General features: G+C 40.9%; 11 protein-coding genes and 1 long non-coding RNA gene across 31 annotated transcripts; 6 read left to right on the top strand and 6 right to left on the bottom strand.

Annotated features, from left to right (window-relative positions):
- Positions 1–24544: 24544 nt before the first annotated feature.
- Positions 24545–27736, bottom strand: LOC119718784. Of its 2 annotated transcripts, none has more exons than XM_038188204.1 (2): positions 27450–27736; positions 24545–25614 (listed from the first exon to the last, which is right to left on the bottom strand). In XM_038188204.1, exon 2 carries the CDS (start codon positions 25572–25574, stop codon positions 24591–24593), a length of 984 nt encoding a protein of 327 aa, XP_038044132.1. In that variant the 5' UTR covers positions 25575–25614; positions 27450–27736; the 3' UTR covers positions 24545–24590. The 2 variants fall into 2 exon arrangements, with proteins under 2 accessions (XP_038044132.1, XP_038044133.1); XM_038188205.1 differs by having other exon boundaries at positions 24545–25610.
- Positions 27737–102722: 74986 nt separating this feature from the next.
- On the bottom strand, positions 102723–134344 carry LOC119745637 (dynamin-like 120 kDa protein, mitochondrial). Of its 2 annotated transcripts, XM_038222139.1 has the most exons (29): positions 134081–134343; positions 132331–132649; positions 131522–131732; positions 129505–129579; positions 128129–128217; positions 127094–127147; positions 126516–126620; positions 125882–125968; positions 124698–124774; positions 123473–123590; positions 122868–122942; positions 122423–122494; positions 121611–121710; positions 120990–121120; positions 119758–119830; positions 119479–119551; positions 118261–118376; positions 117955–118019; positions 117315–117391; positions 115913–116005; positions 114247–114319; positions 109895–110050; positions 108987–109095; positions 108323–108402; positions 106397–106450; positions 105827–105913; positions 104813–104929; positions 104064–104157; positions 102723–102907 (listed from the first exon to the last, which is right to left on the bottom strand). In XM_038222139.1, the coding sequence occupies exons 1-29, from the start codon at positions 134107–134109 to the stop codon at positions 102738–102740; spliced, it is 2979 nt and encodes a 992-aa protein (XP_038078067.1). In that variant the 5' UTR covers positions 134110–134343; the 3' UTR covers positions 102723–102737. The 2 variants fall into 2 exon arrangements, with proteins under 2 accessions (XP_038078067.1, XP_038078069.1); XM_038222141.1 differs by lacking the exon at positions 129505–129579 and having other exon boundaries at positions 134081–134344.
- Positions 134345–134440: 96 nt separating this feature from the next.
- LOC119745638 (peroxisome biogenesis factor 10-like) lies at positions 134441–141766 on the top strand. The gene is made up of 7 exons (XM_038222142.1): positions 134441–134783; positions 135580–135660; positions 137138–137214; positions 137770–138021; positions 138905–139074; positions 139889–140024; positions 141000–141766. Exons 1-7 carry the CDS (start codon positions 134672–134674, stop codon positions 141072–141074), a joined length of 903 nt encoding a protein of 300 aa, XP_038078070.1. The 5' UTR covers positions 134441–134671; the 3' UTR covers positions 141075–141766.
- Positions 141767–142101: 335 nt separating this feature from the next.
- On the bottom strand, positions 142102–149816 carry LOC119718771 (proton-associated sugar transporter A-like). Its single transcript, XM_038188183.1, has 7 exons — positions 149313–149816; positions 147540–148063; positions 146527–146679; positions 145038–145634; positions 144816–144926; positions 143836–144044; positions 142102–142604 (listed from the first exon to the last, which is right to left on the bottom strand). Exons 1-7 carry the CDS (start codon positions 149315–149317, stop codon positions 142344–142346), a joined length of 1860 nt encoding a protein of 619 aa, XP_038044111.1. The 5' UTR covers positions 149318–149816; the 3' UTR covers positions 142102–142343.
- A 3966-nt stretch (positions 149817–153782) lies between these two features.
- On the bottom strand, positions 153783–180836 carry LOC119745413 (lipoma-preferred partner homolog). 8 transcript variants are annotated; one of them, XM_038221740.1, is made up of 10 exons: positions 180602–180836; positions 170952–171203; positions 164460–164507; positions 163219–163278; positions 160894–161361; positions 159571–159740; positions 158616–158663; positions 157328–157458; positions 155711–155831; positions 153783–153904 (listed from the first exon to the last, which is right to left on the bottom strand). In XM_038221740.1, the coding sequence occupies exons 2-10, from the start codon at positions 171184–171186 to the stop codon at positions 153788–153790; spliced, it is 1398 nt and encodes a 465-aa protein (XP_038077668.1). In that variant the 5' UTR covers positions 171187–171203; positions 180602–180836; the 3' UTR covers positions 153783–153787. The 8 variants fall into 8 exon arrangements, with proteins under 8 accessions (XP_038077668.1, XP_038077666.1, XP_038077667.1 ...); XM_038221738.1 differs by lacking the exon at positions 180602–180836 and adding an exon at positions 173419–173524; XM_038221739.1 differs by lacking the exon at positions 180602–180836 and adding an exon at positions 173419–173524 and having other exon boundaries at positions 163219–163275.
- A 1595-nt stretch (positions 180837–182431) lies between these two features.
- On the top strand, positions 182432–198636 carry LOC119746112 (major facilitator superfamily domain-containing protein 8-like). The gene is made up of 11 exons (XM_038222906.1): positions 182432–182667; positions 185359–185544; positions 187078–187140; positions 188301–188500; positions 189158–189422; positions 193198–193271; positions 193943–194026; positions 195164–195296; positions 196863–196982; positions 197734–197864; positions 198391–198636. The coding sequence occupies exons 1-11, from the start codon at positions 182586–182588 to the stop codon at positions 198529–198531; spliced, it is 1479 nt and encodes a 492-aa protein (XP_038078834.1). The 5' UTR covers positions 182432–182585; the 3' UTR covers positions 198532–198636.
- Positions 198637–206200: 7564 nt separating this feature from the next.
- On the top strand, positions 206201–210508 carry LOC119744246. Its single transcript, XR_005273551.1, has 3 exons — positions 206201–209845; positions 210035–210178; positions 210363–210508. It is a non-coding gene; the product is annotated as an uncharacterized LOC119744246 (long non-coding RNA).
- A 1728-nt stretch (positions 210509–212236) lies between these two features.
- Positions 212237–225345, top strand: LOC119745966 (protein mono-ADP-ribosyltransferase PARP12-like). Of its 2 annotated transcripts, none has more exons than XM_038222688.1 (12): positions 212237–212601; positions 215328–215654; positions 216969–217191; positions 217741–217847; positions 218069–218339; positions 219077–219156; positions 220666–220900; positions 221189–221376; positions 222006–222174; positions 223018–223199; positions 223947–224174; positions 224465–225345. In XM_038222688.1, the coding sequence occupies exons 2-12, from the start codon at positions 215377–215379 to the stop codon at positions 224892–224894; spliced, it is 2391 nt and encodes a 796-aa protein (XP_038078616.1). In that variant the 5' UTR covers positions 212237–212601; positions 215328–215376; the 3' UTR covers positions 224895–225345. The 2 variants fall into 2 exon arrangements, with proteins under 2 accessions (XP_038078616.1, XP_038078615.1); XM_038222687.1 differs by having other exon boundaries at positions 212237–212605.
- A 4076-nt stretch (positions 225346–229421) lies between these two features.
- LOC119745867 (protein mono-ADP-ribosyltransferase PARP11-like) lies at positions 229422–245958 on the top strand. Of its 2 annotated transcripts, none has more exons than XM_038222517.1 (7): positions 229422–229704; positions 232717–233100; positions 241339–241538; positions 242961–243135; positions 244303–244487; positions 244822–245025; positions 245323–245958. In XM_038222517.1, the coding sequence occupies exons 1-7, from the start codon at positions 229699–229701 to the stop codon at positions 245741–245743; spliced, it is 1575 nt and encodes a 524-aa protein (XP_038078445.1). In that variant the 5' UTR covers positions 229422–229698; the 3' UTR covers positions 245744–245958. The 2 variants fall into 2 exon arrangements, with proteins under 2 accessions (XP_038078445.1, XP_038078446.1); XM_038222518.1 differs by having other exon boundaries at positions 229427–229704; positions 232717–233046.
- A 5192-nt stretch (positions 245959–251150) lies between these two features.
- Positions 251151–273436, bottom strand: LOC119745864 (dolichyl-diphosphooligosaccharide--protein glycosyltransferase 48 kDa subunit-like). Of its 2 annotated transcripts, none has more exons than XM_038222506.1 (10): positions 273256–273436; positions 272000–272110; positions 270603–270689; positions 269464–269567; positions 256456–256550; positions 255368–255610; positions 254049–254196; positions 252980–253100; positions 252146–252252; positions 251151–251604 (listed from the first exon to the last, which is right to left on the bottom strand). In XM_038222506.1, exons 1-10 carry the CDS (start codon positions 273392–273394, stop codon positions 251449–251451), a joined length of 1311 nt encoding a protein of 436 aa, XP_038078434.1. In that variant the 5' UTR covers positions 273395–273436; the 3' UTR covers positions 251151–251448. The 2 variants fall into 2 exon arrangements, with proteins under 2 accessions (XP_038078434.1, XP_038078431.1); XM_038222503.1 differs by lacking the exons at positions 251151–251604; positions 252146–252252; positions 252980–253100; ... (1 more) ...; positions 255368–255610; positions 256456–256550 and adding exons at positions 260692–262222; positions 262790–262896; positions 263495–263615; ... (1 more) ...; positions 265391–265633; positions 268884–268978.
- Positions 273437–274028: 592 nt separating this feature from the next.
- LOC119745865 (tetratricopeptide repeat protein 17-like) lies at positions 274029–278808 on the top strand. The gene is made up of 4 exons (XM_038222507.1): positions 274029–274435; positions 275421–275622; positions 276401–276661; positions 277371–278808. The coding sequence occupies exons 1-4, from the start codon at positions 274116–274118 to the stop codon at positions 277692–277694; spliced, it is 1107 nt and encodes a 368-aa protein (XP_038078435.1). The 5' UTR covers positions 274029–274115; the 3' UTR covers positions 277695–278808.
- Positions 278809–279837: 1029 nt separating this feature from the next.
- Positions 279838–287733, bottom strand: LOC119745866 (15-hydroxyprostaglandin dehydrogenase [NAD(+)]-like). Of its 8 annotated transcripts, none has more exons than XM_038222513.1 (8): positions 287552–287733; positions 285771–285941; positions 285067–285190; positions 284419–284525; positions 282668–282764; positions 281963–282039; positions 281041–281195; positions 279838–280121 (listed from the first exon to the last, which is right to left on the bottom strand). In XM_038222513.1, exons 2-8 carry the CDS (start codon positions 285912–285914, stop codon positions 280010–280012), a joined length of 816 nt encoding a protein of 271 aa, XP_038078441.1. In that variant the 5' UTR covers positions 285915–285941; positions 287552–287733; the 3' UTR covers positions 279838–280009. The 8 variants fall into 8 exon arrangements, with proteins under 8 accessions (XP_038078441.1, XP_038078444.1, XP_038078438.1 ...); XM_038222516.1 differs by lacking the exon at positions 287552–287733 and adding an exon at positions 287328–287458; XM_038222510.1 differs by lacking the exon at positions 287552–287733 and adding an exon at positions 287328–287457 and having other exon boundaries at positions 285771–285957.
- Between the last annotated feature and the right edge of the window lie 625 nt (positions 287734–288358).

Raw genomic sequence — 288358 nt, 5'->3', positions numbered from 1 at the left:
AATTGTGCAGCAGCAGAATTCCAGTCAAACCAGTGAGTTTGGCGGTTTTAAAACATCATCTTGTATTGAAAAAAAAACGTTTTCATTTTGCCGACGCGCATGGCTACGGCGACGCGCGCGCATACCAGAAACCGGAGACTTTTTTTTTTTGGCCTAAGGGTGTTTCAACATGATTCACGACGTAGGAAATCGAGGCTGTACAAGCAAAATACTTTTTCGAAATTCGGGGTCGAGGAAAAAGATGCAAAGTAATATATTACACAGAGATCAAGATTTGATGCTGCTGATTCTAGATCATCAGTGAAAAGTCTCGTTATTAATAATATTGTAAAATGCAGGCAGGCAAGCGGCAATGAATAATGGTCTGGCTACTTGGTGCGTGTGGCAAGGCACGCCCATTGGTATGTGGATGAATGGATTCTAGGAACACGATATAAAATGGCCATCTCGTGAAAGGATATATTACAAGGTTGTCCAGGGACTTCTACCATTCAGTGTTAAATGCCGACCAAAAATAGCAGAAAGACAAACATGAGACTAAAAACACAATTTTCCCTCTTCTTTCCCCCCAGAACCCGCAGTATGCCTAAGGCATCTCGCCCACTGTCCGTTGTTCTCGCCAAAAGATGATGCGACCACTCTAAAAGGATTTGGGACGAACCCGAGACGAACATGAAAGGGAGGCTTGTTTTGAAAAAAATGGCCGGAGCGGCGATCAGTTGTGTGGGGTCTCCGGATAATCCCGGATCGGCGAACTAAAAAAAAAAAAAAAAAAAAAAAGACTACAGAGCGTGTCACTCCCACGGTTCGCCCTGGGGCGATCGGCTCGTTTCCCCGGTAGAGAAAGGCCTCGAAAACACGCTCCCCGTAATTGCTCGAACCAAGGTGTGTAGGCTCATATGCCCCAGAGAGTATCATTGATGGGAGTATTATTTTTAAGAGGAGAAAAATCCTTCGAGAGGATTTCAGGATGTAGGTGATAAGTCTGTTTATGGCGACGCTGCCCCCCTAGTTTTCCCTTGTTTTGTTGGAGTGTTTTCAAACAAGACGATGAGGAGGTGTTAGCCTTGAGCTGGGAGTCTTAAAACCTCTCAAAAATAGAGAAATTCCCTCGGTACACAGGGTCGTATGGACAGATTATTATCCCAGTCAGACTGTTTGTCTGTCGGCTCTGCAATCGTTCCCTTTGATGATCAAAACAAAGCAACTCATATTGCTAAAAAGGTGAGAGCGATTTCAAGCCGAAAGTTTGTAGCTGACGAGGAACGAGGTCGGCATTTAATTGCAGGCTTTAATATAGAGCTCACAAACTCGGAGAGACATCAGCCCCAGACAATCTATGTGTTTTACCAATCTCACAAAATTATCTTACAAAAATTGATCGGTTCCCGAATTTTTCCTTTGAGGTATACCGAATTCCAAGTTTCCATTGTTGTCAGCACCAGCCAGCGAGAATTGACGGTCTTAGTCTTTAAGACGTTCAGGTAGAAAAGTTGTACAGTCCCAATATCGCCGTTTGCGAGTTAGCCACGCCCCTTAGACAGCCGTATGGAGTTTTTGTATACAAATTTGTTTGTCTCAGATTTTGCGCGTTATACGTGTACATTTGTTATATCATGTAATTAGACAATATTTCACAAGCTGCGTTGACGCGATTCTAACGCGATTCTACTGCGATAGGTCAATATCCGTTGACACCCCCATGACCACGCCTCCACACTAGAAAAAAAACCCAGTACTGAGGTCCTTAATTATTCCTCCTCGATGTGAGTTCTCAAAAATTCGAAATGGAATGCCCACGGCTTTGGCGTAATTGTTAATAGTGTATGACATGGTACAGTAACCTGCCATTGGGAGTAACCATTTGGGAGTAACCATTTGGGAGTAACCTGCGATAGACCGGCATCCCATCCAAAAACAGACAAATTCATTAGTGAAAACACGGACCCAATGACACAAGTACCACACCTTTTACGGGATTGCAACTCTGCATATGACAGGGGAGAGGGGTATATAGCTATCGGGGGGGGGGGATAATGTTACTACATTTCTGTATGATTTTCCTATTTTATTTGCGGCCCAAGGGGGTAAGACTCCCTTACCACCCCCTCCCGTGGATCATCCAATGCATGATATCATCACTGTAATTGGCAGACACCTTTCATTCCTAGGGCTTTCAAAATTCCCTGAGAGCATGCTCAGCTGCTAACAAGAAACCTTACTACAGACACTGCACTATGATGCGGCAATCAAGGGCGGATCCTGGGGGGGGGGGGGCAAAGGGGGCCATCCCCCCAAAAAAGAATCAATTTTTTTTTTTGTGACTTCGCAATACAGGCAGGCAATGAGTACACCGCTGTCTTTTCCTGAAAAAACATTGGTTAAAGTGGTCAGAAATTGCCTCAGATCGCACCACAGAGGATCTAGAATCCAAAAAAATTTCACGCCGTATTATTTTGGACACACTTTTTGGGGACCCAAATTTTTTTGGCCCCCCCCCCCAAAAAAAATTGTGTTCTAGGTCCGCCCTTGGCGGCAATCAACCTGTTCTCTCTGGTCAGCCAAGCAATCGAAATCACTATAGCAAAACTCCATCGTAACAGCTAGGTGTAAAATACTTTTAGGAGAAGTACATGTAGTGTGGTATAACATTTTATCAGGACAGAAGCACCGTGGAGCTACTTGGATCTGGAGGCCATGCCATAGACCAAGAATCCGATGCCTTTCAGCACTCACTGCATGGAGATTGTAGGTTTACTCCATCATTAACACCAATCACTCGGGCCAAACAAATACGAGATGTGAAGATGAAAGGGTTAGGGAACCGATTTATAGAAATAAAAGATGCAGCTGAAAACCTGGTCCAGATTGGTTGACCGCTAGAAAGACCTTCTGTTAAATAGTAACTAAACCATTGAATGTCCTCGTTCTGTTTAGTGGAGAAATTTCATGACTTTACGAACGAAATCGGCCGTAAAGAACAGCTCCCTGCGATGGGCAAGTTATGAGAGAACGCCTACAGGACAGCTGACTGCTTTACCATTACCCGTGGGGGCCTCATTGTACCTCAAATCAGCGGTCCATGACTAAATTGCATCCAAGCACGTTCGTATTTCACATGATAATTTGATTTAAATAAATATGACAGCACAACCCAGCACTTTCTTCTTTATTTACCAGTGCATGTTTGATATAGTTTGCCGCAGGGAATTGTATAAGTTTATTTTAGATTGTTGGATTTGTTCACGGCTCGCATACCGCAAGCACGTTCCTCTTTCGATACGATCGATTCTCAATTCAGATTGAGTGACCCTGATACCGTTTATTTTCCCCTTCTTTCTTCCATTCTCTGTTTTTCTTTCGCTTGCTCACGTTCCCCATACAGATTTTTGTGTTTGTCTTTTTCTGTCATTTCTCCCCCTTATCGACCTTGCACATTTCTTAACTAGGTATCATTCTATTTGCATAAAAAGTTGATTGTTATCTCCGCACACAAGACATTCGGTCTTTATAGACAATCTTCGAAGGCTATCGTAATAATTCCTACCACTGCTCAGTGCGAGTCCTTGAGGCCACATTCATAACTTGGACGCGATATAGAGACAACAAAAACAGCTATTGTTCGTGCTAAATAAATGTGGCACACGACGTCGAATTAAAAAGGGATTAAAATCAGTTTGCGAGCCCATCCTGATCAATCACACCGAGTGAGGCGCGCTTTCAGAGCTAGAGCGAGACGGTACCGACCGTACCGTACCCTACCGTACCGACGCGTCGCTGGCCTGGGCACCAAGGCTATCCAAGGTCCCTTGCACTCCAGGGTCCTCGGACTTTTGGGATTTTGGCTGAAACCCTTATATTTAGGTTATGTACAATTAGGGTGACGCAACTAACAGTCAACGTCCATTCAATATTGGATAATGCATGCAATTGCACGATTCAAGGGAGAGGGCATCTGCTTATATTATTTTGTCAATGAATGATTTTATTCACTTTATTGAGATATTGAAAGTTCTTTTGGAACAATCTCGTCTATCATCGCAATGCTCCTCGCGTATTGGCCTCCTTGAAAATGAGGCAAATTCACTTTGCATGCTTGGATGCGCAACTTCAAAGAAGTGAGAAATGTTGTCCTAAGAATAATTAGAGGTATTTACTCGACGTCTTGGTCACTGTGTGCTCTAGCCGTCATCAGAGGGAGAAACAAAACATCTTTAAGATGTTGACAAGTGCTCATGATGTATATGTATCTGCAAGCCTGTGCAAGTTATGCATTCCCGATCCCTCCTCCAAAATAATAGTGCCTTAAAATCGGAAATCGAGTGCAGGTGCGCTACGAAAAACAGTTTTACAAGGACGTCCGTACACGGATGGAGTTCTGTCATTTCTCCGTTCTGATTATCGATGAGGCAGCCTTAATCCAGCGCCAAGGATTAACGCGTACTCGTCGGCCACCTTGAGCAAAGGCTGGAGATTACTGGCTGGTGGTCTGTTCGAGTGCGTGCGCGTGGCCAGCTCGAGCGCGCGGTTACGCGCACTTTTATCGTATATCTCCGCTCGAGCCGTTTAATCGGGTTGTTTGCCATGGCCACTCACTTGATACCAAACACCGTTGTATGCGACAGGTGTGACTTCTCCAGCGATGATCCAAGCAAGTAACCTCCGTCTTTACTTACCAACGCTCTGTATTAATGAGCAGTGACCTTAACCTTTTGCTACCAATTTTATCTGTTTGTGGAGGTAGTGTGAGCAGGGAAGGAGGTCTGTGACTAGCCTCGTTTAAAGTCTGGATTTGCTTGTTGTATCCGTATCGGTGACCATTGTGTGCAATTCATGTGAAGATAATTATCTTACGAACCTGATTAATTATAAAGGCAAACAGTCGCTGGATTCAAGTCTAATAAGAGTGATAATTTCTTCACATGTAATGAGAAGGACAGTACACTGGTCTTAATTCAAGCTTTCGCCCCCAACTACAAAATACTACTGAGGAGTAACCTGTAGTATGAATTTCTTTCAATACAAGTGTGCACAGCACATGTAGTATTCTGTGGTATTTGGTACTTGACCCCCAAACAGCCCTTTGCGGGTTAGGGTTAAAATCCAAATTCGACGACCGATCATTTTGGTATTGGTCCAGAGTTTGAATGCCGTAGCCTCAGTTAATTAACTTCTTGATAACAAACAACATGTTAAGTTGTTCAACCTTAAGCATGCAAAACATTTCAACCATTCAAGTTATTGCTGATAATAATTACGTAAGGGCACACCCTTGGGAACTTTTAGAAAGTGGGGCAAATAGTTTTAACGGATGTGTTTTCGTAACCCCTATCAATAATTTGTTGTGCACTTCCCTGGCCCAACATTGAAGATAGCTGTTTCTGTGAAAGTGCGAAGCAACCAAAGACCACGGCAGTGTAGTACCCGATTCAGACTTGAATCAAGACTAAACCTAAACGCTTATGCACAAGTTGTAATCCTAACTAACGCGCCTTTACGATGAATCGTAAAACGAGCCCTCGCACGAGAAACCAGACTACACTACAGCGGTTGCCCAGGCGCCATCCGTGGAACGTGACCGGCACGTTTTAATCTCGTGTTTTGTTTACAATAGCAGGGAGCGAGCGAACGACAACAAAAAGAATCGAAAGCCGACTGACCACACGTCTCGACACCCCATCCGTTTACGTTGACCTTGTGGCCACAGCCGCCTAACCTAAGTCAAGTGTTATGACTTAGGGCCTATCGGGTCCGGAATGTTCATTCTCTCTGACACGGGCTGCGGTTTTTCGAAAAAATTCATATATTTCTTAACTTTTTGGAGGACCGAAGATTCATTCTGGTCAGGGGATGAATGAAGTGCACGATGGCTTAATGACGTGTTGACAAGGAAAAGTGGCCTTGAGGTCAAGTGTTGGTTTCAAAAAAAAAAATCCCCCTCTGGACGGAAGGGGTTTGAATTCGGGAAAACTTGCCCCATTTTTTTGGTTCGATGTAGGCTATTTCATCAGCTGGTCGCTGCAGTGTGCTTTGTAATCGTACATGTTCAATTAGTTCTTACAATTTCTAGCCCAGTGTTATCAGACAAAAATGCATTACGTTTTGCAGATAGTGATCTCTGAATTTCTCTTCCGATTAGCGTCAAAAGGCATTGTGCACATAACCCAATTTTTCTTTTCTCGAAAAACTGTAACGAAAGTATTGTTGTGAGTTTTGGAAAACTGATGAAAATATCATTGTTATACTAGTTGGCAAGCTGAAATTCGATCTTTAGAATAGACCAGGGTCTACTGACCCTCCGATGTGCGAAGAAACAGGTGCGGGTCAATCATATCTTTACAATAAACGGTGGGGAATTGGATACCTGTTGAAGAAGATGCGCACCGAACGATCCCAAAGATGTCCACACAGGCAATGAAATGTTCTGCATCCAGTGCACAGTCTAAGTTTTATTTGGAACGCCAAAAATGGGCATCAAAACTAGGTCCATTTTATTCTTAATCGTAAAAATTCAAGTGGACATCAGGAATCAAATGAACACACAATTGGCATTTGCTCACAACTCACGAGCTGACAAAAGTTCGAGGTTTATGGCTCAAACATCTTGTAATTAAGAAGGTGTGCAGAAAAAGCTGCGCGTTTCACTTAATAATAGGGGAAAGAAAACGAACAACTCGCAAGCACTGTCGTTTCTTCAGCCTCGACTTCGTCTCCTGATCGGAGACGTAGACAAGGAGTTTTTGACAAGGTTTAAGAAACGCAGCATGCGTGATGGGTGTGTGCGTTCAGTCATTATCAGTTCACAGCAATAGTTTACCTGCATACCGTTTCTACCAATCATCAGCTCATAGACAGAAAACTCGAGGAAGGATAAATCTACATCCATGGTGTTTGATGGTAAATGGAGTACGCGTAACTGAATTGTAATACCACCTAAAGTTTCAATTCCACCTAGTGGTCATTTGATGTCGGTGACAACTGCCCTCTTGGAATGCCCACTATTAATTCCCCGGACTTCCTGATGACTCCACCGACAGACAGAACGGACACCGGGGTGAGAGACCGACAGAGCCCGGTCTCGTTCCCACGGATTTTGGCAGAGGTGTGGACCCCGATCTCCCGGGGCCCCAAATTTATCACCTGTGAAATTGAGTAAAAGCCTCGTAAATCACCACCCGAGAGGGAACCGCAGAACCGCATAAAGAGCGCGAATCGGCGGCTCGGCGTGGGCCGTAAATATGTCGCGATCCTCGGCCTGATTCTTTTGATATTTTCCCGCTGTTAACTGGGTGTCGCCAACAGCTCACTCAATCAAAAAATATCTGATTCAATCATTCGCTGACCTGTATGTTACTGTTACAGAAATACTAGAAAGCTAGTTTTCACTGGTAATTCTTTTGGAGGTGAACAAAGTTTCTCATCAATCAATGATGGATGTAGTCAATCAAATAGTGGAATTTTTTGGGATGGTGGGGGGGGGGGAGCTTATTTTCAAGATGGCTCAATTTTCATTTGTTGAACTATTACCTCAGGCTCGATAAGATTCAGCAATCAATATGTTTTGGCACTAAAGCTTGGAAACCTAGTGAAAGCCGACAAAAGAGAAGATGGTGAAGAATTTCTGCGTTTCAAAAGTGGGACAGAATCCCCAGAAAAAAACCGAAAAAAAATCATACAGGGACTGAAGTTCTAATCACCAAGTCGAGCTGGGCTTGGTTCGAACCCGGGTCAGAGAGGAAAATGCATGGTGAGAAAAGTACCAGTTCGCGATCTGTTGCTTCTGACTAAAATCGTGGTTCATGAGAAACTAACATGGAAAGAATTTCAAGAATAACACAATATTGCATTCCCTAGACTCAAAATTCCCCTAGGGTGAAGTAATAAGGCCATAAATTGAAGTGAAATAAGAACTTGACAGGCGAGTCAATTCCTCAGCCATAGTCCTTGGCGAAACCGTGGGAAAGTCAACTCATGTCGGACCCTCTCTGTACACATTGACCGTCAAGGGACCGCAGGGAAGGTTTAATGGGCCGGTGATAAGGCTTTCAGTGCTTTCCAAGGTCTTCCGTGGTCCGAATACGGCCACACCAGCGCGCCTCCGTGACGTGACGGCTCGCACCTGCCCCGCCGCGATCCTGACGGGGCGGCCAGCCTTGATGAACACGCTGCCTGAAAAGCCTCGCGCTGAGCGGAAAAGGTAAATATTGGGATAAGAGTTTCGCAGTGCGCTGGCTGTCCTTCGATTTCGTCCCATCGTCTTATTTTCAAAGGTAAATTAATGAGACGAGCCATCACTTTGTGAAAATAACGGAAAAGGTTCCGGAGCACGGATACGCAGCGCGCATCACGTCGGGGGTCGTGGGGCCTCCAGGGCATGTTTCCCCGTCGACCATGTCTGACACGTCAGGTGTTCCCATTGCTGGTTCATTTTCTTTCATTTTTCCATAAAGAAAATTTAAAAAAATAGTGAAACGCTCCAAAAATATCATCCCGAAATGCAGCGAAGTACCACAGCGGTGCGTATGTGTCACATAGATAAAAACACTATTGCTTTTTCCATCCGTAATTATTTGATGAATATATATTTTTAATCGAGCCAACTTGTCAACCTCTAGTTTGAAACAATTTCCTCGCCGAGAATGTTCCGCCACTTTGTTAATGTCCCTTCAGGGCCACCATAAGTCTAAATCAATCGATTGTGACCGAACAAGAATCGAAAAATGCAGGGTACGCAGATGGCGTTGTATTGGTTTTAACCTTGTATAAGTGAAGATAATCGGTTGGATCGGCTAGAGAAACGATTACACAACAACATGAATAATGTGCAGCGACGGGGGCCCCCAGAAGTCAACCTTGTCAACATGAATGACAATAAATACCCAACTATTTTTTTGCGGAGACAATCGGTGACGAGACGTGGCCAAAGTTGTTGCACCTGCCTCGTATTAGTGGCACGGCAAGGTCAACACCGAAGCGGACAAATTGGATTTACTGCGGCCGTTCAGGTGGTGTCAAACTAGGCAATGAACCTTGAAACGGAGCCCAACAAGTAGGCGTGTCATTTAGAATTATACGATACACCCCGTAGATATCACGGATACGATGTGATGCAATATGAGCGTGTGGTGAGTCTTCTAGTTGAGTGACTCTTTCGTGGGCGTGGCTTATAAGTTTCGTTTACGGGACGTGTTCGAAATGTGCCATGTTTGGTGGTTAGCTAACAAGACAATTGGCCGTGGCTATGCCTTACTACCCCCTATTAATATGCAATCAAACATTACGCAGCTTCTAATAAATATTAAAATACTCTTGTATGCAGTATCTATGATGAGAATCCGTATACAGATTCTTAAATAGAATCTGTGGATTAATATTTTGAGCCTCTACAGCTTTTTTAAGTGTGAATAACCCCCTGCAAACAATTTCGGACAATTCGTGGATAATTAAAGAGAATGGATAAATAACTGAATTAATCAATTAATTGACCGCTACTTACCGATCAAAACTGGCCTCAGATGATGTTCCAATGCTACGTATTTTCCCAAACGATATAAATCCCTGCGGCGCCTGAGATACCTCGAAGTGTACTCCATGTAACAAATATCATTATCAAGGTCAGTTTTACTTGGTCTTCATTTGAGTGGACATTGAAATGTGGTATCACATGAGTTGTTCTCCAAACTTCCTTGTGGTTGGCGTTAAAAACTCCTCAATCCCGTAACATCACATCGATTAATATTTTGTTTGTTGGTCTTTTACCTCTGAAGATTAGAAGATCCTGTTAAGACCGCAAAGTCAGGCTAGCTCCTTTTTTATATCCAGTACATGTATATAAATTATATGTAGCTGTATAATTATACACGTATGACTCCATTTGGAATTGGTAGGTAACGAAGGGAGTTTGTGGTACAACCCACAGATGGCGACTGCATGTGTGTGCGATTCTCCATGTATTTCTAGGACAAAATGAATTGAACAAAAGTTGTGCGACCATGCGAAAGGTTAACAATAGGATCCGGTAAAAGACACGCGCATATTATGGGTCCGAGAGTAAGGCTTTTACATAGCTATACCCAATACTGAACAATGGACCGAATTCATCTCATAGCTCAGAGCATTAATAAGAAGCCACACTTTTTGTTCCTTGCATACTGGACACTGGAGAGACGTAGTTCAGAAACGACTTAAAAGGTCGAGATTCTTTTGAGTAAATATTTGCAATTATATATTGAGTGGGGACCTAAAGAAAAAAAAAAGGCGATTTTAAATAATTAACCCTTATCCGGGGGGAGGGGTGTAAGCCGCTCCGTGTCAACCCTTTGTATCCGTCCTTGAACATATTTTATTCTCTCCTTTTTAGTTGTTCCCTTGAGCTAAATTATATTTCTTGAACGGATACTAAAATGCAGAGTTGCTTGCACGAAAAGTGGGCCTATGAACTATTTTCACCGTGGCCTCCACAAATACAAATATGTTGACTGTCCTAAGCTGACGTTATGAACGCCAATCACGGGTCGCGTGAACTGGATCAAGATATTAGCCCACAAAGTACCGATCTTTTTTTCCCCTGGATGAATAGGGTGCTGTATCAACGGTTTGGTTCTATATATGTATTATCAAAGAGAGAGATTGTATTATAAGGAGCTTGTCGATTAATCACGGCGATAGTACAGAGAAAAAAACCTTGAAAACAGTATAGGGCCTAGTTATCGGCTAATATGAAATGTGCAGGTCGTATGAAATAAGCTAATACGAATATAACTATAAGTATATGAAATTTATGATCAACTACGGCGATAGTACAGACAAACACATTGAAAACAGTATAGTCATCAGCTAATATGAAATGTGATGTACCGATCGTATGAAATAAGGTAATACGAATATAAGTATATGAAATTTATGATCAACTACTGCGATAGTACAGACAAAAACATTGAAAACAGTATAGTCATCGGCTAATATGAAATGTGATGAACAGGTCGAACGAAATAAGGTAATACGAATATAAGTATATGAAATTTATGATCAACTACGGCGATAGTACAGACAAAAACATTGAAAACAGTTTAGTTATCTGCTAATATGAAATGTGATGAACAGGTCGAATGAAATAAGGTAATACAAATATAAGTATATGAAATTTATGATCAACAACGGCGATAGAACAGACAAAAACAAAAGGTGTACGAATATAGGTATATGAAATTTATGAACTTGATCAGTGTCGGAGTGGTTTTAAAGGATGGTTCATCAACTTGTTTTTGTTACCTTATGTGCAACTTTGTAGTCATGGATGACCGAGCACCATTTATTTCATACAGAACAATTAAAGACCACCCCCCTCCCATTCCAAATTGGCCCAATTCAGTGATGATGCATTGAGTTGTCCCCAAGAGGCTCCAATTTATGTGTTGGATAAGGTGCGAAATGGGGAGGTACTTGAACATTGTGTTGGTGCATTAAATGATTATCATCAAAATTCAGCTGTCACTTTTAGTGTGTTTATAGCTCCATGATAAAACATGCATAACTTCTGATAACAAGGATCAATTTCATTGATTAATGTGTGATCTTTAATGCTTCATTAGCGTATCACAATTTAATTGCTTTCTAAGGAGTAAAAAAATACATTAATCCAAGCCGCTTTCTTTTTGACTCACTACTCTGTAGTGGCGCAAAATACACGAAAATAACTCCAAACCTATAGGGCCCACACACAAATAATATATTCTTGAAATTTGTGGTGAAATTAATAGCTTTCAACACTGTCTTGACACAGAAAGGGAGTTGCCAGAAAGAATCGTTTTCCGGCCCCCAAAATAGAAACAATATGTGATCCGGACTCATACGGCGCTTAGCGGGATCACTCCCGGAAAAAAAATGTGGTGGCTGCACGCACCGTAGCCAGCCGTCTCGACGGGAACGCGCGGGGTTCAAAAGCCGCGCGAAAATCACACCCACGTGCTGAACACGTGTCTCGAGTGTGGCCGACAGACGGGGCACCAATTTATCTTCTACAGTCAAGTATAGTCATCTACCACAATACGCAGGCGTGATTTAAATAACATACATGTACCGCATTATTTTAAATTACTTCCTTAGATTGGCTCAGAATTTTGTTGAATGGTTTAGTACCTGTGATGTTTTATTTTTGGTTATAGGCCTACTGGATATCCGAAAGAGTCAAAACCCAATTTCCTCTTTTTTCCCCGCACAGTGTGAATTATGTTAGTCAAAGTGCTACGTTTTTTAACCGACCTTAGTTCCGATTCATATCTCTGGATGATTTTTTTAAAAGATTAATGTAAAGATCAAGCACCATTACATTGTAACTGTGAATGCGCTCTACGGTTTGTGACTACACATGGTTGTAGGAAAAAAAACAAGTTGCTGACTTTTCCCCCACCTTGTTTTACCGCAAGCGGTGGCGGGTTGTCACGCCCGGCCTCCCAGCCAGGGTTTGGCACATGGGCTCGAGCGCTCGCCACGGTGGGGACAGGGGGTGGCCGGTGTCCGATGAATAGGCTACTCTGTCTGCTCGGCTTTCCCCCACCAACCCCGCGGTTTTCGGACAGGAAATTGTCGGGCCGTGACTGGGCGCGAAGGTGTGTATGAAGTCCCAGGTGGTAGGCGTGTGTCACACTTGTGGAATTTCTATTAATTTCGATGAATGTGTCCCGGAATTGGTAGATTTTTTTTTTACCATAAAGTCACCGGAGTTCCCCCTACAGTTTGAAGAACAGTACGCCCATTGTAAGGATACAAAACCCTCAAACTCGAGAAAAAACAACAATCTGCAGTATTCATTCTACACCATAGAGAAAGGACACTACATTGTTTTGGTGTCTTTACATTGACAAATTTGCAGATTCGTAAGCACATTATAAAGAAAATTTGAGTAAAAACAAAAATTATCACAGAGTCTGTTTTTCCCAGTTCGATTCGAAACAGGGATCTTTCAACTTTCAAAATTAAGCTATATTATATCGTGCTTTTGTTATTTGGAAGACAGTGATTATTTTAAGGTACATGGCCTAATGCGTTACGTCCGAAATACGGAACCAGAAAATGTTCTTTTCAGAACTAAATATCTACTGAGCAGTAGTCATTACCACATACCGCAAACCGAAACGATACTGATACTCCACTATGCATATTCTAAAATCTTATATCAGAAAAATGGCATTATTATAGGCCTTAAGTTATTTTAAAAAAAACAACAAAGGAACGAAAAGAAAAGAAAACAAGGGTGAAGCTTAGCATATTATTTTTCAAAGCTGTCCCCTTTTTAAATTCAAGTACAATACATCGACAAAAAGAGAGTCTGCCGAAACCCGGGACAATTCAGGACTCATGCGAGTCCTCCGGGGTTTTGAACCAGGGACCTTTAGATCTTCAGTCTAACGCTCTCCCAACTGAGCTATTTCGGCACCTGATCACATGATGCGAATCATTCAGTATAGTTCCGTGTATGCGATGCGCTGACGCGTGGATGAGTCATAGCTGCGGTTACGCATGCGCTGTGGGACTGTCATCCGTAATAAAAGACCAAAGTGCAATACAGTCATTACGCAAGGTGTTTGTGTGGTGCAAAACTGCAGTCCCGTACTCAGCAGGCTAAGTATATATCAAAATAATGATTCTATATTGAGATATAAAGGTTATTACAGTATATATTTATATAAGGCAAAATAAAAAAAAAAAAACATGTTTAGCGTCCTGCCTCTTTGACAAAAAGGAAGGAGGAGGCCCTTTTTTTTTTTTTTTTTTTTTCAAAATGGCCGCCCGACACATTTTTCAAGACAACGCGGCCGGGCTATTTTTCAAGATGGTTACCAGCTTTTTTCAAAATGGCCGCCACTTGGACTCAGGACATGACATATTGGCTTCTTATGGGCAAGATGCAACAGAAAATGAGACCAAAATGATGTAACTATGCAGAATCGAACATCTCTTCTGCGCAATTGCACCATATTTAAAAAAAAAAAAAAAAAAAAAAAGGGAGGCGGCCTCTAAAAAGGAAGCGGGCGGGGACGCTAAACATGTTTTTTTTTTACTTCGCCTAAAATATGGTACACTGGACAGATTCTCCGTAAATAAATATATTTATCGAAAAAAATGAGTAGGGCTAGCTATAGAAATATTAGAATTCATATCTGTCGGCATCCTGGTCCAGTATGGCCAGCCAAGCAGTACCATGATTCCTAACTTGATTCTTCATTTTTGTTTTATTGCATACTGCATGCAGTCTTTTTAAAGATCTACCAAATTTCAAAATTTTCGTAGACCTGAATTATGTACACGTGTGCAGCTAATTTTTTTTTTATGGGCCTAATGATGAAATTGACAATAAAATGGTAGAATCATGTATCATTTCGTAGGCTTGGAATACGTGCATGTATTCTGATTATTCGCCTGGCTCACTTTCATTTTGATTTGGAAAATAGGTCTTGTACTCCGTAGAAGCTGTTTCTATATTTTCTTACAAAATAATTGATACGCCTACAAGGAATTAATGAATACACAATGGGCCTATTAGATTGAAATACATTGCTGCAAGGGGCCGGGGCAAAAAAGGAACTTCAATCGTACCTCCAAACTCAACCGAACCTAAAACAAATATCTTCCGGACTTCAAGAAAACTAACAGCCCACCAGCGAATTCTTTCAAGATGCAGTCATATTATTTTCCGAGGGGCATAGAATCACGCCAATGGCATGCGAGGGAATTCCACGTTCCTCAATTACTGTACGTTAATTACTGAAGATCCCGCGGGAGACCGCCCCCCGGCCGTAAGGGCCTATATACCGTGGATCGGCGCATAATCCCCCGGGTACAAACGCAGGGGCGTGCCGTTAGCCATTAGAGTTTCACGAAGTTTTCCGTTTATTACGCGCCCAAGCTATTGAGACATATTTTGGGGACCTATTAGCAGGAATAATTGGGAGAAACAGACCTGTGTCTTCTTGTTTTCTTATCTTTCGAGAGTCAGGGACGCAACAATGAGCCTTGATGTCCACTAGTTTACAAAAAGTCCATGATGTGGCCGCCGAAAGCTTCAGAAAATTACTCGTTTTCAACTTCTTTTAAGGGTGGGCAGCAACCCCCATTTGTAGGTGTTCCCGTGAATGGGGCCCGAATTGAAAATAAATGGAGGCCTTAGAAGGTACGGGACCCTGGCCCTGTGCGTGCCAACAAGTCGTAATTAGTTTGGGGCTCAGCAATAGCCGAAGACTAGAGATGACTAGAGACGATTCTTCCCGTTAACAAAGAACAGGATTTTGTAGTCACACACTTGTTTGAATTGCAACAAAAACTGTCCTCTTCATGCGGAATGTTGTTGATTTTACGGGTCGTAAAGGCCGGCTTCGGGTGGGGAATCCATGCACCGGTGACGCATAGAAACTTAAGATCTGAATTTGTGTTTTGATGAAGAAAGTTCGAGACTTGAGTTGGGAAGGGAGTGTTGGGGCTGGACCTATGGTCTGAAGAAAGGTTGAATTTTGCACCATCAAGAAAATTAGAAAAAATTCACAGAAAATATACTTCGCAGCTATTTTCACGCTTGCACGGCACCGGCGCGGCGTGAAGTCAAACTGGATGATGATGCCTATGGCGGCGATATCCAGTCAACTTTCTGAGATTCTGAGATACTCCGCACCCCCCCCCCCCCCCCCCGCTCCGAAAAAAATATGGACAATTGTTTCTCACCTTTCTGACCACGTTTATAAAAAAAAATATCAACCGCCTACACTTTTGGACAAACTCCTCCCCAAATTTGATGAAAGTTTCATAAACCAACAGCGACTGAGGTAATTTTTTTACATTCGTTCGGCAGAAGAACATGTCCAACGTTCTCTTCGTATTATAAATACAAGCCCTGCCGTGTTTATAATTTTCAGTCTTTCCAAATTGTCGAAAATGATCAAGTAATTAGCGAGGATTCGTTAATTTTTAGCCAATTTGGCCTATTTTAATTTCTAACTAACCAAAGCTATCTGTAAACAAGATGAAAGGGTGGTTCTCAAGTTACCTGGTTCTCAAGTTACCGCAAAAGTCACGGCTTTTCTTTTCAGGCATTTACCGGAATGTTTAACAAAACTCCCCAAAACAGCCTGAATTACTCCAAACATCACCATGAACTCTGCCGTCCCGGCCTCTGCCTGTCCCCCACGGCAAAGACAGAAAAAAAGAGTCAGAGATAGAAAAAAAAATTGCATATCCACCCCCCCCCCCAAAAAAAAACCCCTCAGAAATATGAGTTAGAGGCGTGTTCGGGTTATCTTCTGGGTATTTGTCCAGCTAACCGGCTGGGGCGGAAACCCCGCTGACTGTCTTGCTGTGAGAAGCGTGGTTCGTGCCGGGGCTTGGGATCATAAGTCAGGCCGGCCTTCCCCCAAAAGTTTGCCGAAAATAAATTAATATGTACATGCAATAGCCTAAGCTGAAAAGAAATAAAATTAACAACAAAAATATTCACATTCGTATGAATATACATAGGCCTATACAATACTTACTTGCATTCATACATTACAAGGAAATAAATCAATTAATTACAATACAGGTATATTAAAACAAGAGTGTGTGTGTATTCTCGGTGGATGGGGTAGGGGTGCCCATGCACCCACTTAGTCACGCCTCTGGGCACAATAATACCCATCACATCCCGAACTAACCGGAAAAGGAACAGCAGGTCTTCAGTTCTGCATCATCGACATCTGCGCAATATTAACGCCATTCAAATCCCCCAGTTGTTTTCGATTCTCATATTTTTTTTGGGCCAAGTTTCTTCCCCGAGTAAATTCCTCACGCAGACCGCGTAATCCCCCAACTATGCTAATGACAGCCTCCAAGTGGGTGTGGATATATTGGACAGTCCCCCGACCCCTCTCCCATAATCCTCCCTTTTCTACCGATTTCATTTTTCACTCAAATTATTGTGACGCTCAGTGGGCAGACGAGATCAAAATTCCCTCCCAAATCCCCGAGGGTTGATGCGAACTGTTTTACGTAACTTTTTGACATTATGGCGGACACAATGGCCGGGGCGCTAAATTTGGGTATGAATACAAAACTTCTCCAAATAGCGCGCTCATATTGTGTCCATCATATCCGAATAAGGCTAGCATTGTCCAGTCCCATAATGCAAACTTGTTTTCCCACACAGACAATTTCATATTCCTCACCATAATAATTCTCAATTTTATGCCTTCGTGAAAACAGCTTGGTACCATTTTGGCACATATTGGAATGTTGATGCGTGCATATTTAAAAGGACTGTCCCTAACCTCTCCAACTCCATCAAAATCCATCCCCCCATTTTGGTGGATTTGGGGGGAGTTGGTCCTGCAGGCCTTGTTTGACTAAATATTGATGGATGATGGGCTTGGGCCTGGACGCCCAAAGCAAGGCATGCATTGGAAGCAGTGTGATTGATGGATTTTGGCGGACTTGGTCCAGTAGGCCTACTAATAAAAGAGAGTATAGGAGTTAGGGTTTTAATTAATGTTCAAATGAGTCATTCTTTAATGTAGGTTGTTGCTCAGAGTTAAATCTACTCCTAATTTTTTTTTGTATAAAGTTTGCAATTGATTACAATTAGGTATGATTGATGAACCACCATAGTTTGTTTACGATTACTGACTGTTCCCGAACGCCGAGTATATTAATTCACAAAATAATTGATGGCGGCAGCCATCTCTGGCGCCATTTCTCCGAAAATGACTCATGTCGACGAAAAACACCCAAATCGCCACAGGCTGACAAATCCCTCCGACTCCGTTCCGACCTTGTAGCGAACTCCCTTCGTCCGAAAGAGACAGAACAGACGGCTCGCATTAAAAACACGGCCTCAACTTGGGGACAAACCAGGGCCCGAAATTCGAGAAAAAAATAAAAATCTAAACGAATCCCGCCCACAATAAATATTCGGCCAATTTTAAGACAGATGACCAAGGTTGAGAATCGCCCGAAGGCTAGAAATGTATTCCTCCGAAGGTAAATGAGCCTAACGGATACGCCTACTCGGGAAGAAAATTAAGAATAAACGACCACAATTGGCCGGCGGGAAGAAATGGGTTCAATTATAGCGATGCCCCGCTGGCCCGGCTCGCGTGCGCGCCTCGGGCAGATGGGCGGTGAGTTCTCCGGTGGTATTTCTGGTATCCCCGCTCCTTCCGCTATTTTCCGAGCTCTGTTTAGTTTCGGTGTCAGTGCTCTGTTTTGTTTTATTCTTTTGAATTCTTTTGTATCATTTTACAAACTTATATCATGGAAGCGAAACTGGATGCACAGTTTTATCTTGGTTTCAACCTATCTGCGACTTTTGGTGTGAGTTTTCAATTCTGTCGGTATTAAACAAAAAAACAATATCGAGGTAGAAATAATTTGGCGCCATTCAATTTTTTCCTTCTGGTTTTCCTTCTGGTTTGACAGAAAAACAGTCCTTCTAGATCTGCACTTACCAGCACAAGCATAGCCCTTTACTTCATCCTATCAGTGGCGTAACTATGATGAAGTTCTCCCTCCCCCTTTATGCGCCCATCTCAGAATTTAAGGAAGATAACAGATAAGCGTATGCGTATTACTGATGAGTTGTCCACCTCCAGAAAATGAGCCCCGCCCCAAAATCAATTCAGTTATCTACATGTACACTGAATAGCAGGACCGCCGATCCCGTACCACTTCCACCGGTGCACCTGTGCTTTAATTCCACACTACACGTATATAGTTTCTGCATCGTTAGTTGTATAGTTGAAAGTATTCACGGATTTTTCACTTAATCACGAAAAGTATTGACGAATTTCTAATTACCATTATTTTAGCCAAAGCCGACGTTCTAAAATAACCCCTGATTCACGAGGTAACCATTTTCGATCGTGTTCCCTGAATCTATTTTATACATTGTAAACCGTTGAATGTGACGGTGTGCCTGGCTATTTTAGGATTGGAGTGCGTTCCAATTAGCCTCACTTTCAACTAGTTTTAAATGTGGCTTAAAACATTAGGGTATGTTTAATCACAAATTTTAAATTATTCATCAGAGCAGACTGAATTTGTAATGAACGTTTATTTCATTGCTTTAACTACAGCAAATTCCAAAAATGAAGAGTTACCTCGCATTAAATTTAATATGGCCGACTCGTGAAAAAAGTCTACTAAACCATTCTTAATCACACATCTATAATTTATGTTTGCCTGAAGCGTCATACACCTCATACCTCAAATACAATCCGACACACGCACTAGCCGACGCCACAAGCCGGCACGTGACAACAGCACACAGCTTGGAACAGCGGCCTCGTTCAACGACTAACTTTCAAGGAAACAAATTAATTTGTGTCGGCAAACATCTTTTGGTTGTCTCGGCACTTCCAAGCTCAAAAAGAAACGAGTAATTATAAAGTGTACCGAAGTTTGCATAAGGATAAAACTTTGTAAGCCTGCGATTAGAGTGTTTGCCGGTTTCTTAAGAACTCAGCCTAAGGATTCAGCCGCAGATATCTAACACCATCTGAGAAAGGACACACCTAATGGGAACATTAAGATTGCTTAGTCGATAATGTTTTTATGGCACGCCATCGCGTTTACAACCGAGCTTGAACGATTTTGTTTTTAAACTCTTGTGGTAAAGTATTTTTCCCTTTAGTTCTCGATTTATAACTGCACGATTTGATGACAAGCAGAGACGGGGTTTAGGATGCGGTACCGATTTAAACATAATTTAGCCCAACTTTGTTCACCGAGTCAATATTCGCTAATGATGTAACATCAACTTAATTCTGTTTCGTATATCCGGAACAAGCTTCGGTGTGAAATCCTTTTTCTTTAGTATAGGCCTTTACCTATTGGCATTAACTTTCTTGCGAATTGCGACTGCAGACGGAATAGTTAAGTAATGCGCAAGACTTTTTAAAAATGAAATAGCTACTTTGCAGAAGGATTCTCTCACTATTCAAATCCCTAAAAATGGCGAAGTTTCCTTGCTCTATGTTTCAATGTTAAGATCATAATTTCTTGTGCACCAACTTATTCCAATTCAAGTGTTATGTCTCGTCAGGTCCTATCCTATATACGTACATCGAAAGAAGAAGAAAAAAGTCAGTAAAATAAAACCCTCAAAAATCACTTGGCATGCCTGCCACAAAGTTGTAGTACTTGTGGTACAAGCATGGAAGAATTAAAAAAAATGCATTCTTCCAGGTACAACTAGGCACCGCAACTTGTTTTTTGGGTTCAGTGGCTTTTGTATCCATCCTCCCGCTGCCCAGTGTTTGCCCAAACGGATTACAATCGCTTCACACCTCCTTGCGAATCGCGAATGGGCTAATTGCGAGTCATGTGTCGACCCCAAACAGCCCCCAAATCTGCCCATTCAAAGGCCCACCGCCGGGCCCGGAAGATGTCTGCAAATTTGCACAAACGACACTTTCAACAATGCCCGTCTCTCCCTTCTTCCCCCCTCCGTTTTCCACAAGTGTGTTTTCGCGTGAGCGGAATTAAAAGTGCCTTTTACCGCCTTTCAGAACTTTTCCCACCTTCCGAAAAAAAAGTCGGCAGGGAATTAATTGGGCTTCTTTGAATACTGAGGAACTCTTGTGGGTTCGTCTGCTTGCTCCCGGCGGTATGCTTACATAATTTTCTTTCGAGTTGGAACTGCCATAGGAATGAATATTGAAACTTTACCTTTGCTGATAATTTTTTTATATTAAACAAGAAAAAAAGCTCTGAAAATTGTTGTCCATTCACAGTGCCTACAATGTATAGGCTACAGGCCTTTGTCGAACAGCATTGTAAAGTATCATCGTTATAAATAGCTTAGTACTAAGAGATTTAGAGAACAGAATAGCCACAATTATCTTACAAAGGAATTTTGACCAAAAACGGCCATCGCAGTTCACTTTAATGGGTCTAACTGCGTAGCAGAAGAGTCATGAGATCAATCATAATACTCGTATTGATCTAGACTTGTTTCAAGTATGAAGTTTCAAGTATACGGACTTGACCACAGCGTACAATCCTGCAATGAAATTGGAATGGATATACAATCTTTACACCGAGGAAGCCGACGTTCTGCACTTTAAGTATTCCTTATTATACCGTCCTTGATGAACAATAATAAATAATTGATTCGTTGTAGGATCTTTAGACGTCGTAAACCTTGACCTTCTGATTTGTGCAAGAATTGCAGACCTGATAAGTGTCTTGAACAACGACTAGCATTCAATACAAACCACCACGCCAAATCAATGATTGACAGACGTGGTTGTTTCTGTGAGTTCGCATACTTTGCTCCGTGGTGTGAAATGTTTTTTGCCTCCTCATCAATTCCAAGGACGCATTCTGCCGCGCTCTTTTTACAACATCTTAAGTATAAAAGTCCACGTGTTTACACGAAACTAAAAACCCACTACCGAAGCTGGAGGTTTTTCACCGACCGGCGATGTATTGTTTTTGCCCCGCGCGGCGCGGCGGTGGCCGCGCTGCATCAGCGTTCTCCGCGGTGTTTTCGTTGGTATGGACCCAAGGTGAAATTCCTCACGAGGGCTTTCCCAGTGTTTACCAATATTTCTGACCGGTTCGCGTTTAGTCTGGAAGCATCTAAAAGGAGACATATTAGAGTTCAGATGAAAGTGTTTTTGTCATTCAACAAATTGCAGAAGAACAAACGGTGCAGGCCTATATCTCCAGGCTGTTGCTTGAGCTCAAAGTGGAAATATATGGCGTCCATAACATTGGTATGGGTGTGGCTGTTCAACCTCGATCCCAGTGTTTACTTTCAACCACGATACAATAGTAGACCCTGGCATTGTACCTTGCTTTTTGTATTTTGATTCGATCCCGCAATACAGTAGCCTTGACCAAGGCTATCAGCTTGTTCCCATACGAGCTTGTTCCCGCTACCGCACACCGCGCGCGCCGCGACACAATCACTAGTTGTACTATACCGTTAGCCTCAACGACCCTTGCGTGTGCTTTGTGTGCATGTACGTACGCCCCACACACACTTCCTCAAACAGCCGTACAGTATTAAGTCGAGGCGGAAGATAGCCTTGACGCAACCGTGGCGAATTCTTATGTGTTTCTTTATAGTTTCGACCGAAATCGGTCGAAAATTTCTGATGCGCATATATTACACGATATCCAATCAAAGCCCGTAAACTTTGACCCGCGACATACATATTCATGACCCGCAAATTACTGTATGCACGACGTACATGTACATGTATGTTCACTCAAACCATGGTATGTCCAGGTATTTCAATCCCATTTTAAACCATTTCTCCAGTTTTATTACAAACAAATGATATATGCCGCTATATGAGTGAACAATTGTTCAAAATGATACTATTTCCAATGTATTGCGAATTGGACAGTTCAAGACAGTCCGCCGACGTTTTGTCGGTGCAACAGCGTACATTATCACGCCGCTACCTGCCCGTGCTATTCTGTCAGCGAATGTAGGGAACAGGTCAACTCGGACCCAGGTCAAATCGTACCCATTTAATCGAATGCAGGTTAACTCGTATCTATAAGCACCCGTATGAATTAACTGCAAGAAACGAGCTATTGACTTTGGGATGGAAATATACGAAACTGTCAGGTACATGGTGAAAAAAAAACTCTCCCTGAATTCGTACCATGAGCAACATACATCTCATACGTACGACACATGTATTTTAACGTGTACGTATGAATTAATCGTATGTCGTACCATGGAGGAATATTCCTCCATGGTCGTACCTACGACATACGTACGACATGTAAGTCGTAGATGTAAATCGCACGAGATACAAGTCGTTCTCACAAGATATGTTGTGTACGACATAATCGACAAACAAGTCGAACATACGAGTTACAATTCATATTTTGTACACACGAGATATTAAGTAGTACTTATATACGACTTTGTCGTATGCGACATATATCGTACCCTGTCGACTCGACTTATGCACGACATATATGTCGTACCGGCACCTGTCGACATTATGTCATATGTTTGATATGTCATACCCTGTCGACATATATGTCGTACCCTGTCGATGATATTAGTCGTACCCTGTCGAAATATGTTGTACCCTGTCGATGATATTAGTGGTACATACGACATATAACTTATAAGTTGTTCATACAAGTTAAAATCAGTCTTACAGAATAAGTTTGCTGAAGGAGAGATATTTTTTCCCATATCCCCTTGACAGCTTAGAAGAAATACCGCCCCCCCCCCCCCAAAAAAAAGTCAGCGGTAGATATACTCAATAGTGTGAGCGCTTTTTTTTGCCGCTGAACGTGAAAGCGCAGCGTGTCTCACTGCATGGCGATGTCACGCCCCAACTATCGCATCGGTCCCAACTATAGTTGGGCCTGTCCCAACTGTAGTTCCACAGTTGGGCTGGCCCAACTATAGTTGGGCCTGTCCCAACTATAGTTGGGACAGTCCCAACTGTAAGTTCCATTGTTGGGCTGGCCCATCTATAGTTGGGCCACTCCGATCTTTTTATTTTGCGGTGTCCCAACTATCAGTGACTATAGTTTACATTGATGTACAACCATAAAACGTTCCCTACAGCTCTGATACACGTCTGACTTTACTGGGGACCACTGAAATTAGCTATTGATGGGGCGAATCTATAGTTGGGCCACCCCAATCTTTTTATTTTGCGGTCCCAACTATAGTGTACATTGTTGTACGATTATAAAACATTTCCTACAACTCTAATACATCTGACTTTACTGGGGACCAATGAAATGATCTATGGGTGGGGACCATCTGTAGTTGGGCCACCGCAATATTTTTATTTGACAGTCCCAACTATAGTTTACATTGTTGTACGATTATAAAACATTCCCTACAACTCTAATACATCTGACTTTACTGGGGACCAATGAAATGATCTATGGGTGGGGACCATCTGTAGTCGGGCCACCGCAATATTTTTATTTGGCAGTCCCAACTATAGTTTACATTGATGTACGACTATAAAACATTCTCTACAGCTCTGCTTATTACATGTCCGACTTGAGACCTTTGACATTAGCTATGGTAGGGGCCCATCTATAGTTGGCCGGCCATGGCAATCTTTGAATTTTGCAAAATGTTGCTGGATAATTTAAAAATTAAACGAATGAAATGAAGTTTAATTAGAATTCTACCGATTAAATCACCGACACTGAAGGACTTACATGAGATTACACTTTCCACCGGAGGATTAGTCACGGTTGAGAGATTTTGAATAGACTCTCTTCCCTATAAAGGGCCACCACGCCCTGCACGCCTCAATACATTTTTATGAAAATGCCCGGTGCATATAAAAGGGGTGGGGAATGCATGATAGCAGTACATATACCAATTGTGGAGGGTGTAAGTCCTTCAGTGTCGGTGATTTAATCGGTAGAATTCTAATTAAACTTCATTTCATTCGTTTAATTTTTAAATTCTACCTCATAATCACCTCCACTTCGGACTTACATGAGAAATTTAGAGCCCATGCATGCAACGGGCAAACAAACGACAAAAAAGAGTCGTACAATAAACAATTCATTTCTGATGTTTCTGTATATTTATTCAGAGAACAAACATTCGAAGCCTATTTTGCTTCACAACTCAAAACAGCGTCAGCAAACTTCTGACTTGCTGGTACAATAGTTTTATTATAAAACTTAGCAAAAGTACTACTCCTTGCCCATTGGGCAGTAGTCATTATGACATCCAGGGGAACTCCCCTTTGCAAAGCTGCACTACATGCAGCCGATCTAGTACTATGAGCCTTGAATCTACCTATGTCAATACCTGCATCTTGCAGTGTCATCTTGATCCAACGAGAAATTGTCTCGGACCCTACACGCTTGTGAGGGGAAGTATAACTCAAAAACAAACTCCTTTCGCGTCCTCGGAAAGTTCTAGTTTTAATCAGATACTCTCTAAGTGTTTTCATAACACATAGGTGTTCATCGTGCGGGTACTCTGACACCACCACACTTATTGGCTTACTGCCAACTCTACTGGTCTTTGTTAACTTAGTAACAACAAAAGTCACATTGCTTCGAGTGACATTGACCTGATCTAAATCAAGCAAAGATAATGTTTGACACCTTTGTCCTGAAATCAATGCAATCAACATAACAAGTTTCATTGTAAGCCTTTTTAAAGGCAACTTTTCTCCAGGACCTAATTCTTTTAGGTACTTGAAAACAATATTTACGTCCCAAGTAAAATTATATCTTGGCATAGCAGGTCTCAAATTAAACACACCTGTCATGAATCTTTTAACCAATGGATGTGACCCAATAGGACTCACATCTATCGGAGCTACGATTGCCGATATGGCACTACGTAGGGTATTCACTGAGCTATAACTGTTACCCTTATGAAATTCTTCAGTTAGGCAATCAAGAACAACTGTTACAGGTGCTCGAACGGGATTAATTTGTCCCCGAGCACAGAATAAAATCCACTTTTGGATCGCTGATCTGTAAGATTTCTTGGTTGCAGGTCGCCAAGAGGCGATGATAATGTCGGCAGCGTCTTGTGAAATTCCCTGACGTTGCAGGTTTTCCCAGACAAATGGCATGCCATCAGTTGTAGCCGCTCTTGCCACGGATGGAGTCTGCCTGAGGAAGGAAGCGAAAGTATATCAGCCCTTTTAGGCAAAATAACTGGCTTGTTTGTGAGTAGTTTCAACATTTTTGGAAACCACACTTGTGTTTGCCATCGTGGGGCAATGAGTATGGCGATTGATTCATCGAATTCAATTTTCGCCAAGACTTTCCCAATTAGACAGAATGGGGGAAATGCATACACTTTGTAGTAAGACCAGTCCAGTGTAAATGCATCATAACTGAATGCACCCGGATCAGGTTGCCATGATACATATGGCTGAATTTGATAATTCAATCTTGACGCGAACATGTCAATGTCAGGCACCATGAATTTCGCAATAATTTTGCGGAAAACGTCTGGGTGTAGTTTCCATTCTATATCTTCGTGGAAATTGCGTGAGGCAAAGTCTGCCATCACATTATCAACCCCAGGCAAATACGATACAGATAGCCATATCTTTCTGGCCATGCACCATAACCAAATTTCCCTCGCAAGTTCATTTAACTGAGGGGAATGTGTGCCACCAAAATACTGAATATACGAAACAACTGTTGTGTTGTCCGTTTTTAGGTGAACATGGATGTCCCTGTGTTTATTGAAAAGGGACTGCAAAGCAAAAAAGCATGCCTTGAGCTCAAGATAATTGATATGGAAATCAATCTCTGTGGCAGACCATTGTCCGCCTAATACCTGACCATTGCATTGAGCACCCCAACCACTTTTGGATGCATCACATTCAACAAAGAAATTTGGGTTATTTCTGTGAATGGGGCATTTGCATACTGTAAATTAGCATGCCACCAACTTAAATCTGTCTTGGCTCTGTCAGATAAAGACATTCTTGCATCAAAATTGTTGGCATTAAGAGATAAAGCCTCATTCTTATCCACTTCAATGGATCTTCTGAATAAAGCACCGTATGGCACGGCTATCTCGCAAGACACCAAAAGCCCTATCACTTGTGCAACGTCCCGTATTTTTGGGCGTGGCATCGTGATCAAATTATCAATGGCTGTATCGATTTTCCGTACTTTAAGGACAGGAATCGCAATGGTCATGTTGACAGAATTCAGAATAAACCCAAGAAACTGAATGGTCTGTGTGGGTTCTAGAATCGATTTCTGAGCATTGATAATAAACCCTAGCTCTTTAGTAAGGGTCAGACGAGCTTTAACATTAGTTCTACACTCGTGAATGGTTGAACCTAGCAACAATGAATCGTCAATGTAATCACATGACTCATGGCCTCTCTGTCTTAAGGAGGCAATCAGAGGTTTCATGATCTTTGTGAAAACTCTAGGGGCACATGCTAAGCCAAATGGCAAACAGGTGAATTCGAACAATTTGTTCTGCCATTGAAATCGCAAATACTTGCGATGTTCTTTTGCAATGGGCACGGCAAAATATGCATCTTTCAGGTCGATTGATGCCATAAAGCACTGAGGCCGTATAAGTTGCAGTGCAAACTGAATGGTCTCCATTTTGAAATGGTAATAGGCCACTGATTTGTTCAATTCTCGAAGATTGATAATCGGCCGAAAGGATCCGTCCTTCTTTGGACGAACAAAAATTGTAGAAATAAACTCCCCAGCCATGTGGGTAACTTGCCTAATTGCTCCTTTTTGAAGAAGCTTAATTATTTCTGCCGAAATAATGTCAGTCTCATTTTGAGAAACGGCATTTGTTTCTGCTGATACAACTGGACAGGTTGTTTGGCAAATTCTATAAAGTAATGCTGTACTGCCTCTAAGACCCATTTGTCCGAGGTTACAGTTCGCCATTTGGCTACATAGTAGGCTAATCTACCTGCAATTTTGGTACATGTATTTTCAATGCAATGACTCACCAGTTTTTTGCTTGGCAAATCTACTTTTTGGCTCCTGCTGATGGCTGCGGTTTGTGATTCCACCGAGATCCCTGGTGCTTGCTGTAACGCTGATAGTTTAAATAGCTACCGCGTCTTCTGCCGGCACTAGCCAAGTTCCCTCTGTGTAGGGAACCCTTGTTGTCGGTCCCCCGCGATCCAGTAGAGAATCCAACTTTCTGTCCAATTTTGTTCGTTTGTTGGATGTCTTTACATTGTTGCGGTAAATTGTCCCCAAACAGGAGCCCAGTTACTGGAACATGTGATGAACACAGCCAGAAAACTGTTTGTTTAAGTCAGGCTTTATTAACTCACGTCTTCTCATATTGAGCTCGTGGTTGGCATGCCCGATCACTGCTATCGCGTCAAGCAGTTTGGTGATTTCACCCTTAACATCTAGATTATCAGTACCTGCAGCTGACCCATTTAGCCGCCTCATGAGCGAATTTATTACGCCCACAATAGGCACCACTCCTTTCATGAGTGCTTGCTGCACTTTTTGCAGCTTTATGTCTTGTGACCGAGTTTTCGGCTTCAAAGAGCTCCAGACCTCTGGATTGACTCGTGTACATTCCAGATGTTTTACATTGGTTGGTCGTTGGAGGGCCTTAAGCTTTTCAGCAGCCTTATCTTCTGGTAGCTTGTTACGCACCATTTTATCAATGACCTTAGCCAATTTTTCATTGACTGCAGCAGCAGTCGGGGCATCCTCTGTGTATAGCTGTTCGAAATTGTTTTACAGCTGGTCGTCCTGGCCTGTAGTTTCTGAATCGAGAACTGATTCTTTGAGCAGTTCATCTATGGCCTTTGAGGCACTTGTATTATCAGAGTCAGACTCCGACGCTAGGCGCGGCCGCTTTGCGGCAGGTGGACTGAGGATGGCCGTTTGAATATTTTCAATAGCTTCTGCCATTACGGCTAGCTTTTCCGTTACGTCGACAAATTCTTGTCGAGAAACGGTCTTAGTTTTACGGGTCTTTTCTTTCGGTTTGACCGAAAAAACATGTTGGTTCCCGCCCGTAACCTGCTGGGTGTTCAAGTCGTCGACTGTGTCCGACGGTCCAGCCATTAATTCTAAGAAATCTGTTTCTTGTGTGCTATCCATTGGGATGCCTTAACAGACTGAAAATACACTGTATAACTGTAATACACTGTGTGACTCGCTCCGGCACAGAAAAATGTATTGAGGCGTGCAGGGCGTGGTGGCCCTTTATAGGGAAGAGAGTCTATTCAAAATCTCTCAACCGTGACTAATCCTCCGGTGGAAAGTGTAATCTCATGTAAGTCCGAAGTGGAGGTGATTATGAGGTAGAATAAAACCCAGCAGCTGGACAACTCATCCAAGTAGGCAGTACCATGTACCACGTGACCGGCCAGCCTTGCGGCATGCATGCACGACGGTGCCAGCGCCGCGGAACATTTAATCCAACAAGATCTATCAAGCATGAAGCATCCGGCGCAACTCCAGTCCTAACTATAGTTGGGCCGACCCAACTGCCGCACTATAGTTGGGACAGTCCCAACTATAGTTGGGACCGATGCGATAGTTGGGGCGTGACAGCGCTAGCCGGGCCGGTGCCTACAGTGGACGGCCCCAACGTGGCCTCTGTGCATGGTGACATCGTTTTTGCCGACGTGCAGTTTTGTACCGTTTGCCGTTTTTTGAAGGTCTAATTTTTCATCCTTTTCATTTCATTTTCGACCCAAACTATGTGTAACTTTACAAATATTATTCTACTATTATTTAAGATTTTAAGGGGGTGTTTTACAATAATTATTGTTACCACAGGCCGTCTGGTTTATAAACCTTTGGTCGTATTATGCAATTTAATAAATATTCATTTTTTTGTCAGCCGTTATCCAATGAGAGAAGACTATTTACCATAGCGCGTACTAATTATCATATTCAGCCTACACGGTTGCGTCAAGGCTATCTTCCGCCTCGACTTACTGTACGGCTGTTTGCGGAAGTGAGTGTGGGGCGTACGTACATGCACACAAAGCACACGCAAGGGTCGTTGGGGCTAACGGTATAGTACAACATGCATTGTGTTGCTGCGCGCGCGGTGTGCGGTAGCGGGAACAAGCTCATAATGGGAACAAGCTGATAGCCTTGGTCAAGGCTAGCAATACAGTGGCGGATCTGGGGTCCCGGGTCAGGGTGCCCCCCCCCCCTTCAGCCGCTGACTAACAGTTATTAGTTAGTTACGCCTACACTCAAATCACCCCCCATTATAAGTAATGGATTTTGGCCAATATCTCGTACTTTTGAAGACGGCCCGCCCCTTTCTGTCGGCCTTCAACCACGCTGTCCATGGAGCTATAGCTCTAGGGGCCTTATAATATTCACGAGTTGGCCATTTTTGTTGAGTTCCTTGAATGCACTTCATTAAGTGTTAACTGTTAAGTGGGATGGCGCCAGACTATTTATGCAGGCACAATGCAGCCTTAATTTACTGGGTTTTTTCAATCTGGTTTTTATTAGGGAATTTTTAATAACGAATTAATTAGAAATTAACTTGCTTTCATTTCTCTTCTCAAGTTCCACTAAATTAAGATTTTACCTCACTTCAATTCAATATGGCCGACTCGTGAATAAGGCCTATGCTGCACCTCTGGGAAACAACAATTAAATGAATTTCCAGCAGCAGATTAATCCGTTTCGAAACCTTTAGAAGAATAGGGAGAAGAAGCGGGATGGGAATTCCAATTTCTATGGATTTACTGCATGCACGCATATCAATGACACAACACATGAGCCACCGGCGGCTGGAAATACGACTAGCAAACAATCGTTTGGCTAAGTGACAGCATTTTTAGAAAGTTACCGCCTCCCAGCAAAATAGAGCAATGCAAATCATTATGTTCTACTGAAACTAACTTGAAGAAGATCTTTTCAACCTTGAAGCAAACATACTCAACTGAAAGATGGCCTGTCCATTTTATCTGGTCTCTCGATCCTAATTCTCGGATGGGTCGTCTCTGCCTTTTATCTTGTCAGTCTGACGGCGAGGGCCACCCTTATTTACGGTCGAAGATGATACAATAAGGGGTCATTAGAAGATCATGTTTTATCACATGCCACATTCCACGCATGCATACAATTTGGTAGCGTGAGAAAGTTCTACCTAAACGGCGGAATACAAGGTTAAACTCGTGATAAAACGCACGGATGTAAAAATGCACCCGAGCATACGTTCTGGACAGGCGTGATCACCAATAGCCCTAATAGTCCTGAATCCTCCAATTTCAATATGATTTTGCACACCCCCTAGGGAGTTAGGGTTAATTCATGGTGTGGTGTGGCCCTCTTTAATGACGATAACATTTGTCCCGGCTATTGTCCGAACAATAGCTAGCATGTACGGATAGCTCTATACATCAGTATATAAGCAACCACAAAATATCGCGGTGGAACTTGAAATATGAAGAGGGCCCAAAATTGGAAGTTATTTCAAAATCGATGTTTGGCCAAATCTGTCATTGTCAGAGAATAACGCATCTTTAAGTTAGTACGTCTTCCCTCCTGGAGACAGTTTTAACAAAAACGTCACGTGACATGTATATCTTCTTTAAAAAAAATTATTCCATTTCTTGTCAACCGTTGCACAGTTTCCCAAACGCACAATATGGAAGCTGACTGGATACCTTTGACAAGAGCGCGCCAAACCACGTGCATGCTCAGTTGATACTGTGATAAAAAAATGTGAAGTCGCACAACTGCGCGTGCGTACGTATATTATGCTCTTGTTCTACATTTGCATATTCTGATCGTACACACGTATTCACAATATGTAATGTCTTCTTGGATTTATGTAAATTGGTTTAGTAATGCAAATGAGACATTTTGTTCCCTTCGTTAACGGGTTGCATGTTTAAAAATTTTTGAACAGATCCATTATAAGAAATAGTCCATCTGGATTCGATAAGATGACTTAAAACTAAACAGTCCCATGAGCCACACTTCGCGAGGGCACTTCGTCACGTCAGTAAAACAACAGGTGATTTATGTCCCCTATCGTCTGCTTTTTTTTCGCGCCTTTTTTCCCCTCCCACCTCTCGCCGAAAAAAAGCCCTTAGCAAAGCACTCAACGACACGCTGCGCAGAGGCGGGAATTCACGGCCAGCACAGACCCCACGCGCCCCGGCTCTATCGACGCCTTGGCAGCGCGTGATCTCACGGGTATAATCACGGTTACCAACCCAGTTGATGTTTGCCTACCGCATTAGAGCCTAATCAAAAATAACCGCCGCTCGTCACAAATATTTACCATGGAAATTGACGGTCGTCATAATCACAAGGCAGCTCCGTGCCGAACATGAAGCAACACTCGTTAGGGGTTGCTTCTACCAAGGGAACTGTTGTTTTGCTAGCTGAGGAAATGTACACATCGGGGGGGAGCTTTAAATTGGGGAGTTTGAGTGTTTTTATGTTATTTTCTTGTTTTTCCACCACATTTAGGGGTTTTATTAAATCATGAGACTGTGTAAATATATTTGTTTTTGCAGCGGGTCTCCTGTTGGCGATGTCAAAAAATTCATGGTGCAAGATGTGAGTCCATACCTGTGTTCCTTCAGAAAATGTTCGGTTCAACCGAAATTGGATTTCTCAAAATAAACTTGTCTCGAAGCAGGCAGTTGTCGGAGAGACAGACCATTAGTCAGAAATGCTGGGTACTTAGCTCATTTCTTTACTAACACTGTAACAAAATAATTACATATATTTGAAGCACAAAAATACAGTAGATTCTGCTGTTTTCAGATTGTTTCTGAATGACAGATAAAATTGTCTAATTCCTATTTTACATTCAGGCGACCTACAGCTGTCCAATTGTCTGTTTAATCACGCCAAACAGGGGCCGATTTAGGAATTTTTTTAGGGGGTCAGGCCCGTCAGATTTTTTGATGTCCGATTGTTGCGGACAGGCGGACATAATTATAGGTAATTATTATAATACTATAATTGTTATAAGTTTTTGTGTCAGAGCGGGGGGGGGGGGAAGTTTTCGACCCCCTCCCGGAACCCCCCCCCCTCTCTTGATCCGCCTGCCACTGGATCTCCTCTTAATAATAGAGTGTTTGTGATGGCACAAGTAGCATTTTCCTTCCAAACAAGACAAGTTTTTCTTCTCTGTTATACACAGTAAAGCTGTTGTATCGTATCAACTCCCCCTTTTGTACCAAAATAATAATAAGTCAGTTATTCTCTGTTGCAAAACAGAAGGAACTCCTGTTTGGTGTACACGGAAACAGTGAGCAGCACTGTGCCAGAAAGAATAGCCATTATTATTTTCTACTTCAATCGACAACGAACCTACGATACAGAGTGAGAGAGTGGGCCGACAATTTCAATGTCAGGTCTCTTTCCCACCCCGAAGGCAAACTATTTGGCAGAGTTTCAAAACCCGACAACCAAGTTTTGGTATCCGACATAATTCTAACTGCTAGATGAAAACACACAAGTAAAGTTATTTAATGCAATACCGTGAGTTTAAATCTATATCCGCATTTCACCGTGAAAGAAAAAAACCCCAGAGGTTAGCGCCTGCGAAGTATGTAAGAAAGATTAAAGCAACTTCAGGACTAGGTATGGACGATTGATACTCCTCCCCAAGCTGAATACGGCTAGGAAAACTATTATAGTAAGAGCTTTTTCCAGTCCAATTTTGAGTCAAATATTTCGGCAAGTTATGGAACAAGCACTGTGTGTTTTGTCAGTCAGAGATAGGTACAATAGAAAGAAAAATGTTGCATTTAGCATTACGAGATAAGGTCAACCAACAGAAAAGAAGACAGAAAACAAGGATATTATTGAGAAGGTCAGAGAGACAAAATGGAGGTGGGCAGAACATGTAGCAAGTGAAGAATTCAAGACAACAGGTGGAGTAAAGCACTGACAGATTGGCATCCACGAACAGGCAAACGAAGAAGAGGAAGACAAAACAACAGAAGATGGAGAGACAAGATTGGCTAGACAGAGGGAGGAATGGTGCATTCACGAGGAGGGCTTTGTCCAACAAATTGATGAACTCTAGCCTGATGATGATGATGATGATGATGATGAGACTATGTGAAAAGAGGATCGTAGGCTGGGCCTTTCGGACCAGCAAAATACAGTCATACGGAAAGTGTACAGTGCAGTATACGATTTTATTCTTGAAGGTTTGTGTTGGGTGATGGTGGGGGCGCTCATGGATTCACATGGCGCATCATCACACAGCCTGTGTTTCAGATCACCCCAAAAGATATGCCCCAGTTTTGAAGAACCCCCTCCCCTTCCAACCCCTACATGCCATTACGGGCATGATGACCATCCCACCTGTATCCACAGACATCAGGTACATGTACATGCTATCCTCCTCCTGTAAACTACCAAAAAGCCATTGAGTCCCAGGAGCCAGATTCAAGTAATGGGTGATGATGACAAAACCACACCAGGTCCACTCCGGCGGAGTTCACGTCGGGGTTCCGCGGTCTGATGACGGCGCGGCAGACCGTGGGAACAGGCTCGTGGCGCTGTCGGCTACTCGCACTTTCTGCCCGTTCGTGCTCTCCAGGGATGCATCAATCTTGTCGGTGGAACCTCCATCCTCCCTGAAAAGAAATTTCAAAGTCTATTTTGTTTTTGCCCCGACGGACTCTTTTTTGAGTAACCTGTTATCGACGTGCAGAGCTTCAGCTGTGCTTTAGATCGTTTGACCATGGTTTATAATAAGTGTTTTAAAAAAACATGGAGAAGAAAACAAGAAGAATGCCTGTTCAGAGGGAAATAATATAAACCTCTTGGCTCTTTTGAAATAGGCACTGATTTTTTTTTTAAAAGACGCATCATTGTGTAGAGTCAAAAGAGGGCGCTATTTTGTGAAAATTTGAGCTTTGAGAAATCGTATCTGAAACTGAAAATTGAAATATAATTTTACTACAACTTAAGTGAAACAAGATTGACGCTGCAATTTAGAGAAAGAGCACAACATTTCTCTCCCAACTTTTTTTTTCTTCTTCCAAATGTGTTTCTCCAATTGATCGAATCATGCAAGTCATGTGATTTTAGCACCCATCTCATGTGATGTCATCAGCCCCTGGGGAAACCATTTCGACCCTGGGAATTTCAGCGATTTCTTGAGGATAAAAAGAAAGAAAGAACATCACTTGAAATCACCATGTCTGGCTAATCATCGAATGAAGGCTGACACGTGTCAGACTTATCTCCGAATTGTTTTTTAACACTGATCTTCAAGACTTCATCGGTGTTGCAGCTGTGTCGATTTGAAAGTTGTCAAGCAAGGGAAAGTACGTACCGACGACTGTTCTGTATCGTAAAATCGGAATCTCTTGCGAAAGCAAAATTAGACTCTACAAAAATTAGAGTTGATTGTTGGCTGGAAAAAAACGTCCACTCCCAAATTGCAATTAACTAGATAGTGTATCTGGCAAGAAGTCAAAATTAATTTAATTGAAGCTCGACAGGACACAGGACTTCAAATAAACTATTTTTTTATTACAAAAAGAAAACCTGAAAAATAGAGGTTGAATGGGAATCTAGCCGAAAGCTACATCATACATGGCATGTGTTTTCCACGGCGACTAGATCTTCATCTAGTTCACAAGACCGAAAGAAATTAAATTAGTATTGATTTTTTTATGAGTATGTATAATTTTCAAAAGAATAAATTGATTTACAATTGTCTATAATATAAACCTGAATTTTGCCGTTTGGTGCCTGAAACGAAGCCAATGCCGGAGACGGGACCGAGATTTCGAAAAAGGCCGAAAATATATGGTAGAACGGACTGTAAACTTTCAAGTACCGGACTTTTTTTGACAGGAATGCATTATGAGACACAGTGACAGTAGGGCTAAGTAGGATGAAAAGATAATGCCTGCAATGAACAGGCACCTGTTGGACAAAAGTGGATGTCCGACATGGAAGGCCTCTCCGACAACAAACCATATCTAGGGGGAGGGGGCAAGAGGGAGGAGGGAATTCTGGAAAAGAAAACACAAAATTGCCATCGGATGAAATCTCCCCTCCGCTACCAAAATGCATTACCGTCCTGCTGCACCCGACGAGGATCAAATTGAGGGGTCAGAGGTGGAAACACCCACATCTTTAGGTCGGTGTATACCAGCACCGCGTTCAGAGTGTGTCACTCCAGGCGCCTCTAATCCATCCTGGCGGGATGATGTTTTACGCCGACCCAGCCGGTCGACTCGGACCGTGGGAACGAAGGAGTTTGTGGTCCCATGGGGGAGGCTGGACCGGGAATGGTCGTTTGGTCGGTCCTTCGGCGTGAGAAAGACTTTTCTTTCTCCAGTGAAATTTAGCTTGGGCACGGTGCGAGCCCTGTTAATTTTTCTAATACTCTTCCTTGATCACTGTGAAGTATCGAAAAGTAATGTATTCCGCAAAATGTAGGCCTACATACAGCGATAGCTTGGGTGAGCCTAACATTTTTGGGGTTGGGCCCAGTGAAGTTACGTCTGTCACAAGTCAATATGGATCATCAAGCCCGTGAAAACTCCAGTTTTCCTGACATGAAATGACTGTGGGGTGGGTGGGGTGGCGGGGGCAGGTCAAGCCATGTATTAACCAGGAACTGGATTCGAACCGTGGACGTTCTGATCATGCCTGGCCACCCGTTCAAGCTCCCTTTAGGACTATTAGACGTGTTTCATAGTTGTCATCGCACAACACTTACACAGTGGGTTTCAAGGAAAATCAAAATCACCTATAAAGATGTTCAGCTAAATAAATAGCGAGAAAAATTAGGGCCTCTATAATTCTACACAGGGGTGAAAACTTTATTAAGTAGATGACGTTCTGAATATCTAAGATGACAAAAAGGGTATGGGTTGGATGAAAGAGATGGTTAATGGAATAATTGGAAGAGATGGGTTTGAAAAACAAAATCGTATAAGTTAAAGGGTCCCAGCAAAATCGATTTCAAACAAAAAAGGCAAACAAAACAAAGGAACTTTCAGAAAGAGGCTCGTTTTGTCCAGAATAAAAATTACACAAAGTTATAGGAGATATATTGATTTTCAAGCGCACTTTTTGACTATTCGTCTAAAAGCTTACAAAGGCACTTCAAATTTGTTCCCCAAAGCCGGAACTTAAACTTCCCGCCTTTCCAACAATTATAGCAAATACAGCTCCTGCAATTTTCTTATCAAAAGCTTAGACAAACAAGGTGTGTTTACACAGGGTCAATAAATTGACACCGGTGAAACGAAAACTCAAACGAAATTGAAAGCTGGTCATCTAGCCAACAAATCTTGACCGGCCTGAATTGTAATTACGGACACGCGACACATCGACAGGGTCACGATGTCGAACAGCTGCACGGTGTTTCTTTTGGAAGATTCAAAAAGTCTGCGGTTTTCTACACATGCCACCGGGACGAGGCTTTGAGTGCGCGCCGTCAAATCCGCCCGAGTGACGGTCAGTAATTCAAGTGGGTTCTCACCGGCCACGTGCCGCGGACCGCGCCGTACGGTGAACAGGCTCCACCCGGCACACACCCAGCCATGGTCCGGTCGCGTGGCCCTTTAGTCCTCGCTCACAATAACCACCTCACAGCTGGGGCGCATTTATGAGCGGACACATGCCGCACGCTCGCTGCCTGAAACTTGACCGGAGGGGGACAGCACACATTCTTCCACACAAAACAAGCGATTTTTTTTGGGGGGGGGGGCACCGTTTTGTTCGGCTGGCAGCACACGCACGTGGCCGAGGGTCCATTGTTTGAAATTTCGAAACACGAATTTCTGAGAAGACGTCATCGTGGAAAAATTTGTGTGTAAACAAAGTCGGACTGGCGTTAGAATTTCGCAAGAAAATGCACTTTTTGTTGTTGTCCAAGTCAGGCGGGGGAATTTCATGAAAGGGGAAAAAATTCCAGCTGTAACAGGAATGAATGACAATGAACAGCCGTCTTTTAAAATGAATGGATGGCGGATTAGATCGCCATCCATGACGTCACTTTCGATCCGTCCGAAGGCCAAATAAACCTTGGGAATTCCGACGAGCCCTTTTCGGAAATTCTTTTTAGAGTAAAACCAAAAATAGGGAAAAGACAGGTGCAAGTAAATACCAATCTCACGACTTTACTGGAAATGGGTTTTCTCGAAATTTCATGCCGAAAGTTGAACAACACGATACTGTAGTATTTTTTCCAGTTATTTTTTAGCTGTAGAAATTTGTACAACGCTGCTTGTGGAATTATTTTATGTACGAGGGTGCACTTTTTTTTTTTTTAACTCCAAGGTGAAGCTAGCACCCTTGGTATGCAAGGTGTGGCAAGAATTTTACCATGTTTTGAAAATAATTTTGCTAGCGACTCGATGGGCTATCGCCGTGTTGTTGATACGAAACCAACGCCCTGTGGTTTTACGGACACAGAAACTAGTTTCGAATACTAGTCTTGTTCGATAACATGTTTGTGCAGGTTTCGCCCAGTTTGTGGTGTCTTGAGGGTATCGAGATCGGTTGGGAATTGGTGGCTAAATAGCAGGAATTAATTTCGGTGTGATCGAATTACAAATAGTCGCTCAATATATTTCTTTCGCCACAGAAGCGTAACTAAGGGGGCGGGGTGGGAGGGGGCCGCTATGCCCCCTTGTGCCCGGCTCAGAATCCTGGGAAGGCCAAAAAGTCGTGACCCTCTTTGTTATTTAAAATCCCATTGAGTGTATGCCCCTCCCTCCAAAAAATGTCCCCAGTAAATTGGACACCCAGTTACGCCACTACCCCACAACTTTTTTTATGCATCAAAGAAAAAAAACAACCCAACATATTTTCCAAATTTTTGAATCCGCTAATGGATTCGAAATTGGACCGTCAGTCATTATTGGCATATGGGATCATTTTGCATTTATCCCAAAAGTGGCCTACCGAATTATCAAAAAGGCTTATTCGTTCTGGTACCAAACACAGCGTCAAATTATTCCGTCTGGTTTGCTGTCAATAATTGTTTTAAGAAATCCCCCAAAATGTAGATGATTTCCAACGATTGGTCAAAGAGTTCAATTGGCAACATCGTGTTTCGTGATCAAAAGGTTGTGCGTGTTTTTTTCACTGTTTTCTCAAAAAAAGTGTAAGAACCACAGAACTGAAACTTAATCAGGTTAGGTTTTGAACATTCTTCTTTGGATTTTGAGTGGTGTTGACATTGGCAACGAACAAAATGCCTGAAAAGCAGATGGTCCTATATGCCTTTAAATGTAGGAATTGTCAAAGATGTGTTATCTTTTACTTCCAAAAATAAATCAAAGTGAAAACACCCTGATATTTAGCAAGGCTTTCTTCAGAGGCAAATGATAGAAGAACAGGGCAAAAACACACTAGCATGCAGAGTTGGAAGAAGAAACACAAAGAAACGCTCCTAAAAATCACTTTATTAGAATGAAATCAGTAACAGTTTAGTGTGAAAAACATTCAGTGGAATAGATCGAGTCTCCCTCGATTTTCGACTGACGTGATTCTTCATGCAAATATTTCTATTGAAAGTTCACGTATTTTGCACTCCCATTCTCATACCTAATTTAACTCTATAACCTATGTGGAAATAATAGTTATCGTATCATGTATTTAACTTATTTCCTCGGATTAGAAATCACTGATAAATATAAAATGGGTGAGTAATGCGCTTTTATTGTCATTCTACAAAAAGAAAAATGCAAATTGTTGCAGGTGCATCTTTGCTCACAGTTTTCCTGGTAATCGCAACAATGATGAAATTATAATAGGAAGCGCGTGTTGAGATATGCCACATTCCGATGATGATCCGCTATCTAAAAAAAAATTACAACCGACTGCACTTTCATTTTATCAAGGCTGTTGTTTGTTTTTAATCAAAGCAAAAGTGGAAGCTTTAAAATATTTGGAATATCTGGATACTTATGCTGTCATAACATAACGCGTGGATGAGCACATAATGCCGCGATTGTGTCAAGATGGAAATCAGTGTATTAGTTCCGGAACTGCGACTACAATTTTGTCCTTGGCGGCCGGTCGTTCGCGTTGGGTGTTCTTTCGTATCGGAGCGAAGCCTGACTATGCGGATTTGGGGGGGGGGGGGGGGGATTAGGAGAACTCACCAATGTGGAAAGACTTCTTCGTGTGATTTACGGTACCGGTGCAATTCCCAAACTGATATTTTCTCCCTTCCATCCCACTTCTACACTTATCTCCACGGAATGAGATTCTTCAACAATCTGAAATAATTATTCCATAAATCCAAAATTTTAGCTACTCCGTGAACGATTTTCTTGAACCCTCAATTTACACTTTTTCGAAATAAGAATATGGAAGATCCTTCTTCTAACTTACAGTATACAAAACAAAATGGGTAAATCTATTTATTTTTTTTGAAAAAGGATTAATCATGCATGCATATTGCTAAAACGTCTCATTTTATTTGAGAAGTGGGATGACGGTTCCGAGAAGAAACAGAGGGTGAACATTTGACGCTTCGATTGGAATGCTTTTATCGTCTTCCGAGAGAAGAAATGGATAAATATGGCGCTCAAATTATAGTGAAGTTCAGCTAACATACTGTTCAGCTATGTGCAGAAGTGTCATTAGGCGACGAGCACCAGCGACGGTGGGTGGTAACTCAAATGGGTCGCCAACTGTCACTCACCTTTTCGTTTTATTTCTTTCAAAAATCACGATTCCATCAACCAACAGGGCAGTGGAATTTGTTGAAATGTTTCACTCAGCCGTGACCCACAGACAAGAAAAGACGGCAATGTTGAAGCCCACCAACTGGGATCCCCAATTTGTTTATGTTCTTAAAAGGGCCTTTAATTGTCTGTATATTTTCCAATACAACACCATCGTATGCCCTTGGGGGTTGCCAAGGTGGTTCTCCAGACTGGCGCGCCGTGCGTGGAATTGTTAGTATAACGCTGCGCGGAGATTGGGTGCAAGACTTCACACCGCCCGGAGTGCGATGGGAAATGGTAGTGAAATATCACTTTGGCCTGCTTGTTTTGGCGGGGGACAAAATCGACCAGTGGGTGTTAATTGCGTGGGATATTTATAAACAAGTTGGGCGTTTGGAATTCTTGACTTGGGTTTATTTACATCAACAACATGGCTGTATCTCTGTTTTGGGTAGTGGACATGGTTGGCCTCAGGCCAAAACAACGAAAGTTAAAAGCAGACACATACATTTCTGACGTCTTTTTAATACGACTCCATATAAATTCCCACTGACCAGCTTATAGACGCGCACGCACTGACTCATCACTGATTGGCCAACCAGTCAGCCAATCAGGGAGCCAGCAATCCCTACAGCAATAAGCTTAATTTCCTCATCAGACACAAAACCATTCTCAGGGAAATACAATCAACTCGATGAGATATTGTAGTGTGTTTCATTTAATTCATGATTTGTATTAATTAAGGTTGTTGCAATATAACCTTCTATTAAAAGTTCTAACCAAGTTTCTTTCAAAACAAATAAATTTAAACCATCTACAAATACATATTCCATCAAATGGTCCTCTGGTAAAGACAAAATAAACAAATATGTACAAAAGGAAAAGAAACATTCATTGATTTGTAACATCACATAAAACTCACAAAGCTCAATCATGGGCGACAGTAGGGTAACAGTAGGGTAAGTAAGCTGGGGCAAGGGCATGGGGGGGGGGAGGGGCCCCCAAGCCCTCCCCCTTTGAGTCTTGTGCCCTCCCCTGTGCCCTCTCAGAATTTGAGGAAGACAGAAAATGAGCTTCTTTATTGTTAGGAAACCCACTGAGTGCCCCCCCCCTCCCCGTTCCCCAGACAAATGAGGCTCCCAGTGTCCCCTGCCTAGTAAGTCGGACCCCAGTTATGCCACTGACATGGAAACAAATCTCTGTTTTAAGATAATACAATGCGTTCCCACCATTTCATCATTTGGGGGGGGGGGGGGGGGCAATGCTCACCCCCCCCAAAACCCCCCCCCCCCTAAAACACGGGGAAATAAATTAAAATGATGCATATCTCCCTCCCAAGCCATAAGCTATACACACACCTATTGCCTTCAATGTGGAAATAGCGCACGATACTACATGGGCCTACTTAATCCCATTCCCCTTTTTGAAAAGATAATACCCCCCCCCCCCGAAAAGTTGGTTCTGGATCCACCCTTGCACTACATTATACTTTGTCCACTGTAAGTGAAGGTAACGGCTGAATAAGGTGTATTTTCGGCTACAGCTTTGGGTTCTGCGTAAGCAAGTTTAAACGAGCCTTATTGATTATTAAAATATTACATCTGGACAATTCTTGCAAAATGGCCAACAAGAATGCTTAAGAAAAACATTTCATCATTTTGATGTGGAAAATGAGCACATTCGACGATGCTTTACCAGTTACAATTCATTTCTAAGACAATTCAGACCATGAAAATGCACAATGATGAGGGTAAACTGGGAAAATGGCTGCAGATAACGTTACTTTTTTTCTTCATTTTTTGTTGGGGGGGGGGGGGGGTTAATTACATCATAACAATAATCGGGATTTCCCCTATAAATTGGCCATTTAATATTGACATATCTATATACATGGCAACTCTTACATGCAAACCTCCATAAATTTCTACCTCATTAAATTTCGTCATTTCTGCAAATGGCTCATGTTGACACCAGATTCCAAGTATTTTACGCTGCAGCTAAATGTAATATTTTTTGCACACGGAGAATCACAAGTGGATCACAAGTTGATCACAAGCCCCTCACAAGTCAATCACAAGTCAATCACAAGCCCATCACGAGCCCATCACAAGCCCTTCATAAGCCCATCACAAGTTCCTCACCAGCCCATCACAAGTTCATCACGAGCCCCTCACAAGCCCATCACGAGCCCCTCACAAGCCCATTACAAGCCCCTCACCAGCCCATCACAATCCCCTCACCAGCCCATCACAATCCATCACAAGCCCATCACAAGTTCATCATAAGCCCCTCACAAGCCCATCACGAGCCCATCACAAGCCCATCACGAGCCCATTACAAGCCCATCACAAGCCCCTCACAAGTTTATTACAAGCCCATCACAAGCCTATCACAAGTCCAGCACAAGTTCATTACAAGCCCATCACAAGCCTATCACAAGCCCATCACACATCCTTCAGGTCCCAAGTCAAGTCACAAGATATTCTAATAAACTGTGACAAAACCATTTCTTTGTTATTGTTCATCCCGTTTACTTGTGACTGGACTTGTGATGGACTTATTTACAACACTGCACAAGCGATGCAGAACTCATACATATACTCAGCGCTACTCCTCAAATTCATTTGTCAGTTGTCTGTACTCACACATCAAAAAGTGCTAAAAACTCCTGTAAATCCGTAAAGGGAATACACTGTAATTTTCAGAAATGGATGGATTTGGGGGGTATGATGAAACGGAGCAATTTTTAGACGTCAGGGAATTGTAAGGTCAGGGAACCAGTCTAGCTGGCTTGTACCCGTTCATAGGTGTGTAATAGATTGCAAACAAAATGCGGATTAACTAAATATGGTAAATTGGGGGCAGTTTTTGAAAAAAGTTTTTTCCAACGCTGGTTGGCCGACCAGCATTGGAAATTGATACAAAAGTACCACTTTTCTTGAGAATGACAGCACACCAGGTGCCATGATTTCACAGGATGCTTTAGACTGTCATTCACTAACAGTCCAGTACGGTATTTTCGAAATAATTTGGTAGTTTTTTTGTTGTTGATGTTTTTGCAAATGGTGTATATTCCCTTTAAATACTCACTACCACAAATTCTGAAAGATATCTCAGTACTTTTTTTTACAGCACTTGGACAGGATAGCTCTGCTTTGTTGCAAATGGAGTCGTTGTGAATGTCACAGGAATTTCCACGAGGTTTTCTTGGGACTAGGTCGAGGAGGTACTGGATGGCTGAGGTCATCTGGCCTTTTCTTTGTTGAGTGCTGCGATGAAGTCTTCAAGCTTCTCTTGTATCTTCCTCACCCTCTCTGCAGATGAGAGAAAAAGAAGGAAAAAAAAAGGAATGAATAACAGTGCACTACTTGGGGATTCGAACCGCGGACCTGCAGATTGCAAAGCAGACTGAGTTGGTTTGGTTTTGCTGGTCTTTGTACCAGACTGACTGACTGACTGACCGTCACTTGTGACTTGGCCTGGTTAGCCGGGCAGTGCTATCATATAGGGTTACCCTGTAATAGGCTAAATCTGGCCCATAGTGATCTTAAGTAGTAATAAGAAAAATCAAACAGCTGTTAAATCAATGTGCGAAGAAACCAACAACTTTGTGCATTTGAGATAAAACTTAGGTTGTAAATTAAGAAAGTGCCGTGAAATTACCTGGCAGATTTTTTGAAGTGATTGAAATAATGTAAATATAACATTTTTTTCCAATACGTGATAAAAAAAACCCCCACATTTATTAAAAAATAATAAATTGAAACTCTGGAGCCAGACAGACAAGGACAAACAGAAATTGATAAAGAAAAATGCACATTTTTTTTCAGAGGTGTGGGGAAAAGAATGCATTGTCCCATATTTTGGGAGTGCTGGTCTAAACATTCCAACGTTCGCCTGTCACAATGGAGCTGTCATTTTCTCCCAAAACTCTTACTTTTTTTCAGACTTGGAAGGTCAATTTGACAAAAGCGAGCTGTCGACCAAAACCTAATCGGCGAGCTCATTCTAGTGACTACTGCGGAATTGAAAGGTCAAGATTTCAAGTGGGATTTAGGTTAATCTTCTCGGAAATAATTTGGCAATCGGAAAATTGGCTCTGAAGAGCTCAAACGTGAATGATATCATGGTCATATGACAACAAAAAATTTGTCCTTTTACAAAAAAAAAAAATCTTGTTTGTCATTAGCCTACTTTGAGTATCCCTAAAAAGACTCCCCCTGTATTCTCACAGTGTGGTCTAGCATTATCAAATGAAATTACACAATTTTTTTCTAATATTTATGTAACCGAGGGTCCACATACAAATTTATTTTATGAAGGCTAAGCTACGGGTACAGAAAAGCCTACCACTTGCACTTTACACTTTAAAGGTTAAAATTGATTCCCCTTGACAAAATCAAATTTGGATTTGTAACGACCAGAAACACCAACGGACTTCCTCTTTCACAGCTTCATAACAATACAAAATAATAAATGACTTGGTATGAAAATGATAAAAAACTTTAAAATTAAACACTTTTAGAAATGTTAAGTATTTTTGAACCAAACTTTAGACGGAGCACAGTACAACCTTTACGGGAGACGCGATCGTCAATCTTGTGGACTTTTTCAAATTAATTTTGTCCCATTATTCATTATAATAGCAGTTTTACGAGCAGCATAACAATGCTGGTAATGGTGCAATTAGGGAACTCTCACTCAAGGATTTTTAGTATTCACAGAAGTTTTTCTTTTTCAAAAAGTGTTGCCCTTCAGGCCAAAAAAAATTATCACATCTGATTGCCAAATCAGCATGATATATATACATCCTTGCCTTATACGAATTGCTTTATATGAAGGCTAAATTACGAGCACTGAAATAAAATGACCACTTGACACTTTGAAGGTTAAAATGGATTCCCGGGGACAAAAGCAAGTTTTGGATTTGCAAAGACCAGAAATATTGTAAGTCTATCATCTAACCTTCACAGATTTACTTTGGTCACGTTTAAGAGTTTGTAATGACAGTTGACTACAAAATGAATTGAAAACATGCAAACAGACGCAGTAGGCGGTGCTAAAGTTGAGGACTTTTCAAAACTCAGCAGGGTTTTATGAAACTGCGAAGGTTGATGAATTGCTAGACCGAGAAAGAAAAGAAGAAAGAGAAGAATCCAGTTGTACTTCCAGGTAAAATATATATCTAATTTGCAAAAGCAAATTTGGATTTAGAAAGCCCACACAAAACATGTCTAAAAAAATTACTTTGCACAGAATTATGTTTGTTGAACGTGAATTTTAAATTAAAAAAAAATTGTTCAGGTGGCACAATTCAGTCAAATATCTTTTGTGACTAAGTGTGGTTCTGAAAAAAAAAAGTTTGGTAACACAAAAAATTCAAGTGACCACCAAGGATCCCTCCGTAGAAAAATGCCATATGGTCCAGTAGTTACACTTACGGTGTTTGACTCATGTACAATGGTGCGTGGGTTCAAATCCTGCCAGGAACATGGTGTTTGTGCCCTTGGGCAAGACACTTAACTACAATTTCCTCTCAGCTCCACCCAGGAGAACCAGGAGTATAAATGGGTACCTGTGAGGGTAGAGGACCAAATGTGTGCTGATAATGATATCAGCTGCAGCGTGGTCTCATGGCCTGATGAACGGGGGAATAATTGTAAAGCGCTTTAAGATCGTTGATACGATGGAAAGCGCTATGTGAGCATTACAATTTATTTATTAATTTTTTTATTTTTAAGCCCGCTGCGCTATAGCTCCATGAGTCCTCCAACCCTTGCGTGCTGAAACACCCCACCAAGTTAGCTGATTAGAGGATGTCTTGGAACCAAAACTGCCATTTCATCTTTTGGCTTTCCCCATTATTCTCAACATACCCAGATTCTAATAGTTAATAGTGTGCAGCTGGCTCTGCTTAAAACAGAAAACTAAAGAAGATGTTGCCAATTGAAACATGCATGTACAGCAAATCAGCGCACCAGATGGGAGCAATTGACCCTCCCCTGGGGAACAGGCTCAGGACCCCCAGGCCAAACACCCAACACCTAAGGTGAGACTTTTATTGGATTTTAAACGCCTTGTTTGTCTCACAGGCTTCTCCCCACAGCTCTGGCAACTTTTTATTACCCTCCCACCTTAATTACTGGCCCAAGACTCAGAGGAAAAAAAGGTCTTTTTTGAGTTATTCCAAATATCTGTCTGGAATGCCACTTGACAAGGGAAGAGGAATGTTATCTTCTGCTATCTGTGTCTTGGGTGGGTCACAGAGTTTATCAGGGACACTCTACAGTACAGACTTTTGCTGTACAGCGATCTCATTAATTACAACTGGAAGGTTTTGGAACAGGATGACCGTAAGGTCAGAGCCAAATTCTGCTAAATGCACATCAAAACTCTGTCAGATTTATCAAAAATCTGCCAAATTCCCCAGAAATACTCGAAATACACTATAAACACTTAAACTCATATGCAGATTGGTAGTACTGCCTTAATTAAGGTTCAAATTACATTATAAACAATCCATAGTCACATAAAGATGTTATGAAATTATTGCGTAAATTTCGGGCAAAACGCAGATCCGGCCACGACAAAGTCCGTTTCCCAGTGAACCTTAGCACCTAGCCAACCTGTCCCATTATGCAAGGGTTTGTTGAAAGGATTGAAGCTTTTTTTAAACAAATGTACAATTTTTTGTTCAAATTTGCTGTTTTTCTGTCAAATTACCATTTTTGCAGAATTCTGCCAGAAATCTGCCCAAAAAATCCATTCTGTCAAATTTTCTGTCTAACTCGTTTTTTTTAAAACAAAAATTCTGTCAAAGTTAGCCAAAAATCGGCTAAAATGGTCACCCTGGTTTGGAACTGTAGGCAATGGCAGACTTTTGAGTTGCCTAGTGGCAGCAGGCACACTTTTATATTGTTTGCGTCATTTTGAGCATGCGCACATAAACGTTTGATTGAAAAGGACCGGTGTCACCCTGGTATTGGATCATTTGCATGTGCAAGATTTTTGAACACGTATGCAAATGAGGAACAGTCTGGTGCCTGGATATGCGTTACATTAGCGCTTGTTTTTGTATGCGGTGTCTGGGGTAAAAAACAGAGTCGATTCGTCGCAGCGCGAGCACGGCGTAAGTTATGAAAACACGATTTTTTTAATTAAACAGTTACGATCTTATATCGAGACAACATGCAGTATCACATTTTATATTGATATGAGCAATTTGGAAAGGAAATTAGTATTTTCGAGAAGGCGTGGACGAATGATCGCGAAAACACGTACTGCACGTTGTGAATAATAGCACCAAGTACACGATAAAAATCCATTACTAGCCAATTGCGGTAACGAATCAGGATACAGGAAGAAAGTGTCTTATCCAGGGCTTACTATTGGAAACGAGGTCGGAAATAAAGTGAGCACTGGGGACGAGGTTGGACAGGTGTGTTTACTGCCGCAATTCATCTCAAAAGTCTCCCAGTGGTGAGAATTGTTCTTAAACTACATTGTTCTTTTATTTTACAAAGACTAAAAATGCATTCATTTGAATGACAATTCACTCTCTCCCACTGCTAAAAGATGGGACAAGATGATTTAAAGTTAAATTCCTTTAATTAAATTGATAGGGTTTTTACTGGATTTTCCGGTTACACCTCTATGTTCCGACACCCCTATGTTCCGACTGCACATATTCCTATTCCTAACCCTAACCCTAACCCTAACCGGGAGTAACACAATCTAGGTTGTCGGAACATAGGGGTGTCGGAACATAGAGCAGTCACCGGATTTTCCGACTGACATGATTCTAGTTGTTAAGGTATTTCAAACTAAAATTGGAGTGCTCTTCCCTCTAAATCGTCTCATTCGTCTGGTCCCTGGTATAATTCTTTGGGACACGAGATTGAGAAAGTGCTCTGCAAACAATGAAATGATATTCAAATGTGACAAGACAAATCCTGTCATTTGTTACGTGCAGTTCATGTCAACAGCTAGGCAACTCGCTGGCTGCAAACTTGTTTCATCACCAACTGGTGTCAATGTAGTTTCTCTGACTGCCAAACAATCAAAGTCACTATTTTTATTTTCCCCCTCTCGTCTTTCACAGAGAAAAACCTCTGTATATGCAGTAGCTCTATATCAGTACACGGTGCATTACATTTTAAATTAAAAGAAACTGAAGATTTTATAAAATTTACAAAACTGTCTGAAATGTCACAAAATGTCACCACGTGCTTTCCACAGAACCACATCTTCCTAACTCGGACTTTGTTATGTACATGTACATGAACAACTCAAACACAAAAGTTAAAACCACATCATCATTAGTGTTTAAGTCTTGAAAGTCACACGTACACGTCTTATTGGCAAATTGGAAAAACCACAAGACAGTGTCAAGAGACACGTGTCCATAAAGATACACTGTATCAAGAAAAGTGTTTTTCCAGGTAAACTGGCATTGTTGTAAGACACTTCTTAGTTGTTTGCATCAAAGATACCTTTCTGTATCCTTCAATGTGCAAACTAATTACATGGGAAACAGTGTGGAGAAACACACAAAGTTGACTTGCGCGGAGGTTCTAAAACAGCTAAACCACCGAGATTATCAGGCATTAGGATACTGTACATAATTATCCTCACTAGTAGTAATTACAGCAGGATCTGGGTTTACATTGTGAACAGTGTCAAATCCTTACATCAACACAGGTGTTCTTTGCAAGGTGTACATGTACATGTACAATGGGTGTCCTGAGTGTAATTGACCCCGGGTGTTGTTAGATCATCATCAGCATTCAGGAAAACCCTGTGACTAGAGCATACCGATTCAAACATCAATTTGTTCACCCAATCAGTCCATTCTCAGGACCATATTTTTACATCGCAAGTCAAACGGGATAATAATATGTTGCAAAGACTTTATATTTTCAATCTTAAGTACTAAAATCTCCCCAAGTTTATGAAAACCAGCCCCCTGAATTGATAATTCACAAAACCCAAAATAATGTTGGGCTCCCTCCCAAAGTCTAGAACTGCACTGGATAAAGCCTGCACATTATATATCACATTAAGACAGACTTGAAACAAGCCTAAGTCAAACTGAGATAAGATCACATCAAGCAACTTGTACCCAATTGTGAGTGCCTGGTGAACTGGAACAGATGACATTAGTCTGCAAACCAGTCACATCTGGAATATTACTGCTAATGAAAGCAAGGACTTTAAAAATGGACAAGACCCAATTAGGGACCCTGGAAGAAATTAGGAGAACAACACAGGGGCTTACCAGTATCATTACTCTTACACCTGAACCCATTTAGACAGATTAAATGGTTTCACATGGGCAGGGCTCATAGGAAAATATGCTGGTAGGCTGCACCACTTTTAAAATACATGTACATACCGTGTTGAGTAATCATTATGTCTAGCACTAAGTAACATCAACTTTCTCTAAATTATACAGGTACTGGTTCTATGAGAAAGAAAACCCCAATGACAGTAAGGTAAAAATGTTTGAAATCTCTCCCCATCCTGGACACCATCCGACTTTTGGGGCGCTGTTCAAAGCCGACGAGCTTGGACACTGTCAGACAATAGATGGCATTATTTGCACGCAATATTTGACAACTAACACATTTGCTGACAGAACAACGATTTTGCAGACTAAAACAATGGGGGGGGGGGGGGGGGTCATACCGCCTACACCCTGCCACTACCGACGCCTGCAGCCTGCAGCCAATTTTTGATTTGCGACAACTGAATAATTGAATATAACTGCACTTACATCATCAGAAAAAATATCAGTTCTTTTCTCCAGGAGAGAGGAACTGATACATGTACATGTATACACCTCTTGCAACAAGTTTTACAACATTTTCTGACCATACTCCGATTGGTCTACAAATTTAGTCACTTCAGTTTCTGAATTTCCTGAAGCTTGATTCACACATCTCAATCGCTGGCAAGTACATGTATAGGCCTAAGCCCCACAAAAGAGTTTGCAACAAAGTAATTAAACAGCATCGCCACATCATTGAAGTGATTAAACGTCAAGCGCTCTCTTATTAAGTAGCCTTTTTTTCAGTAGCAGGTGGTTTTCAAAATTGCCTCTCCTCAAAACTCTTTCCCCGATCTTCTGAACAATAAGTAACATTTGCAATTTATGATGAACTACAACCACAAAAACCACACCATTTATTGCAACAGTATCAAGTACTTGCAGTATAATTACATCCACTGAGATGTAATTACAGGATCCTGACACAAGTTTGACCCAAGAAGTTGAGACAATCTTTCATTGTAAAACCAAATCCGCCACACTCAGGCGACATGTTGCCACAATTTGTGTAGAGCTTAAACGCATTGATCAGCAGATGATTGAAGCGTTTGTAATCAATCAATATTGCCTGACCAAACTGTTCTCCTGGATAAAGAGAATAAATGGCCACCCTTGTTAGTCATGATAAACTATAAGCATAACCACCCAAAACCACCCGAAACAAAGGGGAACACTTTGTACCCCTCTGAAGAGATTTGGGGACCTGGTGTACCTACTTAGCACCCTATGTTGCTATTGTTTTCATTACAAAGGGCAGTCAATGGGGGCAAAGTGGGTGGCTGCCTTACTCCTGCACAATGACCAATCAAGGAACAGGGAGCTCAAACAAAAGGTGAAGTTAAGAAGGGAGGTAAAACCACATGTAATCTTCCAATTAAGTTAAGCACCCGAAGCAAGGATTTCCTCCGAGCTTTTGTTGGAGTAGAGGTTGATCAGGAGCCTCCAATTTAGACCCGTTAGGCGACTGCGTTAAAAATTGTTGTCGTTTCTTAAAACTGAGTTTAGAGCGATTAAAGGATGCCAACAACAGGTCAGCTGATCGACTCAGTTAGCTGGAATCTCTTATGGTAATGTGGAATTAGTGCATTCTGGTGGTTTGCAAACAACTCCCCAAAAGGCAACAGTGGATGACTATTTAAGGCAGTGTCCGAAACGGGCTTCCAGAGCTACGGCTATGTCTATTGTCAGCGTGTCCCCGCGTATTTTCAATTGGCGCAGACCTAGACCTAGCTCTAGACAGCTGATTCGGATACAACCTTAGTTTGCTATTCGGCAGTGATCAGCCTTATGGTCTGGTGCCAATGTCATGGAGCTAGTTGAACGCACAAACTTGCTTAGCACACACAGGTTACCAGACAATATTTCACTGGATGCTAGGGTTGTGTATCAGAACCGGGTACCCGAGTACCCGATCGGTGATGTCAGGAACCGGTTCCAGATCATGGGATCGGGCACCCGTAACCAACTTTACAAATTACTTATATAGTATGTTCTCAGACAATGAAAAAGGTTTGGTATACCATTTTCAGGGCATTTTCAAAATGAAAACCAGCTAAACATGGAAAATCAAAACAGATTTCTCGTTTATACTGTGCATTTTAAAGTTGCAAATCCTTTCATCTGCTCTGTGCATACTTGTATCTCGCTGCACTGATTCACTGATGTGGTAGTGTATTATCGTGTACACCTTTATGAATAATCTTAACAGCAACTCCGATATCGTTATCCGATAAATTGTATATACGCTTCAGGTTCGATTGAACGGCTGATGCATACAATACGCATGGTATTCGTTGCCTGCAACCTAAAAAGAATATATCTTTGTGAAGAACCTGTCATGTTTTTTTTCCTCGCTGTTGCATCACTGTTTTAATTTTGCTCACGTTCATCATCCGGGCAAAATGCCGAAGGCAGCGGGAGCCCCTTTGCCATGAATTACATGATTGCTTCTTTTGACCCTGCTTCAAAAATTTGATGTGTACTCGCATAAAAGGGAAAGTTTCTATCAAGATGCCTCAAACTGTCCCCCTGAGAGCACTGCTTCCCCCTCCCAACAATGTCCTTCTCATTACGGCACTCTGGATGTTGCTGGGGAATTTTGGAATCAATTGGGTTTCAGAATTGTCCCGAACAAGCTTTCCAGTCTTCCACCGACTTGAGGTTTGTACTTTTGTTGCCGAAAAAATCCTCACTCTCAATTGATAATCCGGAGATTGCGAGAGAGAGACACTGATTCAGTTTCTTCATCAAAAGAAGGGAGGAATTCTTTTGAATCTCTTTGTATGACAGACTGCATGAGTTTGCTGCGTGCGACAGTCTTGTTTTCAAATGAAAGGGTAAGGGGGGGGGGGAGAGACAGTTGAAAGGTCTCAAGAGAAAGGTCTCAAGAAGTCATCATGCTGAAGTGAGCAAGCCTGACTTATTGTTTGTGGATTAAGTGACTGAAAAGAAGGGAAAAACTTTTATCCCAGTATTAAATTCGGGTGCAGGCCATACTGCAGAATGTTAAAACCGTGGAAAAACTAAGTTAATAGAAATCCTGTTGCTTTCTTTATTGATAACAAAGTTTGCAGCATGAAGTTTTCAATCTAGGCAGAATCTTTGCTAGGCAGAAGAGAAGGAACTGTACAATATTACATCTTTATTTTTTTTTGAAGGTGGGGGGGGGGGGGAAAACTTGAATCCTAAAACTGCACAGGGCTCAAAACTTTGCATCAAGAGAAAGGATACCAGAAAAGAATTGAATAAAAAAAACCTCTTGTGTTGGTTCACTCTATTAAACGTGGTGTTTCTTCTCTTTTTTATTTAAGGCATCACAAACTCCTTAAGAGATTGCGAGAAAAACCTTGGGGTGTCAAGTGAACCCCATTGCTGCATTCAAGCTTTGTCAGAAGAAAAACAAAATCTTCTGAGAAGATAAGAGAAGACTAGATATTTTCAAAGAAAATGTTCCCTTCTGTAATTGGCCCTAGAAAGCAATTTTAGGGCTCAGCGGTGTCAGCTTGAGGGCTGGAAAATAAGTTAGTTCCCTCAAAGGTGTGAAACTAATTTCGACTCCGCAGGACTTAAGATGCCCTGATGATGACAGGCCTAGTCCAGATTCCATGATTGGCCTAATCCACGTAATTGAATCTCGACAAGAAAATCTTGAAGATGGAGAAAATAAACACAGTGATTTCTGTTGAACTTAAAATTGATGCCCCGTGTTTTTTTTTTTATGTTTCATCATGATGATGGAGAGACGTTGGTTGAAGACAAAATAATCTGTTGTTTACGGAAAACAGGATGCAACATTTTGCCAGACTTGGCAAAGCTTAGCCGCAGCTCCAAGCGGCTGTAAAGTTTTGTTGCAAAACAGCATTTGGCCAACAAAACGGGCTTCTAAATCCGGCAAATCCCCGTGTTTTTGCTATCAACTCAAGGAGAGAGGTATTTACCTCCCAAAAAGCAAGAGGGACTTTTTCTTCTCAACAAAATCCTCTTTGACAATGCCTCTTCATGGCAAACAGGATTTTGGTGTTTTTTCCCCCTCTTTTTAGGGGGACGCTGCTATTTTTTTGAAGCGAGGTTTATTAGCCAGCGCCCATGGGGGAGAAAAGATACAGTGCCCCTGGTCAGAGGAACAACAAAAGATGACGCCCCATTTCCAGCGGTTACCTCTCCTGAATACAGAATTAAATCTCTGTAAACAGCCATGCGAGAAGTGATTACTGGACAGATAAGATAGGGATTAGTGCGGCTAAGCCCAGGACATCAAAGGGGATTAGGCTTAGTCAAAAGTGGGTGAGGGTTTAAAGGAGCTGGTCTTCTCTTTTTTTTTGGTAGCAGAATGAAGGGATTTTGGACAAACAAGAAAAAAACACACTAAATGCACAACATTGTTCAAGATAGGCACGCAAGGGGGAAACCTCCATTCTTCAAGATAGGCATCAGTTTGCTATTGGCTCATGCATCTGTTTCTTGCTCTATAGTCTACGGCTCATGTAATGGAAGTCACTTCTTATTCAGCAGTTTCATCTTTGTCTGGCTTTTTCTCCGACTGGTGATATATGACAAAACGTTGGGAGAACATTGTCCAACAATTGTGCAAAAACATCCATGGCTGTGCAGTACTCAACATAAAGTTACAGAAAACTGAATTATTTTTAGAACATTGATCGATCTGAACTGAAACTCGTGGGAAATTCTCAGGCAGGTAAAGCAGGGTTGAGATTTGGGGAAAATGAAAACTCCACAAAATAATCGGCCGAGGGTTTCAGGGTCACCGAAGACCTAACAGTAATGCACGGACTGTGGTATATATATTTGCATAAGGGCACCCTCTGTAATATCCATATCAATAAACTTTCATGGGTAAAAACAGACCTCATCAGGGATTCCAGATTTCAAAAGGCATTCTTTGAAAATCCTGAAATCAGGGAAAATCCTGACCCCCAAAAAATCCATAAATCAGGAAATATCCTGACCAAAAAAGTCATGAAATCAGGACAAACTCCTGACCAAAAAATCCTGAAAGCAGGAAAAATCCTGACCAAAAAAAATCCATAAATCAGGGAAAATCCTGACCAAAAAAGTCCTGAAATCAGGACAAACTCCTGACCAAAAAAGTCCAGAAATCAGGAAAAGTCCTGACAAAAAAAATCCTGAAAGCAGGAAAAATCCTGACAATAAAAATCCTGAAAGCAGGAAAAATCCAGAACAATCTCTGGTAATTATGACCGAATCCATAATCCGACTGTACTGCTCATTTCCTGACGAAATCAAGGGGTTGTGCTGTAATGATAATGTACTGCGGAAACGACAAGTTTGTTGGGACCTCTTTTTCTGTTGTCTGTGCAATGGTTAGTTAGGAGCGTTGCCTCAATTGTTTTTGTCAGCAAAATTGTTGCCCTGTCTGCAAAATTGTGTGTCTGTGGGCAAACAGATATTGGAAAGAAAACAAAAAAGTCCACGTCGGCAAAGTGTTGTCATCCTCGCTCAACTCAAAACTGGTCGGGTGATGGCCTGGGTAAAGTGTTCATTTGCAACAAATGTTCCATGGTGAGTGGCCTAAAAACTCCCCATATTTTGGCTTCTTAACATATCCAACAGAAGGGACTTGTGGTTACTTAAAGATGAACGGTGGGGGAGCTTAAAAACTACAAATCAAGGAATCTGTTGAAATGCTGAGATGGAAAGAAGAGCGGTACTGAAAGAAAGACTTTGGTCGTACTGTCACCAGTGACAATTCTCATGGTCGTATCGTCACAGCTGGAGCAATGTCTCAATTGTGACTTCTTGCCTCTAGTGACTGCATCTGACCGTACCCCAGCATCAAACTCTTTTCATTTACTCTTCAAGCCGCTGGCCCGAGAGAATCAATGTTCCCTTCTTTTTGTTGGCAGCACTTTTTTTGCAACAGTAAAGTGCAGTAGATAAGCGTATCATCTGCATCACTGGATGGTCGAGGAGCTCTCTTTTTTTTCTCGAAGCGGGGAGTAGAGTGCTTGAAAAAGGACAGGCTCACTTGAAGAGTGGCACAAAGTTTCTTTTGAGAAGGTATGTTAAAAAAAAGAAAGATGGGCAGTCACCCTCAAATCCTGAAAGGATTGCAACAAAATCACTTACTGCATCCCTATCTAAGGTGCAGACTGTACAGAAAGATGGATGACATAAGGGGGTGGGGGAAACTGACTAACAAAACATCTTGTATTGAGATTGTTAGATTAGGTGACGGAATGCTTACTGAAAGGTCATCATTTGCATTACTGGGCAGACGAGTGCAAACGGAGTTGTACCAAAGTTTAATTGATCCGGCAATTTGGCAAAAGGTGGATCAGATCCAGCAATTGGTGGATCAAGTGGGAACGGGGTCATAATAGAAAGAAGAATGGCTATATTTGCAAATCTGCTTTAACTTTCATTACACTGCTGATTTTTTCCAAATTGGCAAAGTTACATGGACGGTAGCGGAAGTGGTTCTAGAATAAAAATTTGGAGGAGATGGCATTACACAGTTACAAAAAGAGAGATAAAGGAGGGGCGCTTGGACGTATCGCCGATGCTTGCCCAAAGGCGCTACATAGTTTTGCACATTCTGTCTCTCTCCACTGAAGCATTATTTATTCATTTAATTTTTATTTTAAAAGGGTGGCATAATCAGTGGAATTCACTGGTCTCCCATTTGGGCACAGTAAATTGAGTAAAGAGAAGACAATGTGGACCAATTACACTTTTAGATGTGTAATTGGCCTGGTAATTGGTAATTGGCCCAGGTGGGATTCGAACCCAGGCCTACAGCAGTGAAAGGCGAGTAGAGTACCGCTATACACACAAGATATATAGATGTGTCAGGAAAACCCCAGAAGAATATTCTGAGGGAAAACCCACGGAATACTAAGTTACTTAACTCTATCCACATACTGGTATTGGTCCAGGCGGGATTCTAACCCAGGCCAACAGCGGTGAAAGGCGAGTAAAGTACTGCTATAGGCCAACCTGACTTAAAAGTGGTCGCAATGTGCCGTCCAATGTTTATGAACATCAGAGTCCATTATTCATTCTTTCATTTGTTCATTCACTTTTGTGATGATACGAGTTGGGCCCATCTGTCCCTATCAAGCATAGTGCTGGAAAGAGATAGACCCCTCAGACCAGTTTCCGACTCGATGGATGTTTTCAGGGTCATGTTGGGCGACCTCTAAAGCCCTTTTCACACTAGAAAAATCTCAGGGTTGACGCAGGGTTGACGCAGGGTTGAAAACATGCATCGTTTCACACTTTCAATTTAAAAGAATTTCAAACCTGCATCAACCCTGCGTCAACCCCGAGATTGATTTCGCCCAGGGTTGAACTCAACCCTGCTCCAGACCAGGGTTGAGATTTTCAACCCGGGTTGAAATTCTTGCCGAGGTTTCAAAACAGTAGTAACTGAGCATGATAAGCTTGATTTGCATGAAACAAGTGTGAAATGATGCGGGGTTGAACGCGGGGTTGAAAAATCAAAAACTCAACCCGGGGCGGCACTGGGTTCGCCCAGGGTTGAGTTCAACCCGGGTTGAGAGGCTCTAGTGTGAAAAGGGCTTATGACCAGGGGCATCAGGATTCCAGAGAAGCACACCACTAGCTGGCTAGAGTCCATTGTTTCATCAAATCAATGCGTCTGCACATCAGGCCTACCCAGCCTGCTTGGCTTGTTGCCCAATAATCACCCCAACCCCTCATCATGTTTGTCCACTCATGATACAAGGAGGCTTGGCATTTTGAAGGAGCTTAAGGCCCACCTTGCATTTTCCCACGAGACTCTCTTCAAGATTCACCCATCCCACGCGTGGCGGTACGTGCAGCCCCTCAAAGGACGCTACGCGAAGACAATAGTGGGCTATGTGGTGGCATTTAAGCCCTCTTGAGAAAGGAAAGATATAGACCTGTTGCCAGCAGGCAGATTTATTTTTCAGTGTGGGCGTGTCATCAGGGGAGACATGAGATTGATCCAGATGGCGTATCTCCATCCAATAATCAATGATTTCTGAGATGTTTTTCTTAGCTTTTATTGATGAACACATTTTCTATACATTAGTATAAGGCCATGTCCGATAGGGGTGTCTATAGCTACATGTATGGGTACTGTTAAATGGGTGCATACCTATGTTCCCCAAAAACTATGTCCCACAACCCCAACCCTAATCCTAACCCTAAGGATTTTGGGGAACATAGGTATTGGGGAACATCGGGTAGACCCCTGTTATAAACAGGCCTAGCTATAAACTATGTGCTCTCGGATATGCCGACAGGCAATCGCTGGGCAACCCAAACATTTAAGCATCTTTTGCAAGTTACCTGACCCACATTAAAGGGAAGATTCAACATTTGCAAACATCACAAAACGAAATGATCAAATTATCATGAAATACCTTACTGGATTGTTAGGGAATGACAGTCTAAATCATAGGCCTACTGTAAAATCGTGGCTCCTGGTGTGCTGACATTTTCAAGAAAAATGGTATTTCTCCAACGCTGGTCGGCCGACCAGCGTTGGAGAAAACTGGCTTTTTTCAAACCTGCTCGCAATTTTTCATAATGAGTTATTCCTCATTTTCTTTGCAATTGATTACACACCTGTGAAGGGGTACAAGCCCGCTGGAATGATTCTCTGACCTTACAATTCCTCAAAGTCTATACATTGCTCCGTTTCATCTTAAATGGGGTCAGGGAACCAGACTACAAGAACATGATTGGTTTTCTTGGTTTTTTCAGCATCTACAAGCCAAAAACGTGAAACATCAATTTAACAATAATTGCTACATGTATAACATACTAATCCTCCAAATCTATTTATTTCTGAAAATCGCATCAAAAGCACATGTTGTACATTCCCTAAACAGAATGTCAACAGTTTTAGACCATTCATATTTCTGAGATATATATCTGTATGCAGTGCAGGAGAGAACATTTGCTGAAAGTGGGCATCATGTGACCACAACATCCAATTTTATATACACGAATGTCACATGGTCTACAGAGAAGACATTTGCATGCTGACTTAAAGACTACAGGAAAGAGAAGAAAAGACAATCAAACAAAAAACCTAACTAACAAACAAACTGTTGAACAAAATTCTGAGAAATCTTGGACAGGAAACAATTTAGACAACGACAACATCTCTCATGGAAACCTTTTCTCTTATTCTCAGTAAAGGAGATTTTGGCTGAAACACTTTGCATACAAAGGCACATCACCAAGAATTTTGACTTGCCTGGATGTGTTGCTAGACTTATCTTCTTACTGCGCACTAATTTGCTAATCTGCAAAACACCTCTTACAAAGTTGCCTTAACAATTTCTTTCAAGCTGCTTACCACAACGGATATTTGCCTTATATTTTTTTGCTGAATTCTAAAAAAAAAATGCATCTTTTCCTTTTCCTTTGTTTGGAACAATGTTAAGGTCCTGGTCTGCACATGAAGCAGACACAAAAACTGAATGCACAAGTCAAATATCAATATGCACTCGCACAAAAAAAAACAGGGGAAAAAAACCCAACGACTAGAGTCCTATAACTACAGAACCGCAGACCTAAACCGTAGGCCTAATGAATCTACGAGATGTGGCCCAGAAAATCCTACAAAGAAAAAAAAAAAACCTCCCAAAAATCAGGAATTGGAAATCAATGAGACAGTTAAACCTGCTTCTCAGCTTCACATATCTCTGTATTGATTTTCACTTTGCCTTAAGGCCAGATTTAGCCCTCTAACAAGCTCCGAAGAGCTTAAATGGCAAATCTAAAAAACAGTTTGCCCGAAAGAAAAGTTTGGCTGTATGCACGAACGCTCGGCCACGGACCTCCGTTCCCCCGGACTGGGATGGTCTTCGACCCAACAGTCAAGTGACTTGGTAATCGATTCTTCACCCGTAATAATCCATCCACTCTGCCCTGCAGCTACCGATAACTCCGCGCCGCTGTACAGGGCTAATTTAAAAGTCTTCTTCAAAAAAAATGTAGAAAAAGGGTTTACGATTGATTAGACAGGCAGATCTATCGTGCTGTGCTATTGGTTGTCTTTTTTAAGAGAGAGGCTGACAGAAAAAGAGAAGCAAGACATTTGTCTGGTTTCTGGGATTTATTTTGTAGATAGTATTTCGGGGGATGGGCAGCACTCATCAATCTTGCGCCTGCTTTCATGGTCAGACAGTCAGACTAGTTTCAATTCTGTTTAAAAAAAAAAACCTGTTGCTCGTGGCAATTAGTTCTGGACTGTTTCGACAGTCTTCAAGAAAGGAACAAACAGACACACTCACCAAGAGGACAACGGCGGCAAAACCTTTTTCTTAAATTAGAAAGAAGGAATTTGACCAAAGAGAGAAGAAAATTAAAAATATTTTTTTAAAGCGCAAATCCCATTATTCCAATTCACTTTCTCCCTGAGGCAGAATTAAAACATCTGCACGAGTAAGCGAGCGGTCATGGGTTCGAGTCCCACCCGAGCAAGCTAATGATTTTTTTCTCACAGGCTCTCACACAGCATTGAATATAAAGTGCTCATAAAATTATGTCAATGGGGGGGGGGGGGGGGGGGGGGTTTGCAAACCTAAATTTATATTATTTTCATTTGCAAATAATCCACTAAGCGAAACTGACTACGGGTGCACAAAGAATCGACTGAAGCTGAGTTTGAACCTGCGACCTCCGGAATATGTTCAAACCCCGCTCCAGTCAACTGTTTATGTTCAACTTCAAAATTCCTTTTATTTTGTTGAGGAATTTCAATATCCTGTCAGAAAAAAAGCCTTGTTCTCCCAGCGGGTTTGTTAAAATTGCAGTGCAGATTTTTGCCTCGTGTGACTAGCCCCTAAAGTCACTGGGGAAAAAACGTACGACTGGAATAAACAGAGGAACTTGGTGCATAAAAGCAATGAACAGGAAACCAACCTACTGCGTACCAGTAAACACATCACCCACTGAGTAACGCATAATACAACCTCTTCGTAAAGTCAGAAATTCAGTAGCCAGTAACTATCCAAAACCAACTCCAGTGTATTTACCCACGCGACGACAGAGGGAATTTAAAAAGAAATCTGTCAATCTTTCACCAGAAATGGTTACAATGAATCCGCGGGAGTCTATTCGGTACCGCCCGCCTAAAAACTCTCCACTCTATTGGTGCCTTGAGAAAATACTCTGGAAAAATAACTTCCCCACTCCGGCAATTAGCACGCAGAATTAACCCGGACCATTTATGAGTCTCGGCCCTGGGGGTTGATAAAGTGACTTCTGCCTCCCAACGTCAACCTTACATGTTTCGTGAATGGAGTCCTTTTCTGTAACTGTTTTCTCTTCTTTTCTCGTCTTTTCTAAAAGCATTCCGTGATTTTTGCTTGACTGTTTGTCTAATTTTTTTTTCTTCACAGGATTTCTGTCACGTTGCTGTCAATCTTGTCTGGATAATGAAAGATTGAGGGTTGAAGTTTATGGACGGGGCTGGTGAATGGGTTACAAGGTTTTTTTTTCTTTTGGACTTTGTTAAAATATCCCCGGGCGGGAAAACACTGTCACTTTAGTAAATGCTGCTGACTCCTGGTTGGGCAAACACTTGTTGCATTTAGACCAAAAAAAATGTTCTGCAGAAATTTGTTTTTAAAGAAATTCCTGACATTTTACAAGGTTTTATCAGAGCATTCTGCTGCTTGTGTTTGTGTGATTTTTTTTTTTTTTTTTTTTAAATTTTATTGAAATTTGCTGATTCAGCAGAAGAAAGGAAGGGAAGAGAAATTTAACCCAGGAATTCATCTATTTTTAAAGTGCAATAAGCATGATGAAGTGTATGTACTTTCAGTCAAAATAGCTGTCAAAGCTTTAAAGTGTCAATCCTCAAACACTATATGATCCAGTAAGCTGACCAAACTTCTTTATTTCATTGCTTGATCGCGTAAGTTGTGAACATATTTTTTTTTAAACCTAGCATTAGCTTTAAAATGAAAACATTCACAGGTAGGCCCAGATATATTAAAAAATATTGAAAAGATCTGGGCCAATTAACAATCTGAACAAAAATGCCAAATATCAATTTGCAAGCTATTTGAAAAACAGTGCTCACAAGATGTTAAATTGACAAATTTGTTCAAGAATTACAAGTAGGTGGTGTAAAGATCCTTCTTTGGATACGCTTCAAAGATGCACTATCTCTGCTGTTTTGATTGAGTTTTTCCTCCCCCAATATTTTTTTGTATTTGCTTGTTTAAAATTATTCACTTTTGATTGAGACATCTCACCCCAAAAAACAATCAACCCACATTTTCTTAAAGTAAGTTACACATTTCAGCAGACTGGTTCCTGCCCCATAACCATCCCCTAGGCCTTTCTGCTAGAAACCATCCTCAATCCTTCAAAATCCTCTAAAATGTTGCACTTATGTTCAAATGAAGGATACCCAGCAGCGCCTCCAGTCAATCCTTCAAAATCGTCAGACAGTCCTGCCTCTCAAAATACATTCATCCTCAATCCTCCAAAATCCTCCTCCTATTCAAACACCATTCATCCTCAATCCTCCAAAATCCTCCTCCTTTTCAAACACAATTCATCCTCGATCCTCCAAAATCCTCCTCCTTTTCAAACACCATTCATCCTCAATCCTCCAAAATCCTCCTCCTTTTCAAACACAATTCATCCTCGATCCTCCAAAATCCTCCTCCTTTTCAAACACCATTCATCCTCAATCCTCCAAAATCCTCCTCCTTTTCAAACACCATTCATCCTCAATCCTCCAAAATCCTCCTCCTTTTCAAACACCATTCATCCTCAATCCTCCAAAATCCTCCTCCTTTTCAAACACCATTCATCCTCAATCCTCCAAAATCCTCCTCCTTTTCAAACATCATTCATCCTCAATCCTCCAAAATCCTCCTCCTTTTCAAACATTCATCCTCGATCCTCCAAAATCCTCCTCCTTTTCAAACACCATTCATCCTCAATCCTAAAAAAATCCTCCAAAACCACAAGGAGGATTTTGGAGGATTGAGGAGGGTTAGGGTTGTAGGGACTAATTTACTCACAGGGTAGTTGTTTGTGCACAGAAACAACCCAAGCCTTTTTTCCGCTGATTGCAGATGCCAAAAATAGGAGGAAACACTTTTTTTTTGTGAAAAACAAAACAAACAAGCTGAAAATGTGTCGGAAGAAAACAAAATAATGAATTTGATGAAGAGTATGGACATCACAATCAACACAGAATCAAGACACCACAATCTTTAGCAGGAGAGTTTCCTAGGAGCAAGTTTCGGATAACCACACAAAAAGCCAACAAGTTAAGTTTGAAGATGAAATCCCACACTCGGTGATGGTAGTTTTTTCCCCACTTCTGAACAGACAAGAGCCCTCAACCAACTCTCTTTTTTCACCTTTTCAAGTATTCTGTTTTCAACCCTGTCTTGGAGACGAGTAAACATTGCAAGGGGACCGAAAAAAGGAAGTACAGTTCTTGACTTGATGACTACTTCGCTGTGTTTGGAGAGTCAGGCCAAATCGTTGTGGCCAAAACTAACATGTTGATGTTTGAGATTATGAAATGGTACATTGCCCCTATGAGTTAAGTAAGCAGATGTAGGAGGGGTGGGGCTTTTAAAAGAGGGGGGGGGGAGAAGGGAGTAACCTTTCTCAACCAATTTCTTATTTCTTAACCTTTTTGTAAAGAATGAGTTATTTGGTCTCTTCTATGTCTTGTCTTACTACATCAAATCAAAAATGTGCAATTTGCCACCACAGTTGAATTACAATAAATTATAACAACAGTGCAATTTGTCCGTTCTCCCCTTCAACAGGAAACTGTTGCCTTCCCAATCTGAATTCCATTTCCACAGACCAATAGGCTTTATTCACGAGTCGGCCATGTTAAATTAAAAGCGAGGAAAAATCTTCATTTTTGGAACTTGCGAACAGAAATGAAAGCAAAGAAATAAAGTCAAGTACAAATTAATACCAGACGATGAGTAACTTAAAATTTGTGATTAAACATATACCTTAATGTTTAAAGCCACATTTAAAAAAGTAGGCTTGGAACGCATACATAGTATGGCACCACCCCATTCAACAGTTCATATACATTCAGGGAACATGATCAAAAATGTCTTCCTCATGAACACGGTCTGTTCTGTAAACTTTTCTTCCCAAAACAGGAAATTGCCAGCTCTAAATAGTAGTAGTACAGACTCACAATTTACACCAAATTGTCAATTCACAAACAGAAACGCTCAACAACCCAGCAGAAATCCCACATTTCAATTAAGCAATTTACACAACTTCTTTACAACTAGTACAAGTCAGAGATAAAACGATGTGGGGGGGGGGGGAGAAACAGTTAATGACAGATAGTTTCTCTCTTAAAACACCGCGCAAACAATACAGAAGCTGAAGTGATTAGGGCTCTGAGTGCCTCCTGCATTGTCTGTTGACTTTACACCCCTTTTCAAAGATTTCTGACTTACGGTGGGGGAGGAAACTTTTAAGTGATTTTTGACAAAGGGGATTGGGGGAAGGGGGTGGGGAGATGGTCAAAAGCATTGCCCAATTGCTCCCTGGCATGCAAGCTTTTAGCGGGCCAGGGGTACTTAACAGGGGTGTGTTATTTTTGAGGGGTACTTCACGCGTCAGGGGCAAGCCTGGGACAATAGCTTGCAGCAGGCAGAACAATGAAAACTTGACTGAACGAGGCAAGAAAAAAAAAAAAGAACCTGGGAGCGACGACTGTGGATGTTGACACTTTTAAGCGCAAATATTTGGCGACATTTTAACATCCTGGAGTAATAGGTCCTGAGCGCACGCTGGTTGTGTCATTGAATAGGTTCTGACTGGGAAGTACAACTGCTCATAGATTTTTTTCTGAAAGGGGAATCTTTTAGGCTAAATAACTTGATGGAGGATAGTCTATTTCAACTACCTGATTTACCGACCTGAAGATTAGCCTACTCCCCTCCGAGTCACTGACTGACAGACTGACTGATTTACTGACTGACTGACTCCCCGAGTTGCTGAGTTACCGAGTATCATAAAGTAACTTCTTGTAAATCTATTAAAGATATAGTCCATCATTTGTAATTTGTGCATTTTGTTCGTTTGAAGCAACAAAAGTGTTCAAAATCTAATGAAGGATACTGAACAACTAACCTGATGAAGTTTCAGCTCAGCTTCAGCTGTGTATTCCGAGAAAAACAGCAATCTAGGATCTCAATTTCAAATCAAATGTCGCTGAATCATGTTTTGAATTGGGCCTGAATTCAGCGTCCGAGACACGTTCTCACTGAGCCGATTGCAGCTACCGGTACGCGATGTCGCGCACTGATCCGACGAATTATAGCAACCGCGCGTGCGTGTGCGTCGTGCCAATGCTTGCGCGCGCTACGCCGAATAACAAAACAAACTACTAATTTAAATTTCCTACAGTACGTCTTAAGAAGCACCATTGGAAAGGCCTTCTTTCGTTGATTACTTCAAAATGACAGCTTGCCAGAAAGAACAATTTCACAGGGAGTTTAGTCCCCTTACTATCTTTTAACCAAGTATGTTTTTCAACAATAATTACGCCAGTTACTTTTTGGATAGCTGCAAATGATGGACTATAGCTTTAACATCAACAAACTGAGACTTTTCATTTGCAGCTCCACTGGGAAAGCTAAGACTTTTATGCATAGCCTGTGACGATGAAATGAGCTTCTACAAACGGCTTTGCAAGGATAACGCAGAAAAACACGGCTATAGAAATCAACTGTACCCATCGTACACAGACCAGTTTGAACAGAACAAGTTCTTGGCCAAATATGAATATTGATTCTGTCTCGTTTTAAAGGCATATAGAATAATTTTGCATTTATCCCAAAAGTAACCTCCTGAATTATTGGATTACAGATTGTACTGGTACTAAACACCCCATGAAATCATTCCGTCTGGCTTGCTGTCATTTAGAAGCAATCAAGAAATGTAGGTGACTTCCAACGATCAGTCACTTGACCGATTTCTTTTTTGGGAAAGAAAAAGAGTGCTATTTAACAAAATCCTGTTTCGTGATCACAAGAAGGTAATGCATGTTGTTCACTGTTTCTCGAATAGTGTAATATACACTGAGCTGAAACTTTCAACAGGTTAGGTTTTGAACATGCTTCTTAGGATTTCGCGCGGTGTTATTATTGGCAACGAACAAAATGCACGAAAAGCAAATGTGGACTGAAAAAAGGGGAAAATTTGGAGCAGTAGTTGAACAATAGTTAGGTTTTTCCAACGGCCGTTGGAAATGTATACAAAAATACCATTTTCTTAAAAATGACTTCACACCAGGTGCCATAATTTTACAGGATGCTTTAGAGTAATTAGACTGTCATTTACCAACATCCAAGTAAGGTAAAATCTTGGTAGTTTTATTTTTCGATGTTTGCAAATGTTGTATATTCCCTTTAATGTTGCCCCTACATTACCCCCATCCCAACCCCCTTCCACATCTTGTGATCTCCTTCAAAAGGGGCAAGTAAAGTTCACCCAGAGCTAAAAAAAATCACTACAGCAGTAATTGACATTCGTTTGGAATAGTTCGGTTCGGTTCAGGTAAAGGGTAGCTAAACCAGACAAGGGCAAGGTCTTCAACATATGGTGGCCACTTGGCCAATTCTGTGAACGAGATTATGTTTTTTTTTGGTCATGGGTGTCCTACACACTCGGGAGTCTGGGCCTTCTGAACACTGGCAGGGTCTGTGGTAGATTTGCACACCCTGTGTGCGGGGCGCCAGGGAGCGGAAGAGAGGCCAGTTGACAAAAAAAGTGGTAAAAAACTTTCAAACATGCACAGAAACTAGATTAAACGGAGCGATTCAGTGGATAATGAAGACATGAGCTAGGTTAGCATCAGGTATTTATTGTTTTTATTTTTAATTTTTGTTATTTTTATTTTTTTTTATAAATATTTTTACAATTTTTTTTTGGGGGGGGGGGGGAAGGGGATCTAGTTCATGCTATACCAAGTCAAAGCATGCCACATAATCTTCAGATGATTGTCACCGGATTCAACAATAAGTTATTGACTGTTAATTGATCAATGAGCAACAACAGTCAACCAATGGGCATGAGGATACCAAAGTCATCAAGTAACTCTTCAGCCCAAGAGGGCGCTATTCACACTTAACAATGCCCCATCAAGAAAGTACATCCCATTACTGCACATGCTTGTTTGCATTGTATACCACAGATAGAGTCGGGATTACTTACTGCTAATAATTCCGTCAGTGGACGTTGGACATTGATTAGGATCCAGTGTAAAAATTCTGGTTCTGCTTTTGCCTGCTTACTTTTCTTGAGCTTTGGTCAGATTCAATTATAATATCCAACACATACACTGTGTTGTGCAGATGTGTCATTCTACAAATTTGGGGTCCACTTTTTGCCCTATCCCTGTTACATCTGACATCTATAATTTTATAATTCTGATGCACTCCTTAATGCAGTCGTCCTCCAAGAGTGATAATGATTATGAATAACAAACTACCAACCCAACAAAAATAAAAATAATTTAAGTCATTCTTAATGATACTTGAATGACAAAATTACAAAATACCAAGATACAGTGGCGTATTCAGAAGGGGGGGGGGGGGGGGGGGGGGAGGGGGGAGGGAGCACCCCTGGCAGAATTTTTTGAAAGACATTATTTTTTCAGTAACTATTTCCATAATTGGTTAGAGAGTTCTTACATGAACAAAACCAAAAGAAAGCCAAGGTCCAAAACCATTACAATGCGCCGTGGACATCAGCATATATTTTCCAGTATGCATAATAATGGTCAGTTTTGAAGAGCGCCCCCGTTTGGACCCTAAGTTTTATTTATAGAAAGACCAATATCCTAAACTAGCTGATTCAGAACATAACATACAGGCCTAACTACCAAGAAGATTTTTACAATCTAAAAGCACACAAGCAAGCTGAAATAATTATGCCAGCAACGGTTATCGCCATGTTTATGAACGGATTATCCCAAAATACTTCACAGTTCGCCAATCAAACAAACATAATATTTCGTTTTACGACTTCCCCCTACACCTGCCTGGGACTAATTAGCACCTGTGCCCAATGACCTGCCCAGCTATCATTCAAATTATCATCAAAATGTGTTAACCGTGGATGTTTTACGACTCTCTCGGCAAACAGCAAAATGCTGTTTGTGCCTCAACTTCACTGGTGTTGCCCAGAAACCGTCACGATCTAATCATGTTTAAATCATGATGCCTAGGATTCTTCTTAACTGACAGACAATAAAATGATTGGGTTTATAGATTAGGTCAGGCATTTTATTTTTGTGCTCTATTTACTATTTCAACAAGAGGTCATTAGGGTAACAATGACAAAACTGATAAAAAAAAAATTCCGTAAGGCCAAAAAAAAAAGTCTCCGGTTTCTGGTATGGAGCTTGCCCAAAAAGTGGTGCGGCGACGCGGCTTTTTTTTTTTTTACCTGATTTTTTTGCTTCAAATTTCGGCTGATGACTGCAAATGGTGCCCGACTAAACTTAGTGCAAATATATGGGAGTCCAGAGAGGCCACATGAAGCTTATTCTCGACCATAACCCAATCTAAAAACACGTTAAAATTGTGCAGCAGCAGGATTCCAGTCAAACCAGTGAGTTTGGCGGTTTTGAGACATCATTTTTCATTGAAAAAAAAAAGGTTTTCATTTTGCCGACGCGCATGGCTACGGCGACGCGAGCGCATACCAGAAACCGGAGATTTTTTTTTTTTGGCCTAAGCTGTTTTGCCTAATTCAACATGCATACCCGTACCAAAACACCCTCAAATTTATAACCCTCACAATAAATGTCATTTCTTTCATCAAAATGCAAGAGGCAGAGGGACAAAAAGAGTGGTCAGAAATTGCCTCAGATTGCACCACAGAGCATCTAGAATCAAACATTTTTTCGGGGCCCGACCCCACTCCGTAATTTTTTTGGACACCCTTTTTGGGGACCAAATTTTTTTGGCCCCCCCCCCCCCAAATTGTGTTCTGGATCCGTCCTTGAAATTTGAATGTAACTTGTAAGTCCTTGGAAGCACACAATTTTCCAAGTTGGGCAATCATATGCACATATAAAAACACAGGATCACGGGCAAAATATTTTAAATCAGTTACAACACACAAGCTGATGTTTGCCTTTTTTTATAGAAAACTTGATACCCTATGTTTGACACCTGTTCTTGAAATCGACAAAACACAATGTACATGTAAGGTTTTTAAGAGGACGTTTCTTGCATGGTGTTATCTTAACTACGAACCCTGATGCCTACTAAAACATGTGTTACTGGGCTCTGAAAATCACCAACTTCTTCCCCCATAAACATCTAAATCTATTAGGCCTAAAAGATGCTCTTTTGACATGGGTGGTCAAACAAAATCAAATCAACATGTCGCACAAGAAAGGTTCCCTGACAAATTAAAAAAAGCTTCTCTCCACCTCCACCCGCAATCTCCGATCTGATGGAGTCTCAGCCTCAAGGTAACAGGCACAAGGTAAGGAACAGAACTCTCAACAGACTATCTCTGCTTCACCCCCCTCCCCCTACAACCATCAACCCATCAAACTGTGAATCCTTAATGAAAACCCCCTGGACACAAGGCACAAAACTGTTGAGGTCCCCTATTAATGTCTCCCTAATAGGGCTGTAGATTGGGACAGGCAGTCCAGGCCATATCAGGTGGAGCAATTTAAAGCACCTGACAGAGATAGGACAATTTTTGTTTGTACTCCAGTGGATGCTCATTGAATTAATTGTAATGGGATGGCACAGTTGGAATTCCAATTAGTGCCCTTAGGTCTGACAGAAAAAAAAAGTTTGAGAGTCTCTGCTGAAAAAAAAATGGAGGGCCAACATTGTGGGTTTTCACTTGGCTGGTTTGAGACAGGAATTCAACGAGATGCTGGTTTGATTCGGTTGTTTGGGTAGTCTTTTTTGTGGTTTTCCCCATGGGATCCTCGTGAGTCAAGTCAACAGACAAACAATTAACGAAATCGGAGGGTAGGATCGGATGATCGAAATATTCTTCCCTCCATGATAAGAAGGTGAGCAAGAAAACTGTGGAGGATTTGCGGCAACATCATGGTTCAAAGACGAACAAGTTTGATCAACATTCAACACTCGACGTTTCAATTAGCATGCTCTGATCATCTTCAGGAAGGGACAGTCTCGGACTTGGATTGTGACTATCAAAGGCTTGAGGACAGAGTAGAAACCGTAGTGCTATACAGACAGTGTAGAAAATCCTTGTGGTGCACTAGGTGGGATTCGAACTGCGAACACCCAAAGTGGATGCTGAGGAAAAACCTAACCATAAACACGGGAGAGGAAAGTTTCTGAAAGAGGGACGGGGTGCTGTACTTGTACATTGTCTATGTTGCCAAAAATCGGGGGGGGGGGGGGGGGGGGGGAGGGGAGGGACTTTTTTTTTTTAAAGAAAGAAGGGAGCAAGGGAGGATGCATCCATCTTCTCTGCCGCCCCTTCTCAATTAAATGGAAAACAAGATACAAATAAGAATAACTTGCAGTGTTTGAAAATTATCATGATAAAGGGCAAAACACATATGGAATAGCAGCATGTATTCTTATATTGGATTCCATCACGATGGTAAGAAATATTTAGATACCTTTTTGGAATCAAAATATATGGAATGTCTCTTTGGAGTGACAGAAACAACGTTTGTAGCACATACAATAATATTTAGGAAGTGGCCATTTAAAAAAGAAAATCCATCTTATGAATAATTTCTCTCTCATCATTACTGAGCAAGGAATCTCATCCTCATTAAAATGTATGTACCAAAAAAATGTCCAGTCTAAACCTTCAAACATTTTTGACAATTCCACGAATGCTATAATATGTCAAAGCGCATCTGCTCTGGTTTAAAACTATCGCCCCGTTGGCTGTTATTAATTCTCGCTTGTCTGCGATGATCCGTTTTGAATTAGCGGAAAACACAATGCCACACACGGAGGACTGCGCGGTGACAATCGGGACAATTACTGATTGAACGGTTGCCGCTTTTTAATCTGAAGCAGATACTGGGCCAAAGGGAAGGTTTCTCTCTGTCCTAGGGATTGCTTGGTTGACATCTTAAGATGCAATCAGCGAAATATCTGGATTTGTGTTATGTAGACTAGACCTCGGAATTGTGTGTGAAGTTGTGTTACTTGATTTTTGATGTCATGTGTCAGCTGAGCATAACTAAAGGTGTCAAAAGACACAAGACAAGAGGCTAACAAAAGCAGTTGTTTCACTGCATAGTATTTTTAGGGCCTTTAAAAGTTTGAAAAAAAATACACTTTTTAAAGATGTTCTTTAAGAAAAAAGTAAGAAAATTTTGGGAAATTTTGGGAAGAAAATTGTTATCTTCAATTGAAACTCTGAAAATTTGGTTGAATGGTACAGAATTTTTTTCTTCCATTACATCAATATCAGCAGAATGCTATATGTATTGGGGGATATTTAGTAGCAAACTTCATGAAAAAGAACCATGATACAAATTAGTGGTCTAAACAATTGACCTCATAATATAGAAGTACACAAGAAGTAACTCAAAATGCTGATGTGTTTGACCTTTAACCCAGCGAGTGACCCCATGACCTCAAATGATAAAAGAAAAGGCAAGAAAAACACAAAAGAAGGGGGGAAATTAGTACCAAGAGAACAAAAAAACAAGACGAAATCGTCCGGATTTGGAACACTCATATTTCCGACATTATCCCCGATCCTTATCATAATGAGGTCTCGGTTTGATAGCATGGCGAAATCCGCGCCTCTTTCTACCCCTAATTCCCTCGTCCGTCTGCACGTGCCCAGATGGTCGCGCGTTGCGCGCCAGGGCTTGTGCCGGGAGCCCGCATCCTTAAAAAATGAGTTTAACAAGTTCTAGAGAAGAGAAGAGGGGCAGCTGTGTGTTGGTCGTTTGTCCCCGGGAAGGGAGCAGGCAAGCAAGAGGTCTATTAGGGTGTAGTGAAAGATGGGGATTATGTCTGTATTTGTACACATGGAAATTCCATATGTTGGAGGGACCACCAAAGGGTCCCATACAGGTACAAGACTGAAGAGACCGAGAGGGTTCCCTGCACTGTGCCGGTTGGATGAGTTGTTGGGACCACAATCGTGGGTATTGTGATCAGGGGCTGATCAAGGGCGGATCCAGAACACAATTTTTGGGGGGCCCAAAAAAATTGTGGTCCCCCAAAAAAGTGGATAAAAAAAATTACGGCGTGGGGTTCAGGGCCCGCTTAAGGGCCCCGAAAATTTTGATTCTAGATGCTCTGTGGTGCGATCTGAGGCAATTTGTGACCACTTGAACCAATGTTTTTTTGAGGAAACGATGGTGGTGTACTCATTGCCTGCCTTTATTGCGATGTCACATAAAAAATTTTTAAAAAATTGGTTTCGTTTTTGGGGGGGGGGGCCATGGCCCCCTTTGGCCCCCCCCCCCCCCTGGATCCACCCTTGGGGCTGATTTGATCATAGACCCGCTGTCATGTAGAAATTTGCTGAGCAGGGAAAATGTTTGCTAAAAATGGGGCACAATCCTAATTTCTGTGGCATTAGTTATTTATTCATTTATTATTTATTTATTTCTTGTTTATCCTGGGGAGACCTTTCAGTGGAACACTGTTTTTCAAAGGTGCCCAGCATTTACAACAAGCATAAAATAGAACAGGCGATAAAAACATTACAAAGATATAATCAAGAAGATTAATAAACAGTAAAATGAGACAAGGTTAATCATGGTTGTTACGTTGGCAGTAAAAAGACAAAAACAAGACATACATGTACCATATAATATTAAACTATCAGGTTTGTGTAGCGGCGCTTAAAACTGGCAAGAGTGGGAGGCAATGGATGTTTAAGTTATGTTTGGGACCCTCTTTGGGTATGCTAAAAATTTGTAACTTCTTAAAAGTGTTTATCATTCTAAAGTCATCTTTGCAGCCTCAAAATTGTTTTTATTATTTAAATAAAGTTTTGACAAGTTTTAGCATTTGAAGACGTGTAAAGCCCAACTTTTCCTGCTTGCCAGCCTGTGGTCTATATAAGTGTAGCTGTCGTTCTCAACCAATCAGAGATAATGTTACAAAAAAAGGAATTTCTTTCACAAGCCAACAAGCAACATGCTTTCAAACTGGTTCGGCATTGTCACCATCTTTTCATTTTGAGTACTGTGTTCATAAATCAGAACCTTGCCGCACAATTGTGTTTAAGCCAGTGTGCCGTGCAGCCGTGATTTGCACGGCAACATTTCTGAAAACACGGCAAATTTTACCAAGCAAAGCCAAACATTACAAACCAAAACCGTGCTACACTTATGTAAAATCCATTGTAATAATGATCCAAGGCATGTCAAGTTCATTTTTTGTTGAGTGAAAAATTTCAAAAAAATTTAACCTCATACACTTCAAATAAAAAAAAAATTCTGAATTTTACAGGCTCCTCTCATTTCACACCAAAAAAGAATTGATGACACAAATATTGAAGTTGGAATGCAATAATTTTTTAGTCACCTCTACGCCCTATCTGCATGTGCTGAAAAGGCACTTCTGAGTTCCCTGTTGCACACGTGTGACTTTCAAGTGGGCATACTTCTGAAACTTTTTTTCCCCAAGGCGCAGTAAATATTTTTAATGGCGAGATTTATTACTTTCAAAAGACGAGAGGACAGATTGGAAACACAAGGGGGAAAATATTAGGGCTGGGAAAATTGGGACAAAAATTGCTTAGGTTTGTTAACAAAAACTGTCATTGTTTATACTTTTGATAAATTGAATTCGTGAGGCAATTTCCAGAACTATCCAGATACAAAAACAATTTTAATATGTGTGGAATTACACATTAACATTGTAGCACATCTGGCCAGGTTTTGGCTGGGTGGATTGGGTGTGGGGGGGGGGGGGATTAGGGATGAGGGGAGGGGCCAATTGGGAAATTTGTCTTAAAAACAAAAGTTGCCCCAACTTTTGTTTCATTTTTAAAAATTTAAAAAAGCAGGGGAGGAGGTGATGCTTTTTTCCCTCAAAAATAACTAAATATGCAAAACAATGGGGGGAGGGGCAAGTTGCCAGTTGGCAGCCCCCCCCCCTAAAAATGATCCCGCCCACCCGTGCTGGATATGCAACTGTGAATGCTAACTGTGCAATAACAATACATAAAACAAAACAAATTGTGTACTACACGACCTGAAATGTTCAGTAAAAATCATGACGAGATTTTAAGTGTATATGATGCGAGAAGATGGTATAGACAGGTAACATTTCTTTCCAAAAAAAAAAATTGAAACACTTCCAACTTCATGCAACAGATCGTTGCATTTGTGCAACCTGTTGTAGGGGGAAAATGCAATTACCATAAAAGTTCATCTGTACTTTGCAATATCACGGCACTAGAGAAAAACAAGTACATGTATATTGTGTGGCAACATTTTTGTAAAATGATTTGAACACATGTGCAAGAACAGGCATGGGAACTTTCAATGAACATACATTATGAGATTATCCACATTAGCTGTAAATGTAAAACCATGATGTTCCATTATAATACTTTGGCACGCAAATGAAATACATGGAAAAACCAGATTCTGCATGTGGAAAAAGTCAGACATTTTTTAAAGTCCCCAAAATGGGTGTCCGACAGCCAAGGAATTAACGAGTGGATAAAGTTTAATTAACTCCCTACTTATATTTTTTTACTAAGATCATGTCCGTAAAAATCCTTTACTCACTCTGCTTCACATAATGCTTTCAGGACCAAATCCGTTGAAATCCACCACTGCTGCTGGTGGATTTTGATGGACTTGGTACACATGGCTTATCTGCCAAAATCCCCCAAAATTGGAGGATGGATTTTGATGGAGTTGGTAAGGTTAGAATTAAAGTTGTTGGAGTGAACGCAGTGCGAACAGCACAGCCAGTGAGCTCTTGAAAAAGAAACCAATGATAACTTCCAACTGTTTGAGGTGCGACGTGGATGCAAGCAACAACATTTCTGTGAAAATTTAAGCAATATTGGATTTGTGAAAAAAACCTAGAAACTTTCATTAAAAGAAAATTGTCACAATCTGCAACCAGATTAAAAGCATCGAGTCATGTTTCTGTTAATCCAACTATGAGCATACACCTATATCGTGACTTTAGGCCAACAAAAATAAGTCTCCGGTTTCTGGTATGCGCGCGCGTTGCCGTAGCCATGCGCGTCGGCAAAATGAAAAAGTTTTTTTTTCAATGAAAGATGATGTCTCAAAACCACCAAACTCACTGGTTTGACTGGAATCCTGCTGCTGCACAATTTTAACGTGTTTTTAGATGGGGTTATGATCGAGAATAAGCTTTATGTGGCCTCTCTGGACTCCCATATATTTGCACTAAGTTTACTCGGGCACCATTTTGCAGTCATCCGCCGACATTTGAAGCAAAAAAAAACAGGTAAAAAAAAAAAAAAAGCCGCGTCGCCACACCACTTTTTGGGCAAGCTCCATACCAGACACCGGAGACTTTTTTGGGGGGGCCTTATCTTTTCATCCTAACTTTGCAACGAAACCATTTTTGTTACAAATCTAAACCTGAAAGTATTTATCCTAGCTCTCTTCAAAACCTCAGAGCCAGTTGCAGTAGACATTTGACTCGCAGGAAAAATAAAGAAAGAGAAAAAAAACTGACAATTGGGTGTCAGAAATTCCCACACATTCCAGATTGCATTTTTTTTCACCCTGTTTATCGGACCACTCCACAAAAGGAGGGATCTGATACACCTTACCCTCTGGAGACATGTGTACAATAGGGAACAAAAGGTTGTATACGTCTCCACAGGGCAATTTCTATAGATGAATACGCCTCGACAAGGTTTTCACAAAATAGATATTCGGATTTTACTCAAAAACTAGGAATTTCCAAGGTATGTTGATGTGTCGCAAATGGAAGAGTTTTAGAAAAGGGATATTAAGTCCAAATTTCAGCCAAGGAAATTAATTCTGGTTAAAATAAGAGCATTTTTAAACTACACTTTCAAACTCGAAAAGTTTAGTACACGAGAACAACGGAACGTCTCCACAAGGATACAAATTTCAGAATCTAGGTTCATCGCCTTGTGTACAGAAATACTGAATCTTGGTTCCAACAATCGTAGGCCTACACTAATGTCACAGACAGTCAGACAGCCTATTCATTGGACTAACACCGATTAAATTGGTTATAAAGGCCTGAAAATAGAGGCAATTTCACCCCTGATGAAAAAAAAACCTTTCATTGATGCAGTTAATCACCTTGAAATGGCTCAAAATTGCAGGTAATTTGAATCATAAATCACAAGTCTACAAGGGAGGAAAATCCGGGGCTCAATTTCCCAAATCCTAAGCAGTCAGAAGATTGGTTGTGGTGGACGCTATTACTTTACAGTTTCTGTCATCACACACAAAAGTTTTTTTTCTTCAGATTATTACATTTGATTTATTGCAACTGATAATTGGCCAGATTGATTGCATCTCTTTACTGGGCCAGCTGCATCCAAAACAAGACTCAGTGGGAAAACATTGAGTTACTTGAATATAAACTTCAATATAATATAGGTTTTCCCGGCCAATTTCCTGAAATGTTCGTTCACTTCTGAAAATCGGTCATTCATTTTCGTCTTAATTTGAATGCTCGTCTTTAAAGGGAATGTACATCATTGGCTTTTGCTGTAATTTTCAGAAATGAACTATTTGAGGGGTTAGTATTATAGATCGAATATTGTTACACTGACATTTTTGAAGTTTTGAGTTCGAAAAGGTTGGAAAAACCAAGAAAAATAAAAATGTTCAAGTAGTCTGGTTCCCTGACTCCACAAAAGATAAAATGGATCAATTTATAGATGATGGAAAATTGTAAGGCAAGGGAACCAGTCTAGCTGGCCTGCACCCGTTCATGAACATGTAACCAATAGCAAACAAAATTTGGACTGAAAAAAAATGGTAAATTTGGAGCAGTAGTTGAAAAATGGTTAGGTTTTTCCAACGCTGGTCGGCCGACCACCGTTGGAAATGTGTACAAACATACCATTTTCTTGAAAATGACTTCACACCAGGTGCCATAATTTTACAAGATGCTTGAGACTGTCATTTACCAACATCCTAGTAAGGTATTTCGTAAAAACTTGGTAGTTTTATTTTTCGATGTTTGCAAATGTTGTATATTCCCTTTAATTCCATTTCAATTCAACAAAAGTTCAATCGTTTTCATTGTCCGTGCATTCGGTTTTGAGAAACAGACGGCCAATTACGTTACCTGTGCATTAATTTACGCAAGCACACCTTTTCACGCAGAGTTCTGGAATACAATTTCGTGAATGTGAAATCAAAAGTATGTTTTTCTCATTAAAAATAGCAGACTACATCACAGAACATCAAACTAAAAGTGAAATAGAATGGCCAGTGTTTGAAAACACCCTCTAAAAGCGAAAAAAGAAGTCTTGTAAACGAATCTGAATGAACATAAATGTAAGGTGCTGCTCAATCACTTAAGTGATTGAACTGAAATGGAATTGAAGGCTCTGGTAGCGAAAATGAAACGTGTGTTCAGAGCAATTCTCAAATTCAGACGAAAATGAATGACCAAGTTTCAGAAGTGAAAGAACATTTTAGGAAATTTGCCGGGAAACCCTATATATAAAGTGTATTGATTAATGTGCTTTCAATAAGAGTTTAGACCATTTTAATTCTGATGCATTTAATCCATTTAAATCATGTGCTCAACCAGTCACTGGATTTTGGCAGATTGTGAAGGTTAAATAATGAAATTGGGAGGGGGGGGGGCTCTTTACCTTCATTTTTAGTTTGACCAGACCACACAATTTTGTAGGCATATTGGGACATTACTGCATTTTTTGGTTGTGGGATGGGGATGGGGTGGGAGGGTGGGGAGGGTGGGGGAGAGGGGGGCAAGGGGAGGCCAAAGGGGTCACAAGACCTGGCAATGAGGTTCCAATTTCGAGTAGAAAAGCAACCTCGCTCACAGCAAGTTTCACCGTGGCATTGCCCCTTCTTTAAAGCCTCACACATAATAGCCTAATTGATGCCAAGCACAGTACACATTGGGTTAAAACTTAAAACATAATACAGTCGAGTCTTGTTATAACAAACTCGTTATAACAAACTCATTCAGACCTAGCCAAATTGTTTGTTATATCAGAATTTTGTATTATTAGAGGAACATCAGTCCCATTCATTGTGCACATAAATGCACAGTCGGGACCAAGGCTTTATGTTTGCTATAACCAGAATTTTGTATTAACAGAGTTTGTACTAACGAGAGTCGACTGTACATGTACATCAGACATGTATTTACCAAGTTTCCTGACTGAAACTGTGAGGGCGCCCTTCACAATTCAAGGCAGAGCTAGAGACCATAACTTAGAGGCCAACTTTCTCAATACTGAATTTTCTGAGTGAGATGGGAGGGTATTGCTCGTCTTCTTTTTTTGTCCAGTTTTAGATTGATGATGGCAAATGATGAACAACATACCACTTCTGTGAATAACACAAAAAGGTTTGAAGGAAATAATTGGGGGGGGGGGGAGGGGGAGGGGGGAGTGTTCTAACAACACGGGTGTATCTACGGTCAAGTCATTGGTAATTAATTTGTCATAGGTCAGAAATTGACTTCTATCATTAGACTTTGAAAAACAAAGCAAAAAGTTGACAAATATGAGAAGTACTAAGACTGTTACCCTTAAAGTATTAAAAATATATAGATAACAAAAATGGAAAGTAAAGAATATGCATGTGTTTGGGTAGATTTTAGGTGGAAAAAATGTTGCCAAGTTTCAAAAGGTAAGTAATAGTGTAAGTAATTCACTGCCAGAAACACATCTGAAGAGTGATGGAAGAAGTTGTTTTGATTCGGGGGGGGGGGGGGGGGGGGGGGGGGGGGGGCTAATTTTAAGTCATGAAGGGGCTGCATTCTTGACAAATCGCTGAATGTCATCAAAACACAGAGAAAATGAAAGAACCAGCCCACGGCATGTTTAATGTGACAGGGAGGGGGGGGGGGGTTGGTAATGTCACAGAGTATCATGTAGTTCCTCTGTCATGCTCACTATGCCAGATGGTATGAGAAGTCTAAGACAAAAAAAAGACGTCCCGTGACATTTGGCAGCGAATCAAAGCATCATGTGACTCCACTGGACTATTCTCAGCAAGAGGGAGTAGAAATTCCCAGCCCATTACGCTCCTAATTTGAGGCTCGAGTGCCCTAATCCCGCAACAATTTGACCGGTGCACAGTACACTCACTTTAACAAAAAAAACAGAAAAATTGTCAAATTACTGCACGAGACTGTACTTGATGCCCTGAAGTGTCCAGCTAAATCCGTCACGAAATTAGCAATTTTTTTTGTTTGAGCACAAGACAAAAAAGACGAAGCATAACGACACGTCAACTTAAGGTTGGCATGAATAGCAGCGTGCCAGGCAAATAAGAATTAAACTTCTGGGAACAATCTCGGGCCGAAAAATCAATTACTCCCCCGCGGATTGAAACATGGGCCAAAGATCAGGGCGTCCAATTTGTTGGTGACATTCTTGAGTCGATCTTGGGGACACTCTGAATGGGTTATCCAGTAATTTAAAAAAAAAAAAAAAGATGAAAAAACAGGAAGAAATTTGATGATGCTGATTCTGCCCATCAAAGAATTTCGGGGTCAGGATGGGCCAGGTGTAGTGGGGGGAGAAAAAAGTCGTCAGGAGCTGAAACGACAAACCGTATCGGTAACAGCTCATTGGCAAAGAGGTATTCAGGTATTTTCTTGTAAAAAAAAAAAAAAAATACTTGGGGTTTTGTCTGCGGTTTGCACAGGTGATTTTAGTTCTATAGATGATAACAGATCAGGTCGAAGGGCTGAGAAATGGAAGTTTAATGGGCTTCTGAAGGGATATCTCTTTTTTGTTTCTCAAGAATGATTTCGGTCATTCACAATGTGCCACGGCACTTAAGCTCATTCTTAATACTGTATGTGTGATCTACTCTGTACACAATTAAGTCCATTAAGTCATTCTCCCCCGAAAAAGCGAGGTGGGTTTAACCCTAACTCCCTAGGCATTTTTGCCAGGATGTAACCTCAATTCTGCAAAATCCTCCAACTGCCTCCGTGTAAAAAAAAGAAAACAGCCTCAATCCTGCAAGATCCTCCATTATTTCTTGAATGTGGTCCTTGGAGGGGTGACCACTGCCTCAATCCTGCAAAATCCTCCAGCAATCACTGCCAATATGTTGAGGCAGAGCCAGTGACATCCTGGAGCAGTGCGGAGGATTTCAAGTATAATCATAAAGGAATAAGAACACACCTCCATGGTGTAATATAGGCCTAAATTTATGCATGGCTCAGCATAAACAACACAAGGTCTGGCCCAAGACACAGTGCATCCTCCGAAATCAGCAACACACTTTTGCCACGTAGCCTCAATCCTGCAAAATCCTCCATTTTTCAAAGAGCATTTTGGAGGATTTGGGAAGATAATAAAGTGAACTTTGATTTGATGTGTATACAATACATTTGGCAAGACTTTGGGATTCTTGAGATATGAATATTTAAACATGTTGGCTTTTCGACAAAGTTTATTCAGCAAACTTTACCGAACAACTTCTATACCTTGACAAAAACAAAATGCAATACTGACATTTACAAACGACCCCTTTACAAAAGACACCTGTTGGATGATTTTTCTTTTAGCTTGAAGTACACCTCAAATAAATTTCTTTGCTTGAAAGTAATATCCTCTGTGGTTTTCTCTTTCAAATTAAACTCCCGTTTGATTGCTTCTTTCAAGTCCTTTTGGCTGCTCTCATCTTCCCAAGCTTGCCTCAGCCTGTTATACATAACCAAGCATCGACAATTAGGCCTACACAATTGTCCTCTAATTCATGTACTTCTGTCATTTCAGAAAAAGACGGCTCCCTTCCGCCCTGTCACCTGCACCCTGAACGATTGTCAGCTCGGCTTCCAAAGTACAATAACCCCTAAACAAACTTTTCCACGTGAATTCTTCAGTGAACAATCCCAAAAGTAAAGTGGACATCTTCCTTGCGTGCCTAGGCACAATACATTTACCAGGTGCATGACGAATAGCCCGTTATGGGCATTTCTGGACCAGTATCTAATTACAGAAACTAGCCAATTATTTGAGGATTTGAAAAGCAGAAGGTTCTTCAAAACCGCCTCGCTTTTTTTTTCTTGGACTGGGGGGGGGGGGAAGAACTTCCTCGCACATGTACCTCCTATGGTGTGGTCTAGCAGAATAAAGACCCTTTTTTTAAGAAAAGGAAGAGATTATCAAAGATTTCACGCCCTGACTGTGCTAAAACCTGTGATTCTTAAATGGTTCTTATCATTAAACTGTTCTAAGCTTGAATGCCCAATAAAACAGTTGAACTGTAAGCTCAGTTTAAGACTGAAATTTCAGAAAATCTTATCTGGGGAAGGGAAAGTATCTTGTGATTGTGAATACAGATTTTGGTGATTTAATGCGGCAACAGTTTACTGGCACAATTCTAATTGTAGGTAATTAGGGCAGCTAAGCTTGCTGCGGCCAGATTAGAGATTAGAGATTAAAATTCCATTCTAGAACGGCAACAGATTAAGACAAGTGGTATCAATCAACTGGATTGTGAAGCTTAATCCTAAACAGTTTGTATAACTAGTGGAACATTCCACCGTGAGATTAAATAGTAAATGCAATCCAGATGTATCTGTCCACGATCTCTATATTTACATCTAGATTAAAAAGATGTCCATGTAAAAAAACAAGAAATTGCACAATGCATCATTGGAGACAAAAAAAACTTATTCTCTTTAAAGGGCCATGTGATCATTTGAAATGCCCTAGGGAAAAAAAACCCCAAAATAATCATTAGAGGAAAAAGAATGCACTGAAGATAAATATTGGAATATACAGTGCATAAGATATCAAAACTCAATATCAAAATAAGATAGATAGGAAATCGCTATCACCTCGACAATATCCCGGGAGTATGAGGTTTTGTTTTTTTCTATGTGAGAAAATCTGAAAATTATAACAAATTACCAAATAAAATGCAGTGTTGTAGTACTCGTACTCGGTACTCGTACTCCTCAAGTACTTTTTTGGAAGTACTCGTACTCGTACTCGTACTCGAATGTCAAAGTACTCGTACTCGAAAGGACGGTACTCGTACTCGGGCAGCAAAGTACTCGTACTCAACATGTCGAAATTGTACACGATCATCAAAGTACTCGTACTCGAATAGCAGTACTCTGGGGGAAAAGACGTTATAGCTTCACTTACCATGGCCTTATTTTATCGATACTTTCAGTTTGAAATGGTTGATTGGCTTGTGAAGAAATCAAGATTTCCTGAGTTTCCTCTGTGCAAGTCCGGACAAACACATTTAACAGCTAGCGGTAAGTGGGTCTGTATATCGGTCTGACTGGGCCTGGGCCAAATACGCACAATGAACCATTTGCCCTTTGGCCGTATTCGGAAATGGGAGTACTCGTACTCGTACTCGGAAGTACTCGTACTCGTACTCTACTCGGAAGTACAAGTACTCGTACTCGGAGACCCGTTCTTGTACTCGGAGGTACAAGTACTAGTACTCGTACTCGGCAACTTAAGTACTCGGCAGTACTCGGTACTTGGAAAAAAGTACTCGACTACAACACTGATAAAATGCAACATGCATCCATACTTAGTGGAGATATCCAGTTTTCTTTTCAAATCCAGCTGTACTTTATGTTGTCTTGAAGAGTTTGCAACTGTCACTTGTGACGTGCATGTCGACTGGTTTGAGACCAGCTTTACCATCAAGCTTGTCCCATTTTTGTTCTCACCTAAACAAAACAGGGTTTTTTTGGGGGGTGGGATAGCAGACATTTTTCACTACAAAAGAGACAAATCTGTTAAGAGATTGGAAAGAACCTGATGTGGAAATTACAAAAAAAGATGGTAGTAATTTGTAAAGCATGACGGAAAAGTGTTTTTAAAAGTCACACAAACATATCAGATTAAAGTCATTGTGTTTCCCGTACATTGGCCAGTTTGTCATCAGTCAGTAATCATGTCACTGACCGGCCCGGCAAGTACTTGAGCAGCCACGCTTACATTTAAGCAGGAAAACGCCAACCAAACCAAACCCAATCAATTGAGAGGGGCTTTTGAAGAGGCGTTGGCGAGCACAATTGAGATGAAACGGCAGATTACAATGGAGACAAGACAATTAGTAAATCTGACAGGTTGGAGGAAGGAAAACTGGTCAGTTGTCACTATAATGAGGGGTTGTGAGAGGGGAACACGTGCCAGATATTTTTTTGTTTTTTTTTGGCGGGGGGGGGGGGGGGGGGGGGGTGGGAGAGTTTTGGAATGGTGCCACATTTTTTTAAGGGACAAGAGGAAGGGGTAAAGAGGCAAGCCAGTGTAGACCACTTGCGGGGTACAATAGAGGCAGGTGAATTATTTTAGGGGGGAATTATTTGTTGTTTGGTGGAAGCTTTAGAAAGGGGGAAAGCGAAAGACTTGATGGGCTACATGCTTAATCCTTCATAGGTTTGGAATTGGCATGTTGTGCTGTGTGTGATGAGACTTTGGAACAAGTGTGACAAGGTGGGGGTTTGGGTGGGGGGTTGCGGGCGGGGGTTGTGACAGACTTGGTTGGGGAGGGGGTTTCCACTCCCCTGGGGTAATTCATCGACATTATTGCCTAATTTTGGACAAAACATGTTATATCTAGACATGCAGTTGGATTTTATCAAGTAGTATTGAAAATTTAAACATGTAAGACAAGATAATTCCGCCTTACATTTGGCGTGATTACTGTTTGCACCGAGCTTCTAGACACTATTTTGGGTGGCTCGTTTTCAGGTAACTGAAAGGCGATAATGGGTCTCTAACATGAGATATATGTTGGAGCAAACTGTGCACAATAGCAATGGCCTTGCCATGACAGTTGAGCAATCGGCTTAAGAGCTTTTATCACAACCGGAGAGCTAATCGACCACTTGAAAAATAAATACACAAAATATGATAAAGTCCCATTGATCTTCAAAGTGCCCAATGAAAACATGACCTCAAAGTGAGACCCTAAATGTTTTGGTCAATTATTTGATCGATTTACAGCTTAACGTGAGTCTATTTTCATTTGCTTTCGTTCTCATTGTATTTGTAAAACACCATTCTGAAAATGTCATGTTGTAGATCTCGAAGGCTATTTACAAGAACCTCCTTAATTTTTCAGGTATTCGATAAGTCGGATTATCAAAATGTAACTGTTGTTAAAAGTGGGACAAGTTAAGCCGGGCTCTATCCGTGGGAAACTTTAAAGCGGCATTTTGCTGCGGCATGCCAAAATAATCCTTAATCTGAGTACAAAAAATCGTCCAAAAATTCCACAAAAATGACACAATTGTTACAAATTATTCCTAAGCGTTGATGATTACCACAGAACCAATAATCGTTAATAATCCTCAACAACGAAAGGATTTACTGAAAATAAATCTTTTTGAATAGATAGAAATTTTACAGAAACACAGATAAAATATGCGGTTGTGCTAATCTGTTCATTAGAATGTACTTTCGCCTACATTAAGCTGCTCGCAAGAAATAGCTGAAATAGCATCAAGTGGTTTCTTAAGTGAAGAGGAAGAATGCCCTGTGTCTTATTAAAAACTTCAAGTGGCATCACTACGGCAACAGTCGAGGAAAAGCTGAAAGGGCCCGGCTGGGAGTTAAGGGGAAAATGCTGAGTTTTGTAAAGGGACATCTGCAGCTTGAGATGACACATAAAAAAAACTGGAGAGGGATTAGTGAAAGAAAGGAACAAAAGTGAGGAAAGAGAGACAAGAAGTGAGCAGATGGGCACGAGTTACTGGGAATTTGAATTTCTCTTCTGCTTGTGGCAGGCGAACAAGGTGGGCTTTAGCAAAACGTTTTTATCTCCTGACGACGGGCAGAGCATACTGTTCGAAACGTTGAGTCCCTCCGGTTCTTTTCAGAACCAAACATACTCACAAAAGAGATTTATTCACATGGTGCTACCGCAAACTTATCTTGTCTTAGTATCTTTTCTACTGGAAGATAACAAACAATGTGTAATCAGTGTTGACGATTGTCACCGCTGTATATTTATTGTTTAGCTTGCAATTTTTTGGTGTGCGAGTAAAATTGCTGAAGGATGTTGTTTTTTAACTTAAGGCGTGTTTGCGTAGGGCTTTTTTAGGGGTGAAACTAACAGAGACTGTTGTCAAATGTGCAGAGATTGTTCGCAAACGTTGTGGTTCACTTGTTGAACGTCATCGTCATCGCAGTTCAATATTTACGAAGTTTGTGAATATAATCATGGCGGAAACTCGTCTTTTTCCGAACACCATTATACGTGTACTTGGAAGAAAAGTGCGTCAAATGTTCATACAGCATGTACACTCTGCCTGTGCTGTACGTGTAGATAATATCAGCTGCCATATATCTGGTAGACTGGGTGCGAACTGGTCAAAAAGCGACATAAGTTAATGCACAGCATAACATGCATGCGCTATCCAGTCAGTACGGAGAAATCAGTGGCTGGTTTCTAGTCTCGAGTTTTGGCTGTCTGCAAATTTGCTAAGCGGCCCAGGAAATTTGGCCAGAGCCCAATTTTATTGCTCTGCTTACGATTTAAAGCGGAAAAAAACCCAAAACTGCTTACTTAGTGTAGCAGAAAATTCCATGCTTACAGCAAGCATATTTCAAGGGTTAGCGAGGAATTTTTGACTTCTGTGTATGCGTACAACCCTTTAATGTAGGATTCTGTGCTTACAAGTTAGCATCGAATTTTTCTGCTAGTGCTGTTAGCGCAAACTGGTGATAGTAAGTGCGGAATTCTTGGGCCCGGGTTTGGGGAAGGCCAGAGAGATCGACCCCGAAGAAATAAAGCACCTTGCCAAAGTCAGCCAGGCGGAAAACATCCTAATCTACATTGACATTGGACTGGCCAGGATTCTAGTCACACACAGGTCTATATAAATGCCATCTTCAGGTGGTTTTCATTGATGCATGAAGCGGGGCCGAGAGTGATTTAATTGAAATTAGGACGTCGTCAGTCTGATCGGCAAGGTTTTGACATCGAAATTCTTTGGGTGTTTTTTTTAGCCATGATGTGGGATAAATGAGCAAAGGGGGAGAACATAGTGTCAGCATTTTCCGAGAGAGACACACAGTTGTTCGTGGATTTGTTTGGATTTGTTTGGTTCTATTTCAAGAGAAGAAGAGAAAAGACAGCGAGGGGGAATTTTCAATTTTGATTTGGAAGACTGAAATGAAGGGAAAGGAAATGACTAAGAAACGCTCATCAGGATGTAAATATTGTATAAGTTGACTTGTTCATTGGGGCTACTCGTAGGGATGAAAACCTGCACAAGAAATAAGCAGGGGGCTGCGACAAAACTGACAGAATATGCTGAGACAAAAGACTGCATATCAAAATACAGTGAAATCTTGGTACGTCAAAACCTAACTCAAAAACCCTTCTTACTCAAAGTAAAAACTCACTCCCTTCAATTGTTGTTGAATAGAAAATCCATTGGATAACTCAAAACTCTGCTTAACTCAGAATTGGAGCCAATTCCCCTGAGGTGTGACTTATCCAGATTCCACTGTTGGTGAAGATCCAAAAAGATTTTTCCAACCAGTCACATAATAATGTTCCTTCTTGTTTTTCTCTCTGACTTCTTTAAATTTCAAATTTTAAAGCTCCATTTTTAACATTTTTCTCCCTAATTTTTCCCAAATCCAAAAAAAAAATTTGCTTTTTGTTCCAAAAGTCGCTAAAATTATTATTATTTCCTTTCAAAATAAGTGTCTTAAATTCATTATCAAATAAAATAATTTTGAAAACTTCGTCTAGAACAAAGAATGGCTGGGTCCTGTCTGAACGGAGGGGCCAAGAAGGCCAGAGTTGGCCAAAACTGAAGTTTTTGACATTGGAATTCCTCTGTTTTCCCCACACAGGTCATGCTCAGGCTGATTGAGCAGTCAGGCGGGTTGTGGGACAAAATTGCATTTTGAAAGAAAATTGGAAGAGAGGCCAGTGTAATGAGATCACAGTGGATGACATTGTTCCTTGAGAAACGCTAAATTGTACGAAACAGCTTCAGGCATTTTTGTTTCTGAGGAGTCAAATCAATTTGAACTCTGCACAGCATTTTTGCTTTGTCTTAGAGGTGGCAATAAAAGCAATTGTCTTCAATGTCACTTGTGACTTAGACTGGTTGTCGGCTAGTGAAGACACTCGGGCAGTGCTATTGTATAGGATTACCGTATGACACCAATGAATTTGTTAAGTCCGGCCTATTGTGTAGACCAGGGCCCAATTTCACGGCGCTGCTAAGCACACAAATTTGCTTAGCACAAAAAAAGTCTGGCTTATAAAAGCAGGTTACCAGCCAAAACTCCATGTGATTTTTATGCTAAGCAAACAACAGCTGAATGCTAAGCAAACAACAGCTGAATGCTAATCACGAGCACTATACTTCATGTGGAGTTTTGGCTGGTAACCTGCTTTTATAAGCCAGACTATTTTTGTGCTAAGCAAATTTTTGTGCTTAGCAGCGCCATGAAATTGGGCCCAGATGCATGAATAGACTTCCAGTGAATGGCCATTCTGAATCAATTTGGGCGTTTCACAATGCAGTGCGCCACCAAGAGTTTGCCAAGGAGAGTTCATTTTTCCCAGTGCATTGTGGGAGAGAGTCGACAAATTCGCAGCGCGGGACATTTGAAATTGTTCATTTTTCCGATCAGTAGTTTCGTAAGCGTATGATTCGAGTATCTGTTTGCCCTTTTCTGTTCTTTTTATCAATATGGTGTTTTTTGTAAGGCGGCAGAACGATATGTTCCAATCTATGACATATTAGCTGAAGTTGTCTACCGACACTCATTCCAATGGGCAATGTTGTGTCGACCGTAAACTTGAAAAAATTGACTCTCCATGGCAAACTCTTGGTGGCGCACTGCATGTGAATTGCCCGAATCGAAAAACATTTTTTTTGTGCTCTGACTCAGACTGATCAGGGACAAGCTTTGCCTAAACTTGACCAAAATCCCAACAGTTATCCTGGCCACACTGCCAAATCTGTTAAATTTCTTTTGACATGGCCCTTGTCATCTGCTCCAACCATGGAGGAATAAGAACTTATTCCTCCATGCTCCAACTGTGCAAGGTGGGTTTCCAACTCCTGAACTGTGGCCAACAAACTGCAACACACGCACATGCTACACTATAGAACATGTGTTCTTAAATTTGCCGATTGATATATCAATGACCACAGTCACCGAATCCCTGCTGAAAATCAACTCAAAAAACGTGTTATACTCTGCATTTGGAATCAAGTACGAAACAGAACAAATGCTTGTAACGCCTGTAAGGTTAGCATCCTTTAGCGCATTGCATAAATCAACTCCTACACATTTTTTATGGCAGATTTGGAGTATCATGTACTGAAACAATTCAGCAACCACATCTGTGGAACATCTTGTTGGCATTTAAAGACAATCCATTTGGGAGTGCTTAATTTTGCAAAATTCTATGCATTGAAACTGAATTTTGAGAAATCCCCATCACTTTCCACATTTTGTGAACTGCATCACTCTTTCTCTCAGTCTTCCCTGATCTGTCTTTGAAGTAGTGCTGGGCAATTATCCCGAGTGCTCGTGAGTAGTGTTTGCTACTCATGGTTTTCATTTACTCGAGTACTCGTTCTGGCATGAGTAGAAGTAGCTACTCGTGAGTAGTTTATTTTAACAAGCGCTGACTTTATAGGAAAAAGCAAACACTTTTTAGTTTCTGCGCCAAACTTGTCTTTTGTCTTTATACATCCCCTGCAATAAAGGAATCACTACCTCCGTCTGTTGCCTTGGGATTCCACTAGCACTCCCAACAAATAAATTTTAAATGAGCCAAAATTTTGCATAGTAAGGATATCTCAGTGCTGAAGAATGCGGTGTGTCTTCCATGCTGTTTAGTCTTAGTAACTTCCTTCTTCTTAATGTTTATGCCATTTTTCTGTTTTTATGGGAATTTAGTCAACTACTCGGGAGTACTCCAACACTCACAAGTAATTTCTCTGGGAGTACTCGAGTAGGAAAATCCAACACTTGCCCCGGCCTTCTTTGAAGATTGCAAAAATTGAAAAAAGTTTCTCCCCCCCCCCCCAAAAAAAATGGCCGTTCTCTTGGGAAATTACAACCATTTTTCAACTCCCATTGTACAAAGAAATGGAAACAACTTAATGCAAGAAGCTTTCTGTTAAAGCAGGGAGATAATTTGCGGTTACTCATCAGAAAAGAATGCTGTTTCCCTAGAGGTTGAAAATCAGGGACAATCAAAGATGATTAGTCGTAAGCGCTGCAGGGCAACAGAGAATCCTCGGCAGGGAATTCTTGATTCCTGCTCGCGTGAAATCCATTGCCAACGACACATTATTAACCTCAAAGAACTCCCACCCAACGAAATCACTCTGGAAAATTGCCCAGCCCAACTCCAACCATCATTATCAAATTAGAAAAGTAGCAGACAGAACAACGGAACCCCCCAAAAACACAAATGACAGTGAGAGAGCCTAGCTTGACCCCAGTTGACCTCTGAGAGTGGTGAGGGATTGGCTGATACTTTGTAGGATCAATAGATCTTGGGTGATTTTGCCGGGGCTCAGATCTGAAACTATGCATTTGATGTGATGCCTTCAGAAATGCCTTGAGAAGGGGGTTGCTTGACCTCGGGTGACCTCACGTGACCTCGGTTCGACCTCCGCCAAATGGGCAAGAGCCCTCAATCCCAGGCCAAATTGTTTCTCTGTAATTATACCCTCTCAGGAGTCCCTTCCCTGCTTTGTGCGACTGTAATAGCCGATTTGTCTAGGACTCCCAAGGCGTTTTCGCCAATCCAGATTGATATTTGTCACTGTATCCAAGACAAGTAAAACGCCCAAGGTTTCTACAGTCTCGTGCCACACTAAAGACAAACGATTTCTAAATGACCTTACTCACTTTACTACATTCAACTAATACATTGTATCATCTGCAACAATTTTCATCAAAATACTGTGAAATGAATTTCAAGACAGCAAGGGCTGTCAATTTTTGAATAATTGGTATTCAATTATTCAAAACTGTGTAAAGACCGAAATATTCGAAATTCGTGGGCAAGCCACGCTCGTCAAAAGTTGCATGCAAAGCTCTCCGATTAAAATTTGCTTGCGGTGATCGATATTATTGGTTACTGGAGTGTTTTGCAGGATTTAAAAACTGTCAAGTGGTTTAACCTGCTAAAATGATGGGAACAATGAACCACTGTCGACAAAAAGTTACTTTCGACAATACAAAACAGTGACATCTGACAATAAAGCGCCGGAACTTTATGATTAACATAACAACACAGTAATGTGTGTGCATGCATATAGTTTTTTCTTCTTCATATATTCAAACCGGCCAAAAGCTATTCCAACATTCGCCTGATGATCAAACATTCAAATATTCGGTGTATTCAGGACAGCCTTAATTAAAGAACAGCTGAAGAAATTTTCTGGTAAAACTTTCCTGCCGGAAGATAAAATATTGTAACAAAAATTGGAACAAATTTCCTCGGAGAAAACAAAATCTTCTGAATCACTAAAAAAAAACAACCAAGTTTTCTTGAAACTTTAAAGCAGTGTTGTAATGACTTAAGTCAATGACTCGACTCGAGTCCGACTCGAGTCACAATTTTTGGTGACTCGACTCGAGTCCCTAAGGGCAAATGACTCGACTTGAGTCACTGCGAGCAAACGACTCGACTCAACTAGAGTCCCTCATCAATATGACTCGACTCGACTCAGGGAAGGTTAATAAGACTCAGTGTCCGCATAACTTAAATGGCGATCAGCTGGCACCCCCTTTTTATTCTCATTAAGAGTCAAATGTGGTGTCACCACATGTAGTAGCCCGAATGTAAAATGAAAAAAAAAAAGCCAAAAAAAAAGACTTTCTCTCTTGACTAGAACTAAATATTTGACTTGACTCGACTCAATTAGACTCGACTACACACTGTGATTCGACTCGACTTGACTCAACCTTCTTGACCTAATGACTCGACTTGAATCGAGTCACTTCTTTAAAATGACTCGACTCGACTCGAGTCACAAAATCAGTGACTCGTTACAACTCTGCTTTAAAGGTTTTTATTTTGAACAGTGCGGATAAAAACTCTTCTCAATTATTGACTTTTAAGTCGAACACAATTTCGCTTCAATGCTCTTCAGCAATGTTTCACCTCCCCCTCAAATTCTTCTCTCTGGTCATTGGCCGGGATTGTTTTCGCCGGTGCCCACCATCTGTAGACCTTTCACCGGTAATCCAACCCCCCACGCTACAGCATCTACGCATCCGTAAACCCAGACTTCCGAGAGAGAGAGAAAAAAAATTCAATTTCTTCCACCTGTTTTGGGTTGCAACAATAACGAAAAAGAAAAAAAAAAAAACGGGAACTCTTGACAAATTTTGCCCCCAAATCCAATTTATTACGCTGGTATTCACTGGTACAATGTACTAAAAGTGCTTTGTTAAAAGTATTCGTCCCTCGGGCTTAACACCACACAATTTTTTTTGGTACCTCAATCTAGTTCTCTTACCCTCAGTGGAAAAAATACTTCTGAGAAAACTTAAAGCCCCAAAATTCCATTACAGTAGCTGTATTTTTGTTATTTTTATTGAGCGGAGTTTTGAATTACCACTGTGCTTCGGGGCATTTGCGCAGTTGACTTTCCACTGTTATTGAGGCAGCTGTGAAGTTTGATCCAAATTAAATTAGCCGGTCATTTCCCAAATCTATTTCAGCCTGAAATTGACTTGATTTGCTTTCATTTTTTTAAATCAACAAATGATAGAAGAACTGCCACTGGACAGTTTCCCTTGATCCAAAAAAAATGGCGGGGAGTGAGAATTGTTTCTTCTGACAAAACTGACAGGATACCAGTTCATCATATTGTAAACTATATGCTGTTACTGCTCACCAACTAAATCTTACAGGTTAAAGGGAATATACAACATTTGCAAACATCGAAAAATAAAACTACCAAGTTTTTACGAAATACCTTACTAGGATGTTGGTAAATGACAGTCTCAAGCATCTTGTTAAATTATGGCACCTGGTGTATGTCATTTTCAAGAAAATGGTATTTTTGTAAATATTTCCAACGGTGGTCGGCCGACCAGCGTTGGAAAAACCTAACTATTTTTCAACTACTGCTCCAAATTTACCATTAATTTTAGTCCAAATTTTGTTTGCTATTGGTTACATGTTCATGAACGGGTGCAGGCCAGCTAGACTGGTACCCTTACCTTACAATTTTCCATCATCTATAAATTGATCCATTTTATCTTTTGTGGAGTCAGGGAACCAGACTACTTGAACATTTTTGTTTTTCTTGATTTTTCCAACCTTTTCGAACACAAAACTTCAAATATGTCAGTGTAACAATATTTGATTTATTATACTAACCTCTCAAATAGTTCATTTCTGAAAATTACAGCAAAAGCCAATGATGTACATTCCCTTTAAGATGTATTCAGAAATTCAGTTCTCATCGCACCACAGGCACAAGAAATAACTAAGTGTGTCAAATGTTCCAACCCAACCAGAACAGCTTATTTTCAAGTGGGTACGCAAGTACACACTCCGTGGGAAAATCTTGCCTTCTATATTTTTCAAAAATAAACGGTAACCATTCCTGATCAATATCAAGAAGATGCTTCGGTAGATGCAACAGCATTTCAAATATTTAAAAACTTTACTGAAGACTCCATCTTAAGACAAAACACAGTCAGCATCATCCACTAGTCTACCAACTTTCTACATCCCCCGAAAAAAACCCCAACATTTGTAAAAGTAACTTGATATATGAAAGATGCACGATGAAAATCCTTGCGGATTTTCAAAAAATCCTGGGGCTAAATCCTCGCGGGGATCACGATAATCCTTTATAAGCTCTTCAAATCCTGATTAACTTTGGAATTTGGGACCCATGGCCAAAAAGAAAAAAAGTTTTGATCGATGGCACGTCGTCTTGGGAATGTCTAGGGATTTGGAGATGCCTTGAAGTTGGCAGACTGACTTGTCTGTTGGGAAATGGAAACGATTCGGTTCAACAATTGTTTCTGTTTTTGTAGATACAAGGTCCCAAAGTTGTGCTTTCCTTCTAGCCTCAATTAACTGTTGACAAACTGTTAAAGACTCTTAGTACAGTCGAACAATTCCACCTTTTGTTCAACATTTTAAAGCTTTGGTTAGCAAACCCAAGTCACAACTTCTCCTCAGATCCCTGTCTATAAAACTCTAAGAAATTCAAGAGAGATGCGGTTAATTGAGATTCTGCATTCGGTTCTGAAAACTTGAAGTGCGATTAACAAGTTCAACAATTTTAAATTGTCTAAGACCATGGTCAAGATATCGGGTCTGAAAAACCTCTGCTTGAAACCCTGGCGACAGACAACAAGGGAATTAAAGAGTACCGTAACACAGCAAAATGAAATTTGGAATTCAATTTGTAATCTAAACAGTTCTCTCCTTTTTTTCACTTGATGCTCCGTTTTTTTTAGTCAGACTTTTCTAAAACCGCAACTGTAACCAACAAGAGTTTCCCACGCAAGCTCAGGCGGGCTCACACAAAAGCATAGCTGTTTATCACCACTCGCAATCTCTTGTTTTCCACACCCCAGGAACTTTTCCTTTTTTTTTTTTTTAGGCCACAAAATCCCCTCTTGGGCAGTCTTGGTACCACCCCTTGGAGGCAGCCCTGGTTCCATCCCATGGGAGGAAGACGGGGCACCAAACAAAAAAAAAATGTTTGAAAAGAGGAAAAGGCTGTTTTGGCCGAAAAACATCAATCCGGCTTCCAAAGGGGCAAGACATTGAACCCAAGAACTCAGCGACTTGCTCCTAATTTTGATGCTGGTGAGTGTCTGCAGGCGGTTTCTCACGGTAGTGGGGAGCGTGCTGCGCTGGTGATGAGATGAAAGTTTTAAAGGCATCCTGTGTTTTGTTGGCTGGTTGGAAATACTTCAAATGAGTGAGTGCTCTGAAGGAGGTAGAGCAGAGCTGGTCAATATGGAGGGGGTAGGGCTGGGTGGGGTGAGGGTAGGGGTTGGGGTAGGGATGGGGTGCGAAAGGGGTGGGGTGGGGAAAGGGGTGGGATGGTGTGGGGTGGGGAAAGGGGTGGGATGCGGTGGGGAAAGGGTGGGTTGGGGTGGGGAGGGACAGGAAAGAGGGGGAGGTTGTTGGAGTTGTTGGGGTGGGGAGTGGATGTGGCAGACTGGGGGGTTGGGAGGGGTGTTGACTTTGCTCTGTGATAAACTTCTCATCACTGCCATATTGGAGAGGTCTGGTGTTGAACAAAAACACATGATCTATGCAACCTGTACTAACTACAATTTTTTTGTCTTTAGCTGGAAATAGACACTCACCTATCACTTGAAAGATATAAATTGTCAGCTAGCTAGCAAGAATGCAAGCCAGCAAGCTATAGCTGACAAGAAAGCATCAGCGGGAAGTCCTATTAATTTTGTTTGCCAATATGAGGAAAAAAATTGACTGATGAGCCTGTACCATCTATCAACAAGAACAGCTTTTTCCAGATTTTTTTTAATAAAAACTTTGGAAAGCAAAACTCACAATAGTTCAAATGTGCTTTCTTTCCCCCTTCCCAAATCCAGGGGGACCACGCTACACACACATACTTTCCAATCACGTGGATAAAAAAAAACCCTGCCTCAATAAAAGTTACACTATCCAACCGCTGGTCCAAAATCTTCTTAGCCCTGCTAATCCTAAAAGTGCCCCATTGTGGGCCATTGTAGCGCCCGCCTAATTTCCCCTGACCCCCGTGACACCGGCCACGGGCCACGAGGATTTTATTTTTGGGGACCCAAAGATCGAGCCCCGCGATAACATCGCAAGGGATTAAGGGCCAACGGACGTTGAACTTGGGGAATGTGGTCCGACAGAAGCCTCAGAAAGAAAGAGGACGCAGGGTTTTTAGTTCCCTTCTTTGGTTGTTTACCGGACATTGGGTCATTCTAGAAATCTGGGGACCTTTTTTTCCTGTCCCTGTTACATCTGACGTCTATGATTGTATAATTCTGATACACTCCTTAATGCAGTCATCCTCCAAGAGTGATTATGAATAGCAAACTATAACTACCCAACAAACAAAGTCATTCTTAAATGACAAATTACAAAGTTAAGAGGTAACAGGGACAGGAAAAATGTCAAACTTTTGGACCTTAAAATTAACAGACTTTCCTCAGGTTCTGAATGGCATATTTTTGGTTCGTGGTGTAACTGGGAATGTATAAAGTGAATAATAGTCTCAAGCATGCTGTGAAATCGTGGTACCGGTCATTTTCAAGAAAAGTGGAATTTTGATTCAATTTCCAACGATGGTTGGCCTACCATCGTTGGAAATTAATTTTTCTTCAAATACTGCCCCCAATTTACCAAAGTTAGATAGTCCATACTTTGTTTCCAATCAGTTATACATCCGTGAACAGCTGCAAGCCAGCTAGCCTGGTTCTCTTTCGTCTGAAGTAGGGTCAGGGAACCAGACTACAAGAACAACATTTGTTCTTGGTTTTTCCAGCATCTATGAACACAAAACTTTAAACAGGTCAGTGTAACAATATTTGTATAACAATAAATAAAATACTCAACCCCTAATCCACCCATTTTCTGAAAAATTACAGCAAAAGCAAATGTTGTATATTACTTTTCAAGCTTTCTTCGGTGATAAGTAAATTTGCACGACTTACAGAAACTATGTCACTCTGGTCTATTGGAGGCGAGTTTTGTTAATTTATTAAAGGGAAAATACAACATTTGCAAACATCAAAAAATAAAACTACCAAATCATTTTGAAATACCTTGCTGGACTGTTAGTGAATGACAGTGTAAAGCATCCTGTAAAATCATGGCACCTGGTATACTGTCATTTTCAAGAAAAGTGGTATTTTTGTATCAATTTCCAACGCTGGTCGGCCGACCAGCGTTGGAAAAAAAACTGGCTTTTTTTCAAATACTGGCCCCAATTGACCATCGCACTTGTTTGCAATCGATTACACACCTATGAACGGGTACAAGCCAGCTAGACTGGTTCCCTGACCTTACAATTCCCAAATGTATGTAAACTGCTCTGTTTCTTCTTATATGGAGTCAGGGAACCAGACTACAGGAAAATGATTGTTTTTCTTGGTTTTTTATAGCATTTTCGAACCCAAAACCTCAAAAAAGTCAGTGTAACTATATTTGCTATATATTTTCAACCCCCCAATTCCATCCATTTCTAAAAATTACAGCAAAAGCAAATGATGTATATTCCCTTTAACAATGAATGCACTAGATGGTCTACTCATGCCTATAGATCCCTGTTGAACAAAAGCACACACCTCAAACATGGCCGCAGTGCAAAGGGTCTATTGTCAGTTGATGTGCCCAAACTGACAGTGTCTATAGAGGGCAGTACATCACTAATATAGGGAGCAACAAGTTTTTTTATCAGGTTGTTTTAAAATGCCTGGAGCCAGGGCTGAGTATACAAAGAACTCTGCATCTAATATACAATAAATATTAAATAAAAATCCCTCATGCTATTGTTAGGTGATACTTATTTGGGAATGTCATAACCAATTCATCAGCTTTTTGTCCAAATTACGAGTGAAAAAATCACCTCCAGGGAAAATCCAAGCTGCCCTCGAAAAATGAGCCACGGATACAAACTATTCATAATTTAAAATAACAAGTCTGCAGGTTTTATCGGATGACATAAATCCGACGACAATGCTTGTCCCTGTCGTGCTGCTTAGTGCCTCCCACTTAAGCCAAAACACTGACTTTTCAAAAAATTTGTTACGACTTGGAGATTCAAGAAAAATAGGCATCAAATCCAAGTGAGTTAAAATTTGGAGAACAATAATCTGGCAGGGCATGAATCCAAACAGAAGCAGCACGACCACCCCCCCCTCCCCAGTTGCCCCCTCCCCCCCCAAAAAAAACCACCGAAAGCCCCCAACAACGTCACTAAGGACGTGACATTTACACGTTTACACGTTTAAATGTTAAACGAAAACAGTTCTAAATTTGTTTACAAATTTTCCAAAAACTTTTCAATGAAACCGAATTATAAGAAAAGGATCTACGTTCACGCAGTCTTCCTTTCAGTTAAACCTACATAGCACAAATAATGAACGATGTTTTCAAACCTGTTTAATTCACAGAAACTTTGAAGCACTTTGATGCTTTACAATGTACTTGATTACATTTGGGGCACATGTAGTTTTTACTTTTTCAATGACTGCCGTTGTTGATTTATCATATCAATCACACCGGTTTGCAGACATAATGAGCACGCATCAACTTTTGTGAATGGCTGAACGTTTACACAGTTCTTAAAATATTTGCTTAACATTTACAAAATTAAATGCAAAAACAAATACCCACCCCCCCAAAAAAAACGCCCCCGCCCCCCCCCAAAAAAAACCGCCCCCGCCCCCCAAAAAAACCCCGAACAAACAAAAACACCTCCTCCCCCCAAAAAACCCCAAACAAACAAACAGAAACAGAACACCATGCTCAGTTTCTTCCAGCATCAGAACAAAATTTTTTATCGATAACCTCAAGATAGCCCTTTCTTTTTTTGTCTTAACCCCAAGGAGAGAATTGTGGTCAGAGCACTCGTAGAACAAGGGTAATTTATCGGGTTCAGAGTTATTAACCCCACGATAACCCGGACATTATGTAGTTGGAACTGGGAAAGTGAACCCATGTGACTATGTTTTAGCCAATCAGCAATACGCATGTTCAAAATTTTACATCCACATATGACAATAACATGTTAAGTTTTAACTTTGTGAAACCGTATTCGACTTCTTCTTTGAAACAGTACATGTTTTTGTGTTTTAAAAATAACCACAAAAACATGTACTGTTTCTTAAAATGTTATTATCGTGTGTGGATGAAAAGAGAAAACTTTTTTTTCTTCCATTTTTCTTTAAGCCTGAAAAAATATAGCATCAGTAACCTCACACGGAGTGCTTAGATGGTGCAACAGGGAAAAAGCAATTCAAATTAATACCAACAAGTCTTCAAGTTGTTAAAAGTTAAAAGGCTAGATCTTGCAAGCCTCAAAGAATCTTTCTAAACCCAATTCTCAGACTGGTTTTCTCGAGCCAACCAAGAAAAAAGTCCTATCCAGAAAAACAACCTTTTTTTTTTTAGCGACTGCCACCTTCTCTGCCTCAAGCGGGCAAAAGCTCTAATGTCTGCTGACAACTCGGACAACAACACAAAGAAAATTGAAGCGGGTGCCAGCCAAACCTGGCCGGAATTGTAGAGGCCAAGTTTCCGGTCTTCCGGAAGGAGTAAAGCGGGGTGGGCCCCCAAGGCCTGGCCCAGATATGTCGTGGAATCTTAAATGATGACAACAGGATTTTTTTCTTTTACCCCCAATTGTAGTATTATTTCTCTCTTTCTCTCTCTTAGAAATGAAAATAAATTCTCTAATGGAATCTATGACAGCAGGTTTCCATGGTGATGGATGTCAAATACCAAGAAAAGCACACCACCAATTTTGAAAAACAAAATAGCACTTGAAGGGAAAACAAATTTTAAGTGCTAAGGACATCTGTGAGGCAATGTTTTTCTGAGAAAGTGCCCGAGTCAAGTGCGGAACTTCGATTTTTTCCCCTCAGTTTTAAGTGTTCATTAACCTTAACTCCCTATTGAGTTTTACTAAGAACAGTACCAAGTCCACCAAAATCCATCACTGACTCTGCTTCACATAATGCTTCAGGACCAAATCCGCTGAAATCCACCACAAATCCACCCTGCTATAGGTGGATTTTGATGGACTTGGACCTCATGGCTTGCCTACCAAAATCCCCCAAACTGGTGGGAAGGATTTTGATGGATTTGGGAAGGTTCAAGCTTCCGTTACCAGCTTTCTACAATGACAGAAATTTGTCCAGCTGTACCGGGGACAGAGAGAAACTCACAAAAAACCTGAATTCAAGACAGTTGGAACGTTACACACAGAAAGCAATTTTTGGACACATTTCTTCTTCAATGGTGTTTAAGATTAAGAGTGAAGTTCACAGTTCAAAAGAGAGGCTAAATGTGAAACAACATGTCCTGCCCACCATATCTTTTGCATCATTTTAAATAAAAAACAAATTTAAACAAACAAACAAAAAGGAAAAACTGTTGCATTCAGGTTTGTGAACACTGCGGGAACTAATAGTTCATTTGCAGAACATTGTAATTTGGTACCGTTACATGTAGCCTACATCATGCACACAAAAAGGCCATAGTTCATTCATGAAATTCTTCCAAATTAAGCCTTTTTTTGATACACTGTACTACAATGTAGATAATTATGGGAATTACGCGTTTTTCTATTTTGAAAGTGCTCAAGATTATTTCGTCGCTGGAGCCTGCCTATTCGACCAATAAACAGACACTGTGAAACATTTTACAATTTTTTCCCCAAATACCACATGCAGATTATCATCCGCGCGGTCATAATGGACTTGAATTGAATTTAACTGAATTTAAAACAAACATTCCACTAAAAACAGTTGCCGAAATTCTTGCTAAATGTCAAAATTCTTGGAGATATTCTACAGGGAACACAGAATGCAGGACTGGTCACAGGGGGTACACATGTGCAATCACGTCAGTTTTTCCGTGAACTGAAACAATCATGGTGCCTTTACGACTTGACGCGCGGTGGCTGACATGAATTTTACAAGTGTGTTGGGAGCACATGGGTATTGTTAATGCAAGGTATTTCTTTGAATTACGGCATATACGTGTACAAAGTACTGGTACTCTTTCCAACAAAATCTAGACATAGAACAGTATAAAAGACTGATAAAAATCAACTTCAAACTATTTTTTAAAATTCATTTTACAGAAATCTTCCGATGATAAATTCTATTCATCGCAAGGTCCAAGTACACAGACATATGCACGTCTTTTATTCAAGCAATCATCAAAAATATGCCAGTTATGTTTCCTTTCTAATTGTAATTGTTGGCCTATACAAAGTTCTCTTTCCAACAAAGTATAGAAAAAGAACAGTATCAAAGACTGATAAAAATCTACTTCAAATTAGTTTTTGATTAATTCTACCGAAACTTTCCGATTATTCTATTCATTGCAAGGTAGTACACGGACATACAGTATACACATCTTTTATTCAAGCTATCATCGAAATATGCCAGTTATGTTTCCTTTCTTGTTGTAATTGTTGGCTAGTTTCTTCACACAACCCCAAAAGTACAGGTGTTACTCCTGATTCGATTGGAATAAACCCAGCTACCGCTAGCTTGCCATTTTGCAATCTGTCATAACTACGAATATTTTGTTGTAGACTGGGGAGAAGCAATGAAAACAAAATAGATCTTTTGTATTTACACATATTCCGAATTCTTATGCAGGCCCTACTGAAATGGGAATACTTTTTATCAATACCGGTACGTTTGTAAATGTCAGAATTCATGCAAAAGGAAATAACTCATTTCAGTAAAATACAAATAAATGTTAACTACGTACACTGCATGAAATGTGCCAAGGGCAAAACTGTCAAAAAATATCAAAGGTAACAGTGTAAAAAAAAACGACAACATTTGTAATAACTTACAATGTACGTCTACAGTTCTGTTTATAGATATTTATAGATTTTGTTCATTTCATTTCATTGGCATTTGACACAGTTTCTATACATCGAATGGCTCCAGCAATTCTATCTCACTTATAACTTTTTTCTTTGGGGTGGGGGTGGGGAGGAGGGAGTGGGGGTGGGGAGGAGAGGGGGGGGGGGGTTATTGTGACCTCCTACAATTTTTGGACCGAAAGATAGAAAGAAAGTAGGTCATATGGCACTAATTTCCTTCACTACTGTACATTCACAACTTCTGTAACACAACAAAACGCCCCAGGGAAAAATACAGAAAATTTGATTTTGCAACCGACTGCACAAAGGCTTGGCTACAGTAACAGACGACTAGCGTCCCAACAAAACTTGTCCAAATCAGATAAGATCGGGCGGTGAGATAAAAATCTCTGGAAATATTTTGATTCCATTTTTTTTTCCCTTTCATTTCTGAAGCATTTCACAAATCTTTGTGTGGCAATGAATACAGTGGTTGAATCGACTGGAAAGCATGAGGTTCTGAACTTTTTGCACAAGTTACGAAAGTGGGTTATAAGACCGGCAACCGATTTTTATGAAAACTCTTTGTAACGTACGATGCATCGGACATAGTTGCAGAGCTGCGACGCGTCGTATCCCTACGATGCGTCGTAGCATCCTGCGATTCATTTCACAAAACATGTCATCAGTGCGATGTGTCAAAGGTGTATTTATAGCAATAGTCGTCTGATATTCAGCAAAGAGTCGTCTGATCTCATCTCGAAAAGTTTTTAAAACGTAAAATAAAATGGCGGACGTATGCTGCAGTTTTAAAGGAAAACACGCTCACGGTGGACTGTTAGCTACTTTGAAATTCCAACTGCAATTTTCGAGGCTAATTCATATTTAGTTTGATGTATTTTCCACTTACAACTTCACACGCATTGTCTCGGTATTATAATCTCGTTTATGTAATTTTTATGGCATAAAACTGGCTAAGAAAAGGACGTTCTTATTTTGCAATGACCACCAGACATGTCCAAACTTGCAACATTTTAAAGCCATTTTTCAAGGAACTTACGACGTATTCGACTTATCGTAAGTTAAGTTAAATGTATCACTATCATACAACACATTGCAAGTTGCGACATGTTCTGCGTCGCAACTCGAGTTGCGACACATCGCAGCGCTTCCTGAAATCGGGTCCAGTAAACTTTCGCGCTCTACAAATTCTTAGTTGGTAGAGTACCAGTGTGGTCTTCCGGAGGTTGTAGGTTAGAATCCGGACTCATTCAATTTTTCATTATTCAACTGCTGTATTGGGTTATTAGCCTAGCAAATCTTCATCGGTATTCCGGAGGTTGCAGGTTAGAATCCTGTCTCAGTCAATTTTTTTAATTCAACTACTGTAGAGGGTTAGGCAATTAAACTTTTAGCACTCTACAAACTCTTTGTTGGTAGAGCACCAGAGTGGTATTCCGGAGGTTGCAGGTTAGAATCCTGCCTCCGTCAATTTTTCTTATTGTAGTGGGTTAGGCAATTCAACTTTTAGCACTCCACAAACTCTTAGTTGCTAGAGCACCAGAGTGGTATTCCGGAGGTTGCAGGTTCGAATCCTGACTCAGTCAATTTTTCATTATTCAACCGCTGTATTGGGTTATTAGCCTAGCAAATCTTCATCAGTATTCCGGAGGTTGCAGGTTCAAATCCTCTCTCAGTCAATTTTTCTTAATTTAACTACTGTAGTGGGTTAGGCAATTTCACTTTTAGCACTCTACAAACTCTTAGTTGGTAGAGCACCAGAGTGGTATTCCGGAGGTTGCAGGTTCAAATCCTCTCTCAGTCAATTTTTCTTAATTTAACTACTGTAGTGGGTTAGGCAATTAAACTTTTAGCACTCTACAAACTCTTAGTTGGTAGAGTGCCAGTGTGGTCTTCTGAAGGTTGCAGGTTCGAATCCTGACTCAGTCAATTTTTCATTATTCAACTGCTGTACTGGGTTATTAGTCTAGCAAATCTTCATCAGTATTCCGGAGGTTGCAGGTTCAAATCCTCTCTCAGTCAATTTTTCTTAATTTAACTACTGTAGTGGGTTACTTGGCAATTAAACTTTTAGCACTCTACAAAGTCTTAGTTGGTGGAGCACCAGAGTGGTATTCCGGAGGTTGCAGGTTCGAATCCTACCTCAGTCAATTTTTCTTAATTCAACTACTGTAGTGGGTTAGGCAATTCAACTTTTAGCACTCTACAAACTCTTAGTTGGTAGAGTACCAGAGTGGTATTCTGGAGGTTGCAGGTTCAAATCCTGTCTCAGTCAATTTTTCATTATTCAACTACTGTAGTGGGTTAGGCAACTCAACTTTTAGCACTCTACAAACTCTTTGTTGGTAGAGCACCAGAGTGGTATTCAGGAGGTTGCAGGTTAGAATCCTGCCTCAGTCATTTTTTTCAACTGCTGTAGTGGGTTATTAAAGTAGTAAACATTCAGCGCTCTACAAAGTTTCACTTGGTAGAGCACAAATAAAGCATTCAGGAGGCTGCTGGTTAGGAAAACGAAAACATTCACAAAATATATATAAAAACCAGAAAGAATGAAAGAAGAACAAGAAAGTTGGACTTACTGAGTTCCTCAGCGAGGTCCACCCTTCTGCCTGTGAGTAGTCGAGTCTTGAGTTCCGAGTCATCGCCGAAATCTTCCAGGACTTGCTTAACCTCCATCTCAAGCCGCCTTGCTGTTTTTTGTATAGCAAAGTGAAAGCAGAGTTGTAAATTTTAGATCTACTTGTGCTTGAAACAAGGATAGGCTGTTTTTCAAGCTCATGGATATTTTGTGCTGAAGTGTGGTTATAAAAGTGGATAAAAATCGGCAAATACAGTGGAACATCGCTATACTGAACACCACTATACCTAACATTTGGCTATACTGAACATCGTCCTTGGCTCCCAATTTTTGTTGGGAATGAACCAAACATTGTTGTTGAAATATGTCAAACTGAAGAGCAACAAGTTGCGATTATTTCCCCACGGAATAGAAGGGGAAAGCCACCCATTGCTGTAGGTAGTAAGCTCAAAAACTGTGTAATTGCATAATTCAATAGTCGGCACATGTTCAAAGTCATCTTTCAGTAACAACCAGGGCGTGCAGGGTGAAGTTCTGAAGGGCGCTAATTATTGAAAAGTGTGTACCGGACCACCGGCAGCTTAAAATCGCTATACCGAACGATTGTTATTATGAACAATTTCTGTGGATCCCGCGATACATATTCGTTATAGTGATGTTCCACTGTAGTGGCACTCAATGCACTGCATCAATATTACTCCTTCTTGTCAGGCCTATAAAACATTTTAAAGACCATGTCAGCTCCCTGGGGAGTATACAGCTTCACGCTTCCATATCGAAGTGCAACTAGCTATATCAAACACAATAACCATCTCATCTCTCACAGGTACCCATTTACTCCTGGGTGGAGAGAAGCAATTAGTGAAAAGTGCCTTGCCCAAGGACACACGCACCACAACCCCTGGCAGGACTAGAACCCACAACCCGCAGAACTACCAACAAGATCTTGAGTTCTGGCTCGCCAGGGGAGTCAGGTTGGCGTAGTGGTACTTTCCTCGCCTTCCACCGCTGTGACCCGGGTTCGAATCCCGCCTGGGCCAATATGTGGATTGGTTTTCAGTCCCTACCTGATTCCGTGGGTTTTCCTCAGAATATTCCTCTGGGCTTTTCCTCCCACCTCTAAAACTGTAATTTCTTCTCATTGTCTTCTCTCTACAGGTTTCTCCAGGCTTTTGAGCTACAGTGCTTAGGGTACTTTTGAGGAATCCTTGGTTTCATTACCAGAAAGAAATAAAATAAAATAAAGTTGAGTGTATTCCCTGACATACCTTCGGTGTTCATGATCTGCTGTCGCAGCACGTTACTGGTGAGTTGCAGTGTCTTCTGTATCCTCCAGAATAGAACGATATCGTGACATTCCATCTGATCGAAAAAAAATGAAATCAAAACTAAACATAGTTTCGGGATTATTAGTCAAAACTGAGAGGTAGTATTTGAATAGTCTCAAGGCCATGTAGCTGCGTTGTTATTCAAAGAATTGGGCGAGTACTAACAAACTTGCTTCACTGGCAATTTAGCCTGAAAAAAAACCCCAAGACTCGCATAAGTATTAGGCAAAAACAGCCTCCTCCACATAAACAGACTTAAAGTCCATGTGGGTCTGACACAGGGTTAAAAAGAGGCACAGTATGTTGAAATGGCCCTATGTGACAGGGGCGAGATTGAGAGAACTTAAAAATTCCAAAATAATACCTTAAAATAATCGACAGAGGGTTTTAGGGTCACAGAGGGCCTCAGAGTAACATATGGTCTATGGTACATACATGTAAATTTCCTATTAAGCAACCTCAAAATACCAATTTCATTTGTTTATATAAACTTTTATAGGTAAAAATACGTTTACGGTAAAACTTCAGGATTTTGAGATTTCAAAATTATTTCCTTAAAAATCCTGAAATCATGACAACTCCCGACCAAAAAGAATCCTCAAATCAGAACAAATGCTGACAAATGTCACCCCTTATATGAATTTTGAATTCTTTTGAAAGAGAAGCATTTTTTATTTCAAGCTGCTCACCCCTGTATCGCTGAACCCCCTCTGATAATGGAAGAATCCTCTCCGGCATTCCTGGGCCTTGTTGATGGCCTTCTGCAGGAAGTACTTGCGGTAAAGCGGGTGCCACGTCTCCCGTATCTGACAACAGACAAAAAATAATATTAGTTATCCAGCGAGCGCGAGTGGAACACGGAATAATGTAGTGTGTCTGTGTCCGGCCGAGTGGTATGTGGGACACAGACGCACTACATTTTCCGTGTTCCACGAGCGCGAGCGTGATAACGAATTTATCTTCAAGCAAACTTGACGCGCAGTAAAGTTGGATCATCGCTTCACACGAACCTTTTAGCGGTTTAGCGCATGCAGCTGGAATGTCGCTCGCATCTTGGAATAGCGCAATACGCAGGGTGCGATATGGACCGTGCAATACAGCCTCATATCACACTGTTGTTGCCATGGATCGAACAATCAGGATCGAGGATTCAAGTTTACTTGAAGATAAGTTGTGATACAAGTACAGTAAGGCCAACAAAAAAAAAGTCTCCGGTTTCTGGTATGGAGCTTCCCCAAAAAGTGGTGCAGCGACGCGGCTTTTTTGTTTTGTTTACCTGTCTTTTTTGCTTCAAATGTCGGCTGATGACTGCAAATGGTGCCCGACTAAACTTAGTGCAAATATATGGGAGTGCGGAGAGGCCACATAAAGCTTATTCTCGACCATAACCCCATCTAAAAACACGTTGAAATTGTGCAGCAGCAGGATTCCAGTCAAACCAGTGAGTTTGACGGTTTTGAGACATCATCTTTTATTGAAAAAAAAACTGTTTCATTTTGCCGACGCGCATGGCTACGGCAACGCGCGCGCATACCAGAAACCGGAGACTTTTTATTTTTGGCCTAAGCGATACTTTTATATTTAGCTGAACAAGCTGGTTTTAATTGGGTATAGGGATCCATTTCTTCAGCACACAGTGCTAAATTGGTCAAACCAGTTTGAACAAGAATCTCATGACAGAATGTCGAAATATCAATACTTACAAATTCACTGTCGACGGACACCGCCTTCGTTTCTAGGTTCTTCCTGACGGCTGTCACCTCGTCACTGGACAGCACGGGTTGGTGCTTCTGTGAGGTAGGGTCAAAGGTCAAGAATAGCCAATCAACATCCATCGCAGCAATCCCAAAGCAAAAGAAAATATCCAGGATTTGGAAACATATCAAAGAGATATGTACATTTTTCTCAAGAAATTTAAGTTCCAATTATCAATAATAAATATATATATATATATCAAGCCGAGTAAAAAAACCACCTTTCTCGTCTCTGCTGTTTGAAAAAATGAAGGAGATGGCCTCCCCACCGTTTTTTCTTAAGATGGCGGATGGGTTCTTCAAATTTTTCGACTCTTTGACCGATACAAAATTTTCTCCAAAGGAGTTGGGTCTCCCTTCTACATGCTACAATTTTGTTTGCAGAATTGGGACTTCAAGGCCCAAGTGAAGGAACCATCGCTGGGCTGCAGTGCACCGTCCTGATCCAAATTGTTTGATTTTTTTTCTTCAAAATTTGCGGTAGTTCAGTTTTAACTAAACGCTTAAATGTTTATTTACCTCTGAAGCTTGCAGTAGTTTCTCCAGTTCCTCCCTGGCCTGTCTCCTATTATTCTGTAATGAACAAAAAGCAGGCGTGTTTTAGTTTGACGAATAACTGATGTCAAAACCTCAATTACAGACCTCAATTGGACTTCCCTCCAGTAGGATATGTGCGGCGTTCTGGCAAAATGAGACAGAACTGGGCAGAGGTTGAAATAAGGGTTTGAGGATATTAGGAAAGAGAATAAAATTCTCCTTACAATATTGTTTGTTGCACTTCAACTTCAACTTCAACACTTCAAGGGTTTGAGGATATTAGGAAAGAGAATAAAATTCTCCTTACAATATTGTTTGTTGCACTTCAAACGGCCATTCTGTTGACAGGGTATGGACGTCTAAAGTGTGCATTTATCGAGGTACCAAAAAGTAAAATAATAAGAAAAAGGCCTTCACATTTTCGAATTCGTGTTCGTGAAAATGAAAAATATCAATAAATCTGAAAATCAAAGGAACAAAAAAACTCATTTGGGTTTTGGCATTTTTCTCCACTACTGCCAGAACACCTCACAGTTTATATTGATGATGAGCCCTTGTCTGATTTGGGTAGTTTTTGCCAATAGCATGCTACAGTGAAATTTGTGTGGCTGTGGCTACCTCTTTTGCCATTGGTGCACTAAGGTGAATAGCCGTAGCCAAAGACAACAATACCAGCTTCAGACGCACATGTAGCCTTACTTTAAAATTTGAAAATCGTGTAACTATGGCTGTGGCTTTTGCCATTGGTGCACTAAGGTGAATAGCAGTAGCCATAGACAATACCAGTCACAGACGTAGCCTTACTTAAAATTTGAAAATTGTGTAACTATGGCTGTGGCTTTTGCCATTGGTGCACTAAGGTGAATAGCCGTAGCCATAGACAATACCAGTCACAGACGTAGCCTTACTTAAAATTTGAAAATTGTGTGACTATGGCTGTGGCTTTTGCCATTGGTGCACTAAGGTTAATAGCCGTAGCCATAGACAAAACAATACCAGCTTCAGACGTAGCCTTACTTGAATTTGAGAATCATGTGGCTGTGGCTACGGCTTTTGCCATTGGTGCACTAAGGTGAATAGCCGTAGCCATTGACAAAACAATACCAGCTTCAGACGTACGTAGCCTTACTTAAAATTGAAAATCGTGTAACTGTGACTATGGCTTTTGCCATTGGTGCACTAAGGTGAATAGCCGTAGCCATAGACAAAACAATACCAGCTTCAGACATAGCCTTACTTGAATTTGAAATTTGTGTGGCTGTGGCTATGGCTTTGGCCATTGGTGCACTAAGGTGAATAGCCGTAGCCATTGACAAAACAATACCAGCTTCAGACATAGCCTTACTTGAATTTGAAATTTGTGTGGCTGTGGCTATGGCTTTTGCCATTGGTGCACTAAGGTGAATAGCTGTAGCCACAGACAACAATACCAGCTTCAGAGGTACGTAGCCTTACTTAAAATTGAAAATCGTGTAACTGTGACTATGGCTTTTGCCATTGGTGCACTAAGGTTAATAGCCGTAGCCATAGACAACAATGCCAGCTTCAGACGTAGCCTTACTTAAAATTTGAAAATCGTGTAACTGTGACTGTGGCTTTTGCCATTGGTGCACTAAGGTTAATAGCCGTAGCCATAGACAAAACAATACCAGCTTCAGACATACGTAGCCTTACTTAAAATTGAAAATTGTGTAACTGTGACTATGGCTTTTGCCATTGGTGCACTAAGGTTAATAGCCGTAGCCATAGACAAAACAATACCAGCTTCAGACGTAGCCTTACTTGAATTTGAGAATTGTGTGACTATGGCTACCGCTTTTGCCATTGGTGCACTAAGGTGAATAGCCGTAGCCATAGACAACAGTGCCCCATTTTGACATAGCCTTAGTCATTAGTCTAGTATCCAACCTGTTCAGCGGTAAGTGACTTCCAGTACAGCCAGCGCGTAGTGGTACCTGGTCCCATCAGCTCTTGAATAAGACTATCAGCTAAAGGGAAACAAACAAGCATGTGTCATGTAACATCTCTTGAAAACGTAGTCAATGAATGCATTAATAATCACAACAGTTTCCATATACGTTATAAATTTTTCAAGACTTGAAAAAAAAATTCTCCAGTTTAGGCCCCCCCCCCCAAAAGTTTCCGGTTTCTGGTATGCGCGCGCGTCGCCGTAGCCATGCGCGTCGGCAAAATGAAAAAAAAATTTTTCAATAAAAGATGATGTCTCAAAACCGCCAAACTCACTGGTTTGACTGGAATCCTGCTGCTGCACAATTTTAACGTGTTTTTAGATGGGGTTATGATCGAGAATAAGCTTTACGTGGCCTCTCTGGACTCCCATATATTTGCACTAAGTTTAGTCGGGCACCATTTGCAGTCATCAGCCGACATTTGAAGCAAAAAACAGGAAAAAAAAAAAAAAAAGCCACGTCGCCGCACCACTTTTTGGGCAAGCTCCATACCAGAAACTGGAGACTTTTTTTTTTGGCCTTAAGAGTAATTATTCCTTTGATGCCAAACCAAACATATTTTGCTGATGTCTTTAATGGTAAATGTAACATTCCCCACTTACTTTCTTGTAGTCTGATCCTGAGTACGCTGTCCATGAAGCTGATGGCCGAGTCCCATTCATGCTTATCATGAACCGACCGATCCTCCAAAGCATTGACTTGCATTACTCTCTGCAAAGATCCACAAGGTAACTAATGAACAAACTGTATCGCTAGTCAATGGAAAGTATAAATCTCCAGTAACACTTACTTCAAACAGCACGGGCTCGTAGACTTCACAACCACCAGTTCACAGAAATTGCAGCAAGGACAGACATCAATATGCAGTCATTCCTACCCCGAACTATCCGGAAATGGAACAAGCTCCCTCAAGACACCACAGACGCCCCAAACCACAACACCTTTAAGGATTTAATTTAGTTCCAGTTCCACAAGGCCTCCTTGTTAGACTTCCGCGTGGAATATTCAGGAGGATAACCACCAAGGTTCTCGAACCACGCGTCTCGCCTGTTTTCTTTTTCACCTTTTTAAAACTTTTTCAGTCTATTTGACAAGTGGACCTCAGATGACCTTTGACCTTGGTATGTGACCTTTGACAGCATTTTCATATGAAGGTTGCCATGTTGCATCTATGAACCAAGTTTGGTTCTAATTGGACTTCAACTTTTGAAATGAGACCAATTTTTCGAAACTTTAACCAGAATACCACATACGTACAGACGGACAGATAATACATACGGACAGACATAGAGATTGCATGGTCTCTTTCCTGAACTTCGCTCAGGCAAGGCAAAAAAAGGCCGCAGATTTTTCCCAAATCAAGAAATTTTCTTGCATGTTTGTTGCGCTGGGCAGTATACCAGACTATCAGCAGCCTGCTGGAGAAAGTCTCACTTCCAGAATATTTTGCCGATTTTCCCCCCAAATTAAGAATTTTTTTAAAGCATTTTTGTTGTGCTAGGCAGCATACCAGACTATCGGCAGCCTGTTCCTGCCACTTGTGCCTGTTGATGCCTTCTTGCTTGACGGCCGACTTGACGTCGTTGAAGAGAGGATCGTGACTACCCTTGGCCTTGTCCATGTCTACAAGTTTGGAGAACTCCTCCACCAGTGTCTCCAGAGCAACCTGAGAACAAAAGGTATGGTGATCCTTGAAATGTACGACTCAAAATATTGAACGTTGGACTTTTTGCATTGGGGAGAAGTAATGTTTAACCAGTTCGCGTCGGATGGAGGACAAGCACGCAACGAGCAAGGCCGGAAATATCTTCTTCTCTGGACTTCAACTTTTGAAATGAGACCAATTTTTCGAAACTTTAACCAGAATACCACATACGTACGGACGGATGGATAATACATACGGACAGACATAGAGATTGCATGGTCTCTCTCAAAAAAAGGGCGCAGATTTTTCCCAAATCTTCTTCTCGTTCGCAACGAGCATGGGCGGAAATATCTGTGTGCTGCCTGAAGATGACGGCCTGAACCCGTCTGGCATCGAGGTTCGTAAAAAACAATCCTGCGCATGGGTCCTGTCAATGTCAAAATAATCCCGGCGCGAACTGGTTTTATATCAGGTTTTGCCCTTCACTGACATATGTAAAGCGTTCTGGCAAAACGAGACGGAACTGGGCAGACGTTGAAATGAGTGTTTGTTGGTATTAGAAAAGACAATAAAATGGCCCTTATAATATTATTTGTTGCACTTCAATCAGACATTCCATTGACAAGTTATGGCTGTTTAAAGTTTTTACGTCGCCGGACGTAAAAACAAGTAAAATACTGGGAAAACCTTGAAATTTTCTAGTTTTGTATTCGTGAAAATGAAAGATGCCAATTCTTTTCCCCTAGAATCACTGTTATTCCACGATTTTCTTACTATTTCTGTAAAATCTGTGTTGCAGACCCGGCATCATCGAAAAAGTCAGTTTTTGACCCAAAAATCGGACTGGACAAAAATTGCTCAAAAGTTTACACGAGGTGCCTAGAGGCCAGAATTGAATTCCCTGAAGAGTTCAACTCATTACATTCAGTATCTAGTGAGAAAACAAAACTGTTTGGCTTTTTACAAAATGCCCCCAAAACTTCAACGTTTTCCATAGCCGGCATCATCGAAAAAGTCCGTTTTTGACCCAAAAATCCAACTTGTCCAAAAATTGACACGAGGTGCCTAGAGGCAAGAATTGAATTCCCTGAAGAGTTCAACTCATTACATTCAGAATCCAGTGAGAAAACAAAACGTTTTGACTTTTTACAAAATGCCCCAAAACTTCAACGTTTTCCATAGCCGGCATCATCGAAAAAGTCAGTTTTTGACCCAAAAATCCAACTCGACAAAAATTGCTCAAAAGTTTACAAAACAGTAACCTGTGGAAGGTTCAAAGAAGCATTGTGGATGGCTACTCTCTGAAAGTATTCTTCAAAAGATTGTGATGTTGCATTTTTCAAGTGCTTCTCCACTTGGGAGAATCTCAAGAGTCTTATTAGGCCAAAAAAAAAAAGTCTCCGGTTTCTGGTATGGAGCTTGCCCAAAAAGTGGTACGGCGACGCGGATTTTTTTTTTTTTTTACCTGTTTTTTTTGCTTCAAATGTCGGCTGATGACTGCAAATGGTGCCCGACTAAACTTAGTGCAAATATAATGGGAGTCCAGAGAGACCACATAAAGCTTATTCTCGATCATAACCCCATCTAAAAACTAGGGCTGAGTCAATTCGAATAATTGAATATTCGAATATTCGACCTTCCAATCGATCGAATATTCGAATATTCGGTTATTTGGCCATTCCAAATTCCCTCAAAAGCAAAAATATGCCATACATGTACATGTATAGTCAACGTACGTGCGCACGTCAGCATGCCATGCATGATTTCTTCACAGGTAAGTCAGGTATTTGACAACAATCAGTTGTTCTTCAGTCGTCAGTAATTTAAAGATTAACAATAACCAGAGAAGCTAGAGTGAAGGATTCCTTGTTTGCATGGGGGACATATTAAGCCGTGAACCCCAAACACGGCGGGTGGCGTCAGCTATTGTGACTCTCCGACCCTTAACTCGCAAACAGGAACCGAGCATATCTATTACTGGAAGCTTCTTGAAGTCTACAAAACGGTGTACTTCCTAGTCACAGTATTGAGGATAAAAAATCACTTTTATAATAATAACTCGCACTTTTTGTCACCAAGAATTGAGGAAATGATTTTAAATCATTTTAAATAAATTTATTCTCAACAACCAAAAACTCCAAGAAAAAAACCTATGATATTTAATGTCTTTATTCAATGAAATATGGGTCTTTGAATTGTAAATGCATATTTAAGTTTATGCAAATAATGGGCGTGGGCGCGGCATACACACGCCCCAGCTTGACACGTGCAAAGCAGTATTTCCTTGTTTGCCCACAGGGGATGTATTATAAGCTGTGTACCCAAAACACGAAGGGTGACATTTCAGCAAAAAAAAAAAAAAAAAAATCGCCAGCCGAGCTCCGGCGGGCGCATTGTTGGCGGGCTAATTAGGGCACAGGTGCGCTGACCCGGTTCTTTTGTCTGGCTAAGTGCGTGCTCTGGAGATAACTTTCTAACAAATAGGCCACTAAAAGGTTTGGATATTCCAACTTGTAACATTTTGATACATTTTATCTAGCTGTGGTTTTCTATGCTGGGAATCAGGGGTACGGTGCGGTGAGTTGACCGCAAAGTCTGTCTGGCGAAATAAATGAGAGCTCTTTTGAGTTTGAAATCCTCTCTGTTGTCTGCCCTTTTTCTTGCGTTTTGCTCAACTTGGAGGACATAAGCCAGAGGTTCCCGCTATTATTACTGAAAGTATAATTGCTGAACTAGTTTTTGAAGTGTTTATGTATGTTTTATTTGTGCAAATATTGGGTGCAATTAGCAGACTAACCCAGCGAACAAAGCTGACGGACAGCGAACGAAAATGTGTTCGATAAAAGGGTGCTCTGATCAGTTGAGAGAACTAGATTATTTTGTACATGTACATGTATATAATTACGGAGGCATCTAACAGCCATAATAAATTTACCCCTAAAAGTAAACAAGAAATTCTTTTAGAAAAATCCCAGAGTCCGTAACGTAAATGAACCAAGGTTTTCAAAACGTTTTAATGTAATGTTGGGGTTCATGACAAGTTTTCTACAACACCGCCACGTGCTGTGAGCAGCATACTGCATGCAAGGCGATTCCCTATAACCACGTGCATTCGACACGATTGATTCGACACGATTGAACAGGCGATGGAAAACTTTGGGGGGAATTGGCTTCGCTGTATCAGTGTAATGTACCGCTTCTTGTGCGACCCTGTGCGAGCAGTACGTCCTCAAAATAAGTACATGAAAACGGAAAATACAAAGGCCCACACAGAAAAAAGAAATCAAGTTCTTTGCATGAGATTGCAGAGGTCTTCTACATCGATGTTGGCATGCCATTTTCGCGATGTCAATAGCCGATCCAGTAAGCCCCTCCCACTGCGCACGTGGGCAAATTAACACGTGCTCCTCTCCAATGCCACGCTGCATTTTCCTATGCTGCACACATGTACATGTAACACCAACGCGCGGGGAAACTTGCCAGGATCGCATCGGGGAAAAACAGCGGCGGTTTTCTTTTGAAAGTAGGGATTGTAAGTAGGACAACAACAAACAAAAATACGGACAGCGGAAACGTTACTACTCATGCTAGAAGTTTGATATGAAAAGGTGTCAGGAAGTGTTTTGTGAAGACATGAAAGACAAAATGTCTTGTTTATCTTGTCGGAAGAATCAGCGATTGGTGTTGCAGTCCGGCGTTAAAAAAATGGGTTGGCTTTACTGCAAGCACTCCCAAAGCAAAAGTAATATATGTATGGCATTATTGCTTGGCATATATACAAGCTACTTTTATGGGGGTTTTTGGCAGCAACTTGAAACTTAACTTTGAGAATACACTTTTGTTGTAAAAAAAAAGGAGTTTTTTCCACCTTTTTATTTCATTGCATATCACCACCGAATATTCTTATTCGAAAATAAATATTCGAATATTCGTTTATCGATCGAATAACCGAATATCCGAATATTCGGCACAGCCCTACTAAAAACATGTTAAAACTGTGCAGCAGCAGGATTCCAGTCGAACCAGTGAGTTTGGCGGTTTTGAGACCTCATCTTTTATTGAAAAAAAAAAAATTTTCATTTTGCCGACGCACATGGCTACGGCGACGCGCGCGCATACCAGAAACCGGAGACTTTTTTGTGTGTGGCCTAAACACCCACGAATTGTTTTCAGTACTGTATCCTTCCACTTGTGTTATAATGAACGTCTCTACTCACATCAACGCTTTTCTTGGGGAGTTGCTGATCGGCCCACTGTTTGAGTTTGATGTCGACCGTAGTATTGAAGGTCCTGTAAGACAATAATCACATACACCACTTGTAATTTAAAGATTCTTGATGAGATACTCATCAGGAATTTGTGCCGGGGGGATTCATCACCAAATCAATGCTGAATTGTAGACAGGTTTTTTCTCGGACACTTGACCTCCGTAAAATCAATTGGGGGGGGGGGGGGGGACCTTTCAATTGGAGCGCTGTTCATATCCGACGATCATGAACTATATTACAGAATAGAGTACACATACCCCCGTACCCCAGCTGGCTCAGTCCGAATGTTGTGCACAGGCGGACATTATTACCGGTATAATTGTCATAATTTTATTGGGTGTCAGAGCGGGGAAGGGGGGGGGGGGGGGTTCACATTATTCTAAATACATTTCTATGAAACAAAAATTGAGACAGAGCTGGGGGGTTTCGACCCACAACCCCCCCCCCCCCCCCCCCCTCATCTGGATCCGCGTCTGACCATTTTGTATTAATGTTAATTCAAACATTAAGGCGTGTTCACATTGATGACATGCATGTTGCATCAGAGCTAATCTGTGTGTTAGGCCAGTATTAAAGTAACAAGTAGGCTTATCCAATGAACTGATGAAATCAGATGATGAAATCTAAGGCCCGCCTCAGTCCGACCTGCGATTTGCTTGCGCCGCGACAGAACCGTCGCCATCAAGCAGAAAAGTAATGCTCAGGTCACAAAACTGAGAAATTGTGTGATTCTCGTGGAACAAGCGGCATTGCAACACAAAATAATCGCAACGTGCTCACAGCACCTACGGCAGGACCACGATTCCTCGGCACAGACGTGATCATGTGACGTCTTCAAAATGGCGGTGCGCGTGTTGATAACAATCAGATGATTTTCCACCGCCACATTCGACCACGTTTGCCGCACACTGATTATCGTCTCCCAAAACTTCTTTTAGGCGACACAAATAAATTTAGGCTCTCAGCCAATACCAATGGGTAAACTGTCTCAGGTATTTATGAATATAATTTCAGAGCCTTCTGACGGCATTGCCTGTCTTCATTAAAGGTATAGTCCATCATTTGTAATTTGTGCATTTTGTTTGTTTGAAGCAACAAACATGCTCAAAATCTAAAGAAGGGTACTGAACAACTAACCTGATGAAGTTTCAGCTCAGCTTCAGCTGTATATTCCGAGAAAAACAGCGTTCTACGATCTTGATTTCAAATCAAAAGTTGTTGAATCATGTTTTGAATTGGGCCTGAATTCAGCGTCCGAGACACGTTCTCACTGAGCCGATTGCAGCTACGCGATGTTGCGCACTGATCCAACGAATTATAGCAACCGCGTGTGCGTGTGGGTCGTGCCAATGCTTGTTCGCACTTTGCCGCAAAGCAAAACAAAACTACTAATTTAAATTTCCTACGGTGCGTCTTAAGAAGCACCGTTGAAAAGGCCTTCTTTTGTTGATTTCTGCAAAATGACACCTTTCCAGAAAGAATAATTTCACAGGGAGTTTAGTCCCCTTACTATCTTTCAACCAAGTATGTTTTTCAACAAGAATTACGTCAGTTACTTTTTGGATAGCTGCAAATGATGGACTCCAGCTTTAACTGAGAGAGGTCTTTATCTTACCCAGCATCCGGTGACTGGGCGGCAGGAAGGTAGATATTCTCAAACACGTAGCCAGACATCCGCTCCCATAGAACTTTAGACAATGCCTCTTCCCTACAAACCAACCAAATAAGAGAAAGATATTAACGAAAGCATATTTTTTTTTAACCCTAACCATCCCAAATCCTCCCAAATCCTCTTTGCAAATTGGAGGAATTTGCAGGGTTGAGGCTACATGGCAAAAGTGCATTGCTGATTTTGGAGGATGCACTGTGTCAAGGTCTTGGCTCGGACCTTGTGTTGTTTATGGTCAGCCGTGCTTAAATTTAGGCCTAGATTATACTTGACATCCTCCGCACTGCTCCAGGATGTCACGGACTCTGCCTCAACATATTGACAGTTATTGCTGGAGGATTTTGCAGGATTGAGGCAGTGGTCACCCCTCCAAGGACCACAGTCAAGAAATAATGGATATTTTGCAGGATTAAGGTGCTATGTTATTTTTACATGGAGGTAGTTGGAGGATTTTGCAGGATTGAGGTTGCATCCTAGCAAAAATGCTGAGGGAGTTAGGGTTAAATCGCAATCACTTGAATCTCGTAAACGGACAAACTACATCGAAGCAATTCACAATGCAGAACATCTGCTGTAAGAGACACAAATAAAAGTTACCCACAGTGCATTTTACATTACATTCCTTTACCTAAAAGGTTATTTATTTTCTAGTCAAAGAAAACTGTTGAGCCTCCCCCTGCCCAACAAATCCTACAAAACCACCGAGGGTTTGATGTACGGTTAAAGTTCCAATGAACGGTTTGCAAATATGTACATACAGTTTATAAGGGTGGTTAGCCAGTTTGCGTCGGAAGACGTAATAACACGCACTTGCTGTTTTTGTACACAGGCAAAGGCTGACGGGTGTTTTCCAAAACGTCAAGATTTGCCTGGACTCGCCTCCGGGTGACGTCTAAACACGCTAATCCCTCGTGCCTTTTGTACACACATACAAAGTCCGTGAGGGCTGCGGAGGCAGACAGTGTGTTGATCTTGAATTGGCTGCAGTGCACGGCCTATTGGTGTACAATTTACGTTCCGTTGCACACCCCGGAGTGTTGAAAAATATGAAGTTTCGCCAAGAAATATTGTACAAATACTGTTGAAATGACTCTTGCGATGCATTATTTGTGGCATTTGGCTGTATATCAGAAGTTGGCCGGAAAATGTTGCCTTTCGAGAAAATCAAAATTTTCGGCAAAAATAATCCCGGCGCGAAGTGGTTAAGTAACTGCACGCCATGAACCTGCTGCGAGTGGGATTGTAATATGGGCCAAGATGGGTAAGGAGTCTATATACTCCCCTTCTTGAAACCTGGGCTTCAGTTTGGGCTGATGGCATTAGAGTCCACGTTAGAATTGTGACTCACCAGACTTTAGGCTGGATCTCACTCAGGCACAGCACCTCATCCAGTATCTCACCCTTGGCTTTCTCAAATAGTTCGTCCTTCAAAAGAGAGAAAAACGGGGGGAAAATTAGTAAAGAACTTTGGGAGTCTCTGCATTCAAAGCACTCATGTGGGGAACCATCGTTCCCCAAAACTGCTGTGGATGTCGTTCTTACGTTGAAAACATGAAAACATGGGTATACATGTATGTCTCCCCAAAATGACGTCACTGCCTAGTTTTTCACATGCTTAATTTCTTCTGCACACCACACACTGTAACTTTAACTGATTTTTTAGCATCTGTATTACATTGTATTACATTGTGCTGATTCACCGATGAATCCATAAAACCAATGTGTGCTTGGGTCGGGGGGGGGGTTCAGGCACTACAGGGAGTAATCCGGTTAGTTAGTGTGACGTCAGTTCAGTTTAAACCACGCCCACTGCCCATTCAGTAGCATTGGAACCATTGGAACCGGAAGCTAACGCAACTTGAGTGTTTATCCAATGGGTGCTAGTAATCAGTGGTGCGCATGCGTGTATGACGTTTTTACTAACGAACCGGATAGGCAGGACGGTTTGGATAGCTTCAGTAACTGACAGTTTAAACAGTGCTTCTTACCCTGTCCAGTTCTCGTAGCCTTGCAAAGTTGTTCTTCCATTCTGTTTCTAGATTAAATCTAGTAGCTGTTGACCAAAAACAGAGATGCAAAAAACAAGAAAAATTTAATTGGCCATATTGGAGATAAACATCAACAGAAGTTGTTATGTTGGAATACGAGCGCAAATGTTTTCCTCTTAGAAAAGCCTGCAATTTCAAAATCCGACATTTCATGCATTCACAGTTTTTTAGTTGATTCCGTACTGTGGACAAATCTTGATTCTGTAGACATGCGGAGTTTCAAATTGACCAGTAAATTGTCCCTACCTTTGTAGATGTCGGCCTGCTGCGTAACCGACTCCTGAACCATCTTCCAGAAGCAGTCAGACACTGCAAAGCTCAGGTTCTGCGTAGTCATCTGACTGGGCTTCAGGGTACCAGACCTGACGCGGACAGAAACAAAATTTCAAATCACCAACTGGAATTGCTAAACCTGTACTTGTCTGAAGCCAGATATGGTATGGTTTTGGCAGGAACAGAAAAAGTATTTTTTTCTAAATGTAAGGATTCAGACGTCTGAATACAATAATGTGCACGGGAGTGTTTTTGAATCGAGATAGAGTTATTATGCAAAACAAAATTGACATAAAAATCGTCAACTCTTTTGTAGACGTCTTTTACAACCCTCTGAAAACAAGGTTGTTATTTTAAGTTGCTTTTGCACACAAAGAGATCAACTCTGTGAGTAGACTGGTTCTGGTCCCTAAGAATGTTTATGCTTATAAGGTCATGGAACCAGTCTACAATGCGAGAACTGAATTATTGTCTGGCAGTAAATAATTCAAAATCTGTAAAGTAATTACCATGAATAAACATGGTCCGATTTTTAGCTTCAATGTGTCATTCAAAAGTAAATGACTTTTGTATCACTGGAAAAAAATAGCAATTTAAGAATAAAACCTATTTCAGGGAGTGAAACTGAAAAATAGCATGGAGGAAAAATCTATAAAATCCAAATTTCTTCGTACGTCTGACCACATGATGTACAAGGTCATTAACCCTTACCCTACTTGACCCTCCAACGCATGCCAATATGTGCCTCAAGAAAATCTCCTATGTTTTTTGCATGGCCCTCCAATATCTGCCATGTCATTTCAAGGGTAACTGGACAGGCACTCCAATACATGCCACAGAGAACAATGAGAGTCCTCTGATAACAATCAAGTGCCCCCATCTGGTCAGTATCAGGCACCCTCCAGGGCCTCCAACTCCTGCCAATTGGAGCCTTCACTGCTACATCAAAGTATCCTCCAATAAACTGCAGCTGGAGGGCATTGGCATAACCAACTGACATGCAGTAAACTACCCTCAGAGAGTAAGGGTTAAAGGTGGCGCTACCTTAGTTTGGTCTGTAATTGTTTTCTACTCATTATATGACAAGCATCAGTGATGGATCACATTCACTTTTCACAGCAGCTCACTAAAGTGTCGGACATGTACGTCCCAATTTACGGAATTGCCCTGGACAGTACATCGGTAACTTACTTGAAGAGTGCCGATCCCCTGAAAAACTGCTCCTCATATTTGCGGATGGTGTCTATGCTGTCACTGGTATTGCCTGGAAATTTGAAAGGAGAAAAACAAAGATCGAAACTGACTTTCCTTACTCAGATATGACTCATTTTAAGAAGAACTTTGGTGCCTGTATGCTAATTTGTTTAAAGTATTTTCCGTCAAGTTGGTGTCCAAAACAGAAGCTTTAAGAAAAAAGATAAGCTGTACCTTTGATCCTGAGCACAGTTTCATACTTTTATGATGACCTACCTTTTCCAGTGACAACAGCGAAATATCCAAGAGCCTTCATTGGGAACAGCTTCCCTTCGAGTATTTGCTTGATCTGTGGATTAATAGCATGAGATATAACAATTAAGAAAGCAGGAGGTCGTGGGTTCGAGTCCCACCCTATTGATTTTTCCAACTTTCTCTCAGGAGGTAACACACTGAGTATACAGTGTTTAAACGTCAGTGAAGGGCAAAACCTATAATTTGATTTATATCACCCCGACGCAAAAATTCCATCTTATAATAATTAAGACTTATGTTGATCAATGTTGAACGGTAGGTTTGAAGCATATGACCAGACAGGACTAAAATCGAAAATGCTATCTCATTTTTCTTTTAAAGAATTAGACTATGAAATTTTGGACAATCTTACAAAAACCCAACATTTTAATCAAACACTTTTGACAGTTACATGCAATTAGTGACTTCTTGCCCATGGTACTGTGGCTCACAGAACCTTTCTAACGGAAGATAATCAAGTAAACAATGAAATGTTTAGTTTTTGGAGATGGGAGGAAAAACCAAGTATAAAATATCCATTTGTCCTGGACATGTCGCTAAATTTCATTAATAAATACCTTGGAGGGTTGATAGCTTCTGATTGGTTTGGACTCGATCACATGGAGGTGTATTAACATGTGACATAAAGACCGGCTCGGTCCGTTAACAGCGGCCATCCCCCTGACCCGGTCATTACCACGCAGTGAAGACCAGGTCCTCACACTGTTATTCCTTAACCCTAACTCCCCAGCCTAATTTACTAGGAACCATACCCATTCTTGCAAATTCCATCACCAACATGGGAAATTGTACACACACTGTTGGACTTAGTTTCTGGAGGTATGCCAACCCCAGTGTAAAAGACCATCAGTTTTGGGGTACTGTACCTATCCCAACAGATTTAAACACAAACCTGCTGTTGAACTTTGATGGATTGAGTTCGGTTAGGGTCAATTAACAACTGATAACTGATAACTTCATTGCTGGAAGATCGCAGGGAAGTTGTTCAGAATCCTGCAAGTTATACCCGATACAATGTCCGCAACTTGTCCGGAACTCGTTCCAGATTATGAATTCAGACGGGCCCTAACTTCTGTCTGGACTAATGAAGGTACTGTGATTTACTTTTGACCGAACTTGTGATGGACTTGATTGTGATACTTGAATAACCAACAGCCCGCTAGAAAAAAAAGAAACATTGATTGGCCACTCACCCTGCTTGGGTTGGCCGCGTTTCTCTCGGCAAGATCCACCTTGGTCAGGACAAAGATCGTCCTCTTACCCTGGGGGTCCACGTCGCTGACGATGTCCGTCACTATACTCCTCTCAGCGTCTATTGCACCATCTGTCATCGTGGGGAGGGGATTACATTGTTAACCAGTGGCTCAAGCACAAAGGGTGGAGAAGTTAGGGGCATCGTCTACAGAGCTTAATATGAAAGAACCCTTCTGTAGAGAGCACATTTAACTTTTTTAAAACAAGTATTTTGTGTGCGTGTGTGAGTAACAAATATGATTCAAGTGCTAATAAAACCCCGAAACAGAAACAACTTTGAGAAACCACTCTTTCATTCAGTAATTACTTGGATTCATAGAGGTTTCTGATAGTCATCACTCACGCTTTATCCTGTTTTGGTTTCTGACTTGTGGCCCTCGATCAAAGACATTGACAAAATGGGTAACCGCCAACCAAGGGCTGGATAGCTCAGTTGGTAGAGCACCGGAACGGCAATCCGGAGGTCACAGGTTCAAAGCTACTCCAGCCAATTCCTTTGTTCAACTTTAAAATAAAAGTTTTACTCTTTAGTGAAGGAAGGGATCAATTTACTTGTTTACCTTGTATACACAGTATGATTGCGTTAGGGTTGTTCATGTACATCTTGCTCAGTTTCTGGATGCTGTCCTTCGTATCCGCTGCCATTCCTGTGGTTACAGTCTGTCAGTGAAAGAAATATGGACGATTACACCAGGGTTCACACAATCCTGGAAAAAAATCCTGGAAAATCCTGGAATTTAAAGCTATCAAGAAAAGTCATGGAAAAGTCATGGAGATTTGTGATTTTACAAGGAGTCATGGAAAGTCGATATTCCAAGAAAAAAAGTCATGGAATCCTGCACACTCTTTGGCAGTCTTCCAGTTGACTTTCCAGTTTACTACACTTCCTCTTTATGCATACCACTCTATAGTTGTTGCATGTCCAGTGCACGCACCATTGTGATGCTTTTGTGGCGCTCAGTGGTCTTGTGTCAAACTAGAAGGCTGAAAGGGAGTGGTACATGTCTCTTGCCTCCAGAGCAATAGGCTCCAAAGATGGCAAAAACAGCATAGGAATTGGTCATGGAAAGCTTTACTTTTATCCCGGAAAAGTCGTGGAAATGTCACGGAAATTCATTTCAAGATTTTGGTGGGGACCCTGTTACACACAATTCTTAGGTTTATGTAGAACCATGCAAGGTTACATCCATCTCTGTAATGGATAGTTCTTTATTTTGCTGTAATACCTGCAACAACATGTGCGTCTCCCCAATGCAACACTGCATATTCCAACAGATGCATATCGTATTTTTGTCGGACATTTGATTGTGCAATGAAGGCCGTGACGGGTCAGAACATCAAGGGACAGGGCTTCACAGATCATTTGACTTACACTGATAATACCGGGCAGATCCACCAGGACCATTCGTTGGATGCCAGGCCCGCGGACACTCAGAGAAATCACCTGGACATAAAAAAGTTCACAGATGGAAAGTTTTCATATTTCCCGACACCAGAGAACGCTGTGTCTATGGGATCTTATATGTCATTCCATGTGCAATTCAAATATATAGCCAGTATCGCGTTAGCGCAAGACCCAAAATATTGCCAAGGAAAAAAAAATGTTACCCCAAGAATAATGAAGGCAAGTGCAAATGATGTTTACATATACTGTATGAAGTTTAAAAAACAACAGAAATATTATATGTGGCGCAAGCATTATGACAAGGCCATGAATTTATAATTAAAGTTGGCCAAATTTCGGTGCATAACTTTTTGCACAATGAAATTTGTCGCCCGAGTTCAGAAAAAGTCAACAATTAAAAAACAATTCTTACATCGGTGCTGATGGTCTGTCCTTGTTGCACACTGTTTTTCATTCTCAGTTCTATTTCCTGTCTCAACGCCTTCAGCTGCAAAAAAGAAAACAACACAAAGTTAGAATAAAATGAACTCCAAGTCGAGAGATTTATAACAGTCAAATGATTTGTAGAATTAAATACACTTCTTAGGTTAGATGTTGGTTTTGAGGAAAAAGAACAAAAATAATCTTCCTTATTTTAATGTATTCTGGTTACTTTCCCTGGTGGCAGTAAAGCAAGCCTCTATTTTGCAGAGAAGAAGTTGCTACTACTGCAAAACTACTACAAAAAATAGTATTCCACCTTATATATAGTTTGGTTGCGGTACCCGCTGCTATATCTGATTCGAACCAGCCAGCTGACCCCGGCAAGCTCGGTGGTCGAGTGGTAAGACGTCTGAACTATTAAGCAGGAGGTCATGGGTTCGAGTCCAACCCAACTGTTTTTTTCTCACAATCACTTGAGACAACACTCAATATACAGTGTTTATAATGTACATCGGTGAAGGGCAAAACCCAAAATTGAAGACACAGTTCATATTGGCAGGTTTTTTTTTAGCAGCATCATACTGGATAATATACCTCTGATTCCTTGGTCAAATCAAACTCTCTGTTACTGTCTTTGAACTGCGCCACGTGCTGTGGTCCCTCACTCAGTGTGACCTTGACCGGCGACCTAGTCATCATCTCACCAGAACCTCTGAAAATATCCACCAAAAAACTTCCAATAATTCAAAGATTTCAGCAGATCTGGTGTCTCATATAACTAAGTCGTGGGTAGCTGTGTTCGGTAGGTACAGGTAGCATAGAAATAAAGCTCTTTCATGAGACCGAGAAAAAATTATTTGTTTACGGTAACATCCTAAAACATTTCCAGGTAGGTAGGAAGGCAGGTAGGAAAATTATTTTATTTTGTAATTTTTATATGTTTGTCTGTCAGTCTCTTACACTTACTGTGAATACATGAGGATATCTTTTAACAGTATTCTGTTTACATTAACCTGTTTAATTCACAATTAACCAACATACAAGAAAACCTGCATAAGGCCAAAAAAAAAAAGTCTCCGGTTTCTGGTATGGAGCTTGCCCAAAAAGTGGTGCGGCGACGCGGCTTTTTTTTTTTTTTTACCTGTTTTTTTTTTTTTTTTCGCTTCAAATGTCGGCTGATGACTGCAAATGGTGCCCGACTAAACTTAGTGCAAATATATGGGAGTCCAAGGAGGCCACATAAAGCTTATTCTCGATCATAACCCCATCTAAAAACACGTTAAAATTGTGCAGCAGCAGAATTCCAGTCGAACCAGTGAGTTTGGCGGTTTTGAGACATCATCTTGTATTGAAAAAAAAAACTTTTTCATTTTGCCGACGCGCATGGCTACGGCGACGCGCGCGCATACCAGAAACCGGAGACTTTTTTTTTTTGGCCTAAGGAAGCCTTTTTCATTTTCAAAATATACTTTATTTTAAGTTTTTGGCTGGATGAGGCAATAAAAAGTTTGAGGTCAGCAATTTGGCTGCAAAAAAATCCAGGTAGGTCAGGTTACCGTAAACGCACAATTTTTTTTCGGCCTGACTAACTTAAAAAGAAAATTGTGCATGTGAAGGATTTATTGTTACAAATGTGCCATTGCTTTACTTACTCTAAAGTGTTGCACAAATTGAAAAAGTCATGTTTAAATACCATTGGATTTTTGCTTGAAATTTTCCCAGTTAAATTTTTATAATAGGCCGTTTACCTGTCAAATCCTGGATGCAAGATTTTGTTGGAAAATTTAAAACTTTTGATGAAAGAAACAAACAATTCTACCTTGGGAATATCCTAGCTTGGGCAATCATCTCGAGGACGCTTGTCTTTCCGGCACTCTGATCACCAACGACAACAACCTGTTACAAACAATAATCATCATTAACCCTCCTTTTATTTGATGGGGACAGTCAAAAGTTCAATCCTGTTCCCCTGCTGTGCTTTTTACACAGGCAAGTCACCAACAGTCAGACCATATTTCTCGTAGGCACTGTGACAGTCAAATGCCATCAACAGACACAAGCAGGTGACTGGTAGGCACAGCTGGCTTATCAATCTTTTACAGTCAAAGCATAGCTGCATCAGGTATCACAATAATCACAGCCAGTTAATCATACTTAATGAACAGGGAACACTCAACTGTTAAAAACAGTCACTTGATTTATTTTGACTGCTGGGCTGACCTTGTTGAGATTGCCAGCCAGAGAGGCAGGGTGAAACTCATAAGTCTTTGCACTGCCCCAAACTGCTGGAGCACTGTCTGGTTTTATGGCTTTCATCAAGGAACAAATATAATGCATTGCAAGTGCTCGTGGCAGTGGAGAAACTTGGGTCCAGTGTGCAGGGGGCACATAGGGGGCCTCATTTTCTGGAGAGGGGTACTTAACACATGGTTCGCCCTTAACTTATTCCTTCACCAGCCAGCCGGACTAGTGAACCAGACTCTTAACTAGCCCACGGGTCTTTTCACTAGTCCGCAACAAAATTTTTGGTGTTTCTTAGCAATTTTTTTTTTTTTCTTTCTACATTAATTTTGTTACACTAGCGATTTCGGTGCAATATTTGGCATGATAAATGGGCGTCAGTATCAGATTTTTTTTTTTTCACCGACCTCTTTTTAAAAAAAAAAGAAGCTAAGCGGAAAAGTTTCATACCTTATCTCAATACTTTTGACTCACTAGGTGGTCTACTTAATAGAGAATGGTTTTGACAAGCCCGCCGCCGTTTTGACTCACATTTGGCTAGTGGGTTACCTATAAGGTCGAACCCTGACTTAACAGGAATAGCTCTTTTGCCTTCCCTAAATTCTGAGAGGGGGACACAAAGGGAAGGGGGGGGGGCGGGCACAGGCTCTCCACTTTGTTACGCCACTGGCGAGTGCAAGAAGTCTCGTACAGCAGGCTTGGAAGTTTAAGGAGCTGTTTTTTAAGAAGAAAATGCTACTTTCTAAACTTGGGTAAGATTACCCTTGGTAGATGGTCCTGCATCTGGTAAGAATCGTCAGCACCGGCCAACTCATCCAGAACCTCAGAGTACATGTCAATCAACGATTTCTGAAATAAAAAAAAATTGAAATTGAACTAAATGAGATCAAGTGATGAATCGATATTGACTCAATGTGCACGTTTGCAACGTCATAGGCAGACATGTAGATCTCAAAACATTCAAAATGTTTTAGCTCTTAGTGTGAGATAAAACAAAACATCCACACTAATTATATGAACGAAGGGCTTTTTTACAAGAATACTGTTCCCACAAAACTTAAAAGGTTTACACAAACGGAAATAGGAAACACTCTTCAAATTATTCTGAAACGATGACATGGGAAACAAAATTTTGGAATATCTTTGTGCAATAGAATTTCATCAAGACTACAATTTCTTTTTTCGAAATTTGAGGGTTTAAAAAAAACCATCAAATTATGAACCACTTAGGCACACTATTTAGCGTAGCTTATATACCCCTCCACAGTTCCCACACAATGCCTCATTTACAGAATAATAAATTGAGGGGGTCATTGTGCACTCCTTCATCATTGCGAAATAGTTGCCATAGCACGTACGGACATCCATATCTACTGAACGTCAATGCTGTTTATACCTTCTCCTTGGGTGTCATGGCATGTTTATCGCCCCTCAGGAGGAGAGATTTCTTCAGCCGTTTATTGTCCCTCTCAAGACGCTCAATCTCACGCTGGTATCTCAACTAAAAACAAGAACAGAAAGGATTGATTTAGAGAAGGTGTATATATTTTTATTAGCTGTGGGATAGAAGCTTAACAAATCATCATGTCTCTCCATTAGTAACAAACGTTGACATTGTCTATTACTCCTTCATATTTTGACCGATTTCAACCAAACTTTGTCAAAAGTATCAAAAGCCCAGCCCCAACATGTCACATGACCAAACTGGGGTCAAAGGCCATCATGGGGTCAGTGGGGTCAACACCTGATATTTTACTCAAAACGCTACTCCTTCCAGAAATTACATGGCACAATCACGTGACTCATGCATAAAGACACATTCGTTTGCCCGCAGCTTCCGAGATACGATCGACCTTGTGTTTCTACGACCAAAAACCCACCATTAAACAGATGATAAAAAAACCCTCTAAATTGGTTTAAAAAAAAGCAAATATTACTTGATCTCTGTCCTGGTACAATTATTGAAATGCTCACCTGAGCTTCTAGAAATTCTTCTTTTGCCTTCTCCAACTTATCTTTATCACTTGGCTGAAATTGTAAAATGTACGAGAAAAAATGATAAATATGAGGAGAAAAATTGACACTGTATCAACAAAGTGGGATATAACTGTGGTATGTCACTGAATATATTTAGTTTCTAGTATTACCCAAAATGTGTTGTATTCAAATCTTTCTCAAGTCCTTTCTTGAAGCCAGTCACAAGTAACAAGATGAACAATGACAAAGGAATGCTTATGTCGCAGTTCATTTGAATAGCTAGTGACTTGACTTGAGACAGAAGGACTTGTGATGGACTTGGGATGGACTTGCAGGGACTCGAACATCCAGAGTTCAAGAAATATCAAGAAATATCAAAATCAAGATTTGACCAAAATGTAACTCAATGGCAAACCTTACCCATTATAACCTAGTTGAAGGAATAAAAGTGTTAATAGCTAAGTTGAGGAAGAATTCTAAACATGCAAAAAGCATTTTTTTTTGTTAAAAGACTACAATTTATCTGTACATGTATTGTGGAAGAACAATTTAACCCTAACCCCCAGGCCCTTTTGGCTAGGAACCATCCTCAATCCTGCAAAATCCTCCAATTGCCACCTTGTAAAAATTGGATTCAGCCTTAATCCTCCAAAATCATCCGTTACTTCTTTGAATTTGATCAGTGGAGGGGTGACAGTTGCCTCAATCCTTCAATATCCTCAATCACTGTTAATGGGTTGAGGCAGTGTCGATGACATTCAGAAGCAGTGCGGATGATATCGAGCATAATGCAGGGCTCAATTATGCATGGCTGAACATAAACAATGCTGGGTACAGCCTACAAACTCGAGCCAATGCATTCTCCAAAATCAACCGACACTTTCTTGCCATTCAGCCTCAATCCTCCAAAATCCTCTAGAACCGCCTGTAGGATTTTGGAGGATTTTGGAGGATTTTGGAGGATTGAGGAGGGTTAGGGATAAATTTAGCTCTCTACTTTCAGCAGGTAGTGCTATCATTTCATTGACTCACCCCAAGCGGTGTACTGGGTAGACTGGATTTCTCCTCTGTTTCCGATGAGTCGGCTTGAAATGAGGTGAAGAAACTCTTTCCTTCTTTTCCTGAGATGGAGAAATAACATTGAAACTGAAGTTGCAAAAACATCTATGTTCTCCGTGAATCTCAAGGACAATATGAACTTCAACTGATTCATGTTCGTCTAAAAGATTCACTCACACTGTTCTACATACAATTATTTTAATCTGTGGAGGATACGTCTTTATTTGCACACCGACAAATGACAACTGGAACTCAAAAGGTGCAAGGCCATGCAACATAACAGCAACAGACAGAAAGTGACAAAGAACATATAATCAAACAAGTTGGGACCTTGCAAGTGATACATTTTTATCAAAACAAAATCGGAAATTGCTATGAAGTTGTGTTTTTCTTGCATGAAGAGAAAGCTCAACTTATGGTTTTATTAATTTTATGACAATTTGCTTTTACGGTTTTGCGCATGACTTTCTGTCTGGCAGTGGAGCATGCAGGGACTTTTTTCAAATGCCAATGACAAAGCTTAAGCGCTAAAGAACTAACTCTGTAGAGATATACATGCATGTTTACACAAATTGCTGAATATCAATTTTAGCTCTTGATAAGTTATGGTAACTCATGCAGTGAAAGAAACCAAATCAATTGTGACTACAAATAACACGGCAAAAAGAGTGTTAACAAATCGTAACAGAACACTTGTATTTTCACAATAGGGATTTATATTAGTGAATGGGTAGGTATCAAAAATTTGGCTGAAGTGGGATCTGAACCCTAGACCTTTAGACTGCAGTTCCAGTGTTTTACCGAAAGACTCAATGTTCTCGGTCAAACCAACAGTGAATTATCTTTAAAACAGACAAGAAAAGGCCTTTTCAATTTCACACTAGACAAATCTCTGGGTTGACACATGGTTGAAAACATGCAGCTTTTCACAATTCAAAATTGTCAACCCTGCGCCAACCCTTTATCCACCCTGAGATTGATTTCGCTCCGGGTTGAACTCAACCCTACTCCAGACCAGGGTTGAGATTTTCGACCTGGGTTGAAACTCTCGCCAGGGTTCAAAACAGTAGCAACCGAGCGTATGAAGCTTGGTTTGCATGAAACAAGAGTGAAACGATGCAGGTTGAACGCGGGACTGAAAAATCAAAAACTCAACCCGGGGCGGCACTAGGTTCACCCAGGGTTGTGTTCAATGTGGGTTGAGAGGCTCTAGTGTGAAAAAGGGTTAAAGACTAGTCAACTGATTTGGCGTGGATGTCCTAGATGGCACAGCACTGGAACAGCAGTCTCGGGTTCATGTCCAAGAAAATTCAAAATCAATTAAAATTGTTTGAGGTACATGTACACACCTGCCCATTGTAAAGTCTTTGAGATATTTTCTCTGCCTTCACCCTGGGACCCCTGGTGCTCAAACAACAGTGCATCTAATGTAGGATAAACAAATAAGATGTGGGAAAATGAAGAAAAAAAATGAAAGCAAAAGTTAGGGAAGGGAGCTAGCATGGTTTTCAATCAGTGTGAGTTTGAGAGCGAGGTGTAGTTGGTAGCAGGCAGGACTTGGGATGGGGGAACAGAGGTTCGAATCCTGCAGGGGACTAGTGCTAATTGGCAGGCTGATTGAGCCGTGGAAAAGGAAGGGCCTCCTGCGAATTGTTTTTTCTCAAACGACATCTGTTTCCCATCTTCTGATTGGTCCATTACATGCATATCAAATGCTTTGTTCTCTACAACACAACCCAAGATAGGCTTTACGTCTTGTGAGAAATGTTCTTTCCTCACTTTAGTTATTTAAAAGGTAAAATGAGAATAAGTGAAAAGTGTTCACTGAGATTCGAACTCGGATCACCGGATTAGAAGTCAGGACTACTTCCAACCAGTCCACGAATCAGCTGCCAATCGTTGGTGATTTAAATACCATTATTCCTTGTTATATAACTTAATCTTTAAAGCCCAGGACATCATGAATATGCATAACGCAGTGAGAGCGCGCCCTCTTTTGATATTGTCAGATGTCGTTTGGGAAAATTTGTGGGCCTGCCGCCCAACAGGAACCAAGGAGAAAGCAATATATTGGAAAGTCTGCAATTCGCCTGGTACAAAGCTTGTGTTGAAATTAACTAGTTTTTTTAATGCAAAGTTTGTGGGTTTTTTTGTGAAAAGGGACATTCCAGAAAAAAATCAGTGAAAAATTGGGCAACAGAAGTGTGGAATATTGAAAAATATAAAAGTATGAATATGGAAAAATGCAAATTTTTAGTTTTCACATGCAGTTCGAAAAGGCATACCTTATCCACAAACTATTCTGAGTCCGAGTCCATACAATTTTAATCCAAAAACTAATCCCAGCACGTATTTTGATACTTTTTGTGAGTATGAATTTGTCACTTTCTTGCTCTATGTGGGATTTTTTTTTTCTAGTAAAACCAAAAAGGTGACATAAAATCAACACAAACTAACAAAGCAAGCAGCATTATAACTAACAACAATGAAAGCTTCTTTAAATGAAAGTTGGAGACACAACATCGTCAAAATGAAATTCAATACCATTTGAAGGCAGAGAAAAAAATCCCTTTTATTTTGTTTTTTTTTGGGGGGGGAGTTTTCATAAAATACAGCTGGGATTTTGCATGCAGCAGCGTACAAGACATGTGGTTTGCCATGCAAAGTGCATAACAAAGGTGGGACTCATACAAATAAATTAAATGTACAATAATAAACAGTGTGTTTGTCCAAGTTGTTGGTCAAAACTTTGTGACTTTCAACTATGTAAATTGAGAGATCCAAAATTCAGTAAAAGCACGCGATGGGCTCCGGAAACACGCGATGGGCTCCGGGCATGAACAAGAGAGGGCGCTTTTTGCCACTTTCCAAAGCCCCGTCACGTACTTGTTCGTGAGTGTTCAGCGCAGTGTGCACAACCTTCGCGAGAGCGTCAGGCGTCGTCACAAATGCGTTTGAATGTCTCTCCAAGTGGTCTTCCCCCAACTCTCCCCCTCTTACCGTTGAGGGGGTACTTGTGCACAGAGCCCATAGAGAAAATAGACTTGCAATGTGTAAAAAACAGTCCATCACTTCTTGAGTACTGCACAATAAAGGGTCTTAAAGGAAAAGTCTGGTAACAAATCTCTTTTTCCATACCTTGTTTCCTTTCTTTGGCTACCCTACTATTAAATGATCCACCTTTTCAAAAAGTTAGAAATATGCAAGTCAATTGTTGTGAAGTACTCCAGCCCTAATATTGCCTGTGTGGAAAGTTCTGGCAAATTTCTGTCAGCTTAAGGGTGAGATATAGTTGGTTTAATGACAAACCTGATTAAAAACCTCTAGTAAACTCCCTAGCTGACACATATTTTTGAGGCCACATACCTTCTCTGGCCTCCGGCATCCATTTGTGCATGGATTCTCTGGTAGGCAGCGTGCCTTTCAGCGTGCCTTTCAGCCAGCCCTTCTCCGGCAGATGAATGTGGCCGGCCAGTTTCTTCATTTCGGCCACGGCGTGTCTGAAGGTCCCGCTGTCCGGAGTGTACTTGTCCATCCAGGACAAGTCCGGTAGTTTCTCGATCCAGGAATTATACGTCTGTAATCCAAAAATTACAAGAAATATTTAGATACCTTTTGGATCAGCAATATCGATGCTTGTGTTTATATGTCTATGAAAAGTGTGGAAGATTTGGAAGATTTTTTTTTTTAATAAACCATGTGAAGTAATTACTTCTAAAACAGGAAATGGCTGAGGAGAGTCAAGTTGGCGTAGCGGTACTTTCCTCGCCTTCCACCGCTGTGACCCGGGTTCGAGTCCCACCTGGGCCAATATGTGGATTGGGTTTTCAGTCCCTGCCTGATTCTGTGGGTTTTCCCAAAAATAATCTGGGGTTTTCCTCCCACCTCTAAAACTGTAATTTCTTCTCATTCTTTTCTCTCCAAGGGTTCCCTTCAGGCTTTGCGAGTTACAGTGCCTAGGGCACTTTTGAGGAATCCTTGGTTTCATTACCAGAAAATTCCTTCCACTTCCTATGGCTTACTTTTAACAAACCAATGGGTCGACCCATACTGACCCAAGTAACAGCATGGCTCAAAATGCATGTTTCTAATGCATGTTAATAATGATAATAACAATAAAGAACAAGAGGAGCAGTGCTGTAGTTGTGTCCATCATAGGGGAAGTGGAAGCTTACCATTTTAAGGCTGACTCCACCGGCGACCGCCCCGCCGATCACCAGGTACCTGATCCTGAAGACCTTGAGCAACGACCGCACCGAACTCATGGTAGATGCCGCCCTCGTGTTGGCATCGTTGATGGGGACGCGCGGCCGGACGCACTGGTACATCCTGGAGAAACCGGAGTAGCTGGCTGCTTGGGTGCCGATGAGGTGCCTGGTGCGGGGCAGTAGCTGGAGTGCGGCTGTTGGGGTGCTGCTCGAGGGTGCGGAAGTGATTTGGGAGTTTAGCGCCCTCTTGTGGACAGCCTGCCTTAGTTGGCGCCCGCAATGTTGGCTATATAGAAGATTATTAAAAAACGACTCTGCCATGATTTTTTTTGTAGACTACACTTCCACAACATGTGCCAGTGAGTTGGATAATTTGATCACATTTTCAAATTGTTCAAGTGAAACAGCAAACATACTTGTTGCAAAGCTGTGCAAAATTAAACAATAAACTAATCAGGGCATACAAAATTACGAGCAAATGCTGAACATTTCAAAATGAAACTATGATCATGTAAAACATTTCAAAAGTTTTCAGCTCTAACTTCGCCCTAACAGAACTCAACCCATCAAACCTTAACGGCATGTTTTGTTGGTATCTGTCAGGATTGGTACAGTACCCCTATTAAGCTGACAGTCTTTTACATTGGGTTGACACACCTCCAGAATCAAAAGTCAGAAATATGTGTGTGCAGTTTCCCATATGGTGTTGGAATTTGCCAGGATGGGAATGGTTCCTAGTAAATTGCTAGAGAGTTAGGATTATGCTAGAGAGTTAGGATTAATCTTTTTATTTTTTGTTTCTTGTGTTTAATAGTACGGTGAACAGGTCCCTCATTTTTCTGTTTTTTAGTATTCTTTCTTTCTTTATTGTTTTAAATCAAATCCTACATTTCATTACAGAATATCTTATCTTTGCTTTTGGATTCTTGGCTCTGGAGGATTTTTTTTTAAAGGGAATGAAGTCCGAAATTGCATTCAGACTAATCCCCTAAATACAAAGTCACAAAGACAGAGTACAATAAGTGCAGAACCAGACAAAGGTTCCTCAGAGTTTAAAAATTGTTAAGGAAAGAATGTAGTATCCAGATGCCACTTCGTTGGTTGTGTAAAAAGTCTATGGAGAGTCAAGAAGAATCGCAAAATATTTTCTAACAAACATTGGAAATGTTTCTCAGTCTCAGATTCATGTTTTTTTTCCATAATTTTTGCAATGCCTGACCTCCATTTAGATGACATATTATGAAAAAAAGTGGCATCGGGATGCAACATTCTTTCCTTGTTGAAGTCCGAAATATATTATGCACATGTGCCTGGCAGTGCCGGTAGAAGAGCACAAAAAAAAATTCAGGGATCGGTTCACAGAATGTCATGAATGTGTAGATCAATCCAGGGTAACTGTCTCTCTCATTTGTATTCTCTTTACTGGTTTTTTGGGGGTCTTTTTGTCCTGGCGTGGGTATGTACACTATGCTACTGTGACGCCGTCACCAAAGTATGGCAAATCGGTGGAGCGTTTGAATGGAGGGGTACCCGTAATTCAACGCTCCACTCAGTCATTGTCAGTAGAGCTAGGTATCTTTCCATCTTTTTTTTTAAACATTAATAACAAACAGCCTAATCTGTTGATCATGCTCGCTTGGGAAACCCCGCTGTAATGCTGTGATAAATGGGGTTTCCCCGGTGAGTCACGACAGTGAAGCTGAGGTTGAAAACCTACCCAAACGTTCCCGACAAAACTCTGATCATCTTGCTCGAATACTCTGTCAGACGGCGTAAGTAGCCTAAATTGTCCTTATTTCAGATTTCTGCGTTGAGCGAAATGACTCAAACATTTCAAGGACTTGAAAAGAATGACGAAAATCCCAGCCCGATATGACGAAACTTGTCCACTGAAATTTGTGAAAAAGAAGGCTTGACCGGATGATCGTGTCCCCAGCTCATCCTCGAAATATTATCGTGTATTCAAGGTAAAAGCGCTGGTCGAAAGGAATTGAGGAACAGACTAATTTCACAATAGTATTTTTTTTATTTGCCGAAACTTCAACTGCTAAAACTGAAAACAATGTTGTTTTACAAAAAATAAATAAAATACTTCATAGCTGAGTCATTTTATTCTGTGCTATTTTAACTCGACTCGATGTTGCAATTTACATTTTGTTCTATATAATTTTCTACTTTGTGCACGAGGCAAAGTATTAAAAAGATGGCTGCGCCCTTGGATCGACATTTTGATCGAGTTTCCCGATAACTTGCAATATGATTTAACTAGACTAAGAAAGTCTTTGTTTCCCTGTTCCCCTGTATTATTATGATGTTTCAACCAGCCAGCCAGCCGGAGATCATTCGCAGTAACCAAAAAGACCAGTTCTATGCGAATTTTCTGCGGAGTTCTTTAGCAGACATCTGCCAGTCGTTTGCAGGTATAGACGAGAGCGCCCCCTTGCGATCTCAATTTGTTTCACAAGCAAGTTCCATACATTTTTTTTGTACATAGGCATTTTGCAAACACGAATGCTGGTGTGTCATTGCAAATAAATATGGGCCTGGACTTCGAAAAAAAAGGCCAGAGAAAAAAACTTTTAAAATCAGTTTTGAAAATGAGAAAATATATGGTTTCTAGGCCTATTTGTTGATTTGCAGACTTTTAATTTTTAAAAATGCCATCAGACTCGGGAGACAAATAGGAAAAACAAATAATATTAATACACCAGTTTCTTGGTAAAATGCACAATATATCAGATATATAGGGTAGACGTCCTGAATTTCGGCACCATAAGAGTTGATTATTATTTTTCGACATATGCAGTATTGATTTAGGCCTACCCGGTACCCCCGTCGACACAGCACGTGGGCATAGCGCATGTTGTGATACTAAAACTAAATCGATCCCGATCCTGTATTGGGAATGTCACGTGACTTTGAAAGACGTCCGTGTGTTGTCCGGAAATTCGGCACCCTGTGCGTAAGTTCGGCACTGCGTGCAGTCACGTGCTTCTGCCATGGGCGGCACCATGTTTCAGCGCGTGGGGAAAAAGTTGCGTCAGGCACACGTTTAGTTTTGTAGGTTTATATTTTTACATCCGTAAAAGTTGTATTTTTTACATTAGGCATTCAACGGGGCAGTACCTGATATTAAAACAGGTTAAGACTGGCATAAAACCATATGTCATGCATTTGCAAAATGGACTATTGTTGGTTTTTATCATTTTATCCAAGGAGCAAGAGTGTGGGCCCGATGGAGGAAGGAACTGGACGTCTTGGGAGATGTTCTGTACTTTGGCCTCACCACCATTGCAGGTACAAATTTATCATATGTTCCTTATTTACAAGAATAAACGATATGGAATTTCCGATTGACCTGTCATGCTGAAATGCAGCAGAAGAGTCTTCCAAATTCAAACCAGCAGCCGAGGAACTGTTTGCAGTTGTGTCTTTGGGCAAGCCACTTTACTCTGACAGATACACTCTTTCAGGGAGTAGTTGCTCATTCAAGTGAAATGAAAAGCTTGCTGTTGATAAACATTCTAAATTATTGTGGCTTGGACGAAGGAAAGTAGCTAGAGTGGAATTCAAACTGTTAAACTCCAGTGTACCCCATAGGTGCTACAACTAGCAGGAAAGTAGCCAGAGTGGGATTCAAACTGGCAAACTCCAGTATACCCTATAGGTGCTACAACTAGCAGGAAAGTAGTCAGATTTGGATTCAAACTGGCAAACTCCAGTACACCCCATAGGTGCTACAACTAGCAGGAAAGTAGCCAGAGTGGGATTCAAACTGGCAAACTCCAGTATACCCCATAGGTGCTACAACTAGCAGAAACCAGAGTGGGATTCAAACTGGCAAACTCCAGTACACCCCATAGGTGCTACAACTAGCAGGAAAGTAGCCAGAGTGGGATTCAAACTGGCAAACTCCAGTATACCCCATAGGTGCTACAACTAGCAGGAAAGTAGTCAGATTTGGATTCAAACTGGCAAACTCCAGTACACCCCATAGGTGCTACAACTAGCAGGAAAGTAGCCAGAGTGGGATTCAAACTGGCAAACTCCAGTATACCCCATAGGTGCTACAACTAGCAGGAAAGTAGTCAGAGTGGAATTCAAACTGGCTAACTCCAGTACACCCCATAGGTGCTACAACTAGCAGGAAAGTAGCCAAAGTGGGATTCAAACTGGCAAACTGCAGTATACCCCATAGGTGCTACAACTAGCAGGAAAGTAGCCAGAGTGGGATTCAAACTGGCCAACTCCAGTATACCCCATAGGTGCTACAACTAGCAGGAAAGTAGCCAGAGTGGGATTCAAACTGTCAAACTCCAGTACACCCCGTAGGTGCTACAACTAGCAGGAAAGTAGCCAGAGTGGGATTCAAACTGGCTAACTCCAGTTTACCCCATAGGTGCTACAACTAGCAGGAAAGTAGCCAGAGTGGGATTCAAACTGGCAAACTCCAGTACACCCCATAGGTGCTACAACTAGTGATCATGAGGTTTGTGTTCTCTAGCAGGACACTTTGCTGCAACCATAGAGCTATTCACTGCCCCTAGAAGCAAGTGCTCGATTGAATAATGACTTGCTGTTGACGAACAACTGAACTAAGTACAGGTTGAACAAAGAAAGTTCACTGGAGTTAGATTCAAACATATGCAACCTTCAGAATGCCATACTGGAGTTCTACAAACTGAGCTTCAAGTGTCTTTATTTCGTTGGCACTGAAATTGAAAGGCTTTTTAAAGTCAATAATGTGAGGCTTTTTCTCCCGTGTCTTGTACAGGCTATCAGACGTTAGGTGAGGAATATGTCAATATCCTTCAAGTGGATCCCACGCGCCGGGCTGTCCCATCTGCAAAGGTAAAACAGCTTCACTGTTGTAGAGTTCGACAATGGACACTATTTCTCCACTGCTAGATTTAAAATTGGGTTTATCCCTTCACTGACATAATTTCATAAACAATGTATATTCAGTCTTGTCTTGGGATCAAACCCATGAGCTCTTACTAGTGGAGATTTCTTACCGCTCGAACCACCGATCTTGCCAGGGTTGGCTGGCTGGTTCGAATCTGATATAGCAGCAGATATCACAACGAATGACAATTTGGAAATGGCCTTCTCTTATTGTTTTCTTCAAAATGACAGCATGCCAGAAGGAATAATTTCACAGGGAGTTTAGTGCCAATATATATCTTTAAACCAAGTAAGCTTTTTCAAAATAGTTTCGTCAAGTACTTTTGGGATAGCTGCAAATGATCTACTCTACCTTTAAAAATTGATCATGCAGGCTGATTTTGTTTAAGCAGTTTTTGTTTCTAGATTCACCCTCTCCATTCACATTATCTTTGCAACAACAAAAAACAGAATCCTTTTTATATACTCATTAATCGTTTTTCACCCCGTCATATTATCCAGAGACGTCTGGCGCTCGTACTCCTCTATGCCTGCTCACCCTATCTACTGGACAGGCTGCTTGCCTACATTCCCAAACTTTTAGAATCGGAGCGGGCGAGAGCTGGGTTGAGCCCCGAGGTCAGGCAGCGCATCGCCCAGTGTGTTCCCATACTGAGACAAGCAGTTATGATCTTACAGAGGACCCACATTGCTCTGTTCTACCTGAGAGGGGTGTTCTACCATGTCGCCAAACGAATGACTGGTATTCATTATGTAAGTATAACAGTGCAAGGATTGAACATCTACTTGATTCTTGGAATTTCTTATTCTATGTCTTAGGCTTTTGTGTTGTTTAGTTCTGAATTTCAGGTGTTCTCATACAGGCACCTTGATCTATTATACAACTGTGACAATTTTATATACTTATTTATATCTATCGTTTCGGTTTGCGGTATTCCCATGTGGTGATAATTACTGCTCGGTAGATATTTAGTTCTGAAAAGAACTTGTCCTGCTTATTATCAACTTCTGCTAAGTATTGTTTAGTTCTGATAAGAACAGTCCTGCTTTAAGTTCTAAAAGATCTTTGGTCTCAACGTTTCAACTGGCCTGCTCTAGTCATCGTCAGGAGACTGAAGAGAGTTGGAGATGCTGCTCCTTAAGTAGGCTGTGTTAGGATTGGGAGTGCTTGTGTTGGTGGATTCTGATTGGTTGTCAGTTGGCATTGTGTTGGAGTGGGATGCCCATAGTGTGTCCTGCTCGCTCAGGTGTGTCAGTTGGCTGTGAGCTAAAACTACGTAGTGAAAGTTGATACTAAGCAGGACAAGTTCTTTTCAGAACTAAATATCTTCTAAGCAGTAGTTATTACCACATGGTGTTACCGCAAACCAAAACAATACTGATACTCCTCCATACAAAGCCTAAAATCTTATATTTATATCTAGTATTAAATTAAAAACGAAGGATCTTTCGACTTTTTCTTGTTTCTCCTCATATTTATCTTTCATCACTCGATACTGTCACTTGATCTCATTTCCACAAATTGAAACATCAGTGTGAGTCTTGAGAACCAATACTGATGGACACATACACTTGTTTTATTATCACTTTTTTGAAATACAAAGTATTGCTACTTTTCCCCACTGTTTGAATGCAGTTAATGGTTCGTAGAAACCTGAGCGCCAGCAGCATGCGACCAAGCTTCCATCTACTGGGCTGGTTGTCCGTCACGCAGCTCACCGTAAGTCTGTTGTACTCTCTCTACAAGATGAGACGGGGAACCGTGGATGCCGAAGAATCTGATACGTCAGTCACAGAAGATGAGAGGTATAAAACGGAAGTAGATTAAATGGGACAGTAGGTCCTGAAACAGCCCAATTGGGCTACAAAACGCGCTTTGAACGAAATGATGTTAATCGGAAATAACATTTAAAAGTAGGATATAAACATCCACACAACTATCCTTTCAAAACTGGGCGTTTTTGTATTATGCGTGCGAGAACGAATTTCGGGGTCCACTTTTGCGACCCCATCAATTCAAGCTGTTTGGATGCTAGTTGTGATTTCATTCGTAAAAGAATTCGCCTTTTGTGGACGTTGAAGAAACCACTTTTTTTTGCATTGGTGATTGGTCACCGCTGTTCCCGAGACACGCAACGTGTTTATCGTACAATGAGAACGACACGAAAAACGTATTCCTACTCCGTCGTGTCCGATGTAAACAAGTGGGTTTTTACCGTCTTTTCTCGGGAACGAAAATACTTTTTCCTCAGTGTTTAACTTTTTTGACCTGTTGATAAATGCAAACTTTAAACAGCCATAACTTGTCAACGGAATGTCCGATTGAAGTGCAACAAACAATAATGTCAGAAGAATTTCATTCTCTTTCCTAATATCATCAAATCCTCATTTCGACCTATGCCCAGTTTTGTCATATTTTGCAACAACGCCTCACAAATAAGTAAAAGCAACACTTCAACCCATGGCTCTAAACTCAAATTTTGTGAAAAATACCGATTACTGTGCTTGGCTGCTGCCTTAAATCGGCCGCTGGTCACACATCGCAGTAAATAGTACCCATTTCACATTTGAGAAAGGATAAACTTTTCTCATTCAGTTGATGTGTGTTTGTTTTGGACAGAGCTAGTGAAGAAGGTGGCATTGTAGAGCCACGCCTTCGCTGTGCCCTTTGTCTCGAGCGCAGACGCAACTCCACGGCCACGCCCTGCGGTCACCTCTTCTGCTGGCACTGCATCACGGAGTGGTGCTCCACAAAGGTGGGTGACCTAATGACTAACAAATTCGTCCCAGAGCACACATTCTCCTACAGACCATCATCATGTTGCGGCCATCATGATTTGTTCCCATTCAAATCAATGTAACCAAAGCGAGGCTGGAATGAAAAACAGTCTGGTTCCTTTTTTTCACAAAAAGCATCATCATTCAGTACTCTAATTGGATACAGGGAACATGACTAAAATGGTGGCAGCATGATAAAGGTCTATGCAATCTATTCAGAACGGCTTTTTCACTTGAACTGTTTCCTGCATCTTGTTTACACAATGGGCCCAATTTAGCCGAATGGTTGGTGTTACAGGGTAAACCTATACGATAGCACTGCCCTGCTCGCAAGTGACAGTGACAGTCAGTCATTCAGTCAGTGAGATAGGTGCAGAGGGAACACTAGGCTGGCTCTCTGGGACCAGCAAACTTGAGAGACTTTCAGTGGGCTCCGTGCACAAATGTATCCAAAGTTATTGGGGCGGGGATTAGTCTGGGAGACCATCGAAAGATAAATTTGAATGCATTCGCGCGCCAACGACGTCCGACACTCACTCAAAGCCGCTGTGGCTAATAGCTTTGGCACATTGAGGTAGTCGTGCATACCAACCAGTACAGTACGCACATGCCCTGTGTCCCGTCCGTGGGGCTCTCAAAAGTGGTAAAAAAGTGCCCCCTTTTGCTGGCCCACGGAGACCATAGGGCTGGACAGCTCAGTTGGTGGAACACCAGTATGGTGCTCCAGAGGTCATAGGTTCAAATCCCAGGCATGCAACTGGGAAATCACAAAAAAAGAGGAAATTCAAATTTTCCCCAGACTTTGTACAGTGTTTTTCTATTTTCAATGGCACACATGGGAAGTACAAAAAGAGGAAATCAGCTGATCCGAGGAAAAGTTGCATGCCTGAAATCCTGGTTGAGTTAGTTTTCCTTGTTCAACTGAAATAAGAACTTAAATTATTTTTTGACAGGCCGAGTGCCCGCTGTGTCGAGAGAAGTTCCAACTTTCAAGACTCATCTATCTGCAGAACTTTGATCCAAGGTAACGGTTATAAACGAGCAAAATAAACTCGACACAATATTGGAAATGGACAATCACGGTATTCAGTTTTGTGTGAAAAAAATATATGTTTAATTGTTATTAAAAGCTGTCTGTGAAATCTTGACTGAAAATATATTTTTACCTAAATGAAAACTTGTGCGGAAAGAATTGTACCTTAGCTTTACCCATGCTATACAATCAGCATGCTAATTACACAACTGAAGTGCGAAACTGAAGTGGGTATTTAAACGTTCAAGAAATCAATCATTAAGTGGCACTTAAATAAAACTGATATTGCCCAAAACTCTTTCTGGATATGAATATCATTTTTTCCCCCAAAAAAACTGTATGTTGCAGCAACAAATGCCTTGAATGGTGTTTAACATTCAGATTCATATCAAAATTTGAGATTTTCACTCTGTTGAAGTATGTTTAATAAGTAACGTCTATTATGATTTTAAACTTGACGGTTTTATACTACGTAATAGACATTTCTGAAAATGTACGCTGATAGTTCTGTTGAAATAAAATGTTATGTTAATAGTGAATTCTGTTTTACAAAAAAAAGATGAATCGTTGGTTCAATATGAACTTAGAAATTTAAATATTGGAATGATTAAGTTTGGTCCATGGCAATATTAATATAAATTTGAAATATCTTTTTGTGCATATTTTGTATGTCACACATCTTTTGTATACAAAAATTCATATAAAATTGTACAAAGTAAAAAATAAATTGTAATTGCCAACACATTGGAATACACTTTTAAGTTTAATGGATTTTTGTACCTTGTCTCTTCTGTTTGTCTCATCTCTGTAGGCAAACTGCAGCTGCGTATTTTATGCAATCAAGCACACATTGCCCAGTGTTTAAAATGTTCCGAACACGCGGGCTTTTTGCTCGGAATGTGTTCAAAATACGACGCAGCCGATACGCGTTATGCAAGTTGATGCTCAAAATGCCGATGCACGTGGATGGTCTGTAGGAAATGACGGCAATTGAGAGAGACCTATACATTGGAGCAAGTCTGCAAATGTGTAGTGCTTGTTTGGAATGTTGCATAAAATATTAACAGCTGCAGCTGCTGAGAGTAGCTTGAAAAGAGTCTAAGGACACGCCCGAATGACTTGGCTATGGCTAGCCGTTACACACATTTCTATGGAAAGTGGCTGCAGCCGCTTCCATAGGCGCGTGTATAAATGCAAGCCGTAGTCTTGTATTCCAGTTGTGGCCTAAATAGCTAGTTAAGGATAAACTGAAATAAGCACAGTTTTAGGTTATGAGTGGTTGCCGTTCGGCGACTGAACCCCGTTCCCTCTTCTTCACGTCGTAAACGACAAACACGGCCGAGACAAGCGCCGCAAGGAAGGCCGCACCGCTGGCGAAGATGACGATCGCGAGCTTGGAGCCCACGGCAGTGATGATGAGACCTAGGAGCGCAGAGACCACGATCTGAGCCAGGAAGTTGACGCTGCTGAGGCAGGCCACGTCGGTGCCCAGGCCACGCTGCGATCGATCGCTGTCCTGCATGGTCTGTCAGACAAAAAAATCATGAATTTCAAACATTTGGGTTTTGCCCTTTACTGGCATAATTTTATAAGCAGTCTGATAGCTGATGAGAAAAAATCTCGAGTCTACTTGGGTGGGACTCGAACCCACGACCTCCTGCCTATTCGAGCTGATGTTTTAACCACTCGACAATCAAGCTTGCCGGGGTCGGCTGGCCTGTTCGAATCTGATACACAGCGGGTACCTCACTTCAGATTTAGGACGTAATGACCAATACCGTGAAAGTGTATTGAAACGCCCGTAAGCATGATGGTGCATGGATCTGAACCAAGAACCACCTTTTAGCAAGTTCAACTGAAAACTACAAGTTTACAGGAGTTGGACTAAACTTACGTAGAATGCCTGCTAATCAGAGATAGTTACACAAAGTGGCATAAAGAGGTTTACAGTTTGCAAGTGGGGGGGGGGGGTGCAGGACAAGTGGGGTCCCTGCTTCTGGTTGGGCACTCAAAAAAGTTTGGTCATAGTTTAAAACAATATGACACCGTTTTTCATCTCAAAGTCTAAGTGGAGGTAGGAGTGCATCAGGTTAGGGTATGTCTATTTAAAGAGGTTGTGGAATGCTCGAGGACATTTCCGTCATTTTTCGGGTATATGTAGCCTAAGGTGTGATGAAATAAAAACGACTGTTGTTTCTGTCATAAAATGAGTACAAAAGGTACTTTTGAGAGCTGTTTTTCAAGTCCTGTCATGCCTGTTTCGACCCGAACGTGCAATTTGTGTAAAAATCGTCGTTGCGGGCAGCAAACAAAACACAGTAAATCGTGACGTAATAAACAGGACTCCCGATGCAGAGTAGCATCAACAAGTCCTGTTTATTACATCACGATTTACTGTGTTTTGTTTGCTGCCAGCAGCGACGACTTTTACACAAATTGCACGTTCGGGTCGAAACGGGACCTGGAAAATAGCTCTCAAAAGTACCCTTTGTACTCATTTCATGACAGAAACGTTTTTATTTCATCACACCTTAGGCTACATATACCCAAAAAATGACGGAAATGTCTTCGAGCATTCCACAACCTCTTTAAGTAATAGTAGCTTGGCTGTAACTTCCTCAATCCAGCAAAATCCAACTTCATCATGAATTTGGAAAGATCTGGAAGAGTTAGGCTTAATTCTGCGTTCAGGTAAAGGCCAAATTTTCATTTCTCTACCATTTCTCTCGGCATTCATAAACGGTCTTTCACATTACCTGGTAGCTTTGGTGGTAGTCGGCCACGATGCCGAAGGGCAGCGTGGTGACTGTCGCGAACATGAGCCCCGAGGTCGCGTTGAGGGCTAGGGTCGCGGGGACGCTGTGGCTCAAGATGGCCATGCAGCCGGTGCCAACGGCAAACGCCGTCTGGCCCCAGACGTAGGCCGTACGGGTAGAGATGTAGGTGGACAATTTGTCCAAGACAACTGGACAAAAAAAAGAGATTTATCACTCAGAGGCTACGAGAAAATCAAGTCGGAGATTGATGGAAGTTTCAGAGTACAGTAGAGTGTTACTAAAATGAACACAATGGGTCAATTAAAGGTTTTTCAGTATAGAAGTCATCTCTATGTAACAGTGCCATTTCCGCCCCCCCCCCCCCCCAATGCTCATTATAATTGTACACGAAACTCAACAGCCAATGAGGATGTTTGTTTGGCCATATTTTTGATATAGCAGTGTTCTACTTTTAATCAATTTAACAGTGATTTATTTCGGTGAATTTAAATATATGAACATTGTTTAGTTTTTGAAGATTTACGCAAAGTTTCATTCATGTACATTGTATTTGGACTTTTCCATACCCCTTTGCGTGATAGGTTCAAAAAGATGCTGCACTGGCCAGCTTCCACCACTACAATAGGTACTTCTCATTCAAGTTCCCATAAAATGGGTACCATAAAAATGGGTACCATACCCTTGAAATGGTTACCATGCCCATAAAATGGGTACCATACCCATGAAATGGGTACCATACCCACAAAATGGGTACCATACCCACAAAATGGGTACCATACCCACAAAATGGGTACCATACCCACAAAATGGGTACCATACCCACAAAATGGGTACCATACCCACAAAATGGGTACCATACCCATGGTTCTCAAGGTCTTTTTATTACCCTGCTAGTCAGGCTAATGAATTGCACGCTGGTCCGATGTCAAAACAACTTTGTTGAAATCCAACCTGCTTACCTGCAGAAATGACGACTGACGCTGAGAATACAACCATTCCCCATGACCCCATCTTGACCCCTGCTTCAAACAGGCGACGACCTTCTGACCCCTCAGGAGCTGTAGGGTCACCTGGGTGAGACAAAATATCACCAAAACAATGATTGGTAGATTTTTTAAAAAAACTCACAGCTTTCCAAAATTGACGAAATGTAGTTTGCGAGTCAACGTGAAGTCCCATACCTTTATAAACCACCTCTCCAACATAATCAGTGTAGAAGAGGAAAATAGCAAGAAGGCCTGTCCACCCAAGGAAGTGATTCAGACAGAGCCATCTCAGCTCTCGGGGCATCTTCACCACAGATAGAAGAAGCCTCCCAACTGAGACTGAATCCTCATTGGGCTGGGGGTCTCTCGTCTCCGGGCTCTGAGGTTGGGAAGATGAGGGGTTACTTGAGGTCATTCCGTTGGATCCAGAGTAGCTCTTTGATTCCTTGGAAGAGAGCGTGTCGTTCAGCGAGGGGCTCATGATCGCTGACGAGTTTGTCTTAATCATGGAATCATAGCTCAGCTCCTTCTGGGGGATGGACTTTGGGACCCCGCCTTCCAATCCCTGGTAACCATTCCCCGACTGTGACGACTCGGATGTGTCGCTGCTGTCCTCATTGCAGGCAACCAGTGGTTTTTCTTTTACGCTAAAGAGCGTCAGCGTGAAGCACAGCGAGCAGATGGCAAACGTGAAGACAAAGACAACACGCGACTGGTTGCCTAGGATCTGGCCGAGTGCGTTGCTCTCCCAGTCGATGCTGTTGAAGATGTAGCCAGCCCCCGCTCCAAGACCTTTGCGGAAAAAATGATAATTTTCAAAGTTTGTGTTTCACCAACGTCTGAACATTTGTAAATTAAACACAGATATTCACTCATAATTGACTAAACATTAGGTTACACAAAAACATGTCCAAGCCTGCCTGAACTTGGACAGAAACTTCAGCCTAGAAATTGCCCTGAATAAAGAATATTTAAGGCATCTTCAGAAATATTACGTGTTTTATATCTCATCTAAATCACTAATAGTTTTAAATTCTTGTTGATTATGAATAGCACATTGTTTTAATTCCATAGTCATAGGACAATACAAACAATACCACTCATTATGTGACACAGTAGGCAATTTACAGGCCTTCAAGTATTCCTACTTTTTCTACTTTTCTTGAAATTCCTACTTTTTCCTCCTTTTTGTCTTACATCTCTGAAAAATTAAATCTCACTGAATATTTTTCATAAAAGTGTTACGCACTGTCATATGTAAATCACACAATGAAGGGCTTGGGCGCAGGAGTACTGCAACTGTACTTCTAAGAGCTTAGTTGAGGATGGAGCACAAGTGTTATGAGTACAGAGCATGCCAAATGAGGCTCATGATGCTGTGAACATGGACGAGTATCAACAAAAGCTACTGAAAGCCCACAAAAGTCCTACTTATATCCTGATTTTGTCCTCCAAAGGCCTACTTTTGTCCTTTTTTTTCAGTTTCAAAAGTTTGATCCAACTGTTCCCCTACTTTTTCACCTGGGTCTGCTTGAAAGCCTGAATATATTTTTAACTTCAAAATCATTATGTTGATTTGATTAATTTGAATAAGGAGCTAACTTATGAATATACATGAGGTCGATTAGTATCACATGATCTCCATCTTTTGTCCCTGAAACCGCCCCCCTGTGTGTCAACCTACCCCCCAGGACAGCCCTGATGTTCAGCCCCCTGTCCAAGTCCTGAAGGTTGCAGACATCGATGATGTAGGCCTTGGATGGACTGTCGCAGGAATCGGCGCAGAAGTCAAGGATGACCACACCAACGATGGTTATGATCAGCCCAATAGCATGGTCTAGAAACATCAGAAGAAATCAAACATTGACAGCCAATATTCTGAAAGTAATGCGAATGGTCAACAAGTAGAAACAATTCATAAAAACAAAATGATTGTCTTGTGCCAAAAACCTGCAACTCTTCTCAAATGTGTTCGTGTTTATCAAAAAGTCCTTGACTTTTACCAACAAGTGAAATTTTGGGCTTTTTTAAACGACCTCAGATGACCCCTAGATGACCTTTGACCTCCAATTTCGGAAGAGTTGTGATAACCACTCCATGCATATTACTCCATGCAAATTACATCAAAATCATCAAATTCTGTACACAAAGAACAATTTCAAGCATATCTGAACAATGACCTCTAATGACCCCCACATGACCTTTGACCTCAGTAATCCGATGAAGAATTGTGTCTTCACACCCAAGGGTCACTGCAAGTTTCATCAAAATCCATGAAAGCATGTAGAAGTTATACAGTTTTTTCAAAAACTTTACCGAATTCCGAACATTCATACGGGTCTACGATCATACAGAATTTAGGACTGGTTAATGTCTCCCAAAACTTTGTTCAGGTGACACAAAAAAGCAAGTATTTTCCTTGGAATATGTGTAATGAAAACTGGCATAACAAGAAAAATTTCATATATTTTTCAAAAAAGAAAGTATGGCTTAATTAGAAAATGGTTCCAGTTAATAATGATATCCAAAGACTCCTTTAAGAAAAAGTACCGGTATAATTCCTTTTTTATAAGAAAAAGTCAGCTTTTTAAAAATTCCTTTTAATAGTTGATCTTCTGAAACATAACAACTGCTGTATTTGTCTGTATAGGAAAGGCTGAATGAGAAAGGGGTCAAATCACTGTTCTTAATACTCACTGCTCACAGTATCTCCAGAAAGCAATCCAATATCCTTCCCATTAAGAAACAGGGTGAATCCGATGACAATCCCAATACAGAGGGCGAGAATGAACGGCCGGCGCCTCCCCCAGGCACAGGAACAGCGGTCACTGAGTGACCCCACCAGGGGGTTCAGGAAGAACCCCAGGGTGGGGCTGACAATCCAGGTCAGACTGTAGAGCGACTTGGGCAGGCCCATCTGTAGCAAAAGGGGGGTGACCAGCGCCGTCTCCACAGCGTAACAGAACTCGATCCCCAAGACGACCATGTTCAGCAGGACGAGCTGCCATAGCGGCCGTTTGGGCTGGGCGGGGTCTAAGGTAGAGAAGTCGTCATCTAGGAGTTGAACTATCTCCCCGGCGTGGAGGAGAGCGGGGTCTTGGATGGAGCAACGACTTTGGATTGATTCGTTGCGGATCCGGCGGCCAACCGGGGAAGGAATATCGATGTAGGAAGACTGGGACGAGGTGCTAATGGTCCTTGTCCGCGAGCAAGTTCTGGTCCTGTATGCAGACACATAAAAGCAAATCGAAAAATTTGATATATTAGGGCCAATTAAATTCACAAGCTCCTCATCCCAAAATATCTCACTATGCAAACTTTGGTTTAGCATGTGAATTACTAATTGTGTTTAAATAATTCCAAGCTGGGGCCAAATTTGATGAAGGAAAATAATAAATGCCTTGTCTACTCTTACCATAATCAGCAATTTTTCAAAGAACCTAATTTTCATAGTGCTTTTAATCAAGAGTCTTTTAAAGCAAAAGTCTGTTCATAGAAATTCATTTAAAAAAATTGGCCAAGTGTTCGAAGAAAAAAAACCTGTCTACATTGAAGACTTTTCTGCTGATGAACCCCCCCCCCCCCCCCCCCCGCAAAAAAATCCTGGATCCACCCCTGTGTGCACATTTTTTTTTTCAAAGCTGCTAATAAGCAGAAAATAACAGCAAAAAAATAAAAGCAACTTTAGGCCAAAAGCAAGTTTGCAATGTGCAGCACCTAGGCTTGTAGCTGATTCTTATTTTTGGCTAAGCTTATCCTTCCTGAGTTCAGGGCACTTATTTCCTAATTTGTGAAAGGGCAATGGGACAGTTACATTTACCTGAAAGTGCACACGAACCCTCCCATTTAAGAGGTCACCAATGGTCAAAATGTTTGTATCTCACATCCTGGCATACTGTGTATAAACCAATGGGGTCTTGACCAATATTGACCCAAGTAATACTATTAACCAGGCTGACAATGCATGTTTCCATACTATTATGCGATAAAACTGGAAATAAAAGATATCTATTTTAAATATACAGCTACGTCCTACCATACACTGATATTTTTGGTCTTATACCTTCGAATCCCCACAGGAATCCCAAGGCATGTACTGCAACAAAGATGTGAAGAGAATGTTGCAACCTGACGCCACTTTTTGCTTCATATAATCATCTCAATGCAGGTCATTCATTGCAAAAATGATGACAAGACATGAATCTGGGACTGGGACTGAAAAATATTCCCAATTTTGTTATGAAATGACTCTCTATAGACTTTGTACACATGCCGCTGAAGCGCTAGTGGCGTCAGGTTGCAACATTCTTTCCAATGAGGTTCTTTTTATCAAACTTGCACTTTCGCAGTTTCTATATACATACATGGAGGTGAACAGAAATTCAACCAGTGAGGTCGCCATGAGTTTTTTGTTTACTGTTTCATTGCTAGCGCTACAATAAAAAGGCAAAGTTCGGTTCTTATTCTTACCTCATCCTTATACTCTATAGCTCTTCTCTTTGATCTTCCGAAAGTAAGCAGCACGAAATTCGTCTAAAAGTAATAGCAGGTACCAGGTACCACTGCGGCGTCTGAGGTGTGGGTACTGCAAGTCATGCAAGTGCAAGGTTTTCTCCGGTGTCAGCACCTCGCGACCATGTGGTCCACTGCGCTGAAACCACCTTGGTCTCAAGGTAACCATAGAGCTTAGATAGAGCTGGGTTCGGCTTTGTCAACGAACCCCCGATAACGATAGCGGTTGTGTCTCACTCTCCGGCCTTTGTCAATAGAATTGCCTAACCTGTGAGCTTATTAGAATGTAACGGTAAGCCGTTAGAAAATACACCTGTACAAGTCATCAGTGCACGTGGCACTCTGGCAGATGGTTGCACGCCGCGGCAACGTGGTTCATACGTGACAGTGACACCGTTTGAACCTCACCATTCCTCGGGGCTTTTCGGGCCCTACCGAATCGAATTTCGTTTCCAGCTTCTATTCGGTTTTAAGCCCCGAATCGCAGAACGCATGATCGGCCTTCTTCGTAAATGACCGATAAAATCCATTCGAGGCAGACGGCAACAATCCATTCGATGCAGATGTATATCAAACGGTGCGGTGCAGTCGATTCGACGCAGACGTCAAAAGATTTGCTTCAGACGTCAAATGATTTGGTACAAACGTCAAAGGATTCGGTGCAGGCGTCAAACGATTCGACGCAGACGTCAAAACGATTCTCACCGAGGACGTAAATTGATACGTCAAGAGATTCGGTTCGGGCGTCACAAACGATTCGACGCAGACGTCAAAACGGCTACGAAGACGTAAATCGATTGGACGCAGACGTCAAGCCTAGTGATTACTACATGTATATGGAGGCGGTAACCGGGTCAGCCACATTCGACGCAAACATCAGTAGATTACTTCATGCCATCATGCTGCGGTCGTTCGATCCAGCTGTTATGTCGAACGATCGACAATTAGTCAATGTCTGATTCTTTGCTGACGTTGTTCACTCGGCGTGTCCGTCCTTCGACTGTTCGATTTGCACGTTTTTTTTTCGCAAGACGTTAGTACAGTCTCCCAAGAAATTGGACCTAGGCCTATGTTATCGCTTTTCGAAAGTTCCAGAGCCGCCCCACGGGGAAAATAATGTGTCCTTTGTTTGGCATTTTACGCGTCATGTAAACATAAGCATTGTGTGAGGTTTTCCTCTTCCAAAAAATGACGGGTCGTCTGTAGGACAATGGTAACCTTCTTGTCCTTGAATTCTCCGCGGGGTCATGATTCGTCAATAAATCGATTTTTCTCATTTGTCTCTCTTCGGCGAACTTTGCAAGGCCTTTGGCAAAAGTGAAATCTTCGTCCTTCCAAAAAATATGATTCGATCAATTAAAAAAAAGTCATTGAAGCATGCGCGCTAAAGAGTGGACAATTGAGTGGTCTACGGAGATATACTTTCATTGGCCTTTGAAGCCCCAAGTTCTCAAGATCTGGAAAACATTTATGCTGACTTTTGTACTTGATGGAAACAAGATGAGAGAACCGAACGTTTGGTGACTAAAACAAAAACTTCAGTTACAACAAAATTGTATTAGTATTAGTATATTTTTTTATTAACAAATTAATAAATATCGCGTATTTCAGCATAATTATGAAACAAAAGGAGCATTATACTATTATTAGGTACTGACAGTAGATAATTAGTTCGACTTAGAATTACTTTTTTTATACAGCTAAATCATCACAATAACTATTCTTAATAGAAAAAAAGGAAACTTTTCTGGTTGATATTTTTTTTGGTAATCAGGTGCTTGCAATATTACAACCTTTTTTTGCATAAATTTCGGAGAACAGGCACAGTGAATGTGTGATGGACTTTTTTTGTCCTACATTTTTTTTTGTAGAGATCATAGTTTGGGTAACAGTACAAATTAAATATATGAAGAAATTTTACCAAATCTTATTTTAATAGAGAAGTTTTAATTACAAATACAAGATTTTGTTCTATTTTTAATCTAAAATATAATGATAAATGTTCATATTTGGTGGGAGAGGAACAACGCAGACAGTATGGGACAATTTAATTTGATTAAACAAAACCCATTTGAGAAAAAAAAGAGTATACATCGTGTAAATTTCTTTTAAAAATCTAAAAGTTATCAAAGAACAATATGCTTTCAGAAACTAAATGGTTACCTTGGGCAAAATTGAGGAAACGGTAAACTTGATCTCCCAAAGATACTTTAATTAAATTTTACAGCTGAAATAAAATAAAACTCAATGCAAAGACAGTAATCAAAGACAGTAAATGCAGTAATCACACAAAAACTAACAGTGAAAGCAAATGATATATTGTTTAAAGAAAACAAATCAGTAAGCAGACCAAAGCAAAAGTCTCAAAGCACACATGTTAATTTTTGGAGGTTGTTTTTAAGTCCAAATAGTAAAAGGAGTTGTCGTTTCATATGAATATTAAATCAACACTAAAGCTGAACTGAAACAGAAATGGAAAGAATCTAATGCCTATAATATATTATATTTTTCAACACGAAAACCAACTGTACAGAAGAAAAAAAAACTATCAATAGAAAAAAAATCATATACTGCAACTGTATATTCTTCCTTTTTTTTTGGACACAACAGTCAAGTTTGACTACAGTCGAGTCTCGTTATAACAAACTCGTTTGGACCTAGCCAAATTGTTTGTTATATCAGAATTTTGTATTAAGAGGAACATCAGTCCCATTCATTGTGCACATAAATGCACAGTCGGGACCAAGGCTTTATATTTGTTGTAACCAGAATTTTGTATTAACAGAGTTTGTACTAACGAGAGTCGACTGTATAATGTAAAAATACTATTGGCCCAAACTACAGCAAAGCTGTTTTGAATGATGCCACAGCTGGAACATTGCCAAATTTTTGTAGCATTTTGCTAATCTAGGAAACACGGCTTGCTTGTCCCATCAACTTCAATGCCTTAGTACTAATGGTTTAAAAAAACTGCAACAGCGCCCTCTATGTCCACAACTAAAAATATAACACAACTCAAGGTGAAGCAAAACTGATGTGCGTGTACTGCTCGTTATGTTTTAAACAATGAAAATAAATGTATATTGCTTTAATAATACAACACATAACCCTAAAGATAAGCTTCACTTTTGTGATAAATTTTGGGTTCTCAAGATGATAAAGTTACGGTACTGTCAACTTTACTTTTGCTGTGACTTTTGAGAACAGATCAAGTTTTCGTTTACGTCTACTCAATATCCCCTTATAATACGACATTTTACATTTTTGTTTTTCAATAATTATATTTGGTTGTCCAACATGTTGGTTGAAACTTACACAACATTCAACTGTACACACCACAGTGATGCAAAAAGAGTATTTACTTTTATTGATTATTAATTGCATAGTTAGAGAAAGCTAAGTCTAGATTAATCTAAACTATGCAGTTTTCATTATTGAAAACCCTGACTACTCTTTCTATAACGCTGACAGAAAATTTACAAGGGTGATTCACTGCTACAATGTCATATCTCATTTACATTTTTTCAGCTATGCTGCATCTCCGATGGCATGTCGGACCAAAATGTATCCAAAGTGACTAAAGTCGACTAAAATGGAATTCGGTTTCAGAACGCATTTCTGCTAACGCCTGACCCTCGCGCGCACACGCTACGGGTTTGCGCACATTCGGATACGCAAATATGCGTCATACTCGCACGAGTTAGTGTGTGTGCGTATAGTGTGTCCCTCCCAACAGGGGTCTTGGAAGTGGTCACAAAGCATTATCTCCAGTTCACGCACAGAGTCTATCCGGTTCGTTAGTGTGACGTTATCTCAATTCAACCACGTGGTGTAGCATAGCACAAATGGAACCAGAAGCTAACGCACCTCAAGCGTTTATCCAATGGGCGCTAGTAATCAGTGGTGCGCGCGCGTGTATGACGTTTTTACTAACGAACCGGATATGTGTGAACTGCCTTCACCAGCTGTATTGCGCTTGAAACAAAGTGAAGTGAAATATATACAATTTTCCAAGATAAGAGGAACTCAAGATTGACCATTTTACCAGAGTTGAACTCTGCTTAGTCACTGACCAAAAAAATCACCTTCATAGGAATAATTATGGCTTGAAATTTTTACGGTATAATTTTGACAAATTTAGGATCACAAATCTGCTGGAAACCGAAAATCTACAAAAAAAAAGTTTGCCTTCATCATTTTTAATTGTATCTTCTTTTCAAGCTCTGCACCTAAGCGTCTGGTTTAAACAGAACAAGCCACAAATATCTACCTTTTTCTAAACAAACTGGCCACTTTCCCTGTTTTTAAACCGAGGTATTTTTTTTTTCATAGATGGGACAAAATGGGTCAACTGACTACAAGAGTTTTAAAAAAATACGTAAACTATTACAGCGTATTCGTCTTGATAGTTTGGCGTTGTTGCGTTTGTCTGTCTACGGTGCGGTGAGGGCCTGGACACGCTTTGTGTTGCAGTCTCGGCACAGGATGTGATCGTCCAATGGGAAGCAGCCACGACCGTCGGCCTCCGAGGACAGCAGGGCGGAGCAATCCTGACCAGGTGGGCGGGGACGAAAAGAGTGGGCGGGGACGAGAAGAATGGGATGGAAATGAAGATTAGTGCAATCTAATGGACATCTTAGTATGAATTTGGGTCATTCTGTAAATTTAGGGTCCAAAGTGACATTTTTCTGGGGCCGTATCATAAGTCCGACGCCTCATAGGTCCGACGCCTCAGAAGTCCGAAATGTCAGATTATGAGGCGTTGGACTTATGAGGCATAAAATGTATTTATTCTGCCTCATAGGTCCAACGCCTCATAAGTCTGATGCCTCATAAGTTCGACGTCGGAAAAACGAGGCGTTTAATTTGTCGGACTTACGAGGCGTCGGAGCTATGAGGCGTCGGAGCTATGAGGCGTCGGCCCTATGAGACTTCGGACTTATGAGGCGTCGGACGGTCCGACTCGGACCTATGAGGCATCCGACTTATGGGCCTTTATTTGGTTAGGGGATGCGATTTTGTCGGATTTATGAAGCGTCGGAGCTATGAGGTGTCGGACTTATGAGCGGACCCCATTTTTCTTCTGTCCCTGAGACTTCTGAACTTTGTAATTTGCCATTCAATTGTCATTAAAAATGACTTCAAACTAAGTTTTCTTTGTTGGGTGTGTCGTTAGCTTCACATAATCACTCTTGGAGGATGACTGCATTAAGGAGTGCATCGAGAATTACAAAATCATATGTGTCAGATGTAGCAGGGACCGGAATAAAGTGGACCCCAAATACCTAAAATTATCCACGTGGCAACAGTTGTTATCACAATTACAATGGTTTCATGTGTTTCCATGGCAATATAAAATGTCTGCCACAAAGAAGAGAATTTGATCGAAAGTTTAACTTCACCCAACAATTCATCAATGAGAAGATATAAACGCTTATAAAATTTCTCATTATTGTTCTACAAGTGCTTTATTTATTGTTCTGTATTTGGTGATTTTCCTCCATAAAAGTTCCAACAAAGACATTTAACTAGGACACAAAAATGTTCAGATGAGATGAATTAGCAACAACCAATTTTTATCTCTCACGTAAACACATTGTCAAATTTCTTCAAGAAAGTCAGAATGCCCTAACAGTACAAAATGTGACTGAGCATATCCGTTTGTGTTGAGGCAAATAATTATGGTAAAGGGTCAGCAAATGTCCAATGCTTTTAACCCATTTGCACTTTCTGTACATTGTATTACGCTGCATTGCATTGTATTACACTGTATTACATTGCACTACATTGTATTACATTGTATTGCATTGTATTGTATTACATTGTATTACATTGTACTACATTGTATTACATCGTATTGCATTGTATTATATTGTATTGCATTACATTGTATTACATTGTATTGCATTGTATTACTTTGTATTACATTGTATTACACTGTATTACACTGTATTACATTGCACTACATTGTATTACATTGTATTGCATTGTATTATATTGTATTACATTGCACTACATTGTATTACATTGTATTGCATTGTATTACATTGTATTGCATTACGTTGTATTACATTTTATTACATTTTATTACATTGTATTACATTGTATTACATTGTATTACATTGCACTGCATTGTATTACATTGCATTACATATTGTATAACATTGCATTACTTTCTATTTACTCCTTCATAAATCCATAAAACCATATTGATGGGATGCTTTGGTACAGTACAAGTAGTAACAGACAGGGAGTTTTTTTATGGGGGGGGGGGGGGGGGGGGTTACAGAGCCTAATGGGTTAATCTCTCCCCTATCTGGGTGTCTGTCACCCTGTCTAGCTCAGTGTCTTAATACCTCACACTTGTAGCAGCCGACGTGGAAGCTGCGATCCAAGGCCACGATGCGGACAGTCTCTTCCTGGCCCGGTTCTGGCATGATGGGCTGAAGGCAGACACTGCAACGCGGTGCAAACTTCCTGTCATGGGGTAAAAAAGGTCAACCACAATGATGTTTGTTAGTAATGTTATCCATTGCACACTTTCAGTCATGGGGAAATCTGATCAACCAAAATGATAAATAGTAAGTTTTGCCCTTCACCAGTATATATTAACACTAACCCTCCTACTATTAAGAGGTCACCAACGGTTAAAATGTTCTTCCTCACCTCCTGGCATACTGTGTACAAACCAAAGGGAGTCTTGACCAATATTGACCCAAGTAATAACAAGGCTGACAATGCATGTTTCCATAGGAGGATCAAGGCATGCAATTTGGAATTTATACAAATTAACACACAGGACTTTGTACAGTGTTTTTCAATTTGTAATGGCATTCATGAGAAGTAAAAAAACGAGGAAATCAGCGGATCCAAGGAAAAGTTGCATGCATGAACACTGTATACTCAGTGTGTTACCTCCCAAGTGAAAGTGAGACTTGGGTGGGACTCAAACCCATGACCTCCTGCTTTCTAGTGCAGATGTTTTACCACTCTTACACGTCGGTGGAGGACAAAACCTAATACTGACTTACATCACCCCTGTCGCAAATTCCATCTTATGAATAACCAAAATGATGTTTACCGTCCATTTCACTCATTGCAAACTACCTTTGTTGGGAAAAAATATCAACCTAAAACAATATTTGGCACTGATTATATTCATTTGCAAGTTTTTTTTCGAAGGGGAAAGGAGAATTTCAAGAAAATAATTCTTGTTTATTACATATTTGTTTTGTAACTGTACTTTCACCAGAAAAGCTACTGCTTTTGTAAGATTTTTTTTTTTATTTGTCTCTTTTTTTTATTGCAGGCCCAAAACAATAACGGATGTTCTTAATATACATGTACATGTACACTAAATATGAACCTTTTGATATGTAATCAGATTGGGTTATAATTAACCTATCATGGTAGAATCGTGGTAGAATCGTGGTAGAATCATGTCAACGCAGCTTGCGAAATATTGTCCAATTACATGATATACAAATGGACGTGGAACGCACATTTCTGAGACAAACAAAACTTAGTGTACAAAAGCTCCACAAACGGCGATAGGTCAATTGGGTTTGAAGTGGAAAAACACTGGCAAACGAATTCTACATGTATGTCTATTTGGGTGGGGAGAATGCAAATGAACTTTGGATCACAAACAAAATATGGTGCTGAACAGCTGACGTGGCCTAAATACTAAAAGTAATTTGAGCATTTTTATAACTATGGATGATACATGAGTATGGGTCAAACAGACATACAAGATCTTCTGATTTAAACATCTAAAAACCTCTCTTGAGTAAGACAGTAAATCAAAGAAGACAGTGTTGTCCGAGGACTTGCGAGGGACTCGAACCCACGACCTCCTGCTTACTAGTGCAGGAGGCGGAGTTCAAAACCCAATATACAATTGACATCTTCCCGACGCAAACTCCACCGTGTAAAATAAGACGGGAGGATTATTTGTATCAAGCGGAACTCACTTGTGGAAGTCCTCAATGCAGTGGATCTGGTTGGTGGCATCCACGGTGAAGGGTATTCCGTCAAGGCTCTTGCCGCAGACTACACAGGTGAAGCAGTGGGGATGGTAGGGCTTGCCCGTGGCTCTCAAGATCTACAAAAGATTTAAGAAATGTCTCATGAAGAAATCGGGTTTAGCAGGGTAGTTTGGGTAGGATAACTGCACAAATCTGCAATACAGACATTGGGCTCAATGTAACTGCTGTACACTTAAACATCACAATATACTACAGGGTGTTTAAAAAAAAAAGGAAACCCAACTTCAACGAATGAGTATGGACAGACGATATGTTTACTGGCTATAAAACTGGTATCATCTTAAAGCGTAATCTCTTTGCTTTTCAATGATACTGTGTTTAGGTTTTCTGAGTCATGCATCACTGAGCATCATTGTCTCGAAAATTAGATGCAAAAATGCAGTTTGTTCACTTTCATAAAAAAACCACTGGGCACAGGAAATGTCTGTGAAATGGCTTGAATGTTAATCCTCGGGAAAATGGCACATTGTTTTGAACTTGGCTTGGTCAAAACGAGAAATTCATGACAAACAATAAAATCCAGTTTTGAAACCAACCCGACTTGATTTTTGGTTTCTTTTTATGCACTCATGTCTTCTTCTTGAATACTTATTCTCATGCACACCATGCCTATTGTGTTTGACATGAAAGTGAACCAACTGCAAATTTGCATCAAAATCTCATGACAATGGCGCTCAGTGATGCATGACCCTGGAAATGTAAACAAGGTATCATTGAAAAGCCTAGAGATTACGCTTTCAGATGATACCAGTTTTATAGCCAGTAAACATTTAGTCTGTCCATACTGGTTCTTCAAAGTTGGGTTTCCTTTTTATTGAAACACCCTGTATAGCTGAATGTAAATTAGGATGCTGAACTGTTCTGTCACCGTAACTCTAATCCGACACTAAATCTCACGGATGCATGAGGGCACTTTAGATAAAACGCTAGGATGTCATGGCTAGGGGATTCAGGATCACAAGCTCTCATAGAACATAAAATTGGGAAAACAAAATGAAAACAAACATGTACAATTCAATGTACAAATTGAAACAATTTTAAAGGTACATGTATCAAATAAACCACAAAGGAACAAAGAAATTGACTGGAGCGGGTTTGAACCTGCGACTTCCGGATTGCCGTTCCGGTGCTCTACCAACTGTGAAGTTTTAAATTCAAATACTTGTTCAAATCTAAGGTATTCCCCCAATTATATAAATTTGTACAAACTTACCCTCTCAGTAATTGGTTTAGAACAGGTAGAACACTTCTCCAGTGAGTCCTAGATAACAAAGGGAAACAATAACAAGGAACCTTTACTCAGTGCGGTTCATCTTGCAAAAAAAACAGGAATGGAAAAACTAAAAATATGGAACTACAGACATGTATTTATCTATTGCTACACTTCAAGGGATGGTCTAGCATTATCCTTTTATCCTTAGCTGTACAAATACATCTTTTATGAAAGTAGTAAAAGCCTTTATGAAAGTAGTAAAATTTTGTTGAAATTTCTTTGATTAAGGAGTGTTATGTTTAATATGAGGAATAACCTATTTGAGGGTGACCAATGTCAAAATCCATCAGAACATTATTATTATTATTATTATTAATCATTTCTGGTAATGAAACCAAGGATTCCTCAAAAGCGCCCTAGGTACTGTAGCTAGCAAGCCTGAAGAAACCTGTGGAGAGAAGACAATGAGAAGAAATTACAGGTTTAGAGGTGGGAGGAAAAGCCCAGAAGGTAGGGACTGAAAACCCAAACCTCATATTGGCCCAGGCGGGATTCGAACCCGGGTCACAGCGGTGGAAGGCGAGGAAAGTACCACTACGCCAACCTGACTCCCCAAGCTGACTATACATGTACATAAGGGTGTTTTCGTCTGCTATTTATTTGTATCCAATGAGGTTGATATGAGTGGATTTGTGAGTGATCAGTGTCCGAATCCACTCAAACAGGTGGAAATAGTTCATTTTCTCACTGTGAGATTTTGAATTCAGGACTTTTGGGATGAATGGATTTTAAGGTGATTTGTTTCCAAATAAAAAAAGAAGGTATGATCTACGACAAAAGTTCTTCTTTTGCTAATTGTTGGATTTTCTTTTGGATTCAGGATGGTGAGGATGAATGAAAATTTTAGAATTTTTGAAAAAAAATATGCCAAGCGTGGTAAAAAAAGTCTTCGTACCATGTAGCAGGTCTCGCAGAAGGCCTTGCCCTCCAGGGCAAAGAAAGGGAAGCCACGCAGCTTGGTATGACAGGTGTCGCAGGTGAAGCAGTCAATGTGGTAGACCTGGTCCATGGCCGTGCAGCCGTTGTTGTCTCCCACGACCTTCTGGCCGCACTTGGCACAGATTCCTGGGACGTTGAAGGTCAAAGGTTGGGATAATTCACGAGAGAATTGGTGCATCAGTTTGTGCATAATTGATCGGAAATTAAATGTACACTTGTAAATATTGGGGGAACTACATACACTCTACTTGTTTCTTACAACTTTAAATTTTTAATGAGATGGATTTTTTTTTTTTTTTTTTACTTTTTGCGTCGGGGTGATAATCAAAATAGGTTTTGCCCTTCACTGACGTTTAAACACTGTATACTCAGTGTGTTACCGGTACCTCCCGAGTGAAAGTTGGAAAAAATCACTCGGGTGGGACTCGAACCCACGACCTCCTGCTTTCTAGTGCAGATGTCTTACCACTCGACCACCGAGCTAACGGGATTGGTTGGCTGGTTCGAATCTGATGTACATAGCAGCGGGTACCGCATTAACTATTAATAAGATGGAACTTTAAATTTGTAATGTCACTTTTACTTTTGCAGATTACCAGTAGCATTCACACAGCAAATTTATTTATTCCGCAGTCCTGCAAAACTTTTAGAATGACTGATTTTCAACTAACTTTAAACAACTTCTTTTCAAAGGAAAAAACTTATTTGCTTATAGTGGACTTCCTATCAACTGCTTTGTGTGGCTTCTGTCAGAATTCAAGTTTATTGCATTAAACAGCAGTTACAGTATGTTGAAAATGGTGATTTCACCCTAACCTTCCCAAATCCTCCAAATCTTCTTTGCAAAATGGAGGATTTTGCAGGATTGAGGCTATATGGCAAAAATGTGTGGCTGATTTTGGAGGAGGCATTATGCCAAGGTCTTGGGCTGGACCTTGTGTTGTTTATGCTCAGCCGTGCATAAATTTAGGCCTATATTTGACTTGAAATTCTCTGCACTGTTCCAGGATGTCACTGGCTCTGCCTCAACATATTGACAGTGATCGCCAAAGGAGTTTGCAGGAATGAGGCAGTGGTCCCCCCTCCAAGGACCGCATTCAAGAAATAACGGATAATTTTGGAGGATTGGGGCTGTAAGCAATTTTTCATGGAGGCAGTTGGAGGATCTTGCAGGATTGAGGTTGCATCCTGGCAAAAATGCTTCTTAAGGAGTTAGGTTTAAATCTCCCATATTCGACTGTGATTACACGTACTTTCACCCTCTGTACATGTAGCTTACCAAAGAACTCTCCTTCGTCAGGAGTCACCTCCATATTCTGCATCAGCAGGTTGGTCAGTGCGTCTATCTCCGCCTCTGTTCCCTTCTTAGCCGGCGCACTGATGGGCTGGTCCGTGGGCTTTGGGATGGCCGACCCCCCACCGTAGCTCTTAGGGGGTTCCGGGGGGATGGGCTTGTAAGCGGCCGTGGCACCCCCGTTCTGCTGCCTCTGGTAGGCGGGCTTGTTGTACGCAGGCTGGGGCTGGGGAGGGGGGCGTGGCTCGTTGTAGGTCTGCATGGTCACGGGGGCCGGCGGGGGTGGGGGAGGGGGCATGGGCAGGTCCTGCTGGGCCCCGCCTGTCAGCTCGGGGGGAGGGGGTGGGAGGAAATCATCACCAGGGGTGGAGTAGGCGGACTTGGAGGCCGGCGGGGGTGGGGGGAGGAAATCCTCGGCCTGGGGGAACGCAACCTGGGTGTGTGATGGGATGGCTGTAAAAAAGACAATGTTGGCATCAAGATCTTACATCACGCATATTTTGAAATTTATTTCAATACGTATTGGGCATTTTCCAAATCTCGACTTCCATCGCCAGCTTTGGCCACGAAAGACTTTTTAATAATTACGGAGCAAGTGATGAGCCAAAGCTGGGGAAAAAAACAAGGTTTGGAAAGCACCCCACAATTTCATGCACACTTGCCGCCAACGGTATCTGCATGCACAAATCTAATGGTTGGCTGGACATTTGTTTTAGTACACGCCAAAACAGCTTGAAAAAAAAGGGGCTACATTATTAGCATTTTCATTTTTATCCAAACACAATACAAAACTATCACAGTAAAATTGACCAAAATGAAGAAAACAAATTGTGCAAAAAAGGCACACAATCACGGCGCAGTGTTACCAATCGGTACGTGTGGATGTTCTCTACCTTCAAATTAATGCGAATATTGAATGGTTTTTTAAAAATGAGTAAATCTGTACTATCCCAAAATACGTTTTATCTCGTCTTACAAAATTGCATGCATGATTAACTGGCTTTTTTGAGAATGTTAGCTACCAATGTTAAAAAAGCTGTTGAAAAATCAATGGCTATACGATTAGCCTAAAGCATTGCAGTTACAGCAGACTAAGCATGGAAAAAAAAAACACAAAAAAATTGTACATTATTTGACATGTCTTGAAGAGGAGGGGGTCTTTAACTTTCCTGCCTAGCCCCATACCTAACCCAAGCCTCCCCGCCCCCCCCCCCCCCAAAGAAAGAAAATGGCTTTTTAAAAAGTTTCCAAGATTCTGCTCTCATCAAGCCAGCCTCAGGTCGACCTTCGATTTGCTAGCGCCGCGACGGAACTGTCGACACCAAGCACAAAAGTAATGCTCAGGTCACAAAACTGGGAAATTGTATTTCCGTGGAACAAGCGGCATTTCGACACAGAGTAATCGCAACCATGCTCATTCCACCCATGACGTGACACGATTCACAATATATTTGGATGATCAAGATGCGTTTACGACGTTGTTACTTCATACAGGTCGACTGCGAATGATTCCCGCCTGTTGGGACCACGTTCTATCGCGGTGCAGTAGTTGAAAGTTTTCTACTCTTGCGACTGTCGAGTAATTTTTGAGCTCAGACTGATGCCGATCGTATTTATATCATCCCAGTTACACTCAGGTCACACAAAATATTGGCAACTGGAATATTTCCGACGGTCGTGCATGTAGCTCATGCGCAGCTTGATCCTGAAAAGTCAGGTGCCGATTGTTCTGTGTCATCACAAGGTCGAACTGAGGGGAGCTTTAAGCAAAATCTGCCCAACTCACAGTTGTGTGTCAAAACTTCCAGCATTTTCTAATCAAGTCAATGAACAGCCTTTTTAAAACACAAAGCTAAACGTAGCTTCCCAAATCCTTCAAAATCCAACAAAACGTAGCATACCATGAGCACATTTTTGTACATGAACCCTAACCACCCTTAACCCTTCAAAATCCAACTGCATAATTTGCTTGATTCTCTTGGAGTGAGTACTGCACTAGTAAACTGATTATGCTTTACATGGGGTCAGGCATACCATCATAATCAGAGTCCAACAGTTTGGGTGTTGATTTACCATACTGTGTTGGATTTTGCACGAGTGAGGAAGGTTCCCAGTAACTTAGTCGAGGGGGTTAGGGTTAATTTACATTGTAAGACATGAAATCCAATGCAAAGTGCTTGTGTCGAAATGTCCTGAATCTTTCAAAATCATACAAAATCAGGATGTTGGATTTTAGAAGATTTGGGATTGTGAGGATGTGAATGAAATGCTTTTTTTTTAAAAACTAAACAGAAGCATGTGACCAGCTACCTGCCGTGCTAAACTGTTGGTGACGCGACGAGGTTTTTGGCGGAGGAGCCGGCGGCACTGCTACCGTGAGACAAAAAATCCAGCGGCAAGAAAGTAAAAAGGAAAAAAAAAAATGCAGAAATGAGAGATAAAATAAAACAAAGAAAAATCAGGCTGATATAATCGTCATTTATGTATAAAGAGCAGATCAGAAAGCAGCAACTGGAATAAAAACAAGCAAACAAACAACACAAAACCAAAGAGAAAGACGAGAAAATATTTAACAATGTACACGTAACGTGAACACATTTCTGCGAGTTTCACACCCGTTTAAAACTGGCCTCCCAGACTCACGCTGAACAGAACCAAATTATTTCAAACAATTTGAAAAAAATGAAAAAAATGATCAGGGACTACCGGTACATGCACAAGTCGTTGATAAAACTGGACTGTTAGGCCAAAAAAATTAATAAGTTAGTCTCATGCAGCGCGCGTGTCGTTTTTAATCATGCGCGTCGATCTTTTTTTTTCTCCAAAATGTTCCATGGTAGCTCCAACAGCGCCCTCTATTTCCGCACCTCCTCAATTTTTTTTTACCAAAGAGCACCAAGGAATGGGAAATTGCACCAAGGCAAATGATCGAAAGCACCAAGGCAAATTATGGAGGACACCAATGTACACGAGGACACCAAAAAAGCAAAATAGTACCCCACCTTGTCTGTACAATCCAAGCTTGAAGAAGAAAAAAAAAAGGAAAAAAAAAAAAAAAAAGAAGCCGCGTCCCCGCATCAATTCCGGAACTTTTGTCTGACCAGAGACTGAATATATTTTTTTTTTGGCCTTACACAAAGTTCCTAGGTCTGAAACTGAAACTCGAGTTGGGTCGGCTAGAGACGCTCCTAATCCTTTTTGGTTCAGCGTGATTCCAGAATGCCAGTCTTAAATGAGTGTTAGTTTGTAAAGGTCAAATACAAAACATAGAAACATACTGGTACATTACAAATTAATAAAGCAAGCATTTTGTTATTTCTAGTCTACATTTGTATTTTTAGCCATTAAAAAAAAAAAAAAACACTACATTTTGCAAGACTTTGCAACACAAACATGAATTAACTTTGAACAGCTTGATTTGTAATTAATAAGCAAAGAAATGACATGCAAATTTTGTCCGGGGAGGGGGGGGGGTGGAATGCATTTTTTCCTTGATCTTCAGGTTACCGTGGTTGTTTTTTGAGAAAACGTTCGTTATTGTCCATGCTTACCCTTCACAATGGCCCGGTTGGGTTTGGGCATCGTTGACGGGGGCGGGGCTACAGCGAGCCAATAACCAGAATGCAATAAAACCACACGGGGAACCAGCAACAGAGCAAAAGACACAGTGCAGCACAATAGTAATGGCAATCAAGCAATCACACACGGATACCAGGCAAAAAGAGAAAGAAAAGAGCTATAGTTTATACAATTGAGTTACGGGGAAGAGAAAATAGAAGGGTTAGTTAAACCGATGCAAGGAATAATGAGCAGCCACCAAGCAGCTGACCGATCCATTAGGCTCCACCCACTATCCATTAGGCCCCGCCCACCATCCATTAGGCACCATCCACTATCCCGCCCCTAACCAGTAGGCCCCGCCCACTATCCATTAGGCACCACCCACTATCCATAAGACCCTGCCCACTACCATTAGGCCCCACCTACTATCCCGCCCCTATCCAGTAGGCCCCGCCCACTATCTGTTAAGCCCCACCCACTGCACACTTGGGCAACAAGATGTGCATCGTTCCAAAATGCCACATTGCATGTTCCAGACACCGCAAGTGCAGGAATGTTAGAGTTTTTCGTGAATGCATGTCGGACATTAATCATGGCTGTGATTGGTCAAAACATCATGGGGAGGAGCTTAGTGGATCAGTCTATTGATCATTAACATGGGTACGTGTACCTGTTGAACTTTACAATGACAAAAATGTATGCATGATCATTATATTATTTAATATCTGAATCAAAAATAATGAGCAGTTAACTACATTTCTTCAATGAATGTGTACACAGTTATTATGCAAGAATTAAACGACAAGTTTATGAGAAAACTTCACTCAATGAACAAACAAATTAATATATTTTAATTCAACAAAACAAACAAATGACCAACTGACAGACCTAAATGTAAGGCACTCACAGCAAAGTTGAGTGAAAATGGATAAAACTGAACAAACGTATGCCATAATTGAATTGTGTAATTGTGTATTTATGAATTTCTTTTTTTAAATTACAAAAAAACATGCTGGCTATTAACTGTCAATAAAGCATATTTTCCACTTCAACGAATAGAGACATGTACACGCATTTACAAATGTACATGTATCGGTACATGTATACGTACATGTACAGGTACGTGTATGTACATGTACATGTACATGTACATGTACATTAAAGGGAATGTACATCATTGGCTTTTGCTGTAATTTTCAGAAATGAACTACATGTATTTGAGGGGTTAGTATAATAGATCAAATATTGTTACACTGACAAGTTTGCAGTTTTGTGTTCAAAAATGCTGGAAAAACCAAGACAAACAAAAATGTTCAAGTAGTCTGGTTCCCTGACTCCACTAAAGATGAAATGAATCAATTTATAGATGCCGGAAAATTGTAAGTTAAGGAAACCAGTCTAGCTGGACTGCACCCGTTCAAGAACATTTAACCAATAGCAAAAGAAATTTGGACTGAAAATTTTTTTTTTTTTATTTGGAGCAGTAGTTGAAAAATAGTTAGGTTTTCCCAATGATGGTGGGCCGACCACTATTGGAAATTTATACAAAATACCATTTTTCTTGAAAATGACTTCACACCAGGTACCATAATTTTACAGGATGCTTTAGACTGTCATTTACCAACATCCTAGTAAGGTATTTCCTAAAAATTTGGTAGGTTTGTTTTCCGATGTTTGCAAATGTTTTACATGTATTCCCTTTAACTTTCAATGTGTTTTTATACAAGCTTCGCTCAAGTTCGGAATGCATTTAAAACATCACACATGCTCATTAGAACATAGTCACATTTCATCAAGGTCCATGTAATCTGAATGCCATTTCCAACGCATGCCTTCCCAAATGCCATCCGCGGTTCGTTTTACCAGGGCAGGAATTCCACCGCACAGCGGCATGTCTCCTCATCAGTCTTAGTGAGGCAGTCCCTAACACAGCGTGACACCGGGCTGTATTTGGATGTATCCTGCCGCGGGGACACGGCGGACGGTAGCAGAGTTTTGAGATGCAAGGACAAGTGTTCAGATTTGAAGGGCTGAAATAGACTGAGAGACCTAATTGTGACTTCTTCTTTTCTTTTCTTTTGTTCTTCTTCTTTTTTTTTGACCTGGACTTGGGAATTTGGAGCACCTGGAGTCAATGACCTCCAAGTGGGGCAGAGATGGGCAGGGGTTTGGAGTATGGAAAAAATAAGTGACGTTTACCTGATGCAACTTCAAACTTTTCAATTTTGGTTTAAAAAAAAAAAGACTTGAAAATCAAGGCAGATCTTTAGACTTGTTAAGTGTTGGTGTACAATGTCCGGTAATGTTATTGTGCATACACTTGTCAATTTTTTAATTGTTGACTGATTCAAGTGCTGTTTTATCAACTTTTGGGGAAGAACAAAAGGGGCAACATTAAACAAGAAGCCGAGCGGCATTTCCCATTTGGTTTATTTTTAGGATGTACATGTACATGTACATTTACTAGCTAATGGTGGGTCCCCCTCTTTAAAATTAAATTATTGTGCATACGGTACTGGTACATTTATAATCTAATTCCTTCAGCCATACATGAAGTAGTCAAATAACCACAAAAAAATACAAAATTATATTTTTTGGTACCCTGTACATTTTTAATCAAACAAATTTGATTATGCACTGCAAGTACTAGTACCTGCCATGGACAAGTGGGATTTAATTTGCGTCGTGCTGGAGTCTGCAGAATTGATAATTTTATTAGTCCTCATTCTGTTACAATTTCTTTTTATGAAATGTCAAGGGCACTGTCATGCTGGGCATACAAAATGACATATTTTGACACAGCATATGCACAATAAAGTACATGTGCTCCTGTACATGTCTACATGGTGTATGTATGTAGTTTTATAAATTTTAAAGAGGTTGTGGAATGCTCAAAGACATTTCTGTCATTTTTTGGGTATATGTAGCCTAAGGTGTGATGAAATAAAAACGACTATTGTTTCTGTCATAAAATGAGTACAAAAGGTACTTTTGAGAGCTGTTTTTCAAGTCCTGTCATGCCTGTTTCGACCCGAACGTGCAATTTGTGTAAAAGTCGTCGTTGCGGGCAGCAAACAAAACACAGTAAATCGTGACGTAATAAACAGGACTCCCGATGCAGAGTAGCATAAACGAGTCCTGTTTATTACGTCACGATTTACTGTGTTTTGTTTGCTGCCCGCAACGATGACTTTTACACAAATTGCACGTTCGAGTCGAAACAGGACCTGAAAAATAGCTCTCAAAAGTACCCTTTGTACTCATTTCATGACAGAAACAATAGTTGTTTTTATTTCATCACACCTTAGGCTACATATACCAAAAAAATGATGGAAATGTCTTCGAGCATTCCACAACCTCTTTAAACGATGCTGTAATAAATACACTACAAATTGGGGACAAACATGTATTTTAAAACATGCCGGTACACATGTGCAAATTACACTTTCATATGTTGAATGTAATGTACATTAGGCCTTATGTACCCACATTCATAAATTTTGGAAATGTCCTCAGAACTGAAAGAGCAACTTGGATATATCCGGAAAGTCAATTTTTAAATGATGTACAGTATGGTACATTGTTTGGGCCACCAAATTTAGTACAACATATGACGTGGATCTTTGAAACAAAATTTCAATATAGTTGAAATTTATGGAAGTTGATGTGATACTGAAACTCAAATTTGTGAGGCCCTATTCCTTATTTGTACCGGTACATACCTATTCTGTTTGATTCTGTGCAGCCATCTTTCTGTCACTTTCAGTGCATTGCATGTAATTTTAATCTGACAAAGTTCTAAATATAATGTACAGATGTCCATGTTTGTACAGTTTTTATTCACAACAGGTTAAATTCTCATTTCAGCTCTGCCCAGAGATCATGTGCTCAATTCACACGTACAACGGTATGTACGTGTACATGTACGTGTAAACATCGTTAAAAAACCCAAAATGCCTTAATTTAATTTTAAAATCCTTCAGGAAAGCTTGTTATATCTTTACTACTGGCATGGAATAATGATGTGTTTCTGTGCGCTACAGAAAACAGCTATTGTTGATTTTAATCTGAACAAAAATTCCACGTCCTCCAGTCATAAATATCACAGGCTCCTGTGGAATTTCCTTGCAGTTCCAATAACATGTTGATATGTACCTAACCCAATTTTATTTTTGTTTTGATTTCCAGAGAAAATATGCACATGTACAGGAAGCTATACACATTTGGCTTTTGTTAATGAGGAAATCACAGCACATACATGTAGGCCTGCAAGATATATTCCACACAGCACTACATGTACCTATGGGTGTGTGGCAAAGTACAGAAGAGCCCCGACTATTTTTTTTTTATGACTGGTGAATGGGAAGAGTTAACTGAATGGAGGATACCAGTACAAATATGTGTTTATATATTTTACGAGGAATGCAATGGAAAACAAACACATAAAATGCAAACAATCCATGCAATGATTGGATTAACACACGTTCTTACAGTAGACACAGGTCTGTGTATGGTATGCACTGGAGACATCTCATTGTCCTTTAGGGCATACTGTTTGTTTTTGACTATTTCTGCAACTCCTTTTTATTATTTGATTTTTGTGCCACTTTAAAGGGAAGATACAACATTTGCAAACATCAAAAAACGAAATAATCAAATTGTCACGAAACACCTTACATTTGTACTGGATTGTTAGGGACTGACAGTCTAAGGCATCCTCTAAAATCGTGGCTCCTGGTGTGCTGACATTTTCAAGAAAAACAGTATTTTTCCAACGCTGGTCGGCCGACCAGCGTTGGAGAAAACTGGCTTTTTTTCAAAAACTGTTCCTAATTTTTCATATTTAATTATTCTGACTTTTCTTTGCAATCGATTACACAACTGTGAAGGGGTACAAGCCTGCTAGACTGATTCTCTGACTTTACAATTCCCCAAAGTGTATTAATTGCTCTGTTTCATCTTAAGTGGGGTCAGGGAGCCAGACAACAAGAACATGACAGGTTTTCTTGGTTTTTCCAGCATCTACAAGCTGAAAACGTACATGTTTGTCGTAAAACAAGTCAGTTTAACAATATTTGCCATAACATACTAATCCTCCAAATCCATTTATTTCTGAAAATTGAAACAAAAGCAAATGTTGTACATTCCCTTTAAACTGGGGACCGGATGCCTTGTTGGCTTCTTGTGTAACATTCTTTTGTTCCATGTTTCCACTTGTGCATACCATAAACACTCACGGGTTAAATGTGATTTCAGTGAGGCTTTGCATGGTTAAAGAGTTCAAAATTGGAAAGAAGTTTGCAGATACACCACATGAAGTGACTAACTCTAAAAAAGAAATGTAGTTCTGAGACATAAACATAATTTACTCCATGTTTAAGCCCCTGTGCTCTTTTGGGCAAGTCCAAGAAAAGGTCCCCTTTTTGTCCCATACCTAACGCCATGTTTTCTTTAATTGCATAATCATCACAAAGACTGATAACATAAAATTTCTTGTGGGTATTCGCCTTGCAGATGCCCAACAGTAGAATTAAAAAAAAAAACCACGGAAATCCATGAATATCTTGGCAGGTTTAACTTTTGTCATGTATGGGACATACCGGTAGTGTGTGCCAATTCCTCGACTTGCCCTTTTGCAAAGTCAAATTTACATCAAACCTTGGCATAAGTATGGTCTGATGATACCATAATATCTGTTGCACTGACAGGAACTACTAGATACAATTTAACTTGTTAGCGCTTGTATTACATTGTACTTCACTGTATACATTTCTTGATGAATTAAAAAAAAACTGTAGAGTGCTGAGGCGTATAAGGAGCACCAGGCAAGGTGCTTTGGGGTGGCACAGGGAATAATGGGTTAATCTTCAATTTTTTTATTTTTTTTTAAATGACCGAACATTCGGCAATATATGAAGTCTTACAGGCTTCTCTGTTGTTTGCATTTTAAATGAGGGAAAAAAGGGGGGTGGTAAAAATTCTGGCAGAGTGGCAAAATGCAAAATGCATAATTTCAAAAAGAAAATCTGTCTCGTAAAAAAAAACCTCGTTTCTGCTTTGTACTGCAACAATTTCCTTGCAGGGATATTTAAAGTTGCAGACGCAAGAGTTTTAACATATATTCAAGGCACATTGGTGTATCTGCAAAACTGAACTCCCAATCTAAGTTTTAACCAATTGTTAAACCTACCTCACCGTCTTTTACTACGTACACGTTTGTATGTAAGTACTGGACCAAGTCGGCCAAAATCCATCAATTACACTGCTTCCAATGCATGCTTTGTTTTAGGCCTCCAGGCCCAAGTCCATCATCCATCAATATTTAGTCAAAACAGGCCTGCAGGACCAAGTCCCCCAAAATCCATCAAAAATGGGGGGAGGGATGGATTTTGATGGAGTTGGGGAGGTTAGGGTTAATTCACATCAAACATTTACTGCTCGTTTGTTACAACTCCAACCACACTTCCCCCCACCCCTCTCACCTTTACTGTGTGGGCCGGGCGGGGGCAGGGCGCTCCCGCTATCCCCACCGTACCCGCCAGCTTTGGGCCTGACGGGCTTCGGGGCAGTGACGGGGGCAAACTTCTTGGGCTGGGTGGTGTATAGCCGGGCCGAGGAGACAGTCTGGGTGGTGTAGCCTTTGGGGCTCGAGGAGAGCTCTTCGCTGGCCTTGTCCAGGTTGTCTAGCTCCCTCTGGAGCCGCTCCATGGTGGTCATGATGTCCTCGACGGTGTCTGGGGAAAAAAATTCCGAAATTGTACAAGTTTGAGAAAAATGTATTTACATGATGTACCAGGTACTACAGTTCGTCGCTTTGGGCTCCGTGCGCAAACAAGAGAGGGCACTATGGGCTCCATGCGCACACAACAGAGGGCGCTTTTGACCCCTTTCGAGAGCCCAATGGACAGGACACACTGGTGGTTCGTGCATATAAAGCGTGCAGTACGCACGACTGATTTCATTCTGACTGTGCACAAAGACATAGCGTCTTCCTGTGAGCATCAGGACTCGTTGGCAATGCGTTCAATTGTCTCTCCCAGTGGTCTCCCCCAACTCTCCCTTTCTGACCGTTGAGGGGGTACTTGTGCACGGAGCCCATAACGCACACTGTGGGGGCTACAAAAGATTGATTGATGTACTGGCTGTTCATGTCAGTGATTTAGTAACCAATTCATAACAATTAATACCCATTCTGTCAAAGTGTACGGCACAAAATCTGAAAGCGATGTTTTCCACTTGTAGACTGAACACAGATCTGTTCAAACTGCATACTTTCACAATCGCAACAAGCACAAGTAGATGTACAAACTGTACATGTACATTTAGGTTTCAGTTTCAGTGCAGCGAACCACATTTCTTAAAGGTCCATTCAATGGAATTTTTTAATGCTATTCTTGAAAATGCATCCTTGTGTCCTATTTAAAGGGAAAATACAACATTTGCAAACATCAAAAAATAAAACTAACAAATCATTTTGAAATACCTTGCTGGGCTGTTAGTGAATGACAGTGTAAAGCATCCTGTGAAATCATGGCACCTGGTATACTGTCATTTTCAAGAAAAGTGGTATTTTTGTATCAATTTCCACCGCTGGTCGACCGACCAGCGTTGGAAAAAAACTGGCTTTTTTTTCAAATACTGGCCCCAATTGACCATCGCACTTGTTTGCAATCGATTACACACCTACGAACGGGTAAAAGCCAGCTAGACTGGTTCCCTGGCCTTACAATTCTCCAATGTTTGTAAACTGCTCTGTTTCTTCTTATATGGAGTCAGGGAACCAGACTACAGGAAAATGATTGTTTTTCTTGGTTTTTATAGCTTTTTCGAACCCAAAACCTCAAAAAAAGTCAGTGTAACTATATTTGCTATATATTTCCAATCCCCCAATTCCATCCATTTCTGAAAATTACAGCAAAAGCAAATGATGTATATATTCCCTTTAACCTTACTTTCAATATCTGTTTTGTCATTTTGAAGGTTACATCTACAATGTAGTTTGATGCTGATGCAAATTCTATATTCATTAACAAAACTGTGATGTCATTCCAGGCAGAAACCTCAATGTTACCTGAAAGCACAAAAAGGCGTCATTTGTTGTCCTCCGGACACCCGCCCTCCACATAAATCGAAAAGGGGGGTTGATCTTGCCAACAAAAACGATTAGCGGCGCCCTGTGCGTGTTGAGCAATGAGCACATTATAGTACCAACATCGGTAGAAAAAACTACGGGTACAATGGTACATAGCTACATTTACCAGGTAAAATACACTTAAACATTAAACCACCATTGCAAACACAAAATTGCCCAGGAACAATCCAAATACACACATCTTTCCTAAACTTGGCCAACTTTGAACCCCTTACAAAAAAAGTATCCAAGTATTAACAAAGTAGGCCAAATAATTACCACGGAATGCAAATGCTGAACCGGAGAAAATGCTAACAAAACATTCCAATGAGTGCACGCTCATATTAAACTGTTCACATGATAAGCAGTCACAGCCAAAAAAAAGGGTTCGCCAAAATGTCAAAACAAAGCCAGAACCTTTGGCCTTGGGTGTTGAGATCTCTCCACCTTGAAGCTGCAACGTTTCACCAATATCTGGCTTCCCTTGGTAACCTTGGCAACCACACTTGGCAACCAATCAGAGAGGAAGGTCACTGGAAATGCCCTCCAGGAGGGTGAATGTCAGTGAAGTTATTTTCTGCGCAAAAGGTTAGTCAAAGTTGCTAGTTCATGTAAAAAGTTTTGAGAGGTAATTGTAAATTATGTGCCATGCATGTCCTACGTGTACATACATGTAATTTGAGTCTGAAATTACACAATCATAATAATAAAGTCAATCACATTTCAATATTTTTAACAAATTGTGATTTGTAAAAAAAAAATTTGTTTGGTGTTTTGAAACAGTATTTATAAAACTATGTACAAATTGATGTAAGTACCTTCACTTTGAGTACCCATTAGGCCTATTGAATTCCTGACAATCCTTCCGATGAACGCACCACACAATTATTTCCAAATGATTCCCGTCTTGCAGAACTGGAGAGCACATATAAATACAAATCCAGCACTGTATGATATCCAGGTTAGCACTCCACAATTTTCCTCCTCACAAAGTTCCACCTAAAACGATTAATTCCAATGATGTCTTCCCTTAAAGTTCCTTGTATCAGCTCATTGATAAATGGAGCTTCAAATGAAAAAGTGTTGTTTTTAAAAACAATCAAATGAATGATTAATAATCATTCCAGAGTTAAGCAAAGCTGTGTTTCCAAACAACACTGTCCACGGTCACAATGCCAACGACGCCCCTTCCAAATTTGATCAAAGCATCTGCTCCGGAAAGCAGATGAAACTCCTCCTTCCGGCGCATCCTCAGTCCGAAAAAAAAATATTCCCGAACGGAATGCCGGCGTGAAATGAGTATCACATGGTGAATTGGCACACACACCACCCCTGTGTTAAGAATAGTTCAGCCCATGATTTTTTACTTCATCCCTTTTTTTTTTTACATTTCATGTAAACCGTCCCGCGATTGGTGGGGTGTGGATTTTCTAACTTGATACCAGCCAATCACCGGCCACATTAGATCACAGAGGAGGGGAAGGATTGGTCAGATTTTTTTTCTGGAATCTACCATTTTGGTTGGCAGGGGGTGGGTCACATCTCGCTGGTCAGGCAGTGGAGCCGCCCGACTTCCGACTGCACGGTGGGAATGTGAAAAATCCCCATCAAGCACGTGATTGAGAGTGAAAGATGCTTATTAAAAATATTATGGGGCAATGAAAAAAAAATTAGATAAATTTGATCTTGTTGACTTTGCTTGATTGCATGGAATAAAAAATAAAGGAAAGTGATATTCTTGAGCCTCTGGCATGTTATTTTTATACATGTACAATATGTCCATCATATGCCAGCAGTACATGTAGGCCTACATGTACATCCAAAATTTAAAAGATTGTGTCCATGTGTCTCAAATACAGAACAACATGCTTCTGTACATTTTATGTATGGTAGTCCTTAGGACTGGATAATGGATATCATGGTTGGGAGTGGGACTTCCTTGTACAATGTGCAAAATGTACCACATCATCAAACATTTCAAAAACAGTGTGTCTATGTTAGTATGTTGTGCATTGATTTTAGTTTTGCGATACATTTTTTTGGCAATTAGATTAAATTCTTATAAAAAATGATGTCATGAATTTTTTTTGTATGATGTCACATATTTTTCAGGTCTTGAATTTTTTCAAATGGGAAGAAATGCTTTGTCATGCGATTGATCTTGTCCATAATGACAGAAGTTTTAAAAGTGACCTACGATTTCACTTCTGGGTCAACACAGCTTAATGAATGCTGCCCATTGCAACAATGTGCGATTCTGCCACAAGATAACAGTGGATGACGGACAAGAACAGATGGGCTGAAATTCAGATCAATACACCTACATCATACATGTAGTGTACATAGGGTAGTTGATAATTTACAAAAGTTGAAATGTAATGAGTGATGACATTCGCTGTGTTAATTGGCGTCCAGGTGCAGTGTTCCGCTCATCCACATTTTTCAAATATGACCTCCATCATCCATACAGTGTACATGTACAATTAAATATGCTTCAATTTTTAATAAAGGAATTTATAAATGTGTGCTTGGTCAGTTTTAAACACTCTGTTTGAGACCATTTGGAGCCTGGATGCTGATAATTACTCGAGCCGAAAAAATCTAAACTTTTCGGTCCAAAAGTCGAAACAAGTCAAAAATTATAAATTTCCATTGATTTTTTTCCCAACAATTTTACTTGTTTTTTCAAAACACCCCTAAAGCCATATCATGGTATGTCCATGTAGTAAACAATTCCTTATGGAGATTGGTGCGCATGGTGCGTGTTATACATGTATGTGATGCCGCGCAGAACGCAGCTGTGCCAGTGTAGTGTGAATTTAGGACTATGAAATACTGACTCCCTGGTAGTACCGGTATTGTGCATGAACGTTCAACCAATAAAACAGTCATTAAAAGGCACCGGATTTCAAAGGAGTCAACATTTTCTGTACATGTGACACTGGAAAAGTGTTTAAGACCAGCCAGCCGGTCTTTATCAACCTTTTAAAACTGGCCACGTGACAGGCTCTCGACCAATAGGAATGGGTAAACTGTCTTAGGTACATGAATATGATTTTACACACCCTAGGGGGTTTATGAAACTAGTCCATAGCCTTTTCAAAAGGATCTGGTTTGAGATTCTGTTTCTACAATACAGTACATGTGCGTCCTGAGATCAGTAATCTTATTACTTTAAACAATTTACTAATACTAGGATAAAGTCCTGTTAAAGCTACATGTAGTTGGTTGTCCTCAAAACATTTTACAATCTTTCTGAGAGAATCCAATTTGACCACTAATCAAATAATTCAGGAGACATTTTGGCTGCATCGTCTGAGAGAGCAGAAAGTATCATCTTCTCATGGCCCAGACATCATTCACCAAGGGTCATTATTTTACAAAATGCCCCGAGGGCGAAAACAGCTGTGAAGTCACTTGATCCATTGCGGTGACTTTTCCAGCTGTCACTGAGAATCTTCCTGACTCCTGGTGATTTGTTGTCGGAGGCGAAATCAAATTTCTCGACTTTTTGTGAAATTTAATCAGGAATCAATTTGGTAATGGTTCAACAGCCATATCGGCTTTGGATGGAAATTAGATTTGGAGTGATGTCATGTTTTAAATTAGTTGAACGACATCTGCACTGGTAAATGGAGGCTGCGGGTTCGAGTTCCACCGAGTAAGCTTGTAAAGTTTTTCTTGCCGACTTGTGGAAAGTAAACTTGTACAGTATATACACTACTTGTACAATTATTACTATGGTGAATGGCAAACCCAGAGTCCCTTAATGAAATTTACTTTACAAAAATGTGGTAATACACATGTATGCAATCAATGTACATGTACATGTTTACATGTACATTGTACGTTTACCTCTATACCTTTTCAATGCCAAAGTACCGGTACACTTTATGTATCTGTTTCACTTTTGTAATTTTACTTCACCCATTGCTTTATTTGGACAGAAAAATCTGAGACGACCGAAACCCGAGTGCGGATGTCGTTCCCGGAATTCCTGTTTGCTACCGATCATCGGGCGAAATTGAAATATCAAACGGAGAAAGCTGTTGTATTTTAATACGGTCTCCAGCCTGCCACTTCCTGGATCCAATTTTTAGCGAGGATTAAACTGTATACGGACGTGATTTGAAGGGAAGTGGTGCAAAATTACCGGTCCTCAGGTGTTGGCTGATTGGACTACCTCAAGTAGGGGTGGGGCCCGTGGGGGAGGTTTGAGGGGGAGGGAGGTTTGAGGGGGAGGAAGCTTTGAGGGGGAGGGAGCTTAGGGGGGGGGGGGGGGGGGACGACCACGTGCCCATTCTGGTTCGCGTGCCAATGGAACAATGTACCATTGACGTATTTTTTTCCCAAGTGTACACAAACTCATGGCTGCTTCGTGTGAGCATCAGGCCCCAACAGTAAAGCCCGCTTCATACTTCACGCGAAAGCGAAAGCGAAGCGAAATTCATGACGTCAACAATACGTTCGAAGCGCATCCACCATTGTTGACGACGTGAATTTCGCTTCGCACTTGCTTTCGTGTGAAGTATGAACCGGGCCTAATGGGCCTTATTCACGAGTCGGCCATGTTGAATTAAAAGTGAGGAAATATCTTCATTTCTGGAACTTGCGAAGAGAATTGAAAGCATGTGCATTACTAAATAATTCAAGTCGGCTTAAATGAATAATATTCAAAGTTTGCAATTAAGCATTCCGTAAAGTTTTAAGCCAGATGAAAAAAAAAAGAAAAAGTAAAATAAGGCTGAATTTAGTCTGGCGCCATCCAATTCAACAGTTACCAATTTATGAAATTTACATTCAGGGAACACGACAAAAATGGCTACTTAGTGAATTAGGCCCATGTGTTCAAATGTCCTTCCCAGTGGTCTGCCCTACTCTTCTGTTGCAATAATTCAGTGCTGTACCGGTAGTATTGGTATTTGTATTCGAGTACATTTCTTGGCACTTGTATTCATAATGAATGCACTCATACTCAAAAGAAAAAAATTACCCATACTCATACTTGCACTCATCATGACAAAGTACTCATAGTCATACTCTTATATGTTCTCCATTTAATTGAAATTAGCTCCGACTTGTGGAAAATAATCGTACCGGTGTCACAGGGAAATCGGACTCGTATGAAAATCAGACTCTTTTTCCCTTTCATTGGTTAAACCCTCTCACGTGACCGGTCCCTCTCCTAATTATCTATGCATGAGCATGCTCAATACCACCAATGAGTCCGTATTTCATAAAACCTAAATTCATGCTACACCGGTACTTGTACTCATAGTACTCATACTTGATTACATTTTTTGTACTTGTACACTATGTGCATGTACTCATGGGAAAAAATTGCCTCGTACTCGCACTCATGACAGAGTACCCGCACTCATACTCATAGCAAAGTACTCATTCTCGTACTTGTACTCATACGCATGGGAATACTCGACTACAACACTTCAATCATTGAGTGGATACTTGTGCCAGGAGTCTGTATGATGAAAACTGCATTCACCATAAAGACAAACTTGTACTCGGTACATGTACATGAAGACGTAAGGCCAAAAAAAATAATGTTTGTGCTTCCGATTACTTGGCATTCCAAAATAGGGTAGGTAGGCAGGGATTTTTTTTTTTGGCCATTTTGTTTGTGCACGATCCTATGGAGGCGTCTGCATGCAATCAAGGGTAAAAGGTAGAAATTGATGGTTTTGGGTGTTTTTTTTCTTCTCATTTTCCCATATATATTAGGGTAGGGGCTGTCAGAATAGGGTAGGTAGGGAAACTGGAAGCAGAACTTTTTTTTTTTTTTTGGCCTAACCAATATACAATGTATGCACGACAAGCGAGTGTGCTTGTTGATACACTACAGACATCATAATTGCATTCGCACATGAAGTAGTCTAAACAAGTAGAAAACCGAAAGCTCAGCATGAAAACAAAACAAGCCCGAGCCATATCCATAAAAGGCAGGGTTCCCATACGCACGACATGCCTTGCCTTGACTTTGTAATCAGGGATGAATGTCATTTGGATCGGTTTAGTCATCAATTCTTGAAACCAGAGTCATCACAACAACCGATACACAAGTCATGGGCAAAACCCTGGCCCACGCAAAGTCCACTGGAAGGACACTCAGTATCAGGAAAGCAATTAATCAATACTAGCCAAGGTCCCTTATCATCAATGAGTTTCCTACTGTCAGATTTTGTTTACATTGACAGTAAGAAATGAAATGTGTCAAGATATTGCAGTACACTTGTAGCTTGTAGGGGGGAAAAACCTGTGTTATGTTTACACTTTTTGGTAAATCAATGCGTACGTACCGGTACATGTTTACAATGATACCAGCACATGGTACTACCGGTGCATGTATTCATACAAACAAGTGACGTTAGGCCAAATTAAAAAAAACAAACATATTTAGCATCCTGCCTTTTTGAAAACAAGGAAGCTGGAGGCCTTTTTTGTTTTTTTGGTTTCCTCCAAAATGGCCGTCGACCAGGCTATTTTTCAAGATGGCCGTCTTTTTTTTTTTTTTAAACGGCCGCCATTGGACTCAGGAAATGACATACCAGCTGAATTATATGGGCTAGATGCAACCGCCAAAGAAGCCCAAAATGTTGTCACTGTTGAAAAAAAAAATTTCAGTTAAAAAAGAAAAAAAGAAGAAAAAAAAGGGGGCCTCCAAAAAGGAAGCAGGCAGTGGTGCGGCAAGATTACCATATGCGAAGTTCACTAATTTTCCTCTGTATTGACTAACAAGCCCCCAGATAGCAATTTCATGTCATCAAAGTCAATTTGAGCAGTGAGAAAATACAGCATTTTCTTAGAAAACACTTAGAATTTTTCAGTCCACTCTCATAGGGTTTGTACACAGAGTGTTGAGTGAACTTCGTACATGGAAATCTTTCCAGTACTAAACATGTTTTTTTTTATTTGGCCTTATGCTGTGTACTAGTCCAACACATGCACATCACATAGCCCAGGCATGCCAGGAATAGAACAATACATTTTGTAAATAATGAACGATTTGCAGAAACACCATGTGCGAATAATTTCTCAACTAAAAGAATGGTTCTGAAAAGAACCAGAGGAATAAACTCGCATTCCGGTCAGTATGCTCTGGCTGTCTTCAGGAGATAAATACATTGTAGTAAAGTAGAAAGGTCTGTCACGAGCCAATGTGGCCTATCACAGGCCGGCATTTTATTATCTCAGGTTTCAGTAGCAAGAAAGGACTGGGACTATTTCTACTACCCCTGGATGGGATGCTAGTCCATTTACTCCCCTGCTATGCTGGTACCTGGCTGGAGAGAAGCAAATGGAGACAACGTGGCTTGCCCAAGGACACAACAAATGGCCAGCAGCTGGATTCAAACCCCCGACCCTTTGATCATGAGTCACAAACCACTAGGCCACACTAGTTGTAGTTGTACTGGCACTGTTTTCTGTCTGTGGATACAGAAAAGGCATACCAAAATTTGCACTGTGTAGTTGCAGGCAGGGCCAAAAAATAAATTTTATGATCGATAGGCCTATAGTATATGATTGGAATTTGAAAGCAAAAACTTGCCCTCAGAGATTATGGTGAAAAGGTGATACTTTGCAATTCTAAGCATGCAAAGTGGACGTTTCCCAACATGCCCTGAAAACATTAATTTCCCCTACGCACCCTCCCCCCCCCCCCAACCCTAGCCCTTCTCTGACTCAGTCTGAGTTTATATCGTTGAGAAGGGAAAAAGACAACTAGAACCTAAGTGTCTTGCAATGATCCAAAGGAAAAACATAAATTATCATGTGATGCTGGCGCTACCAAGAAGTACCACTGGCACTAGGCACTTCCAAGTACCAGCAAGCAATACATTTGTACTGTATGGTCGTCATGGTCGTGACTACATGTACAATTATGGATTATGGATATTGGAGGAAGGAAAACTACACACACATGACACTAGAGCAAAATCATGATCACCTTTCGTGCTCAGACAATTGTCATGATTTTCTACTTACGTCCACTACAGTCACGTTACAGTGGAAAGAAGGAATCGAAGAAGAAACGGGTATCCCTAATCGATGGCTAATAATATCCAGTATTCCCAGACGAGACAGAGAGGATCTTCCCTCCAGCTTGTTGCGGTGTCGAGAGGTGACAAGTCGCCCAAGAATGTCCGCTATGCACCCAAGTCTGGCAACTTTATTAAACACGACCTTTGGAAACTGCAGTCCGGTGCCCTGACTACATGCACATAGATTACAACGCCTGCTCGGCACGTTTGTGGGACCACACTGATCGTCGGTCACGTTTGTTGCGTGCTTTAAAGGGATTGGCAGGTATGACAAAACAAAACACTACCGAATTTTGTCTTGATCTTTATATAATATTGGGAAAAAATATGAAGAGACGATTAAAAACAAAAACAAGTGTCTTTGCTTTCAAGAGTGAGTATCTTTTCCCCCTCCATTCCATCGGGCTTCAATGTCAAGAAGAAAAAACAATGAAAACTGTTGATCACCTTTAATTATCAATGAACTGGGGCGCGGCGCGGCTGATACCATCCGTGCTGATACCACGGCAGCAGAGGGAACTAGATTGGGGGGGGGGGGGGGGGGGCTTCACAGGACTGAGAATTGTGATAATTATAAAATCTGACATTTCTCTGATGATTTTACCCAGTTACTGGTGGTTGATCTATTGAATTTTTTATGAACTTCAATGAACGTTGGAGTCGATTTTTTCAATTATTATTTACTTTATTTATTCATTTTAAAGTACATGTATTTATTCACTAATTCACTGTAAATTTATGTCGTCCAGCAATTTGATCTAACGGCTGAAGTTAGGTTAAAAATCCTAGAAATTCCATTTGTAAAAAAAGGGGGAAAGTTTTCATTTTTTGGGTGTAGCCTGCTTCTTAAGATCTTTTTCCAACCACACCCCATAAATTAGCTAATTTGCATATAAATCAATGAATAATTAACCCCACACATAACTACGATTAAGCCTATATGACTAATGAATTCGAACAACTCACTCATCGCCCTAAAAGCAGACAACTACAAAATCTCAGAACGTCCTATTGCAGAAATACAAATTCTCTTCTGCTGGTATAATGGAGCTCCAAAAGTTGACGAACAACCCAATTTTCCCGGTCTTTTTTCTGGCCTTGTGGAAATTTAGGGTTTGTGAGAAGTCGCGAAACCCGTTTTTTTTTTTGGTCAAAACTCAATTTTCTGCATGCAGAAGTTTCGATTTTATCTTGACAACACTTTCGGCGCCACAAAAGTGAACAACTAAACATTTCAAATTGTTACTGTAGCAGAAATTATGATGCTCTAAAAGTGGACACACACATTTTCCCATTTTGTGTTTGCAGAACGTTAATTTAATTAGATCATGTGTTTTTTTTTTTACAATGTAGTCCACTTTGAGGAATGTGCCTTGTGAATTAACTCTTCATGTATATACAATGTAGTAAAAAGTAATATGTACGTTAATTTTTTTTCATATTCAATGTACAAAGTATTTTATTTCTTATATACATGCCTATTTTCTAAGCAAATCTGTAAATATATAGAAAATAAAGTGGGCGATATTTTTTTTACAAAGTTTGTATGTGAACATTGTTAATTACAATTCTCTTTTTAGAAGAAAAGATAATGGGAATAAGTACTTTATGAAACATGATTTTGTTTTTTCTTGTTTCGAGTGATTTCAAAGAAAACTACTGCCCAGTTTCAAAAGACAAGTTTTTCAAAAAGATTAAAAAGTTGTATGCAGGGTACGTGTCAAGACGACTCGACTCGTTTGGGAATGGCGCCCTCTAGCGCAGCGTTCACAACTATAGCACGCACGTACTAGTGAAAGTGGAGTCGAGTGTGTAAAACTTCCCCGAACTTCCGAAGTGAAAAAGATGGTGAAAGTAACTGTCGTTGTGTCAAATTCTCCGTGATTCAACCAAGTTTTCGGGTCTTTTGACCCGGGCAGCCGTTCGCCATGGGACTGTCTTTTAAGGTCAAGAAACGACTCACAAGGTGTGCCCAGTTCGCCTTTTTCTTGCTGTCCGGAATAGAATACGGTAGGTGAACCATGGAGGAACAGCGGCCGTGTGTACAATCTAGAGTGTAGTGTGTCCTCGCGCTACATCACGCCTGCGTGATTTCATGTCATACCCCTATGTGAAATCGGTAATCCTTACTTTTAGGACCCCGTTCCTATATAGGAAGGGAAAGACTCACCGAAACAGTTGACTAAATAATGACACTCAAAATTGACATTCTGATACTTCTTGGCACATCTAAACAATTGGCAATGACACCTTCTTGAATATCAGCAGTGGAAAGAGGGCAGGGCTTTGATTTATGAGGGAAATTCAGGGGTAAAAGACGACGATGACAACCAGAAAACAGACTCAAAAACCAAGATGGCAAACGTGAAAGCTCGATGCAATGAAAGCTCGTTGCTGATTGGCTGATAAAAAATAAACATCTTATTTATTTTTTTTGGCAGCCAATCAGCATCGGGCTTTCATTATGTAGGGCTTTCAGACTCAAAAACCAAGATGGCAAACGTGAAAGCTCAATGCAATGAAAGCTCGTTGCTGATTGGCTGATAAAAAATAAACATCTTATTTATTTTTTTGAGCAGCCAATCAGCATCGGGCTTTCATTATGTAGGGATTTCACTGTGTTGTGAGAACTACAACATGCACATCCGACTGCGAAAAAAGGTAGGAAAGTCACATTTTCTTTGAAAGTGCTTTCAAAATTATAACTAACATGAGTTTATATGAAGAAAAAAGACTGCTTTAGCCTGCAAAAGTCACTTTGGTACTGGACAGACATCTGCAAAAGTCAGTTTTGAACAGAACTTGTAAAAAATAGAGGTGTCCTAAAAGTAAGGATTACCGTGAAATCTAATGAAAAGGCACTGTGGCCTGCGCTGCAGGCATGTTGTACAGGAAAAAGGTAGCTTGAGTTTTAAACTCCAGCTGCTCATCGGAGCATCTGCATCTGCATCTGCATCAATACTGCTCAACACTCCTTGTTGCATTGCAGTTGGAGTAAACCGAGCAGGGTTGTGAGTGCGCATGGATGATTCTAGTTTCTTAAGAGCATTGGAGCTTGAGTTACTCAAGCTAATGAAAATGCACAATAAACACAATAATCCCACGCAGATGGGATTTCGTAAAAAGGATGCCACTTTGTCATGTTTGTAGAACTTCTTGAATCTTGTACTGTACAATGTCACTGTCAGTGTGAATATTTTCTTAGCAGATGCTTAGTATTTTGCTCAGTCCAAAATTGATGTTTTCCAACTTTATTGCAATAGTAGGGATGTACTGCAGATTTAGAAAGATGTACATGGCTAATTGTGGACCCTAGTGCTTTTTGTAACATTTGAATATGATCTGGCGATCGCCAGATCACATGTCGCCACGTTAAAAAGGCGATGGAAAGAATGTAGTAATAGTATCCAGATGCCACTTCAGCGGTTGAGTACAAAATCTATGGAGAGTCAACAAAATTGGAAAGATTTGAGGCTTTGCATGGTGGAGATACTAAATAATGAAAGGTTGGCAGAAACACCATGTGCGAATAATTTCTTAGCTCAGAGAATGGTTCTGAAAAGAACCAGAGGTATAAACTCGACGTTCCGGTCAGTATGCTCTGACCGTCTTCAGGAGAATGTTTAAACTCTAAGATGCCTAAACTCTGAAGACGGTCAGAGCATACTGACCGGAATGGTCGAGTTTATACCTCTGGTTCTTTTCAGAACCATTCTCTTAGTTGAGAAAATTGGAAATGTTTAGTCTTTTCAACATTTTTGCAATGACTGACCATTATATTGAGATGATACATGAAAGAAAAAAGTTGCAGTTACTCGACTACACTAATCTGTAAAGCGTATCTTCACTAAAAACGACCGATCTTGTTGAAAGAATGAGTTTATGTAGTAAATGTAAGGGGCCGTATCATAAGTCCGACGCCTCATAGGTCCGACGCCTCATAAGTCCGAAATTTATGAGGCGTCGGACTTACGAGGCATAAATCCGCCTCATAGGTCCGACGCCTCATAAGTCCGACCCCTCATAAGTCCGACAATAGACAAATGCTGTTTCGGACTTATGAGGTGTTGGAGCTATGACGCGTCGGACTTATGAGGCGTCAGACCTATGAGGCGGAATAAATAAATGTCATGCCTCAAAAGTCCGACGCCTCATAGGTCGGACGCCTCATAAGTCCGAAATAATGAGGTGTCGGACCTATGAGGCGTCGGATTTATGAGCCGACCCCAAATGTAGCACTGTGAATTTGAATTCTGGACTTTCCTGCAAGCTAAATTTATAGTTTTAAATTGGCAGTTCAATGACCATGGTTAATAAAAATCAGTTTCCTTGACTCGTTGGCCGGCAGGCAAAAAACAAATAATACCCCCCCCCCCCACCTTAAAAGATAGAAAAAGAAAGAAAGATAAAGGAACGACCTCCGAGGACAAAAGGGTACTTATTTTGAAAAGCTATGCTGTTCGAGTGTCATAGCTGTTGTAATGTCTCAGTTAACCACCTCGCGCCGGGATAATTTTTGCAGGAAGCAAGTCGAGTCGGCCGTGCCTGTGTATAAAACAGCCAGTGTTTTGTATAAAAACATCCATTGCGTGTTATCACGTTCTCCGACAGAAACTCGTCAACAAAATATTCAGGTACAAAAAAAATATTCCACAGTAGTTTTGAAAAATAATTTGACATTTTTTCTCCCTTGTTAAACAGCTTGCGTTTTGCCCACACTCAATTTGTATTTGAGTCAACTGGATGGTGATGCAACATTCTTTGGCATTGTCATGTCTGCGTATAGCCTCACCGGCATGCTGGCTGCGCCACTTTACGGTCTAGTCCAGGACCGGTTCAGAAGAACACAACTTATCATTTTGTTTTCAATTCTGTGGCCAATCGGAGGTGAGAGTAACAGTTAGAATGTGTTTTGACTGAGCAAAGTGAATGTAATCTTAACTCAAAAGGGCCCTGCCCGACCCAACCCAGCCCAGCCCAGCCCAGCCCAGCCCAGCCCAGCCCAGCCCAGCCCAGCCCAGCCCAGCCCAACCCAACCCAACCCAACCCAACCCAACCCAACCCAACCCAACCCAACCCAACCCAACCAAGCCCAACCCAACCCAACCAAGCCCAACCAAGTCCAGCCCAGCCCAACCCCACCCAACACAACTCAACCCAACCCAACCCAACCCAACCCAACCCAACCCAACACAACTCAACCCAACCCAACCCAACCCAACCCAACCCAACCCAACACAACTCAACCCAACCCAACCCAACCCAACCCAACCCAACCCAACCCAACCCAACCCAACCCAACCAAGCCCAACCCAACCCAACCAAGCCCAACCAAGTCCAGCCCAGCCCAACCCAACCCAACACAACTCAACCCAACCCAACCCAACCCAACCCAACCCAACCCAACACAACTCAACCCAACCCGACCCGACCCAACCCAACCCAACACAACCCAACCCAACCCAACCCAACCCAACCCAACCCAACACAACACAACTCAACCCAACCCAACCCAACCCAACACAACTCAACCCAACCAAGTCCAACCCAACCAAGTCCAGCCCAGCCCAACCCAACCCAACCCAACCCAACCTAACCCAACACAACTCAACCCAACCAAGTCCAACCCAACCAAGTCCAGCCCAGCCCAACCCAACCCAACCCAACCTAACCCAACCCAACACAACTCAACCAAGCCCAGCCCAACCCAACCCAACCCAGCCAAACCCAACCCAACCCAACCCAACCCAACCCAACCCATCCCAGCCAAACCCAACCCAACCCAAACCAACCCAACCCAACCCAACCCAACCCATCCCAACCCAGCCAGCCCAACTCAACCCAGTACAGCCCAACTCAACCCGACCCAGTACAGCCCAACTCAACCCGACCCAGTACAGCCCAACTCAACCCGACCCAGTACAGCCCAACTCAACCCGACCCAGTACAGCCCAACTCAACCCGACCCAGTACAGCCCAACTCAACCCGACCCAGTACAGCCCAACTCAACCAAACCCAGTACAGCCCAACTCAACCCAACCCAGTACAGCCCAACTCAACCCGACCCAGTACAGCCCAACTCAACCCGACCCAGTACAGCCCAACTCAACCAAACCCAGTACAGCCCAACTCAACCCAACCCAGTACAGCCCAACTCAACCCGACCCAGTACAGCCCAACTCAACCAAACCCAGTACAGCCCAACTCAACCCAACCCAGTACAGCCCAACTCAACCCAACCCAGTACAGCCCAACTCAACCCAACCAAGGCAGGTCCAGCCCAGCCCAGCCCAGCCTAGCTCATCCCAGCTAGTACAGCCCAGTCCCCAGTCCAACCAACCCATCCAAAACCCATTCCAGTTCAACCTAACCCAGCCAAACACAAGAACATGACTTCACACTCATTTTCTCAACTGCAGGCAGTTTTCTGTACTTTTACGGAGGTTCCAAATATGTCCTACTGGGCAGTAGATTAATTTCAGGTAAGAAAACTAGATCACCTATTTCCTAAACTTTAAAATGAAAGTTTTTTTATGCCAATAGCAACTTCTCTAAAGACAAAAAATCCTGACTGTATTAGTCCACGGTGAAGTAATTTCTTGCTCTTCAGCCAACAAAATTCCTAAAAATTTCACCAAGGCAAAAGATAAGATTTTCATTCTTGTGCCAGTAAAAACCAAGCTCACAAATCAGAAGTACAGAAAATATAGAAATGTGTTTCCAGATGTTACTTCTTGATTCTAATGTAGTTTGAAAAAAGTGGCAGACTGGTGGTTTTTATTCATATACCATTCTATTTTCTTTTACTGCATATTTTGGCTATCTGGTCTTTTAGTACACAGCATTCAAAACTTTTGAACCTTGTAGACTCTTTCAGCATTTCACAGACAAAAAGTGTGGCATTTGACAAACAAAACCATGCAATATGTACGATTAAAAAAAACGGAGTGGACGTTTTTTCATCATCTCCAGAGACCCACTCACATTTTTCAAATAATTGAATTGAAACAATGCTAGTCGGATATACATGTTTATAACACCTCCCCCACAGATTCTGTGTCTTGATTGGCCGAGAGCGAGTCACATGTTACTTTCTAATTTTGCTATCTTTCTGTGCACGGCCAAAAGTACTATGCACATAGCAACCAAAGTACTATACCATTAGCAACCAAAGTACTATTTCCACGGCGCGGTATTTGTGTGCAAATGCGTTGTGCGTAGCGCGTATTATTCCGAAGAGAGCGCGCTGCAGACTTGGGTTCAAACATTTCGTGAAGGGGTAGTTTTTAAGAGAGAAATACATTTTCCACCAATTTTGTATTGAAATTGAAGTTTATTTCAATTGTGTTCAGATTTAAATAATTTAAAATATTAAAATCAAGCAGAATCTGTGGGTGAAGTGTTATAAAACAAATATTGAATGCTTTATCTCGTGGTGAAGTAAAACTAGCCTCCCTTGGTGATCCATGGGCCATTCTATTTTCCCTCGGCTTCGCCTCGGGAAAATAGAATGGTCCATGGATCACCTCGGGAGGCTAGTTTTACTACACCACTCGAAGCATTCAATATTTGTATAATATATGGTCGATGATTGATTTTTTGAATATTTGGACCATTCTGCACGGTCCGACTTTAATTGCAGGTGTTGGTGCTGGAGCATTCGGAGCAATCTATGCTGACATTTCGCGGTCAACCACAGAGAAGGAGCGCGCCGCAGTCATGTCCGGTACCGGACTGTTTCGGCAAATTGGTATCCTGTTTGGACCAGCCGTCAATATACCACTCAACAGTTGTGACTTCTACATCGGGCCGTTGCACGTCAACAAATTCTCAGGGCCTGGTGTAAGTTTTTTTAACCCCTTAAGGACGGGGTGTAATGGGGACATTCCTCCACACATAGAGCAAGTGGCCCGCATGACTGCACAGCCTTTGTGTGGTAGCGGGACTGCACAAAAGCAGCAGCTGTGGAACTACCCACTAGCCATGTGCCATGGTATACCACAGCTGGCAACTGCATTCCAATGAGGATTAGCGGCCGTGGCCATGACCACTTCCCGTGCGCATGGGGTTAACAGTATGCATAGAAACCACAGCAGTCAGTGGCGTAGTGAGAAAATGTTCTGTGTTGGGGGACAGTGTTGTAGTACTCGTACTTGGTACTCGTACTCGAGTACTACTCGAGTACTTTATTTAGAGTACTCGTACTCAAAATGACGGTACTCATACTCGGGCAACAAAGTACTCTTACTCGACATGTTGAAATTGTACATTAGGAAATTGATACAAAAATTCCAATTTTCCTGAAAATGACAGCACAATTGTGTTTTCGTAATGCGGTTTTGTTTTAATAAAAGTCAAACAATACCACAGACACAAAATAGTTCTCTGTAAATGCATTGATTGGAAGCTTCATTTCGAAGACACAGTTATAAACGTGACTTTCTTCATTCTTGGTAAACCTTATATACAACACATTTCCACATTTTCTACATCTTCCAGCTCATTATGTTCATCCTCTTCACAATCCTGGAGATCGTCACGCTTTTCTGCTACTACGACGTCCCCCGCCTGCGAGAAGAAATGGAGGCCCGGAACGGAGACGGGAAACCAGACCCCGTCGAAGACGACGCAGGCACCAGACTAAATGGACACGACAGATCTCCTTCACCGAAGGACAGAGGCAGAGCTGGGGACGCACCCAAAAGCACCGAGGCAGTGAGCATCTGTGGTTGTGAAGAGCCAAAACAGTTGAAGCGCCTTGATGGTGAGTGTGTATAGTTTATTGTGGGTTTGAAGACAATCCCCATTTTAGAATGGTATTTGGACATTGGGCACAGTAAGTTGTGACTATACATCCCAGGGTTCTCCCCACGTACAAACGTGCGTATTGGCCCGATACGCTGGAATTGCGGCCCGATACGCCGACAAAAATGCCGATCACATTTTTCAGCCCCCGATACGCACAATATAATTATTATACAAGCCATTAAAATGCACAACATAATCGTTTCATACACCATTATTTCATCTTGACATGCAAAATCTTGACAAAAATCCCGCATTTCTGATGCATGCGTGATCAAAATGCACACGATGACGGGTCTTTCGCGTCAACCGCCAGCTACATATTAGCGCATACAGCACGGTACACTGGTTCCCTTCGCGTGCTAACAGTATCAATGCTATGATGAAGGACCGGAACCAGTGACTACTGCCTCGTGCGTGCATACATGATGATGATGTCGGCCGAAGTTGGATCGTAAAAACACCAAACAAACATCGATGGAGAAAGAGAATTTCTGCAAATTAATTCACAGAACGTGATCTTTATTTTCTGTGTATGTATTTTCCATTAAAATGACGAGATTGCAAAGCTCGAACTTGTGGCGAAACATCGTAGCGTGCTTCTTAGAAGCAGTAGGGCCGTACACAGTGCAGTAATGCACACTGATACTGCGCGATGTACGGCCGGCCAGACTGAATGTTGGCAGTGCCAGGGGCCGTGATCGATGTACGTTAAGCATAGTGGAATCAACCTCCTCAAATATATTTTTAATTAGGTGAGGCAAGTTTTAATCACTTCTGATGGTCAGTCTTGATAATTTTCGTGGTGCAAAGGAAAATAATCCAGGCACAAAACTACATGATTCCTTGTTCAATATGCTCCATTCAATCATGTGTTTTTATTCCTCCATGATTCAATCAGCAGCCCAAAAAAATGGCGAAATAATTTTTCCGACCTACCGACGCTATTTTGAAAGCCATGTAGTCGGAAGCAAAAGTGATTTTTTTCTTCACCTTAATTTCTTAATTTGAAACTTGCTTGTAAATATAATCCATACTTTCTAGATCAAGAAGGTTTAACACAGGTTTTGAAATGTTGATTTTTTTTTTTAAGTTAAAAACGTTGATATTTTTTTTCTCTAATTACAAAAAATATCACAAGATCTCCTCTAAATTTTAAGGAAATCTTCCTTAAAGACTCCCCAGATTTGCTCTAAAATGCACCAGAGAGCCTCTAAAGTTCAAAATTTTTCGGGGCCCTTAAGCGGGCCCCGAACCCCACGCCGTGGCTTCGCAGGTTGGTGAATCACAACAAAACTTCCCCCACAGGTTTGAAAAATCCTGAGGAGAACCCTGCATCCTTAATAAACTTATCCGTTACGCATTATGCCATGCCCACTTCGCATGTAGTCAACCAATAGGCTTCATTCACGAGTCGGCCATATTAAATTGAAAGCGAGGTTAAAATCTTCTTTTTTGGAACTTGCGAATAGAAATGGAAGTAATTAACTAAAGTTAATTACAAATTTATACCTGAGTCTGCTCTGGTGAATAATGTTAAATTTGTGCTTAAACATACCCTAATGTTTTAAGCCTCATTTAAAACAAAACAAATTGAAAGTGAGGCTGGGAACGCATTTAATAGTCTGGCACCATCCCATTCAATGGTTTACAATTTATAAATACACTCGGGGAACAAGGTCAGAAATGGCTTCCTCGTAATAAGGTCTATGGTTGCAGACCAGTAAATAAACTTCCATAGACCCAATGGTAAATGCTCACACTTCAGAAATTCGGGAAAAATACTCACAACTCTCCAAGGTGTTCAAGACACACATCAAATTAAAGCTTATTTCATCATCTTTCATTTTCTTTTCAATTTTCTGGGGGTTAACTCATGACTTTTAGGAGAAAATCCCATCCTAAGATGAGCACCCCTGAAAATAGTCCTGAAGCCCATCGCCATGTTGAAAAACGATGCATACACTCCATTGCAAAATAGAGCGCTTTAATTTCATCCAAATTGAACGGGACTACAAAGCTCACAGTCCTGTGCACGGCTTCCACCCATATTTTTTTACCAACACTCAAGTTCATGGCCCACAAAATGCTCAAATACTGAAGATTTTGAGGGCATGCAAATCGTGATTTGGCCGGCGCAAGCAATTTCGGACCAATTTACTGGTCTGCAACCCTATGGTGGAAAGTTGCCCAGGTAATCAAATAGAATGAGAAACTTGGATTGGTTTATAGACCTTATGTGTAGCGGCCATCTTAGAGGGCATCTTTTGTAATTATAATTCAGTAACAGTTGAATGGACCAAAGGTTCACTCATGCATATCCTAGCAAAACAAAGGCATTGCCCTCTAAGAGGGCAGCTATGCACAAGGTCTATAATGGTCGCATCTACAGCTGTCTTTTGTAAAGATCAAGTGGTAATCACCTAGACCCGTGAACTTGGCGTTGTATACAACGCCACGTTGTTGTGTATTTTTGAACCTAGCGAAATCGGTCCGCCATACATAATTCTGTATGGATGTTGAGTACTCACCTAAAAATCTAAATTTGCCCGTCCGTTTGTTCAGGCTGTGTAATTTCGACGAAATTTGCCATCAATAAAGACCCATACGAACGTGTAGAAATTAGATTTTAACCCGACAAGTGACCCTGACAAATGACCCCGGACGAGTACCCGGGTCATTTGCGTGCAAAATTATCGGAGCCCTCTGAGCTACCCGTCTGCTTCCTGTCGCTTGGACAGATTGACGGCTGTTTCATGTCGCAACCCCGAAAAAAAAACCCCGCAGACGATTGGCTGCTCGGCTCATCTCGTGTACGTGTGCGCCCGCGTGCGGTGCGGTGAGAGAGGAAAGGACTTGAAACTTGTCTAAAACAATATGTCTCTTTTAGCTGCGACAGTAAACAGCCGTCGAATCATACAAAACAGGACGGTACAATAAAACAGTATGCGCATGCGTCAGTTGGGAGAAAATGGCAGCTAGCAGGACTTCATGAACCGGTGCCAGAATTTTCCTCAAATTTTGTCAAATGCAAGTTTTGACGTACAAACAGATTTCAAGACAGCTTCATATGTGAGTACTTATTACATGGGCAAAATGACGTCCAGTGTGTGTAACAGAGGGAGTCAGAGGGACAATTTCGCCAGGTTCGAAAATACACAACAGCGTGGCGTAGTTTACAAGCCACGTTCACGGGTCTAGTAATCACCATGCACTGAAAAGGATTCTGAACAACTTCACCTCAGCTTCCCGCAATGAAGCTACCAGTATTGGTGAGTCAAAATGTCCCCGGAAAAAGGCCAGCACCATTCGGGGCGATTCACAATGCAGTGCGCCACCAAGAGTTTGCCTTTGTGGGAGATGGTCGACAAATTCACAGTGCGGGACATTTGAAATAGTTCGTTTTTCCAGTCAGTAGTTTCGTAAGCGTATGATTGGTGTATCTGTTTGCCCTATTGTTTTCTTTTTATCAATGTGGTGTTTTTTTGTGAGGCGGCAGAACGCTATGCCCCAATCTATAGCAAATTAGTTCAAGTTGTCTGTAAACATGAAAAATGGACTCTCCATGGCAAACTCTTGGTGGCGCACTGCATTGTGAATCGCCCGAATTGCAGAGCTTCTTCCAGATATTTAAAGTGCACGATTCTACCGACAACTTGTCTGGAACCCGTCCCGGATGTGCCTTGAGACAGGTCCTATAACGTCACTGATTTTGCTGCTTCTTCTGTTTGCAGCATTATTGAGAGAAGAAGTTGTGGTGGTTCTGACTGCTTCGTTTGTCTTCTTCTTCAACCAGTATTGCTTAGAGGTAAAGCGAGTCAACGAGTCCTTGCATGATGTGACAGCCTGGAATCGTCTTTGACTAAAATCAATTTCTTAAATGTTTTTTGGAAAGGTCACCAATTTTTTTTTTTACCTGATTTGTACTTTTTGGGGGCAAATTATGGGATTGAGGATATTGTCTAACCCTAACTCCTTAAGCTTTTTGCAAGGATGCAACCTCAATCCTGCAAAATCCTCCAACTGCCTCCATGTAAAATTTGCATAACAGCCTCAATCCTGCAAAATCATCCGTTATTTCTCGAATGTGGTCCTTGGAGGGGTGACCACTGCCTCAATCCTGCAAAATCCTCCAGCAATCACTGTGAATATGTTGAGGCAGAGCCAGTGACATATCCTGGAGCATGCAGTGCGCAGGATTCCAAGAAATGTATAATGCAGGCCTAAATTTATTTTAAAAAGTTAACAACACAAGGTCCGGTCTAAGACCTTAACACAGTGCATCCTCCAAAATGCCATATTATAGCCTCAATCCTGCAAAACCTCCATTTTTGCAAAGAGGATTTCGGAGGATTTGGGAAGGTTAGGGTTAAAAAAAAAGTTATTCTCCGTGAAAGCTTTGTAGGTTTTTATTAATACATGAGGTAAAACCTTCAATACCTAGTGACTAAGTCGTACTTTTTTTGTGTGTGTATCAAGACTGGTTTGACAGTAATGACGAGGCGGTTACTACAATTTGGCGGTGTGGAAAACAGTATCATGTTTACATTGGCAGCCGCGCTGGTGAGTAGCTACTTCTCAAGTGGAAAACTTGCTTTTGGTTAGCAAAATACGAGGTCTTTACTGGGATAGGCAACAACTGCACAGTTTTTCATATTTCATTACAAAAAAAAAAAAATTACCCGGGCCCTTTGAGTCAACTTGAGTGGTGGTGCAAAGTGAAAGAGTTATGTATAGGCCAAAAAAAAAGTCTCCGGTTTCTGGTATGGAGCTTGCCCAAAAAGTGGTGCGGCGATGCCGCTTTTTGGTTTTTTTTACCTTCTTTTTTTGCTTCAAATGTCGGCTGATGACTGCAAATGGTGCCCGACTAAACTTAGTGCAAATATATGTGAGTCCAGAGAGGCCACATAAAGCTTATTCTCGGCCATAACTCATTCTAAAAACACGTTAAAATTGTGCAGCAGCAGGATTCCAGTCAAACCAGTGAGTTTGGCGATTTTGAGACATCATCTTTCATTGAAAAAAAAACTTTTTCATTTTGCCGACGCGCATAGCTACGGCGACGCGCGCGCATACCAGAAACCGGAGACTTTTTTTTTTGGCCTAAGCATGCATTAACCAGTTTGCGCCGGGATTATTTTGACATTGACAGGACCCAGGCACGGGATTATTTTTCACGAATTTGATGCCAGACGGATTCAGGCCGTCATCTGCGGGTAGCATATCCTGATATTTCCGGCCTTGCTTGTTCAATTGTTGCGCATTTATCCGTCATCCATTCCCGAATACCGCAAAACGTTTGTGTGTACGCACGTCATCTGACATGATCGGGTTAAGTGCGGTGGCATGGGCTAAACATCACAAAATTTAAGGTCTTTACTTGAACAGGCAACAGACATAGCATCTTTGATAATTTCGTTGGTTGCCCTAGTCTCTGAGGTTTTCATCTTCCCTGGAGTCTAATTGGTCTAGTTCTCAAGTAGATTAAGGATGAAGTGCCTATTTTTATGCATGTAAATATTTCCATTTAGTTTATGATAATACCATTAAGATAGATAGCCAGACTAATATTGGTCACTTCCATGATAAGTAATAGGCTATCAACTTCGGTCCAAAAAGGCAAGGGTTTGCATTTCTAAGATTTCTCATTTCTGTGGACTGAGTATTAAACCGTGAACTGTTCTGTTTGATCTTTTACAGCTGATTATCAGTTTCCTCTCGGTTAATTTCGTCAGCAAAATCATCTCGGATCGTGTCATGTTGATCACCTCCTCGATTGTGGAATCGCTGCCATTTATATTGCTCATGGTGTTTTACCCGAATGCCGTTCCAGGTAAGGGCTAGCAAACAACCTGTCTGTGGGAAGCGGCTACGGCTGCTTCCATAGGTGTATGTGTCATTGCAAGCCATAGTCAAGCAGTTCAGATGCGGCCTTATTTTAGACATTAAAGCTACAGTCCATCATTTGTAATTTGTGCATTTTGCTCGTTTGAAGCAACAAAAGAGTTCAAAATCTAATGAAGGATACTGAGCAACTAACCTGATGAAGTTTCAGCTAAGCTTCAGCTGTACATTCCGAGAAAAGCAGCATTCTAAGATCTCAATTTCAAATCAAAAGTTACTGAATCATGTTTTGAATTGCAGCTATACGCGGCGTCGCGCACTGATCCGACGAATTATAGCAACCGCGCGCGCGTGTGCGTCGTTCCAATACTTGTGCGCGCTGCACTGAATAACAAAACAACTACTAATTTAAATTTTCCTACGGTGCTTCTTAAGAATCATCGTTGGAAATGCCTTCTTTCGTTGATTACTTCAAAATGACAGCTTCCCAGAAAGAATAATTTCACAGGGAGTTTAGTTCCCTTACTATCTTTCAACCAAGTTTGTTTTTCAACAATAATTACGCCAGTTACTTTTCGGATGGCTGCAAATGATGGACTATAGCTTTAAGACTGTAAATCGAAGTTGCCACTACTGTGACCTTTTTTTGCAAAGTTACGGAAAAGCCAATCACGTTTAGACTTCAAATAAAGTTGATTTTTTGGATCCAGTTCAGCTTTTCCGGTGTCCATTTCTTGCCTCAAACAAGAAATGTGGGGTGGGGTGCTGTGGGGTGCTGTGGGGTGCTGTGGTCCAATGGTTACGGTGTTCGACTTGTGTGCCGTGGTACATGGGTTCGAATCCTGACCGTGGGAACATGGTGCTTGCAATCCTGAGCAAGGCGCTTTACCATTATTGCTTCGTCCTTCGGATGGGACGTGAAGCCGTAGGTCCAGTGTGTTGTGTAATGCACGTTAAAGAACCCAGTAACACTTATCGCTAAGAGAAGGGGTTTGCCCCGGTGTTTCTGGCAGTGGCTGCTTAATGCGCCGCAGCACCTTGTATACCATTATAAAGGTGCTACATAATGGTTCTCATATTTCCCATGTTATTCATTTACCTGTCTCTAATAATAGACATAATTTCCAGCGCCTTGAGTACCTGATTGTTGATAAATACGTGCGCTATATGAAACTTCGGTATTATTATTATTGTAATTAATGCATGCGTGTGACGTATTTCCACCACTGACTCTGCTCCAGAAGCAGGGTCTGTGGTGGCTGACCCGGGTGAGACCTGAGAATGACGTTTGAGCTAATCGAACGGCACAGGGCTATCCCGAGTCAATCCCAGGCCTGCAACTTTTCCTCGGATCCGCTGATTTCCTCGTTTTTTTTACTTCCCATGAATGCCATTACAAATTGAAAAACACTGTACAAAGTCTTGTGTGGTTTGGAATTTCCTCGTTTTCTCTAAATTCCCAGTTGCATGCCTGCAATCCGGGTGAGCTACTCGAATGCACCCATAATCTGATTGAGATATTGAGATTCTGTTTGCACGATACTGTCATTTTCAGGACGAGACAAAAACCTGTGGTGGTTTGCAAGCTTATCGGTTGTCTTAATGGCTGCCTTGCCATATGTGTACATCTCCACGGTCGCCTTGTTCTCCAAGGTGACTCCTGTTGCTACGCAAGGTGAGGCCTCGACAAGTTTCTTCTCTTAACCATCCAAAACAGTTATCCGCTGACTACTTCGTTTTTCACTTCACACTTTTGCCAACATGCTTGTTACCTGATTAATTATATGTGGTAGCAAGCATGTTTTAGACGCCATTTAAAAAAAACGAAGTGAAAACACCTAAAAAGCTGCCACCGCTGCAGTGCTATCACATTATTGTCCAACTACAGGGGTGCATACCTTGCCAAAAATCACAATGAGCATTATTCCCCTCATTTGATACCGACCAAACCCCCTGGCTGATGGCCTATAAGGCATACATTGCTGATTCACTCATGCGTTTGAAACAAGTCTCGTCTCAGTTTAAGTGTACAGCTTATAGAATTTCTGTCAATAGGGGGCGCTGTTCAAAACCGAATTCATGGTCATGTCAGACATTAGGTGTCGCTATAAGCGTTCCACGGGATGTTAAAATAAAAGAGCCAATCGCGAAAAATAGGATTTGAGGCAAAATAAATATTAAGCATATGAAAAAGCCCTTTATTTTAAACCCCATTATCATAGTATCATGACTTTCTCCGAACGCATATTTTTCAGTTGGGGGGGGGGGGGGAGGAGGGGCCGTTGCCTATAATTGTTCTCATGAGAATGACAGCAGCTATGCTCAGTGGTGATCACGATGATGAAAATGGCAATTACAACAAAGTTGATATTGATGATGATAAATACACTAATACTAACGATAAAAACTCTCCTATCTAATCGCAGGCTTCATGCAGGGGATTCGTCAAGCAGTGACCGGGGTCGGAACCATCATGGGTCCCTTGTGGGCAGGCACCTTGGAGCACTGGCCTTTCGAAGCGTTAGCTGTCATGGTGGCATTTTACTTCTTGCTCCTGGTAAGACTGATACAAAAGCGACACGGTTTTAGGGGAAGAGTGGCGCAAAGACACTCGTCCCGAGATGTCATTGTTGTCGTTTAGTCACTTGAGTCGAGTCTGATTTTGAGTCTTGAGTTGTTTGGTTCACGTACGAGTCATAGGTTATTTGTCTCAAGTGTGAATCGGAGTCACAAGTCATTTGTGAATGTGTATGTATGTACATGTAATGTACAGGTAGGCCAATTCATTGTACAAAAGTGTGCATGTATGTGAACACGTATTCTTAGATACATGTACAGTCGAGTCTTGTTAATACAACCTCGCTCGGACCTAGCCAAATTGTTTGTTATATCAGAATTTTGTATTAAGAGGAACATCAGTCCCATTCACTGTGCACATAAATGCACAGTCGGGACTAAGGCTTGTTGTTTGTTATAACCAGAATTTTGTATTAACAGAGTTTGTACTAAAGAGATTTGACTGTATACTGTGATGAGATTGCAGACGATTACATGTTCTGTGTGTCTTTTTCTCTTTCTTGTAGATTATGATCACGCTGTCATGGAAATGTCTGAAACCGCATTCAGACACAGCTGCAGCGAGACGTGTGCCAGTCAGCGACGAGATTGATGAGACAAAGCCACTCCTTACGGAGACAGACTTCAGTGATTATGGAGTATCATAAAGTTTAACCATTTCATTTTGTGTCGCCTAAACAAAGTATATATTGGGGGGTGGGGCATTGGCATTTGCCCCACCAAGTTTTTTCCTTGCCCCCCCCCCCCCCCCGTTTTTTTCCCAACACTTTATCAACAAATAAATTGATTATGTTTATTTTCTTCGCTGTTAAGATTCATAACATGTGGACACATTTTGGGCCAGTGAAAGCATTATAAACATTGGTACTTTGGTAGACAAAACACACCACACATGCATGCAATTAACAGCCATAGATAGTGTGCAGCCCTTCTTTGTACATTCGTTATACACCATTCTGCGGTTTGATACATTTCTCATTCATACAAATGACTACACCTCTAAGTTGCTCTAGTGGCTTTTTTCCCGGACCATTGACAATGGGCACGCGCGTGTACACAGGCTTAAGACTTTATTTTGACTGCCCCCAAAAATACTTCCTTGCCTCCCAATTCCCGCCAAATGTTAGAGTCTGGTGCTGCCACTGATGACCGTTTGACCGTAAGTTTGTTAAAGTTTTTGGAATTATTCTGATTTCGTAAATATTCACCCGAATTCCATAAACTTGACCACAAGGGTCATTGAGTAGCAAAGATGGTCAAAGGTCAACTGAGGTTAATAATGATGAAAAATTTGCAGTTTTGGGAGAAAGTTTATAACATTGTACATGCTTTCATGGGTTTTGATGAAAACTTACATGCAGTGACCCTTGGGTGGGACGACACAATTCTTCATCGGAGTACTCAGGTCAAAGGTCATGTATGGGTCATTAGAAATCATTGTTCAAATATGCTTCAAATGTTTCTTTGTCGACAGAATTTGATGGATTTTAATGTCACTTGGATGGAGTGATCCTTGGGTAGGGTTCATCACAATACTTCCGAAGTTGGAGGTCAGTCATCCAGGGGTCATTTGAGGTCGTTTAAACATGCGTAAATTTTTTTAAGAACACAAAGCATGGATTGACCGCTGGAAAAGAGCGACATGCGATCAGTGGGTCACCTGTTCATTTTGAAATACATGTGCATGCATTATCATGTGATTCACAGACATAATTTTGCAGGAAACTTGGTAAAATAAGGGCCAGTACCATTAAACTCAGGATTTTACATTGTTAATGGTAATATATCAAAATATTTGTAGATTGTTGGATTAAAACTTGTGTTCACTGTTAATCTGGTGAATTATAATACAGAGTGAGTGAAAAAAAAAGCGGCACCCCCCAAAAAAATATATATTCCATATTTAAACAATATGTAGCACCAAATATGATAATGTCTGGAAAGCCAATTTCATAAGCTACTGTTAGATAAAAAAAATACTGAAATTGCTCAATTCGTTAAAAAAAAATCACCATTTAAACGCACTGACCCAAAACCTGTTTCGTCTAAAAAACCAAGCAGTTTATTGTGTATTCCGACTGTTTGGAACAATAAAGAAAATGACACAGAATACTTGTTTCAACAACTGTCAACAAGTGCAGTACACCATATCAACAACCCTGGTTAGGTAACAATATGATTTATAAAATTCCCTTTTTTTTAAAGACGGGCCTTTATAAGGACTTTGTTAAACTTTTAACTTTTAAATGGGGTTTTATCGCTGGTGATGTTTAAAAACAATTGTAAGGTCGATTCATGAAATCGCATCTTTGGACGAAAGATTTAGGTCATTGTGTTGAAATGGTGATATTCTTTGAACGAATTGAGCAATTTCAGTAATTTGTATCTAAAAGTAGCTCATGAAATTGGCTTTCCAGTCTTTATTATCTTTGGCGCTACATATTTTTTTAAAATATGAAATGTAATTTTTTGGGGTTCGGGTTTCGCTTCTTTTTTTGCGCCCTGTATATTGCCGGTAGGCTGTTATATTTTTTTTATAGAAAATGTGTCAGGGTCAAAACCATAAACTCAGGTTTTTACATCGTCATAATTATGCTTATTGTAATATATCGAAATATTTGTGGATTGTTGGAGTTAAAAGTTGTCTTCACAGTTAAGCTAGTGCCTCGGGTATTATAATATTATATTTTGTTATAGAAAATGTATAAAACCTATTTTCCGGATATTGAAGACTTTATTTTTCTATTGAAAGTTTGTATTTTTCCTCTTAATTTCATCTATTTCTATATCAATATAAAATTCGACCACCAGTTTCGGAACCAATGATATGCATATACATTTCCAATTTTGTACTGCAGTAATGTGGAAATCCGAAAATAAAATGAAGTAAAACAAGAAACTTTCCCAAAAACCAAAAAAACATGGAATTTTATACGTGTGATTCATTTGGGGTCTTTATAAATTGGAGTAGTTTTCTTTAATTTTGTTTTGGAGGACATTAAGAAACTCATAATTTCCGGACAGAATCATGACTCAAATTGATAAAATTTACTAATTTTGAAGGAAATGTTTGGGAAAAGAATGTTGCAACCTGACGTCACTTTTTTCTTCATATATCATCTCAATGAAGGTCATTCATTGCAAAAATTCACTGCTGGATCTAACAAAAAATCTGTTAATCACGCAGAATTACACGAAACGCACTACAAACACTAACACTCATATACAGATGTTATACAAATTTCTCTAAGAAAAAAAAAAAAAAACATTTATAAAATTTCCTTTAAAAATAAGTAGGTAAACATATATATATATTTTTTAAAGTGGCGCGTGTCTAGCCTAGCTGTGTAGTCGTACATATCAGGGAATCTTAACGTTCGGACTCGGGACTGCTATATCCCCCGCGTATATATGCAAGGCCTTGTTCGAAGCGATTAAAGCATGTTCACAACAAAGTTTGCCATATTCTTCTGGCTAGGATCACCGATTTTACAGAATTCTGCTAGAAATCTGCTAAACATTCCTTCTGCTAAATGTTCTGCTAGATTCGTTCTTTTTTCCAAACAGATTGTCAAGCCGAAAATCGGCTAAAACGGTCACCCTGTACGCTGCTAATACAATGCAAAACATTTTGTCGTCTGTTTATTTTTTTTCTCCCTACTCCTTCGTCCAATCAAATTGCCAGGATTGACGAGAAGATGTCGCCTATATACTTCTGACCAATGAGAGACAGGCCACGCGAGCCACGCGTGCTACGTCACAGATACTTCTTGGAATGACCTCCCGTCTTTAAAAAAAAATAGGGCATATTTTTCCAGAAACTGATGCTGCTCCATCTGGAAATGAAGACTATTGCTTCATATTTGTTTCTTTTTCTTGAACTGACAATTTCCATTAACGATTATATTTTTGGCATTATGTTTAATAGACCTAAGTGGAGAAAATTAGTATGCGGAGAAATATACACTGAGTTCCTTGACCCAAGGCAGCGAAACGACAGGGTATGGATGGGCAACAGCGATATAAAAATATGGCACTTTTCACCTCCATATCATTACGCCGTGGAAATTTACCGAGAACGGGGTCAACGGACACTGTACTGGAAGGCAGCTTGCAATGTCTTCCCGCTATTTTTGGTCAGTCGCCCAAAAAATTGCCTCAAATTTCACAGGCAAAACTTGAGAATTTTACCTCCGAGTCGGCCGTCCAGCTTCAGGTCCCCAACGCAGAAACTTGTACATCATACCCTGGAGTCGTCATGGGCGCGAAAAAACATCAAATTTGGACACTTGGAGTCTTGCAATTCGACCAGAAAACCGGCCCCGTCACTGCAACATTTCGACGCACTCGGACATGTTGCGTCGTCGTCACCCATACTGAAAAAACTGACTTGCTTTGCTGTAGGCCTACAGGACTTGTAACAACTTTTGTTTCACAGACTGAACTGGACTTCGCAACTGCATTCCTTTGAATGCTCATTTTGTGCTGAACTAAACTGAATGGACACATGGAATTTATGTGAACTCATAATTTTGTCGAATGATCTGAATGACATTTTTGGAAAATACTGAAGTCAAGCTTTTGGAGTTCGTCGGGGTAAGTCCAACTTTAAATAAGGAATTATCGAGGTGAGTGAAAATTTAACTTCTCCTCCGGTCACACAGAACTAAAAGCGGAAGAAGCGTCGCGATACTTTGCATTTTGAGCAATATGGCGCCGGATAATCTTCCTGCATTTTCAACCTACTTGAAAGTAAAGTGGGGCCAGAAAAATGTATCTCTCTGACTTTAGTCCTCAAATCGCATTTAATGAGAACACTGTTAATGTTATTTACAACTAATGTATTGCATTTTGTACATGGGGTTGTAGTTGCATTGTTGAATATTTTGCGCTAAAATTCTGTAATTCTTCTCTTTAAGTATCTCATTTTGTTAATATTAGAATAAGCATGATACATGTGTGGTTGTTGTCAACAAAATGGCAACCATTTTGAGTATCCTATGCATTGAGTTTGTCTTTTGTATTGCTGAATATCGGTACGTTGAAATGCCATTCCTGTAGGCGAAAGCCCGTTTGAGTAATTTGCATGTGAATACCTGCCATTTTTTTTGTCAAAAACATATAGCCCACTTGTGCATGCCTTTTGGTGCATTGCGCTTTTCATGCATTGTTTCAAAAGCGATATCGAGAGCGAGTGGTGCACGTGAGCGGCTCGTGGCCAGCGCAGTGTGGGCGTGTTCATAGACTCCCGATGATTCTTATTGGTCAAAAAGTTGAAAGGCCGCGCGCGCGGTATGCGGCCAGGTGCACCGTCTTTGCTACACTTTCAAAGACATCCCAGCAAGGGGCTTTAGGGATTTACTCAAAAGTTGGAGTAAACCTGTTTGGATTTTTGTTAAGAATGGAGGGTTCCTTGGAATTTGGTTTGCCTTTTTGTTATAATTGTATTAAAATTACTTGTTTAAATCGTACCAGAACAAAATTTAGTTTCCAGCTTATATTTAATTATTTAAAAATGTCATGAAAAACCTGAACACCATGAATTCGAGGAGTTAACAACGGAGCCAACGGATTTTATCATAAACCTGAAATTATTTATTGCAAGCACACTATTTAGAGTATTATAGGGCGGCATTCCAATGGACCAAAATCAATATTATGGACAATGTATCCACGGATCTCAAATTTGTATAAATTGCTCAAAATAATGAACTTTACACCATTAGCTTTAGGGTTATACATGTACAATTCTGCTACAAGTTTGTAGGACAGTAGAAGAAAAATATTGAGAGCTGAATTCTTTTGATTATGATTGTATAAATTTAAAATTTAAAAGATAGCCGATGGAATTATTTGAAGCTCACAAGAATTGGAGAGGACCAGCTGTTGAGATCGATACCAGCGAAGTTCGACGTTTGCAAGAAGGAAAATATGACAAAGTTATGATTGTATTAAATGAACGATTATGATTCCTGTTAAGGCGTAGGATTAAGGCGGGGTTGGTGGGGTATAGGCACATGGCGCGCGTAGGCAGCCGAGCACACCAGCAGCAGCGTAAGGGAGTAGCACAGCCATGGTATAAAAATTAAATCATAAATATAAAAATGTTTTAACAAATCAATCACAAAGTTACAAAAAAAATCGTTTTCGAGGCACAGTAAAAATCATCATGCAAATCGTAGCTTGATTCTTAAAAATTATTAACGGTAGTCAATTAAAAATCTGTATCGAAGTATACCGGTAGTGCATTCTAATGGAATAATACAATGTTATCAATATCAGAAAATTTATTTTTAATATCAATTTTGGTTTTTGAAATAAGTAGACACACGTTACTGAGCTCTAAGGTTACATGGGTTGATGAGCATCCGTCATTTTATAAAATAGGAGGACATCTTTGGGGTAGTTTTCGCGATGTTGTAGGTAAGATATCGTCTTCCCGAGAAAGTGTTCACGGGTTGGTGATATTTTGTAGGTGAGATGCCGTCTTCCCGAGAAAAAAACATTTCCCGGGTTGATGATATCTTGCAAATGAGACATCGTCTTCCCGAGATAATGTGTCATCACGGGTTGGTGATATCTTGTTTTGTAGGGCGAGATGTTGTCTTCTCGAGAAAAAAAATCTCTGGTCGATGATGTCTTGTGTATAGGTGACATATCCTCTCCCCAAGAAAGAAAACATTTCTCGGGTTGAAGATATCGTGTTGGTCAGATATCATCTTCTCGAGAAGAAAGTATATCTCGGGTGGATGGTGTCGTGTAGGTTAGATATCGTCTTTCCGAGATAATATTTCATCACGGATTAATGATATCTTTTAGGTGAGATGTCGTCTTCTCGAGGAAAAATAATGTTTCTCGGGTTGACTATATCTTTTGGGTGAGATGTTATCTTCTCGAGAAAGTAAAGTATTTCTCGGGTTGATGACAACTTGTGGGATATCGTCATCCAGAGATGATTATTCACTGGTTAACGATATCTTGATATTTATATTTCCCGATACCAAATAAGTTACTTTTTTTCATTAAAAACTGATGATGGATGTCTGTTGACTCGTGATACCTTCCGTGATAAAAAAGCCAATTTATTTTATCAACTCATAGCTGCTTCAAAACTTTTTAAAACATCTTTATTGTAAACAATAAATATCTGTACTAAAAACAAAAAATCATAAAACAGCTTCTCTATAACACATCAACTGGAAAATAATATGAAAATGTACATCAGAAGTTTTTCTTAAGCTCATAAACTCGGTGGGGTTTTCATTTTTAAAGAAAGATTAAGGCAAAGTTGTAGTCAAATAAAATATAAACATGAAATTGTATAAAGAGCAGGTGGTAATAAAATAATTATAACAATAAATAAACTTTAGGGAGCTTTAGCGTACTGCAAAAAGCGAGCAAATATAGCAGCTTGCAAGACAATAAGGAACTTTGGGAATTGGGAAGGGAACTGAAGTTATTAATTTATACCAACGTTATCCTGATAATAACTTGTGCATCGGCCGACGTCAGTTGGAGAATGAAAAAAGTTGTTTTAACGTCAAGGACTATATTTGAATAATACAAACTGAAGAATCGGCGATGAAGACGGACCCTCGAAGATGTTATCATATCAACAGAAATCAATGTCAATGGCATTGCCTTGAGCTTTGCCGCATCACAACCATATTAAGTTTGCTGATTATTTGTGTATAAGGACAGAGGAATCACCTTGAAGAATTAATGGTGTAAAGATGTTCATTATGCATTCCTTAAAACCTTTGGCAAAATAATCCTGTAGCCTGTTGTGTTGATAATGTCCATTGGAATACCACCCTCTAGAGGTTAAAGTAAGTATATGATTGAGAAAGTCGACACCCTTGATGGGTGCTACATATACACCTGAGAAGGACGAGACCCTTGATGGGTGCTACTTTTGAGAAGAACGACACCCTTGATGGGTGCTACATATACATTTGAGAAGGATGACACCCTTGATGGGTGCTACTATTGAGAATAACGACACCCTTGATGGGTGCTACTATTGAGAAGAACGACACCCTTGATGGGTGCTACTATTGATAAACACGACGCCCTTGATGGGTGCTATATAACCTCACCCTTGATGGGTGCTTCTATTGAGAAATACGACGCCAGTAATGCTACTATTGAAAAGGACGACACCCTTGATGGGTGCTACATTAATTGAGAAGGACGACACCCTTGATGGGTGCTACATTAATTGAGAAGAACGACACCCTTGATGGGTGCTACTATTGAGAAGGACGACACCCTTGATGGGTGCTACATTTAAGAAGGACGACACCCTTGATGGGTTACTACTGTATTGATTAACACGACACCCTTGATGGGTACTACTATTGATTAGCACGACATCCTTGATGAATGATATATCGAGAAAAAAACCTCACCCTATTGAGAAAGACAATACTCTTAATGGATACTACTATTGAGAACTACGACACCCTTGATGGGTGCTGGATCGCCAACAAATTAATTCAATATAGAATTATTAATGTATAAAGTTGTCAAACCAGCAAGAGATTATTATTGTAAAGAAGACAAAGAAAGTTAAAGATGATACTTATATTTTTCCAAGGAACCTCTCCGCACGATTCTAAATCAATACACAATCTTACCAAGCACCAGATGGGAAAGGAATGAAAATCCCGCTGTTTGGATGTGCAAAGTAAATCGAGATAATTTGTTTCTCAATGCCAACGTTTGTGGGTGTCTGTATAATGTACGATTCCGAAAATAATGTATTCGGAATGAGCACTGGCGTGCTCTCGGTTCGATAGAAGGTGACTTAAAAAAACTAAACATGTATAGATTAAAAGGCAAAAAATTCTCAAGGGTAAAATAGATCAATAAGGTGAAATTCTAAGAGCGGAACGGTGAAATCGAAATGAAAAGCTGATTGCCAATCGTTTTGTTCGACTGACGATGCGTGGATATCGACCCGTGGGTAGGCCTATATTAAACAGCAAATGTATCGTTCGCTAACGATTACGAGTTCGTGTTGAGTTCGAGTGCGAACAAAGTTACGGTCAATCATTAAATTTTGTCAAGCATTTGTAAATTATTTGTGTGTATAGAAGAAAAGAAGACAATGGACCTGCGGGTACTGATTAAAACAACAAATGAATCGTTCGTTAACGATTTGAGAGTTCGTGTTGAGTTCGAGCGCTAACAAAGTTAGTGTCAATCATTAAATTTTGTCAAGCATGTGTAAATCATTTGTGTGTAGGAAGAAAATAAGACGATAAACCTACGAGTATATGGGTTAAAATAACAAATGTATCGTTCGTTCACGATTTGAGAGTTCGTGTTGAGTTCGAGCGCTAACGAAGTTAGTGTCAATCTTACATTTTGTCAAGCATGTGTAAATCATTTGTGTGTAGGAAGAAAATAAGACGATGGACCTACGAGTATATGGGTTAAAATAACAAATGTATCGTTCGTTCACGATGTGAGAGTTCGCGTTTAGTTCGAGTGCGAACAAAGTTAGTGTCAATCATTAAACGTTGTCAATCATCAATTTTTGTCGATTTGTGTATATAGAAGAAAATAAGACGATGGACCTGCGCGTATGGATTAAAACAACAAATGTATCGTTCGTTCACGATTTGAGAGTTCGTGTTGAGTTCGAGTGCGAACAAAGTTAGTGCCAATCATCAAATGTTGTCAAGCATATGTAAATCATTTGTCCGATTTGTGTAAAGTATAAGACGATGGACCTGCGAGTATATGGGTTGAAACAACAAATGTATCGATCGTTCACGATTTGAGAGTTCGTGTTGAGTTCGAGCGCTAACAAAGTTAGTGTCAATCGTTAAATTTTGTCATTAATCTTGCACACTTAATTTCTCCTTCTTGACACTTAAATACCGTGATTGTGAGATAGTAGGGTTATGTTTGTAGTAGGGTCTTGTTTGTTGTAACAATTTGTGTTATATATTGTGTACGAATAAAACTTCGCGTCTATCGTGCATTTTCTCGTCATTCTACATTGATACTCATTGTGAAAAAACCCAGGGCCATGTGAACGAAACTTTCATCGCCATTTTGTAGAGATTACTGCTAAACCCCAGTTTCTTGTGTTATCTTCTGTACTCATGTGACAAATCACTTACATGATTTCAGGGCCATGTGAACATGTCTAACTCTGTTTTTGTAAAAATTCTCTCCAATTTATTATGCAAAATTATTTGAGGGCCATGTGGTGGAGTGTAGAGATCTTCCATTACTCCCTTCTGTGGGAATTTTCTCCAAAAGCCAGACGTGTATTTTCTTGAAAAATGCTTGTGCATTCATCCCATCTTGAGTGTGAATCGTGTGAAAAGTACTATAGGGCCATGTGTTAAGTATCCATCATAGCGATTTTGAAGCTCTAATGTTGGATTTAAGTTTTCTTGCATACTCCGTGTCTTCCTCAGTTGTAACTTCACTGTGGTTCATGGAGTTAAATACTCTAGGGCCATGTTTACAAATCTACTTTATTTGTCTGTGTGGCAAAACATTTTCTCAACTGCTACGCCACGCCCATCCATCTTAACTAAAACTTGGAGATTTTTTTAGGGTCATGTGCAGATCTTACTGATTCCTTGAAACATAACGGTTGTGAAATGTAATCAGAAACATGCGTGGTTTCAACGATTCCACGATTATTTTGCGACATGAAATAGTCTCTGATCCTTGTCGAAACGAGTCTTATGGACAAAGATTATTGTTTGTGATTTTTTCTTCTATAATATTCGATTCGCAAAGATCGATAATTGCCTTTTGTGTTAGGCCCATTGTGTCAATTTCTTTTGTAAATCAGGTGTAATGACACCTGTCACGTCGGATACACTTTGTAATCGCTATATAAAGTGTATAGCCTGAATTTACAGGATAAAACAATATTTGCATCAATTGATTTTTTAACAACCACAACGCCAGTGGTGGTTTGATTGATGGTATACTCGTCAATTCTGATAAGTCCGATCACAGCTGATCGGTGATGTGAATGTCGTTTCCCTTTGAACCGAGGCGCGGTGCTTGGTGCAAACTGGAATCATCTCCGCGACCAGTAGGTCAAATTTGCTATTTTAGATTAAACTAGGCTTTCTTTCTCATCTCAACGGTTTAATCCATTACAGTGGTCAGGTAAGGGCCACTAATTGGAGTATCTTCACCAAATTACCTATTTAGAATAAAGTAAGCTAGCTTTCTTTCTCATCTTAACGGTTTGATCCATTACAGTGGTCAGGTAAGGGCCACTAAATGGATTATCTTCACCAATTTACCTATGTAGAATAAAGTAAGTTTTCTTTCTCATCTCAACGGTTAAATCCATTACAGTGGTCAGGTAAGGGCCACTAAATGAATTATCTTCACCAAATTACCTATGTAGAATAAAGTAAGTTTTCTTTCTCATCTCAACGGTTTGATCCATTACAGTGGTCAGGTAAGGGTCACTATATAGTTGGATTATCTTCACCAAATTACCTATGTAGAATAAAGTAAGCTTTCTTTATCATCTCAACGGTTTGATCCATTACAGTGGTCAGGTAAGGGCCACTATAATTGGATTATCTTCACTGTCTGCAGATACTTTGCACCAAGTTAGGCCTAGAGATTTAAGTAGCGTCGACATAAACTAAGTTTCCCTTTTTGTGATTGTTACTTTATAATGGTCAGGTCCATTAATATACATTTTCCTTCTCTTTATACCACAGCACCGGTCACAAATTTGATCAGGAAACCACTGTACATTTTGTAGTAACATAACCTAGCTCCGCTAGGAAGATTTCTTTTATTTTCAGCAACTTGCAATTAGATTAGGAAGACCAACCAGTAAGCAAGCCAGAGTGCTCATGTCAGGAGCTGATGACACGGATGAACCGGAAGCAGGGAGGAGGAACACCAGATGACTGATGGCCCTGCTTGCCGGGCATCCCATTACTGATTTTCCAGGTAAAAATATTGACATTTTCCTTTCGAAAAATATCTCAGGATGTTTCAAGTTGTTCTGCTGCATGGTTGTGTCTGCGATTTATGGTACCTTATTTGAAAAAAAACCACGATAAATCTAGAGAAAAAAAATAAATGTGAAATAATAATGCACACATTTTCGTACATGACGTTCTTTCTAATTTCTGGCAGAGATGACGGTCTGCTTGAAGATGAGATGTCATTCTGGACGAAGATACGATCACTTCTGAGTCCCAAGGAACCGGAAGCAGGGAGGAGGACCGACGGAAGGACTGAAGACCCTGCTTGCAGAGCAAGTCTTCACCAATTCTCGAGGTTATTTAGCAAAAGAGATTTATTATAGATGCACATGTTGTATTTTCATTTATTCGTTTTCAATTTTTGTCCTAGCCTTCGGGAAGTATATCATTTTTTATGACATTATTTTCTCAATCCGATAGTTGGTTTGTGCTTCGAATGTGAACAAATGTAATATATAAGATTTTTTTTCTCTTTGCAGATTTCTCTTGCTTCTTGTAAGCAACAGAGACGATGACAATTACCGAGTGCAGTTGTTCGCAAGGATAGGAAGTTAGGAACACGAATTTCAGAAACACTCGACTGAGGTTTCAATAGCTAGCTCCTGAAAGTTCCCATACATTTCTCTTAAAGGGAATATACATCATTTGCTTTTGCTGTAATTTTCAGAAATGGAAGGAATTGGGGGGGTTGGAAATATATAGCAAATATAGTTACACTGAATTTTTGAGATTTTGGGTTCGAAAATGCTATAAAAACCAAGAAAAACGATCATTTTCCTGTAGTCTGGTTCCCTGACTCCATATAAGAAGAAACAGAGCAGTTTACATACATTGGGGAATTGTAAGGTCAGGGATCCAGTCTAGCTGGCTCGTACCCGTTCATAGGTTTGTAATCGATTGCAAACAAGTGCGATGGTCAATTGGGGCCAGTATTTGAAAAAAAAGCCAGTTGTTTCCAACGCTGATCGGCCGATCAGCGTTGGAAATTGATACAAAAATACCACTTTTCTTGAAAATGACAGTATACCAGGTGCCATGATTTTACAGGATGCTTTACACTGTCATTCACTAACAGTCCAGCAAGGTATTTCAAAATGATTCGGTAGTTTTATTTTTTGATGTTTGCAAATGTTGTATTTTCCCTTTAAAAAGTCGTCACATTTTACTAACCCGAGGGATGTAATGATCCCTACAGTAACATCAGATAGAATGTCTAAAGTGTGATGTACAAAGACACCATCCCATTTCAAAATGCCTCCGAAATCCTGCTGGACAAATTAAAAGAGCTGTATATGTCAACTTATTTAATCAATATTGGTTTAAGTCCTACCTAATTGGTCGTCATCAGTCTGTGAACATTGAGGACACCATATCAGAGGCCCTGCCACTAAAAACGTTAAGCCCTGTCCGCACTGGACTTTTTTTGGTAAAACTGACCGAGACTAGTTCCTGATTGCAATGGACCATTATCATTTTGCGGCCATCTTGATTTTTTCCTATTCAAATCAACGTAACCAAAGCGAGGCTGGAAGGAAAAATAGTCTGGTTCCTTTTTTGCACATACAAAAAGGTGGCAACATGATACACAAAAAGGTGGCAGCATGATAATTGATAAAGGTCTATAATTATGTTGTATTCAGCTGTGCTATATAATTGTCAAGTTGGATCCAGCAGACAAATAAACAAGGCACAGTTGGATTAAGTAGAAAGTAACCGTCAGACTCGGTTGGATTTAGCAGGCTATAATCCTGAAAAACTATACTAGGGGGTTATTAATTAAATATTAAAAACAATAATTAGGCCTACAACATTTGTTTCGCGACTTAATTTTTCGTGTCATTGTATTCTTAAGTTATGTTTAAGTTTATAATGGGCTGCCGGGTGAGAGCAGGATTCTAGAGGGAACACAACCAGGCGCGGGTGGAGGAGGAGGAGGGGGGGGGGGGGTTTCACCCCTAGCTCTGTCAGATTTTGTCACAGAAATTCATTAAAAATAGTGTGAACCCCTGTTCTGACACACACAAAAAATAATTATACTGGTAATATTAAATATCAGCCTGTGCACACAAGCAGGACAGAGCCAGCTTCGTCAGGCCAAAAAAGTCTCCAGTTTCTGGTAGTGGAGCTTGCCCCCAAAGTGGTGCGGCGACGCGTTTTTTTTTTGTCCCTACTTTGTTGCAGATGACGCTTCGATCCCCTTAAAAATCTTTAAAAGGCTATCCTTCAGAGTGGAGCTTGAGGTGACCTTAATAAGGCCATAAGGCTTGAGAATTCTGCACCCACTAACGATCTCGACCGACACGAACATTCTTCGGGAAATTTGGATAGTCCGGAGACAAAAATCCGCACCACTTTTGGGGCAATTTGCAATGCTACAAAACAGTCATCTCCACCATCTAGCTGGTGCCGCGCGAAGCGCGGCATCCCACTGTATTAGCCTTTTTGTTATGACAGTACTACTCGCACTCGTCCCCGGGCTAACTTTATTTTCATAAACGTGTACTGCATGCTCCACACCATGGGACCGATGTTGCATTACGGGGATTTCCCGTGTGAGTAACACGCGAGGAACATTTTTGTTTGTGAGAAATCAACGTCAGGTGACGCATTAATCGTGAGCTCCATAAAGTACATGTATAAACATCGGATTATACCCCACCATAGCTCAGGAATATCCTGGAAATCGTCAACTGGATGTTAGGAGTCGCCATGGACTGAGTAGGTATGTGACAAAAATTTTGGAAAGCTACAATTTACAAACACAATGTCAAAATTAGTCAAAGTCAAACGCCACTTCTTATTTGGTTGTGACTTAGCTGGAGTTACCCAGCCCTGAGTTTTATCATTGGGTTGTCTATTAGGGCTGGAGCGCATTTTTCTCGTAACTTGTAGTATAGCCTAGGCAAAATTTTTTGGAAAATGTTCAATTTTGTCCCCGTTACACACTAATTGCAACTGCAACTCACCCCAAACTTGCCTGGAATAACCATTACACAGGTCCTTGAAGTAAAAAACGATCCACGATGAAGATTCAGCCTACAATTGCAGTGAAAACAGGAGGAATAACCGCTAACTTGACAACCTTGCTGGATTGGCCAGGACCGCAATTGGTTTGTGCACAAAAAAAAATTGTGTACAATGAATGGCGGTCGATTAACAGGCACAGAGAGCGATCGCTGTCAACTACTCGTTTTTGCCGGCTGCGCTGGCTGTTGGCGCATGACGTCACGCGGAAGCGTAACACCCGATGACTGTTTCATGCACTAATATAAGGTTTACCACTCGCATCACAGCTTTGGTACTGGAACCGCAACCAATAGTGCATGAAACAGTCATCGGGTATTACGCTTCCGCGTGACGTCATGCGCCAACAGCCAGCGCAGCCGGCGAAAACGAGTAGTTGACAGCGATCGCTCTCTGTGCCTGTTAATCGACCGCCATTCATTGTACACAATTTTTTTTGTGCACAAACCAATTGCGGTCCTGGCCAATCCAGCAAGGTTGTCAAGTTAGCGGTTATTCCTCCTGTTTTCACTGCAATTGTAGGCTGAATCTTCATCGTGGATCGTTTTTTACTTCAAGGACCTGTGTAATGGTTATTCCAGGCAAGTTTGGGGTGAGTTGCAGTTGCAATTAGTGTGTAACGGGGACAAAATTGAACATTTTCCAAAATTTTTTGCCTATACTACAAGTTACGAGAAAAATTCGCTCCAGCCCTAATAGACAACCCAATGATAAAACTCAGGGCTGGGTAACTCCAGCTAGTTGTGACTTGTGTGTACAAACATGACAAAAACTAGTATGGAGAGTCGAAAACATTTTCAAAGCATTTTCGTACAAAACTGGAAAATGTTTCTCAGTCCTAAACAGGTTAAGTTTCACATTTTGGAAAAAAAAATTTGCATGATGACTCCAGTCTCCACTGTTTTCATTATCTAGTTAAATTGCGAAAATGTTGGAAAGACATGGAATGATGGAAGTTTAGTAAACTTCCATGTCTTTCCAACATTTGCGCAATTTAACTAGATAATGAAAACAGTGGAGTCACCATGCAATTTTTTTTTTCCAAAATGTGATACTTAATTTCAAACTGAAAATGTCAGAATGTTGTTCCTTTTGAAATCTCTTTTTTTCTCTTTTTTTTCTGTGCAATTTTAATACATGTATAGACCCGTGAACGTGGCGTTGTATACAACGCCACGTTGTTGTGTATTTTAAAACCTAGCGAAATCGATCCGACATACATAATTCCGTATGGGTGTTGAGTACTCACCTTAAAATCTAAATTTGCTCGTCCGATTGTTTAGGCTGTGTAATTTCGACGAAATTTTCCCATCAGTATAAAGACCCATACGAACGTGTAGAAATTTCATTTTAACCCGACAAGTGACCCTGACAAATGACCCCGGACGAGTTGCTTGGACAGATTGACGGCTGTTTCATGTCGCAACCCCGAACAAAAAACACGCACCCAATTGGCTGCTCGGCTCATGCATCTCGTGTACGTGTGCGCACACGCACGAGGGCGCACGTGCGCCCGCGTGCGGTGCGGTGAGAGAGGAAAGGACTTGAAACTTGTCTAAAACGATGTCTCTTTTAGCTGCGACAGTAAACAGCCGTCGAATTATACGAAACAGGACGGTACAATAAAACGCAATGCGCATGCGTCACTTGGGAGAAAATGGCAGCTAGCAGGACTTCATAAACCGGGGCCAGAATTTTCCTCAAATTTCGTCAAATGCAAGAAGTAAACCGGGGCCAGAATTTTCCTCAAATTTCGTCAAATGCAATTTTTGATGTAAAAACAGATTTCAAGACAGCTTCATATGTGAGTACTTATTACATTTGCAAAATAACGTCCAGTGTGTGTAACGGAGGGAGTCAGAGGGACAATTTCGCCAGGTTCGGAAATACACAACAGCGTGGCGTAGTTTACAAGCCGCGTTCACGGGTCTAATACATATACTGATGTAGTTACACGCAGGGACCGAGGTGATAATATGTTTTGTAACAGTTGTTAGTGTTTTATCAACTTGATTTGTAAGGTCAAAAATTACAATTACAATTCCCTAACATCTATAAATTGATTAAGTGGGTCAGGGACAGTGTTGTAGTCAAGACCGGATAGACCTAGACCAAGACTGAGACCTGTTACATAGCTAATACAGGGAGGGGTTCTTGTTTAACAAGTGCGCATTTTTGGGCAATCGTGTATCTACAGGGCCTGTTTCCCTATAGGAAACAAAATCCACTTTTATTTTATTAAACACCCTTGACTCTGATTTGATCGAAACTAAACAGGGGGCCCTACACTACACGATCGCCCATTGACAATCGTTACGTTAATGATTATGCAGTTACCCTACTGAATATTTTTTGAATTTTGGGTCCCTAATTTTCTGAGCAAATTATTAACTATTCCAACAATGCACTCTTCTTTGCAGTTGACAGGAATCGCAAACTCCTGACCTGCGGTGTGACAGCTAATTAGCCATGGCTGCCTTCCACGGGGCAAATCCGGTCAAGCGCAAGTCCAAGCGGCAGGTCGGAGCGATGATTTTCCCAGAAAAACTTGAACTACAGATCCTGAATTTGGTGTGCATGTACGGGGGAAGTGTCAGCCTGACTGCCCTCAACGAAACCTTGATGCAAGAAGGATGGACGGGTCTATCAGACAGGGCGTTGCGGCAGTTCATGACCCACAGCTCCCCGCACAACATCAAACTCTTTCACCTTGAGGAGGATCCGGTGCGGAACGAGTGCACAGTCAGGTAACGGCCAGAAAAGGAGAGTTGGGGAAGACCTAGACTGGCTCCTGGTCCATCTACTGTGTATATCGAATGTCAAAAGTTAAAATCAAAGTAATTGGGGGCAGGGATTAGTCTGGGAGACCATTGCAAGTTGAATTTGAATGCATTTGCGCGCCAACGACACCTGACGCTCACGCTATATGGCTTAGCTTTGTGCATGTTCAGGATAAATAAGTCGTGCGTTTTTTTGGCGAAAACCAGTACATTATGCACATGTGGTGTTCCGTCTAAGGGGCTCTCAAAAGTGGTAAAAATGTGCCCTCTTTTGTTAGCGCACGGAGCCCATATCCTCAGTTAGTGAATTAGCAATGAATTGATGGGCCCATTTGACAAGGGGAACTTACACAGGGCCACCATTTGATATAGTAGTCCATATACAGGTAGTTGAGATCCCATATTTAATTGAGATTTCCCTAGGGTTGCAAAGGGGTGGACAATTTTGGAAAGTTTAGCGGAAAGTTTGGGGGAATTTTGAAAGGCCCAGGAACAGGATTGGTGATATTTTTGATTTCCAAATTTTGAAAAATCAGATTTTTTTAATATCAATTTTGTATCCTTTCTGCTGCAATACTCGTAAAATGAGGGGGGGGGGTGGTGTTTCAGGCCTGTCGGACTTTTCTAGATTTGGGCTATTTGGGCAAAAAACGGAAATGTTTGTTTTCTCCCTGGTTCCTGACTTAAGTGAGCTGGAATCTCTTGGGGACTTATTTCTGGCCTCTACCCACCTTGTGTGAACATTTGACGTAATTTCGTGAAGTTTGATTTTTGGCCAAAAATGAGTATTTTGGATGACTGCGGATATGGAAAATTTTCCCAGATTTGGGCTATTTTGGCTGAAAACTTAATTTCTTTTTCTCCCTGGATCCTGATTCAAGTGAGAGGGAATCTCTCGGGGACTTATTTCTGGCCTCTACCCACCTTTTGTGAACATCTGACTTAATTTCGTGAAGTTGGATTTTTTTGCCAAAAATTAGTGTTGTTGATGACCGCGGATATGGAAAACGTTTCTAGATTTGGGCTATTTGGGCGAAAAACGGAAATGTTTTTTAAATCCCCCCTTCCACTACAAGAAAAAAAAACAACCCAAAACATGTGTGCTAAACCACACCCCATTATAATTAGGCCTATAAATTATAAATTGTATGTGATAAGAAACATCATTCGGCATATATACTGTACCATTTTTTTTTTACATCAGTTATGGACTTAAAACAATACAAATTAAGTTCACTTTCAGGTAGTGATAACTCACGAAAACATGTCTCTGTTTTCAAGGGTCAAGACAGACGCTGTACTGTGCGAAACATACGATCCCCGACAGGACACTTGTGAGGAAGGCAGTGACTGTGAGTCCTTCCACTTATGCAGTCACTTCGTCTTGGGCAGTTGTGAGAGAGGTAGAAAGTGCGTCTATCCTCATCACCTGCGGAGCCCCCACAACGATACCATCTTGTTTGCGAATGGATTGGAACAGCTCGATGATGGACACATCTTTCAGGTATTCTTGAGGAGGAGGTTGGGGGAGGATTTGACAGTTAACAATTTTTTACCTCCAGCCTCTTGGCTGAGGGGTATATTTTCATCGCCTAGAGCGTCTGTCAATCAGTCCGGGTGTCCGTCCGGGCAGCTCAGTTTCCGTATGATAACTTGAGTTAGAAATGCCATTTGGGATGATAACTTCAGTAAGGGATTGCCCTTGGGGGTAGGCAAATTGGGATTGGTTTTGGGGTCAAAAGGTCAAAGCTCAAGGTCACTGTGGTGAGTTAAATGTAAATGGCTTCCGGATGATAACTGGAGTTAAAAATGTGATTTGGGTTTCTAACTTTAGAAGGGGATTGCCCGTGGGTAAAAGGCAATTAAGTTGAGATTGGTTTTGGGGTCAAAAGGTCAAAGGTCGAGGTCAAGGTCAGAGTGGTGAGTTAAAAGTTGATCGTTCCAGATGATAATTCTTGACTCCGGCTGAGTTGTTATTTTTATGGTGCTCAGAAGCTAGGCGCTTCGGAAAAGAACTGTTCTCACCCAAATTTTTGTTTGTTACTTTATACAGATATTCCGACAGAGCTGGATTAAGATCACCGTGCCTGACGTTTGTAGACATTACAATACCCAAACTGGATGCACCAAGGCAGACTGTCAGTTCCTGCATGTCTGTAGGTAAGACAAATATTCCCATTCTTCAGAGTTGTTGAGTCAGTTACAAGCCAGTGGCATATCAGGGGGGGGGGGGGGGGGGGAGGGGCATGATAGTGAAACACAGATGGGACAAAATTCTATTTGCAACGAGCAAACAAAAACCTGGCCTCTTGCCTGTTACAACTGAAATCACAAATCTAATAAAAACATCTTGCTTTTTGTGTCATGTTGTGGCTACGCAGACATTACATTCTGGGAGACTGCAAATTTGCCAGCCCGTACAGGAAACCCTGCTACTACTCGCACAATGTGAAGGACCCCCAGCCAATGAGTGTGTGGCGGAGGTTCCACATCAACGCCGCTGCCAAACCCCCCGGGGAGCTGCTCCAGATGTTGCTAGAGAAGAAGAGACAGGAGGAGCTTTCAGATGCCGAGGAAGAAGATGATGATTATGAAGATGATGATGATGAAGATTTCAATTCGATGAGATCGCCTACAAGGAAATCTAAAAAGGTATGCAAGATCTTCTGATAAAATGGCGCATTTTGTTTTCGTTTAAAGCAGCAAAGTTGGTCAAAATCTTTCAGTACATAACACCTTACCTGTTGAAAGTGTCAGTTCAGTATACCATACATTTTGAGAAAATTCCTTGAATCCATCCATTTCTGAAAATTAGAGCAAAAGCAAATGTTGTATATTCCAGCAGTATGGATACTGATATTGGACTCTGTCATATTGACATAAAAATAATAGTTACCTTTCAGAGTCTGATTTTATTAAGCGTGACGTAGCTCGCAAGGTCGTCATGACCTCTTCATTTACCATTATGGCTAAATCCCTCCGCTCACGTGACCACCTTTGGGGTGGTCACGTGAGAGCAGATCGTCATAGATGGCGGGCAGGTCGTACCCTGCGTCCCTGTTGAGTGTTGGGTTCTGGGTCTTGATCTCTATGGCCTCCCTGATCTTTCTGGTCCAGAAGCGTTTCCCTTGTGCTATAACTTGTTCATTGTCCAAGTTGATGTTATGCCTCTGTTGAACTAAATGTTCACCCACAGCTGCAACGGGAGGGATTTTATTACCCACAACGCTGAATGAAGAGGTCGTGACGACCTCGCAAGCTACGTCATGCTTAGCAAAATCCGACTCTGCAAGGTAACTATTATTTCTGTGTTGTATATGCACCTTAAGCTCTTGCTCTTGTCAGTCTTAACATTGTGTTTTTCTTTCTTCAAACAACCAAATGACTAGACTGTTCCTGATGTCTGCATACATTACAACAGGAAAGGTTGTAACAAGGGAGACAAGTGTCCGTACCTGCACATCTGCAGGTAAGTCTGAATCTTTCATTTACAGGTGTCCTTTTGTTGAACTGGCTTGTGTGGCATGGGCCTGAGCAATTCCTGTGGAATTAAAAAAATCCAGCAACCAAACTTAAGCCATATATGACTTTATTAAGGGAATAAATGTGTGCTCCAGAGGTTTTTATCACTCTTTTTTTAAGACCACTTAGAGTCTGGGTGCTGATAATTACCCGAGCCGGAGGCGAGGGTAATTATCAGCACCCAGACTCTAAGTGGTCTTAAACAGAGTGATAAATACCAACGGAGCACATATTTATTCCCATTCATCATATTTATTCCCATTCGGTAAAAAAAATCATATAATTCGTTCAAAACATTCCGATTTTGTTCAACAAATTCACTTTATGCTTTTTGAAACATCCATCTTGCAAAATAATGGAGTGTTCAGCTGGCGAGTAAGATGTAAACAACCCTTTTATGGAGATTGACGCGCACGTATCATGTTCTGCGCGATGTTGCGCAGAACGCGCCAGGTGCGTTACGTTTTGAATTTAGAACTATAAAATTCTGACTCCCTGGTAGTGTTGCGCATGCCTACGTGAGGATTTTGAACGTTCAACCAATGAAACGATAAGAGGCACTGGATTTTTAGGAGTCCATATTTTATTGTGACATTGGAAAAGTGTTTAAGACCAGCTAGCCATGTCTTTATCATCCGTTTAAGACCAGCCACGTGACGGGCTCTCGACCAATAGGAATGCGTAAACTGTCTTAGGTATTTATGAATATTGCATAGAGCTCTATTAATCCATTATAGTCACTGAACCAACCAAAAGTGCCCTGCCTATTACTCCCCGCAATTGCCTGAAACTGTCCCTGCACTCTTTTGTTTTTATATTCATAGTTAAGCATATAAAACCAATGTAATACAGTTTAGTACAGGAACTACATACATTTTTATTTAATTTGCATGCTTGTAGGATGTATTGAACATCACTTCTTTTTTTTCAAACCCACTGCATCACCATTAAGTTTAAGATCAAATCACTATTATAGAGCAAATAAGGATGCGTAAGTCTGTATGAGTTTGTTTCTGCATTCAATAGGCGATGTTGAACAATAGAGGACAATGAGGTCCCAAACTCCTGAAGGTCCCAATTTGGCGATGTGTACAAAACATATGGGAGGTCTTCCTAAAAAGTTTAAGTACAAACAAAAGAAGGACAATAGGGGGTCCCCGATTGCAGGCAGATCACACATTTGCATGTGTTCACAAGTTGTTCACGCATTGATTGCGCATGATTGCCCACAAAGTGAGCAATGGGAGGCGAAGCCATCTTCCCTGCAAAGTGAGTGAGGTGAATCCTCGTGATCTATAACAGCACTGTACATTATTAGCCGAAAGACTTCCTCCCCCAAAGATTCCTGAAAGTTTGTCTAAACAGCAGACGTTTTTACGTTCTACGTGTTTTACAATGTTCTCTTTATGCCCAAGTGCTAAGACTTCACTGTGCTTCATCCTTATTTGGTCACCAGGTTCTACGCCACTGGAAATTGCCGATTTACAGGCAAGTGCCGTCATTCCCACAATGCCAAGGGCTCCCAGCCAATGGCTGTTTGGCAGGCATTGGGCATCGATGCTCGAAGCAAGACCCAAGAAGAACTCCTGGCCCTTATCCAGACAAACAACCCTTCCGCTGCTCAGGGGGATGGCGATAAGAGAAGGCGGAGAATCTCGTCTCTTCAAGGGGCAGCTTCGGACAATCTTGAGGTTTGTTGAGATACAACATGAAGGCATGCTGATTTTGCAGTAAATAGAGGGCTCTCACTGACCACACATGAGCCGGGTTACATCCAGATACCGGAAAGTCATGAGCGTCGTCATTGTAGTAGGCAAAAATTGTAGAGCGCAAATTATTGGGCTGGGGTGGTTTGGGGGGGGGGGGTGGTTTGGTGTTACGACCTTCGATCTTCTTTAGGCCCCCAAGTGCCTTCTCACAATTAGACCCTAGCTTAAGAATACCTGCCTGGTTTCTCACTTTGTGCACTTTCATTTCAGATATGTGAATACAACCTTCGTGGCAAGTGCAATTTTGGCGATGGATGTCGAAAGCTGCACAGCGACCAGCACTATCAATGGCAGTATTCTGATGATAATGGACAAACGTGGAAAAACGTTGACCTTAACGTTACCATAGAAGAAAAATTCTGCGATATCAGAACGGATGGTGTAAAGGATCAAGCAAGGTAGAACTTTATTTGGCTTGTGATTATATGTGGGTAGGAATGAGTACGGCAATATTGCTGTGTCAAATATACCCAATATTCAATATTCAACCTAATACCGAACAGCATTTTTTCGATTCCAATATTTGAAAAATGTGAGCAGTCCAAGAGATGATGAAAAATTTCCATGATGTTATTTGAATCGTAAATGTTGCGTGGTTTTATTGTTTGTTAAATACCGAACTTTCGTTGAACGCCACTTTTGCACATGATTTGAGAAATTTCTGCAATGAATATGAGCTCAAAATCTCTTCTTTAACATTGGTCAAATATCAGCCGTTCTGTTTGCTGTTCTTTATATTGTTGTAAAAAGCTCTTCCTCAATTTTTCGACAAGCGTAGGTTCACAAATATCCTGATCGACGGCCAGGTCAACTTGATCAGTGCATTCTGAAATCAAATATTCGATCGCGATCAAGTTGCAATAATCGAATACTATATTATTTAAAATGCACAGCCACATCCGACAAAAATTTGATGGAAATGTCAAATTTTTGACCCAGATGACGTTGATTCGAAACAGTTGCCAAAAATAAAACTGAAACAGGGACTACAATGTTTATGATTGTATATTTTAACATTTTTCCAAAGGGTTCTCTGTTTTAAGACGATGAAGTTGGCTTCGATGGATGTCCGTCGTTTAGAAACTCCATCGACGAAAACATCCCAGTTGAACTCCTGGCAGAGTGTCCTGGCAACCAAGTGGCAGTGGTACTTCCATGACAACGGAAACATCTGGGTGCAGTACGCCAATAATGCTGTAAGATTCTCACTATTTTAAAACTTATAAGTACGTCTTGTCACAAGCCAATTGTGGCTCATCAGGCCAGGCTTTTTTCTCCGGGTTTCTTGGCATAAAATGATCGACGGAGAACATTTTGATTCCTCCCCTGGATGAGATGCCAGTCCATCGTTCCAGGATACTCCCCAGCTATTGCCGGTACCACATATACTCATGGGTGCTAATACTGGCGAGTGGGGGTAAAGTGGCTTGCCCAAGGACACAACATATGGCTTGTGGCAGGATTGGAACCCCTGACCCTCTGATTATGTATCACAAACCGTAACCAGTAGGCCACATTCCCTCTGCTTTCTCTCCTGGGTAGAGGGAGGCGGGTGAGGGTGAAGTGGCTTGCCCAAGGACACAACATATGCCTAGATGCATGCAAGATTCAAATTCCTGACCCTCTGATCGTGAGTCACAAACCCTAACCACTAGACCAAACTCACCCGTGCTTGCATTCCTGGGTGGAGGGAGACAATTGAGGGTGAAGTGGCTTGCCCAAAGACATATGCCCAGCAGCAATATTCAAACCCCTGACCCTCTGATGATCAGTCCTAAAACCCTAGCCACTAGCCTACACTCCCCTTTTTTACTTACAATACTTAGCAAGTTTAAATGACGTGATTTTTGCTTTGAAGTAAACTTGTTTGTGCCTAGCTCAAGTTTGCGATCGAAAAATTGTATCCCTCAGATTTTCTGAAAAGCTTTTGAAATACAATTATCTTTACGAATGTAGCAAAAACAACTCTGTGGATTTCATTTTTCCATCTTATTGCAGACCGTTGTGTCCTTTAATGTTGATTTTGTTACTTTTTGCAGGAAATTGAGGAGGCATACCAAAAATTTCGTTCGACTGGACAAGATCCCACATTTAAGTTTGAGACAGAGCAGTTTCGCTACGTGTTGGACTTTCCGAGCATGACGCAGAAGAACAGGAAGCTTGGCACAAAGCGTGAGGTGCGCAGACGACCAAAGTTTGTCTCCAAAGACATGTGCGAAAGGTGAGTCCATAAGCGGCCTGCCTGTTTTCCTCTGTGGTAGTGACTGACTGGCTGGTAAAATAATGTCCTAAACTCAGAGTTGTAATGACTCAAGTCAATGACTCAAGTCGGACTCCAGTCATAAGTTTTGGCAATTTGTCTCGACTCGAGTCCCCATGGGTAACTAATTTGACTCAACTCGAATCACTGCGAGCAGATAACTTGACTTGACTCGAGTCACAAGATTTAGTGACTCATTACAAACCTTCTGTATCCATGGGCGTCACGAGGGGGGGGGGCAAGGGGGGGCACTTGGCCCCCCCCCCCCTGAAAAAGCAAAAAAAAAATTAAGGAAAGAAAAGAAAAAAAGGAAAAGAAAAAGAGGCGCAAAGACAAAGTGGTGTAAATTTAATGAGTTGGGGGGGGGGGGCAAAATGTCCCTGCCCCCCTCTAAAACTGATAAATCGAGAATGTGTTGAGAAATACAAGCATTTTTTGGCCCAAAAAAATGTTTGTCCCCCCTCTAGAAAAAATCCTGGCGACGCCCATGTCTGTATCCCCAAATTCAAAAGAACCCTGGCCATTCCAGTGTCAAGTGCACCAGTTGAATGGGTGTTTAGTCGGGGAGGAATTGGTCAAGTTCTTTGTCTATAAAAAATATTATTCTGTTAACCAGACCAGCAATTATAAGTTAGTCGATAATTTTTTTATCTTTCGTTTACTTGTCTCTTTTGATTTTGTTTTTGTTTTCAAATTTTATCAACCCAGGAGTCTGCAGAAAATGAAGGTGCTGGGTGTGATTTTGCCCAAGAATTGGGATGCCCACCTGGCGCCCGCAGACCCCCAGAGCAACTTTGTGCTGAGCAAGCTGGACCGCAAACTTCACGCAGAAGAGCACAAGTTGGTCTCTGACCGCTTTGCAGAAAAGATGAACGCAAGCTCCATCGTGAGAATTGAGCGAGTGCAGAACAACGAGCTGTGGCACGAGTTTACAGTGTAAGTCTCTTTTCTTCGTCTGTAAGTCTTTAAAAATAAATGTCATCTTGCATATTGTGCTGGAACCCATGGTGTTTTTTATATTGAGTTTTGCCCTTCACCAATGTATGTTTACAAACACTGTACACTCGGTGTTTTCTGAGGGGTTGCGAGAAGAAATTCACAAGCTTACTTGGGTGGGACTCGAACCCACGACTTCGTGCTTACCAGTGCACTGAGCTTGGCATGGTTCAAATCTGATATAGCAGTGGGTATCGCAACCAAACTATTCTCTATTTTTCATGCAATAGACGGCGGGATTACATGCGAGACAGACAAGTAGATTCCAGGAAAGTGCCGGCGGAACTGATGTTGTTCCACGGCACGGAGAAACACGTCATCGAGGCTATCTGTCAGCAAAACTTTGACCACCGCGTGAGCGGCTCCCGAGTGGGCACCAAATACGGCCAGGGTAGCTACTTCAGCAAGAGCGCCAAGTACTCGGACGCCTACGCCAGCCCTGATTCCAAAGGCCGTGGCCGCATGTTCCTGGTTCGAGTCCTGGTGGGTTCTTACACCCGCGGGGATCCCAAATACCGCAGGCCCCCGCTGAGGGACACGAGCAAGCTGCACGGTCCGTTGTTCGATTCCTGCGTGGACAATCCCATCGACCCCCTGATCTTCGTCATTTTCGATCGAAATCAGGTGTACCCTGAGTATCTGATCACCTACAAAAAATGAGTGTAACACGCAGGTCATGTAATATGCAATACTCATGGAATGGTAAATAAGAAGTGTTTTAATTGATTAGTCACTGTGCCTGCCTATTCCCTGTAGCACTAGAAACCACCAGAGCACTCAATACAGTTTGGGGGCTTGGGCCCCCCTCCCCTTCCCCCACCTTCAGGAGCCCCCCCCCCCCAAAAAAAAAACCCCAAAAAAAACCAACAAAAAAGTTGCCAGACTGAAAAATTGCAATATTTTGCACAGAGACGACTTTGTACAGTAATGTGATCTTAAATAATTCCTCCTATCATAAGTTAACGGTGCCAGAAAAAGAAGTTCATTATTCAGTTGTACATGAATGACATTTGCTAGAATTATGTTTGAATTCTACACTAGCAAATAAATTGAAAGTTTCAATCAAAGGAATTCCAAATTAACATCCAAATAAAGAAAAAGAACAAAAGGAACAAAAAGAGAAAAAGAAAATAAAAAAATGAAAAGTAAACAAAAGAAAAAAAATAAGAAAAGAAAGAAAAAGAACTTAAACAAAGAGAAAAATAAAAGAAAGAAAAAGAAAAAAGGAAAAAAAAAAAAAGAAAAAAAAAAGGAAAATGACTTAGAGAGAATATACAACATAATTTGCTTTTGCTGTAATTTTCAAAAATGGATGGATTTGGGGGCTAGTATTTTATAGCAGATATTGTTACACTGACTTGATTGAAAGTTTGTATTCGTAGATGCTGGGAAAAACCAAGAAAAACAATCATGTTCTTGTAGTCTTGTTCCCTGACCTCACTTAAATAGACGTCAGGAAATTGTAAGGTCAGGGACCCAGTCTAGAAGGCTTGTACCGGATTGCAAACAAAATTGTAAATATGGTAATTTGGGGGCAGTATTTGAAAAAAGCCAGTTTCTTTCCAATGCTGATTGGCCGACCAGCGTTGGAAGTTGATACAAAAATACTACTTTTAATGAAAATGTTAGCACACCAGGTGCCATGATTCTTATAGGATGCTTTAGACTGTCATTCACTAACAGTCCAGTAAGGTATTTCATAATAATTTGGTAGTTTGTTTTTGATGTTTGCAAATGTTGTATATTCCCTTTAAACCGAGAGAGAGAAAAAAAAGAAACAAAAAGATGGAAAAAAACAACAAAAAAAGTGCATGTTGACAACCGTAGTTAGTTGTTTGGTCTCGCATATTTTCCTTTTATTCTGCAAATACCATTATTCGGGACAAAATTTTAGAACTGAATTTTGATATTTCATCCATGCGGTAATTATGTACTCGGAGAAAAAACCTGACGAGAGAAAAGTCTACAAATTGCACACAAAATAAATTGCATATTCATGGTAAATTGAAATCAATTGTGATTCAATTCAGCCATATATACCTTTTCAGGAAATTCACATTTTTAAGATGTTGAATGAAAGAATTGAATTTCTTAATGGTCTAATAATAGTTTTTTGTATGGTATTTAGATGTTTTCAAAGCAAAATAACTCATTTGAATAAGATTTGTATCAATAATTTCTCAAACAGTAGCAATAGTTCTAGATTTTAAAATGTTCTTTTTGTATGGGATATTGGGATGTTTCAATTAAAAAAACTTGCATTCCAGTAAAAGTTTTATACTCTCTTACACAACCGAGCTTTCTTTGATTTTAATGTTTTAATTTTCAATAGTTCAATAGAATATTAACAACTCATTGTACTCAGTAATTATATAATGTAATCAAGATGAATGTAGTAGTTGTAATGTTTTATATTTATGCAGATGAGAATGGCAAAAATTGAATGCAATTTTTTTTTTAAGTTAAAGGTAGAATAACAAAATAGAAGCATTGAAAATGCTCAAGCTGTACTTTTTATCCAGTTCTTGTATCTTTTGGTAAAACCAATTATATTAAAACAGTTAAAAATTGTAGTGCTTAGTGTTTAAGCTATTAAGAAATCAGTGAATTCAGAACTTTGGGGTATGTGTAATTTGAAAATCATATACAAGTACTTCAACTGTCATTTTTTTGTATGCTGAATTGTTTGTTAAAGGCATATAGGATCATTTTCATTTATCCCAAAAGTAACCTATATATCAAAAAACTAACTTGCTTTGAATATCGAACTGGTACTAAGCACCCTGTGAAATTATTCCGTCTGGCTTGCTGTCATTTAGAAGAAGTCAAGAAGGGAAGTCAAGTCATGTAGGTGATGCCCAGCGATCGGTCAATTTGACTGATTTTTGGAAATAAAGAGTGACTTGACATGACTTGTCTCCTATAATGAATTTTAAACTTTTAGTGTATTATGTTGCAAAAAAAATAATAATTATAGTAAAAAAAAATCTTTCAATTTTTTTGGCATCTACAAAAATGGGCTTTGGTTGCTCTTGTGCACAAACAGATCCCTATATTATCGATTGAAAGGAGGCAGGAACCAGTCTCCTTTGAGAACTGAATTATAATATTATCGCTCTGCAAATCATTCGAAATTTGTAAAGAAACTACTCCATGACTAAATGTGGCCTGATTCTTTGGTTAACTGTCTCTTTCAAAGTCAAGAACTTTTGTATTGCTAGTTAAATATAAATTTTAAAAATGAACATTTTCTTCTAGCTGAAACTCAGTAGGCCTACATCTTTAATTAAGCGACAGCTGCATCATTTGACTTTTCTAAACTAGAATTATCTGGTACACCGGACCATTTTCTACCGTCCAAGTTTCATCTCAATTTTTAACTTGGAGCACTAATTATCCTTTGTTACACTGTTGTTCTTTTCATAATTATAAAGTAATCGTAAGTAACGGTAACCTTGTAACTGTTTGTAACAGGGTGATCTTATCCTCTGACCTGAAACTCAATGGCAAGCCTTAAACCCAGTTTTCAATTTCATAAGCAGAATATTTAACATTTTATGGTGAACTACTCAGTATATTTTATGCCGTTAATAAAGGAACAGCAATATATACACAGTGTGTGGTGGGTAGTAAACCCTCAAGTGCCAAAAGACATTATACTGCGTTTCACCTCTGTTTTAAACCTTAAAGGCTGGTGGTGGGGGAGGGGCCCAATGAGGGTGCGGGGGGAGGATGGGGGCAGGTGGCTGTGGGGGAGGGACAGGGGTCACTGAAGGGGTATAGGGGAGGGACAGGGGTGAAGGGGAAGGAGTGGATGGAATGTTGTGGTGAGAAACAAAAAATGCCAATTTTAAGGTTATTTTCTAACTTTCAAGCAGCCCAAATGTATTAAATAGCACCGACAAACGGAAAACAAACTGTAGTCAGTTGGCTTATGGTAAAAAAAAATCATCTCCCATATGCAATTTCGGATACATTCTTTGAAAACTTCAGGGATTATTGATGAAACTCTGTGAAACACAAATCCACTCGATGCCATTTTTTCCCTAACCCTGAGGAGTTTTTATTTTTTTGCAAAGGGATTGTTTTTGAGTCGAAATGAACAATACCCATTTTCCTGACCCTTTTGTGGGTAGGCGTCCATTTGGAAAAGTTGGCGAAATAAACCCGAAGGGAGAGTCTTTTTTATCAAGATTTTGTTGCAAATGAAAATTTTGAATTGAGAATCGCATGCTGAAACACAATTTTGGACAAACCTTCTCTATAGGTGTGGGCAAACCTTTCATAATTTGGAGGGTGAAAAAAAGAAGAAATTACAAGATACTACAAGTTTAATCCAATATACATGTATGTCGATTTTTTTTTCTCTGAATTTGGCCTTGGTGGTCTGAGCAGTAAATTATAATTAGGCACAATTTCAAATTGGATTAGAGTTGTATGCGAGAGGAACTATTTTTGTTTATTTTATAAAAATGAGGAATAAACCTCTTATATTGCACCTTGTCTATGGAATTTACCGCTTAATGACCTCATCAGAACACAGAATAATCCATTAGAAAATGGGTAAATTTGATGTAACAATCAAAATTTAATATGAATGTCATTTTCAGTTGTCAAAGCATACATTTACAGATGCATAGTAATATAAGCTTTCATTTTGCTGATTTCAGACCAAAAAAAACTATATAAATTTGGCCTTTTATGTGAAATCACTCTAACTCCTACCATCACTTTTGAATGTTTTAGCTTTAGGGCCTACGCTTTAAAAAAAAAAAAGAACAGCTAAACTTTCATGTAACCAATAATGAGCTGAATTCTGCCAAAAATCTGCCAAAAAATTCCATTCTGTCAAATTGTCTGTCAAACTCATTTTGTAACCAAAAATCTGTCAAAGTTAGTCAAAAATCGGCTAAAACGGTCACTATGACCATGAACCACCTGTTTGAAGAGTGACCTATTCATTAGTCTAGGCAGGCTGCGGAGAAATGTGTAGAAATAAAGACCAGCCGCCAGATATTAAGAAGTTGTGGCCGCCAGAAGTGGCGCCCGGCCCGGCCGACCGCCAATAAGTATTCCCATCACGCATTTCCAAAAATATATTTATCCCTTATCGACTGGCACTATTCGGCTTCCGTAACGATATCAGTTTCTTTAAGCACAGTCAATTGATGCAGTGCTGAAGTTGTTGGACTGGTTGTTTTATTTGCCAGTCTAATATATTGGCGATTTCACATTAGGGGATTTCCCGTCCGCCCACCAATTTTGGGTGCGGTGCGCGCGGCCGGTAAACGTGACAAGATTTAGTTCCACTGTAGCCTGCCGGCGCTGTACAGCGCGCATGCAGCAATGTCATATACCGAGTTCACAATGGGCTAGACAACAATAAGACTGTGACCTGTAGTCCCCCACCTGTACGAACTTTTTTGTTGAATAGGCTCCATCGATTTACAGCACAGCTCGCAAAATGATCGTGAGTATACCAATTACCATTGAAGCCCCAGTAGTTCGTCTTTGACATTTTGGTTGTTTTTTTTACCAAGCCAAGCTTTGTCGTCATTTTGGCCATTTTGGAAAAAATGTTGCAACCTGACGCCACTTAATTCAGCGGTTGTATTTCCCTAACAAAATTGGAAATGTTTCTCACTCCCACAGTCCCAGATTCATGTCTTATCATATTTTTTTGCAATGACTGACCTTTCTTTATTGAGATGATATATGAAGAAAAAAGTGGCATCAGTTGTAGCTGGAGTTACCCAGCCCTGAGTTTTATCATATGGGTTGTCTATAAAACTCAGGGCTGGGTAACTCCAGCTACATCAGTTGTAACATTTTTTCCGCAATTTTTTGGGGGGCTTGATTAGCTTGAAATAATCCAGCTCATTTAGGCTCACTAAGCCCTAACCCGGGCTCTAGTACTTTCTCAGGACTACCCTGCTAAATCCAACAGAGTCCGACCGGAGTTTCCTGTTCAATCCACTGTGCCTCATTTTCAGTTGTCTGATGAATTCAAGGGAGACCAACAATGCGGTATAATACGGTTCAGTTGCCTGCTGAGTCCAACATTTTGCACGAGGAATGTACACAAGGGGTTAACTGCTCAATCCAACAGGCTCCATCGGGTATGTGAAATAGTTGGATCCTGTTGGATTCAGCAGGGTTAGGGCCAGAGTCACCGACATGGGGAGAATCTCCTGTGATGTGTCGTGGCATTGTAAATAGCCACGTTCAAGGGTCTACCCCATGCCTACTAGTACTAGTACCCCTAGAACTATGGGGCTAGTACTAGACCCATAGTTCTAGGGGAACCCCATTCCATATGTCATGAATATCATTGAATAGGCCTATAGTACCTGGATATTTAAAGCTAGGGCTGATAATAAAATAAAACTGAAGGCCTAAAATGATACTATCATCAGACCGTTTAAAACTACACAATCCTATTTCTACGCACTAAGGCACAATAAAAAAAAAACCAGGTTTAGCGTCCAAACCACGCCCTTATTTACGACTTCACTGTGAATCTTCATTGATCTCTACACTTATGTTTACTACATAAATATGGAGGCCAGTGTGTGACATTAGTGTCAAATTTTCAAAATAACCAAATGAAATTCAGCTTCACAGGGTTTTGCAGTCAGGTCGATAATCATTTTTTTGTAACATGATCCTTTTTAGAGTAGCAACATGATAACTAGCGCATGGGACACAAATTTCACCTGTAGCAGTGACACCAACGGTTTATTTCTTTTAGAGCTCTCATAAGCTTATTGTTTAGATATGGTAAAGACATGTTGCTGTTTAAACAAATATCACAACACATATAAGGCCAAAACAAAAAAAATATTTGGTGTCTGGTCAGACCAAAGTTCCGGAATTGACGTGGCCACGCGGCTTTTTTTTTTTTTTTTTCAGCTTTTTTTTTTTTTTTCTTCAAGCTTGGATTGTACAGACAAGGTGGGGTACTATTTTTTGCTTTTTTGGTGTCCTCATGTACATTGGTGTCCTCCATAATTTGCCTTGGTGCTTTCGATCATTTGCCTTGGTGCAATTTCCCATTCCTTGGTGCTCTTTGGTTAAAAAAAAATTGAGGAGGTGCGGAAATAGAGGGCGCTGTTGGAGCTACCGCGGAACATTTTGGAAAAAAAAAAGATCGACGCGCATGATTAAAATCGATGCGCGCGCTGACCAGAGACCGACTTATTTTTTTTTTCGGCCTAAGTTAAAAAAAAACCTTCACACTATCCTTGTTCAACATTAGTTGAAAATCAAATATCAAGTTTTACGAAGTTCAACATATTACGATAATTAGCTCTCACTTGACATGAAATTATCTTATTTTAAGACAAACACTCACTTGTTCTCTGAAAGCAGTTTCACAGCCAAAACTGCAACTATGAAGAGCAATAAAGATTTTCAAACACCACAAAGCATGTTATTGTAAGTAAAGCCTAGCAACATTTCAACTGTGTCACTGTTACAGAGTGACAATCCTACTACAGACTAATATAGTTTAACTCACGTTTGTTGAGTTACAAAGGCAGAGTGGTTGGGCAGGCAATTTTCATTAAACACTGCCGAGTTAAGTTATGAATATGTTTATGTAAGAACAAAGGATCACAAAATTAAATCCTTTCCAGTACAATCAATTGCTGTACTTTGTTTAAAAAATGCATCTTTAATGGTGTGCACAATAATTTTCAGTAAACCTTCTATATGTACAAATACAAGTTTTTTTCTGGCTTGATGACGTCATTATTCAAAAACAGGAAGTGAATACTGATTTAGCTTGGGGTGGATAAATGTTCATTGTGAAGTTAAATAACATATGAAATATGAATACAGAATACAAATTTACATTGAGGGAGGATACAGGGCAATGCAACCCACACGACTCAAGTGCTGATTGCTTAGATTCAAATAATGAGATAAGTTTTAAGTAGGCAGGTTTCAAATTTATGTATCCATCAGTGGAAATTATGAAGGAAAAACATAAATGCAAAGAGAAAACACATCTTATTTTCTCCTCAAGAATTATCTCCAAAAGTGGTTAAGTTGTTTTAATAATGTTTTTATAATGTATTAAAATAATAAAAATAAATTATTATTAAAATGCCTTCCATTATAAAGGACTCACAGTCACACTGAGCACTGCATATAAAATTATAAACATATTGCACAATTTCTTAAGAAAGAAAATAAAACAGTTAATTTAGGGTCCAAAAATTTTTTAAAGGATTTTTTTCATCGCCGGAGCAAGTGCAGTTCAGTCACTCGTTACACAACACCATGTACATGTATAGTCAAAGCTAGATGGCAGTATATCCCAGCCATATTTGAGATATGAAGGGGGTACCGTTTTGCCCCGACGGTCTGTTTTACCCCCACTTTCCCCTATGTATGTCTGACACTGTGGTACTCCAGTAATTGATGTACTTTGCCATTCAGTAATTTTCAATGCAGTTTTTCTTTTTGCAATTGACAGGGTCGCCTGGTTTGCTGGCTTGCGATTGGTTTCTCCGGCCTCTATTTCCTACATCTATGGCGCTCAAGCTCCAAAAACAAGAAGCCGCCCAAGCAGACCAGAGCATTGACATCAAGAGACGAACATCAGTCACAGGTCCCACCTGTTTCGTCGTGGAGACCGCCTGCAACGTTGTGGAGACCGCCTGCAACAATAGACCAACATCAGTCACAGGTCCCACCTGTTTCGTCGTGGAGACCGCCTGCAACATTGTGGAGACCGCCTGTAACAATAGACCAACATCAGTCACAGAACCCACCTGTTTTGTCGTGGAGACCGCCTGCTACAACTGTAAGATATGATCATGGTGTTTTGTTGAAATCGTTTGCAACAACTTCTAATCAGGTTTGATTTGCTAACATATCCCAAATCTTTTCTTTCCTTGGGTGAGGGGGGCCGGGGGGGGGGGGGGGGGGGAGGGTTGTGCACATGATGTGATATTGCACGGTGCTCTTCCCCACCCCTTTTTTAGAGCACAATTTTTAAAACACCATTCAAATATTTTCATCTAAATGATACCTTTTCTCGCGGAACAATTTATATTTATATAAAAAGACATCTTTAAGACGTTGTTTTGTGGTCATGGTTGTTTTAGTACACATGGCTAGATATTGACCGTAAAAGACTCCATATAGACGTCTTGTTTTTTGTTATATTTTGGCAGGTGGGGATGTGTTTTCAGGTCGAGAGAAAGACGTCTTTTAGACGTTGTTTTTTGGTCAAGGTCGCAGTAGTATATTGTCAGACCCCCTTATTTCTGCGCACCCGTCTTTAAGTTATATTTTGCAAGGCGTGCATCCTAAAAATGACATACTTTCACTGGGATCATATCCTTTGATGTGCAAACTTTAACCAGCAGCCAAAAAAATGTGGAAATTGAAGGCTTTACCGGGAATTCTGGGCAAAAATGAAAAAAATCTGCTTTTTACAGCTAATTACCAACTGCAAAGGCAGGGTAAGCAGAAATCAAAAATATGACCGTACGGTGACCTTTCTTGGTCTCCCACTGTCGTCAGTATTATAGTTAAGATGTCATAGATAACTAGATAAGACTTGGCAGTTTCTACAGGGGTGTAAAACTTACGGTGCAACTAAAAAGACACATTTCTTATATTAGTTCGGAATTTTTTTTGTCATTACTTTTAAAATCTGACATCTTGAAAATTGTCTTTGTTGATTGGGACGATCAGAATAACAATATCATTGGGATCTACATTTAATAGGTAAATCTGTATAATATATTTATGTAAATATGTAAATATAGGCCTCAGTAGAAGTTGCCAATTTTTTATTAATGACTCAACCAAATATTATGATATTGAAAATAATTTTGAAATTACAAAAAAGTGTATTGGCATTGAAAACAGAAAGGAAAGGGAAAGAAAGCATGTTTGAAAAGCTCAAAGATATATATTTTCCTAAAGTCAAGTAGTCTAAGTTATTAAAATAAAATGTTTATATTGAGTTACATGGCTGGGACAGCACAGATTTTCCATGAAATGTCCACTGCGTTGAATTAGGTAGGAATTTTTTTCTACAACGCCAAAACTGCACGCTTTGGAATTCCCTGGCTGTCACCACAAATAAAGGGATTTCGCTTTGTTAATCGGTACGGTGGATGAGCGTAAGCCAGCAATATAGGCCTAGGTTTTGTTGAGGAAAAGAGTGCTCGCTTTGCTATTTTTAAGCTACGTGGTTGCAAAGCCTTATCTGCGCAGAAATAGGAGGATTGAGGATCTACGCGACAAAATAACGACCGTAAACAACGTCTGCTGCAGGATTTTGATGGAATTAGGACTGATCGAGCAGTCGCCAACACCAACATTTTTGTGCACGACACAATAGTTGGATTTTGGCAGATTCAGGATACTTTCTAGTAAAAGTGCTCAGGGGTTAGGGTTGAATGGCCCCTCCGATTTCTATGCAGATGTCACCCACTTAAATGTCATTAAAACCAAACATTTCATAATTACATTTTTATTATGCAACAAATAATACTTCGGTCATAGTCAGTGTTATCATTTTTCCAAGGTTTCACTGACATTTTCCATGTGATGCTGAACGATTACTGAATTATGTAGTTTATCCAAATTAAATGAACTGAAACTGGGATTCCAAAGATTTCATAGTTATGGGAAGTAATTCCCCAATTATGTGAAGTACTTACCTGCAATATAATTGGAATTATATAAGACAATGGAGGAGAGACTCACCCTGTATAATTGTACCTTGTATTGCAATCTAACCACCCTTTGAAGCTAATGGAATAGTCCTCATTAGGTATTCAAAGTTCGAAGAATAGCGCTCTATTCAAACTTGAAGAATAGCTTGCTATGTGCACGTGTACCCCTCGCTCGAGTGCTGGATCGTCTTTTTGAAGCTTGAGGAGCAATGATGACTGGCGGAGGCGACCTGTGACCTGATTTAGTTCTCGGGCGGGAGTCAAAGTGCCTGTAAAAATGCACACAAAACATAAAAAGGGAGGGAGACTGAGTCTCTCCTCCATTGTCTTATATAATTCCAATTATATTGCAGGTAAGTACTTTACATAATTGGGGAATTATATTACACCAATTCCGGAGAGACTCACCCTGTATACTTCAAAGCCGGTCATCAAGGTGCCGATGCCAGAACTGCTTGACCAAACTCCGTCTGAGATGATCTTCTATTGTAGAAGTTGGCAAAAGTAGTCATGGATGACCAGTCTGCCATTTTCAGGATGTCTTGAGTTGTTACCCCTGCACTTGCAGCTGCTGAGGTAGATGCACCCCTGGTTGAATGGGCCTTGAAACATGAAGTATCAACGCCAGCTTCTTTGAGTACATCTTTTAACCATCTGGAGACTGCGGATGACACTACCGGGTGGTAGGGTTTGGAGTGTGACAGCAGGAGCTGAGTCATGCTAGAGTTCCCATTTTTTATGAGAAGACCTGTTGAGGTATTCCTGCAAAGTGCGTACTGGGCAAAGGTTTCTGTTAGCTTGAAAGCGAGCAATTTCTATATCGTGGAAGGGTTTGTTAACTGACACATGTTTAGAAGGTTTTACCAACCAAAAATGAAAACTGCCATCTGAGGACCTTGACATATGATTGATATTGATAGCTGTGAGTGACGAACAGCGACTAGCTGTAACTAGTGCAATTAGCATAGTTAATTTAATGGTTAACTGTCTGATAGATAATCTACGATTGTCAGGTAAAGACTTGAAATAAGTCAACACAGTTGCCACATTCCATGTTGCATTGTATCATGGTTGTGGAGAAGGCAAATTAAGAACACCCTTGAAGAAACGTTTAACTTAATGATGTTGTCCAACTGGTGCTCCGTCTACAAAGACGTGGGCTGAGGAAATTGCCGATCTGTATACATTGATAGTTCTGTATAGCAACCCTGAATCTAACAAATCTTGAAGAAAGGATAAACATACCGCTATAGGTGCTCGAACAGGATCTGCTTGCCTCTGAAGACACCAGCTGGCCCATCGATTCCAAGCTGATTCATACTGCTTCTTGGACTTGTCCCTCCATGATGACATGACTGTGAAGGACACTGACTGAGAAATTCCCTCTGAGCGAAGGTTTTCCCTGACAGCTTCCACGTGGCTAACAACATTAGATCTGCCAATGGATGGACAAGTGTTCGGTTATGAGGCAATTGGAGAAGATCTCTTCCCCTAGGTAGAATGACGGGATTTTGAACGGCCATCTCCAGAAGCCTGGGGTACCAGATCTGCGTGCGCCAGATGGGGGCGATGAGCACAATCGTGGCCTGTTCCTCGCTGATCTTGCTCAAACACCTGGGCAGAAGCGCAAAGGGAGGAACGGCATAACCCTTTATCTCCCTCCAGTTCAGAAGTAGATCGTCTACTCTCCATGCCATGGGATCTGGTTGCCATGACACCAACATCTGGAGTTGAGTGTTGAGTCGAGTTGCAAACAGATCCACGTCTGGGGAGAAACCTAGTCTGTTCATAATCCTGCGAAATATCCGAACGTTTAGCTGCCATTCCAACCGATCGTTGAACACACGGGATAGGTTGTCCGCTGTGACATTCATCGAGCCTGGCAGGTGTTCTGCCGTCAAGATGAGACTTCTTTGGAGACACCATAACCAAATCTTGAGTGCAAGTTGAACAAGACTTACGGAGCGTGTTCCACCCTTGTGGTTTATGTAAGAAATCGCCGTAGAGTTGTCCATCTGTAGCCGAACATGCACATTTTGACGGTCCTTTAGTAGTGTTCTGAGTGCATAAAAGGCTGCCAACAGTTCGAGATAATTGATGTGATTTATCTTTTCCTGCGGTGTCCAGCGACCCCCGACTCGTTGATTTCCCAGGCAGGCTCCCCAACCGCTCAATGACGCGTCTGTTTGGATAGTTAGATCTGGAGTCTGCAGAACGATCCCCCGACCGTTCCATGCCTGTAGGTATTGAGTCCATGTCCGGAGCTCGTCCCTTGCCTCTTTTCACAAGGTGACATCTATCTCATAGTTGTAGTGTTCCCGTAGGGACGCTATCTTTTCCAACTGAAGGTGCCGGTAGAATAACGGGGCTGGGAATACTGCTTGTATGGTCGCTGACATCTTCCCGATCAAACTGGCAAGATCGCGGACTGAAGTTGTGTGTGCTGACAAAACCTCTCTGCAGTGGCTGATGATGTTGTTTTAATATCTTCCCCTGATTTAGGGAAAGAGTCATGTTCTTGGAATTTATAACAAATCCCAGGTACTCGACTAGCTGTGTTGGAATCAGATTGGATTTCTCCTTGTTCACGATAAATCCCAAGTCCTGGAGCAAGTTGACGGCAAGATTGGTACTGTTCAAACAATCCCGGGCTGAAGTTCCCATGATAAAGATGTCGTCCAGATAAAAGACGCAACGAATCCCTTTTTCCCGGAGTGACGATGCAACTGGTTTCAGGATTTTGGTAAATGTTCTTGGTGCACTGCACAGGCCAAAGGGCATGCATGAAAACTGGTAAATGACGTCTTTCCAACAGAAGCGGAGGAACATTCTGTGAGACTGATGAATCGACACTGTAAAATAGGCATCCTTGAGATCGATGGTCGTTAACCAGTTGTCCGAAGTTAACAGATGTTTGACTGCTGTAATGTTCTCCATTTTGAAGTGTTGGTATGGAATATGAACCGATTTAACGGTCTGAGGTTAATGACGGGATGGAGATCTCCGTTTTTCTTGGGTACCATGAAAAGTGAAGACAGAAACTGACCTTTAAGTGGCTGTGCAACAGTTATCGCTCCTTTTTCCAGCATCTTCTGCACCTCTACATCAAAAATACTCGCGTGATGACGAGATTGGGCTCGTGTACTGGGGACCTTACTCTGAAAAGGCTGCGACAAAAAATCCAAGCGGTATAGCCTGAAATGGAATCAATGATCCATGGGTCATGTGTAACAAGTAACCAATGGTGCTGGAAGTGTTGAAGACGACCTGCAAGAAGTAGATTTGCAGAAGATGCTGGGGAACTGGCTGGGGAACTGACTGGAAAATTATACACAGTTAGTTTTTTGAGGATGCATTGTCTGAAGCATTAAGCTGCCTACCCGCTCTTCCTCGGTTTGAAGACGACTTGTAAGATTGTCGACCAGCAAACCCCTTGTATGTCGGCTTGTAGGGTGTCGAAAATCGGCGGTTTCTTGACGCTCTATACACAGCTTGGTAAGGCGAGAAGCGCTTCTCTTTGTAGGAATTTGTAGAATGGCTCTTACCACTAGTAACTTTCGCGGCTAGCTTATTGGCTTTCTCCGTCTCCTCGATATCTTTCATCAGCGAAGAACCGAAGAGTTCCCCCATGAAAGGTTGGTTTCGCTTAAGGGCGTCGAATTTCTTATCAACGATGTCATCAAAGGCACGTTGGCGGGTTGTTGCGAGGCCTTGGTTGGCAGAACCTAACAGAATTAGGCCTGAAAAAATTACGTCCATAACCATATCCTTGTTCATTTCACTGGGACCTTCGGGATCGGCAGCTGCCTCCAATAAGTGAAGAAGTGGCAAAGCTGCCTTCAGGGCGTAGCCTTGAGCAGTTTTTAGTCTGTCATCTTGAGCAACAATGGACGGATTTACCTGTTTGAATACTTTCTTGATACCAGCAGGCAACTCCGGAGCAGAGAAATATTTATCCTGCTCTTTGGGAACCGCAAAGGATGACAACTCTTCTTTGTGGTCTTCCGGTGAAAGTTTATGAGTTCTAAGCTCTTCCCACCATTTCATCACCTCATCCGAAATGGGATTTCCTTTGTCCTTTTTGTGGGGGTTACGGAGGATCCCCTTCGAAGTAGGAAGGGAACTCATTGAAGTTCCTGCATTAGAAATTTCCGAGCTCTCCTCGTCGCTGATGTCACTGACGACCGTAATAACGGCGTCGGTGTGAGACCGCACGCTACCAGCAGATGATGACTGTGCTCGTGAACCAGTAGATGCAGTTGTCGGGACAGTGCCTGACGATTGCAGATATGCCGATGGAGGCATCTGTGAAAACCACTGGGTAGGAATACCCCAGGAGTTGTAGTAGCATGGCGGCATAGGTGCCGAGTTTGCAGTCGTGGGAAACCGAGGATTACCCCAGGGACTGTAAAATGTCTGCGGCTGTGACCAGGCTGAAACATACCCAGCCGTGTTTCCTGTAGGCCCGAACGACGGGCCATGGGTGGTGCCGGTACCGTATGGCGGTGCCGATGGAGTAGGCTCTGCTCTAGTTGGAGTAGGATCGGCAGCTCGTTGAGATGATACTGGTTTCGGCATGTCGCTAGACGGAGTCAACTTCGGAGCTGGACCGGAGCCTGCATTGTGTTTTGGGTATAATAACCCTCCACCCGAACTGCCATCAGCCCATAACGGTGATGAGGCATGGCGGTCAGTCGTGGGTTTCGGGCATGAGGACCCTTCACCCGGACCGCTATAGGTCCTTCGTCGTCTCCTATTTCTCCGGTAGCCATGGCTAGGAAGTCCACAGATGCTGGAGGCTCATCTGGGGGCCTCGAGACGGTGGCTGGAGCCGTGGAAAATCGAGGGCGACGGGTTGACATTTCCTTCGAATCACGGTAAAAATCCAACGAAAAGCACTATCGAAGCCATCTTCATCGTCTTAAAACAGAGAACCCTTTGGAAAAATGTTTAAAATATACAATCATAAACATTGTCGTCCCTGCTTGAGTTATATTTGTGGCGACTGTTTCGAATCAATGTCATCTGGGACAAAAATTTGACATTTCCATCAATTTTTTGTCGGATGTGGCTGTGCATTTTTAAATAATATACATGTAGTATTCGATAATTGCAACTTAACCGTGATCGAATATTTGATTTCAGAATGCACTGATCAAGTTGAACCGGCCGTCGATCAGGATTTTTGTGAACCTATGCTTGTCGAAAAATTTAGGAAGAGCTTTTTACAACAATATAAAGAACAGCAAACAGAATGGCTGATATTTGACCAAAGTTAAAGAAGAAACTTTGAGCTTGATCACATTCATTGTGGGAAGTTCTCAAATCATGTGCAAAAGTGGCGTTCAAGGAAAGTTCGGTATTTAACAAACAATAAAACCACGCAACATTTACGATTAAAATAACATCATGGAAATTTTTCATCATCTCTTGGACTGCTCACATTTTTTCAAATATTGGAATCAAAAAAATGCTGTTTGGTATTAGGTTGAATATTGAATATTGGGTATATTTGACACAGCAATATTGCCATACTCATTCCTACCCACATATAATCACAAGCCAATTAAAGAGGTTGTGGAATGCTCGAAGACATTTCCGTCATTTTTCGGGTATATGTAGCCTAAGGTGTGATGAAATGAAAACGACTATTGTTTCTGTCATAAAATGAGTACAAAAGGTACTTTTGAGAGCTGTTTTTCAAGTCCTGTCATGCCTGTTTCGACCCAAACGTGCAATTTGTGTAAAAGTCGTCGTTGCGGGCAGCAAACAAAACACAGTAAATTGTGACGTAATAAACAGGACTCCCGATGCAGAGTAGCATAAACGAGTCCTGTTTATTACGTCACGATTTACCGTGTTTTGTTTGCTGCCCGCAACGACGACTTTTACACAAATTGCACGTTCGGGTCGAAACAGGACCTGAAAAATAGCTCTCAAAAGTACCCTTTGTACTCATTTCATGACAGAAACAATAGTGGTTTTTATTTCATCACACCTTAGGCTACATATACCCGAAAAATGACAGAAATGTCTTCGAGCATTCCACAACCTCTTTAATTTCTTACTATCAGAATTTTGAGCAAAAGAAATAAAAAAGTTTTAAATTAGTGGAAGTTTTAATTTATAAGAGAACGAAAAGACACTTTTGTATGTTTAGGGACTTAAAGGGAATATAGTACCGGTACATTTGCAAACATAAAAAAAAAACTATTAAATTCTTATAAAATACCTTACTGGACTGTTAGCGACAGTCTTCAGCATCCTGTAAAATCATGGCACCTGGTGTGCTGTCATTTTCAAGAAAAGTGGTTTTTTCGTATCAATTCCCAACGCTGGTAAGCCAACCCTAGTTTAAGACTATACCCGCACTTTTCTTGCTTTGTGTACTTCCGTTACAGATATGCATCTTCAATCTTCGTGGCATGTGCGCTTTTGGCAACAATTGCCGTGAACTGCACAGCGAGCAGCACTACCAGTGGCAGTACAGCGCTGATAATGGACAAACATGGACCAATTTTGGCGATAACGTTGCCATTGAAGAAACATACTGCAACATCAGAATGGAAGGCATAAATATCCAGGAATTGGGTGTTATAAGGCATGAAAAATTCAAGTCTTGAAATTTAGAATTAAAAGGATGGAGCCATTGAAATTACGGCCTGTGCAATTAAGCCATACATCGATGATTTGTAATATGTGGCTTGCATACATGTACCAAATTCAGAAAAAAATGCACCAAAAACAGCAGATGCCACAAAACAGGGCAACACTTCTTTTCAAACAAAGGCACTTTTCAGAAAAAGAGGGAACTTTAAAAAAGGACACTCGATCTTTACAAATTATTGGGGGAAAAGGCAGTTAAAAAAAAAAGGGCATTTGAATGGAAAAAGGTAGTCTTTACAAAATATTGGGGGGGGGGGGGAGGTTGAACATTTGAACGTCAAGTGTGTACGGTGAACAATAAAAAGTTTCGGTTTCCGTTCATATTCCTTAATGGTTTAATATGTGTGGCACCGCTGCGTCGGCAGAAAAATGTCAAGACTTGCTATTTACACTTTTCAATCCGCAACCTTTTTCGAGCTGAAATTGCACCTGCTTAGTAGGAAGTTCTTCTGCGAATTGTCATTTCCCAGATATAAAGAGGAACTGGACCCTCATCAAGACATTTCTGTTTTGCACTGACGTATTTCCTTGCAAATGGCACGAGACATTGACATCTAGCTGTCTGCTAAAATCAATAAACAGGTATCTCGAAGGGCTCGTGCCATTTTGCATATAGACGAGTCAGAGTACAGTGCGCTACCGTTTGGATATAAAAGAGAAAATTTTCACTCGTTTTGCGGGGCTCAAGTTCCTCTTTAGGCCCCCAAAAATAATAGTTCTGCTTCCGGTTTCCCTACCTACCTTATTCTGCCAGCCCCTACCCTAATTTTTAATTGGAAAAATGAGAAGAAAAAAAATCGATCTACCTTTTACCCTTGACAACATGCAGACGCCTCCATATGTTTACACACAAAAAATGGAAAACAAAGTTATTTCCCTACTTACCTACCCTATTTTCAAACGACATGTAATCAGAAGCAGAACTATTTTTTTTGGGGGGGGGGCCTTATTTCTGGGAAATGACAGGTCCCAGTGCGAATGACAATTTGCAGATAATGTTATAATGCAAGGACCTCCTACTAAATGGGTGCAATTGTAGCTTAAAAAATGCAGTGGATTTAAAAAAAAAGTCTTGACATGACGGGGTTGCTATACGCGTATTAAACCATGGAGGAATATGAATGAATACTTGTTTTGGGCTTTATGTTTACAAGATCCTTTTGTTTAAAAGATGTCTTGGGGAATTTGAGCTATCCATCCGTTTATAAGAGTGTCAATCTGCTGTTCCAAGAGTCACTCGTTCATCGCACACACTATTTATGCTGCCATGTTTGTCAGGAGTATATGCCTTGTTTTGATTTTCAAAATTGCATACCCTGATAAAGGTCTATTGTTTATATTAATTTTTTTTCTAAAGGACTCTCTTTTTTGAGACGATGAAGTGGTCTCAAATGGATGTCCGCCGTTTAGAAATTCAATTGACGAACACATCCGATTTGAACTCCTGGCAGAGTGTCCTGGCAACCAAGTGGCAGTGGTACTTCCTTGACAACGGAAACATCTGGATGAAGTACACCAATAGGATTAACACTGTAAGATCTTAGTATTTAACTTGTAGTTCATATGGCCAGCATGTGTCTCTGGTTTCTTTGGCATGAGAACATTTCTATTACTCCCCAGGATGGGGGTCCAGCTATTAGATATGTCCAGCTAATTTCGGTACCCATGCATACTCCTGATGGGTGGAGACAATTAAGCAAGTGGGTGTGAAATAACTTGCCCAAGGACACAACTTCTGTGCAGTGGCAGGATTCGAATGCCTGACCCTCTGATACCTCCAGGCAAACTCTTAGCAAACTTATTTGCTGTAATTTTGTCTGGTAATTTTTCCTTTGGCTTTGAAGTTATTTTGTATGTGCCTAGTTCAACTTTGTGAGCTCTATGAAATTGGCGTCCAAAATATGAAGATTTCAGCGTAAAAGTGGGATATAAATTTAAGGGGACACACTGCATTTGTTATCTGGCAAAACGACACACTGCGGTTCAGCTTACGGCACTGGTCAGAGCTGTTGGGCAATGCGTCGAACCCACTCAGCTTAAGGGGAGTCGGGATAGTAGCCATCATGCACTCTTCAGATCTATACAACACTGTGATTGTTTTGACACTAAGACAGACTAATATAAACTGACCACCAATGACAAAAATAAACCTTTTACAAAAGTACCCCTGAGTCCCTTTTAAAACAATTATTGGCTAAGGTTTGTACTAAAAAAAACCCATATTCCTTACCCCGATCTTCTATCAAGAATTATACAAAAATGTATAAACCTGGGAATGGGAAAGGGACACCTAAACTTTTAACTAAAATGATTTTCTTTTTCTAAGAGGAGCTAATTTAAAACACTAACATTTTCTTGTTAATGTTCAGCATATTTTTTATGTGTGATTAATTTATTGTTCAGCACTGTGAAACCATCTTTGAGTAAAAGTGCTGTATAAATGACTTTATCGTTTTGTATTGTATTGTATTTTAAGACTATTAAAACTTGGCCTTGCCACACTTTCAAAATGCCTCGGAAAACTTTATCACTCTAAATTTTTGACAAACTTTCGAAATACATTTATCGTTATTTATGTATTAATATAATTGTGCCAAAAATCATAGGGGATAATTTTGTTCTATCCCTGTGGATTTCAGTTTTCCATCTTGTTGCAGACAATGTACCTATTAATATTGTTTTGTTGCCTTTAATTATAGAAAGTTGAAGAGGCATACCAAATGTTTTTGTCGACGGGACAAGATCCCACATTTGAGTTTTGGATAGTTGGGTCCCACCGCTACATGTTGTATTTTCAGCGCATGGTGCAGAGGAACAAGAATGTTGGTACAGTGCGCAAGGTGCGCAGACGACCCAAGTTTGTCACCGAAGACATGGGTGAAAGGTGCGTCAAGAAAGGAAGCTGCGCTGAAGGCTTAGCTTTCAGGATCTTGAAGAAATTGTTCGTGGTGTCGAAAAAAAGTTGCAGAGAACTCAAAAGTTTGTGCAGTGTAGCTCCTAGATACTTGCCACCGTTTTATGACTTAACAATAACATAGAAATCTTGCAAGTTTGAGTAGTTCAGGTCATCCTTCGTCAAATGTTCAATGACAGGTATCGTTAATATGGGTCTCGCGTTGCATTGGCATTGCCATGAAAGAAATATAGTCCAGCAATTTTTAGCTTCACAATAATTTTTCTTTCTTTCCCCCCCCCCAAAAAAAATGTTATCAACCCAGTTGTCTGAAGTTGCCCAAATATTGGGAATCCAACCTGGCATCCGCAGACCCCCTCAGCAACTTTGTGCGGCGCAAGCTTGACCCCAGACTTCATGAAGAAGAGTGCAGGATGGTCATTGGGCACTTTGCCAAAGAGATTGACGCAAACTCATTCCTGGCAATTAAGCGGGTGCAGAACATCGAGCTGTGGCGCGAGTTTTCAAAGTAAGTCTCTCCCTGAGTTGAAATCAGTCAACTTTCTTTGTCTGCAACTTCTTTGTTGTCCTCAGGTTTTGCCCTTGGCCGACGTATTGTATGATTACTATATATACTCAGTGTTTTTGGAGGGCTCGTGAGAAATTTTTTTTTGACTAGGATGGGATTTGCACCCACGACCTCCTGCTTACTAGTTGCAGACATCTCACCACTCGATCTTGGCGGGTCAACTGGCTGTTTGAAATCTGATACAGCAGCGGGTACCCAACAAATTATTATTTTTTTTTTGGCTTTTACATGTAATAGAAGGCGGGATCTTATGCAAGATGGACAAGAAGATTCCAGCAAAGCGCCAGTGGAACTGATGTTGTTCCACGGCACAGAGAAACAAAATATCGAGGCTATCTGTCAGGAGAACTTCGACCCCAGCTTGCACGGCACCAATGTGGGCGCCAAATACGGCCAAGGTAGCTACTTCAGCAAGAGCGCCAAGTACTCGGACGCCTACGCCAGCCCTGATTACAAAGGCCGCGGCCACATGTTCCTGGTTCGAGTCCTGGTGGGTTCTTACACCCGCGGGGACCCCAAGTACTGCTGGCCCCCACTGAAGGAACCGAATGGTCTGTTTTTCGATTCCTGCGTTGACGATCCCTCCAACCCCAAGATCTTTGTCATTTTCGATCAAAATCAGGTGTACCCCGAGTATCTGATCACCTACGAAAAATGAGTGCATCACAAAGGTCAGGTCATTTGCTCGCATGGTGGACAGTTGGGCAAAGCATATATGCACTACACATAAATGGGACAGTATACAAATATTGAGTGGCTCATCAGCGTGGAATGGGAGGAATATCATCGCAAGGTAAAATCTGGACTTTTCCATTTTACACACATCGTTGCCGATGTTTTCTTAGATTGGTCTCGGGCCTCTGACAAGGTTGACCACCAATTTGGCATTTGTGGCAAAACTTTACTGTGGATGTATAGTTATCTAACAACCGGCAGGTCCAAGCTTTCATAGGTGTCTCGGATTTTTATGACATAATAAATATAGCTATATTTTTATCACAATTTTAAGGTTTTTCTCCCAATTTTAATTTCTCTAGCTATATGTACTGTTTATAGTGTAACTTGCAACGATATTATATTTTTGATATAACTTATTTGTATTTTTATAGTTGGTGTTATTACATGGAGTTCACTACCCGAACAAGTCGGGAATGAATTTCTAATTTTAACTGTTTTAAAACAAGGTGGAGGTTTTGTGGATGTTAACAGTACTGTAAATGTTTACTTCAGATACGTCAATGGATTTTTACTGTATTCAGTGAGAGCATTCTAGCTTCTAAAATATTTTTATATTCATTTGTATTTGTTTATTTTTTAACCGTATTAAATTTTTACTATGTGTAGGCTTATATGGAGCTATATTGAATTTTTTTAATCTGTGTATATGTATGTCTTGTGTGTTTGTCTTATGTTTGTCCTTGTTGTTCTTGCTTTTTTTGGTTTGTTTTTTGGTTAGTATGTCTGTTTTGTTTTGTGTGCTGGGGTCTGTCTGTTTATCTGTGTGAATTTGTGTATTGTTGCTGCTGTTGCTGTTGTTGTTTGTCGTGGTTGTTGTGGTGGTTCTTATTCTCCTTGTTGATGTTAATTGGTGTTTTTGCAATTGTTGATTTTTTTTGTATAAAATCGTATCGTTGTACAGGGTGACCCCAAACAAAATGCAACCCTGAAAGTACATTTGCCTTTTTTTTCAAAATCAGGAATTTTTTTTTGCTTTGGACATCAGATTGAAGCTGAGAGCTTTTTCTTTCAAAAACTGAGAAAAAAAAATCATGAAAACAGCACATTGGGTTGCTGAGAAAATGCCAATTATGTTAAAGAAGTGATTTTCATCCTTTCCAAAGGTGCTTCAAACAGTGGAACATGTTACTGTGAGCCCACTGTGCAATTGTCTTTCATTTGCACAATTTCTTTAAGGGAATGTACATCATTGGATTTTGCTGTTATTTTCAGAAATGAACTATTTGAGGGGTTTAAGTATAATAGATCAAATATTGTTACACTGCCAAGTTTGAAGTTTTGTGTTCGAAAATGCTGGAAAAACCAAAAAAACCAAAAATCTTCAAGTAGTCTGGTTCCCTGACTCCACAAAAGATGAAATGAATCAATTTATAGATGCCGGAAAATTGTAAGGTATTGAGGAAACCAGTCTAGCTGGCCTGCACCCGTTCATGAACATGAAAGCCAATAGCAAACAAAATTTGGACTGAAAAAAAAAAGGTAAATTTGGAGCAGTAGTTGAAAAATAGTTAGGTTTTTCCAACGGTGGTCGGCCGACCACCGTTGGAATTTTATACAAAATACCACTTTTCTTGAAAATGACTTCACCCCAGGTGCCATAATTTTACAGGATGCTTTAGACTTTCATTTACCAATATCCTAGTAAGCTATTTCGTAAAAATTTTGGTAGTTTTGTTTTCCAATGTTTGCAAATGTTGTATATTCCCTTTAATATTTTGACATATTAATGATGCTGAAAAGGTTTAGTATAAAAAAAGTATAAGGTACCAGTTCAGTTGTAAAATAAAAGGTATTTCCATCAAATTCATTTGTACTGGTGTCATATCATGTGCCGTGTTGTTGGTAAGGATTAGGGCACAACTTGGTACCGTGTAAATCCTTTAACTGTGGTAATGCCATTGGAACGGATGAAAAAAAATCACTTCTTTTACATAATTGGCATTTTCTCAGCAACCCAATGTACTGTTTTCACGATTTTTTCAGTACTTGAAAGAAAAAGCTCTCAGTTTTAATCCGATACCTAAAACATAAAAATTCACAAATCACGTTTTTGGAACAAAGGCAAACGTTTCAGGTATTTTTTTTTTTTAAATCATTCTGTAGTTGGAGAGCCACTAGATAAGCTTTTTAGGCAGTTCTTCAAACCTACACGCGGTGTCATTTTCAAGAAAAGTGGATTTTTTTGGTATTAATAGTGTGTTTTGGGTAAGAAACTGATTGTTCCCCTTCAAATACCGCCCCCAATGTACCACATATAGTTAGTGCAAGCCAGCTAGTCTGGTTCCCTGACCTAACAATTTCCAGATGTCCATAAATTGCTGGGTTTCGTCAGTGGAAATATATATCAGATTTTAAATTCCCACAGTGATTGAAGCACTTTGCTAGCACAAAGCAGTTAAAACCAACCACAAAAACCATCTCTACCCTCACATGTGTACCATTAATTACTCCTGGGTGGGAGAAGCATCTGAGTGATGACAAAGTGCCTTGCCCAAGGGCACATGCGCAACATGCACGTAATGTGGTATTCTGTAGTTGTTATGTATTTTTATTACGTTTTAATTTTAATTGTTTCAGTAGAATATTAAACAACTCATTGTTCTCAGTAATAAGATGAATGTAGTAGTTTCAATTTACGCATAAGTGCCAAAACTTGAATGAAACTTTAAGAGAGAAAACTTATAAATGCATTGAAAATGCTCATAAGATGTACTTCTAACTAATTTTGTTACATTTTTGGTAAAACCATAATGTTGCGGAAAAAACCTCAGAACTTTAGGGTGCATATGTTAAGAAAATCTTATTCAAGTACTCAAACTATAATTAAAAAAAAGAATTGGGGGGGGGGAGGGGTTGGGGTGAAAGGCATGTAATATCATTTGTATTATCTCAAAATTAACCTATCAAAATATTATAAGACAGCTGAGGCCTACGTGGATTAAAGATATAGTACTGGTACTAATCAGTGTTGCAGTCGAGTACTTTTTCCCGAGTACCGAGTACTGCCGAGTACTTAGGTTGCCGAGTACGAGTACAAGTACTTGTACCTCAGAGTACAAGAACAGGTCTCCGAGTACGATTACTTGTACTTCCGAGTACGAGTACTTGTACTTCCGAGTACGAGGACTAGCATTTTGGAATACGGCCATACAGCAAATGGTTCATTGTGCGTAATTAGCCCAGGCCCAGTCAGACCGATAAACAGACCCACTCACGGCTAGCTGTTAAATGTGTTTGTCCGGACTTGCACAGAGGAAAATCAGGAAATCTCGATTTCTCCACAAGCCAATTCAACTATTTCAAACTGAGAGTATCGATAAAATAAGGCCATGGTAAGTGAAGCTATAACATTTTCCCTGGCCGAGTTCTGCTATTTGAGTACAAGTACTTTAATGATCGAGTACAATTTCGACATGTCAAGTACAAGCACTTTGCTGCCCGAGTACGAGTACCGTCATTTCGAGTACGAGTACTTTGACATTCGAGTAAGAGTACGAGTACTCCAAAAAAAGTACCCGAGTAGTACGTAGTATAGGATGGAATTTTGCGTCGGGTGATATAAATCAATTAGGTTTTGCCCTTCACCGACGTTTAAACACTGTATACTCAGTGTGTGACCTCCCGAGTGAAAGTTGGAAAAATCACTCGGGTGGGACTCGAACCCACGACCTCCTGCTTTCTAGTGCAGATGTCTTACCACTCCAACTTTCACTCGGGAGGTCACACACCGAGTATACAGTGTTTAAACGTCGATGAAGGGCAAAACCTAATTTGATAGTACGTAGTACTCGAGTACTACAACACTGGTACTAAACACCTCATGAATTAATTCTGTCTGCATGGCTTGCTATCATTTAGAAGAAATCATGCAATGTAGGTGATGTCCAGCTATCAGGCATTTGATTGATTTTGGGGTGGGGCAGGGGTGGGGTGGGATGGGGTGGGGTGGAGTTGAGGATGTGTGGGAAGGGTGGGTGGAATCCCCTTATTTATCCCCCGAACCGATCAAGTTTTTAGACCGATGTCTTTGAATACTTATGACCATAATTACAAAACGCTTGAGCTTTGTCCGATTGAGCTAAAATTCTGCATAAAAAGCTTGGATGTTTCTACTAGCATTCTAAATTAAATAGAATATCGGATTATCCGATTAGGGGTTAGGTCATTCTGCAGTCAAACAGTAATAGGCAATCAAACGAGACATAAAACACTTCTTTCTTTTTCGTAAACTTTTATTACCCAAATCAATGCACAAGACAATTTTTGTTCCCTTCCTTTCAATTAATTACATCAATGTGCTTGTAACCATCAAAATTTGTAAAAAAAAAACAATTTCTGCTGTGCGCTTAAAAATGAAAAACAAAATCCATTTGAATAAGGCACAGCTAAATTGTACAAAACCTTTTCAATTTAGTACAAGATGATCCAATGTTGGGTTTAAGATAGAAAAGTTTACTCTCACAGAAGTTCGCAGAACCATTTTTTCCTCTTTTAGTACACCAAGGTAAAAGTGAGTTGTTTTTCTTTTGCCTCAACTCAGCTGTCACACATGCGTATGCGTAAAAGTGACTGTACCGTAGTTCCAATTTTAAGGAGTGAAAAAGACAAAGAATGAATTGACCTACATGTTATCTGCCCAAATGCAAAGAACTTCTAATGTACATTCCAAGTTTAGACTCTTAATCTTAGACCTGACAGTTATACCAAGCTTATAAAATTGAGCCACTTCAAGAAGGGACAGTTCCAATGTGAAAGGAACACATGTGAACACAAAGCAAATCTTATGGACATGCGGCCGATTTTACGAACTAGTGCGCAAGTAAACTTACGCCATGCGAAGGACTTGTTGTACAGCTGCGCAATAAACTAATGATCAAAATCATGAAAGTTGAACAGCTGCGCAACATTTTAAATAATCTGAACATCTTGGACGAGGATAATAACAGCATTTACGACGGCTGTTTGTGGATGATTTTTGTTTGTTCATGAAATAGTTCCTGAATCACCTCTGCCGGCCAGTTTGAATATATTTTTTTGTCCGGCTTTTTTCTTCGGAATCGAGCCGCAACTCTAAAAACTCTATTACTTCAAACACAAAGCTGTCAGTGTCTTGTATCAACCTTGATAAGTTGTGCAATTACAAGCTCCACGACGATCACGATTTGCTGGTAAAATAGTTTATTTTCAGTCGTTTCACCACAACTTACGCCACCAAAAATGATTGCGTAAATTACTCCAGAATTTGCTGCGCAAGTCGCGAAACGTTCGCACTATGAAAATGTCATGAAATTTTAATAACTGAAATGTTGCGCAACTTGCGCAATAAATTTCTGTTGCAAGTGGACTTATGGCATTGTGTAAAGTTTTGCGAAATTGGCTGCAAGTCCTACAGATCATCTAAAAACAAAAACTGAACCACCCCCTTAAAGTTTGGCTTTGATCCACTGGTCTGCGAAGTGGCAATTTAATTGTGACAGGTTACATTTGAATCCATTTTATTTTACATTATCATCACGAATGGAACTGCCCCTTTTCCCCAAAACAACACCAAAAACAAAAATGGAAAGATCTTAAAAAGAAATAAGAGTGTGTTTTAGAAAGTCTGAGGTGACTGAAATGATTTTGTTACTCCTTCTTGGACTTGGTGTCTTCACGGTGGTGGAGGAAGATAAGGCTGAACAAGAAGAGGCCAAACATCATGGAGAAGCTACTGGCGTAGTAAGGAAACGCTGAGGGGATGAAACGCTCAAACTGGGTGTGCTCCCACGGCCGAACAGATACCTGGGGGTGGGAGGGGTAGGAGGGGTTAGAGGAAGGAGACGATGAAAAATATGAGAATTGATATCAACATTGGACAGCTCTACAGATTACAATACAAAAGATGTATTCCACGTCCTCATCAACATATTAATTTTTTTTTCCTTGAGAAAATTTTAAACTTGTATGTTTTATTCCAACCTAAAACACCCTTTCTTCAGCATCTGCAACCACCTGAAAAAAAGTTTCATTTCGGGCACAAACAGGGCCAAAAACACCAGTCTATCCCACGAGAATGGACTTGTTGTCTGACCATCAGTAATTCAAATATTGTAATTTAGCAGTAATTCAATAACTAAACATTTTGTTTTGTTTGAAGTGCTTAAAAATCTTTAGTACGGTGCCTAACAACCAAACTGTGTTTAGTTTCCACTCAAGTGCACCGCCAAGATACGGCAGGATAGCTCAGTCGGCACACCTGAGGTTGCAGGTTCGAACCCCGCTCCATCAATTTCTTTGTTCGACCGTTAAAAGGAGTTCCTTTTATGAGAGGTTTCTTCCTTACCTGAGTTGTGCTGTACAGATGGGTGTAGCCGATGCGATTGTAGTCCACCTTGAATTGGAACACGCCGTACACGTCGGGCAGCTTGAACTGGGTGGAGAACTTGCCATCTTGAGGGAGTGAGGTCAACAGAAATACAGAATTATTTTATTGAGAAGTAGCATGAATATGAGTTCATGAGTATCTGACCCGGGTTTGAATTCTGGAGTGCTGTGGTCCAATGATTATGTGTCCGACTTGTGTGATGGTACGTGGGTTCAATCCCTGACTGGGAACACAGTCAGAGTATATAGCTGACCCGGGTTTGAATTCTAGAGTGCTGTGGTCCAATGATTATGTGTCCGACTCGTGTGACGGTACATGGGTTCAATCCCTGACTGGGAACACAGAGTATATGTCTGACCCAGGTTTGAATTCTAGAGTGCTGTGGTCCAATGATTATGTGTCCGACTCGTGTGATGGTACGTGGGTTCAATCCCTGACTGGGAACACAGTCAGAGTATATGTCTGACCCGGGTTTGAATTCTAGAGTGCTGTGGTCCAATGGTTATGTGTCCGACTCGTGTGATGGTACGTGGGTTCAATCCCTGACTGGGAACACAGTGGTTGTGTCCTTGTGCAAGACACCTTACTACAATAACCTCTACCCACTCGAGGGGTATAAATGGATGTCTGTAAGGGTGAAGACCAGACTGCGCTGATCTCAAGCTGCTGCAGAAAATTGGTCTCCTGATGAACAGGAGTGATAATTGTGTTGTGCTTTGAGACTTGGCTACAAAACAGATAAAATTATTTGGAATTTAATAGTTTTGATGTTTCATAAAAGTGAGGACTCACTCTTGCCGGTCAGTTTGGTTCGGACGAAGGGGTCAATGCGGACAAACTCCAGCTGGACATCAGTGGCCGAGAACGGCTTCCATTTACCGTCAACCAGAATGTCGATCCAAATATTGTATTCCTGGAAAGTAGAAAAAAACTTTGGAAGGCGACTTTCTCCAATGATTATTACATAGACACAGACTATGCAAAGGTGCTGCATGACTGTTCATGAGAGCTCTACCGAGTGGCACGCACCATGTGCATGCACCAATTTGCATCCATAGCTTAACCCTAACTCCCTAGCATGATTTACTAGGAACCATACCCATCCTGACAAATTCCAACACCATATGGGAAACTGCACACACATATTTCTGACTTTGATTCTGGAGGTGTGCTAACCCAATGTAAAAGACTGTCAGTTTAGGGGTACTGTACCCATCCTAACAGATTCCAACAAAACATGCTGTTGGGGTTTGATGGGTTGAGTTCTGTTAGGGTTAAAGTATGCAACTTATCTACATCAAAAGTGATAAGTCATTGAATATAGTGAGCTGGTTTCTGTTTTGTTCCAAAACTACCCATACAAATACAACCCTTGTGAGAAGTTGATCAAGATCAAGTCACTGTGTTTCTGTTTTTTCTTTCTTTTAACCCTCCTCGTGGGAAGGCAATATTCAGAGCAATGCGTAAAACCCTTTAAAACCCTGCAGGTCAGTGTCAGGTGAAGGGATATGAAGTGTTAAAGTAACTTTATCACAAAGAGAGTCACTGCACTGTGGAGAGCAGTGAAGTGTGACTGAATCTGCCTGCTTGCCCTGAGCTTAACCACACAAAACTGTGCGGGGTGTTGTCCATACTCTACAGAAGATTACGTCAAAGGAATTTCAAGTGTGGACGCAAACTCTGTGGGCAAAAGTGATTTAGCTTAACTTGAAGTGTTGCCAAGTGGAGAAGATTAAGAGGGTTAATTAATCCCCGGTAATTCCCAAGCTACCCATGAAGTCACAGCCCTTGTGGTAGGTAGATAAAGACCAAGTCACTGTGTTTCTGGGTTTTTTTTCATGAAAGGTTAAGCCTGTCCTACCACTTGGTCCTCCACCGTGTAGGCAGCCGGAGTGCTCTTCTCATTGACGAGGTGATGTGAGACACGCTGGACACGCAGCACGCCTTGCTCCTTGAAGACCCATCCAGACAGGGCCAAGGCTAGGTCCTGGTTGCCTGAACGATCCGATCTGGGAAAAAAAAATGCCAACAGGAATACAGCGTGCAATCTTACCTCAAAAACTGGCGAGATTTTATGAGAATACAGCACATTTGGCACCATGTATAGGATCTACAACGTGTGTAACAGCGTATTTTTTGCATTATTTTGAGTCCTGACTGGGCCCATCCAATCATGAGCAATAAATGGGTAATTCGAAAGAAAAGAAAACATCAACATTTGCAACATTTTGAAAACGTTGCCAATTGCTAGACTATTAGTAAATTAAAATTGTTGACCTCAACTTCCTCAAGTCGATCACCCAGATAACAAGTGGGTAAATTCACAGGCGAGAGTCTGTAAGTAGAGTAGTCAGTGTTTGGTACCAAGACATTCACATAAAAAGTGAATGTGGACTGGTGATTTCGGATTACCGCTTTTATTGTTAACAATTCCTATAACTAAAGCATACTTGTACACAATGTGATAACAGTAACTCTGAGGACCTGAGCGGTATTTTTGTGTCCAAAACCTTAGGACACATGTCAAGAAAAAGTTCAAGTCCAAAAAGTAGGAACAAAAGAAGAACTTAATGGGTCCTCATTCATATTGTCAAATTATCACGTCCGAACAAAAGACAGGGGCCTTTTAACCCTAACAACCCTGAGCCCATCAAGCTCCAACAGCGGGTTTTGCTTGATTTTGGCAGGGTTGGTACCGAACACTGGCCAGTTGGTGTTGGACTTTGATTGACTGGGAACCAAAGGCCCAGGGAGACCCTGTTGAATTTTGTGAGGTTCGGGGCAGAAGGGCATGAGATTTGTGAACACGTTGGAGTTCACTGGCATTTCTTCGTGGGTATGCTCACCCACGGTCCTCAGCACAGCTTGTGGTCAAATGTGCATGTACATATTGCTTTATTTTGTTAGGTTTGGTACCATCCCTATCCATTCACTCGACAATGCATAGGCCCATCCATACCAAGTCAATCATACTCCAACAGTTGGAGTTTGGCAGGTTTAGTACTGTTCCCCGTACAAGGCCTGTTGGAGTTTGGCAGTTTTGGTACCAGTGCTTACAGACCTGTATGCAGCTGTTGAAATTTGTTAGGTTTGGTATACTTTCTAGTGCAAGAGCCTAGGGGGTTAGGGCTAAGGTCCTCATTCATATAAGAACCAGACTTTCTTGACAGGGGAACTCACTTGGAGGATCCTGGGGCAGCCTTCTGCACCGAGGCCTGAAAGAACTTGTCGCTGAACATGTCCAGGGAGCCGCTGAAGACCACGCGGGCGTTGTTGCGGGCCTGCAGGGCGGCCACCAGCAGGGTGTTGGTGCCCACGGCGTGGGGGTAGTCTGTCACGTCCTTGGTCGGGTTGTGGGAGTAGGAGGACGAGCCACCGTGCAGGACGTCCAGGACCAAAGGGTTGTCTGTATCCGCGGTCATCCTGGATAGGAGAACGCGGAGACAATACGCGACTTATCACCACGAAATGAGCTAAAAGTCGCATTGTTTACTGGTTGCAGAGGGCCGGACTGATAGGAGAATGCGCAGACAATACGCGACTTATCACCACGAAATGAGCTAAAAGTCACATTGTTTACTGGTCCCAGAGGGCCGACTGGCTGACTGATCGACCGACTGGCTGATTCATACTGACTGACTGTCACTTGTCATCTAGGCAGTGCTATCATATAGGATTACTCCGCTCTGCCAATGGGTGGGCTCAATTTCTGCCATTGTGTAGGCCAGATGTATGAAGTGACTTCCAGTGAATAGCCATTCTGAATCAATTGTACAGAATTTTGTGTGCTCTGGGACCAGCTATCCGCTCTGTTCACAAGCACCCCCTCACCGGCAAAGGAAGTACAGTTGGGGGTGACCGACCGACGCCATCTTGCCTGACTGCAATTCATTTGCCGCGAAGCATGGCCACTGCGTGTAAATAGTACAAATCCCCTGGTGTACGTGCGTCACACATAAGGAACGGTGCGCGTCAACCAGCGAAATGTCCCGCCCATGGAATGTCGTTGTTAGGTGAAAGGGCGCCCTCTTTTTGTAGCGCACGGAGCCCATAGTAGGCTTGCCCTGTTTTGTTTTTAGGAACTGAGATATTGATATTTCTGGTCTCTGGAGGATAAGAGCTTTCCAGTGGTATACATTTTGGGGTAGTGAGTTTAGTGACAGAATAAATAAGTTGAGCAGGCTTAATGGTATTTGAATGGAGTTTTTGGTGCCCAATCCAAATAGATTCTTAAATTGTTAGATGGAATCAGAATTCTATTTGCTTACCCAACTCCACTGAACAGGATTGGCAGAGACCTCTTTGTGCCGACCATTGTCGGCGATGCAATCAGATTGGCTGGATCGGCGACAACAAGTGTGTGCTGTCAAGGAGGGTAAACAAAAGCATGTTTTAAAACTAGTACCAACAAGCAATCGCTCTGTTTCACCTAAAACTACCCAGGAATCCTTTAACCCTACCCACCTTAACTCCATCCCCCATTTTGATGGATTTTGGGGGACTTGGTCCAGAAGGCCTGGCGTGACTAAATATTGATGGAGTATGGACTTGGGCCTCATGGCCTGAAGCAGTGCTAGGGCCTTAGGGGTATCCGATTGAATTTGCCTAGCTTCCTGTACTGCTGTTGTGATAAAAGCCATGTGTAGCAAGTCCATGAATGTCAACCAGTGCGTCAGTGGTGGATTCTGTTATGTCATGTACAGTTATGTATTGGAAGCACAGTGATTGATGGATTTTGATGGACTTGGTCCAGTTCCTAGTTAAAGACGTTAGGGAGTTTAGGGTCAATAAGACACCACCACTGTGATAGGTTTGCCCACACCAAGCCAGCACTGTTTGGCACCTACCAGTCCCTCGTCGCTGACGTCGTAGCTGAGATGGTCAATGACGGCCGTCCCCTCCTCGTCAAAATCAACTCCGCATTCTGTACCGAGCTCTCTGATTGGTTCACCTTGTGGCCCAGGAAAGTAGCAACAACAAAAAAACGCACACCAGTGAAAATGGTCCAATGGACACGAAATGAGGTACAAAACGCTGTAGTGATAAATAAGGCAAAAAAAAAAAAGTCTCCGGTTTCTGGTATGGAGCTTGCCCCAAAAGTGGTGCGGCGACGCGGCTTTTTTTTTTTTTTTTACCTGTTTTTTTTTCTTTTTTTTTCAAATGTCGGCTGATGACTGCAAATGGTGCCCGACTAAACTTAGTGCAAATATATGGGAGTCCAGAGAGGCCACATAAAGCTTATTCTCGATCATAACCCCATCTAAAAACACGTTAAAATTGTGCAGCAGCAGGATTCCAGTCAAACCAGTGAGTTTGGCGGTTTTGAGACATCATCTTGTATTGAAAAAAAAACTGTTTCATTTTGCCGACGCGCATGGCTGCGGCGACGCGCGCGCATACCAGAAACCGGAGACTTTTTTTTTGGCCTAAGCAACAGATGCACGAAATGCAATGTTCTTGCAACACAATGCAGGGACCCCAGCACTTTACGAAAACAAATTTCCCCGAGTTCTCCCGGACATTTCCCTGAGAAATTTTGAAAATTCCAAGAGAAATGTTTTCACTTTAACGAGGTTGCTGAAAATTCAAGAGGTGGTTGCAGCAAATCAACTCAGATACTCTTAAGCAACTTGTTGAAATCAATGGCCTCTCATCTCACTGTATAGCCATCCGTTGCTCACCATGCGCAACAGAGACGCACATATGCGACCAGCTCCACAAAAAAAGGGTATTAAGTCGCTCTGAGCATTATTGTGAAATGGCCTGCTCAACATTGAGCGGGTGAAGATTTTGTCAAACTGTGATTTTCATTTTTTGTTATGAATGACATCTCTGATACCTACAGTTTCAGGTTTCATTCACAGAAATGTTATTTTTGGTGGAAAAAGTGGGAAAAACAACGATTTTTTGTGAACTCCAAGGAAGTAATTAATATGCAAATACGTCTCCAGAACGGGAGGGGCTATGGAGCTCTACTATATACCAAATGAAAGCTTACATTGTGAGCTTTCCAACCATGTATATAACTCAATTTCACTTTTTTGCGACATCATACCCTTTTTTGTGGAGCCGGTCACATATGCCAAACTGGAGGAACCTTTCCCTTCTGGGTCACTGTCAAATTCTGTGAGTTTTCCCTGATTTTGTTCCCCCCAATTTGTTCCCCCGGACTGGAAATATGGAAACTCTTTTTCAAGGTTTTCCATTATTTCATAAGCGGTTAGGAACCCTGCAAAGTTGTAGCTGCAATTTTACAGTTGGGAAAGAGGTTTAAACAGGCAGTGCAATTTCTATCATCCTAACTTCCAAAACATTTTCAAATTTTGTTTAAAAAAGTTTTCCCACAGTTATATTAACAGTCAAATTTGTAAGATAAATCCCTGCACTAATTACGACAGGTTTCGTTTTGAAAACTGAAAAGTCTGAATACTTGGACCAAAAAAGATGTACCTATATCTGAGTTTGCAGCAACTAGAACATTTCCACCAGAATCAATGAACTCTGTAATAGATCCTTCTGCAATCTGACCTCCGAACTCTGTGGATGAATAAGAAATAATAAAAAATCTTCAGTAAACTTGCTCAACAATTTACAGGTAATTGGCCTATACAACATCTGCAGTCAATAAAAAAAGAAAGAAAACTACTAAATTATTATGAAATACCTTACTTGACTGTTAGTGAATTATAGTCTCAGGCATTCTGTAAAATCATGGCACCTGGAGTGGTGTCATTTTCAAGAAAAGTGGATTTTTTTGGTATTAATAGTGTGTTTTGGGTAAGAAACTGATTGTTCCCCTTCAAATACCGCCCCCAATGTACCACATATAGTTAGTGCAAGCCAGCTAGTCTGGTTCCCTGACCTAACAATTTCCAGATGTCCATAAATTGCTGGGTTTCGTCAGTGGAAATATATATCAGATTTTAAATTCCCACAGTGATTGAAGCACTTTGCTAGCACAAAGCAGTTAAAACCAACCACAAAAACCATCTCTACCCTCACATGTGTACCATTAATTACTCCTGGGTGGGAGAAGCATCTGAGTGATGACAAAGTGCCTTGCCCAAGGGCACATGCGCAACATGCACGTAATGTGGTATTCTGTAGTTGTTATGTATTTTTATTACGTTTTAATTTTAATTGTTTCAGTAGAATATTAAACAACTCATTGTTCTCAGTAATAAGATGAATGTACTAGTTTCAATTTACGCATAAGTGCCAAAACTTGAATGAAACTTTAAGAGAGAAAACTTATAAATGCATTGAAAATGCTCATAAGATGTACTTCTATCTAATTTTGGTACGTTTTTGGTAAAACCAAAATGTTGCGGAAAAAACCTCAGAACTTTAGGGTGCATATGTTAATAAAATCTTATTCAAGTACTTTAACTATAATTTAAAAAAAAAAAAAATTGGGGGGGGGGGGTCAAAGGCATATAGGATCATTTGTATTATCTCAAAATTAACCTATCAGACAGCTTAGGCCTACGTGGATTAAAGATATAGTACTGGTACTAATCAGTGTTGCAGTCGAGTACTTTTTTCCGAGTACCGAGTACTGCCGAGTACTTAGGTTGCCGAGTACGAGTACAAGTACTTGTACCTCAGAGTACAAGAACAGGTCTCCGAGTACGAGTACTTGTACTTCCGAGTACGAGGACTAGCATTTTGGAATACGGCCATACAGCAAATGGTTCATTGTGCGTAATTAGCCCAGGCCCAGTCAGACCGATAAACAGACCCACTCACGGCTAGCTGTTAAATGTGTTTGTCCGGACTTGCACAGAAGAAAATCAGGAAATCTCGATTTCTCCACAAGCCAATTCAACTATTTCAAACTGAGAGTATCGATAAAATAAGGCCATGGTAAGTGAAGCTATAACATTTTCCCCGGCCGAGTACTGCTATTCGAGTACGAGTACTTTAATGATCGAGTACAATTTTGACATGTCGAGTACGAGCACTTTGCTGCCCGAGTACGAGTACTGTCATTTTGAGTACGAGTACTTCGACATTCGAGACTTGAGTAGTACGTAGTATACTTGAGTACTACAACACTGGTACTAAACACCTCATGAAATAATTTTGTCTGCATGGCTTGCTATCATTTAGAAGAAATCATGCAATGTAGGTGATGTCCAGCTATCAGGCAGTTTATTGATTTTGGGGTGGGGCAGGGGCGGGGGGGGGGGGGGGGGGGGTTTGGGAGAGTTGTGGATGTGTGGGAAGGGTGGGTGGAATCCCCTTATTTATCCCCCGAACCGATCAAGTTTTTAGACCGATGTCTTTGAATACTTATGACCATAATTCCAAAACGCTTGAGCTTTGTCCGATTGAGCTAAAATTCTGCATTAAAAACTTGGATGTTTCTACTAGCATTCTAAATTAAATAGAATATCGGATCTAGCATTCTAAATTAAATAGAATATCGGATTATCCGATAAGGGGTTAGGCCATTCTGCAGTCAAAACAGTTAGGCAATCAAACAAGACATAAAACAGTTCTTTCTTTTTCGTAAACTTTTATTTCCCAAATCACTGCACAAGACAATTTTTGTTCCCTTCTTTTCAATTAATTACATCAATGTGCTTGTAACCATCAAAATTTGTAAAAAAAACCCAATTTCTGCTGTGCGCTTAAAAATGAAAAAAAAAATCCATTTGAATAAGGCACAGCTAAATTGTACAAAACCTTTCAATTTAGTACAAGATGATCCAATGTACGGTTTAAGATAGAAAAGTTTACTCTCACAGAAGTTTGCAGTACCATTTTTTCCTCTTAGTACACCAAGGTAAAAGTGAATTGTTTTTCTTTTGCCTAAACTCAGTTGTCACACATGCGTATGCAGAAAAGTGAGTGTAGTTCCAATTTTATGGAGTGAAAAAGACATAGAATGAATTGACCTACACGTTATCTGCCCAAATGCAAAGAGCTTCTAATGTACATTCCAAGTTTAGACTCTTAGACCTGACAGTTATACCAAGCTTATAAAATTGAGCCACTTCAAGAAGGGACAGTTCCAATGTGAAAGGAACACATGTGAACATAAAGCAAATCTTATGGACATGCGGCCGATTTTATGAACTAGTGCGCAACTTACGCCATGCGAAGGACTTGATGTACAGCTGCGCAATAAACTAATGATCAAAATCATGAAACCTGGACAGCTGCGCAACGTTTTAAATAATCTAAACATCTTGGACGAGGATAATAACAGCATTTACGACGGCTGTTTGTGGACGATTTTGTTTGTTCGTGAAACAGTTCGTAAATCACCTCTGCCGGCCAGTTTGAATATATTTTTTTGGTCCGTCTTTTTTTTTTTGGAATCGAGCGGCAATTTTAAAAACTGTTTTACCTCAAACGCAAAGCTGCCAGTGTCTTGTATCAACCTTGATAAGTTGTGCAATAACAGGCTCCACGACGATCACGATTTGCTGGTAAAATATGTCATTTTCAGTCGTTACACCACAACTTACGCCACCTAAAATGATTGCGTAAATTCGCCACAATTTGTAAGCGAAACGTACGCACTATGAAACTGTCATGAAATTTTAATAGCTGAAATGTTGCGCAACTTGCGCAATGAATTTGTGTTGCAAGTGGACTTATGGCATTGTGTAAAGTTTGGCGAAATTGGCTGCAAGTCCTACAGATCATCTAAAAACAAAAACTGAACCACCCCCTTAAAGTTTGGCTTTGCTCCACTGGTCTGCTAAGTGGCAATTTAGTTGTGATGGGTCACATTTAAATCCATTTTATTTTACATTATGATCACGAATGGAACTGCCCCCCAAAAACACCAAAATAAAAATGGAAAGATCTTAAAAAGAAATAAGAGTGTGTTTTAGAAAGTCTGAGGTGACTGAAATGATTTTGTTACTCCTTCTTGGCCTTGGTGTCTTCACGGTGGTGGAGGAAGATAAGGCTGAACAAGAAGAGGCCAAACATCATGGAGAAGCTACTGGCGTAGTAGGGAAACGCTGAGGGGATGAAACGCTCAAACTGGGTGTGCTCCCACGGCCGAACAGATACCTGGGGGTGGGAGGGGTAGGAGGGGTTGGAGGAAGGCGACGATGAAAAATATGAGAATTGATATCAACATTAGATAGCTCTAAAGATTACAATGCAAAAGATGTATTCCACGTGCTCATGTATTCCACGTGCTCATCAACAAATTAATTTTTTTTCCTTAAGAAAATTTTAAACTTGTATGTTTTATTCCAACCTAAAACACCCTTTCTTCAGCATCTGCAACCACCTGAAAAAAAGTTTAATTTCGGGCACAAACAGGGCAAAAAACACCAGTCTATCCCACGAGAATGGAACTATTGTCTGGCCATCAGTAATTCAAATATTGTGATTTAGCAATAATTCAATAACTAAACATTCTGTTTTGTTTGAAGCAACAGAAGTGCTTAAAAATCTTAAGTATGGTGCCTAACAACCAAACTGTGTTTAGTTTCAGCTGAAGTGAGCCGCCAAGATATGGCAGGATAGCTCAGTTGGCACTCCTGAGGTTGCAGGTTCGAACCCCGCTCCATCCAATTTCTTTGTTCCACCTTTAAAAGGAGTTCTTTTTATGAGAGATTTCTTCCTTACCTGAGTTGTGCTGTACAGATGGGTGTAGCCGATGCGATTGTAGTCCACCTTGAATTGGAACACGCCGTACACATCGGGCAGCTTGAACTGGGTGGAGAACTTGCCATCTTGAGGGAGTGAGGTCAACAGAAATACAGAATTATTATATTGAGAATAATAATAATAATAATAATAACAGATAATTTACAAGGCGCACAGTATCTGGAGAACCATTCAAAGGCGCCGGTCACTAGCAAATCACTGTGGTTTAAATGATAGATTGAAAAGATGAGTCTTAAGATGGTGTTTGAATGTTGATAAATCAGTTGTGTCCCTTAACTCGTCTGGCAAGTAGTAGTCTGCTGAGAAGTAGCATTACTATGAGTTCATAAGCATATATCTGACCCGGGTTCGAATTCTAGAGTGCTGTGGCCCAATAGTTACAGTGTCTGCCTCATGAGTAATGGTACATGGGTTCAAACCCTAACTGGGAACACAGTGCTTGCGTCCTTGGGCAAGACACTTGACTACAATTACCTCTACCTACTCGGGGAGTATAAATGGATGTCTGTAAGGGTGAAGATCAGACTACGCTGATCTCTGCAGAAAACTGGTCTCCCGACGAACAGGAGTATTAACTGTGTTGTGCTTTGAGACTTTGGTACAAAATAGACAAAAATACTTAATTTAGTCAGGTTTTGATGTTTCATAAAAGTGCGGACTCACTCTTGCCGGTCAGTTTGGTTCGGACGAAGGGGTCAATGCGGACAAACTCCAGCTGGACGTCAGTGGCCGAGAACGGCTTCCATTTACCGTCGACCAGAATATCAATCCAAATATTGTATTCCTGGAAAGTAGAAAAAAACTTTGGAAGGTGACTTTCTCCAATGATTATTACATAGACACAGACTCTGCAAAGGTTCTGCATGACTGTTCTTGAGAGCTCTACTGGGCGGCATGTACCATATGCATGCACCACTTTGCATCCACAGCTTAACCCTAACTCCCTAGCATGATTTACTAGGAACCATACCCATCCTGACAAATTCCATCACCATATGGGAAACTGTGCACACGTATTTCTGACTTTGATTCTGGAGGTGTGCCAACCCAGTGTAAACGACTGACAGTTTAGGGGTACTGTACCCATCCTGACAGATTCCAACAAAACATGCTGTTGGGGTTTGATGGGTTGAGTTCTGTTAGGGTTAAAGTATGCAACTTATCTACATCAAAAGTGATAAGTCATTGAATATAGTGAGCTGGTTTCTGTTTTGTTCCAAAACTACACATACAAATACAACCCTTGTGAGACGTTGATCAAGACCAAGTCACTGTGTTTCTGGTTTTTTTTTCTTTTAACCCTCCTCGTGGGAAGTCAATATTCAGAGCAATGTGTAAAACCCTTTAAAACCCTGCAGGTCAGTGTCAGGTGAAGGGATATGAAGTGTTAAAGTAACTTTATCACACAGAGAGTCACTGCACATAAAAACAGCACTGTGGAGAGCAGTGAAGTGTGACCGAATCTGCCTGCTTGCCCTGAGCTTAACCACACAAAACTGTGCGGGGATTTGAAGTGTCGTCCATACTCTACAAAAGATTACGTCAAAGGAATTTGAAGTGTGGACGCAAACTCTGTGGGCAAAAGTGATTTAGCTTAACTTGAAGCATTGCCAAGTAGAGAAAACTAGGAGGGTTAATTACATCCCCGGTAATTCCCAAGCTACCCATAAAGTCACAGCCCTTGTGGTAGGTAGTTAAAGACCAATGCACTGTGTTTCTGGATTGTTTTTTTTATGAAAGGTTAAGCCTGCCCTACCACTTGGTCCTCCACCGTGTAGGCAGCCGGAGTGCTCTTCTCATTGACGAGGTGATGTGAGACACGCTGGACACGCAGCACGCCTTGCTCCTTGAAGACCCAACCAGACAGGGCCAAGGCTAGGTCCTGGTTGCCTGAACGATCCGATCTGAAAAAAAAAAATATGCCAACAGGAATACAGCGTGCAAGTTTACCTCAAAAATGTGCGAGATTTTATGAGAATACAGCACATCTAGCACCATGTATAGGATCTACAACATGTGTAACATCCTATTTTTTTGCATTATTTTGTGTCCTGACTGGGCCCATCCAATCATGGGCAACAAATGGGTACTTCAAAAGAAAAGAAAACACGAACTTTTGAAAATGTTGCGTATTGATAGACTATTAGTAAATTATAATTGTTGACCTCAACTTCCGTTTAGTCGATCACCCAGATAACAAGTGGGTAAATTCAAACGTGGGAGTCTGTGAGTAGAGTGGTACCAACACGTTAACATAAAAAGTGAATGTGGACTGGTGATTTTGTATTACCGCTTTTATTGTTAACGATTCCTATAACTAAAGCATACTTGTAAACAATGTGATAACAGTCACTTTGAGGACCTGAGCGGTATTTTTGTGTCCAAAACCTTAGGACACATGTCAAGAAAAAGTTCAAGTCCAAAAAGTAGGAACAAAAGAAGGGAACTTAATCGGTCCTCGTTCATATTGTCAAACTTGTCGAGTCCGAACAAAAGACGGGAACTTTGAAGGTCCTCGTTTAGATTAGAAAACGAGACTTTCTTGACAGGGGAACTCACTTGGAGGATCCTGGGGCAGCCTTCTGCACCGAGGCCTGAAAGAACTTGTCGCTGAACATGTCCAGGGAGCCGCTGAAGACCACGCGGGCGTTGTTGCGGGCCTGCAGGGCGGCCACCAGCAGGGTGTTGGTGCCCACGGCGTGGGGGTAGTCTGTCACGTCCTTGGTCGGGTTGTGGGAGTAGGAGGACGAGCCACCGTGAAGGACGTCAAGGACCAACGGGTTGTCTGTATCCGCGGTCATCCTGGATAGGAGAATGCGCAGACAATACGCGACTTATCACCACGAAATGAGCTAAAAGTCGCATTGTTTACTGGTCCCAGACAATACGCGACTTATCACCACGACATGAGCTGAAAGTCGCGTTGTTTACTGGTTGCAGAGGGCCAGACTGATAGGAGAATGCGCAGACAATACGCGACTTATCACCACGAAATGAGCTAAAAGTCGCATTGTTTACTGGTCCCAGACAATACGCGACTTATCACCACGACATGAGCTAAAAGTCGCGTTGTTTACTGGTTGCAGAGGGCCAGACTGATAGGAGAATGTGCAGACAAGATGCGACTTATCACCACGAAATGAGCTAAAAGTCGCATTGTTTACTGGTTGCAGAGGGCTAGTCTGATAGGAGAATGCGCAGACAATACGCGACTTATCACCACGAAATGAGCTAAAAGTTGCATTGTTTACTGGTTGCAGAGGGCCAGACTGATAGGAGAATGCAAAGGCAATACGCGACTTATCACCACGAAATGAGCTAAAAGTTGCATTGTTTACTGGTTGCAGAGGGCCAGACTGATAGGAGAATGCGCAGACAATACGCGACTTATCACCACGAAATGAGCTACAAGTCGCATTGTTTACTGGTTGCAGAGGGCCAGACTGATAGGAGAATGCGCAGACAATACGCGACTTATCACCACGACATGAGCTAAAAGTCGCATTGTTTACTGGTTGCAGAGGGCCGGACTGATAGGAGAATGCGCAGACAATACGCGACTTATCACCACGAAATGAGCTAAAAGTCGCATTGTTTACAGGTCCCAGAGGACCAGACTGATAGGAAAATGCGAAGACAATACGCGACTTATCACCACGAAATGAGCTAAAAGTCGCATTGTTTACTGGTTGCAGAGGGCCAGACTGATAGGAGAATGCGCAGACAATACGCGACTTATCACCACGACATGAGCTAAAAGTCGCATTGTTTACTGGTTGCAGAGGGCCAGACTGATAGGAGAATGCGCAGACAATACGCGACTTATCACCACGACATGAACTAAAAGTCACATTGTTTACTGGTTGCAGAGGGCTAGACTGATAGGAGAATGTGGAGACAATACGCGACTTATCACCACGAAATGAGCTAAAAGTCGCATTGTTTACAGGTCCCAGAGGGCTAGACTGATAGGAGAATGCGAAGACAATACGCGACTTATCACCACGAAATGAGCTAAAAGTCGCATTGTTTACAGGTCCCAGAGGACCAGACTGATAGGAAAATGCGAAGACAATACGCGACTTATCACCACGAAATGAGCTAAAAGTCGCATTGTTTACAGGTCCCAGAGGGCTAGACTGATAGGAGAATGCGAAGACAATACGCGACTTATCACCACGAAATGAGCTAAAAGTCGCATTGTTTACAGGTCCCAGAGGACCAGACTGATAGGAAAATGCGAAGACAATACGCGACTTATCACCACGAAATGAGCTAAAAGTCGCATTGTTTACTGGTTGCAGAGGGCCAGACTGATAGGAGAATGCGCAGACAATACGCGACTTATCACCACGACATGAGCTAAAAGTCGCATTGTTTACTGGTTGCAGAGGGCCAGACTGATAGGAGAATGCGCAGACAATATGCAACTCATCACCACGAAATGAGCTAAAAGTCGCATTGTTTACTGGTTGCAGAGGGCCAGACTGATAGGAGAATGCGCAGACAATACGCGACTTATCACCACGACATGAGCTAAAAGTCGCATTGTTTACTGGTTGCAGAGGGCCAGACTGATAGGAGAATGCGAAGACAATACGCGACTTATCACCACGAAATGAGCTAAAAGTCGCATTGTTTACTGGTTGCAGAGGGCCAGACTGATAGGAGAATGTGGAGACAATACGCGACTTATCACCACGAAATGAGCTAAAAGTCGCATTGTTTACTGGTTGCAGAGGGCCAGACTGATAGGAGAATGCGAAGACAATACGCGACTTATCACCACGAAATGAGCTAAAAGTCGCATTGTTTACAGGTCCCAGAGGACCAGACTGATAGGAAAATGCGAAGACAATACGCGACTTATCACCACGAAATGAGCTAAAAGTCGCATTGTTTACTGGTTGCAGAGGGCCAGACTGATAGGAGAATGCGCAGACAATACGCGACTTATCACCACGACATGAGCTAAAAGTCGCATTGTTTACTGGTTGCAGAGGGCCAGACTGATAGGAGAATGCGCAGACAATATGCAACTCATCACCACGAAATGAGCTAAAAGTCGCATTGTTTACTGGTTGCAGAGGGCCAGACTGATAGGAGAATGCGCAGACAATACGCGACTTATCACCACGACATGAGCTAAAAGTCGCATTGTTTACTGGTTGCAGAGGGCCAGACTGATAGGAGAATGCGAAGACAATACGCGACTTATCACCACGAAATGAGCTAAAAGTCGCATTGTTTACTGGTTGCAGAGGGCCAGACTGATAGGAGAATGTGGAGACAATACGCGACTTATCACCACGAAATGAGCTAAAAGTCGCATTGTTTACTGGTCCCAGAGGGACAGACTGATAGGAGAATGCGCAGACAATACGCGACTTATCACCACGACATGAGCTAAAAGTCGCATTGTTTACTGGTTGCAGAGGGCCAGACTGATAGGAGAATGCGCAGACAATACGCGACTTATCACCACGAAATGAGCTAAAAGTCGCATTGTTTACTGGTCCCAGAGGGCCGACTGGCTGACTGATCGACCGACTGGCTGATTCATACTGACTGACTGTCACTTGTCATCTTGGCAGTGCTATCATATAGGATTACTCCGCTCTGCCAATGAGTGGGTTCAATTTTCTGCCATTGTGTAGGCCAGATGTATGAAGTGAATTCCAGTGAATAAACATTCTGAATCAATGGAATAAAATTGTGCACACTTGGACCTGCTCTACAAAGCCTACCTCGTCTTGTTTTTAAAAATTGAGATATTGATAATTCTGGAGAACAAGAGCTTTCCAAAGGTATACCTTTTCGGGTACTGAGTTCAGCGACAGAATACTTAAGAAGAGCAGGCTTAATAGCACTTGGAGGCTTAGGATCTTTGTTTTTTTTCCCAAAATGGTGGTGGAAAGTATGTTAAATTGTTGCGATAGCACCATGTGGCAAAATCTCTTTTATGAGTATGTGTGATCTGTAAAGAACTGTAGGGTTACTAACAAAACTAGATTCTAAAATGTTAGATGGAACCAGAATTTTATTTGCTTACCCAACTCCACTGAACAGGATTGGCAGGGACCTCTTTGTGCCGACCATTGTTGGCGATGCAATCAGATTGGCTGGATCGGCGACAACAAGTGTGTGCTGTCAACGAGGGTAAACAAAAACATGTTTTAAAACTAGTACCAACAAGCAATCGCTCTGTTTCACCTAAAAATACCCATGAATCCTTTAACCCTACCCACCTTAACTCCATCCCCCCATTTTGATGCATTTTGGGGGACTTGGTCCAGAAGGCCTGGCGTGACTAAATATTGATGGAGTATGGACTTGGCCCTCATGGCCTGAAGCAGTGCTAGGGGTATCCGATTGAATTTGCCTAGCTTCCTGTACTGCTATTGTGATAAAAGCCATGTGTAGCAAGTCCATGAACGTCAACCAGTGCGTCAGTGGTGGATTCCATTATGTCATGTACAGTTTAGTATTGGAAGCACAGTGATTGATGGATTTTGATGGACTTGGTCCAGTTCCTAGTTAAAGACGTTAGGGAGTTTAGGGTCAATAAGAAACCACCACCTGACCACTGTGATAGGTTTGCCCACACCAAGCCAGCACTGTCCGACACCTACCAGTCCTTCGTCGCTGACGTCGTAGCTGAGATGGTCAATGACGGCCGTCCCCTCCTCGTCAAAATCAACTCCACATTCTGTACCGAGCTCTCTGATTGGTTCACCTGATGGCCACAAAGTAGCAAAAACAAAACAAAACGCACCATTGAAAATGGTCAAATGTACACGAAATGAGGTACAAAACACTGTAGTGATAAATAAGCAACAGATGCGAGCAATGCAATGTTCTTGCAACACAATGCAGGGTTCCCAGCTCTTCAAGAAAACAAAATTCCCCGAGTTCTCCCGGACATTTCCCTGAGAAATTTCGAAAATTCCAAGAGAAATGTTTTCACTTTAACGAGGTCGCTGAAAATTCAAGAGGTGGTTGCAGCAAATCAACTCAGATACTCTTAAGCAACTTGTTGACCATCAATGGCCTCTCATCTCACTGTATAGCCATCCTTTGCTCCCCATGCGCAACAGAGACGCACATATGTGACCAGCTCCACAAAAAAGGGTATTAAGTCGCTCTGAGCATTATTGTGAAATGGCCTGCTCAACATTGAGCGGGTGAACATTTTGTCAAACTGTGATTTTCATTTTTTGTCATGAATGACATCTCTGATACCTACAGTTTCAGGTTTCATTCACAGAAATGTTATTTTTGGTGAAAAAAGTGAGGAAAACAACGATTTTTTGTGCATCGCTCTGTTGTTCTACAACTAAGTCATCTATTTCAAAGCCTGTTTTCTCAGTTGTGTAATTTGAACTCCAAGGAAGTAATTAATATGCAAATACATCATATCTCCAGAACGGGAGGGGCTATGGAGCTCTATTATATACCAAATGAAAGCTTACATTGTGGGCTTTCCAACCATGTATATAACTCAATTTCAGTTGGGAAAGAGGTTTAAACAGGCAGTGCAATTTCTATCATCCTAACTTCCAAAACATTTTCAAATTTTGTTTACAAAAGTTTCCCCCCAGTTATATTAACCCTAACTCCCTAGGGGGTATGCAAAATCAGATTGAAATTGGAGGATTCAGGACTGTTAGGGCTATCAGTCAAATTTGTAAGATAAATCCCTGCACTAATTATGACATGTTTCGCTTTGAAAACTGAAAAGTCTGAATACTTGGACCAAAAAATGATGTACCTATATCTGAGTTTGCAGCAACCAGAACGTTTCCACCAGAATCAATGAACTCTGTAATAGATCCTTCTGCAATCTGACCTCCGAACTCTGTGGATGAATAAGAAATGTTGTAAGATAATTGTGTGTTCTAATCAATGGAAAGGGAGTCAATGCAGCGATAGGGGCGGGGGTGATCTGTTGGTTACTCGGTTTAAATTTCTTTGTTGGTTTGGTTACACTTGAATGGTTTTAAGGTTTTAAGGCCTTTTATCTATTTTTGACGGTTTATCTTAGAATTTTTAATACATTTTTTTTTTCGCTGTAAAATTGTATGTGTAAATCTTGTTTAATCATTATAACTGTATTTTTAAGTGTTCTGTTTTGGAGCTTTCATCAATGTTTAGACATGTAAATTTTCCATTTTTATCTTTTAAATGGACAATAAATGGATTGAATTGAAATAATAAAAAATCTTCAGTACACTTGCTCAACAATTTAAAGGTAATTGGCCTATACAACATTTGCACCCAATAAAAAAAGAAAGAAAACCACCAAATTATCATGGCACCTGGAGTAGTGTCATTTTCAAGGAAAGTGGATTTTTTTGGTATTAATAGTGTGTTTTGGGTAAGAAACTGATTTTTCCCCTTCAAATACTGCCCCCACTGTATCACATATGGTTAGTGCAAGCCAGCTAGTCTGGTTCCCTGACCTAACAATTTCCAGATGTCCATAAATTGCTGTGTTTCGTCAGTGGAAATATATCAGATTTTAAATTCCCACAGCGATTGAAGCACTTTTGGTAGCACAATATGATAAACATGTGAATTTGATTGCTAATGTTGAGGAATTTGAATCTCGGTGAGAAATTTGTTTTGTCTCCCAGTCCCAAACTATATATTCTCAATTGTTTGAAATCCAATCCTACTTTTTATTGTAAGATGGAATTTTTGCATCGGGGTGATATAAATCAAATTAGGTTTTGCCCTTCACCGACGTTTGAACACTGTATACTCGCCGTACTCGGTGTGTTACCTCCCAAGTGAAAGTTGGAAAAAATTACTCGGGTGGGACTCGAACCAGCGACCTCCTGCTTTCTAGTGCAGATGTCTTACCACTCGACCACCGAGCTAACGGGATCGGCTGGCTGGTTCGAATCTGATGTACATAGCAGCGGGTACCGCATAGACTATTATAAGATGGAATTTTGCGTCGGGGTGATATAAATCAAATTAGGTTTTGCCCTACTTTTTATTGAAGTAGATTTTATTTTTCCTTCTGATTAACGGCTCTAGAGGATTGTTTTTAAGGGTAAGTAAAGTCCCAGAACCATTCAGTTGGTAACTGACACATGCTTGCAATAATCGAGTTCCAGTTAAAAAGCAACAGCGCAGTATTCATAGGTACATTGTACTCACCTTCTACTGATGGGCAGAACAGCACTAAATGTTCGTATATATACTCTCCATAATTTGCAAGCTTCAGACCTGGGTCATCTGCTGTTTTAAAGGTTAAATCAAACCCACGATCTGAAAAAGAAAAGTATTGCAACTCTTTTAGACTTTAGGTGCATCTTGGATGGAGGTAATATATTCGTTAAAATACAAACTTGTTTTTGTCACTTGAGAGTTGGATTTGGTCAGGCGGGGATTTATGAGAATGGGATGGAGGGAGATGGGATGGAGGGATGGGGAGAAGGAGGGGCTAGGTTTTCTATCAGGGTGTATTTAATTTTAAGTGGATGTGGGCCTACAAGTAACATCGGTCTGTTTTTATTACACTGGCATTTAGGGATGTGACTGACAGGTCATTAATAACCAACCATAATAAAAATTTTGATCATTTTTTTACATTAAAAATTGAAGCTAATTCCTTGCTTGAAAGTACAGATCCCCACATTACTGGTGAGGTGAAAAATCAAAAAAAAAAAAAGTTGTATGCAGTGGCTATCAATTTGTAACTGCTAATTAATACAACATTGCAAAAATACAATTGCGAATCAATATCAAATTTATAATATAACTGCCCTTTCAACCAGAGCGCTTTGGTAGCTTGATTGGTAAAACTTCGGAAGGAAAGAATCCAGAGGCCATTTCTATGCTTTGGTTGTGTACAAAGTCTATGGTGGGTCGAGTGCATTTTCAAAGTAGGCCCTATTTTCTAACAAAATTGGAAATGTTTCTCAGTGCAAGATTCATGTCTTATTCCTCCATGCAATGACGGACCTTTATTGAAATAATTTATAGGCCTACGCCTATCCCATGAAAAAAAGGTGACAGGACAGGATGCAATATTCAGAAATATTAATTCCATACCTGGACATCACTAGACACCCTGTCCACAAATGAGAGTGGTCTGAAAAAATCTAACTAGCCTACTATTTTCTCAGTATATTTAGTACGCTTCAAGTTCAATATTTTCCCTACTAAATTTGACTTTTTAGGACATGTTATCGCTTTCTGATCATTAGTTGATAGGTTATTGCAGGAATAAAAATAGTAGGACTAACGGCCATATATGGATTCTTTTTCCGTAAAAATATTATAATATTGTTAATTTATAAATAATAAAAATAAAGAAAATGTAAAAAAAAAATCACGAATTAGATTATGCATAAACTATCGTGCGGACGACACTAAAAAAGCAGGGCTCGATTGAGCTCAAAACACTTTACCTTGCAGTGAATTGAAGAATATTGAGTGAGATTCTTTTATGCCCGGTGAATCCAGTAAAACCAATGTTTTCCCTCCACCCTGTACGGTGGAAATAATCGCCAAAACACTGCACAAAACAAGTGCCACGCCGATCGCCATGTTGAAAAATTCGCGAGAGGAGGAATATTTGGCAAGATGACAGTGATGAGTCAAAAGTGCCGGTCGGTGGTGTAGTTCTGAATTATGATTTCTCAGATATTCTTTTCAAAATAATGGAAAAAATTGCACTCTGGATTTAAATAAATAATTAAAAGTCAATTGTTTAAGTACTTTGTCCTTTTCAACTATTATTTTGGAAAGTAAACATGGAATAAGAACTATTTTATTTGACGTGAAAACACCCGCGTATTCTGATTTAACCAATCAGTAATGGCCAACGTGGAATTTTATTCAGTAGCATTGTATGGCAAACTCTGTGCAGACGACAACATTCTTTTTAGTTGAAATGATGATAAATCCTCCATTGCGGCGATGTTTTTTTTTTATTCTATTGCAATTTGGGAAGGATTTCGAGGTTAACAACAAATCAACCTTAATTGAATATGCATTAAAATCAAAGGAAACACAAACAACTATCAAGGAAGACTAAACCATTTCCTGTAAAGAATATGACCTTTGCCCTCTTGCAAACTTTGACCTTCCGGATCTTACAAACAGTATGGTGCCCGCGTATACTGAAGCGCATACATATACGAATCGTTCAGGATCTCAGACTTCTGTGTAGGCGCTGCTGTCTGTGCTGATGTTGTTTTCTTGTCAAAACTGGTGAAAAACAAACTCGTATTTTGGTGTTATTTTGGAGGCATTTTCCGCTGTCGAAATGACGTTCGACACGCCGAATCTGACGTACATGGCCCTGTACCTGGTGGGGGCAAGCATGGTGGCGTCGACACCCCGGTCTGCCACCCACTGGAAGCTCCAGAAGGGCGCGGACGGTGTGGTGCTGGTTCAGCCGAGTCTGGCCGAGGACGCGGCCAAGGTTGCGAGCGAGGACCCCGTACTAACGATTCTGACACAGCAGAAGAATTACGACGAATTTAACAGCGACGAAGACGGGAACGGGGGAGATGGGTTGCATCAAGAAGGAGAATGTGTATCGTGTGAGAAAATGGCTGGAATGGAACGACCAAAATTTCAACAGTAAGTTGTGAAAAAGTACATTTATTTCCTTACTCATTTTTGACAAATCACATTTCATTTTTGTGAATATACAACAACTAAATACATTGTTGAAGTAATACCGGTTAAGTCTTAAGATTCCATAAATCTTTCCAATGTTTTTCATATTTTGTTTTAAGGTTTTTAACATTGTTTATCAGATTATAAAGACTTAACCATGTTATTGTTAGCTTTATTTATGCCTAAATTGGCTCCACCACATTATGATGAGGAAAAGAATTTTTGTTCTAGATTTTGCCTTATTTTGACTTGGTTTATTTGTTGAAACTTCTTGTGCTTAACATAGAAGGGAATGAGGACTTATTTGTATTACTGTTACTTATGGAATAAACTGACACACATGTAAAAAGAAATTTTGGCCAATACATTCAAAATAATTTTTGGCCAAAACAGTCTCTGACAGCTGACAGGCAGTGACAGGGTAGCACAGGAAACGGTATGAACATAATTGAAGTATACGCTCAAATTAGGTTTTGCCCTTCACCGACGTTTTTTAAACACTGTATATATACAGTGTGTTACCTCCCGAGTGAAAGTTGGAAAAAATCACTCGGGTGGGACTCGAACCCACGACCTCCTGCTTTCTAGTGCAGATGTCTTACCACTCGACCACCGAGCTAACGGGATCGGTTGGGCGGTTCGAATCTGATGTACATAGCAGCGGGTACCGCATAAACTATTATAAGATGGAATTTTGCATCGGGGTGATATAAATCAAATTAGGTTTTGCCCTTCACCGACGTTTTTTAAACACTGTATACTCAGTGTGTTACCTCCCGAGTTGAAATTGGAGTATACGCTGTCATGAAAAACGATATGACGTTTTGTCGTACAGAGTATGGTGATTTGGTTAAGTTTATGTTAAATTATCCATGAAACATTCCTGCATGAAACAGTAAGGATTTTAGGTTGAATGCTTTTATTATTACTTTGTTCCATCCTGCAGAGTTAAAAACAAGAATTTAGATCCACTGGAGTGCACCAAACATGTGAATAAAACGGCGTACGATTCATTATCTGGCATCATCGATCGAGCGAAACATCCAAGCATCCCAGAACCAGAGGTTGCGCTAATTTTCAAAAGAAGTGACAGTGATCAGGTTGATATGTCGGCTCTGGAAACGTCACTCAGAGACAGGATCACAGAGGTGTGAAAAAGTTATCATTAATTATCAGATTATATATATGACTATGAATGTGATTCATAGTTATCTGGCCTATGTTAACTTGTGCAATACCTTGAATGTTTGTGAATGGAGATCATGACAAAACTATTAAAAAAAAAAGGGCAATAATTTTGCTCCCCAACCGGTCGCCCCCGCATGAATCTTGAACAGGTTTCTTCATTTTGAATATTAAACAAATTTGTATTACTTTGTTTTTATCTGCAGTATTTTATTAAGCCGAAAAAATTATGCATTAGAACCCCACCACCTATCAAAAGTGGGGGTGTTGGGGGAGGGGGGGGGGTCTAACACACCCCACACCCCCCCCCCCCCCATCTGTAAACAAATAGGAAAGGTTTGCAGAAGAAATAGCAAATATCCGTTAACACTCCTACCCCGTTTACAGCTAAACCCTGGTTTTGAGCCAAGCCTGGATCCGCCCCTGTTCCCGAATATTGAAGAGCCACTTCCTGTTATACCTTTCGTTGTGTTGGCTAGTTACATCAAATTGTCAATATAAAGATTTCTTCACGTCTAAAATTTCTCCACTGAATCGTCACCACCTTTTGTTCAGACTAAAAAACTTTCATGTTGATGCCTCTCTTCATGAAGTACATGTCCTTTTAGCTTGGAAAGCTTATAAATGCAAACTTCTACTCTTGTTTAGCTTTTTGAGTGCTACCTTACATTTCCAGAGTATAAACACACCTGCCCTCCAATTAAGATTTCCTGATACAAGTTCATTTATTATCTTTCAAAGACTCCCAGCTCTCTGGCCGTCCTGAACCAAGTGGGCAACTTCTGGCGCATCAAGGGCAACACCTTGCTGGCCATCGAGTGCTTCCGCAAGGCCTTGTCCATCTCGCCGACCAACCCGGACATCCTGCTGAACCTGGCCCGGGTGCTGTTCAACATGCAGCGGCTGCCCGACGCGCTCTTCCTGACGCAGAAGTCACTGCAGCACAAGGGTGCCGACCAGAACGCCTGGCTGCAGCACTTCACGCTTGGGGAGGTCCACAAGGTAATGATATGAATCCACCTTGTGCTGTGATTATTTTTAAAAATAATTTAGTATTTGATTATTTGAACTTGGATTTGACTGGATATGGAAATAATCAAATTATTACGTATGCCAGCCTTTATTGTGTGCAACTTCAGGAATTAAATGGGCTTGCACCTGTCGAAAAACTGGCATTGAGCTTAATAACATATTAAGATTATCAGGTATGAACAAAGTATTATATAATACGTAGCTGACTACATGACGTTTGACAGATACATGCAAGTATTAGACTTCTTTTTCTCACAGAAACTCTCAAATCATTATCATGTCATGGAATTTTTTCTAGAGGGGCGCAAAGCCCATTTTTTTCCTCAAAATCCCTATATTTTCCAACATTTTATTGATTGATAATTTTTTTTGCCCCGTGGTTACGTCCGTGGTCCGTGTATGTGAAGTGATTTTTGATACGAATATGGCATTTGCCCAGCAATAAACTAAGCAACTTATTCACTAACATCACTAATTTTTTATCATCTTCCAGAGATGGCTCACGTTTTTCAAATATATTTTAATCAGAAAAATAATATTTTAAATATTTGATGCGTGATCCTATCGTAGTACAGCACAGCCGTATTAAAAGGGGGAAGCTTATCAAAGCTAATTGCGATTAGTTCTCATTTGAATGAAACTGTTAAATGTGTCTGTGTCACATCATCTATACCACAAGGCCATGGGCAACTACCAGGAGGCCGGGGCTTTCTTCCGTCTCTCGCTAGACCTCAACCCGACCTTCCAGCCGGCCGAGGCCCACCTCCGGGAGCTCGAGCAGCCCTTCACGGCCGCCACCAACGCCACGCTCTACACCATCCTCATCATCGGGGTGCTGATATTCGGGGTCTGCGTGGTCCTGTACTATGTGACCGAGGCCTACCTGAAGGACAGCGGCAACCAGCACCCGCGCCGGTCGCCCAAACTCGCGGTGCCGTGGGACCGGGTTCGATTCCCCATCCCCCCGCGACTTGTGAAGAACAAGAGAGGTGGAACCTGCTAAATTTTTAAAGAGAACGTGTGGTGAACCTGGGTACTTTATTTAAAAAGCTGTCGTAGATACAAAGAGGGTCATGGAGGCAAGGAAATGGAGTTGATGAGGAAAAGAGTTGAAATATTTCTCTACAAATGGAAAAGACCAGTATTATCATTGTAGACTGTTATTTTTACAAAACCTGTTTAAGTCAACACAAAATCTAAGCTTAAAAAATTACACAGAAATTGTGTGGATTACAGTCCTCAATCCTCAAATATATTAAAAACTGAGTTTTTTATTCACACACACTAGGGAGGTTAAGGTGGTAACAAAATGTTGAGAATAAAAAAACAGCTTTCCGGACTTTAGCGGATGATTTCCATTTCATGTTCTTGTCAAATGCTGTGACAAGTCGATTCTAAAAAGCGACCTTTCTTCCCATTTATGCTCATTTAAGGAATGAGTACGCTTGACATGCCCCATTTAAAGGCACAATTATGATGCTAGACTATTAACAAGTTAATATTTATTTATCAGCTGAGTTTCAGTAAATCTAGTGAAAAATTTGACCATCTGGGAAGAATGTTGCATCCTTGTCCTTTTTTTCCCCATAATATATGATCTTAATGAAGGTCAGTCATTGCAAAAATGTTGAAAAGACATTACTGGGACTGAGAAACATTTACATCTTTGTTAGAAATTTTTTTGAAAATGTTCTTGACTCTCCATAGACTTTGTACACAACCGCTAAAGTGGCGTCTGGATACTACATTCTCTCCGCAACCATTCTGTCAAACTTATAAGCCACAGATCCATGTACCGGTATTCACATTCAATTTTTGTATCAACTTGAAGCTTGAAACAACTGGATTATTGGTTCAGTAAGAGTTTTGTCTCGTGATGTAACTGAAGTGGAAATCATCCGTTAAATTGGTTTTTACTTCCAAAAAACCCCCATAAAATACCTCAGGAAACTCTTTAAGATCAAAGCTTAACACGCAGGTGTACTCTACATTTGTTGTGAGAAATCTCAATCTGGTCTTTGTAAATGATTTATAGGGAAAGAAAAATGGTTTTAATTTTTCACCCAATGTCTTCAGTTTTATTTACTGAAATAAACAAAACTATTTTACAAATGCGACACATTTCGTTTGTGTGAATTTTGTTATGAACTTGGTTTTGTAAGATTTAATGCCAACTTTATTTATTTCCAGTTGGGGGGGGGGGGGACTGAAGGCGCGAACTTTAGCCCCGGCCCCGTAGCTACGCCGCTGGTACAAACGTTAGGTTCTTGAGTGTAACCATTCTCACCCTCCCCCTGAGCTACAGTAAAGGCCAAACGTAAACAAAAATGTAAACAAATCGTTAAAACCCCCTATTTTTACTTATTCGACTAAGACCAAGATAAACCACGTGTTTCCTTATAGGCCTATAGTTTTACCCCAACCAACCTAGAAAATCATGCAGTAGGCCTACCTAAAAACAGTTGTAATTAAAAAACAAGTGCCACCATGCCTAGTTGGCGCGGACATCGTCCTACATTTAAAAAACATAAAATAATGTTGAATATTATGTAAACAACAGTAGAGAAATAAGCACCATATATTATACTTTGGTCATAAAATATATGTAATTATAATACCGTAATACATTCATTTTTTTTCATTATTTTTAATAGTTAATTTTTTTTATTTATACGGTCGCAAACATTATTGTAATTGTAATGTCTCCCGTGTAAAAACTGTAAGTATAGATGCATCTTTACTATATAGGGTGAGTAAAAAAAATAAGGAACTCAAACGGTTCTGCATGTCGCACTATCAAAATCTAGGATATGAAAGCCCAATTAATGAGCTTTCTTTTAGTACAAGAATCATTCAAATCACTCGTGTACTTTTCAAGTTATGGAATTTTGAACACAACCATGAAGTTCTGTCCACGGATCACAAAAAAAGGTGTGTATTCTTTCAGCGAAACGAAAACAATCCATGGGCCCTATGTGAATTGTTCTCGTTTTGCTGAAAGAACATTTACCTTTTTTGTGATCCGTGGACAGAACTTTAAACGGTGGTTGTGTTTAAAATTCCGCAACTGGAAAAGTACAGAGTGATTTGAATGATTCTTGTATAAAAGAAAGCCTATGGATTTGGGTTTTCATGTCCTAGATTTTGATAGTGCTACATGCAGAACTTCATTACAAAATTGGTCCTGCCATTTGAGTTTTTTATTTTACTCGCCCTGTACTGAAGGTCTACCGTTAGGGATGGAAACCTCCAAACTGTTTTAATGTATGGATATAGTTTTTAGATTTGATTTAATTTCAGGAGAGTCCTACAAAAAAATCACATCATTGGTGATTCGCTGATTCCAGTCGCTTTGCTGATCTTCATGATTTTCCCCGCCCAGGCTTTGTCCAGGACAAGGGTCAGGAAAGCGTCCGTGACCTCTGACACCCTGACAAGAAAACACAGGTGTAAAATTTAAGATCAAGATAAACAACAAAACGGCACAAGCTAATTTTGTAGTTGCCAAAACTTATCGAAATTCAAATTTAGGCGTTAGTAGATAATGAATACATGTATATTTCACTTTCAATGAATTTAGTTTGTAAATTTGCTAAGAAGTTTATTTGGGAAAATTTTCACCTTAACGACAAATTTCTCGATTTTTTTTTTAATTCCTGTTTAGTTTGTAAATTTGCTAAGAAGTTTATTTGGGAAAATTTTCACCTTAACGACAAATTTCTCGATTTTTTTTTAAATTCCCGAGGCCTGAGGATTGAGAACCGAAAAAACCTTGAAGTTAATGATTCCGTCAGATTTTTGTCCGATTCCCACATTCTCGGAAAATAGTATTTGATGTCCTCTCCAATGAGCACAAAATCCCATATTTTAAAAATTGGTCCAAGTGACTGATTTTTTTTGCTAGAGTAGAGGATCACATAATTTTTATTAATTATGTAAAAAGATTCTTTAAGCACCATAGAGCCATGTTGCAATTGCTTGTAGTTTAGTGGTTATCACTGACCGCCGGGTATCGGTGAAAAGAGACACAATGCAACTGTGAACAATAATAGATATTTCTTTGCCGGGCCCGTGTGGTTGTTAAACTCTGAAAGGTCAACATCGAAAAAAAATATAGAACTATGATGTTTCCAAACATTGAATTATTGAAAATACAAAATAACAATATAAACGATACCAATGACGTAATAAAAAGGCCTCTTTCTTACACAATGAGGGTGTTAATAATGCAATTTTGGCAAAATCTGTTGCCAACCATGGCTTAATGTATGCCCCCGTGGCAGCCCATACAAAATGGCGTTCGATGTAAACATAAACACGAAAAAAGAAAAGTCTTTGGATAAACTTACTTGAGCACGCCGACCTTGTTTACGGTGCCAAGTGCGATCGGTCGGTCTGCCTCGCAGCGTAGAATGACACGCTCTTCCTGGATCATGTTGGTATCTACAAAGGCTGGACACAGAGCCCCAATGGTGATGCCCTTCGCCTTGGTGAAAGGATGCGCCTACGAGAGGCAGACAGAGAGAGAGAGAGAGATTATAGATTTTTTTTTGAAGTTGAACAAAGAAATTGACAGGAGCAGGGGTTTGAACCTGCGACCTCCGGATTGCCGTTCAGGTGCTCTAACTGAGCCAACCAGTCCTATATTGGCGGCGCGTAATGTCTTTATTCAAGGGGCGGTGGCCACAAGCCATAAACCCGTCATGTAGCCAGGGATCACGCCCAAAGTCACGATGCTAGCAATATTAGCAATGTTGTAAACCTGGGAAATAGCAAGCAAATTATAAACCACATAGTAAAAACTGACAATGTGCATATAAAATGCATCTCTTTGTGGTTCACGCGCACATGATAGGCGAAAAATTTGCTTTCGCGTCGTCCCGGCTTTTTGAAAAAGTTTTTCATTCGAGTTCACCGTTCTAATATTCACATTCGTCCATCAACATCGATTTAGTGCACTTCCAATGTTTAATTTCGTCTTTTGTCAGACAATTTCAAATTCAGTTCAAGCAAATTCAAACAATGAGCACATCACGTTTTCAACCATACCATATTTTCAATGGGGAGCGCTGATGAAATCCTCCAATCATGCACACTATATTAACTAATAGTAAATCAGTCTGTGGGGCTAAAGCCTCCCCTCCCCGTAGAACCACGCCTGTTATATCGCCTTCCAAAACTTCAACAAACCGAATGCGTTCGTAGGATGCTTATAGTCAACACTGAAATGTCTCCTTAATTCCAAAGAAAATTAACAAGCAAAAAAGTTACCATGATAGATTTTGTCAAGCCGATGACTGCGTGTTTGGAGGCGGCATACGTTGGCATGTATGGAATAGGCGCAAGACCTGCAAAGGGAAAGACAAAATCTGAGTACAACTTTGTTTTTCGTGAAGAAGAAGTGTGACAAACTTCGTAAATTGTTTTGGACATAAAGAGTGCAATTTTCGAAATCGTGACACTGAGCTGAAGCTTAATCAATAGTAGGTTTTGCCCTTCACCGACGTATAAACACGGTATACTCACTTTAATTGCGGTACCCGCTGCTAAATATACATCAGATTCGAACCAGCCAACCGATCCCGCAAGCTCGGTGGTCGAGTAGGAAGACGTCTGCACTAGAAAGCAGGAGGTCGTGGGTTCGAGTCCCACCCGAGTGATTTTTTCCAACTTTCACTCGGGAGGTAACACACTGAGTAAACACTGTTTATACGTTGGTGAAGGGCAAAACCTAATATTGATTTACATCACCCCGACGCAAAATTCCATCTTATGAGGAGCTGAAGCTTAATGCTGAACATTCTTTGGATTTCTGGGATTATACTTCCTCATGCATAATACCCCATCCTATACCGAAAAAAAAATAAGATGCAGGCAGTAGTGTCCAATTTGACATCGAATTGACTCGGAATAAGTAAATCCACCGTCTCTGACTAAACTGTCGGGAGTTCCGACGACTATTGTATGTATACAAACCCGCAATAGACGCCATGTTGATGATGGTGCCCCCTTGACCGCCTTCGTCCAGGCTCATGTGTTTCAGCGCAGTGTAGGTAGCCGATAACGTTCCCGTCTGGAAAAAGAAAAGCCAACAGTCATTTCTTGCCTAACTGCTTGTTAATAAAAATCGTCAACATTTTTGTTGAAATTCTCAGTGAACAGAACCGTAATTGCCGTCCAATAATAAAGGGGAAACGGTAGCTGGAAACCATGGTTTCCAGGGCATTGTAGACAAAGGAAATGAGGGTCAGAGACTGCACACCAGAGATAAGCATTTTTATCAACCAGACCAGAAACATTACAATGCACATTGACCAATCAGATCACGATCTTTCGATCAGGTGACCACGGTAGCTCGGTCAAACTCGGTCACAAAGTCTGTGAGAAAATGTACACAAACCAAAGGTGGGCGGGGCTTCAATATGGCCAAATCTGGAAAGGACCATTAGTAGTAATGCAACTGGCAATTGTTTCCCCTACCTCTCTCCCGCGGGCTGTGACCCAACCAAGACGTAAGGATTGTCACTTTTGAAGTGACAAAATCCCCACCCCTCGGGCAAAAAAAGTGACAATCCCCGACCATGGCCCGACATATTATTACGTGGGCCCGGGCGCACGAGTGATTGCCTTTCCATGTAGTTCGCCAATGTTAACAACCACAATGTAGTGTGAGTGACCAATATCCCCAACCTGGGGCATGAAAAACGTGACCAAATCCCGACATCGGACCTGGGGCATTTGGGGTGGGGGTGGGTGGGTGCGGAAAACATTTGAAAGGCGCATAAGTGACATTTATAAAGACGACGAAAAGACAATTTTTTGATGTCGATGAAAGAACAGTCAATGTTGAGGTATATGAGGCATAGTTTTTGTCAACAGTATTTCTGTACACTTTGGGATTTAGAAACTTCGTACGGCGCGTTCTGAAAAATGACTTCATGTTGCTCCTTGCGGGTTGTGGGTCAGTGTACGCAGTGTCACGCATTTCCGTGTAGGAAAAAAAACTACCTCGCTCTTGATGTTTCACCATTCTTATGGTTTCGGGGAAAAATCGAAATGTGAACAATACATATTCTCAAACGTGTGGACTAAAATAAATGATCCTTTATTTATTAGTTTTACATGCGGTATTGGTTTCACAGTGGTATTATAAAGCTGTGGCAAGAACGTGTCATTCATGCGATAAGAATGCATATACAATCGAAACCACAACAAGCGGATATGTTGGTTTTAGTCGCTTGTTTAAAATTGGTTTTCAGGGAATTTCACCCGGAGTTCTATTCATTTTCCCGTAAAGCCCATTTTCTTGTAAATATGTTTTCACCACAGTCTGTGGACCAAGTTATCTTCGTTAAAACAACAGCGATATAAAGTTGCCAGCTTCCTTCGCCCAATAAATCTGTACAATAATATGTATTTCTTTAAATAGACAATTTTCCTTAGTCAGATTTGTATGCACAATGTTTAAACTTTTTATAATATTGTATTTAATGTCATTTTTTAATTATAAACAAACACGGTAGGCCTTTTACCTTTTAAAAATGTACTTTTTAATGTAAATCACGTGCAATTCAGCTGTGGCTGCTATTCGTGATTAATAAACCATGTTGAATTGAATTGAATTGAATTGGAAATAGAAGGGCCCTAAAATCTCTTTCTCCTGTTTTCTCAAAATTTCTTCAAGAAATCCATTTCGAGTTTTGAACCATTACTCCAGGAATACTTGCCACGTTGACATTGACGCACATCCGCCAGTTCTTCTCGTCCTGCACCCCAGCGTTATTCACCACTAGGTTGACTGTGCCAAAGACTTCCTTAGTTTTGGCAAATACGGCTGGAAATTATTGAAAATGGAAAAAAAAATGTGTACTTTAAGTGGTATTTCAGTGTCCGCTTTCAAATCCTTGACCCGGGGTTCGAATCCCACCGAAACCGCTATCAAAGTGTGATGTTCTGTTGTTTCTGCCTGATTCCGTAATTTTTTTTTCTCCAGGAAGCGTAGGCCTATAGCCTAAAGGCTCAAGATCCACAAGGGAGGCAAAAAAGCTACTTTTTTTCCTGAGAATAAAATGAAGAGCAAAACCTACCATTGAAAATAAGATGGCTAGGCCTATACATGTTTAATTTTAGGTCGTAAAACATTGAGTGAATAACGGTTGAAATATAAAAAAGCGGAAAAATACAGGCTCCGGGCTTTGGGCACACATCAAAATCTTAACAACTTATTTCTCTTGGGTTCTTAAGGCTTCCAAATTACACTTCCTAATAACGTTTGAGAAACCCCCAAGAAGCATTACCACTTTAAAATGGTGTTTATTTGTCGTACATGTTTCAAACAACTTCAATGTAATGTAAGCGACGCATAATAAGGTTACCTTCTAGGTCGGCCTCTAACGTGATGTCACATTTGACAAAGACCACCTTCTCTTCTCCGTATTTCTGAAACTCCTTTGCCGTTTCCTTCCCCTTCGTTTCGTTGATGTCGGCTATGCAAACACCCTTTAGAATTAGAAACATAGGAAATGTAATCGTAGAGTGGAAATATATTTACATTTCGATAAACCAGATTTGCACATATAGATTTTATGGTTGTTATAGGAATCTCCTTGGATCCAGAGTGCGGTCGAAATATTTTTGCGAACTTTTACGATAAGCCATGCATGATACTCAGTTTTAGCTAGATACGAGGCGAGTGGGAATTGTTCGTGCTGGTAAAGTATGCTGCTCAAGAACACAAGCACCTCAGTCAGCCCAGTCCCTGAACGGCACGGAACCGCAGAAGAACCTTAAATGCTGCGCGCAGCAGCGCCGAGATCACCCTCCCCGTCTTTTGAAAACTCCGGGCACGCTATATCATTTCTATCAAAAAGGCACCCTTGTGCTAGCTATTGTTGAGTTTATGGGGCAGTTGCTTTGTACAATAGCTCGCACAGTGGTTTCTCCATTGAAGGGGGCCTCGCGAGTGTGCAGTGATCACGTGCCCAGATTCGTCTATAGAGTTATATACGCAGCGTGCACAACCCACAGAGGGCGTCATTACAGTGGACATTATTACTTTTCTCGGACGGTCTTTACGTACCTTGACGCCTCTCTGCAGCATGACCTCAGCGAATGCCTTCCCGAGCCCCTCGGCAGAGCCCGTCACGATGGCCACGGTGTCCGGGTTGAAGTGAGCCGTGGCCAGGTCGAAAGCCTCCGTCTGCGTAGTCTCTGTGTTCGCCATATTTTATTTCCCGTTGGTGCTGCAGTGCTGATGGTTAACTTGACTTTAAAACATCATCGAAACATAATATTGGTGACTTTCTCGATACGTTTACTTTTCTATTGATGTTGAGCAAGATTTTACCCATTCGCCATATTGACATGAATAATTATGTCAGCCACAATATATACACTTTTCATTGGATTTAACCTCCTACTTTGATAAAATAAATCGAACACCGGCCAACTTAGGCATCGAATAAGTAAACTCAAATAGGTTAAGTAAGCTTTCTTGGTCCGAGACGCTCCGGTTAATGGTTTTTTTTTGGTCAAGAATAAGCAAAGACGCATCAGTCCAAAGACACTTCAACGTTTGAGCGATGATACTTTTGCTAGCTCCCGCCACGACCATTTATCAACGGAGCTCACATCGGTATGCCACAACAAAATACATCACTTCCACACACACCATTTTCTGACGTGTGAGTGAGCACATACAGAGTTGGATGTCGCTGTGACCGTGACTTGCGGGAAACAGCTGCAATGCAAGTTTACATCTGCGCTGCCCGATATAGCCATACTGTCACGACTATTCAACGTCAACATTCCTATATGATAATCCATTAAACATAGCAAAATGAGACATACTTGCGTGTGTGTACACGAATGTGCCTGGAATTTGTCGAAAAACATTCATCAAACGTAGAGTTTTAAAAACCAGAAAGCTGTATAATGACTCAATACAAGCACGCAGCTGCATAAATAGTCCCCATTTGCCTAGCGACGAGGCTTAATTTACGACTTCTCAAGTCGATAGGTCTATATTCGACCATTTTTATTCCTCCATGATTCGACAGGGAGTATTACTTCCTACTGCAAGCATGTTGTTTTCATAGGTTAACTTCTTCATTGGAAAATATGTTCCTTGCTCTTTGGTTGAAGAAATATGTGCATGACATGTATATTTTATAGGCTTACCGGTGATGACGTTGTGTACCCCGTATAAAGTTGCTGGTTTCTAGTCTATATCAGCGTAGTTTATCCGTATAAAGACTCATGCAATAAACTGGTGCAATTGCATTGGTTAGAACCAAACTATATGAAAACTATAAACCATGCCTCCCTACCTAGTCATATTCTAAAAACTCCTCAAGCGTTTCCAAATTAACTTTATGACCAGTGCGGGGCCTGGTGCGTAAGGTACACTACAAGTACAGTGAAAGCCGCAGGTACGCGAAATATGCCACCTTGGTTTGGAGTTTGGACTTGTCGGTAAACAGTGCGGCCACACCAAGCGGTCAGCACTATTGTTTGTTTCGAGGGTATAAATAGATTTTCTAATTTGATAAACAAATGTTGTCCGTTAATACTAGAGACGATTAACCACAGTCCTTAACGGCAACAATGATTTCTTGCTGCGACACAATAAACTCACCTTTCACAGAGTTTGTCTCTGCCTTTAAACTGCAGCAAGCAAGGAAGTTGAAAATGGGATGTGGCCCCAACCAGGTGACAGTGTTATGAACAATTGAGAGAGATTTGTGCGGGTGTGATTGTTGCGCAGCACACTAAATATTATTGTGGCATGTTTACTCGTGAATTCGCAATTTACAATAATCCCAGATACATTACATACTACACTGTTCTTTGTTTACGTACCTGACAATTGGTCACATGCAGAACGAGAATACCTACTCACGATTTCCAACGAAAGGGTGCGCTATATGCGACAATGAATGATCGCCGGGGAACACAATGATGTAGATATTCTTTTACCAGGAAACAGTTGGCTACTCGTGCTACTCTATATAATACTCGCAGTTCAGTGGTCTACTTTTATTATGGGTGGTTGCTTTTGCGTGGGTAGTGCGTTGGGTGGGAAGCAGGAACTTACACGTCCTTCCGTTTAACCGCAACAAACCTCTAGTGTTACACTTACCTGGTCTTTATAATTGCTCACTAAACACATGATGGAGAATGGAGAATTATACGCATCGTTGCAGAAAAGGATGTACATGTATATTTTTGTTTACCCCCCCCCCCTTGCGACCCAAGACCTGTACGCTAGCTGCTGCTGTTGTAAAGTTGTTGACACGGATCACGTTATTATGGCGTATTCACAGTTAGCAAAATATGTTTTCTTTGTGCGTTTTGTGTCTATTTAATCCTGTGACAAATCTCTGGTGTGGGTTCTTTACCCTAAAACAGAGCCGGGTTATTTCGACCATCTCACAGCCGGGGGGGGGGGCGGATTCCACGCAGCCGAACTTTTCTTTGCTGCGCGGTGACCCATGGTCCGATTTTTTTATGTTTTTGGTATCAAAGGATGCGCAAGACTCGAGGTTAAAAAGTCAGGAAAGCACGGGTCAGGAAAAAACTTGCAAGGGTATCGCGGAAAAAAAGTTGAGGGGCGGGGCGTATTCCGTCAGATTGCCAATTCTGGAGAGTTTCCCTTATTGTAAACGT

This window comes from Patiria miniata, unplaced genomic scaffold, assembly GCF_015706575.1.
Source record: "Patiria miniata isolate m_02_andy unplaced genomic scaffold, ASM1570657v1 HiC_scaffold_7, whole genome shotgun sequence".
NCBI lineage: Eukaryota > Metazoa > Echinodermata > Asteroidea > Valvatida > Asterinidae > Patiria > Patiria miniata.
The sequence above is the reverse complement of the archived record's forward strand: the minus strand, read 5'-3'. Positions and strand labels throughout refer to the sequence as shown.

What these genes read in the sequence shown, in the direction of transcription:
- LOC119718784 (XM_038188204.1), bottom strand. Translation starts at nt 25,574, where the DNA reads ATGCCATTTGTCTGGGAAAACCTGCAACGTCAGGGAATTTCACAAGAC.
- LOC119745637 (XM_038222139.1), bottom strand. Translation starts at nt 134,109, where the DNA reads ATGATCAGAGTTTTGTCGGGAACGTTTGG. An exon ending in TGTCCGTCGACAGTGAATTT is followed by an intron (nt 104,930 to 105,826) that starts GTAAGTATTGAT and finishes GTCTGTTGTCAG; the next exon opens with ATACGGGAGACGTGGCACCC. An exon ending in GCAGATCATGAACACCGAAG is followed by an intron (nt 102,908 to 104,063) that starts GTATGTCAGGGA and finishes TACAAAAAACAG; the next exon opens with CAAGGCGGCTTGAGATGGAG.
- LOC119745638 (XM_038222142.1), top strand. Translation starts at nt 134,672, where the DNA reads ATGATGTTTCAACCAGCCAGCCAGCCGGAGATCATTCGCAGTAACCAA. An exon ending in GGGCTGTCCCATCTGCAAAG is followed by an intron (nt 137,215 to 137,769) that starts GTAAAACAGCTT and finishes CATATTATCCAG; the next exon opens with AGACGTCTGGCGCTCGTACT. An exon ending in CGGAGTGGTGCTCCACAAAG is followed by an intron (nt 140,025 to 140,999) that starts GTGGGTGACCTA and finishes ATTTTTTGACAG; the next exon opens with GCCGAGTGCCCGCTGTGTCG.
- LOC119718771 (XM_038188183.1), bottom strand. An exon ending in TGGAGAGGTGGTTTATAAAG is followed by an intron (nt 144,927 to 145,037) that starts GTATGGGACTTC and finishes TGTCTCACCCAG; the next exon opens with GTGACCCTACAGCTCCTGAG. An exon ending in ACTACCACCAAAGCTACCAG is followed by an intron (nt 142,605 to 143,835) that starts GTAATGTGAAAG and finishes TTTGTCTGACAG; the next exon opens with ACCATGCAGGACAGCGATCG.
- LOC119745413 (XM_038221738.1), bottom strand. An exon ending in CTAAACCAATTACTGAGAGG is followed by an intron (nt 157,459 to 158,615) that starts GTAAGTTTGTAC and finishes AATCTTTTGTAG; the next exon opens with ATCTTGAGAGCCACGGGCAA. An exon ending in TGCATTGAGGACTTCCACAA is followed by an intron (nt 155,832 to 157,327) that starts GTGAGTTCCGCT and finishes ACCCCATGACAG; the next exon opens with GAAGTTTGCACCGCGTTGCA.
- LOC119746112 (XM_038222906.1), top strand. Translation starts at nt 182,586, where the DNA reads ATGGGACTGTCTTTTAAGGTCAAGAAACGACTCACAAGGTGTGCCCAG. An exon ending in TTACATTGGCAGCCGCGCTG is followed by an intron (nt 194,027 to 195,163) that starts GTGAGTAGCTAC and finishes GATCTTTTACAG; the next exon opens with CTGATTATCAGTTTCCTCTC. An exon ending in TTACCCGAATGCCGTTCCAG is followed by an intron (nt 195,297 to 196,862) that starts GTAAGGGCTAGC and finishes TGTCATTTTCAG; the next exon opens with GACGAGACAAAAACCTGTGG.
- LOC119745966 (XM_038222688.1), top strand. Translation starts at nt 215,377, where the DNA reads ATGGCTGCCTTCCACGGGGCAAATCCGGTCAAGCGCAAGTCCAAGCGG. An exon ending in CCGTACCTGCACATCTGCAG is followed by an intron (nt 219,157 to 220,665) that starts GTAAGTCTGAAT and finishes TTTGGTCACCAG; the next exon opens with GTTCTACGCCACTGGAAATT. An exon ending in TCCAAAGACATGTGCGAAAG is followed by an intron (nt 223,200 to 223,946) that starts GTGAGTCCATAA and finishes TTATCAACCCAG; the next exon opens with GAGTCTGCAGAAAATGAAGG.
- LOC119745867 (XM_038222517.1), top strand. An exon ending in ACACCAATAGGATTAACACT is followed by an intron (nt 243,136 to 244,302) that starts GTAAGATCTTAG and finishes CTTTAATTATAG; the next exon opens with AAAGTTGAAGAGGCATACCA. An exon ending in CTGTGGCGCGAGTTTTCAAA is followed by an intron (nt 245,026 to 245,322) that starts GTAAGTCTCTCC and finishes TACATGTAATAG; the next exon opens with AAGGCGGGATCTTATGCAAG.
- LOC119745864 (XM_038222506.1), bottom strand. Translation starts at nt 273,394, where the DNA reads ATGGCGATCGGCGTGGCACTTGTTTTGTGCAGTGTTTTGGCGATTATT. An exon ending in ATCCTGTTCAGTGGAGTTGG is followed by an intron (nt 255,611 to 256,455) that starts GTAAGCAAATAG and finishes TCTCCTATCCAG; the next exon opens with GATGACCGCGGATACAGACA. An exon ending in AACCAAACTGACCGGCAAGA is followed by an intron (nt 252,253 to 252,979) that starts GTGAGTCCTCAC and finishes CACTCCCTCAAG; the next exon opens with ATGGCAAGTTCTCCACCCAG.
- LOC119745865 (XM_038222507.1), top strand. Translation starts at nt 274,116, where the DNA reads ATGACGTTCGACACGCCGAATCTGACGTACATGGCCCTGTACCTGGTG. An exon ending in TCAGAGACAGGATCACAGAG is followed by an intron (nt 275,623 to 276,400) that starts GTGTGAAAAAGT and finishes TATCTTTCAAAG; the next exon opens with ACTCCCAGCTCTCTGGCCGT. An exon ending in CGCTTGGGGAGGTCCACAAG is followed by an intron (nt 276,662 to 277,370) that starts GTAATGATATGA and finishes CTATACCACAAG; the next exon opens with GCCATGGGCAACTACCAGGA.
- LOC119745866 (XM_038222513.1), bottom strand. Translation starts at nt 285,914, where the DNA reads ATGGCGAACACAGAGACTACGCAGACGGAGGCTTTCGACCTGGCCACG. An exon ending in GTTAGAGGCCGACCTAGAAG is followed by an intron (nt 284,526 to 285,066) that starts GTAACCTTATTA and finishes AATAATTTCCAG; the next exon opens with CCGTATTTGCCAAAACTAAG. An exon ending in CAACATGGCGTCTATTGCGG is followed by an intron (nt 282,040 to 282,667) that starts GTTTGTATACAT and finishes TTCCCTTTGCAG; the next exon opens with GTCTTGCGCCTATTCCATAC.